The sequence below is a fragment of the Triplophysa rosa genome, linkage group LG4 (assembly GCF_024868665.1).
Source record: "Triplophysa rosa linkage group LG4, Trosa_1v2, whole genome shotgun sequence".
Lineage (NCBI taxonomy): Eukaryota > Metazoa > Chordata > Actinopteri > Cypriniformes > Nemacheilidae > Triplophysa > Triplophysa rosa.
Genome location: NC_079893.1, coordinates 28,840,988 through 29,129,345, shown reverse-complemented (window position 1 = coordinate 29,129,345; position 288,358 = coordinate 28,840,988). Strand labels below are relative to the sequence as shown.

Genomic DNA, 288,358 nt, shown 5'->3' with positions numbered 1-288,358 from the left:
ATTAAGAACTATTTTTCGAGCCGCCGTAGCCCTGTTACAAATAAACACTATACTGTAACTGAATCCTAGTACTCACAAGTTTTCCAATCACTGGCAATTTCTCACATCAATTTAAGTGATCTCAAATCGAACCTTTCAAATTGTACTCGTATAGACGTTCGCATGCCGGTGTTGTATCAAAATCCGACTCCCCGTGAAATTACGACTCCCCTGTTTTCCCCTACGAAGGTTAGGGTTAGGATTAGGTGTGGGGGCGGGGCGGGATTTAGAGATAGGGACCAATCACAAAGCAGCATCCTAAGTGAATGAACCAATCAGAAGTAGGGGAGACAGGGAGTCGAATTCCGGTACAACACCGGCCAATGACATCACCTGCCTGCCCCACTGTGTTTTTTAAACTACACCTCTGTTTCCTTTAATCTCCACAGAAATAATTATTTTCATCACGCCGGACCCTCGACACACTGTGCACAATCATCAAATCTTTGTTAAGGGGCCTCAATCTCTAATCAAACCCATACTGAATTAATTACATGTCACGTATGACACGTAATTAACTTGAAACAACCTTAATTCCCATTATACGCCTCCCCCCAACCCCCCACCCCCCCCAGGCCCTTAAATCTAATTTTTATAAAAAGCCCGTCTTTGATTGAAACGCGGGGCTATTTCCGTCCAGCAGAGATAATTCCTATTATTCTCCCCCCGTGCATCTCCCTCCCTCGTCTTTTTTCCCGTGGCCTAGAAATCGAGGATAAGCGGGAACGAAATCAGCCATAGGTGTGAGTGACGTCTAGACATCTCTCAACGGTGCCGAGAGCCCACGGTGCATCTGCCCGCCTGTGTTAATCAACATCGTGGAGGTAAACAGTACCGTAAAAACGTCTCTGAACTCTCCTCGCATTTACTTCCATCGCTCTAAGCAAATATGGATGATACACTAATGCACATTGCACGCCGAGCACCGTAGCCCACATACAAGCCGAATCATAGGGTGTTGATCGCAAAGCCTTTTTGATGGAGCTTACAGTCTGTCAAAGCGAGGCGGTAACGGTTTAAGAGTCTGGTCGTGTGCGGGATGAAACGGAAATGACGATTTTATTGGTCGGCGCATCAGAACAACACTCGTGGATGCTAAGTGTTGCAAACAACTTAATAAGTTAACGCACATGTGTCAGCCAGAGGCGATGGCCTAAGTTTCTATGTCAGAAACACAATGACCTCATTTTATTTCCATTTTCTCCCTCTTTTTCAAGTTTTCCTGCCTGCGGGCCCCTCGGAGGGAAAGGAGAGCAAAGGCTTTCGCTCCCTCCTCTCTTCTCTGATCCTTCATTCGCGCTGTTTTTCTCCTGGAGAAAATGAGACTTGCTACCAGGCTCATTAATTGTTGAAACTTTCTCCTCCATTATCCGTCTCGGCCCTATCATGTCTTATTCTCCTTGTCACCGGCAGTGTCGGTCCGTCTCCCTGTTGTCTTTTAACTCGGACTTTATCTGCTCTTTTCTCTACTTTATGTCTCTTTCCGTGGCGAAGCCAATAACACATTTACTCCAAAAACCCCTCATCATTTCCCCGACTCCTCCGACAAAAGCAATTGTTCTGTAGGAGCCACTAAGCGATTTCTTTCGTCTCCCTGTGCAGTAAATGCCAGGGAGGAACATTTTAAATCAGTTCCACAAGAGTGACACGAACACGGTTTGTTGTATAGACGGGCTACGACATGTACTACAACTCCAAAAACATGTTATTATGTGCAGTTCTGGATTCAATTTCACACTCTCACAGTGTGTCATACATGACCCGATGTCTAACAGGTGATTACGTGTAAGAGGTTGGGTGGCGTCCGGCTTTGTTCACGTGTAATGGAGATTCGCGCAGGTACCTTCAGTATAACACAGACACATGTGGAAATATTATGAAAATATAGACAAATATACTGTATAACAAAAGCCACCTCCATTCAACTACCTGTCTGCTTTATAAAAAACAACTGAAAAAGTACAAGTACTTAAGATTTTTTTAATATTATTTTTCTAAACAGCATTTGTAAATTGATGTTTCCCGTACAGCTTCTAAATTTTCTAAAAATTCCAAATTTATTGAAACAATATCAGTCAAATAAAATTAAATCGAGGGCTCGTGAATTGACATCCATCCCTAGTCTCCACATTCACATTGGAACAATGATGTTTATGGTTTCAGACGCCGGTTGTTGTCTGTAAGTTAAGGAATGAGGTCTCAACCCAGTTTGCTCAGAGCATTAGAAGCAGACCAAGAGGAGTCACCGCTGAATTTAATGAGACCTCCTTCATCTCAAAGATGTTGTAGATAAGTTCCTCTTGGCTCGCTAAGTAGGCTTGGCATGTCGTGAAAAGAGAATACATTGCTTTCCCTTTCGCTACAAAAAAACCCATCTCTCTAATTCTCTGTCCCCATGGCCAAATTTCAACTACTTAATCTTTTACTCTGAATGTGTAATGTTCCAAAAATTACCACCCATTTATTTCTGTATATAAACCAGAGACTTTGTTGTCCAATATAATTATGGGCCGCACCAATAACTCAAGCGCAATAATGAACATTCAATATTTGCGCAACTAACAATTCTAATACGCCAAGGACTTTTCTGGCCCAGAGATTCACTATTAATGCGGTCGGCAGGAAATGAAGTATGAATAATTGAAACCTAAATCTCTTCATTCATGTCACTAACACTAATATACCGTAAGGACAAATCCCACACCGTCCACTGTATACGAACGACAAAAACGTACACTGATTTCTATTATTTGACATCTCTATTTGACAGTTTGAACTAATAATTCGTTACATTTATATAGCGATTTTCTGCGCACTCAAAGTGCTTTACATGGAAGGGGGGAATCTCCTCAAGCACCACCAATGTGCAGCATCCACCTGGATGATGCGACAGCAGCCATATTGCGCCAGAACGCACAAAAGCTTATTGGTGGAGAGGAGACAGAATTACAAAGCCCATAGGCCCTTTTCACATGACGTCGCGGTTCTGCCGCGAAGCAGTGTAGCATTACTTCCGCTAGCGCCTCAGAATGGAGTTCACCAAGTCCCTTGCAAAGCTGCCACAAATACGGTTAGATGATGTATAACATCTTGCAAACAAATTTTCGCTTACGACAAGATCAAAGCTAGATTAACGATACAAATTCTTCGTTGAACAGTACCTGTTTGATTATGAAGGTAAGTGTTTTGTTTTAGCGAAGGTGCTAGGATAAGTACTTGAATACGTGTTCTGTCCGTTTTTTTTCACTGTTGTTAAATTCCAGCGCGACGGCAAAACGGAAGTTCTTCTTCTTCTTCTTCTTGTTTGTTGCAAGACGGATGTTATGATACACTGCTTTGTGAAAAGGCGGAAGTTAAGTTACGTCATTGTGAAAAGGGCCTATTAGTACATATAGGGATGATTAGGAGGCGATGATCTAGAGGCGAATTTTGGCCAGGATGCCGGGGTTACACCCCTAATCTTATTCGAAGGACATCCTTTTTTTAATGACCACAGAGAGTCAGGACCTCGGTTTAATGTCTCATCCAAACTAAAACCCTTCAATTCACGTTCTATTTATTTCTTGCTTTGCTGTGCTATTGATTCATCTGAATAAACAGAAAAGCAACAAAATATGCGCAATGGCCACAAGCGTCTAAGATCACCGGCTTACACATAGTCTAAAACTCAAATTCCTAGTGGAACTGTCAGCCACGCTAAAACAACCCTTAGGGCTAGCGTTCCTGACCTCGGATTTAAACACATGCGAACGCCGTTATGCAAATCGCTCTTGCCAGCTTCTCCACAAGCAAAGCGTGTGGCGGCTGCATTCCGCACCACGACTTCACGCGAGACGCTTGACACATTTACGTAAACTAGCCAAAACATAACACGCTCTTATATAAACATTTAAAAGGCTCGTTTTTTGATACCTAAAAAAAAACAGGGCCAGAAGGGTTTCCTAGACCGAGAGATAAATGCAGAGCGTCATATTAGACACGCTAACAGAAAGACATTCGTAACCGGAAGGAAGTCGCGCACAATAAAAACCCAACAGACATGACTCACCTCATCAGAGAAACACTGGGGCCCGTACACATACAAACGCACACAAACACAGTTGTGCTCCCTCGTCGTGACATAGATGTACGAGGCTCTGTCAGACTGAAATAGACTGTAATAACAGGGGGGCAGAAAACACTTCATCTTACATAGACACACACAAACACACACTCCAGCTCGGAACACTTCATCATCCTAAGACGCGCGTGGAGCGCACGCGCTAAATGCTTCATATTAAAAAGACCCGCGGAAATGCGCGAACTCGCGGAAGAGCGAACCACTGCTCCAAAGCGAAAGCTTAACATCCTAATAATGAACGCCAAAACATGAACGCCAAAGCACCGACTCTTGTGACGCCATCAGTCGTGAAACAAGGTTTGAAGGAATGGAAGTATTAAAGATATTTTTCTTCGAACCGAGAATGTTTTATTTCTTTTCTGTTCTTTCAACGAATCTGAAACCGAAACGGATCTCGCGCTCTAAAATTCCGTTTACACGTATTCTAATCACAAAAGGCTTCGATCAAATGTTTCCATTCGGATGCTGTGAAGGAAAGTTTGGGTCTCATTGAATCTCACGTTGTTGATCTGCATCAATAGGCTACGTAAACTTCGAATGGATAGGAGCGATAGATTAAAAACAAGATGATAAACGAAAAAGAAGAGCGAAAGCAGAGAGAAAAGAGGGCCGTTACGAAGGCGCAGTTGGTATTTTTCATATCCTTCGACCCCGTATGGTAATTAAATTCTCGGCTCTTTTCAGTTAATAGAACTCATTAGTAAAACAGAGGATAAAGGCAATTAGTCACTTATTGACACATGTAAGCCTCGCGGAGGAGCCGAAATACACGCGCACACAGAATTCTCTGCTGAAATCTCAGCGCTTGATCTTTATCAGAGGCGCCGGGACGTGGGTGCGCGCGCGAGAGGTGCATTAGTATGTATCGAGGGTCTTTAGTCTGCCTAAATAATCTGAAGGTGGTGAAGGGAAGAAACGGAGAGGAACGGCGAGAAAATTGGAAAGAGCGGAAAGAGTCAAGACTGAAGGCAAGACGAGAGAAAGAGGGATGTACGGAGAGGTGCGAGTGTGCGTTGTGACTAGTAGGGTGGGTGTGCCTTCTGAGGTGTGTAAGATAACGTCTTAAAGCTACACACACACGTGCGATTTCGACTGTTTATTGATATGCAATGACGATATGTAGTGTTGCATATCAACAAAACAATAAACAAGCCTTGAATTATTATTAGGCGAACTGATTTAGAGATGTTCATTCCGGCACACAGGAAATACACAAAAACAAGTAACGCGTTAAAGGGATAGTTCAGCCAAAAATCTTTCATCATTTATTCCCGCTCTCGTTATTTCAAACCTGTATGACATTCTTTCTTTTGCAGAACACAAAAGAACATATTTTGAAGCACATTGATAACCAAACAACAATGCCCTCCATTGACGTGCATTGTATGAACACAACTCCCTGAGACATTTCTCAAAATATCTTCTTTTGTGTTCTGCAGAAGAAAGAAAGTCATACAGGCTTGAACAAAACAGGAGGGAATAAATTATGACAGATTTTTCATTTTTGAACGAACCATCCTTTTAACATTCATGCACTTGCAATGGAAATCTATGGCTCAACCATCACAACTGGATTTCATCAATAGAAGTGATTTTAAGATGTTTTCTCATGCTAATCACCAAATGTAGCTTTTCAGCACAATGCATCCCGGCAAACCACAGCATTCTGTTTACCGAGGTGTTTTACGCGTGCGCGTACACGAACGGCGGCTTTGGAGAACAGGCTGTTCTGTTGTGATCTTTGGTGTTTGCTACTGAAGGGGACGCTTTCATTAAGCTTCATTAGAGGAATGAATATGAGCTTTATAGAACGCCGAGCCCGAATATTGAAAAATGCCTCCAATTTATGAAGCGAGTGCATGAGTCAGAACGTTTCTTTCTGTTATGAGCGTGTCACATGAGGGAGACCGTGTACCCGTGTGTGCATGTGTTCAGTGAGAGTCAAGTGCCGTGCAAAACGAGCACCATTCGGTTAACCCTGACACTGTATTTGTGGACTGTTCTACTTTCCCCCATCTCGCTCGCTCTCTCTTGTTTCCTCATCTCAAGCATCTTCATCTCTTCCTCTTCTTCCCATTTAATCATCGGCCAAGCCCATTTCTTCTACTTTTCCCTCTTTCATGACAACTCGCTTTTGGCGTATTCTCCATCTTTGGCAGCGCTTTCACACAAATCTTCCTCCACCTCTCAAGTTCTCCTCCTTGATTCATCTCGCTTCCGTCATCCCTTTCCATGTCACTTGCTTGCTATTCCTCCCCCTCATTCTCCACCTTCTCACTCCACCCTCTTCCGCCCAAGTTTCCTCTCGCTCTATCATTTTCTCTTTCTCGCTGCAGTACACATTAGATAAAACATGACACCTGTTTGAATTCATTTGCATTGGCTGCTGTTAAATGAGGATTTAAAGTGTCCTTTATTGGCTCCTTTATAAGGCATTGAATTTCTAACTGAGTTTTGAATCATATGTTTTTTGAATATTGTTATGCAAGCCGTCAAGGGATCAAAAGAAACTGCTTTTAGCCTTTATGCTCCAAAGATGTGAAAAATGTCTACCAGCTGGAATAAGACGAGCTAAAAAGCACAATTAAAACGTTTGGTAAAATTAAAGTATGCGTAATGTACATATTTGATTTTTATGATATATTTTCATTGATATATATCCTATTATTATACAGTCATTATTATATACTTTTACTAAGGTTCTATATGTTAAGAGGTTAATGCAATAGCTGCACTGTAACATTTTTTATTTTGTTGCCTTCGATTTTTAAGTTCAATTAAATTGGTTTTGCAAGTCATTTCAACTTACTGTTTTAACAAATTATTTTACCATTTTTATGTTTTTACATTACTTTAACTCGTCAAATTAAGCAATTTCAACCTAACCCAATTTTCTAACCAATTAAAAAATGAAAGCCAATTTAATTGTACTTATTATATATATGAAATATATAATGCAACAAACAAAAATGTACATTTAAACAATAATATCAATTTAAAAAAATGTAATTGTACAGAATTTTACGTTCTTTTACAGATTTCACGTTTAAAAAAAAATACGGTTAAAACTGTCAGATTACAGAAAAATGCCAGAAAATGTTCATTTTTTACAGGATTTTTTACAATGTTACACCGTGTCTGCACCGGATGCGACCAGCGCGACACGGCTTGTTCAAATGGGAGTGTCCCGTCACGCCACTTCCAGTGTGGACAAAATTTAAAATTATAATGGGTTCTAATGCATTCTATTGTCTTTTCGTCACATCGCACCGTAACGCCTCCAGTCTAGACTCTATGTTACGGCATTTACTAACCTTGAGAAATGTAATAATGGTAACACTTTACAATAAGGTGCTATTTGTTAGCAATTAGTTTATGCATTAGCTAACATAAACTAACAAGGAACAATACTTCTAAAGCATTTATTAATATTAATTCATGTTCATTTCAGCATTTACTAATACATTATTAAAATCAAACGTTGTCACTGTTAACATTAGTTAACGCACCTTGAACTCTGAATAACTGCGTTGACACGAACTGACATTGACAAGGATTAATAAATGATAACAAATTAAATTGTTCATTGTTAGCTAATGTTGGCTAATGCATTAACTAATGTTAACTAATAGCACCTGATTGTAAAGTGTTACCGTAATAATTATATTTGGTATAGGTATAAGTTTATCTAGAAATTAAAATTGAGCTATATTAACAAATGCCTCAATGGTTTTGCTCAAAAGATTGTGGGTTGATACCCAGGGAACACACATACTAATTTGTTGTTGGTTCACAACACCAAAAGAATGAATTAAACTTTATCCTTTAGTGTTTCCACAAATAAAATGCATTCCTTTATTAGTAGTACTAAACAAAAGCGTTAATTCAGATTTTAGTAAAACTGGTTATAGGATGTTACTTAAAGCCCAAAGCATTTAACACATAAGCACTCTCTCTCTCTCTCTCTCTCTCTCTCTCTCTCTCTCTCTCTCTCTCTCTCTCTCTCTCTCTCTCTCTCTCTCTCTCTCTACTAACCCTCGTCTTACAGCTGTTATCCTCCGCTACTCTCCTTATCTCTGCACTTCAGTTTCTCTCCCCTTTTTTTTGGAGGGAGGTAATTATTTCTTTAACTTTCCCTTCAAGAAAGTCCATCTCGCTTCCTTTCTCCCTCGCTCTCTCTCTCTTTCAGCACTATATATTTTTGTTTGAATTTGAATATCTTTCTGCTCTGACTCTTCCTGACTAGGGACAGCTGCACTGTCAGTAACAGTAACACACAGAGAGAGAGAGAGAGGGTGTGTATATGGAGAGATTTCTAATTCAAAGAGACATGCAGTGTTTCCGTGGCAACGTGGTTTCCATCGTTACGTTCTAGCTAAAGATGCCATTAGAGTGAAAAAATACTCCCCACACACTCGCAGATACAAACACAATCTGTAACACATATACACACACACACACACACACACACACAAAGCCGAACCGACAAACACACAGAAAAATAAAAACATGTTGAATCAACTGGATGAAAAAGAAACCGAAGACCTGAATCGTTCGCACCGTGGTATCAAAAAAATATGTACGTTCACTCGCAAAAGCGCTTGCTTTAGGAACAATAGATTACAATACAGTACATTACTGCTGAAGTGACAAGCATTTCCATACAGTACACGCGTGTTGCTGAGTAGACAGCAGTATGGGTATTACATATTTATGGGCTGTGTATTAGTGCTGCACTGGCATGACCACATGTTATCAGCATTGGGATGACAAAAGCAATACATCTGCATGCATTCATTTTTAATAACTTCACATCTGAACATAATCACATACAGTACGTACGCGCAAATATGGAAATGCTTCAGAATGAACAGCGCCGCTATCAAAACAACAGCTGAGATGTGGTTATGTTATGTGTCATGCCCACTATTTCACAGGCAACAAGATGCCCAGGTCTCACGTCTAACGTCCCCGTACAAGTGTGTGTTTGTGTGAGAGTGTGCGGTGGAACTGTGGGGAGTACATCTTTACAACATCGCTGTCAATCACAGCTCTGAGACTTCAACACGCATGCAGGTGGTGGATTAATAAATGAAATGCGGGTTAATACACATGATTTGAAGATCATATTTATGACGCTGACACCTAATTGCATAAGCCACGCTCAAACCGGTTTTAAATAGCTGATATACAGTACACACCACACGTCAGGTACTACATTATTCTACATTCGTTCACCAAGTCTACAAATAATTAAAATCTCTCATTCAGGCATACGGTATTCTGTACATAAAAATGCGTAACTATATCTGGTGCTATTTAAGTAACTATTTCATTAAAGCTGCAATCCATAATAAATCTTACATAATTCAACGTTGTAGATTTTTTTTTACATTTTAAATCTGTTATAAATATTCTGTTGATGGTATTTTGTTCAATCATTCATGTAATGAAACAGGAAGTTCTTTTGGACCAGAGTTAAACCAGCTTTGATTATGTCACCCGAAAAAGTTTTTCTGTCCGTTTTTAATCAATCTAACATCATATTGCTCTAATAATTTTTATAATAATTATAACAGCAGTAACACACATGCTTCATATTGTGCCTTATAAAATTGTTGTCATGCATGGCTTCTCATAGCTTTCTATATAACCTATTTGTGAGTGTGTGTGTGTGTGTGTGCCCACTTAACTATATTTTGTCCCCAAAAGTAAGCAAAACCTGACAAATCTGAGTAAAACCTCTCTTTGAGGACACCCTCATTTGTAAAAACACAAAACCAAAAATAGTAAATACCTTGTCTTTGAGAGTTAGAGTGTGGGTTAGGATTATGTTATAGACAATTTGATCAGACGCACACGGCTGGGCCAAAGTTAACTTTTGGTCTGTGTTTGGTAATAATATTACAGTATTTATTTAATTTATATTAATGTTACTTTATATTTTTATTTTACTGTATATTTCCTTTCCTGTGGCTCAGTGGTTAGAGCATGGCGGTTTGATCCCAGGGGATTGCACATAGTCAGAAACAAATGTATAATACAATGCAATGCAAGTCGTCTGCCAAATGCATAAATGTAAATGTATATTAATTGTATTAATCTAAAACTGCTCAACAGTTATCAATTCTTTGCGGAGGTCTATCTGAAGTTTGGGCCACATGTTTGTTATGTGTATATTGTTTAGCTGTGTATAAAAACATCAGAAGTCTGTGGAATGTCCTTATTTAGATAAGAAAATGTGTGCGTGTGTGCGTTGATAGGGGAAGTGTGTATCCCTTGGGCTCATTGCTATTAAGTGTGCTGTTTGTCTGGACTAAATGGTATGTTGTAAACGCTGTGTGGTCATTGTATGAACGGTCTCTGGTGGTGAAAGTGAAGTGTTATTCTGTCAGTGGCAGACTGCTTGAGCATGTGTGTGTGCGATGAGAGAACTGTCTGTCCAATTAAGCAGCTGCCTCTCTCACCCTGACCAAAAGAGCATGGAGCTAAACACTCACACACACACACACACACACACACACACGCACACATAAACGTACACACACACGCAGACGGTTTGACAGAAGCTCTTTGATCTTCTAGTGCCCTAACAAACACAAACAAACAGAGTCAGAGACTGACAGGACCCTACCAAAACCAGGTCACTCAAACACACATAGCTACATCCAGGTTTGTGAATCGAGGATGATTGTCACATTGACATCCTCAAGTGATCTATATATTGCTGAAAAGACACACACGCACACCTTGTGATCTCTGGCATGCCTGGTGTCTTCATATTTCTCCCCCTTTGATCTCTCAGACACTCTCGCTTGGACTCCTGTGATCTCTAAGAACAGCCTCGCACACACACGCACAAAAGGACGACACCGAAGCACTTCCAAGTGACATCAAGGAGAGGGAGGAGAAGAGAAGAGAAGAGAAGAGAAGAGAAGAGAAGAGAAGAGAAGAGAAGAGAAGAGAAGAGAAGAGAAGAGAAGAGAAGAAACGAGAAGAGAAGAAACGAGAAGAGAAGAAACGAGAAGAGAAAAAACGAGAAGAGAAGAGAAGAAACGAGACGAGAAGAGAAGAGAAGAGAAGAGAAACGAGAAGAAACGAGAAGAGAAGAGAAGAGAAGAGAAACGAGAAGAAACGAGAAGAAACGAGAAGAGAAGAGAAGAGAAGAGAAGAGAAGAGAAGAGAAGAGAAACGAGAAGAAACGAGAAGAAACGAGAAGAGAAGAGAAGAGAAGAGAAACGAGAAGAAACGAGAAGAGAAGAGACTACTAGAGACATGAAAAGAAAGGAAAGAAACACATTAAGAAACAGAAGAAGAGAAGAAACAAGAAAAGAAACGAGAACAAAAAATAAAAAGGAACTTCATGTGAAAATGTCTGAAGCATTCCTAATCAGATCCATTCCTGGGTCTCTTTTATCTCCTCTGACTTTGACTGATTTTTCTTTCATGTGGGCTGTGAGGTGCCGTGAGACTCTAAAAAACACAGTGACAAAAGCCACAGAAGGAGAAAAAGGATCAATTAAGAAATGCAAAAGTGTGTAGGAAACCGAGAGACTGGCAGGACATTAAGCTCTGTTGAGTCTCATTGTAAGCGCGGCGCAGGTTTTATTTCATAAGAGTTCAGGTCTTTGATCTCCATAAAACTGATCGGCGGAACACTATAGCCGAGCAAACACGAGAGACTGTGCGCTTGTTTGTTTGTGTGTATCTGTGTACTCATGCACTCTTACTTACAGCTCCAACAAGTCTAACACCAGCAGCCTGTCTGAGGATTAGACTCGGCTCCATAGCAACCATCCCAACATCTACGTCAACACTCGGCCCCAACACTGACTTCATGGGGTGAGAATGAGGGGATGAAGAAGTAACTCATTCATTTTGGCCTTTGGCCACCGCTCACTAGTGACAAACGCCTCATTGCTCCCTACTAGAACAGCTGGGAAACAATGATGATGCTTTAACACCGAGGGCTTATGGAGAGGATCTAATCGACAGACTAATCACAGTCAACAATAGAGACGTTTCTATCTCCAAAACGAAGAATGTGCATGTGTGGGAAAGACTATTCAATTCTCTGGCTGAACAGTACAGAACTGAGAGTTTATTAGCCGGTGCGGGAGAGACGACAGAAGCATTTGTGCACAAATTTAAATTACAGCTGTGAGAGAAAGAAATGCACTTGACCATGAAGATGTGAAGATGTGAAGACGTACCTTTGTTTTTTCCCAAAAAATCACATACAGTTAGGCACTAAAAGGGAAGTACACAGGACGATTTAAATCAATAATGACGGCAACGTTCACACAAAACAAGAAAGACGAACTTTAAAGCTCAAATCACGTAAAGCTAGCGTAGGCGATGTTTTGTAAACATTTTTTAATACTGGTCTCATCACACCCTTATAGCAATTTTTTTTTTAAATAGTCTAAATATTAATAAAAAAAATTTAATATTGTGCCAGGACCATAAAATGTTCATTCATTTTATATTATATACAGCCGTGGAAAATTAAAAGACCAGTTCAAAGGCCATTTTCAGTTTTTCAGAATTGACTATTTATAGGTATGTTTTGGTAAAATTATCATTTTTGCTACTAACAATATTTTTGTTAGTAAATAAAAATTGTATTGTAAATAAAAATATTGTTTCTATTTGCATTTATTTCCAGAAAATGAAAACTGGAGAAACGGGTGAAAATAACAGAAAAGATTCTCTGTATTGTTTCAAACCTCAAATAATGCAAAGAAAACAAGTTCATGTTCACTTTTAAGCAATACAACAGTCATATTTGTCCAGTATATTATGTGATAACCTGGATTTTTCTCACAGTTTTCATGTGTCTTATGCTGCCAGTCTTTCACATTGCTGTTGACTTTGTCACTCCTGAGGTTTGATTTTCTTGAAATTCAACAGACACTGGACTGGAATGGCCACAATACCTAGAAATGCTGATTAAATAAAAATTTGGAATGGTCTCTTGATTTTTTCCATGGCTGTATATTATTATTTATTATATTTATTAAATATTCACATTTTTTATTATTCCTGTCTTTTTAACACTTTCACTTTCAGAATTATTGTTGGTTATAATTAACATAAATTAATCATTAAAAAGAATTAGGTAGATTTGGCTATGCGACAAATACTCTTGATAGGCCCTAACCTAAAACATTCTGCTAAAGGTGTCATGGTCACCATGTGACACGGCTTTAAAATAATATCCAGTTTTTATAAAATACCATTCACTCTACTTCATCCATTTCTGTCCTACCACCAGAGGTTAGCACTGACGCGTGTGTCTAATGGCCTTTTAGACTGACCCCAACATCCAACGCATCCTGAACCCCTTTAACAACTCATTCTGTCTCTTGTGCTCTATCTCTCTCTCTCTGCTGCCCTTTCCTAACTCACGTGTTGTCTTTCTCGCTAGCTTTCCTTCCACATATATATAGAAATGTATGTAGAAGTGGTTGCCATGCCAACCAATGCAGCCCACAGAGCGTGTTTGGGGTTGGGTAGAGAAAGACAAAGAGAGAGTGGAAGAGGGAGAGAGTGTAAAAGTAATTATTAAGAAAAAGACAGGGTTGAAAACACTCTTCAATCCCCTCTATTTAACCACCACCTCCTGTGGCATGTCACACATCTCTCTCTCTCTCTCTCTCTCTCTCTCACATGGATTCACTCCCCCATCTGTGTTCGGAAACCACAGTACCTCTTGCATGTTCTTTTTCTCACCTCATTTCTCATCCCTTCATACTACATTTCATCCAAAATCACATTTCTTCTTTTTAAATCTGTTTGTCTTTGTGATTTTGAATGTCTCCATTTAGATGTTGTAGCTGCATGTTGAGTGCCTTCCTCTTCCTCTGTTACCCACCCACGTGTTTCATTTTAAAACAGCCCCCTCTTCCTTTCCTCTCTTTCTCGCTCTGTAGTCCTTTTCTACCTCCCTCTCCAGCTGTCATATTCATCCGTCCTTCTCTCCATCCATTCTTGCCTTTTTCGGCAGCACTCATTCGTTCGCCGCAGTTAAATTGGTGTGTTTCTTGCGATGGCAATCAGAGATGATCTAAAAGAACTGCTCAAGCTGTTGAACCTGCATTTAAAGGTGAAGTGTGTAATTTCTGTGCCACTGGCGTCACCAAATCCAATTGCAAAAATAATGACGGCTTTTAAATAGGTTTTCTGATTGCTCCAACAAACAAATGGTCCTGACCGGAACTTACGCCATTGGATGCGATACAATTTATTCTGCTAACACGTTTAGGGCCAGATTTACTAAACAGGGCAAAATGGCGCAAGAGCACAATTGAAAAAAAAGGCAAAAGGGAGTCGAAATTTCTGTTGGTGACAAGACGCACATTAACAAAAACACAGGCGGAAGGTTCCCATAATGACCAATGCAATCTACCAAGAGCAAAATTAAGCGCAGGGTTTAAGACTTGCTTTTTTGGGCGTTAAATAAAGCCGCAAATACTAGTACAATGATGAGCGCAATCTCATCCATATGCCATAAGGTCAGTCGCAAAACAGCTCTGTCCACGCCTTTTCAGCGCTAATTTTCACTGCGTCCGAAAGTTGTTTTTTAATGCCAATAGAGGCGTTTGCGCTGTGGCAAGCTGTTAGTAAATCTGGCCCTTAAACTCTATTTTAATGAACGTAATACCCTATAGATGGTTTCAAAGTTACAACATAAATAAACGTTACTGCGCACGCGCATTCGTGGACTACCCTTAACTTCCGGTAAACATTCACAAACAATAGAGTGCCTCTAGATTATTTCGGATAACAAGCAAAAGAAACTTGTTGTTTCAAAAAAAAATGTTAGTTGGCTAAACTTGTGTCTTCAATATTTTGAATTTAGACTGCGATACAAAGCTCAACCGCTAGATGTCAATGTACCATACGGTTTCCTTAAATGCGTCAAAACTACAGGCCCATTCAACAAATTTTTTATTTAATAAAATGAACATGCAACAAAATTCAACAAATTGTTTATTTAATACAAGTGTTATACAATAAAATAATAATATAAACTAGAAAGTAAAGTTCGAGTACAAACTTTATGTTGGCTTGACAAAGCCTGTCCTGAAGAGTTTGAAATAGTTTGAAAGGTTTTATCAATTAAACTTATCGTAAAACTTTGTTCTCATTGTTCTGATGCAGAGATATACCGTAGGTCTGGCTAAACGGTTGCTAAGGTCATGGGTTTGGTTGCTATGGGCGTGGCTTTGCCAGCTGGCAACTGATAATACTTTGAGCCACAAGTGAAGCGAGCCAACCCCCATGTCTCTACAATGTTCTAAAGCAGAGATATTGGTCCTGCTAAACGTTTGCTAAGGTCATGTGTTTGGTTGCTATGGGCGTGGCCTGGTAGCTGGTAATTGATAATACTCCAAGCCATAAGTGAAACGAACCAAACATCCTTTTTTTCTCTAAGATGTTCTGATGCAGAGATATAGGTATTGCAAAACGGTTGCTAGGCTAACCTGTTTGGTTGCTATGGGCGTGGCTTAGCATCTGCCATTTGATGATACTCTAAGCTATGAGTGAAACGAACCAATCCCCATGTCTCTACGATGTTCTGATGCAGAGATATAGGTATTGCTAAACGGTTGCTAGGCTAACCTGTTTGGTTGCTATGGGCGTGGCTTAACAGAAGCCAATTGATACTGCTTCAAGTACCAAGTGAAACAAACCAACCCCCATGTCTATACGATGTTCTGATGCAGAGTTATAGGTCTTGTTAAATGGTTGCTAAGTTAACATGTTTTGTTGCTATGGGCGTGGCTTCGTAGCTTAATGAAGTTTCAGGAATACTGATTGGTTGCCTGAGTCAAGTGAGCCCACCCCCTTGTCTTTACGACACTGAGTTGCAAAGATATCCATCTGGACTTTTTATAATGGGAGTCTATGGGAGTGGTTGCTCGGTTGCTGTAAATGGTTGCTATGGGCGTCGCTTAATAGCTTCATGATGATCCTGTTACACTGATTGGTTGCCTGAGTCAAATGAGCCCATCCCCTTGGCTCTACGACACTGTGTTGCAAAGATATCCATATGGACTTTTTATAATGGGAGTCTATGGGAGTGGTTGCTAGGTTGCTGTAAATGGTTGCTATGGGCGTGGCTTCGTAGCTTAAGGAAGTTTCTGGGATACCGATTGGTTGCCTGAGTAAAATGAGCCCACCCCCTTGTCTCTAAGTGGTTGTACTGTGAAGTTATTCAACATGGGACAGTTAAGACGCCTTATATGGGCATGTTTCCTGTCCCATTATAAGTCAATGGGGAATTTTGGGGGGCTCCTACGCCCCAGGGGTGCAACTTACACCCCATTGTGAGGTAAGTTCTTACAGAGCCTACCAGCTTCTTCAAACGTGGTAACCCGCAAGTTTCTACGACATCCTCACTTTGAGTTATGAGCCGTCAAAGTTTGTCGCAATGTTAAGTCAATGGGAAATTAGGTGGTTTTGAGAGTCCGGTTTTCGAAAACCAGAACCCGGATCAGTTAGAAAAGATATAGCAACTCAAGTCAGACCAGTTTGAAGGTTTGTGGAAAGTTTGGTGGATGTAGCTTGAAAGCTCTAGGAGGAGTAGCAGTCAGAAATTTGGGGGGTCAGAAGAAGAAGAATAACAAGCTTACATATAAGATCAGTATGTTGGCTCTGTCAAGCCAACATAATTAATATTGACATAAATAAAATAAAATATAAATAGTTATATTATTAGACACTAGCCAAACACAGACGGGAAGTTAACTGCAGTCCCGGCGCGCACGTCCGATGAAACTGTCTATATCACACAGGAGTTAGCCATTGTTGGCTTGGACGTACTTCCCAATTTCCTACTGCAAAATTTGCACTACAGAAAAAAGTTTGGAAAGATTGAGACAAACTACGACACATGTACGGTATACTAGTCAAGTACCCATATACTGAATCAATGTTGCAGAATAACATTGACTGAACCGATTACATAAATAAATCTGAAAAAAGGAACAGATGTGATCCTTATTATACGTTAAATGACATGAAAATGCTAAAGAGGAATCACTGAGCTCTCTCAGCATGTGTGTGTGCAAGTACACGTGAGAGACTGCGTGGTGTTCGCACACTAGGCAGGTGCGTCAGATGAGCGCTTTGACAACACGTTCAGCGTCTGAAATCTCCCTTCTATATGCAGCAGGCACGTCGAATGCTGTGAGAGGCAGATTTTCTGTGCGTTTTTCCATTAAGCATGAAATTACCAGTACGACTGCACTCATTAAGAATCCCAGCACTCCTTTGACTCCCCATTAACACTTGGCAAAGCGCACGGAACGGATAAACCAGCACAACACTTGCCTAGAGTCAGAAGTCTGACTGTTCGATGATGTCAAGGGCTATGACATCACCCTAGGTGATTATTTCTCTTTCTGCGCAGAAATCCACGGCTATCATTCCACTCCGCTGCTCTCGGGAACTACGAGAAACATAAAACGAAGATAACGTTGAGTGTGTGAGCGTGGTTGGTTGGAGATGGCGTCAAGCATGGTGAAATGTCTTCGCTAATTCAATTAGACTCGTATATGGCTCCTCGGTAGCATACGACAGGATGCGGCATATTTTAACAACACTACAACAGCACTAAAAAGAGGTCTTCTCCTTGTTACAGCCTGCAGATATGGCTAAAATAGATCTAGAACAAAGAGAACACTGACAGATGAGTAGAACATTCCCACTGCACTAAAGCCAGAGCTGTTGAAATACAGAGTTACGACACTCGATCTCGCCACCGTGTGGTCACGTGGTTCATGGAGCGCTCAGTAGTTCCAAACAAATCCGTGCTGTCAACCTATTTGAAGGGATTTTAGTGGGACAGACAACAGCAACTATATTTGCATCAATTTTGCTAAATATATTAGCAGGGGCGGACTTACCATTATGCAAAGGTAGGCAGTCGCCTGGGGCCCCGAGCTACCAGGGGCCTCCAAAAGCAAGGGGTGGACTTAACCAATAAGCCGTGTCAGCAGCCACGTAGAGTCTCAAGTAATCATCCAAATAGTCGGGATATCCCATAACGTTTTACGTTATTACATCTGTACGAAGGCAACAAAACACACGGAGAGATGGCAAACTTTGTATATAGTAATCCCAGTTTAGGGTTTTTCCTGCATAAAGAAAGTGGAGGCGGCCGCCTCAGACTCTCGTCAAAAATATGTGGAGCGTCTTCACAAAAAAACAGATTGTCATTTGTAACTGCAGTTGCAGCATTACGCCACAATAGAGGCGCTGTTTCGTTACCAGCGCAGTGAGACGCTGAAGAGTTCAGTAAAATAGCTATAGCTAGTAGGAGCTGTATTAGCTGTGTTTCACATTCAATTTTTTGAAAAGGTGTTCTAAATTAACTTGCTCTACATCATTCTACTGTTTTTAGCTGTGAAGTTGGCTCGTTGAATCAGCGTTATTCTGTACACAGCGAGTTCGCCAGTATGAACGCACATTGCGATCAGAAAGACTCGCAAACAAATGACTCCTTTGAACCAATTCGTTTACACATAATGTAAGAGATCAGTGAATCATTCAAAGCTCAGTGAACTACAAGGGAACATAGGGTGTGAATGAGCTTTGCTCCTTTAGTTAGACTGGTTACTTATGGGCTAAAAAGTCTTATAAAAAAGGCTCATATTATAATTTTCAACTTTTCTGTTTGATTGAATAAATGTAATGCTTTATATAATTTTATATAAGCGGGTTGCACAACCTCCGCCTCATTTTTAGCCAGGAAAAACCCTGCAGATGTATTCTATGGGTTTTCCTATGTTTTCAATTGGGAATTTATCTGTGTTTCTTAAGCTTAGTTTTCCCCTGTCACTTTGACTTGGGGTGAAAAGTTTTGTGCTTTGAGGAGTTAGAAAAATAAGGGTTAAAGTAAAGTAAAATGGCGCATAGTTGGGGCCCCCATACATGGATTTGCCTAGGGCCCCCAAATCACTAAATCCGCCCCTGTATATTAGCACATTGTCTACACTGATTACTATGTTGACTACATTTATAGCAACATTTTGTCTGAGGAGTAATATGAATATAACATCTATGAATATAAAATATGTCCGCCAACTCGTTAAAATGTATAAACATGCCGTTATTTCACCAACTGTACAGCAAATGCGTTTGGGAGACATTGCAATGAATGGGCTTCAGTGCTGTGTTTGGAACTCGCTCCATGCCGCGAGTTGCTTCCGCATGTCTATGTGAGTGCCGTAACTCTGTATTTCAACTGCTCTAACTAAAACTAGATAGTTCCCTTTCTGTCGGTCTCTCAACGTTGTGTCGAGCCGACAGATGGGGTTCGTCCCTGGGAACCAATCGCTTCCGACTTCTTAGAAAAGGCCAATGAAATTGGCGAATGAAATTTGCATGCCGGACTCTGCCCCCGGATATCCGGGTATAAAAGGGAGACGGCGTGCCTCATTCATTCACCTTTTGTTCTTCGGAGCCTTCGCTCATGATCAACAGACTTCGCTACAAGATAGCAACTACAAGACTGCCGATTCTATGACGTGGTGCAGCGGACTGTCCCTTCCTGCGGCGACTTCCCCTGGGCGTCTCGGCGGTTCCAGTGTTCAAGTTTTTTCTCTAAAAGAGCAAATTTCTCCAGCGTGGCATGTCCCGCTGTTCTCGTGGGTGCAATACACTCATCGAGGTGGGGGACGGACACGAGGTCTGCTTCCAGTACGCTGGGGCAGCCCTTGTGGATACGTCCTGCCTGCACTGCGGGTGGTTGATGATTCAGACGTTGCGACACGGGTGGCTGTGTTCCCACGGGACTCAGCCACCACCTCGTCTGCTTCCCGTTCCGTGACGGCAGGACTATGGCCCTGCCGTCCGCTACAGCGAGCAGCGAGGGTGATATGAGGATTACTGTGAGCGCTAATCCGTCAGCCACCGGCTCGCGGACCGTTCACACCTCGTCTCGCTCGTCTGACCGTTCCCCATGAGACGGTCCCACCGTCTTGTTCCTCAACCACGTATTCGGAAATGGTGCGTGATGATGAGATGTCCGTTGCAGCATCGGAGAGCGACTTACTGGCATCGGACTCCGACGATTCCTCGGAGCTCCCTCCCTCGGGGGGGTCGAGCCCAGGAAGAAGCGGATGTCGAAATGTCAGCCATGCTTCCCCGGACCGCCGGCATTGGGTTGTCCCAACGCTCGCGGCTGGATACATGGTACCTCGAGTTTGAGAGCAACTCCAAGCCGTACTCGCCCCCAGTGCCACGTTTCCCCGGAAGTGCATGAGGAACTTAGTACGACCTGGAACGCCCCCTTCTGCTCGTGCATGTCAACTAGTTCCATCGCCCTTTCTTCCCTCGATGGTGGGGCAGCTAGAGTATACGTCGATGTCACCCAGGTGCTCGACCTAGACTCCCGTCCAAAGCATGTAGGTTTTTCGGCATCCAAGATGTCGAGAGCTTACTCTGCTGCGGGCCAAGCTGTCCCCTCTCTCCACGCTATGGCCATCCTGCAGGTCAGGCCAAGGCATTGAGAGAGCTCCACGAGGGTAAGACCAACCCAGCGCTTATGCAGGAACTCCGCGCCGTCACCGACCTTGCTCTACGGGCGACCAAGGTGACCGCGCGGGCCCTAGGTCGGGCGATGTCCACACTTGTGGTCCAGGAGAGACACCTCAGGCTGAACCTTGCACAGATGAGTAACGCTGAGAAAGTCCGCTTTCTCGACGCACCCATCTTGCAAGGGGGGCTGTTTGGTGATACTGTCGAGCTGCAGTTCTCGACAGTAAAGAAGCAGACAGAGGATATCAAGATATCCTCCCCCGCCGTGACTTGGCCGCTCTCTGGCCGTCAAGATCCCGTGCACAGTCTGCTTCCCAGCAGCCCTGGTCCTCTTCGACGCCTTCCAGTTTCGGCGCCCCCCACTCAGGCGGCCCCCCGGAAGAAGACATCGAAGAGGAGACCACCACCCCATCAGCAGCCACGGCGGAAGCCGAAGCGGCCCTCATGGGAAGACCCCAGGGATATTGAGAATACCTTCGGGCCCGACCCCAGCCATTCCTTCACTGATTGGTCGATCCGGGACGGTTCCTGCACCGTCCCAACAGCCCACTTCTAAGAGTTTTCTCTCTCTCTCTGGGTGTTTATCACAGCCGCTCTCACCCTCTACAGGACGGTGTTCGGCAACTCAACGTTGAGGCAAGACCCAATGTTGAGGATAATCATCAGCCTATGCACTCTCAATCGATGGTGCGTTGTGCTACATCATCGCCAGGCAGGTAAAACAGCAGAGCTGATCTCTTCACCGGGGGCCCCCCCACGGCGAGGGATCCGCACTGCCAGCCATCGAACCATCCCCGGGAGGTCGATGAAGCAGAACGTACCCCTAGCCTCCCTGTCTTGGTCCCTGGGAGCCTGACAAGAGCTTCCCAAACCGTCACGGTGACTACGGGATACGATTCGTCTCGGCTATGCAGTCACCCGCAGTCACCCGCCTCAACTCCCCAGACACCCGCCCAAGTTTCGGGCATCCTCCAAACCTCAGGCAGAGGCAAGGATGCTCCCGTGCTTCGGGCCGAGGTCGCCACCCCTCTGGTGAGGAAGCGATCGTGCTCGTCCCTCTAGCCGAGATGTTCAACGGGTTTTACAGCCCGTACTTCATCGTCCCCAAAAAAGGGGGTTGCTAGATCTGCGTACCCTGAACAGGCACCTACTCAAGCTGCCGTTCAGGATGCTCACGCAGAAGATGTCAAGGTTGGTTCTTGGCAATCGACCTGAAGGACGCTTACTTTCATGTCTCGATTCTCCCTCGTCATCGCCCGTTCCTACGGTTCGCTTTCGAGGGTCAGGCATATTAGTACAGAGTCCTCCCTTTCGGTCTGTCCCTGTCCCCACAAGTCTTCACGAAGATCGTGGAAGCCGCCCTCACTCCCCTCAGGGAGAGAGGTGTGCGGGTACTAAACTATCTCACGACTGGCTCATTTGACACACTCGCGAGATCTGTTATGTACATACAGGGACCTAGTGCTTCGGCACCTAGATCGATTGGGACCACAGGTCAACCGAGAAAAGAGCAAGCTCTCTCCTGTGCGGAGCATCCTCTTTCTTGGTATGGAACTCAACTCTGTCTCCATTACAGCGTGACTGACTACAGAGCGCGCTCAGTCAGTGTTGAACTGCCTGGAATATTTCAAGCAGTCAGCGGTCCCCCTGAAACAATTTCAGAGGCTCCTGGGCACATGGCATCCTCGGCGGTGGTGATACCCCTCAGGTTGATGCACATGAGACCGCTCCAACACTGGCTACAGAGTCGAGTTTCGAGATTACGCCTCTCTGCCGACGCACCCTAACCCCTTGATCTTCTATGACCTTTCTACGCAGGGGTCCCTCTCGGGCAACAACAGCCGCCTCCCTGCATGGTTGGGGTGCCGTGTGCAACAGGAACGCACTGTTGGGGCGATGGACGGGCCCCTGCCTGCGCAAGCATATCAACTGCCTAGAGTTGTTGGATGTGCTACCCGCATTGAAGGGGCTACAACCTCTCATGCAGGACAAGCACGTGCTGGTCCGGTCGGACAGCACAACTTCCGTAGCGTATTCAACCGCCAGGGTGGCGTTCGCTCGCGGCAGCTAACATGACTCGCCCGACACCTCCTCCTGTACACCACCCATTGACCGCTAGGGTACTCCTATCCGAGGCCCCCCTCGGCACGGATGCTCTAGCGCACAGCTGCCCGTAGGACAAGCGGAAGTACGCCTTCCCCCCAGTGAGCCTCATTGCACAGACCCTGTGCAAGGTCAGGGAAGAGGAGCATCAAGTGTACTAGTTGCGCCATACTGGCCCAACCGGACTTGGTTCTCGGAGCTAATGCTCTTGACGACAGCTCCCCTCCGGCCGATTCCCCTGACGAAGGACCTGCTTTCCAAGGGGAAGGGCACGTTATGGCATTCCAGGCCAGACCTCTGGAACCTCCATGTCTGGCCCCTGGACGAGATGAGGAGATCCTGAGTGGCCTACCCCCTGCGGCGGTTAAGACCATCACTCAGGCTAGGGCCCTGGCCACTAGGCGGCTATACGCCTCTAAGTGGTGCCTCTTCTCATCCTGGTGCTCTTCTCGATGAGAAGACCCGCAGAGTTGCTCGATTGGGAACGTGCTGTCCTTCCAGAGACTCGAGAGTATTCTCTCCCCTTCCACACTGAACGTGTATGTAGCCGCTATTGCCACTCATCACGACCCAGTTGCTGGTAAGTCTCTAGGACAGCAGAACCCGATCATTGGTTCCTAAGGGGCGCGGGAAGGCTACCGCCTCACCCGCGCTCCGTACCCTCTTGCGACCTTGATGCGGTCCTGGAGCCCCTCGGAGATGCCGCTCTTTCTCACCTCACGATGAAGACGGCTCTCTGGATGGCGCTCAAGAGCGTAGTGGACCTACAAGCATTCTCCGTGTCCACAGATTGCCTAGAACTCGGGCCCGGTGATTCTCACGCTATCCTGAGACCCCGGCCCGGCTACGTGCCCAAAGTTCCCACCACTCCCCCTACACCAGGTGGTGAACTTACAGGCGCTCCCCACCGGGGAGGAAGACCCAACCCCATCTGTGTTGTGTCCAGTACGCGCGTTACGCCTCTGCTTGGACCGCACGCAGAGCCACAGGAGCTCTGAGCAGCTCTTTGTCTGTTTTGGAGATCAGCAGGGAGGGCTGTGTCAAACAGAGATTGGCGCACTGGATCATGGACGCCGTCACTATGGCGTGCCTGTCCTAAGATTGCCCACGCCCACTGGGTGAAAGCTCTCTCCACACGGAGTACAGCCTCCTTGTGGGCACTGTCTCGAGGCGCCTCTCTGGCAGACATCTGCAGAGCTGCGGGTTGGGCTACACCCATCACCTTCGCGAGGTCCTACAGCCTCCGCGTAAAACCGGTATCAGCTCGAGTCTTGCAGGCATCAGGCAAGACTGGCGGCCGGTAGGGTGTACGCCTATGACAGTACCTTCCCCCCTTTCTCCTAAGGGGGTCAGCGTACTAAACTAGCCTCCCTTCTTCCCCCACTGGGTGAAGAACAGGCACTCCATCCATCACTAAGCAAGCACCTCCTGTGGGCGGGCTGGGCAGAGCAGCCCTGCCCCTTAGGCTGGGTACCAACTGAGTTATCCACAACATAGCTCTAACCGGACCTAGTGCTACTGGACGTTGTAACCCCCCAGCAGGGCGGTTCCGTCTGATGTATCCTCATGATTGGTTCCCACCTTGGTAACCCATGACCTTCCCTAGGTGGACCTCCACCTCGCGGTTAACTCCTTCAGTCCGCACATTCTTCCCATGAGTTCTCCCCCATCGGTGAGACCATGTTGGTATCTCCACTAAACTCCTCCCTCCGGTAGGAAGTGGTCTCTGTAGCGCATCCCCCGCTTGAGGAAGTAGCGCTCACCCAGTTGCCTTACGGTACCCGGCGGCTTCTCGCTGTTAGAGAAACATGGTCGCCGCCTGTGAGGCCGAAGGCAGGGGCCTTCCCACCTTTCAAGTAAAGCTCTGGGACCCCCTACCTACCCACTGGTAGGTTACAATTTTGCAGTAGTGCTCACGGCTGACACGCCCAGGCCAGTCACCGTCGCTTCGCTAGAGATTGTGACAGGGCACAGTGTTGTGGCGTTTTCCATAGGAACCCCATCTGTCGGCTCGACACAACGTCGAGAGACAGACAGAAAGGGAACGTCTTGATTACGGATGTAACCTCAGTTCCCTGATGGAGGGAACGAGACGTTGTGTCCTTCTTGCCACAACACGTGCTGCCCACTGCAGCAGTCGTGAGAGGTCTCAGGCTCCTTAGTACAAAGGTGAATGAATGAGGCATGCCGTCTCCCTTTTATACCCGGATATCCGGGGGCGGAGTCCGGCATGCAAATTTCATTCGCCAATTTCATTGGCCTTTTCTAAGAAGTCGGAAGCGATTGGTTCTCAGGGACGAACCCCATCTGTCGGCTCGACACAACGTCTCGTTCCCTCCATCAGGGAACTGAGGTTACATCCGTAACCAAGACGATTTACATCCATTCAACTTTAATAGGGGAAATTACACCTAAAGAAACAGTTCACCCGAAATATAAAATTGTCATAAGTTGAATCCTCATGTTGTTCAAATTCTGTATATGATTTTTTTATCTGTGGAACACAAAAGAAGATATTTTGAGAAATGTAGGCAAATGTAGACATGAAATCCGTTTTATTTTTCAAATAAAAATTCCATTTTTTCCGTTTTTATTTTTATGGATTCCGTGTTTTCCGTTTTTTACTGTACAATATTTGCCCACATGAAAAAAGACTTCAGTAAACTATAGTATTCACTTATAAACTACTGTATATCAAAAAACCTACAGTGGACTACTTAACTATGTTAATAAACCAGTACATTTTCTTTTTTCTTTTGTTTTCAGCTCTACTGAAGTTTAAGTACTATTTTTAATAAAGTAATATTTTTTTAAATAAGGACTATTTTTATAATTTTACGAGCACACATCTTCCATTTACTAAAGTAAATACTAATACTTTTTAAGGGGGATGGTGTGGTAAAATGTGGGTGTTATAACTTATTCAAGTTAACCGCACTTTTAGTTTGACAGGTCGCTGCAAAGGTTGCTTGACAGTAGCTTCAATGCAGTTGAAAGATCCATACGAGCATTACACGTGCAGTACACGCAATCTAACCACTTTTAATACAGACATGCAAAACAAGCAGATTATTTAAACCGCATCTGAATAATCCTAACGTTATTCATAGCACAATTTGCATTTTGTTAGCTATTTAGCGCTACTTTCGGTTAAAGAAGTGATACATTTGCCAGATTCCGTGCCATTCCTGTTATACTGCAAATTCCATTTTTAAGCCTGGATTCTGCATCGCGGAAATCATAGGGCCCTAGGAATGGTTTTGTGACTGTGTGTGCAGTGGAAGTCAATGGGCTCCAATATTGTTTGGTTACCAACACTCTTCAAAATAACTTCTTTTGTGTTCTGTATAAGAAACAAATTCATGCAAGTTTGGAATGATATAAGGGTGAGAAAATGTCACCTTGTTTAACACTTAACACAGTGTGCAATTACAGTAATTGTTGTGGGATGCCCACTTCCACAAATGGCAGCAGAGAATTTCCACAATTTAAAGCATCTGGCAGACTTTAGACTGATAAACCCAAGTCTTCAGAAATCCTTTCGTAATCCTTTCTAGTTTTATGAGCTCCTCTTAAGTCTCTTTCGACTGGCTGATATTACATTTCAACATAATTCAGTTGGAAGGAACAGGTAACCAAAACATGGCCATTCTTTTATATAGCCGTATTGATTGGAACATCTCGCCTCAAAATGTTTCTCAAAATGTAGCTAATTTAGTTCTGAACCAATAACATAACCTTAACATTACATTATGCAATTACTATCGGCTTGCTGCTGGCCACACAACCACATGACATGGTTGAATGGTGCGCACTTGAAAAAATATAAAAAGACCTTACAATTTCGTCTGTCTAAAGCAATGGATACAAAAACAAGATGGGCTGTTAATATTGTAACTTGTCTTTTTGAGTCAACTGTTTGTCGTTTAGGAAATGTGCTTGGAAAGTAGCAAATGAGTTGTTTTTGAGACTGACGTGATTGTTGTTTTTCTACATACATTTGTAGCTGTCCCAACACATCTCCTCACTGCTTCAAAAGAGCGGCTAGAAGCGCACTTAGTGAAGAAACGAGTTCAATCATTATCTCAAGTAACTGCAGTATGTTGCATCTCATGTATTAAAATATTCATTTCTTAATAGTGTGCCTTGACAATTCAAAGGCAGTGAAAAGAGACAATTTATAGCTCATATGAAGCATGACTGACAATTAGAAGAATGTTTTTTTAATCCAGATCTTAACACGCAAGCCTGATCTCATGGAAATTCGTAACTATTTTACAAGGTTGCTAATTGTTATGAATTTGTTTGATGATGTTAATCACACAACCAAAAATACGATTATTAGAAAAAACACTTGAATTCATACGAATTAGCCTCCTTATAAAATAGTTACAAATTCCCCCAAGACTAAATTGAACACAATCAAAACATCAAGCAGATTTGCGAAGCATATTTACTGGACGTGTTGGAGATAAAGAGCAATCTGTAATAGGATCAGTGGTGTCTTTATACATGACGCCAAGCCATACCTGCACAATACAGGCAGTTAAGAAAGAGGTCGCGGATTTACCACCGAAATTACACCCAGAGAATACGGAGTGTACCGAGCTTTTGCAAACTGTTTAAACATGGGTCTCATTGGGACGGCAATGATTATGCGTGCAGCTGTGAAAAGACGGAGAATGTTGTGTAAAAGTCTAGGTAATATTTGTTTGCACAGTGTATTTAACACTGCGAGTGTCTGCAGTTATCGTCCCGTTCTGTTTTTCCTTTTCGACAAGATGACAAAATTAATGTACTTGACTCTTGTTTTTTTACTGTGTGGCATTTACGAAAAGTCGCTCTGACATTTCCTTCTCTTCCCTTACTCTGTCTCCCTCACACTTGTCTTTTTCTTCACCAGAAAAGAAAAAAACATTGTTTAAAAAACTAAAAGATCTGCATAGCCTTTATTTCTTTTTGTCTTTCCCTCCAGTTTTTCCTCTCATAAACACACACGTGTTAATGAAGCCATTGCAGGTAGCTAATGACGGCACGGACAGTGACAGTAAAGGGATCTGTGAGTTCAGCCCACATCTGTTTCAAGTGGTTCAGACTTCCGCTGACTTGCACAAGCCTGCTACACAACTCTGACCTTGGGGGAAATGTGTATTTGTTTTTGCATGTGTGTTCACATGCATTCGTGTAAGTGTCTATAGCAAAAAGCTGCAGGAGAAACAGAAGGAACGTTAAAGCAAGAGAGATAGAAAGAGATGATGGCCCTGTTCCAAACCCTGGTGAGATGCCTTATTGTCTGCTGTCTACTGTACATAGACAGGCACCCTTTAAGGTAGAATGGCAACTACATTTGGGGGAAAATTTAGGAAACTGTGCAAATTATAATTAAAGCTGCAATCTGTACGTTTTGAGGTAAAAAAATAAACGGTTATTAAAAAACGGTCTCCTTATTCTGACTCACAATGAATCTAATTTGAGCTGTTGGATAATGATTTCACTAAAAATTCAACCCAAGTAAGGAAAAGTATGTAACCTGCAACACAAAACAGAGATGGCAATAAAGAGGCAAAAGTTACATATTCCAGCTTTAAAAATAAAAAAAGAAAGTGTTGCACTTATGTTTGTGAAAATAAGCCAAAGTTTTTTTGAATAATTGAACACCTAAGGTGCAGAGAACACAAAGCACTATTGAATTTCAAGCATTCCAATTTTGGGAGTTTTTTCCAAAGATTGCACATTCAACATACTTACAAGAGACTGCTTATCATTTGAAGTACTCTACATAGGCACTTCATTTCTCCATGTTCAGTTTATTTTTGGACAAGCTATTTGCAATGCATTCTGGGATTTTGAATCAGCCAAGAAATGTATGACTACCTTAAATTTGGCCGAAACAAATGATCATATACGGCATCATAAATTTGCTTGACAGCCGTGCAGGTGCTGTCTGGTTAGGTTGCTGTTTTTTTGGAACAGAGCCCGTGTGTTGTGCGATTCGTACCTTGGCGGCCATAATCATGGAAGAGCCTCCCCGGATACCCAGGATGGGGACGTGCGTCTGAGCCGAGATGAAGTCCAATATCTGAGCGATGGCCTCCTGATCGGTATCGTCCCCAAACACCACACCCTGGAGCCAGTTCCGTGACATCAAAGCACAGATGCGGTTGATGATGCTCTTAGGGTCCGTTTCGTTCATAGTGACCAGCTCCACTTTAGGAGGGAGAGGGACATGTAGAAAGTCCTCTTTCTCCAGACCTTCAGAGAGCGACACCTCGCTGGAGTTTCCCACAAGGATCACTGCGATGCTAAGGCCTTGAGCAAACTTTGGTGGCAACGGAGGAGCCACTGGATTGGCTCCCGGCGGAGGATAATGCGGAGGGCTGATTATCGATTGGCTGCGGTCCCCGCCGCTCATACCTCCGACTGGGGTTGCACCCCCGCCTCCACGGCGAGACTCGCAGGTGGGTAAGAAGAAGAGAGCGAGGAGGAGGAGCGCAAGGGAGAGGGGTGGTTTGGAGGAAGAAGCGAGGGAGACGAAAGACAGGACGCGGCGATCGGAGAAAGGGGAAGAAGAGAGGTAGAGGCTGACAAGCATGGCGGAGGAGTGAAGGTACAGTCCCTACAGACAGACAAAAGAGAGAAGGAAAAAGAACAGAGTTTAGTCTGAAATATGAATTCACTTTATGAAAATACACTGACTTTTTTGCAACACGCAAGACTGACCCAAGACCTACATGGTTGTCCTTATTTTGAGGGTCTGGCTTCTTAATGATTAACATATGTTGGACAGAAATCATAGAACAATAGGCAGACGTGGAAAATGGGGTCACTTACAGCAGTTAACATATCCCCTCACACACACATTTACCCTTAATGAGGACACACCAAAGCTTACTCTATTTCATTTATTTTTACCTGTGATGATCCCAAAAGGAAGTTTTGTCAGATTAAGCTAGCTTTTGGGAACAATTTTGTAAACCCACATACTTCTACATGCACTTTTAAATGAGTTCAAAAGACCTTGAGTGTGAAGCACAGTGAGTGAGAGTGAGTGTGTGCGTGTGTGTGTGTGCGTGTGCGTGCGTGTGTGTGTGTGTGTGTACACTGAATACCAAATGCAATTAGACAGCGTAAGATACGGGTTGATTTATTGGCAAACACCATCTCAAACACACACACACATACACACACATAGGGTATAAACTAAAAATGAACTGTACTCACTGATAGCGTCGTATATTTGCGCACACCATCTACGTAATTTTAGCGCCCAATTCATTTAAGGAAATATGCAAAAGATGCAACAGAATCTCTGCTAAATGCAATTTGAACGACGCAATTCCAGATGTTATCAAGTGCTAGTTTGAGGTCTAATATACAATATAAACTACAAAACTGTAAAGTTTTTCTTCTATATTGCTATTCACAATATGGAACACACAAAGAGATAAGGAAACAGCTAGAGATGCACCGATATGTCTGATATGTTTTATCGGTATCGGTCGATAAAAGCAATTTTTCACACTATCGGCTTAAAAACACCCGATGATCAGGGCCGATATATCCTGTCAATCAAAAGAGGGCAGGAAAATGCAATGAATTTGTGCTCCGTTTATAAAAAATGTTAAGAAACATCATCAGTTTAATGTTCATAACATGAATTAATTACATTCAGAAAGTTAAGAAATATTAATTTGATCTTCAGAATCGGTATCTATATCGGCAGATATCACTCTTAAATAATCGGTTATCGATATCGGTAGAGATCGCTGATACAATTACTCATTTTTATAAAATACATAGCAATAGTAATCGTAACTGTTGGCAGGATTATATGTGGACCAATACATTGTGCACACATACTGTATGTAAAAGTTATGTGAATTTGTGCTCCACTGTAACTGGCAGTCAGCAGATGGTCTTAACATTTCCTCACAAAACCTCAGTTGCCTTTTTTCATTCTTTTTTTTTCACAGATGATTTTTCGTAACCCTTGTCGTAATTTGATAAATTTTCAATAGCAAAAGTGTAAAACAAGTTAGTCATTAGCGAATGTGACACTAGTTAGTATTCGCGTGCGTATGTGCCTGTTCCTAAACAACGGCATTTCTCAAACACGCTAAAGAACGACCAAAGAACAACCGAGAGAAAAAACATGGTGGGTGAAGAGGAGGACAAAAAGATGAAAGAAGCCAACACGCTTGAAAGAGGAAGACTGCCTTTACGAGGCTAATTATTGGAGGTTTGTCAGTGCTAATTGCAGGTACACACGCTAATTGTGAATTAGCTCTCTTCTGCCACAGACGAGAGAAGAGTCGGAGGAGGACACAGAGTGGGTGGAAGAGAGGGAACGGTTAAGCGTGCAATGGAAAAGTATGGAGATGCGAAACAGATGAGAGCGACGAAAAAAATACAGCGTTCTAATAATCGCTGCATTAAAAGGAGGTAAGCGAAGAGAAGCTCGCAATTTAGAAGTTAAGCACTAGATAGAAGATTAGAACAAGAGCTAGATGAACAAGGGAGGGAGGAGAAAGTAAGATGCTCTATTTGGCTCTGCCTCTCATTTTAACAGCACTTGGTTTCCATAGCAACTATTCAAATGAACCTTCCTCCACACACACACACACACAAAATAGAGATTGCCATATACAGATACATTTACATACATTTTGTGCTCCAAAAGTCCATAACACATATTTACCAGCAAGTTCTACTGAAAAATATATTTTATACAGATTGGGAAGATGAAATCGACATCTTATGTAAAACACACACACCTCCCACACATTTTCTCCTAAGGAGCTAACGGCACAATGTCAGTGCCATAAATGTTCTTTCAACACAGTTTCATATAGATTGCTTTAAAACGCTTTACGGCTGTGATTTCACATGTGCATCTGTGTTGTGAATTCTACCATCGTTTCACTGACATGACAAATACGTTACGCACATGCATATTTCCCCGCGGTGTTGTATTATATCCATGCATGTGCTCTAAAAGATTGCTCTCTTTTGATTTTCGTAAAGACAGTTGTGCGGTGTCTAAGGTCTGATTGACAATTGGCTTAAGATGAGAGAATGGTCCCCAGGGGCGCCTGATTGGTCAGAAACCTTTCGATAAGCTTGGGACAATGTGCTAGCGTCAGCTAAAATGCCATTTGGAAACAACTATTGATCTTAAAAGCAGCCAGTGATCACAATGAAAACCAAATCACTGCAATCCAAACCAAACCAAACAAGACCTATTGGTAATACTGACACAAAACAACTCAGATATCACAGGCGAGGGCACACAATGTGTCTGAAAGTGTTCTGACAACAAGGGCAATGAAAAGGACGCGAACGTGAAGCCAGCACGTTAATGCAAATGATTTGTTTCTCTCTCTTTTTTTTAAACACAGATAAGATGTTTTCTATGCTCTCCCCCATCTCAGTTCTTCCCAGCAAAGCAATAAATTATGTATTCAACAAAATGTTTGTACAAAAGCCCATCACAGACTCCCTCCCATTTCAAACGAGCTCCGTTTCAGAGCGGGGGCAAAAGCTTTGATAACAACCAGCAACTAAATTAACATTCATTGATGCGGTTACACAGAATGAATTCCGATAAACCCAAGAGAGTTGATTCAATTCCGAAACAAACACAAGTTATTTATTTCAGCGTAAAGAGGCAAGAGAGGTTCGTAACATTTTGTGTAACAGAAACGTCTTGGTTACGGATGTAACCTCAGTTCCCTGATGGAGGGAACGAGACGTTGTGTCGAGCCGACAGATGGGGTTCGCTCTTGAGAACCTATCAACTTCTGACTACTTTAGAAAAGCCCAATGAAATTGGCGAATGAAATTTGCATACCGGACTCCGCCCCCGGATATCCAGGTATAAAAGGGAGATGGCGTGCTGCATTCATTCACCTTTTTGGTCTGAGGAGCCTGAGCATCCCTCGACCGCTGCGGCGGGCGGGCGGCCAGCGTTGTGGCAAGAAGGACACAACGTCTCGTTCCCTCCATCAGGGAACTGAGGTTACATCCGTAACCAAGACGTTCCCTTTCTGTCGGTCTCTCGACGTTGTGTCGAGCCAACAGATGGGGTTCCTATGGAAAATGCCACAGCTCTGTCAAAATCTCTAGCGGAGCGACGCTGACTGGCCTGGGCGAGTCAGACGTGAGCGCTAGCGCGAAATTGTAAACGTCCAGTGGAGAGGTAGGGGGTCCCAGAGCTTTTGAAGAAAAGGTGGGAGGCCCCTGCCACCGGCCGTCACGGGTGGAGGCCTTGATTCTCTAACAGCGAGAAGCCACCAGGCACCGTAAAGGCCACTGGGTAAGCATTATTCCCCCTGGGGGAAAAACACTACAGAGACCACTACCTACCGTAGGGAGGAATTAGTGGAGACACCACATGGTCTCACCATCAGGGGAGAACTCATGGGAAAACGTGCGGACTGAAGCAGTTAACCGCAAGGTGTAGGTCCACCTAGGGAGGTCATGGGTTGCTGAGGTGGGAACCATTCATGAGGATACATCAGACGGACCCGCCCACGGGGGGGGGTTACCACGTCTGGAGCACTAGGTCCGGTTAGAGCTATGTGGTAGATAACTCAACTGTTACCCGGCCTAAGGGGGCAGGGCTGCTCTGCCCAGCCTTCCCCCAGGAGGTGCTTAGTGATGGAAGGAATGCCTGTTCTTTACCCAGTGGGGAAAGAAGGGAGGTGTAATTAGCCGCTGATCCCCCTAGAGGAAGGGCTTTCGCAGGCGTACGCCCTACCGGCTGCCGGTCCTACATGTTGCCCTGCAGGACGCGGGCTGATACCGGTTCACCCACCCAAGAGGGTACGGAGCGCGGATGAGGCGGTAGCCTTCTCACGCCCCTTAGGAACCTAATGACCAGGTCGTGCTGTTCCAGAGGCTTCCCAGCAACTGGGTCGTGATGAGCGGCCGTAGCGGCTACATACACTCCCAGTGTGGAGGGGGGAGAGGTTACTCTCCAGTCTCTCTTGAGGAGTCCAGACATGGAAGCTCCAGGGGCCTGCCTGGGATGCCGTAACGTGCCCCTTCCCCTGGGAAAGCAGGTCCTTCACCAGGGGGATCGGCCAGGGGGGAGTTGGGGAGAAGCACCAGCTCTGAGAACCAAGTCCGGTTGGGCCAGTAGGCGCAACTAGTACCACTTGATGCTCCTCTTCCCTGACCTTGCACAGGGTCTGTGCAATGAAGCTCACTGGGGGGAAGGTGTACTTCCGCTTGTCCCGCGGCCAGCTGTGCGCAAGGGTATCCGTGCCGAGGGGTGCCTCGGTCAGGGAGTACCAAAGCGGACAATGGGTGGAGTCTGGGGAGGCAAACAGGTCCACCTGTGCCTGGCCGAACTGCTCCCAAATGAGCCAGACTGCGCGGGGATGGAGTCGCCACTCTCCGCGAGGCGTCGACTGATGAGAGAGCGCCTCAGCTGTCTGGTTCAGGACGCCTGGGATGTGTGTGGCTCGCAGGTAGCTGATCACCTGCTGACTCCAGAGGAGGAGGCGCCGGGCGAGTCGTGTTAGCTGCAGTGAGCGAATGCCACCCTGACGATTGATATACGCCATGGCAGCTGTGCTGTCCGACCGGACCAGCACGTGCTTGTCCTGCACGAGAGGTTGTAGCCTCCTCAGTGCAAGTAGCACAGCCAACAACTTTAGACAGTTGATATGCCAACGCAGGCGGGGGCCCATCCACTGCCCCGACACTGCGTGACCGTTGCACATGGCACCCCAACCCTGCAGGGAGGCATCCATCATCACCACGACGTGCCTTGACCCCTGCACTAGGGGGACCCCTGTCCGCAAGAAGGTCATGGGAGACCAGGGGGTTAGGGTGCGTCGGCAGAAAGGCGTGATGACCATACGCCTGCTGCCGGTGTGCCACGCTCTCCAAGGAACCCGACTCTGTAGCCAGTGTTGGAGCTGTCGCATGTGCATCGACCCCAGGGGGACCACCCCCGCCGAGGATGCCATGTATCCCAGGAACCTCTGAAATTGTTTCAGGGGGACCGCTGACTGCCTGAAAAGCTTCAGGCAGTTCAACACTGACTGGGCGCACTCTGTAGTCAGTCGCGCTGTCATGGAGACAGAGTGGAGTTCCATACCGAAAAAGAGGATGCTCTGCACAGGGGAGAGCTTGCTCTTTTCCCAGTTGACCTGTAGCCCCAACTGATCTAGGTGCCGGTGCACCAGGTCCCTGTGTGTACACAACAGATCTCGTGAGTGTGCCAAGATTAGCCAGTCGTCAAGGTAGTTCAGTACCCGCACACCTCTTTCCCTGAGGGGAAGGAGGGCGGCTTCCACGATCTGCGTGAAGACACGTGGAGATAGGGACAGACCGAAGGGGAGGACCCTGTACTGATATGCCCGCCCCTCGAAAGCGAACAGCAGGAACGGCCGATGACGAGGGAGGATCGAGACATGAAAGTACGCGTCCTTCAGGTCGATTGCCATCAACCAATCCTGACATCTGACAGACGTCAGGATGCGCCTCTGCGTGATCATCCTGAATGGCAGCTTGTGTAGGTGCTTGTTCAGGACACGCAGATCTAGGATGGGGCGCAGCCCCCCGCCTTTCTTTGGGACAATGAAGTACGGGCTGTAGAACCCGTTGAACATCTCGGCTGGTGGGACGGGCTTGATCGCTCCCTTTGCCAGAAGGGTGGCGACCTCGGCCCGAAGCACGGGCGCATCCTTGCCTCTGCTGAGGTAGAGAGGATGCCCCGAAACTTGGGCGGCCATCTGGCGAACTGGATCGTGTAGCCGAGACGGATCGTCCTCCCTAGCCAACCTGAAGGCCTGGGAAGCCAAAGCCAGCCTCCCAGGAACCGAGACAGGGGGACTAGGGGTTTGATCTGCTTCATCGTCCCCACGGGGGGTGGCTAGGAGCCGCGCTCAAGTCCAAGGCACCAGGTAGCCAGCCGCGAGTGCTGGGAGAGGCAGTGCGGGCACTGCAACCCAACGGTCACGGCGGCCCGGGAAAGCATGGCTGACATTTCGACGTCCGCTTCTTCCTGGGCTCGACCCCCCGAGGGAGTGAGCCCGAGGAATCGTCGGAGTCGGATGGCAGTACGTCACCCCCCGATGCTGCAAGAGACATCTCATCATCACGCATCGTGTCCGAATACGTGGTTGAGGAACAAGACGGTGGGACCGTCTCCTGGGGAACGGTCAGATGAGCGAGACGAGGTGCGAACGGTCTGTGAGCCAGTGGCTGGCAGATTAATGCTCACAGTAACCCTCATATCACCCTCGCTGCTTGCCGTAGCGGATGGCAGGGCCGTAGTCTGCCCCAGCATACTGGAAGCAGACATCATGTCCGTCCCCCTGCTCGATGAGTGTGTTGCACCCATGAGAACAGCGGGACATGCCATGCTGGAGAAATTTGCTCTTTTAGAGAAAAACACTCGAACACTTCTGGCACTGCCGAGACGCCTAGGGGAAGTCGCTGCAGGAAGGGACTGTCCGCTGCACCACATCGTAAGATTCCAGCAGTAAATTGGCGTAGAGTTTGAAGTCTCGAAGTCGATCAGTGTGACGACTCCGAAGAACAAAAGGTGAATGAATGCAGCACGCCGTCTCCCTTTTATACCCGGATATCCGGGGGCGGAGTCCGGCATGCAAATTTCATTCGCCAATTTCATTGGCCTTTTCTAAACTAGTCAGAAGTTGATAGGTTCTCAAGAGCGAACCCCATCTGTCGGCTCGACACAACGTCGAGAGACCGACAGAAAGGGAACCCTGTACGCACGCGTGCAGACCACACTTGAAGCTTTTTACACCCCTATTTTAAATGCGATTCATAAAAAAGAGAAAAAAACACACGCACAAAAAAATATATATACTGTATATATATATAGATAGATAATTCGATAGCATTATATTATTGCAATATTAATAAATAAATCGTTATTTATCATGATTTTTAGGCCAATATATTCATGCACTGATATTGTGACAGCTCTAGAAATATACAGTAGGCAGTGTTTCTTCTCTTAGCTTCTCAAAATAAACAGGTCAAAATAACAGAAAAGATGCTCTGTGTTTTTCAAACCTCACAAACTACACAGAAAACAAGTTTATATTCACTTTTAAACAATTGAAAAGTAATATTTGTGCATGTATTTAGGAAAGGTAAAATTGAAAGTGATGACCTGGATTTTTCTCACAGTTTTCATGCGTCTTGTCATGCTGTCAGTCTTTGACATTGCTGTTGGATGACTTTGTCACTCCTGAGGTTTGATTTTGTGAAAATTCAACAGACACTGGACCAGTGTTGGGTAAGTTACTCTCAAAAAGAAATTAATTACTAGTTACTAATTACATATTCAAAAGTGTAATTAGATTACTGTACAAATTACTCTCTCCAAAAAGTATTTAGTTACTTATTACTAATTACTTTCTATATCCTACATCAACCTTGATTAGTTAAGTGATTCAAGAATAGGCATGAAAGGGCTCTTTTAATTCATTCAAATAAATAATATTAAACTACATAAAGTACTCTAATTAACTGACCACAGTATTACAATTGTGAGAATTATACATTAAAGCACAGATTTTAAAGTTAGACTCTGAATTTTTATATCAATTCCACTATTACACACACATATATTACACAAAGTATTTCGTTTAATTACATCAAAAGTAACTTTAATTAAATTACAGAAAAAATAAGAGTAATCCCTTACTTTACTTTTTCAATGGAAAAGTAATTAAATTACAGTAACTAATTACCCAACACTGCTCTGGACTTACCACAACACATCTAGAAATGCTGATTTAAATGAAATTGAAATGGTCTATTAATTTTTTCCGGGGTTGTATATTCTTTAATACACAACCCCAAGACATATGCACAAAAAACACGCACTCAAGTCTTTAAGGTGTATCTATGACAGCGTTCTGAGTGCTGTTCCATTAAGCAGTGTTTATGAACTACTGGCTCTCAGCTGTAACCTTTCCTCAAGTCCTCTTTCCTTATAATGACGCTTAAACAACAGCCGAGAGCGCATTGCTTCCCGAACACATTTTCACAATACATCAGCCATACACAATTCTTCTGACACATGCACAAAAAGAAGAAGATTACACAAAAGCACCCTAAAGCATTTGTAGGCACACAGCTCTCTGTGTATTTTTCCATCAGATTGAGACAAATGCAGAAGACAACATCTACCTATATGACAAATAACAAATGTTGTCAGGGATGAACCTACATCTGTATAAAAACACACCTGACAGACCCAAACAGTGAGTGATGAGCAGGTTTTTGGGTGAGGGATCACTGCCTCCCCTGAGGGCTCAGTGATGGCCTGCTTCAGTTTTGACCAATCATACGTGAGCGTCGGTACACCCCCCCCCCCTGCCCATTGGTCATGGGTAATTAATTACCAAGCTGTTCCTTGTTTAGGCCAAATGAATATCAGCACATGTTTACCATGAAACAATGAACCCATCCCAAATCACTCAATGGTCCGCACCTCAGCGCTTTGTAACACATCATATAGCATTCACTAATGGACACCAAAGGGTCTGCTTGGTCACGGTCATGCAACTGTACAGTTATGTAATCTCTCACCTCTAGTATTCCAAACACGTCACTTATTCCTAAAAACATCAGGATATTAAGGCTACATAGATGGTCCATCAACCGTTTCCTGTCATGAGAGATTCCTGAATCAAATTAAATCCACCTATCCACTAGACAGCCATCCAAGAGTAAAAAATATGAGAGATTAGGTAGTACATCTCAGAAGCCAGAATTAGAAATATTCGGATATTCAACTTCTAGTATTACATAAAACACAATATTTGTTTTACTATGAATATGAAATGCTAGCTGTTCACCTAATAGATCAAATTTTAACAGCACAGATGATAAGACACTTTTAAGACCCTTTAATAAGAAACAATCCTCACACATCATTCCAGACAAGTCCTCTTTAAAGGTGCTATGTGTAATTTTTTGGAGGATCTATTGACAGAAATGCAATACATGTCTTCAGAGGTGTATAAAGACCTTGCATGCCGAAGCGTTGTTTTTTACCTTAGAATGGGCTGTTTCTATCTTCATACACCATGCATGGAATTCGCCTTGTTGTTTCTACAGTAGCCCTAAACGGTCAAACTGCTCTACAGACCGTGTTTCGTGAATACATTATCTCTTTCGGCAAAGAAGCAAAAACGCGACAACATCTTTGTCCTGTGAGAGCCGCCGTAGTGCTTCGAATGGGAGGGTGGAGTGAGTCGTTGGTTGGAATAAAGTTGGCTGCTAAAGTCTCCACATTGCTCGTTTATGAAATACATTTTCAACAATGCATACGTCGCAAATATTTCATTATTATTTTAGCAAATGTTTTACTAGTAGCTGTGTTTCCATCCAAATTTGTGAATTTAGCTTATGCACAAAATTGCATAAAACGTTTGCGAATAAAGCACAGTTTTCAATCAAAGACGATAAAATCTTAATTTCTTGGCACCAATAGGTGAAGGTCTTATTTTAATATATAATAAATTACTCACACCCCAGATAAAAACGGTTTTGCTTTCAGAGGTATACCTACACTTTGGGAATGGAGTTCTGTGGGGTAATAACGAATCGCATTCATCACAGACTTTCAGTAACTCCTCACTGCAGAACGCAACATCCAGGGGGCAAGGTTGGATCTAGATCCAGTCTCCCTCCAATTGCATTGTGATTGGTCGACACTGGATCCAGTCTCTTTCCACTGCATTTTGATTGGTCGACAGATTTCTGCAGAAGTTTTGCCACAATTCGCATTGAGTCATAACTAAAGGTTTTTTTTGACGGAAAACAAACTTGCTGAAGACAAACTTTATTTATTAACATATTTTTAATAACGTATTTTATTAGGTTTAGGGTAAGGGGTTGGATTAGGGTTAACAAATATTGACATTGATAAGAGCAAACGTTGGCGACCACGAGTTGCAATTTAGGCCCAATCCCAATTCTACCCCTTACCCATACACTTTCCCCTACCCCTCCATTTGGCACGTTCACGTGAAGGGGTAGGGGTGTCTCAATTCTCTTTTGGTTGGAGGGGTAGGGGTAAGGGGAAGGGCCAGATAGCCCTTCAAATGAAGATTTATCAGGACCTCACTTCAAACGAAGGGCTAAGAGAAATTTCCAACATCGCTGCTCACTCGAGCAAGCAGACCAATAAATGTAAGTAATTTTTGCCATTAATAAGAATTTTTATGACAATTTTTCATTTTATGTACGTTACATTCAATCTTGTGTTTGTATTTACGGTGATGTTCTTTTAACGTTTGCAAAAAAAATCGCTAAAGTTTGCTAGCGGACAGCACTGATTGCACGATATTAGAAATGATATTTTTATGTCATATACCCGGCTCATCGGTGCATGTCCTCTGACGTAACGTTAGGAGCTAGCAACGACGTATGATCACGTATACCAGTGCAGTACTGGTGTCCCATTTCTTAGTGGAAAATTTATAACCCTTCCCCTTGCCACTTTGTTTCAAGGGGCAAGGGGAAGGGGCGAGGGGTAGGCGAAGGGGTAGAAAATAGAATTGGGATTGGGCCTTCTTACTCTCCAAATTGCGGCCAAGTATGTAAAGTGGTAGGAGTCTGATCTGGATCCAACCTCGCCCCCTGGATCTTGTGTTCTGCAGTGAGGACCATCTCCAGACTTTGGCTAAAGCATTTCAGAATGGCAAAAACAACACTCTAGATTCTGTGCAATAGGATCGAACATGACAATTTTCCTATGGCTTCAAAGTAATTAATCATCTTGGATTAAGTGCAAAGATTACAGCGGGTTATGTACTTAAGGGCTGGTGCCGTTCCAGCCGAGCAACCACTATTGAATGAGGGGAACGCAAACAAATCGCCCCCTCCAGGTATTATAGACCTTCCTATTTTCAAGAGAGCGTGAAGACCTTGATTAGCCAGATCGGGTGTGTTTGATCACAGTTCGAGGTAAACTCTAGAGGAAAGCAGATCTCCAGTAATAGCACCGAGCACCCCTGCAGTAAAGGCAGAAAATGCAGACAAAACGTTTTTTTAAGTGACAGCTAATCTGATATATCCAGTATTTCACACATCACACAAAATAACAGCAAAGCAAAAAACGGTATTGAACCGCAGCGTTTGGTATAATGACATTTTGCTCGTTGTCTGCAATACGGATCTGACTTCCTCGTCCACATCCGCAGTTCCGAAAAGAGCAGAATGTTATTAAGTGACATAATGAAAGACAAAATGAAATTACAACGTTACCCATGCGCATCACTCATCTTGGAGACTTATGAGACTGTGCATGACTGGACAAGAGCTCATTAAGTCACTGTAACTCCAGCCGTAATGAAGTCACGTGCCATCTTAGTGAACGAGGGACGAGAGCCAGCATCGTTCCTATGGTGAAGAAAGTGTGAACTGCAACAGGTGCGCATTGTAAACTGGTCAACTGTCGCTGTGGGGGGAATTAAAACACACACAGAAATGGCGAGGCCGCTTGTTAACTAACCTGTGCCATAAGGTACATCTTTTGACCCTATTACAGAGGTGAACTCTGTAATATGTGCCCGTCACACATTGGAACCAAATGCCCTTTAATTTGTTAGTCAATACTGTTAAAGCCGCTGATAAAAGACCAGTGCTGGATAATGACCTGCGTGTCAGGTCAATCCATCTCTCTCACCAACGCCGAACACTGTCACGAGTACCCACACGCCAACACGTTTGTACACTTCACAAGACAAACGGTTACACTTTGCATCTGCCGTCCACAGCCAGTCAAGCTTCATCACTATTAACAAATTGAGTTTAAATTAAAGAAACAGTTCACACAAGTATAAAAAAAATCTTTACTCACTAGTTGTCACGTGTCATCTCGCCAGTGAGATTCGGCGTTATCAATGTGCCACCATATCTGAACTTGCCACATATCTGTAAATAAACTCAAAATCTAAATCTTTTCTCACAAATTTGTTGTTTGCTTCAGTGGACATTTAATAACCCACTGAAGTTGTTTTGATAACTTTAAAGATGGATGGTATGTGCCTTTTGGTGCTTCACCTCATTAAGTACCATAAAAGAAGATTAAATGCCGGATTTTTAATAGAAAATTATTTCTTTGGGTCAACTGTGGAAAGAATGCCATGTACAGTACACTTGTTTGGGTGAAGTAATCCTTTCAATTAAAAATATCTCTTGATCTCTTTATCTAATTATTGTTAGGCATAATAATAAAACTTACATTTTCAGCATAACTTATAGAATTCATTTTAAGTTTATTTAATTAGACGCTGCATTCTAGCTATTCTATATTCACCACCACAGTTATCAAGAGAAAAATTCACAAACCAACACCGCACATCCCACTAATGCGCTTCATCGTCCATCGGCGAGATGCATTTGACTATCATCGGTGTCGTCTGAAAACTAAGGCTTTTCAGGATGATAGATTAGGGCTTGTTTTTCGCTCAGTGGGTACACGCGCGAGCGTGAAGTAGAGTGGTACGTTGTCAGACTTCGACAAAAAAAACGATTCATCTACACAAGCAAGGTGTCTGCAGTGTAAGCATCATTATTTACGAAACAATGGCTGACATAAAATCTGATGTGCACCATCTCCATGTAGCAGTTATATCATTGAAAGTCTAGAATGCCCTTGTGTCCCTATGTTCCGTTGCCATGCCAACAGAGGCTCCGTTACCACACCAACGGAATCTCATAGTGATGCTTCGCTATGAAAGACACTCCACACTGTCCTCATCCCTCTGGTCCCCGTCAATCAACGTCAAGCTTGATTGACAGGTGTTTCGACCTCACTGACGTGGGGGGAAAAAATGCTGTCACCTCACGTTAATCAACAGTGCTGAATCTTAAGAGGCCGAGACGTCATCAGACTTTTTCACGACGACTAACAACTTTTCCGCTTTCCAAGGACTGAATCTGCTAACAAGAGCTTCTCCAGGGCAACTCTGGAAAAGAGATTTTTGACAGATTCTCAACCCTTCTGTCTTCACCCTGTTTTCTTAAACGCTCTCTCTCTTTTCAGTATTTATCACTTTTACTCTCTCTTTCATTAACCCACTTAGCTTCAACGTCTGACCCAGACCACAGGCACATTACTCAAACTGAAGAGAGTGCGGCACGACCGAGAGCAATTTGGGCGGACGCAGGGATGATAAGACAGTGGTGCGCTGAGTATCAGGAACACAGGCTGTGTTCTGAATTGAATGCTTGCTTACTATGTGAAGCTGTACACAGCAAAATCGCTGGTGTTAAAAAGGGTCAAATTAACTCTCACAGTGTTTATATAATCCACACTTTGAGAGTGTGGATTATATATACAACGTGAGTGTTAATTTGACCTTTTTTAACACTGCCGATTTTACTGTGTAGGTATTTTTCTACAATACATTTTAAAAGAGTTTGTGCTTAATTTGTCGCCGTAGAAAAGACATAAAACGCCATCCATTTATCATAGTATTAAGGACCTAGTTCACCCAAAAATAAAAATTCTGTCATTATTTACTCATCCTCATGTTGTTCCACAAACCTGCTAAACACAATTTTTTTTGTAACCAAATAGTTCTGGGGCACTATTAGTCTCAGCCTCAGACGTCACGCCCACGGACCTTTGGCTGAACGTCTGATGCATAAGGCACACTTTTCTGGAAACACTTCAGCACAGTCGAAGTCGTCATCTGATTGGTTGAATTTCACATGATTTCCGAGAGACATGCGTGTCGCGTTCTTTAACGGTCCGCCTGGAAACAACTGGATATCCAGGAGACGTGCGTGTCGCGTTCTTCATCGCGATCGACTAAACGCTTAATTCTTAAAAGTATGCAAGTTCACGGCTTAAACTTCTAATCATTTTGATGCTTTTAACTTTTGACACGTTCGTGAATGTACACCGATCTGTTATTGCGGGGACATTTCCACGCCTCTAAACATGACGTGGCACAAAACAAAACGTGATTGGTTGCTTTACCTGTCAGTCATATGGCGTCTTGGGCGGGCCTTGGCCAAAGAAAGCGGCGATAAGTTCCAGACCTTCAGTATGAAGACTAGGGCACTATTGACTACCATAGTAGGGAAAAACAGCTATAGTAGAACTGTTCGGTTTCTTACATTCTTCAAAATATTCAACAGAACTAAGAAATGTATACAGGTTTGGAACAATTTGAGGGTGAGTGAATAACCGGGGAATTTCCATTTTAGGGTGAACTATCCCCTTAAAATAAAAGCAGTTCCCATTATCATTTTTGTTAACAATTTTCAACATCCGAGACTCAGATCAAGTTTTGATTCTACAGCTTTTAATCCATTCATCACACTAAAAATGGACCTGAGCGCATCACATCGGGATACAGTATTCATGAGCTCTGTTGTGTTGCTCATGCATACAGAAAATTTCCATACTGTGCACAGTATACATACTAAAGCAACAGTAACAGTATGCAGATTCCAAACATAGCCACACGTACACAAACACTCATTAAGTCAACAAAAATATACAACCCTGGAAGAAAACAGACATGTTGTTAGGGCATTTGAGCGTGTGACAGACGACATTAAGAAGATGGGAAATAGTGTGCGTAAAAAACGAAAGGAAAAAAACTAATGAAGTTCTTACCTTGAACATTGCCAGCCCAACTCCCATTCTCTCTCCTCAACTCCAGCATGATGATGTGAGCTTGGTCTTATCTCTTCCTCTCATAGCCCTGGATGGAGATGTGACTGACCGTTGAAGTAGACTGAGGATTCGGGTAGGCTGGTGTGACAGACGACTGTCAGATAAAGACGGTGGTTGATCCCACTGTAAATCCAGACTGGATGATCGAGCGCAGGCAGTTTTACGCTGAATCACAACTATTAAGTCAAAATGATGCCTGGCTCACAATTGGAGAAATAAATTCGGCAAAATAAAGAAAAGATTTAAAATGCTTGACCTATGTGATGTTCAGTCAACCAAGGAACAGTTCATCTGTTCAAAATCAAACCTGAAGCAAAATCAGGAACTATTCAAATGGACCGGGGCAACGTTAGGCCTACATCAGCTACAAAACAAAGATAAATCAAAAGGTGGCAAAAAGATGATCAAGCGTAATTCTGGTTAAGCCAAAAAGTTCATTTTCATTGGCAAACACGTCCACAAACTCTGGAGTCCAGCGGTGGGAGGACAGAAGAGGAAAAATCAAGGATAGGAGGAGCGCCGGATATCATCTGCTTTCAAAACATCATTGGTTCAGAAATCCATGCACGTCTTCTCTGGATCCTTCCCGTGACACTACAGGAAGAGAAAAGCAAAGAACAATGTCTCAAATACATGTGTGCTGACAAATAATGCTTAACAAAGCTAAACAGAAATCAAATGTGATGTTTTTTGGAAAACTGTGAGATCTTTTTTCCCCTTGTGATTTATTTCTATTGATCTAATGCACAATGCTCAATACCGTATCAACAATGGTCCGGGGTTGGGGGGTTGCTTGATTGATATGTTTTAAATAATAAATGTGATAGCCTACTTCGAACCATGGAAGAGACAGCCATGTTTCACAAATGCACACATAGTAACACTTACAAATGTACACAAATTTGAATGTGTTACTTACCGGTCTAACTGTCCTGTGGAATTTCATCACTATTATTTGGATAATGTTTTAAAAAATGTGACACACAAGACAGTGGCGGCGAGCGCAAACGTTCAAAAACAAAAGACAAGATGGTCGCCTTCCTTCAATATGTCCTTTTTGATAAACAATAGGCATGGGGATGTTTGTTTGCTTTTCGTAATGTCCATATTTAAGAAAAAAAGGAAGAAAGAAGTTGAATTTGGGATGTCCAAAATCACATACAGCATATAAAAATGTAGCTGAATAACGAAATTTTTAATTGGGATTTCAATAAGAGAACATGATGCACGGAACGGAAAATCGCAGTATAAATGAAATAATGTGATGTTCAAATTTCCTTCCAACTTAAGTTGTGTCTTGACAGTAAATCAGTCTAAATATATTAGAAGGAAGGAAAACCCAAATAAATATTTTCATTCAACATTATATATCTACAATACAATATAACATGACTCAACAACTAAATAAAGAAATGCCTTTTTTAAATAAAAGGTCATAACTAATGTAATTCATTTTAAGGGACATAAATAACTGAAAGTGGGGAGAAAAAAGTTTGCATTCTGTAACAAGCTTGTAGCCATGGACGTCAACACAGAGACCCCAAAACCAAGAAAGACCGAAGACCAAGAGAAAGATTAAGGTGGTGATTCAAGGAGCAGAGGGCTTGACTGAAAGGTGTTAGATGAACAGATAAATTGAGGCAGAACGTGAGAAACAGTGTAGAGAGACAGAAGAAAATTAAACACTCAATAAAATCAAGGAGTGATCCATAACAGCGCAAATGGACTCGAGCTGGTGAGCAGGTGGGATGGGGAAAAATAATCCCTGCATTGAAACAAAATCACTGTGCTTTCTAATGGATATTTGCAGCAAATACTGAAGTATTGTCCATTATTTAGTTTCCGTGTTTCGACACAGGGAGCAAACTGGCTGACACCACAAATGGCACGTTTTAAATCTCTCCAAGAACCGCAAATTAACAAGTCACATCAACCTCAGCCATCTAAGCAAAAATACAGAATTACAATAATATCAGAAATGTGCTTTTTTTCTAAATAAAACACAAAGCACTAAAGCTTGCAATTGACACTGAATTTTTTTTCAGACGGGCATCCCAAAACCAAATGGTTCAGGTTTAGAGTGTAGTTGCGTCTTACAAAAACAAGAATGGCAAGAAACAACCATATTTTTCTTCACATTTAAATACATAAGACAGGCTTTGACAAAGGAAAAAATGGAAAAGCGGTATGAAACTGAAATTCTTGTAGCCTGGTGCCCATTAGTTCAATGCATGTGTGTGTGTGTGTGTGTATGTGTGCGTGTGTATGCGTGTGTCAATGTGTGTTTTATGTACATGTAAAAAAGGAACACACAAGTACACACACACACACAGACAAACAAATCGGACGGACACTAAACGAGCCGTTAAACCTACCTAGAGGAATATTAAAGCATCCAGGGAAAAAAGAGTGATGCATAAGGAGAGATGGTGGAGGACAAAAAGAACTGCTTTAAAAAAAAGAGAGAAAGAAAAAAAGAATAATTAAAAACTCATAAGGAGGTGTGGAGATGGTTTTTGCATCTCTTTCACAATTCCAATAAACTTTAATTCGGGGAGCATCACACTTCGGCGACGGAGGGAGTGGGAGGAAGGGACGGATGGGAGGAAGGAGGAGGGGAGGATCAGAGGAGTGATGGAAAGGAGGGACAGGTATGGGGGTATGGGGGACAATGAAGGGGTAATTCACAGGCTAATGTGAAAAAGAGTAAAAAGACAAAAAAACTTGCCCCTTCTTTCTCTTCTCTCCTGTCTCGTCATAAATAGACAAAATTATACACCATATAGATGGAGAAATAGATCAGGAGGCAAATGATGGAGAGAGCGAACAAATGAAAGGATGATGTGCCTCCCAGCACCACGATAAGGAAAAAGAAAAAAACAAAACGAAAGAAAAAAACAAATACTCCAGTGCCTTCCGTTTTCTTTCCTTTCTTTTAAAGCAGAAAAGGCTGTCAGTTTGTTTCTTCTGTCCAGCTGTTGCTTTAGTTCTTTCTTTCTTTCTCTCTCTCTCTCTCTCACACACTTTCTTTCTTTCGCTCCCTTTCTTCTGGCTTGTGAAGAAGGAATCCTCCGTTTGCAATAAGTAATAGCCCTTTTCCACCGACAGTGATTGAGGCAGAACAGTAGGAAGAGGTGTAACGGTTGCAATGTCTGCCCAAGAATTCCACACATCGAGACTGATCTCTCTCTCTCTCGCTCATTTTCTCACCCCTCCCATATGGACAGCGAGCTGTGGAGGAGTAGGAGTGAGGCGGAGAAAACAGAATGAGAGGGGTCCCTCTATAGGATTAATGAACAACTGAAAGGGATAGAGAGAAAAGGGAAAGTAAACAATAATACTCTTAACACTGTGTCTGTGTTGGTGTGCTTTCACTCGATCTGTCATCAGCCTCAGTTTTCGGCCTCTTTTCTCAGATGTCTGCGCTCTCTGCCTTTCTCATGGGTCCCTTACTCTGGATTCTTGGCTTGAGCTACTTGTTCTTTTTATCACTTTTTTGGACTTGTCTGCCTCTTGCTCTCTTTTCATACTGATCATTAAAAAAAAAAAAGAGAATATGACGAAAAATACAACATGCCCCCACAGCAGCATCTCAACAGGCAGCGCCTGTGATGAGCATTTATCACTTTAATGAGAAAGGAATTACTCCTCCTGGGAAAAAATAATAATAAATGATATTAATTAAAATAAATAGTCATTGTATTAAACTTTTTTAATGTTTCCATTTTTATTTTAACATCTTATGCTATGTGTTTCTATAATCATTTATGCCCCAAACATGGAGGATGCCTACCCGACGAACCCAGTGAAAACTCACCTTTCCTTTATTCATATTCTTGACTGCTACCCCTGTCATTTATAAGGCGTGGGAAATGTCCTATTGGGCGATTAAACTGTGCTGAAATAGTGGGAATATAACACCTCGTCCTATTAAGCGAATCTTGAGAGTGGGGATACAAGTTACAGTATGTGCACCTGTCACATGGATGGAAATATCAAACACCGGCTCACAACTGAAGGTCATTTGGAGAAAACTCAAATTGAAGTGATGGAAGACCAGTAAACTCAACAGTGTCACCTGCAGAACTTCCCTGCACAATGTGTTCGTATCACATCCCAACAAGCACCATGGCATAAGTACGTTTTTCTTTCAAATGTCATACAAAATTACGCAATAATTGAGGGGTATACACATTAATAATATACCTTAATAAAAACTAGGGCTGCAACTAACGATTATTTTGATAATCGATTAGTTGGGCGATTTTTTTTTTTTTTCCGATTAATCGGATATCATTGTAATTACATCTTTTGCTTATAATAAGTAAATCAGATGGGAAAAGTATACACAACTGAACTCATTAGCCTTCTCCCAAAATGTTGTGAATGTCTCCATAATTAATACACCTGGTGAGTTGATTCAGGTGTGTCATATTAGAAGCAACTGACAATAGTCTCTCCCAAATGTGGGAGCGAGGGGAGGGTCGGCCAAGGAAATCATTTTTTGTGCCGTGAAAAGTGAGATATTTGGCATTCGAATGTAGTGAAGTACAGTAAAAAGTAAACAGAAAAAGTAATACTTAAGTACAAATACTTCAAAAATGTTTTTAAGTACAGTTCTCAAGTACCCACCTCTGAACTTAATAAACCACCAAATCAGGGTATTTATCCTAAAATGTACTTTGCAAAGTTCAAACGCCACAAATTGGGTTTTATTAATATAATCTTTAATTTTGTCATTTAAACACCTCTCCCCTTTAAACTTTAAAACTGCGCAGCTTGAAGAGATGCATGCAAAACACGTCTGACTTTAAAACTGCGCACCTCGAGCTGCATGGAGAGACGCATGCACCAAGAGACACGTGTGACTTTAAAACTGCGCAACTTGTGCAGCACGGAGAGACGCAACCACGGAGAGACACGTGTGACTTTAAAACTGCGCACCTCGCGCAGCACGAAGAGACACGTGTGACTTTAAAACTGCGCACCTCGCGCAGCACGAAGAGACACGTGTGACTTTAAAACTGCGCACCTCGCGCAGCACGAAGAGACACGTGTGACTTTAAAACTGCGCACCTCGCGCTGCACGGAGAGACACGTGTGACTTTAAAACTGCGCACCTCGCGCTGCACGGAGAGACACGTGTGACTTTAAAACTGCGCACCTCGCGCTGCACTGAGAGACACGTGTGACTTTAAAACTGCGCATCTCGCGCAGCACGAAGAGACGCATCCACGGAGAGACACGTCTGACTTTAAAACTGCGCAGCTCATGCTGCATGGAGAGACACATCTAAAATGGTAGTTTTAAAAGGGAAGAAGACGCGCTTGATTTATAACTGCGTGACGTCAAGTGACGTCACAGACCAACTAATCGATAATGAAATTCGTTGACAACGAATTTCATTATCGATTATTATCGATTTTATCGATTAGTTGTTGCAGCCCTTATAAAAACATATTTCTTACATTCAGAAATAAAGAAATGGAGAATAAAGTACATCTAAATAATGCATTTGTCCTGTCATCCATTCCCACATGCTTACACGCCGGTGTAACAGTCCGTTTTTTACGTGAAAAGGCACAAATATCTACAAACTTACTATGGTCTCACTACAGTAACCCTAGTGTAACCAAGGCATTTATAGTACAACTATGGTAATACAAATAGTTACTTTTGTGCTCAAAAGCGTGGTATTTTAACCTTTACATGACTAAAACCACTGTTTGGTTAGCTAATCCTTTCGAGGCTAGAAATGTGCTACCATATCATATTTGGACAAAGTCTATGTCGGTTTACAAAGAAAAAATAATGTTACACTGCCCCCATGCGACCAAAATAGGGAATACATGTAGGTACACACAAAGATTCCTTTTAAACATTGGCTGTGTCTCATTTCGTAAGGCTGCGTCCTCCAGAGGTCTCATTCGAAGGCTGTTACGTCATCGAGGGTGTCTCGTTTCATAAAATCATGTAGGACTCTCCAGAGGCACCCTTCAAATGCGACCTTCTTAGACAGAAATTTGACAGTTGCTAGAGATAACCCACAATTCTTTGCGTCGGCCAACGTCTGTTATTTGAATAGCTGTTGCCGTTATTATACGGCAACAGCTGCACATTCAATCAAATATGTGGTGTTTAAATGTTAACTGTTTACAATTTGTGTCACGTTTTTTTAATCTTAGCAGGCATGTGTAGTAAATAGGTTTACAAGTGTTTAATGATTTTTAAACGTTTTTACACAGTAAGGCAAAAATTGTATATTTGTTTAACTCTTTTGGCATTGTTTAGGGTAGAAAGTAACCAACTTTTTACCTCTTAAATCATGTAGAAATCATTTTAATTAATTTGACAGGTGTGCGAGTGCAACGTGTTGTCATAGCAACGTGGTATTTCCCGTTTCCTTTTCTGCCAGTATGTCCTAAGAAGGACGTCTCGTTTAATTCTAAGTTGAGAATCCTCCGTATACCGCATCCTTTAGAGGATGATACCTCTGGAGGACCCAAGGACGCAGCCTTACGAAACGAGACACGGCTTTTGTTAGCGTGTCCATGTACCTCAGGCACGTGCACAGATAGGGCTCAACCTGTGCAGAGCACATGCCGGTTTTGCCCTTATATTCCGAAGTGCCCTTTTATGGTAGTGTTTTTTCTTCTTCCATTAAATCAGTGCTATTGGTCACCCTTTACGTCTGTCCGCTTGTTGTACAAATATTTAGCCAATGATAGGTTAAAAAGAGCTTGTGACTAAATCTTGTTGGATACTCGTACGCTCAAACTGTCAGTAAAACCTCATGGCTCCACCCCCCTCTGTCTTGACTGAACTGCAGTCTTTCAAGGGTAATGTTGTCATTAAATAAAGATCTTATTGTTTGAACAAGTACAGCGTTTTCTTTACGCAAGAAACATTATGTCTAAAATGTTGATTTTGATGTATTTGAGGTCTGAGACATTTGGGACTGGAGAGGTATAGCATTTGCCTGCACAATAGCCTGTGCACACAGTAGCATTTCATCTTTTATAAATGAGATTTTGGTCAAATGTATTTTACAACAGGAAAACTGAGCACCCATATACAACAACGTTGTAACCCGTTGATTAAAACGGTGATGTCGGTGCTTTTTTGATGACGGACAAAAAGCACATTTGCGCACATTCGCTGGTCAAAAACCCCGTAACGTTAACTGCATTTGAGTTTGACGCAAAGCCACTGGATGATTCTCGTCACCTTGGTATCTAAGACATTTGTTTTTTAATTTATGACTTCATTTATTAATAAATCGTATTGTATGGTCGCATGGTTAATTCATGTTCACGCTGTAAAAACTTAACTTAAAAACTTAACAAATTTCTAAAAGTTTGTATTTTTTATTACAGCTACATATATTGGTGATTCCAACCTAGTTTTATGATCTAAAAATATTGTGTAGACATTTGTATGTCATCACCTGCGAATTTTGTGACACCAGTGGTAAACTAATTGCAAACGAGCAGCATTTCATTCTGTTCAATTACAAAATTGTAAACCACTGAAATACTTTACTAACCAGACATGACAAGCTAAAGTGACAGGTGATAAAAGCATATCTCCTCGATGTAAATCAACTTTCGACCCACCAACAGCCACAAGTTGCGAGCAACAGGCCATTTTGATTGTTACGACTAAAGCCCATGCAGCCCGCAGCGAAATCCTATTCGGTTGTTAAAGGGATACTTCGCCCAAAAATGAAAATTCTGTCATCATTAACTCACCTTCGAGTTGTTCCAAATGTGTATACATTTCTTTGTTCGGAATAATGCAACCAAACAGATCTCAACCCAGATTGATTCCCATAGTAGGAAAAAAACAATGGTAGTCAAAAGTGTCCCAGAACTGTTTGCTGTCCTACATTATTCAAAATGTCATATTTTGTGTTCAACAGAACAAAAAAAATGATAAAGTAATTTTTCCTACTATGGGAGTCAATGGGGGTTAAATAATTGCGTGTTTTAGTCTCGGTTTCTTTGTTTCTCCTATTCTCCTCAGCCATTTTGCTGGGTGCTTTGCCACCCAGGGGAGCCTGTCCCGACATGTTCACATGGGAAAGTGACGTCAATGCATACTCTATTAATTTCTATTCAGCTTAAACAGCTATTAATGAGCAACTCACATCGCATATTTAAGCGGAACCCGTTTTCATATTTTCAAAGCAAATTATTTAAATTACATTTTAGAGAGTACATCATATTGTAATTTATAATAACTTGTGCTTTGAGTTATACTGTTGTAGCCATTTATTAATGCTCAATTTATAACAATTTCATGAAAATGATTAACAATACATAAGCAATTATGAATACATACCGAACTATTTAATTTTTAACTTACTGTTATGATGCCAAATATGTAGATCCAACGCCAAGGGAATACATAACTGTAAACCAAGTTTAAAAACTGAAAAAAGTATCGTGTATGCCAAATTATGGCGTTTCTTTACAAAGGGTAAGATACAGGTCGGAGACTGTAGGTGAGTACATGTTAAAAGTGACCAATCAAAGGATCGGAGAAGTCTGCCAGAAGTCAACTCGACGAGCGAGCAAATGTTGAGCAGTTGCGAGAGCATAGAGAGAATTGCGCGCGCGCTCGTCAAAGCATCTGCTCGCGGACTGCGTTTTTCCACGCTCACGCAAGGATTCTTTTCCGTGCGCGGATACTGTTAAGCGCGGCTCGCGGAGCATAAAAGCGCTCTCGCGAGGGTGTGTTTACACTCGAGGAACTGTTCTGCACGAGCGCGAGTTTTGGGTCTGAATAAGAGCCCTCGGCAGTTTCCGGTTGGGTAGACTTAAAGCAAAGAGAAATGGGAAACTTTACAAAAATTTACATTTGGCAGATGCTACATTGCGGCACACCGCAGTGGTATAGAAGTGGCGTTCTACTGTATTTTAATGTTATAACGACATGTAAATTTATCAAAGTATCGTTTCAAATACAGTAGAACAGCACTTCTATATACCACTGCATCCGCTAAATTTAACTATTTTCTCAGGTTCCCATTTCTCTCTGCTCTAAGTCTACCCAACCGGAAACTGCCGAGGGATCTTCCCGTGAAACGCAGAAGTAACGCTTGCAGCCCATTTGGACTGATGAAAGGTGCGGTAAATGAGAAAGAAACGCCATTTTATCTCGCCACACAATACAAATCTGCAACAGTGATCATTTTTAATATTCATATTTTTATCATATTAATAATATAATATCCCCCCACATGTTAGAATAACAGTATAATAACAATATTTTGGCACGTTCAAAATATGTAATCTTTTAGAATTTGCAGAAATGTTGAGGTCTCTGCTCCTACAACCCAGTTTCAAGGCAGTTTGTGGCATAGACACGAATATCCCCATTTTTTCGTGTCAGTGAGCACAACCTTTTTTTAATGTCACTCAGCACGACTTTCTTTTCGTGTCACTCAGCACGACTTTCAATACACAGTGTGTATTTACATTTATATATTTATAACCTGATATCAACAGAAGTCGTACATATTTTAGGATGTGGCTAACCAACACCTTACTTCACCTCAAACCCTAAAATCACAGCCGCAAAGACTAATCTAGTTAAAAACACGAGTTTCATGAGGTGGCAAAACAATGATATGGCTTCCCTAGCCCCGCCCCTAAACCTATCGTCACAGGGGAAAAGTCAAATCATAACAAAACATACCAATGAGATCGTAGGAAATAGGAATTCACACGAATGAGCCACCTTGTAAAATAGGTATGAATTCCAACCAGATTACGTTGGGATATATATATATATATAACATTTGAAAGACATCGCATATCAAAATACATTAGATTGAAAGTCGTGCTGGGTGACACGAAAAAACTCGTGCTGACAGACACAAAAAAAAGGGTAAATTGGTGTCAGTAAACACAAACGAATAGATTACAGTTCGTGACGAATTCACGTGAGACTGTGTTGGATCCTAAAATGCTCTGACTCATCTTGCCATCACTGCTGAGGCCTTGTCCCATTTGTCTTCCAGCACATACATTTTACAAACGTTGTTAATTTTTCTGCCAATTAAATCCCACTTCGTGACAGGTGTCATGTATAGTTACTGAGTTTTGAATTTCACAAGCAATCGTATCAGTGCTCTGAATCTCTAGGGGACAGTGCAACTAAAAACATCCAAAAATGTGCTGTTGTGTCTTTGGTTCAAGAGCTAACATTTGCATGTTACAGTTGGGACATTGAATAAAAATGTGCATCAACAGATGTGATCACACATCAGAAGCTGTTACCTTAAATTGTAGCTACGTAACAACGTTTGTCATGTTATCGTCTTAAAAATGTTGTTGATGGTAGGAATACTTTCTTGCGCATCTTATTTCAAGCGTCAGTTAAAGGAGTAGTTCACTTTCAAAATAAAATTTCATGATAATTTACTCACCCCCATGTCATCCAAGATGTTTATGTATTTGTTTCTTTAGTCGAAAGGAAATTAAGGTTTTTGATGAAAACATTTCAGGATTTTCTCCATATAGTGGACTTCAATGGACTCCAAACGGTTGAAGGTCAAAATTACAGTTTCAGTGCAGCTTCAAAGGGCTTTAAACGATTCCAGACAATGAATAAGGGTCTTATCTAGCAAAACGATCGGTCATTTTCTAAAACAAAAATGCATATGCTTTATACGCCCACATCTGCGTGTTTACAGCAATGTGACAGAAAAGCCAGTGAAAATAAAATTATTTATTCCTCGTATTGTTTGTATCACAGCAGTAAAAAAAATCACGCAAACTTTTGATAGAGTATGTCTATCAAAATATATTTCTTATCAGTTAAGCAGCATGAAGAGGAAAACGAACCAGTAAGGCCAGTGTTTAATAATTTATTTAGTTTTTCTATTTAGTTATTTATTTCTTCGATTTCAGTATATGTATTTCTACATTGTTTTTTGAAATGCTTTGTTTATTGAAACGAAACTGTGCAAGCGTTTCCATTAACAGTAAAGTTTGATTTTATAAACGTCAGCTCAAGAGCAGAGTGCTGTGTGAGGTGATGGCCTGTAGGCTACACTATAACCTTTCTGTTATTTAAACTTTGCGAAGTGATATGGACCTGTAGTGCGGTCGGCGGACCTGGAACTCCTTCATAGGTGTGCATTTACCGAAAGTTAACGCATACCCATAAAACGTTTGTCAACCAATCAGATTAAAGCATTCAACAGCCCCGTGGTATAAATTGCGATACAAACACGATTACAATATGCATTGTAAAGCTATGTTGATGTCTATCAATAGAGATGCATGTGATCGGCATCATTTTGAAGAAGCTTCTTTCTTAGGCATCTTATTTGTAATTTTAGGTTAAAATGTAGTTTTGTTTTATTAAATGTACATACTGAAGATTCAATAAAATCAATCAAGGTTAATTATATAAGTTGTACATGCAACAAAAACGTTGTTGGACATTTTTAATGTTCCTTGAAGTTCATAATTTTTCTTAAAATTGTTCAATATCAGGATACTCGATCAATATCGTGCAAGCTGCAGTGCAGGTGTCTACACCAGGGCTGCGTTCAGCCCCGACAAAACGTTTTTAAACGGAAACGGTGGTGCGTTGAACACCTTGTTCTGATGATACAAGAGTTGAACTATGGCAGCTGAGAAGGCCGTTCTTTGTGTTCTTTTTGAATAATTTTCGGAGCCTGATGAAATCGGTATAAATACGTGTTTAATACTGCAAAATCCACGTTTTCTAATATCTTAAATTGTTGCGTATATCGAGCTGCAGCGGACACATTTGACTTTCTTGGACCCATTGTGCGAGCCGTCTCTTTAATACCTCGTGGGTTTATATACATGTTGCAGCTGATTGGGCTGACATTTTTGACACACCCACCAAACGCCAGAAAACATATCTCAAACGAAGTGCGCATGCCCAGTGGAGGTGGCTGTATCCCTTCTAGCCAAAACCCAGCACACCGTTTCCAGGAAACATGTCGTTCAACCCGGACACCGTAGCAAAACGTTGCGCACCGGTTTGAGCTTGAACGTGTCCCGGGTGTTGTATCAACGATGTGAAAGTCGGCCACAAGGTGGTGCTATTAAACGTGAATTAGTGCTTCTCAACTCTGTCCACCTTCTCAAACTGCTTGGCCCAGATGGCCTCTTAGGGTTGTCAGTGCTCTGTAACCTCAAAGGACTAAACTAACCCAAAATCTGCAGTTACATTAATAGCTGAAGATTTCTCATTTATTGCATTTATTAATTCACACTGTAGTCATTTTTAAATATATCAATACTTTTATTGAGTGTCATTTTTGGAGTGTCTGGGTACCAGACAAAAACATTACAAAACCTTGAACACCTTTACTTTCTCACCCTGTAACTAACGGCCGGGTCGTGCCATGGAACATCTGTGCAATGTATTGAAAATTGTTTTATTAAAAAAAATCACCTTAAAAAAAAAGAGAAATATTTAACTCTGTACAGTTTGCACAAGAAAAATACAATTTCAAGCACAATAGAAGTCCGCAAATTCCCTCCTCATTGCAAAATAAAGACGAAACAAATAGTGTGTGCACATCTGTGTGCGTTAATAAGTATCTGTAGTTCCATTTACATTAGACAACCAATTGAATTCCCTACCATTTCTAACAACACGAAGGGCCAGACTAAACCAGTGGTCTGCGAAGTTAATTCTGTAACAATTACAAATCCGTCATCGAGTGTCCTTCGGACTACACCACATCTGCCTCGGAATAAGTTTAGGATGAAGCTGGATTAATGACATCAGTGCACTGCGGTTCGCAGAACGGCCCGAAGCGGCTGTACACATCTTTCGCCCTGACGGCAAAATAATATGTTGACCCCGACACAAACTGGGTCAAGGTGCACGCCATGGGTAAAGGCAGTGCTTTCACTTCTCCAATCTTCTTCCACAGCGACTGAGCCGAGGGGCCAGTGCTCGCTGCCGCCCCTTGGTTGTCCTGGTGATAGGCGTACAGGTGATAGGTATCCACAGCAGCGCAGTTGCGGTCCGTTTCAGCGACGCACCAGGAGAGCACGATGCCGTTTTGGCTCTGGACACGGGCAAGTTTGAGCTGAGGCTGCTGTGGAGGGGACGTGAGCGCGGCTTCTGGTGGGAGACGTGCGGGTGGAGATGGTGCTAAGGGTAATGGAGGAAGAGAGGTGGAAGAGCTTGGACGGGATAGCGAGGGAGAGTCCTGGAAAAAGGAACCAAAGGTATGAAAGAGAGGCACCGTTTAAAAAACCTATTACATACATGAGAACTACATACAGAACACTACAAAGGTAAATAGAAACAGTGAAAATGATCATGCCCACTCACCACAGAGGTGCGCTGTGCTGTTCGAACACCAGCGTTAGGGGTTGAGCTGGCTAAAGATGATGCACGCTGGGTAGTGATAGGAGAAATTGTGGCTTTCTGCACTCCAGTCACTGTAGAACATCCATAAAGAGAAAACGTATGAGAAAACAAACAAAATTTGCAAAAACAAAGGGGAAATTGTTGAGGTAATCCAATTTAAGAAGCTAATATGTAAATAACAATTTGGTTTGTGCAGGGAAATTCTAACAAGACTTAACATTCATTTGAAGGGAGAAAGTGATGGGGGCATGGTGATTTTTTTACCTTGAACATCATCATCGTCTTCAGTCAGGTCTATCACAGAACCTTTGGGACGGGCAGGCTGTAAATAGATAATGAGTTATGTTTAACTCATTTTATCAACCTATACAAATGATCTTTAATAATTAAATGTTGGAGGTACAATTTGTATCGTCTTGTTGTTTACAATAACACATGTATACCTGAGATGTTGTTTTGGTCGAGGCTTGGTTATCTGTTAAAAACAAGAGGAGACAATTGAGGTTACTAAGAAATGACAGTATTTATTCATTTAACAGGATAACCCCAGCTAACAAGGAATGTTCTCAGAACTTTGAGCTCAGGTTCTCTAAAAGCTCTCTTAGATTTATTTTAAAACGTTAACGTTATGCAAGTGTAACATTACTGTAATGTTAAAAGAGCGTTTTATCAATATTGTTATTGCTAAAGGTTTCAAAAACTGTATAACAATGGTATAAAAACAAACAAAAAATGTTTTTAACACTTCAATAAAAAAAAATCACGTTTTTATAAACTAATGGCAATGTTAGATAAAATTGGAACGAGAGCCCTGTGCCATATTTACTCACATACTTTTGAATGTTAATGTAGTATGTTTTATAACAGAGGAATTTATTTTGAAGCCTACATCCCTTCTAGGATTGTCACAATATCAGATTTTTACGATACAATTGCCAAAACAATGAACAATAACAATGTTAAATCAATATTTATTGAAACGCCTTTGAAAAGTAATTAATGCTATCAGTCAAATTCTTTCATTTGTTTTGGGTCATTTTTGCTAATAAATTAAAAAATAATTTGCCCGGTTTCACAGACAAGGCTTAAGACTAGTCCCAGACTAAAATTAATGTTTGACCTATCTTATTTTAAGATATGTCATGGCAAGTTATCTTCAGTTATGTGAGTGCCATTGTTTTGTCTCAAGATGCAAACCAGTAATGCTTTTATCTAAGGCATTTTTTATAAAAGTGCCTCAAATATCCTAATTTAACTAAGGTCTAGTCCCGGCTTAAGCTAAGCCTTGTCTGTGAAACCGGGCCATTGTGTTAAAATTAATGGCTTAACGAAGTGCTCAGCAATGTAAAGAAGATATGTCATATCACTGACAAATTACTTTCTACTTTTCTTATTTAAAAAACACCCATATTTGCCAGCCAGAAATCCTCCTTTTCCCATACAGTGTTATAAGACCGGAAATTACTCCGCCGACTCTGGCTCACTGGCACCATCTTGTGCAACTAGCGAATATCAATATTACTAGTTACTATCAATACATAAAAACCTAAAGCAGAATGTTATATACCAGTCTTTGAGGCCAGAGCAGAGGCTGGCGGAGGACCCGCCGCAGCCGCCGCTGCCGCTGAACCTGTCGCTGCTGGTCCGGTCGTCCCTGGAGAAGACACGGCCGTAGACACTCCCACGACAGCAGCACACTGTATAGGCGTTCGGGCCGATGTCACAGATATCCCAGTGTTGGGTGAACTAACAGTCCCTGTGCCACCCGGATACACGGCTCTCGCCAATGACATCACCGGAGTCGACAGCGTCGACAGTACGGAGCAAGACGAAGCGATGGTGCCCGATGCCTTCTGAAGAATGAAAGTGGTAGCAGGTGTAGTCGTCTTTGCCTTATTCAAACTGTTAACCGTAGACAGCGATGACACCGGTATTAAACCAACGCTGCCGGCAGCATTGACTAATGCCCCGCTCTGCCCGTTTGCCATAGCTAAAGGCAGCTGAATTAAAAGTGGCTGAATAGACATGGGCTGGCCACTTGATGTTGCCGAGGTGGTAGTCATGACCCCTGTGTTGGGACCCGTCTTTAATAAAAGAGTTCCTGGCTGAGACTGGCCAGTCAGAGAGGTGGAGGAGGGAGTAGAGCTTGTCGTCGTGGAGATGATCTGTAAAATGGGCGCAGACGAGGCCAGTGCAGAGGAGGTTGGGGTAGTCGGAGTGGACAGAGGTTTGGGTTGTGCTGGGATAGCTGGGGGAAAACACAGGTGTTACCTTCAACTGATAAACATATGACCAGTAGTAGTTAGTAGTTTAAAAAAGCTCACCTGTGGCTGCACCGGATAGTTTAGGATCCACCGTGGTTTTAACAGTACTGTGAAAAATAAAATAAATGGTGAATTACAAATAGTAATAAAAAATAATCAAACCACTGATTAAAGCTTTGTGTAAAATCCGTAAGAAAAGTTATTGACCAATTCTATATAAAGTTTCGCAACAGTTGTTGATTTGGCATTCATTGACAAAGTCACATACAGAAAAGTAAAGTAACATGTACATTTGGTTTTAAACAGAGATGGTGATATAGAGGCAACAGGTTACAGATTGGGCAACTTTACAAACTTTTCGTCAACAGGTAAGAGTTAGGGGCCATCCACAAGGAATGCATCTTTGCGTCTAAAAATGCAAGACGCAGCGCTGGAATGGTTTTTAAAAAAGCGTAGTGTAGAACACTAGGGTCTGGAGACATCTCCGCCAAGTTGCCTTGTCATGCCAACATGCTACTGTAAACAGATGCTCGCAACGGTTGCCCCACGACCAAATTCTTCGGATTGGTTCACTGCTTTGGAACAGACATTGATGAGCAACGCTGCATTGTAAAACTTGAAATTCTTTTAATTTGACATGGCGTCTTAAAAACACGGCGCTCATGTGCGAGGCGCTGCAGAAGACACGAGACGCGAGCGTAACTGGAATGGAGAAAAGCGCATTGGAATGGAAAAACGCATTTTTCCATTCCAAAGCGTTCTGTGTGAAAGGCCCCCTAGAGGTGATGGGAAGCAGTGTGAAACATGAATACTACATATTCACATTCGCTAGTGTAATGTCCATGCTTCCAAACGCAACCACATTACTACAGTTTAAACTCATGGTGTTTATAAAATACCGCAATGCTTACCGTTGCAGTGTAGTCTGGTTCGTGTTGGCTGCATTGGCGGCCTGAGCAATGGCAGAATAAGCCTGATAAACAAAAATAAAAATCTCATTACCATTGAAATGAACTGTAGTTTTACAGTCACACAACTTAAACCAAATCACACATTAGAAGTGGTGCGCGGTTCTTACCTCTTGAGTTCTCTTCGAGTTCTCCGAGGCCTGGTTAGCAGCACCAAACTTTTTAGCTAGCCGGGAAATCTTGGCCTAAAGCGAAAAAAGAACATTAACTCTAGACCAATATGATTTTCAAACTGTTGACCAGAGGGGCTTTCATATGTGTACAGCATAGCAATGGCAAAAACAAGTGATTCTCTTGCATTCAGAACTCACCTGTAGTGTGTTAATATGTTGCAAAGCATTCTGCTGTTTGTTTGCAGAGTCAATCTTCTCCACTTTCTCCTTCAGCTCTTTTATGCTTCGGTCAAACACTGTCAACTGCAGCACCCGTAGTCGTTCCTCTACCAACTGCTGTACCATCTGATGGGAGGAGGATAAACAGGTACTCAGCTCATTTATACACAACGACAAACGTGTCGTCTGTGGTAATCGACACTTGAAATTGGATAAATAACGCACCTTCTCCAGTTTATGTCGGCTCCCGCCATTGGCCGTAATTTTCAGCTCTAGTTGAGCCTCCAGCTCCTCGCCATCCAGCCTCGCTCGCTTGCCATCTCGTTCGCTCTTGATTTCTTTGTCATTTTCCTCTTTCCCTTCTGATAGGGATCTCTTGGTACCAACAGAAGTGCTGTTGTCAGCTGTCGAGCAAAAGCGACGCAAAAGTTTAGATTTTAAGGCGATGTCTGTGACAATCTCAACTGAGATAACATGTCCTAAAGACACGGCTAAATCTAAATACAGGAGCACATTGAGGTCCTTAAGTAAAAATAACTCCTATTGTAATTTAGTGCTATTGAAGAAAAATGTGATGTGCGATAACTTGCAATCCGATGATAAAATTCGTCAAATAAATTCAAACTATATTAAGATATATTTAAAAACGGAAGTTATACAATCCTTCTCGTTGCTGATTATCCTTCTCATGTTGGAGCACACGAAAGCACATTTGTTTATTACTAGATGTTTGTGGAAACGTACTCCTATTAGATTCTGTTCCAAAATTGTGGTGCTGAAACCTTGCAAGACAGTTGACAAGTTGGGTATCTAGGTTCTCACCTCCGGTCTTCTCAGAAATGCCCTTCTCATCTTTCTGTTCCTTATTCACCACATCAACATTCATCTTCTCCTCACTTTTGTGGCTCCTGTCATCCTTCTCTGCCTGGATGTCATCCTCTTCGCTCAGACACAGAAATCCCTCTTTGACCTCTGGATCGCAGTCTAACCCGGAAGAAGGAGAAGCAGAGAGAGAAGAGGAGATACTTTTATTGCTCGTGTCCTTTTTCTCTTCTGAACCGTCACCAAAAGAGGCTGTGGTCACAAGAGCGTCATCCATATCCATAGCAGTCATCTCCTCACCACGCGTCTTCTCCGTACCTCCATGGTTGAGGACTTCCTTTTTTACTGGCGTTGCTGAAGAACTGGAATGCTTTGATTTACAAGCCTGTGCAAAGAAAAAAAAAAGTATAAGTAAGTTTACGAAAATAAGACGTTTATCGTAACATTTCTTCACGTTCATCTCAGACTCACTTCTTTATTGTCCACTTTAACATCCTCTTTGCTCTCGTTCTCCCCTTTCACGTCCTTAGTTTTTTCATACCTCTTCTTCTCTGGAACGTTCTTGACCGAAGGAGAAGGTGAGTTAGACTGTACGTCGGGTGGAGCGGGAGATGGAGAAATAGAGACAGAAAGAAATGGAGATGGGGAAGAGTCAGATGAATGAGGGGCAGGTGACAGCAAGTCCGTCTCTTTATGATTCAAGTCGTTCTCCTTTACTTTCTCTTTCTCCTTCTCGTGCGTGCCGTTCACCAGGGGTGTCGAGGTGGAAGATGTATAAGAGGCGGAGCTGGGCGGAGCCAAGGTGCTGTGCAATGATTCCAGCTGTTGTCGATCGCTCATCTTCATCGTTTTGCGCGCACGGAAGATTTTCTTCTGAGGCTCCTCTGGTACGGCTACTTCCATTTTTACCTGAGGAAGACACAAAAAACAAGTGTTACGTTTTTAAACAGATTCAGATGATTTTAACTAACAATACTCAACACATGCGATTATTCTGACTTGACTCCAAGTACAAAAAGGGGTTTTCTCAAGACCAACCACTAGGTGTCACTGTGTCATCTCAAAACCCATTTCCTGTTCTAGAATTTTCTTTTGGCCTCGATCACAAAACCTTCCTCTAACTGTAACGAAACCATAACGCTGGTCACATTTTAACCGTTTGTCAAGATTTTCTTTTTTGTAAAGCAGTTCAGCCAAACAGTCTTATAACTCCCAGACCCCGTTGATCAAGACCAATCTGAGCTAATACCTCTGTGACTAACAAGTCCACAAGCCACCAGGAACCAAAAGTAGCTAAACCTGACAAAAACCAAAAACCTTCCCCAGTTCAGCTGACATAACTAGCGAGTAGGAAAGAGTCAGCAGTGCATCTGATTTCAGAACTCCGGGAGGGAGACCTCACATCGTGTCCTCCCCCTTCACTGTGATTGGCTGCAATTCTCAGCCAATAAAAGCAGCAGACTACAGGCTCTGCTAGCGACAAGAAGAGTGCATTATATAATGCAGGCTTTCAAAGCTACTATCGTACTTAAAGAGCTCAAATTCCCGTTAGAGTGTTAAGATGAAAAAAAGAATCATAGTGAAAAGATATTAGTAAGTCTTACCAGGTTTCTGTGATGTCTCGTGTCGTTCTGTTCATGGATTTGGCAGCAAGTTGTTTGAGGGTCCTAAAAAACAAAGAAAAATATATTAAAGCACAAATGTTGATTACGCACATGAATTGAGCTAAATGTGACATTTGATTATTTATTAGTTGTTCATTCTACTACAGATTCATTCTTTTTTTTATTACAGCGGTCTTCATAACTGTGTCTGTTATTCGCACATTCCCCATTTTATAGATTATTTAACTAGTAATGTTGACACATCTTTCTTGTTCTGTATGGACAACAATCCACATTGCAGTTAAGGCCACAGACCACATACAGTACAAGTTTACTGTAATCTGTTAAAAACTGAAAGCAAACCTGTACAGGTATGACATCATTAAAAATGTTTACCCATTAATTTAGTTTAGTTTAATCACATTTTACCAAATATCAATAAAAATATATCAAAAGTATCAAACACAACAGGATTACACAATACAAGACAACACAATACTTTAGAACAATCTATAATCTATCAATTCAATTCTAGTCGAACACAATATTCAGTACAGATGTACACGGTTATTTGATCACGTTTGCTCAAGTTACCCTACTTTTCCTCATCTCTACTTTTCTTTTGTCTACTACACAAAACCACCTTCGATGACCGGCATGCATAACACAACAGTCCGTTGCATTTCTGATGCGCTGCACGATTAGAAATCTTCAGTTTAGCAGGTGTCAATGAAGTGACTCCACTCCTATTTATAACAAATTCAGGTTCTTATGGACAACGCGCAACACCTAAACCTGCCGTCAACAGCAGCTCATGCCACAAGGCCTTGCATCCATGACAACCACTGCAAGCCTTTTTACCCAAACGGGTTGCAAGTTTTACAGTTTGAACTATTCCCCCAGACATCAAAACTATTTTCCAAGGTGTTTCACCAGGTGTAACTTGACTGCACTCAGGAGAGACGAGGAGAGGTAGAGCATGCAACGATGCATTTTCTGCATGCATAAGGAAACCTCACATCTTTGATTCACTCTACTGACGCGAAGACCGACGGCAAACTAAACTAACTTTGTAATCTATTAGGAATTTTCAAAATTCATATTTTAACACACTGTTTAAATTTTGTCAACACACAACAACTGTGTGTGAAATCCTAAAGAGGGAAAGAATTTGCCTTTGCATGCCTCAATGTCCTCTGACAAGCGTGTACACAAAGGGCGTTCATTCTACAAAATGGCTGCTAGTCTGGAGTAAGCTTCTCTTGTTGATCATTGCAGGAGCAGCAGCGCACCCCTCCCCCACCCTGACTGCATGCACAGACGCTGAGGTTGCCGCTAGCTGCACAATGTCAAAATGGTTGCCAGAGCTGTAGTGCACAGTACAAATACTGTGATCTCATGCTATCTCCCAAAATTCCAAACACGCTCTGAGTTTCATCATGAAGATAACCAAGCTAAGACACCACATCTCCCTCTTCGAAGAGAACTGTTCGATTAATATACAAACACACAATTCGGTCATATCCGCGCGATAGCTACCGTTCGATTAATTCTTTGGTAACTGCTAAACCAGAACAACTAAGATAATCAAACGATATCACTAATATTCCAAGACAATATCGACAGTTGTTTTAATCTACACTTTCTGATACAAAATCATCCCGTAAAAAAAAAAACGTCGAAAACCCGGTCACTAGTTGTCGACAACCAGATTGACGATTCCAGTCCTACAGCTCTCACAATCAGCCACTAGACAAAACGTAAAAGTAAAAATGAGAAAAAAGTAAAAAAGGCCATTTACTATACTACACAGTTAGTTCCGCGAATGTGTGAAAACACGAAAATTCCTTAAAAAAGGTATGTTAACAAAAAGAGTAATTCGAATTTTGACGCACCCTCTTCAAAAAAACCAACACAAGTCCATTTACCTTAAGGTAAACAGCAAAAATATCAAAAGTCTTCAAAAAACAAAAACAGCTCAATAACAATGTTGATGTGTACTCTTCAGAAGTAGGCCTTCATTAGAAGCGAGCGCAAAAATGCGAGCATGCCTACTTTGCCTAGCTCACACTCCTCATAGAGAGAGAGAGAGAAACGGAGAGAGACAGAGAGGAAAGGGAGGGGTGCTCACGTGGAGAGGTGGAGCACATTCTTTGTTAAACGATAGCTGTAACTAGACAAAACCGTGTAGCTACTAAACAACTGTAGTGTTACAACCAATTAAACGGTGTTATTTAAAAATAAAATGGCATTTTAACCCACAATCAAACTGTGGGGCTTAATAACAGAACAGCAACTGCTAAAAATTGTAATTGCACAAAAGTGTTCCAAAACATGAAATAATTCATAAATGATCTCTAGAAAAGGACAGAAAATAAAATAGAACACAGAAAAATCACAATTATGTGGTAAAAGAGGAAAACTAGCATGTGCTGAAAAGCAAAACAGGCCCCTCCCCCGCTGCTGCATAACAGGCACTGAGAAAACAGGGTGGAAAATTACTGCGATGCAGACCATACCATTTGAACAAAATCAGGGTGTGACTCACGTGCACTACCACATCTCAACACAAGATGGAGCAAAAGAAAATCATCTGCTCTACTTCATTCTTCCAACTGTTATTAAAAAATGACAACAATTTGTTTTTGTCGTTTCAAACATTCATGACTTTAAAGAAGAACTCGTATAGCACAACAACACCGCTGTGGTAGTACCTGTGCTATTGCACACACAGCACTTTGTAACAAAGTTAAAGGTCATCTCCAGCCACGTTTATCTCCAATATGTGTTAACTACTCTCCAATATGTGTTAACTACTGGATGGACAAGAAAGGGGTCATTTCCAATGTGTGATGTCAGACATTTGTGGCATAATCCAAGAATTTGATTGTGTTTTACCAAGATTCTTAGTCGCTGTCATAAACATTGTTTACAATTAACATTGTTTGTGACTATGCGAAGTAAACTAATAACTCACCATAAAGTTATGATTTAAATGCATCACTAAATGCATGAAGTCATAAGGAACAGGTGACAAATAACAAAACCTCGAAAAGACTAAGAATAAATGACCTTCAACATTCTTTCTGGTTGTATGTGCATTAACCGCTAGACAAATTTCCCTGTAGCGCTCATGCAGGTAACTGGGACACTTGGGACACTTCCCAGTTCCATTCATCCTTCTCCCTTCCTTTTCTGTCACTTCCTGCTGTGCACGTAAATAAAAGTGGGAAAAGGGGAGGACAACACCAAAACAACACGCCGCTACTTCTGGCTCAAGACAATAAAGCAAGTCCCATCCGAATTCACATCCTAATGCTAGTTCAAATGTGAAAAGATGACAGATGACAAATCTACATTTTATTAATATTTCATGTCATGGAAATGCCTGAAGCAGCTTCGTGGAGAATTCCAGTTCAACGTCGGAATAATTCTCTCCATTTTGAAACTGTTGTGTTTTAAAGACCTGAAACGAAAAGTTTGAGGTTTAGCGAGTCATATGGTTAAGTTTAAGAACCACACATCACTAAAACACAAATTCAGTGAAAGATCTGTCAGACTGATACAGTCTTGCGAATTAAAGAAAGTTTGTCAGTGATTCATCTTATAAGAACCATTGTGTTGCTGCATTTGTTTGCTTTTTAGTGCAGCCAATAAGAAAAACGCAGCAGCAAAAAGAAGATGTGCATGCTCTCATTATTATTTTATGGTCTTCTCTGGTAAAACTGCGTTGGCAGTCATTTGCATGTTGCAGCCAACCAAAATTCCCACCAAATTCCTCAATGCCCAAGGACTCAAGGTCTGTTTATGCCAACAGGCTGTCTGTGTGTATTTGGTTACCACTATCATATTGAAGTGTACAAGCACAAAAACAGACAAAGGCAAAACGAGTCATCAGTGACCAGAACATCCTACACCTTAAGTCTGGAACACACCAAGCCAACAGTTGACCATCAGCAGGCATCTAACTGCTTTTGGCATTGGTCAGCCTGCTTTATGCAGTGTGTTCTGCACCATTTTCAGTCAATTCAGTGTGTGGAACCAGAGAGATATCGCTCTGATTGGCTGTTTAGCTTGGTTTTTTATCTATGATAACTAAGAAGTTAAAACACAAATGTAAGAGTTTAAGCAAATAATACATTTGAATTGTTCTACTGTGATCTGTATTTAAAACTACGTTGATATTACAACCCTCATTTAGCTGAGCACACAATAGCCAAAAGATAACGGATAAAATACGAGGGGATAGGTACACATCCAGTATAGGTTCATATATGAAAGCGAACCGTTCCCATTCCAGTATTCTGTACAGTTATACGGGTGTATATTCTGCGCGTGTCTGCTCCATCAATCACAAGCAGAACACTACATCCGTGCACATGTTCTGTAAGACATTCACTCCTATGTTCTAAGGTCCACTGCAATCTTTGCCACACAGGATCTCTTTTTTGTTGTGTACTTTAACGACACAGCTTTGCATACACTACATATTTGACATTTCAACTTAAATTTTAAGTAAAAAACACTCCTTCCGCACCTGGCCTGGGTGGTTGTAGGTAGTTGTGAAGAGTAGGGCTGTGCAATTAATCGAAAATTAATTGTAATCGTCAATTTTGGCTTCAACAATTACAAAAACAAAATAATCGAGGTAAAACGATTATTGTGCCACAATCCATTTTGCAAGGAAACTCTATTTTCTCGTGGTATAAATCCACAGCGCACCCCCTTCTTTTACAGTGGTTCAGCTGTGCTATTTCTTTAAATTGCTTTTAAACTGTGAATTCAATTGAAAAATAAAAGTTATTTATATTATGTTGTTTTAAAAGTTAATGAGTAATCGTGTTAAATAATCGGGATCTCAATATTGGCCAAAATAATCGTGATATGTTTTTTGTCATAATCGAGCAGCCCTAGTGAAGAGTGCCTGAATGATATTGCATGGCTAAACCATCGCTGATTGAACAAATATGAGAAAAACTGCGGCAAAGCAAACTTGGGAATTAATTGAACTAAAGTCTTTTATATTGTTAGGAATCCATTGTTTTTTCATGGTTGTGTTTAATCATTCTAATGCCTGGTGAAGGTCCTATTTGGGCAGCCAAAACAGTTTTAATTTAAATAAACTATTTCCCTTATATGAAGTGAGGATTGTGTCTTGTTAAAATCATGTGGGAATAAAATAGAACAGGCATAATATAGCAGCTACGGCGAGGGCAATAAAAAGCTGTATCCTATGAATGTAAAATGAGGTGGAAGTGTTAAAATTTGATCTATTGCTAAACACGCATGTTTTCTCGATTCCGTAATTTTACATTAAGAACTATAGTATTCCACCCATTGCTCTCCGTTGCTTTGCACTAAATTAAAGTTACGCGTTATACTCTTCACTAGCTTTATACTATCCTGATCTGTTAATGCTGCTTATATTGCATGTAAATGTATTTCCATAAACAGCTTCCATAAGCTGCAGACGCTCAGATCCTTTCCTGTTCTTCTAACCGAAAACAAAAACTAAAATGTCTATGTCAAGTAAAGGACTATGTCCGTCTTTCAAATAAGCACATCAAGCATAACCCAAATCCATCTTAGTTTCCAACACAACAACGGTTTATTAAAACAGCTTTGCTGTTGCACTGCTATAGTATGCACAGCCAGCTACTCGCATACAAGACAAGCTCAAACCGGCTGGAACCAGTTAAGCTGTGGATTACGCGTCATAACTCTCCCTCACGTGTCTAAAAATATATTTTTTAAAAAAGCGTGTTACGCTTTCTGAAAGTAACTACTGGATCAAGCTATCAAGTTAACTTTAAAAGGAATCTATGTTGGATTTTCTATTTATACCTTGTCAGTTGTTTGTGTAATGAAATTACATACAAACCCCCAAAACAACTCCTATGGAAATGCATGAAATGGAAAATTTCAGTCAATGGAGCTGAAAAATCCATTTACTAGGTTAGAATCACTGCACAACAGAAGTGACAGAAGTGTGCCGTTTCACAGTGAGGTCTCTTTAAGAGCTCCTCCCCCCTTCTGCCATTTCATACTCTCAGATCTGCACTGCAACACCACAAAATGGCCACCAGCTCGACTGCTGACAAGCCAAACAACTGCAGCTGCACCATTTATGTAAATTCAACATAAATTAACAATAAAGTATCTTGATATTGTGTCATCCTTAGTCTCCCACTACTGCACATTACTGCCAGTGTCCAACTCTCCCTGGTTCCTTGTATCAAAATCCAATCCAGCTGTAAAACCACACGTGGTCTTTATTGCCGTGGATTATTTACTTTCAACATTCGTAGTTTTGACTCCCGATCCATCGTCGATTTTCATATCAAGTGTGTGCTTCTCCTGTGGTTCCTCTGAACTAACCGATCATCCGTCTTCCAGCTTTTCTTCATCATGGTGTGCTCTGGAGTATTTATCAAGTGCTTTTCTAAGGCTACCTCTGGAAGACGCACACGTCTTCAACCCGTGCAGGCACCAGGCGCTTCTCAGCAAGCGACAAAATAGACGTTCTCTGTCCATTTATTTTTGAAGAAAATGACAAATGAAAATGACAAATTGTCATTTATCAACAGCTTTAGGTTCAGAATCACTACGTGAAAAAAGGCGGTAAAGGAAGGCCAAAGCATGTCAGTGCTAACACAAGACAATAGCTTAATCCTACTAGCTTCAGGTTAAATCAAGCACACCTGAACCAGCCAATCACAGTCCTCAGGATCACTCGTAGATTACTGGCAGGTGAGTTAGAGGCGGGTCGGGCCTCTGTCCACCTTGTTCAAGTCTAAAGTAATCACTTACATGCATTTTAGCACATATGTTACGCATGTTACAATATCACGTTACGTAGCTAAAAACGCACTATTGTCCCACACTTTCCCGCTAAATTGTCTTCGGTTTTACATTTAGTTACATTTACTACAGAAAAATAAACCACATTTTCAAAAAGTGGATGCAATACAAAAGAACAAATAAAGAAAGGAGAGAGACAGAGAGCTGTGACCTTACACGGCTATCCTCAAACGCAGGCCACCTTCTATTTGGAGGAGAGATTTTCAAGCGTGCCAGCTCTGGTGCGATCAACTGCCTAGCACTAAAACTGGAACGTGGTGGGGGAGGGGCTGGGCTAGGACTATACCATTGATTTCAGAGGGGTGCCCTTAACTCTAATCAATTATAAATTAACAACACATGAATTTGATACTGCATAATGAGCCCTATACACATAACCATAGGGGAAAACATGTTCTTAACCTGAATCTATTAATTTTAAGACTTATTAATTAAATTTCTTTCCAAACTACCTTTAATTGTGTGTAAATGCTCAGAGGCAGACTGAAAGCAGAGAACATATTAAACATGGCTCCACCCTCTTTCTACCAAGTATCACAGCAGAGCAGACAATGGAAAATTACCGGACAGCATAGACCGTACCATTAGAAGAACTGAGCGGGGGATAGACTAACTAGTTAAAACCGTTTCTAACAGAGGTTAACTACTCGGGTTTCATACCTAACCAGAGGTTTCAGAGTAACACAAAAGTGCTAAATGCCTGTAAGACCACATTTACATAAACAAAGTTTAACCCTAGCACTACAAATCCCTTTTCTTGTATATAGTCTGAATTCATTATCAAAACAAGTATGAAATTTAAAAAAAAATCCTTAACAAATAATTATTTAGGAAAGAAAGAATTCCTCTAGAAACTAGAGTTCTAGTTAAGAAAAAACTCACAGGAGTCAGAACGCTCATCCCTCCCCCACTGCTGCATATTGTGCAGTCAAAATGACAGAATAAATATAGCCAGGGATTGTACTATTACTACAAACAAGGGTGTAGAGATGCAACTTCCATTAAATTTCCTTTAAATAAAATAATAACATGGCTCCTGACAAAACTAACAAATTTCAAATGTATTTAATTATAGCGTGATGATAGGTACTGATGTGTGCAGCGATTTTTTTTCTCTGAACCGAGGCCTGGGCTAACCTTCAGCACAACAGCTGGAAATTGTTAACCAATTCACACACCTTACTGGCATTTAATAGGAAACATGTTCAAACTGCTAGTCAGATTGGTCAACGCAGTGCATTGGTCATCGGAATGTAAGTAATGAGAGAGTTCCGAGTACAACAGCTCAAAATCAGTCCATCATCAATAAAAGCACTCAATATGAATATGAAATCTCAGCCAAGCTCAACAAAAATTCCAATTCATTTGAGCTAACCACTCTCAATCTCTCAAATATCCAATGCCTTGATGTTTTTTCAGTTGTCTCTCTCCAGGCCCATGTGTGTGCTCTACTCTGAATAAACAAGTAGCCGGCATTCCTGCGCAGCTAATCAAATGCAGCGATGTACCGTTGCTCAATATACAGCATAACAGCAAGTAAAACTGTATTTTAGCTGATTTGGTGATTTGTTGTCTGAATTAGTGTTATACCGATTATATTACGATACCAAACTTCGGTACCTGTCGGTACTAAATGTGACGATTAGGGATGCTCATTTCGGTTAATTTCCCTAACCGAGAACTGACACTCGTTATCCGAACATTAACCGTTAACCGATAAGATTCTAATAATAAATTGGAATTAAAAAAATACATGCTGCGTCGTCCGGAGGTCACGTTTGTCCACCGCATGCGACATCCGGAGGACTATAATAATAAATTGGAATTAAAAAAATACATGCTGTGTCCTCCGGAGGTCACGTTTGTCCACCGCATACGCCTTCGCATGCGACATCCGGAGGACGCAGACTTCGAAATGAGACACAGCTACAGTTGACGAGGGTCTGTGACTCGTTAAATATACAAACATTTTTTTCACAGTTTTATTTGAACATGCAAACAGCAGAATAACGAATACATCAACAACAGCACCTGCATTCACATATTAACACATTTTCACGAACCTGCGGCGTTTTGGACAATGGAGAAAAACTAAAATAATATAAATCCAAAGCATAAAATAAACAGGCAAGAAAAAAAACGGAATTAACTAAATATGCCAAAACGAAAACACAGAAGAACCGGCAAAGTTTATATCCGTCAGAAAGTTTTTTCATCAAATAAAAATAGCAGGCCTACCTCAATCCAAAACTTGGAGATTTTATTTAGCAAAGTAACATGTAGGGCTGTGCGATTTGTGGAAAATATCTAATTGCGATATTTTTGACAGACATTGCGATTGCGATTTGATTTGCGATTTTAACTTTTCTAATTCAAGCTTCAGCTCAATATTGTTGTGTGGAGCACAGTATGGGTATAGTTACCCTGCTGAAAGAAAACAACAAAAAAAACATTACAGAAATTCTAATTTTTCCATTAAAACCATTACAAAATTCATTTTTGTAGTGTGTTTTGGGCATTATTCAAATAGGGCTTACTGTTGTTCAATTGGTTCCCAACTTCCAGAATACATCACACCAATAGAATCCAAATACCAGTGTACACTATTATAGTTTCCATTAAAACAAATACAACTCCCATTGTAATACTTAAATCCATAACATTTTCTATTGTGTTAGTGAATTATTAAAATAGTTCATAGGTTACATAGGCTGATTTATATTTTTTTAAGTATGTGGGATTTTTTAAAACAAGTAGAAAATGTGCTGAATGTTTAATTTCATCCAAGTGAAATTAGCAAAACAGTTCGATAGAATTTACATTTGTTTGAAACGCGGAGATAGGCGTGAGTTAACACAGGGTGCGCGCGTGCGTCAAGCCTTGTCCATATTGCCAGATGCCCGTGTGGAGCCGGACTCAAATACTATAAATGTCATTACGAAACAGGCTGTGTGTGCGCGTCAAGTTTAAACGGCTCGCCCGCGAGACGCGCAACGCGGGGAAGAGTCGCGCGAGTATGACACAGGCTGTGTGTGCAGTCTTCTGCATTGGACGGTTCTTTAGTATTTATTTGCCTAATATGATCGATCTGACTCTGCAGATGCCATAATAACACACACACACTCTCTCTCCTGCCTTCTGTTTGTTTGTTTGTTTGTTTTTTTAATGACGGACGTTTAAGAAGTTGGCTGGGGCAGTGCTGATTAGGCGTAACGGAGGTGCGCTCACTCAGTTGGTTAGCAAGAATGCCACTCGAAGCGGGCTTGGAACAGACGCGTTTCCTATTTTTCACATCGCTTCCACATCGCAGCCTCTTGCGATTAGCAAATCACAACGTCTCACATTGCGATTCGATTTCGATTAATCATTCAGCCCTAGTAACATGTTTACGTGTTGTGGTGACAGTCTGGAGCTTGTTGACAATTAGACCCGCGGCAGAAAACACCCATTCAGATGGCAAGGATGTCCCGGGAATGTAGAGATAACGCCTCGGGAAGCGCGTCACATTTGCTTTCCAACAGCCAGTCTTAGCTAAACATATATAGCTATATCCGATCTGTTATACCACCCAAAATACAAACATTATTTTTTACTTATTCATATTTCACATTCGTATTTTTACGTCACGTCTAAAAGAAGGCAGGGAAACATTCGTTTGGCGAGTCATCCATCTAATCCCCTCCTTTCCGCCAGCCTACTCTGATCTGATTGGTTAAATGGTCTAGTCTGCTGTGATTGGTCTACTGCGAATGAGGCACACGAGCTACAGTGTTTGGGGAAGAAGAGTGAAGTTTTCGAGGGCAGTCCTAGCAAAAGTAGGCGGGGACTATATGTAGTGATGTATATCCGCGAATCAGACTAGGGCACGACTCATTTGCATGATTCAGAGTCGACTCCCTTTTTTCCAAGCCAATAACTTTGTTATTCATTCACCTTCGGCTTTACAACTTGGCAGACTGCTTACATTCACACACGGCAACATTACACACTGCATGAAATGTAATTTACATGATCTCGTAATATGTACTCAGTAAAAACAGTAACTGTGTGAGGATCTCTATGCAGGTTTTGTACAACATTTGTCATGTCAGATAAAGGCCCTTTAGATGACTAGATCTGATATTTCATATAGGGAGTATTGTGTGCCTCCTTAACAGTCTAGTATGTCAAGATGAGATTAAATAAAATGTGTCCGTGATGAGAATGATAAAAGTCATACAAAATAAAATCAGGGTGTAAAATGAGATGGCCAAGTTTTACAAGATGAGAGCAGTTACTAGAGAAGTACTTTGAGAATTTATACATTCTGATTATCCGGTTGACCGTTCTATATCAATCTGCACTAGCTTTAGCTAGATACTATATCGAGAGTGAATTCAGGTAAATTGGGACACTTGACATTGAAATAACATGTATATGTATTCTTTTTTACACCACAACAGCTTTCTATTTTTCTGGTCTATTGTCAAAATTCAGTATTACAGCGCAACTTATGTTGGATAAATCCATCTTGAAAACAAACATTGTGATTGTATGCTAGGTGTGTAAAAAATTGAACCGCAAGGTTCTCCAGCAATGGTTCGGCACATCTTAAATCTAACGACACATTTATAATATGGTTCGTTAGAAATTATAATGCATAAAACAGACTGACAAAGTAAAGCTAATGTATGTTTGTCGATGGATACACATTTAATACCTACAACAAATCAAATAATGTAGACAAATGTCAGTAGGATTGACGTATGCTGTACAGTCATTTATGCTGTCATCACCACCCGGGTGTTGTGAGCGATCGAGTGCAGGTGAAACCTGAACAGCACATGTTGCCGTTTAAACTACACTCATTCAAGCCTTGCCAATTTAAGTGCAAAATGATGCACAAGAAAACTCGCTTGTGCGCTGTGAGAAGATCCGAAGCGCGCATAAGGAAAGTCTCGAGACATGGCGCAAATATTGAGTTGTCTTTGAAGCGCTTAAACGGACAAATTCACACACGAAGTAGGTCAACATGCCCCTCTTGTCGAGTATCTTGTCGAGTGTCGAGTAAAACAACGCATGTGTACAGTATCAGTGTACTGGGTCTGTTGCATTTCTCTTAAAGCGACAGCAGCGTATTCCTGCTGTCTGTTAAAAGTCAAGGAAATCACTCACTGCTTGTGACTCAATAGCTTCTGTACTTTAATTATGATTCATCTTTATTTAATTTGTACATATGCAATGTTATGTTTTATTTGATTTCTTTAAAACCGTGACACAAACCGAACCGTGAGTAATTAGAACATTTACACCCCTATTGTATGCACAGACAACTAATCTCAAACACCACCGGTAAAAACTGGCTGAAACCAGCTGTGACGGGTTTAGCTGTGAGTTACATGTTATAGGCTTTTCTCACATGTCAGTCAGAACTTATTGTATCCAAAAACTGTATAACGCATCGAAAACCTAACCATTACTTCAAACCACTAAGGAAATTTTATGATGAACTGATTAAGGGTTTTTGAGCAATAAAATATTACTTTTAAAATACAACTGCTGCACAAGTAAATGAAATGCAACACATTTCAGGCAATAAAGGCAAAAATACTTGAATCTAAGAATACTAGGATGATTCAAATCAAACACGACACAAAAGTTATCAACACATGCTGCAGGTTCAACTGAAAGCCTGTTTTTCAGCGAGGTCTCTTTAAGAGCCCCTCCCCCCACTCTGCCATTTCATACCTTCAGCTCTGTGTTGCAATAACACAAAATGGCCACCAGCTCGACTGCTGCCAAACAACTGCAGGGACACCAATAATGTGTATTAAACGAGAAAAGACAATAAAAGTACAAGAAAAATTGTTCAGTTTCACAGGTTGACTGTTTATGTCTCCTGCTTGAACTTATTCCAATACAGCATGTTTCTTCCTGTTCAACTCTCTGGTTCCTTACACCAAGGCTCTGTGTAGCGTTAATACCCCTTGTAGAATTACATCTGTTGATTTTCTGTTTTATACGGTTCTATCACTAGGGTTGTGTGACTTCAACAAAATCAACTGAATGTGGATTGAGAAGACCCTTGCTGTGAACAACACAAACTGACATAAAGATAGTCAACAGTCCGTAAGGTTAACGAAAAATTCTGTTTGGCGCATCAGGTGTGAGCTGATCATCAAACTATTGACTTTCAAGGTTATTTGCGTTTCCTATAATGGCACTCCTCACCTTCAACACTGGAACCCCAGTTTGACATCTGTTTCATGAGTAAAGTCAATCTCCAGGAGTATGCGCTACTGGCTGGACTCCCAGCTTGCACAACCAAACCTCTACAGATGATCCAGAATGCAGCGGCAAGAGTGGTCTTCAATGAACCAAAGAGAGCACCCGTCACATATCTCTTCAGTGTTTCCCCTACCATTACCTTAGGGGGGCGCCCCGCACATTCAACAGCACCCCCAGCCCCCCTTTAAAGTCAAGTTAATTTTATTTTCTATATAGCGCAGATCACAAGAGAAGAGAAGCATTTAAGGTTACCTTTCCTACAGAACATTGTTGATTTAATTAAATATTAAAATAGGCCACTAGGACTTCGCATAAACACCAGAGCCTACAACACAGTGACCAGGCATTTCTATGTTTCATACATACTGTGGGTCTCAGAATATAAAATAAATGGCCTGATAAATCCTTAGATGTTAACTTTTTATATACATATTCGACTGGACTCAATTGATTAAATATTATTTATTTAAAAAAGTATTGTCCAGACCTCCGCCACAAAGAAAATATAGAAACCGCCTATTAAAAAAAGTACTATAAAAAAGCATGTTAGTTCTAACACCACAGGTAAGCAAGGCTGCTTCTGAAAACTAAATTGATTATGATTAACAAAGATTGAATACAATGTGATTATAAAATTACTAAAAAATTACTAATTATAATTAATCGAAGTTAAGTTAATTATTAATAAGTGTCTGATGCCTTCAACAAAAAAAAATTCTACTCACAATTCGCACAGGCACTCCTGTTAATTTTCCATTTCTGTCTGTATTATATTATACTTTTCATGTGCATCTTATAATACCTTGGCTGGTCTCTAAACAAGCATATTCAACACAGGTGTGCTCAATCCTACCAAATCTTTGGCTGTGTCTCAATCAGCTATTCAGCTCTCTTGTTCAGTAGTCAGGGCACTGACCAGGGAGTCAGACATTTTAATTGCCGCCTCATTCGCAAAATCCTTCCAGTGCACTGAAACGTTCGTTCCCTAAAAATTCCCAAAATGCACCGCAACAAAACAAGGAAGAATCGATGCTCCCCATGTACCCTTACCGGAAAATCACATGACAAGTTTTGAAGACGTTTAGCCAAAATCGCAGGAGCCAACTCAATGAACTTCATGAAACGCGACAAGACAAACGCTTATTTTATTTTATGTTATGTATAAACAAACGTTGCTAGACAGGCAGGCAAAACAATCTACTTAACGGTTCAATTTAATAATCGTCCAAATTTTATTCTATGTAACAGAATAATGAAAGTGTTTCTCATATGTACTTCAACCAGTAGTTAAAAAACAAAGTCAGATAGATGTCGGTTTTGCCGGTTGTTGATTAATACCAGCTGTGAAGTATCACAACGCGCAGTCATGTCACAGGAAAAGAAGTGAACACTGTGTCCCAATGTAAAGTGAACCCATGTCCACGATAAACTGATTCACGACCTCGGGAACAAGGGAGCTGATTGAGACACAAGGTTTATCTCTAAACAAGCACGCGGGCATTCTAATCAAGGACCTCAGGATCACTTGTAAATTACAGGCAGGTGAGTTAGAAGAGGGCAGGACCTAAAATCTGCTGGAAGACAAATCTACTCAAAAAGGAAAGAATACCCCTGCAACAGCATTTATTAAGCATCATAATCTCACCCAAATCATTTTTTGCGTATCTTAACAAAAAGCCAGATAACTAAACGAGTATCTTTAAAAAATGCTAATACTTTCATGCTAATGAAAACATTTCGCAAACACCCCACCCACTGCGATATTATTACTTTTCGTTCATTTAGTAAGTCATAGTTACATAAATCACAGTTTCAAATAAAATTCTAATGAAGTGACAGAAAAAGAACAAAGACTATGTCCTTACAGTGCTATCTTCAAATGGAGGCCACCTTCTGCTCGGAGGAGGAATTAGCGAGGCTGACTAGCCCTTGTGTAATCAACTGCCTAGCACTTAACCTGAGTCGATGGGGGAGGGGCAGGACTGGGAATGTACCATGGGTTTTTGCAGGGTTTGTACAATAGTTTTTTCAGTTTTGACAAACGCATTTAAATACTTGACACTAAAAGATTACCAGTAGACAGACAAGATATAAACAACTGTCGCGTTTTAATTTTAAACAAATTGTTTTTCATATATTACTATGAAAGTGAAAATGCTTTAAAACTGAACTGAAACAGATTTACGTTAGATCTCAGTTTATTAAACTACGTCTTACAAATATCAAATTTACTTTGGAGCAATGACATACTGCAGTGTTGTAGCTCCACGCACAGCAGAGCAGACAGTGGAAAATTACTGGGAGCATGGAGCATACCATTATAAGAATGAAGAGGGGAGCATGCTAACATTTATAGTTTATATCCATATATTTTTTATACTACTAATCCTGTGTACGGTCGCGAGGAGTGCTACAGCCTATCCCAGAAAATACAGTGTTCATGTTCTAGTATCTAAGTTTTCATCTGAGGTCCACCTAGCGGAGCCTGTCAATGACTTGTCCACCTTCAATAAATGTGCAAAATTGTTTTTCTGAAAATACAACCGATTGGTCAGATGCACCTGTATAGCGGTTCTTACCATGTTATTAGTCATGAGAGAACACAAGCACTACTTTCACAAGGGCACATAAAGAGTACCTTGAGGGGGGGGGGTTTAGTATGGACTGTGAAGCCCTGCTTATGAAACACGCTAACCATTCTCACTAGCGCATCTTACAAAAACTGAGAAAACGCAATAAAGTAGTCTGGCTTTCAGTAACCGGAACAACCCATAAGATCACCAAAAAACAAACCGAGCCAAACCCCAGTGGACCACTGCACAGGCATTTTAATACATTTTGCAGTTCTACACACTAACGCACGCACAAAATCAAGAACTAAAATGAGAAAAAGGAAAGAAGTCTTTAGAAAATTGTGGGGAAAACCACTGAAGTGAGAACACACTCCTACCCCACAAAATTCAGGTCACAATAAGCATGGACCAATTTATAACCGAATTGATTGTGGAGATGCATAACCTCCTTCAAACACAGAGAAAAACACAACAAAACAAAACAAGTTTTTAGAAATTCAAATATAGTCTGCTGTTGTGTTCACAGATTTAATACAGCTCTGAACAGAAATCTATGCCAATCTTAAATTCAGCAGCGTGAACAGGATCGCTAATTCCTGAATAGCACTAGCTTTCAATGCAGAGGACAGACTCAAGCCTAGTCAGACTGTTGGTCACAGCAGTAAAATTTTAATCATCTGAACGCCAGCGGCAGGAGCGAATTCCGAGTAGCACAAATCAACACTGATTCAAAATTAATATGTACATTTCAGTAGTAAGTAGTAATCAGTTCCAACAAACACATTTGAGCAAAGTATCTATGTGAAATGCTGAATAGAGTTTTGAACATTCTGTATGTTGCGGTTCCACAGTGATCTTTACACAAAGGTGTATTCACACACACCCATCCTGTAATTTAAAGTTAATATTAACACGCACACAGAATTCAGAAGGTCAGCCTATTCAAAGCTGGAAACAGAAATGAATGCAAAATTACATTTCAATCGCTATAAATGTTTAAGGCACGATCATTTTCAATGTCTAAGCACGGTTCGCATCTGCAGAATCTACAGTGCTACTGGAATAAAACAGTAATTAATCTTGTTTTCTTAGTTTTTACTATTTTATTCTACTTTCTAAGTTTAAACTGAATGTAAAATACAACAAACACGTAGATAGATTTTTTTCTGTATTTATTTGCACGCAATTTGACTATTGTGGTTCGGTTTATTTTAATGAATTAGTCAAAATGACTCATTCCCTGTATTTAAAGGGATAGTTCACCCAAAAATGTATGCATTTTTTGGTTCTGCTGAACACAAATGAATATATTTGGAAGAATGTCAGTAACCAAACAGATCTTATCCCCCATTGACTCCCATGGGATTTATTTTCCCTACTATGGCAGTGAATGGGAGATGAGATCTGTTTGGTTCCTGACATTCTTTCAAATATCTTCATTTGTGTTTCAGTCTAATGATTCACTCGGTCATGGTCACTAAATTTAGTTATTTTTAAAACAGATGTCATATAATTCCCTCACTGGTATTATGATGTAACAATTATGATTTAGGTACCTCAGGAAAAAACATAGGCCTAGTTCTGACCAATGAAAACTCAGCAGTTGGGATTAGATTACTTTTTAATAGGCATCTATTATTGATGTCATATTCCTTTAGTAGGTTTACTTTATGCCCTGGGCAACTACTGTGTTTGTTTTTAATGCACGAATAAGAAAAATTACAAACTGTCTATTATTCATTTTAACACTGTGAAACAGCATGTATTGTGAAGTATGCACTGTATACACGACAGAAACAAAGTTGACAGACTAAATCGTTCTGCAGAACTTGTGCTGTACTGTACTTCTTCTATTTTTCATGCCAAACACTTGAAATTAAATAAAACATGGACTTTTATACTGCAAGGTTGATGAGCTACAATACAATGCAAGTACATTAAGGATGAAACCAATCAAATAAAGACAATTCCGAATGCATGTTTGAGGTTATGGAGAGCAATAGTATATTATTTGTAACTTTGTTATTTCTTATCAGACAAGTTTTAGCCAACATTTTAGACTGCTTTAGCTTTATGCTGTTGTGGTCTGTAAAACAGTATTATGGCATGCTTATGATTATTGGTATAGTGCATCTACATATGAATATACAGATGCACTACTAAAACATATCTGTAAAACTAAGAACGAAGAGAACCTAGTAGAAATGTAGCCGGCCGGCCAAGGAATATACTATTCAATAAACTCCAGAGGAGCACAAACATTAGGAGGAGGTAAATAAATAACAATTAAATAAATAAAAACCTGAGCAGAATTAACACTGAGAAGGTTGTTGGTCATTAAACATGACCAGGGAATCAATCTTAAACAACCTTTAATACAACAACCGCTTGAAAACAAGTTTGTGCTACAATGCTACTATGTGCACAATAGGCTTCTCATAGACATGACTGGCAGAAACTGGCTCAATCTAGCTGAGACCAGATTTAGCTGTGCGACGTAGATCTCTCTCGTAGATCTGTGTCTGAAAACTAACCAGCACATCGCCTATCAAATTAATGTAATATTTAACAGAGGATTGAGCTTTAGTTATGTTGTTTTTCAAACATTCTTGCTTACTTATAGTATTTTTAAAACTCGCCAATCTGCTCTACAGGCAAAAGATATAGAACACATCTAAGGCACTAAAACTAACAAAAACGAACTTGAATCCAACACAGAACAGCAGAATTAAACTGTGCACACTGCAGCTTCGACTGAGTCAGTTTTACAGCGAGGTCTCTTTAAGAGCCCCTCACCCACTCAGCCATTTCATACTCCTGAAGCTTCAGTGCAGTAACACAAAATGGCCACCAGCTTGACAGCTGGCAAACCAAACCACTGCGGTTGCACTGTTCAAAAGAGTCAAGTAAAACAAATGAAACAAAGCCTTGATGTCTTACTATTAAGATTGTCTACTTTACTCTCCAGATTGTACTAATCTAATGTTTTGTCTATATTCTAAGGTCAAGGTTCAGCAGTAACGTCTTATGTGGGCTTATTTCATTTTTTCAAAATTGCTCTCTCGACAAGGTTACACAACCTCAACAGCAGACAGTGTGTTGTTGACGCTTATTTTTTCACACAAACTAATCTGCTGTGATATGACACAGATATGAGGTGTCTTTCATTCTTCTATGTCCTCTGGATAACGTCAAGAATTCAATTGAGAAGTCATGTGTAGGTAGACTCCTCCTACGCTTCAGTTCCACCTTCATTCTTCTGGCTTGCACTTGTGTTCCATGAACGTGTTAAGCAAGCGGCTCACTAACCAACTAGAAACAACTCCACAGTAACATCACACCTAATGACTATAGTCGAAAATGGAAGAGGGTCACCAATTTTAACAAGTGCGTTTTCGGCGTGACAAGCAGCTCATTGGTCAGAGTCAAGATCCAGATTCAAGACCACAGGAACCTGTCCTGCTGTCTACAGTGACAATATGAAACATGCTTCGTCTTTCTGGGGAATCAGCAGGGCTATACGAATCTCTGGGGTTGTTAATACCCATCAGATGAGAGAGATGCAGACATGTACCCACATTCCCTTTGGATCAACTATGTAACTGAAGCTTTCTTCTTAATATCATTGGGGAAAACCAACGAGTTTAAGTCCCCAAACATACTATGCATGTCTGTGAGCAGTAGGGATGTAACGATTCACTGTGAGCCGGTTGAAAATCGGTTGTAATGAGCAATGATTCAAATCGGTTGAGGCTTGAACTGAATCGCGATACATTTTTTGAACAGCAGGGGCCGCTATTTTCACTGCAAATCTAAACGTGGATGCTGATATTTCTTAAATGCAAAAAAATCCAAGAAAAGCACATACAGTATTAGTTTGTTTATATTAAAGAGACTTTTTCTATTATTAATTTGTTATAAAATTGCAGTTTAGTTTTGTTATTTGAAATAAAACATTATTTTATCATACAAAGAAACGTGAAGCATTTAAGAAATAATGCAAGGGAAGTTGTTCATTTCTAATTTGTTTCAACTCATTTTTTCCAAATAAATCGTAAGTAAATCGTGACTAAATCGCATCGTGAGATCAGAATCGTGACTCGCATCGCATCGTGAGCTGAGTGAATCGTTACATCCCTAGTGAGCAGTAACGTTTTAGGTTACATAAGTTCGGGCTCATGCGTCATTACTTTCCAAAACATTTCGAACAACAATTCACAACGTAAAGCGTTGCAACTAGTCAATTTAGTCGAGCACATTAGTAAGAGTTGTCACATTTATAGCGAACTAAAAAAATTATGTTGGCTGAGCACTCATGTCTGCGAATGCGTCGGCATGTTTATGGCCTGACGGTCCTTTCTTTAACTCACGCAGGCAGTCCTTACATTTGACATCTTGCGTCTGATAAGTGAGACTTACAGCAGCTCCCACCACATACGTATTTATCAATTTCATTGATAGGCTAAAGTAATTTCCGATAGTGTCAGCTGACAAATGTTTGCCAAAGCATGTTAGCTCAAACAAAATGTTGCTCAATCCAACAGGAGATCCAACTTTGCTCAAGGTTTATTTCAAAGTTTAGTCGAACACACAAAACATCTAATCAAGGTCCTCAGAATCACTGTAAATCACCACCAGGTATGTTGAACCCAAACTCTCCTGAGGGGAAAATTTCCAAGAACCATATTATATCTGCCAAGAGACAACTGGTTAAAATTCAGTCCAAAGTTTTGAGCACATATACAACACACCAGTCAATACAACACATTACATAGCTAAATATGTAATCTTTAAAAAAATGCTAGCATGTGCCCGCTAATGCTAACAAATCGCAAACACCTCATGCAATGCGAAAAAATTACGCAAGATTTTACGTAAATGAATACATACATTTACGCAAATGAATACAAAATATTCTGATGAAAACATAGCAATAAATGTAAAAAGGACAGAGAACTGTGAGTGACCTTACACTGCTTTCCTCAAATGCAGGCCACCTTCTGCTTGGAGGAGATACTAACAAGCCTGTTCTAGCCTTTGTACAATCAAGAGCAAAGCAGTAAAATGGAGTCAGATGGGGGAGGGGAAGGACTAAGATCGTACCATGGATTTTGTAGGGGTGCTACTGTTAGTTACTTAAGCTATATACGCTTGACACAAAAAATAGCAGTGTTGCGTATCTAATTACACATAACTGCAATAACAGACTGTGTTTCATAGTAATTTTTAATGATTATAATTAATTTGAGTAATTTTAATTAATGACAATAATTCAAATGTTATTAACTGTAAAACAGGCATGCTCTGAAATCGTTTTGAATAGTTTGATATTTTCAGGTCATCTCTGCTATCTGAAATACATTCATAAGCAAAGTCACAGTGCAGTATTACTCCACCATCTTGCTATCAAGTAACAGAGCCGAGCAGACAATGGAAAATCACCCGAGAGTATGGAACACACCATTACAGGAACGGAGGGGAGGAGACAACAACTTGTATCGCCATACTCATTCTGTCTACTTGTTTTTAAACTACAGTTCACGGGATTCATTGAACATGTCACAAATAATGCCAAGTGCACTAAAGCTCATTGCATTGAGGTTCATTGTCTAGGTATGTCAAATGAAAAAAGTATCCTTTCCAAATGTAGTTACAATCCAGATTACTTGTGCAAGACTTCTGTAAAACAAAACTCTCAAATACAACAGGAGACTTTATTCTTAACATGCTTGCTGAAGAAAGGGAAAGAGCCATAAAGAATGAGACCATGCTTGAGATTTGGGGAGCAGTTTTTGGCTTACGCTACTCCACGCGTCACTTGCCTCTTGCACTTTTTCAATCTCTCACAATTGTATTGTCTGTTTGTCACTGTTGCTCTCCTGACTAGTACGCACACTTGACAACTGGTCAGACAGATTACAAACCAGTTAGTCTGCAACTAATCGCAATGTGTGTGGGTACACACTAGAGAGAATCGGTGATGGCTACATGCTGCTAGATGGCTAGCATTTGGAACTATTTGTCGTGCATGTCGAGCACGCTGGACGATCTGCTCAATTGTGAATCTAAGTATACACTTTGGTTAAAGCCTTATTTGATTTAAGGAAAGGTGTGTGACATTTTAAAAGGAGAGTAGGTTTGGTGTGAATAAAACAAAATGTCAAATATTTTAACTGTTAATATGCAAGCGAAAAACTACATTCTTTTATTTAAAAGTGTGGTTAAACAATGTTTGAACTACACAAAGTGACAAGGTGATAGAGCTCAGGTCAACATCAATAAACAGTTCAACAATAAAACACACAGAGAAGAACGCAAAGTAGTAAACCTGTTAACACACAAAACAACCATGCTAGCCTTGCAGGACAGTAAGAGACTTACTAGTTCTGTTATCACATGAGCCAATCATGAGCCGCCACATGACATTGAGAGCAGGTGTGGGGGAGGGGTGGAAGCAATAAGACCGTACCATATACATAGCAGGAGATTTTAGGTGTTGTCTAACCGCTGTGGTATGGCGTCAAAAACATTCAGAATATCACAATATCATACTCATCAAGTGTGAATCTAAATATTCATTTTTTTATTACCTGGTTTTCAGTAGTATGACAAAGTAGATTATTTATATCAATCCTCAAATGATCGTTTTATAAATTTGGCCTTCTATTTTAAGTGAAAGACAGCAAAGGTTCTCACCAATGCTAACATCACATTAAATATCCTGAATGAGCTAGCCTCTGCTGTTGCATCTCAGAAAAAAAACAAAGAACATGTCATAAGGTCACGTAAAAAGAAAATCAACACCACCCATCTTGAGGGAAAATCCTCTTTCAATAGTTATCCGTCATCTGGCAAATAAAAACCAACACAAATGTATTATTCTGACCCAGCCCAGAAATCACTCTCAAAAATGCGAGAGGCTATGGAGCACCATTAGCATGATGAGACGGTTCTAGCTCAGAATCAGATATCGTTGATCTCAAAACGATATTGGCTCTCACAAAGTCACACGACAAGTTGTATGGACATTTTCATGGTATCATTACTAGTTTGCTGCTTAGAATTTACAGACGTTCTTTTTGTGTGAGTAAAGAGATAAAATGTTTGTTTTTGGGTGAACCGCCTGTGATTAATGAGCTAAATCTACACTGCCCTATAGTGTGCAACAACAAATATACCACTACCACCATTTAAATGAATAAATTTTGCCTTGTTGATATGAGAGCTCTTAAAAAGATTGCCGACAGCTTATTTTAAGCTCATTATTCTAATAAAATAGTTTGGAAAATATTCTCTCATAAAACTGTACACTAAAACCTCTCAAACGAATCGTCATTAATCAGCACAGAATTTATCATCGTGAAACCTGCAAAATCGGTATAATTCACTTAACACTAAAATAGTATTTTATGAAAATGTGTACAGATAATGCGCTACTTAAGCAACTCTAAACAGCTAGCGACCTGAAATCTTGGCTGTTGTTCAGTTCCACTGTTCAATCAGGAAGTAAAGCTGTGCCGCCTCAACTGGTTTCAGCCAGTTCTGCCCCTTTATTCACTCAAACTATAAGAAGCTCTTTTTCTACACATTCCTTGTTCCATTTATATGTTTTTTTTATATGAAAACTGTACTGTAACATTACAGGCACATTTCCCTTGGGGGTTAAAGTCTGTGTTTTCCCCATTTCTGAATAAATAAAGTAAATATATAGACATGAAATTTGAACAAGGGTCACTTCGATGCATTTCGCCATTTTATTTGATGAAAAATACATAACACTGAAGATCTACGACATACCAGCGCATATTAACATAGCTTTAAAAAGGAAACTCAACCACATACAGGATGTGCAAATTGTACTTAATGTAGCATTTTACAGTAGGCCTTTGGACTAATAATTTCCCAACTAATGTTACAACATAAATGTGAAAACATCCACAGGAACGCATGGTGGCACAGCTAACCTGTTATTCACAGACAGCACAGTCATCCCCTCCCCCCTCATGAGCACAGTGAACGTCAATGACCAAGTGGAAAATTACAGACAGAATGGGGCTAAACCATTTCAAGAGATCTTTAGGGGTGGAGCATGGACGCATAGGTGATCTTTATGTATCCTAAGAATAGACTATGAATACAGCTACACCCAAAAGAAAAACAATATAAATCTATGATATTTTTTTTAAAAAGTGATTATTAAAGATGGTGAACCAAGTAGTCAGACTAAAGAAGTAAGAACAAATCGTAAATAATGAGAAGTTTAACAGTTTGAAAGATATAAAAAACGTTAACTATTGTATTGGTGTCAAAATGGGCCATATTCTTTAATCCCTGTGTGAAAAAACTGGAAAACGTGTTGTGCATATGCAGAACAGTAAAATCTCACTGACAACCTTGTTTCATTCGAGAAAAAAAAAACGTAAAACTGTGTACCTGCGTCTATTAATCTAAACACAGGATTGGGCAAAAAAACATTTTGTCTAAAAAAAGTGCTTAAAGAAGCACTCTTGTCATAATGCACCTAGAACGGTGCAAGCATTCTCAGGCAGTGTGGAGCAGCTCAACCTAACTGCTAAAAATGGTCGGTAGGCATGTTTGTTTGTTTTTTAATTATGTCAGACATGGGCTAATGTCAGTGTTCTGAGCTGTAAATACATTTTAGTTCTGGGTCGGAGTTATTGAGCATGAGACCTTTATCCTTTTGAAATGGACCACTCGGCTTGATGGACGGCTTGTGGATAGATATTGCAAGAATTCTCAGGTGAACACATCCCCAAAAAAGTTCCTTCGGTGGCCTTTAATGTTCCAATTAGACAAGACAGATCCAATCAGATGCATATACTTACAGCATAAACAGGACTCATTAGATCACATTACAACTGTCTTCAAACTTCTGGTGTCCAGCTTGTCCACACAATTCTCTCAACCCAGTGATGTTACCAATCAGACATAACTGTGGCATTCGCGTACAAACCCACAAATCCAGATAAATGTACTACAGATAAATGGTCAACCTCAACCTCATGGAGAATTCCGAACATCACACACAGATGTCACAATTCCCCATACCACACTGAAGCCTATTTTTTACCCCCTGTGCATATTAATGGTACGAATGAGGCCCAAAATATCCCATTTCAAATTTTCTATGCGTTTGAATATTTAGTATTAATTACAAAATGCATTGCATCTAATGTGGTACAGTGCAGTGTTTTTACCCATTTGTAATAATCCTGAAAATTTACCATTGTATGGCAACACAGATTTATTCCTAACTCATGCCATTAGTTGAGGCAGTGTTATGTCCAACCCATTTGGGCAACATAAACAAACCAAACCAAAAAGAGAACCAGCATACAATTTTTACACGTATATCAGTGCTTCCACACCTACTGGATTAGTATCACAGAAGAACACATGTGCCAACAACTCCTAAATCTGATTTCCCTTTAGGCATACTAATCCACATAAACAGCTTGGAAATAAGTCAATTTCTGTGGATACTAGCTTACCCTTTAAGTGATGCTTTTTGGAAAGTTGAAGTTAACATACTACACTGTGGTTATCTAGTTTAAATGCTAAACTGGACTTTATAACGATACTGACTCAACCAATTGACTCAACACGTTGGTGTGACTGATCTATTTCACTGACCGACAGCAGACTTACATTGTAACTATTACAATGTCCTTAAAATGACATTTCATGCAGTGTGTCATTTTTCTGTGTGTGAATGTAAGATGTCTGCCGAGTTGTAAAGCCGAAAGTGAGCGTATTACAAAGTTATTGACTCGGGGAAAAAAGAATCGACTCTGAATCACGCGAATGTCTGTCGTTCTAATTTCAGTTCCGGGTCAGATTTACATCACTCAGTGTAATGCCCGCCTCAGTTCCTTTTGTGACACTGCACGCGGTAGACCAATCACAGCAGACTAGACCATCTGACCAATCTGATCAGAGTAGGCTGACAGAAAGGAGGGGATTAGACAGATGAATCGCCTAACGAATCATTTGAGAGTCAGTCAAGAAGTAAGGTAATAATAACTGCCTATTATTAAAACATGTAAGTGTTTTTACACCGTGTATGTACGTAAACTTGTTGTTGGACACTCCATAAACCAAAGTGGGACCTTAAAAACCACAAAATATTTACTCTTTAAGGAATGTTATAAAAATCTAATTGTTGAAAACAGTCATTAACACTTCTTCGCCATTGACCGAATTGTCCAGCAGTCCACGTTTTCAATGTTATACCGTAGGAGACGTTATTACTAATCTTCTGAAAGGGTACAGCATATACAGATCCAAATACAGCACATACTCAGGTTTAATCATCATTTTAAATCCAAAAACCCAACGTGCCCAGCTTTTTGTTCAAAAGATTGTATTTTTTAAAGAAACTAACCAACATTCAGGAGATGATGAAAAGAACAAATGAATAGACAATAAAATTGATTATTCTGTTAAAGAATTAAAGAAATTGGCTCAATACTTTCATCTGATATACTGTATGTCCATATACACATAGAAGAAAATATTCTGATGGCCATCAGAATTTTGGTTATTTTAAGTTATGGTGCTGGCTATGGATAAAGAGTTAATGTTTTTTAAATTCAGTGTCAGGTGTAATGGAATAAATATTTACTTAGTACAGTACTTAAATTCCTTTCCCCTGAAAAAGTAAAGTGAGGGATTATTCTTCATTTTAAAGTAAATTCATTACTGTTACTTGGATCTAAACCTAAATTAAGGTGAGTTTAACATTCATTTCATTTATTTATATAGCACAAATAAACACAACTAAGGTTGACCACTGTGCTGTACAAGGGTGAAATAAAAAATTATGAAGTAAAAATAACATAATACAACCATAATACAAAATGAATAAATTACAACAGTTGTTAAGAATAAAATAAAGCTAAAGTTATCATGAATTAAAAGCACGGATAAACAGATGAGATTTGAAATCATGCTTCCTCAAATTAATCTATTTTGTTAAAATTCATATCAAAACATATGCATTGCGTGTTGTTACAGGTGCAGTTAAGTTTAAGATCATCTTTACATATCTAAAAATGTAAGTATTTAAAGAGTTTTCATTTCTATCGTCCATGTGGTCAAGGTTGGTGCAGCTTAAGTAACGAGTAACGTAATTACTTTCTAGACAGTGTAATTAAATACAAAGTTAACGTTGTAATAAGGAATCAGTTACTTTTTTTAAACAACGCACAACACTGCATAAACATTACTCATAAATATAAATTCACTCCCTGTTAATGTAAAAGCACACTGATTTAGTATCTTTAGAAAAACAAACAAATAATTCTCATTCATCACACTAAAATCCGCCACATCTCACATTGAGTTTTAAAATTAAACAACATTAAACTGTTAAAAGTAAAAAACGATATAGCCCAAACTGGGACATTCGTTTCGTTTTTAAGAGAAAAAGCCTATCAACTCACCCAGTGTTTTGGTCGGTCAGAGAGCCTAACAACCGGTATCTCCAAAAATTCGTCTGCACGGGGATGTGTTTGTTATTGTGCACCTTTAAATTCTGCGAGTCCGCGGTTTCTGTTGGCAACGACTTTATCGTCAGCACGCGACGGAATCAGATACAGTCATACAAACTACGGCACAAGGAGACTGACTGTAGGCTACAGTGAAACGCCGCTGACAGCACTTCTACTGTGTACTTAGCAATTCGCGCTCTCTTCGCTTCTCTCCGGTTGTAGAACAAAAGGGGGAGGGGCCACGTGTTTCGCGGTACATATCGGATAAGTACCTCCCACCACACCAGCTCTTCAACGTTTTCAGAAACGATTCTACGCCGTGTCCTGTTTAAAAATGCAGTCTGAGTCTAGAAATGCTTATGTGTTTTTCATGTATTTCTTATAAACGCAGTCTAGAATTACTAGACGTGTGGTCTTATATTTACATAAATCACTTGGTTGTAGCGTCATCAGTGTAATAACGTTGTTTACACTGGCCACCGTTTCGATCGTTTATGTTTGTTAACATCTCTCAGTTTATTTATATTTTTTGGCTTCGGTATACGATCACACTCAGGGTAAAAGAATATAGTACTTAGTAACAATATCCTGGCTTGGTGATTTCTCCCACATACTTGTGGATAAAAAAAGTAAATATTTAAAATATAAATTATGTATTGATTTGGTCTCTGCTTATATTACCGCACTACAAATATCAAGCGAGTTACTAAACGCTATAATCTCACCATAGAGTCTCTTTAAACCTCTTAAACATAAAATGAAGTTTCCTGCCACTCTTATAACGTAACCGTACCGCCATCCTTGCAAATACATAAAAAAAATGTGTAAATATGTCAATGTCAGATTGTGTAATTGTACAGTCCGTTAAAATGTTTAATTTAACCGCTTTAGTACGAACACACAGGTCTAGGGTGACGGAGAAGGAAGGAGATTCAATGTGAGGGGGGATGGGAGCTGTGACCCGTGGGAGGAGTTTGCGCTTCCTCAGGCTTGTAAAAATATCCTCCAAATCGCACATGGAACATACACGAAAAAACAGAAAAGAGGTTATTAAAATAACAAAAGGCATACGTTTTTTTTAAGCGCATTATTTACACAACACGTTGTTCCTTATGCTGTCATACACAATCAGCTTAGAATCACTTCTGTAAATCACAATTTTCACAATAACTTACTTGGTTTATTAATTGTCATAAAGTAAATCAAGCGGAAATACTAACGATTGTGTGTAGTGTATGCATTTTTCCTAGAGCACTGAGATCAGCCATTTTGTTGTCATGACATGTCGCTTGTAAGGCAAACTGCTTCTCTCTTTGAAATGTCTGTCTGCAGTACCACCAGCAAACGGTTGGGGAGCTCTCAAATATTAGAGACACACGGTTTATCAAAATTTCACTTACTCTAATATAAAATCTATTTCTGAGAATGAGTATAATTCGGGTTTACAGATGTCTTACAGTTAAGCAATAAAAACGAACGATTAAATTGCTTTTCAGTCCTATTTGGAAAACCCAGTTCTCTCTCCAGTTAGTCAAAATTGTTCTACTGGACTGAGAGTCACACTTGCATTCGTTAAGAGTGACAAAAAACGGTGAAACGTAGACTAATCTAAACCAACTAAGTGTATGATAAGGAATCACTTGTCTTGAGCACAGAGCAGAAGCCCCTCCTCTTTTTCCAAGTCAGCCACAAGCACCTGAAACGACAGTCAGAAACAAAGACTACGATATTTTCAGTATAATCTAAAAAAAAAAACGCTAAAAATGACGATTCAGTAACAGACACGTCAGGTAACAACGCCAAATGCAGCACATGACACGCTTTAACAACAACAACACAGTCCAGGGAGTAAAACGTACTGTACTACGTCATAACAAATGAGCGCAACACCACACACTGCATCAACATAACCGTAACGTGTATAACCGAGGTTTTAAAGGTGTTTTTTTGTTTGTTTTTTTCCACTGTGAAACCCAGTTGCAGCGTGTTTTGAGATCACATCGGGGAATTCGAAGCTAGTAAACCGCTGTGTGAACAGAGAGGACTGGTCTGGTGTTCAGAGTCACATCGCGCCACGCTGTGGAGCTTTTTTGTATTAAAGTAATGCATGCTATTGTCATATAGCGCCCTCCTCGGGCAAAATGTGTGAAAATAACTTTTATTTTTCTTTCTTCCTTTCTTCACCCAAAACAAAAAATTCTGTCATCCTTTACTCACCCCCAGGTTGTTCCAAACCTGTATAAATAATAAATAAAAATCAAATATAATATGTAATAATAGGCTAATTTTGCACAAATCAGATACAGCAGTAAGGGCAATTATGGGAAACAGGTTTATTAAATTAAAACAAGTATTACAATAAATAAAACATAAATACAATATAAATAATGTTTCATAATTCTTTTGTTCAAAGATGGTTTGTTATTTCACACCATCATTAATAAAACGTGATATGGCAAAGACGAGTGGTGAACTGATTTAAGATCACTGTTAACATGTATGTGTGCAGATTTAAGTTTCTACATTGATAAATGTATCAATATGTGCAGAGATCACGTAGGAGATGCTATGGAACGTAGAAGTAAATACACACAAGTGGAAATATTGGCACACATGAAAAATACACCGGTGGTGGTAAGTGAAGAGGGTTAGAAAAAAACAACAGTCAGACTGAAAAACGTATGCAACTTTTCTGCTCATTCACGCATACACACACATATACATGGGGTGTCCGTACAGAATGTGCCGAAAACCTCAAAGCCACAAATTTTCGAAAGGCACAGATCATTTTAATCAGTGTGCTTTCGGTTTCGTCCTGAATTTTATTTGGCCACTTTAGTGAAGCTATGAAAACATGCACAGTTGTACCTGTTTGGAATGATCTGTAGGAATACGGTGTCCTTTAACGGTCAATTCAGAGTCCTCTGAGACTTGCTTTGGCAGATTTACGCAGCAAGAGTAAAGAAAATAGAGAATCTAGAATATGTAGAGAAACGCTGCTGTACCCTTACAGGGCCAAAGATATGAATGTGTGTGGTTTCTTGCAACGTGCTAAATGTTTTAATAAATAAGGCCCATAGAGTAAGCTGCGGACTGCTGTGCGATCCTCCACGTGCTGACCTATAAAACTACTTTTAAACTGTCCAAAACGTGTAACAGAGGTCATGACCAACGAATTTGAGAAAAAGGTTGAGAAAATAGGCTGGACTGTTCATCTTCATGTGAGACCTGCGCAAAGATTATCACGAGCAATCTCGCTCACTAACTGAGCTGAACAACTGGGGAAGGCCTTTTCTAAATTTCCAGGGTTGTGCAACAACAGATGCGGACAGATACCACGGGGACTTAAAAGGAGTATGAGGACAAAACCTCCACAGCAACGAAATCCTCATAGCATGCACAGCTGAATTATCACAAGGTGAAACTTCTAGTTCTAGCTTTCTCCTCACAGGTTGCTCTCTTGAGTGTTGTTGCCGGAAGAGGAGATGGGATGCAGACCTCCGTTATCGTTGAGCCTCTTGGCTCGGTACGTCTCGTAGTGGATGTTATGAGTGACTTCCTTCAGGTCCTGGAGGTGAGACCTGAGCACACAATGATGTTATTTTAGAAACGTCATAAATGAAAAAGGGTTTACGGTAATGAAAAAGGTTTTTACATCACCTGATCAGGAAATCACGAAGTAAGGAGAATTCGCAGTGGTTTGGATTTTCAACTGTAGGGACAAAAAAATAGCACATTTTTTGCATGGTGTGCCTTTAAACGTGTCAAAATGTCATTTGGATCATGTAACGCTACATCAGAAAGATAGTTTTATCGTTGGAGTTTCGAATTTTTTCAGCTAATGTGTATGAAATAAATGATAATCAAATATGGCATGACAGAGTGGAAGAAAACACCAAAATATCTTTTTAAAAATCAAGACTCACTCACCCTCCACCATTCCCCACGCCGTCTTCCTCCCCAAAACCCGTTTGCTGTTGAACTGGTACTCTTTGTCACTTCCCACCACGGCAAAGGGCATGGCCTCCTGTAACACAGATTTAATGGGACATAAATAATGTGAAAGATGAGATGAGAGAGACGGAAACATAAAGAATAACATGTGAGATATAACAAGTGAGAGAGTATAAGATTGCGAGAAGATAAACAGATCTCTTACCCTGATCTTATCATTATCACTCTTATCTTCCATGTCTTCATCAAACTCTTTCTGTGGATAACACTCGATCCCACAGACCTCCAGTTCTTTCCTCACCTGTAAAAAATCATGGAGATGTAGTGAATCTGTATGAGAAAATCAGAATTGAATTGCAAAGGTCAAACATGCTCTGGCATCTTTGACAGTCACTTGAATGATATATTATGATCAATGGCGTTTATTGTTCATTTGCTTTTATTCTCACCCTCTGTTTGAATTCAGTTTTCTCTTCGGGAGTAAGCGTGTCTGATTTCGCAATGACAGGAATGAGGTTGACCACACGACTCAGATTTTTCATGAACTCAATATCCAGCTGGCGGAGCCTGTGAAAAGTAATGGAGGGAGTGATTAATAGAGGGATAGGGGAAGATTTTATTACGTGGAAATAGGATGTGCTCGAGGTCTCGTGACACTTACAATTTAGTCAAACGTTTAGAATAAAATACAGGCTTAAAGGGAGAGCTCACCCAATAACAAACAGTTCTGGGTCACCTTTGACTACCATTTTGATTTCTTTCTATGGTGCCTCGGAAATGTCAGTTGCTGACATTTTTCGAAATATCTTTCTTTGTGTTCAACAGAACAAAGATATTGATACAGGATTGGAACAACTTGAGGTTGAGTAATTCATGACAAAATTTTAATTTTTGGGTGAACTATCCCTTTAAATAATATTTGAAATACGTAAACTAAACGAAATTTAGTAATGTTGGCTTAACAATAAACTGAATGTGGTGAAGCACTAAAATTATTACTGGAAATTAAACTAAAAATAGAGAGAGAGAGAGAGAGAGAGACAGACAGATCAGAGAAAGCAAGCAGACAGAAAGAGACCAGCGAGAGAGACACGATGAGGGGGACAGAAGGGCACCAGACCAGAGACAGAGAGAGATAGGGATGAGAAGACCGAGAAGACGACGACACGCAGTCCGCCCGCGAGCAGACAGGCGAGAGAGACGAGAGAGAGACCAGCAGAGACAGATGAGAGAGGACCACAGAGAGAGAGAGAGAGAGAGAGAGAGAGAGAGAGCGAGAGAGAGAGAGAGAGAGAGACAGACAGACAGACAGACAGACAGACAGACAGACAGACAGGCAGATAGATATTATAATAAAATGACACAAAACTAAACCAAAATAACTCACGAGTGTCCAGTTGGAGATATGAAGTACAGGCAGCAGTGAACTCTGGTGTCTGGGATGCGTTTTTTGCGAGCGATGTTGACTTCTTCCTTCAAAAACTTCTCATATTGTTCATTGATGTATTTGGATATGGGCTCCCAGCTAGAGATACAAAAAAATATTGTAGCATGTTGACAGATAATTTAATTATGTTGTCATATGATAAAGTTACAAAATATCTTTCAAACAGAGACAAAATAAAACCCGTAAGGAGTGGTGTCGAAAGAAATTGAATGAATCAAAAAACATATTTGGTTCTAATAACTGACGGGGGCAGTAAATTGCAAGTGGGCTGTAAGCAAACTAGTAAACTGTGATGCAGTAGCATTTTAGAACATTTTCAGATGGCAAATTGGGTAAAAATAATAGCCGATGGTTCCCTTCCTTCTTCATCTTTTACAGATAAATCACATAATACTCACCAGTTATCATTGTTGATCTGGTCCCCAAAACCTGGCGTGTCAACAACAGTTAACTTCATCTTCACTCCACCTTCCTCAATCACTACAAAAATCAACATAAATCACAATAACAAATCGCAAAGATAGCAGTTATTTTGATTTGGTATAAAAGTAACAAAAGGAGAATAAAGACACATCCTGTACAATATTATATATGTACACCAGTTAGGTTTAACATCACTGGTTTTGTTCTTACACAAAGCACTATAGTTTCATCTTTTTTCAACTACTCGACAGACTATTTTTAAGGTACTTTTTGTTCCTTTTTGGAGCCTGCTAGTATAAATCCTCCACTTCATGTTGTATAAAAGAAGATACCTAGATAATCTTATTCTTTAGAAGAAACAAAGTCATACAAATTTACTGTGACAGAAGGGTGGGGATGACAGAATTTTCAATTTTGTGCGACCTGTCCCTTCAAGTCAGATTATTCCACAATGTGATTGTGATTTAAAATAATCTTTCACATGACTTGCAACATTTCTTTCAGTGCCTTGATTCTAAACACCATTTAGATACATCACATACTATTTAGCTTGCCAGCTGTTCTGATACATAAAGTCATCATCTGAGATTTTCCACGCAGCCTCTTCACACGCCCTGGGCACAACACACGCCAGTCACTGGACTGTATCTTGTCTTACACCCTAACACCTAAAGTTCTGTTATAAATTCATGAACCACATTAAGGCCTTATTGCACTAAAGGTTAATTGACTGTAAAAGGCATGGCATTTTGATTCTCTGTATACGGAATCACAATCAACATTATGTTTCGGAACAAATGTTGGAGCACAGTGTCAGGCTCTGGTGTATTGATTATAACAGCAAACGTTAGCATATTCCCTCTTAATAAGCCCATGAAGTCTATTTTTGTTCTTCCCTATGGCACTGACTCACTTTCGTAACAAACCAGAGGATGCAATTACTCTACAGAAATCAGCATCAACATTCCCTGCGCTCTGCTGTGCATCCAGTGCTCACGAAAACGCCGCTTAATGTTTAGAAGTCACATGATCAGTATGCCTTACCGTGAGATACACACTTTATCTCAACAGTCTTTGGAATCTTCTCATCACGACTCCAGCTCGAGCTCCTCCTGCTAACTTGTGACTTAAACAGAGTGTTCACTAGAGTGGATTTACCTAGACCGCTCTGACCTGATAGAGAGAGAAAGAGAGCAAGAAAAAGTCAAACAAATGGCATAAAGTCAGCAGAAACTTGATGGCTCCTTCACCCACCAACCACCATGATGTTGAAGTCGAAGCCTGTCTTCATGGTCTTCTTGCGCATCTGCTCAATGATGGTATCTATACCGATGTATCCGAGCAACGCGGAACCTCGACCCGACCCTTGACCCTCACCCCCCATCCCATGGGGTGAAGGCAGAAAGGGAACGCCGGAAGGTGGGGACACGTGAGGTGGCTTCGCTGGGACGGCAGGTTTGGGTCTCACTTCAGGGGGGACAATTTCTGACATGTCTGCATGAAAGAGCGCATGATAACCATTTAATATATTATATATTGATATACTAAATAAATGCATGAATTCTCCATTTTTTTATGTTTTGTTTTTGTTCAAAAACAACAGAATAAACTGTAGAAATAAATACAAAGATTGTTACGCACAATGTGATCATATGTGTAAAAATATATGCACGCATACTGCATGTGTGCGCTTATGTTCCATTTTATGTGTACCAAAAATAGCCCTCAGTTTTGCCAATGTAGCTCAACTTATCGGCCCATATTAACACCATATGCAAGATAAAAAAAACAAATAATTAATTATTAGCAGAAGCCACTCAACAAATCTCTTTATCCGATTTATCACCCGGGGCTCGACCTTTCCCACGCGCCAAGAAGCTCTTTTGAAACGCACCCCATGGAGACATCGCACCATACAAACACTATTTCTGCGAATGATACATGTGCATACACACATGCTCCTTTGTCCTATTTATTTACATCCCAGGCTTCCGTATGACAAGGAGCAATGAAAGAAAATCTTCCCACCTACCTATTTCGGTTGTTGTAGGCCTACAGATCGCTGGATGTTTTATTTCCTTTTTCTTTCACGACGTTTCGCAACGTATCAAAGAATAAGTAGGCTATGCTAGCGTTGGGGAATGATCATGTGTCCGCTTTCTTTCACTCCGTCTCTAGCCTTTCTGTTCGCAGCTCGATGCCCCTCATTCTTTCCTCCACCCTTTCTGCCGTTACCACGGAAACTAACGAGGAGACTGGCTGATGCAGCGCGCATGCTCAGTGCGAGGGACGAGCTAAAATTGGGGATTCAGGTCGCAGAGTGGTTTTTGACAGTCGAGCCAGATTGTCACGTCAAAAATGTAGAGGCATTTTGGGTAACCAAATTTCTGGAGCTATTTAAATTATGATTTTTGTATTATATTTATATTTTAATGTAACTATATTTTTGTTATTTTAAATGATCGCAAAATGTGTGTAGGCCTAGGCTACATACTGCCATCGTACAACAGCGTGCGTCTTAATGTGACGTGACTATTTTGTAATTTTACTCGTAACTCCAGCCACCTGTTGTAGAGACTCTCCAGACAATAAATATGTTTGCTGCATATCGAGTTTCACTCAAAACAAGATATTACCTAACGTTAGTGGTTGAGAACGCGACATAGTAGTGCAAAATTAACCACTATTGTAGTTAACCAAAGGTTGTTTTTGCACTACACATTTTATCATCACAACCTACTCACATTTGACGGCTTTGGAGACCCTCGCCTGTCTGTGTAATGTGGAGTGTTTGCGGCATTTGAAGCGCCGTCGAGTGACGTACGGCTGTTTATCTCGTCGTTTAGACGGGGCTGCGCTGGATGATAAGACAGACTGCTGGTTTCCCCCTCTCTTTCTGCTCAGTTTTTCATTTGTCGTGTGTTTATTGTGGTGTATGTTAAACAAATCCTTGCATAATTACGAATTTCTGGATTTCTGGGGTGCATGTCTAGCTTGTTATGTTATATATGGAGTAGCAGTGAAACGCAACACGCTCTTTCAGAAGCAGCTTGTCTTGACAGCGCGTTTGCTCTTTTGCGCGCTGACGTCATAGCCTAATCATCATGTCACACAGAGGTCTTTTTTGTGAACAATTTTTACTTTCAGTAAGAAAATTAGAGGTTATTATACATTTTAAAAAATGGTGCTATATAGCACTTAAAGTGGTTATTTGCTCATAATCATAGGGGAACCACGGGGTGACTGGGGTTCTATATAGCACCGTTTCCATATAAAGAACCTGTTAAGCGGTTGTTCTATATAGCACCTCAGTCATCCCAAAGAACCACTGAAGCACCAAAATATGGTTCTATAAAAGTGGTTCCCCTAAGGTTCCACCAAGAACCACTTTTAGTGCTAAATAGGACCATTTTTTAGAGTGTATAATAACCTCTAATTTTCTTATTGAAAGTAAAAATAATACTTTTCATAATCATACTTTTTATACTATTGAGCTGCAGAAGGGACATGGTGGTGCAAACACTATAAAAATACGGACTTTTGTGTCCATCCAAGAAACGCTGCATTCCGTTGCAAAACATAAAAAACAATATTTTGATGAAAACGTTTTCATAGGGAATAAAAAATCTTTGAAATATGTTTCTATTTCTAATAGAAATAGAATATTTTTTATTATATTCTTTTCTTTTATATTTTCTTTACATGTTTTTTATTCTATTGTTTTAAATATAATTATTTATGTTACATTATTATTATTATATACACAATTACATTTAATTGTATATATATTTTTGAATTATATACAACTTTAAATTATTATAATGTTAAGATGTTCCAAGCTGGACACTGCATTGTGTCAGGGAACGCTGGGGGAAACATGGACAGAGGACCCAAGTGCAGACAGTGGGTAAGGGGTTAACAAACAGACTTTAATAATAAAATACAAAACATGAAACAAAAACCCACGAGGAGGTAACACAACAAAACAGCAAGAGAATTAACAAGGGGTAACAGGAACATAGACTACCTACACTAAACTAGACTAGACTAGACTAGACGAGACTAAATACAAACACTATAGCCATAAACTACAACTAACTAAACTAGACAACACAGCAATACAGACCGGGAGGGTGCCGATGGGCAAACAAGGCTAAATGAACAGACACAAGACAGAAAACACAACGGCATTAAATAAGGGAACAAATCAAGAGGGAACAGCTGACGAGCATGAAACAATAACGAGCAATAATATGGAGACGAGAGGGCGAGAACAGAGACGAGACTGGAGGGAGTATGACGAGCCACAAGAGCCAAAATTACCTCCCTCCACATGTAACACGAGGTTCTGTCATGGCTCTGCCTCTTCTCGACATGTCTTTCTTGGTCTTGTGGCAGAACCATGACAGCATTGACCATTAAATCATTTCAATGCTTGACAATAAAAAATCCTAACAAAGCAAAAAGTAACTAGAGACAGAATGTTTTTGTACTCCACTCAGATCATAAATCATTGAAATCGGATGAGAATTGTGCATGTTTTTGTGCTTTTTATTCCGAATAAAACACTTGCATGTGTTTTTATAGATCAGTTTTGCCCTCCCAATATAGCTCAACCATTGCATCAAAGCGTTTGACTGTGTTCTTCACCCTCATTGTAAGTCTGTGATTTTTCTTTGTTTAATAATGAAAATAGCAATTGCCTTTTAAAATTGCATACTCCAAATTACACATGATATTTGAAATGTCAGATCTTGTCGTGTAATGAAAGTCATTTGTTTTTGCTCTCACCTGCAGACACACACTCTCCAGGACAGGTTTCCACCTCAGATCCTCTCCTCATTTCTACGACTACAGATGGCGGTAATGACGGGTGGTCTTCTTGCTCCCTTAACGGCACAGAGTGTATTCCTGGAAATCTCTCACAATCTGCAGCGTTGTGCTGTTGAAGCGTCTGTTCAGATACTTTACTCTTGATGCTGTCTGTGTTACATAAGAATTTTGGATTCTGGGAAATCCATTCCTTCATTTCAGAGTCGGTGTGTGTGTTTGGGACCTCTGTAGATGTACCCAGCAGTTCAGGGGGGTCCGGCTGAACAGCTGCCTGCCGTTTTTCTTCCCCAACATATTTAATCCGACAACCAACGACACGCTTTTTGTGTAAGCGTGAACCTCTGTGTATTCGTGAGCATCTATAATCGTCTTTCAAGGTTGCCTCGCTTGAAGAAGATTTAGAAGAATCTGAATCTGTAAGGTTGCATCTATTTTGGGATGAGTTGCTCAACTCCCTTTCATTACCCCCTGTGGTTTGGTTGGCGGCAGATGAAACTTTTCTCCATGCTTGAGGAGATTTAAGGTATGTTGGTCTACTGTAAGACGCCTCAGATGTTCTTTTGATCACAGGTCTACAGATTCGGCTCATTTGACTGCATTCGGTGGATGATCTGTGGATCTTCAAAGGGAACTGGAAGCAGCTTATCCGGCCGCACTGACCTGATGTAAAACAGGATGAGGTGATGGAAGTGTCTGACTGTAATCCTGTGATCTTAGATTTGGACGTAAGGTTGTCATTACTGCTTGATTGACAAGAGTTTTTTCTTGTAGATGAGGTTGAAGCAATCACTAGAGAATCTTGGTTTGTGGTTGAATTTGTAGGTTTCAATTGTTTTGAGGGTTGACTCTTTGCTTCCGTCGAAGCCCGCGGTAGTTTTTTCTTCTGGATTTGATGTTTTACGCCGTTCTGACACATCAAGTTGGATCTCATCTTTGAATAGACAGGAAGTGGGAGCCTTTCCACAGTAGATGGACGTTGAATTTTTGGCTTCTCTTCAAGATGAGAGATCTGGGCGCTAGCGTTTACAATCCTCCCTGTTTTAATCAAGCCGAGCCGGATCCGAACGAGAGTGGGGTCCGGACGCTTCTTTTGGAAACTCGCTGAAGTCTGTGGTCTTCTTTTTTCAACATGTTTTAACACGTGAGGGATTGAGCTATCAAACTTTGTAGGCTTGGTAACTCCAGTGACGTTTGATGTCAGGTTATTTAGTGCGTCCTGGTGTTGAGGTCTGAACAGTTGATCCGGTTTTTGGCCAGTTTGCTTGTTGTGATTTCTCGTGTTGGTTATGGGGATTGATCTGGCACGTCTCTCAGGGGACGAAATGGGTTTGAATTGAGGTATTTTACTTTCGGACCATTGTTTATCATGCATATCAAGTGAATGCAACGGCTCGTTTTCGTAAACAGATGCTGTTGAACTTTTGTTTATGGTTGGCTCCATGTGAGAAATGGTTTCGTCTGAATTCGGATGTGGAACATTCAGACACGTGTCCACAGTTTTGATGATGCTATGCACCCAGAGGAGTAAGCGGAAAAAATTTCAAAACACTGAATTTCAACAATATTACTGTTAATAAAATAAAACATATATAAAATAAATAAATATAAACATTTAAAATATAAAATAAATATATTAAAAATATAATAATTGCATTAGCCACATAAAGGTCATGGGTTTTAACCCCAGGGAACACACACCCAATAAAATAAATGCTAATAAAAAAATAAAAAAAAAAAAAATCATAAAAGCAATAATGTTAATATATAAATAAATATATCAGATAATATTACATATTATTATAATTATAATATTACTTTAATATAACAGACATTGCAAGTACACTGAAAACATACCACGGTGGAGAAGTGTGAATCTGCTTCTGGTGTTCCAGGGTTTTCCCAGTTTGACTGAATGAAGGAATGTGGATGGGCTTTTTAAAGACGACGGATGAAGAAAGAGGCTGATGACAGCGGGACAGACGATTGGGCGATGGAGATAGGTCAGGTGTGGGACAAGGAGACAAGCGAACAGGAGAATAAGATGAAACGAAATGAGACGTTGGACTGAGGCGAGACGGCGAGGTGGATATAGGAACCGGTAAGAGACGAGATGGAGAAGAAGGGCTAAGACTTGGCGAGAGTCCTGTTGAGGAAAGAGAATGTGTGTCGAGGGAAAGTCTTCTTGGAGATTCGGATCCTGTAGGTGAAACGTGTTCAGAAGGGTCTGACTCCTTTGGGTTCATTGCAGCTTAAGACACAGACTGTGAGATGTAGAAAAAAAGTGTAAGCAAGCAACACAAAACACATGTTCATTGACACGGTAGAGATCGAGAAAAAAGTAGAAAGTAGAATTTTAATTGATCTATAAATATTAACTCAGTAAGGTAAATGTACAAATTTATTAGCATTTACAATTCCACAGATAATTTGTAATGATATTTGTGTATATTTACTGACCCGTGAGCCTGTTTACAGAAGAAGTGAGCTGGGGCGGGAATGAAGAGGGAAAAGTGCGTCAGGAAGTGGTGGGAAATGGACTTACATTCTCTCCATTCTTCTCATCTGAAGCTCCACTGTCTCATTCACCCACTCTCTTCACTTCTCTCTGCTAAATGACAGAGTTTCTGAAACTCCAACATCGAGTGACAACATAAAGAAAGAAATAACTCCACTTAAGCACTTCAAATTTATTACATTTGTTTACAGCCTTGATCCATTTGCCTGTGAAACAATAGACATGCTATTATTGATGATACAGTTGTGCATTTTTACAATAATTTATCATTTGAAAAATGAAAGTGATGACTATGATTGTCCAAAGTAGAAGTATATTCAGCCAATCAGGTTAAACAGCATTTAACAACAAACACAATTTGTAACTATTTTATAATTGATTATCATCTACTTTTGTGCCAATGATGATTAGGTTTAGGGGTGGGGCTTCATTATTAGCATCCATTCTTTCATACAAAATAGCAGCCATAATTCCTCTAAAATGAGGATGCAATCAGTTCTAATATCTACATTGTAAAGCTCCAGTTTATGAAATTTAGCGACATCTAGGGGTGAGGTTGCGAATTGCATCCAATGGCTCACTCCACCCCTCCCTTTCGAAAAACTTTGGTGGCTGACACAGAACTGAGATGTCGTCACGCTACTGTAGAAACAACATGGCAAATTCCATGTAAGGGGACCCGCTGTATACGTAGATAGAGAAAGCTCATTCTGAGGTAATAAAAACATAACGCTTCATTATGTAAGGTCTTTATACACCTCTGAACACATTATATAGCACTTTTGTAAATAGATCCTCCAAAAAAATGACACACTGGACCTTTAAAGAGACATTGCATTTAGTGGATGAAAGTAATTTCAGTCTAAATATAGTATGCAACAGTCTAAAAATAATGTAATTTACACACAAAACTATTGGCATAACACACTTTTCAGGGTCTTAAACGACAATGCTAGCCCGCTGATAAAACTATTGAAACAGTATACAAAGATGAACATGAAATTGGTATTCACTTGAACAGGTTGTCAATGTATTTAAGAAATATGGCAGTTTTTTAGATCAGTAACTGCAAAATTACACATTAATATACATTTGACATTAACAGTATTTTAAAGGGATAGTTCACCCAAAAATAACATGTCCATCATTTATTTACACTTATGTCATTCAGAACCTGTATATGACTTTTCATTTGTGGAACACAAAAGAAGATATTTCGAGAAATGTCTGTTGTTTTGTGTCCAATGAAAGTCAGTGGGGACCAATGTTGTTTGGTTACCAACATTCTTCAAAATTTCTTCTTTTGAATTTTGCAGACGAAAAAAAGTCATACAGGTTTGGAATGACATGAGGGTGAGTAAATCATTTTTGGGTAAGTTCGTGACTCGTGTAAGCTGGAGTCCGTGGCTTTTCCAAATGTTTCAGGCATGTTCTAAAATGTGATCTTAAACATGACCATCATGACCTGGAAATTCATATGATTTTGTCCCAAACAACTGCGTTTCACATATGAACATGCATATACATTGCAAATCTAAAACCCAGTGAACACAAATGTCTCATTGATCATCCACACGTGTCCTGTCACAGTAAAGCATTGATGTCGTCCTCTCCACCATGCGTTTGCCTCGTGGGTGCCAGCGGTTGGCGTCTCAGTGACTTGTTGCTCCATTTGTGAGCGTCCTGAAGACACGGCTCCAGAAAATACAGACAGGCTCCGAAACCGGCCAGCAAGAGGACAGACACCAGCAGATAGACGGGGACAAACCAATCCAGAAACATCCAAGGCATTGCGTTGTCTATGAAATATTAAACAAAGGAAGTATAGAAAGAGACAGATGGATGGGACAGTATAATTTCTTTCTTAATGAAACAGTTCACACAAAAATAATAATTCTGTCATCATTTACTCACCCTCAAGTTGCTCAAGAAGATATTTTGAAGAATGTAGGAAAGCAAAGAGTTCTGGGGCACTTTTGACTACCATTGTCATTTTTCCTGCTATGGAAGTCAATGGGGTCCAAGAACTGTTTGGTTACAAACATTCATGCAAATATCTTTCTCTGTGTTCAACCAATCAAATAAATGTATTCAGATTTGGAACAACGAGAGAGTGAGTAATTCATGACAGAATTTTCATTTTTGGGTGAACTGTTCCTTTAAAAGACACCTGATATAGAATAAAGGATTGAATGATCCATATCTGATGTAAATGCAACATTACAGTTATGCTCAAACACTATGTTTGTTCCTCCAAAAAAAGATATGAGGAAATTTTTCAACACCCCTCCTGTGAACGTCTCCTCCTGACGATCATTTCTGACTTCTATATCTTTTCTACTTTATATGTATATATAAATATATATTAAAAAAACTTAGCTCTGTACACTGTAGCAGGCTTTGTGAGACATGTTTTATTGCACTTATGCTTTTTGTTTTCCTAATGTTGACCCAATTGCTTCCATTGTTTGCCCAACTTGTAAGTCGCTTTGGATAAAAGCGTCTGCTAAATGACTAAATGTAAATGTAATCGTCTGTGAATTGGCAACTGTAGTTTTGGGTTTATTAAAGTGACCGTGAACAGAAGTGGTCTGTTTAATAATCTCAATAAATAAAGCTTTAAGTGGACTGACAAATGTGCATTTTATTAGATGTAATGGAATGAGGATTTTTCGTGCACCCTTGCTTTCCTTCTCTCCCGGTCAAGGCTGTGGCGTCCCATTCCGGATGGGAGGGGGTAACCATGGAGACATCTCTGACAACAGAAAGGGTGAGAGCAGAAGTTACATCATTTTAGTTCTGTAACCCTTTCGCTTCAATCCCTGGTCAAATAAATCTGGTCATATCAAACGGGAATGTGAGAGAGATTATTGGAGATTAGAGGGAGGGAGGAAATTTTAATGTAATGTTGTGCAATGTGTTGTCTGACATCATTCCTATACGACCTTCTCCTTGCATGTTGCAATATGTAAGTCAAACAGGTTTGGGACGAGGAAGAATTTTTGTGTTCAGGTAAAGGATTCCTCGAGGTTCATAATCCTGAAGTGCTCTAGTTCAAACTGTGTCACCCACAAATAATTTAACATGATTGACACTTCCCAAAATAATCTTACACACTCCCTCTTCCCCTCACAGATGAGAGAAGCCACATCAGTATCTGCTTTCAAGTCTTTGTTTGCCTAGTGGTAAGAAATGCTGGACTTAACACCCAAAAATGACAATTCTTTCATCATTTATTCACCCTCCTGTCATTCCAAACCTGTATGACTTTATTTCTTCTGCAAAACACAAAAGAAGATATTTTGAAGAACGTTTGCAACCAAACAAGATTGGAACCCATTGACCAATGTATGGACACAAAAGCACCGAGACATTTCTCAAAATGTCTTCTTTTGTGTTTTACACAAGAAAGAGTCACATACATGTTTTGAATAACAAGAGAATGAATAGATGACAGAATTTGATTCTTGGGTGAACTATTGCTTATGGTATTTAGCAACATCACTATGAGCATTTTAAATACATCAACAAACGAAAGTTTTGGCTAGTCATGTTTTTTAATATTTTACATATTTTAACAAAAAACATAACCCTTCACATTCACTGAAAAACATAAAAAGTTAAAGGCACTTTTTCGTAATCTTGTTCATCACACTCTTGAACTTTGGAAAACATAACTGTCTTTTCACAATGTCCCAACAAACACCAACAGGGTTAACACACCAAAGCAACAAAACATAACCAACACAAATCTGTTGGTGCTAAATGAAGCAAACTCGCTTGGAGAAAGATCTCCGCAAAAAAATTGTATCCATTCATAACACTAGTCCGTATGGAAGACAACAGTTTTTTGTTAACACCAAAAATAAAACAAAGATTTTAACCAAAACAGAGTAAACTTAGAGTTCTGCGAGGCGTGCAGGTGCACACCATCTACACTTCTATCACCAGTGACTGAACATCTTGTTAAAATGGAAGCTTAAGAGAAAACCGTCACGTGGATCTAGAATATGAATATCTGTTATTTTGTTACATCATATTTTACAAAAACAATATGACAATATAAAATTCATGTAGTGAATAGAAATGAGAAGAATTAGATAATAGTTTGAATGTTCCTGATGTGCGTGCCTGAATTTGTGTTATAGTTTGGCTTGTTGTTTAGGACTGTGGGACTGGAGGAAATCAGTGATTACGGGGGCCACTTTCTCCGGCTTGTTGAGATGAACGTGATGGTCCCCTTCGACTTCTACAATGGTGCTCTGAAGGGAATGTAGTAAAGAGAGCAGGAATATTAACAAAAATACACAGTATATACATACAATGATTCTTTCTGTCTTCGTTCTGAACCTGTATGACTTTCTTTTGCAGAACACAAAATAAATATTTTAAAGAACGTTGGCAACCAAACAACACTGACCCCCACTGACTTCCACTGTATGAACACAAGACCACTGGGACATTTCTCAAAATATCTTCTTTTGTATTCCACAGAAGAAAGAGTCACATACAGGTTTTGAACAACACAAGGACGAAAAATGATGACAGAATTTTAGATTTTGGTTGAACTACTCCTTTTAATTAAATGTGTGTGTTCATCCTCACTTTCCGCTCCATCCAACCCTTCTGAAGGGCATCTCCGTCAGGTGGAGAGAAATGTTTATTCATCCCCTCACTTGCCCTGAGAAAATAAATCACATCAATCTTTAGATTTAAATGTAAGAGGCAATGGGCCACGAAAACAATGTTTTTCTTTAATGACTATTGCAATAATACTGTGTGGACAAACAACAAAAACACAAATATAACTCACAATAACAGCATCACTCTGGCTTGAATTAAAGACTGCATATACAGACACTGTTCCGGTGTAACCATCGCAATGTTTCTCTGGCACAAACACAAACATCATGGTTTATTTCCAAGCTTTGCCCTTAGTTCCATTTTAAACAGAACATTGGCCTTGTGGAAAAGAAATGACTAAAGAATGATTGGCAGATTCGTTCTTCATTTTTCAATTAATGGCGTATTTAAGCACAAACAAATGATAAATGTGATATAAGCTAAACCCAAATGTATTGCAGTAAATGAACAACTGATATCTGACAAAAAATATATTCCAAGTGCTCACCAAGTTTATTCTGAAGTCTCTGTTGAATAGCACACCTTAAAGACAAAGGAAGCATTTTTGCTTCAATAATTAAAGCCAGAAAACATTTCATGAGATCAGTTGATGTCATTTTTATAAATCTGAATGCACGGCTGCTATAAGTCTTACCTCCCTTAACCTCCCGAATGGCTCGCTCTAAAAGAATCTCTGTAGACTCTTCAGAAAGAGAAGGGTTCGCAACCATCAACCTGAAACAGACATTATAGTAGGTTTTGAGTAAATTATACAGTATCTCACAGAAGTGAGTACACCCCTCACATTTTAGTAAATATTTTATTATATCTTTTCATGTGACAACACTGAAGAAATGACACTTTGCTACAATGTAAAGTAGTGAGTGTACAGCTTGTATAACAGTGTAAATTTGCTGTCCTAAAAAAAGGTCTTAGTCAAATCATACCACGAACTGACGTAGATTTGTGGGGGTGTGGTTACTCGAGGCGTTTCAGGCAGGTCTGGGTGAGCATTCGCTTTTAGATAGAACGCATCTTTTCTTCCGACACTTTAATTTGAGCAATTTTACGTGTCTAATACATGCATGGGCAACTTATAACACACCAAAGACACAGAAAAACACGTGTTTGTGCCATATGACCCCTTTAATGTCTAAACCGCTGGCAACAAAAGTGAGTACACCCCTAAATGAAAATGTCCAAATTGGGCCCAATTAGCCATTTTCTCTCCCCGGTGTCATGTGATTCGTTAGTGTTACAAGGTCTCAGGTGTGAATGGGGAGCAGGTGTGTTAAGTTTGGTGTTATCACTCTCTCATACTGGTCACTGGAAGTTCAACATGGCACCACATGGCAAAGAACTCTCTGAGGATCTGAAAAAAAGAATTGTTGCTCTACATAAAGATGGCCTAGGCTATAAGAAGATCCTGAAACTGAGTTGCAGCACAGTGGCCAAGACCATACAGCGGTTTAACAGGACAGATTCCACTCAGAACAGGCCTCGCCATGGTCGACCAAAGAAGTTGAGTGCATGTGCTCAGCGTCATATCCAGAGGTTGTCTTTGGGAAACAGACGTATGAGTGCTGCCAGCATTGCTGCAGAGGTTGAAGGGGTGGGGGTGTCAGCCTGTCAGTGCTCAGACCATACGCGGCACACTGCATTAAATTGGTCTGCATGGCTGTCGTCCCAGAAGGAAGCCTCTTCTAAAGATGATGCACAAGAATGCCCGCAAACAGTTTGGAACCATTACTGGAACCATGTCCTGTGATCTGATGAGACCAAGATAAACTTATTTGGTTCAGATGGTGTCAAGCATGTGTGGCGGCAACCAGATGAGGAGTACAAAGACAAGTGTGTCTTGTCTACAGTCAAGCATGGTAGTGGGAGTGTCATGGTCTGGGGCTGCATGAGTGTTGCCGGCACTGGGGAGCTACAGTTCATTCAGGGAACCATGAATGCCAACACGTACTGTGACATACTGAAGCAGAGCCTGATCCCCTCCCTTCGGAGACTGGGCCGCAGGGTAGTATTCCAACATGATAACAACCCCAAACACACCTCCAAGATGACCACTGCCTTGCTAAAGAAGCTGAGGGTAAAGGTGAAGACCTAAACCCTATTGAGCATCTGTGGGGCATCCTCAAATGGAAGGTGGAGGAGCGCAAGCTTTGTAACATCCACCAGCTCCGTGATGTCGTCATGGAGGAGTGGAAGAGGACTCAAGTGGCAACCTGTGAAGCTCTGGTGAACACCATGCCAAAGAGTTTTAAGGCAGTGCTGGAAAATAATGGTGGCCACACTAAATATTGACACTTTGGGCCCAATTTGGACATTTTCACTTAGGGGTGTACTCACGTTTGTTGCCAGCGGTTTAGACATTAATGGCTGTGTGTTGAGTTATTTTGAGGGGACATCCAATTTACACTGTTATACAAGCTGTACACTCACTACTTTACATTGTAGCAAAGTGTCATTTCTTCAGTGTTGTCACATGAAAAGAAAAATTTTAAGATATAAAATAGTTACTAAAATGAGAGGGGTGTACTCACTTCTGTGATACACTGTATTTCTTGTCAGTACCTTTTATTTGGCATTTACAGTATATTGTAATATGCAGAATTATACAGTCTCTATTAGATATTGGCAACAGTCATTGAAAATCCTATTTCAACCACGAGATGGTACCAAATTTAGAAAAATGAATATAGCATTGTGCATCTGCATTTTTGTTTCTTTTATTATGCCATTATTATTTACAGATAATTTTTATTAGATATTAATAAAAAACATATATATTAAATAATAGAAAGAAACACTTCCAACCAGTATAAAACAACTGCACAAATAAATCTTTTTACCTTTCTTTGGCTTTCTCATATGTGTACACCTTCTCTGTCCGTTCATTCAACTCTGTATCATATTCAACTTGATGAATTATTCCTTGTTTTATGTAATCCATCACGGAATTCTAAGGAAAGCAGATACATATGAATCAGTGCCAGAGATGATCTCCCTTGTGTTTAATAAGATTTCTCATCATGCTGTTACCAGTTTTGTTGGGAAGAATCCGTAAGAATCCAAAAGAACTAAAGCTTCGACCATCTCTGGATACAACGCACTGAACTGGAAAACCCAAAAGAAATGATATTACACCACAAAATGACTGCATTATTAAATTATAACTGCATAATCTACACAACAACAACAAAAAACATATTATGACCACTACTCACCATTCCTGCCACATTACCACCTGTTTAAAAAACATCAAACAACAGTGAGTGGCAAAAAACTAAAACAAACCTGTTCAACAAAAGTGTTGAAAAAGACTGATTTTTGTATTATTTTGTAATTGTATTAACTGTATTATGTATTAAAAATAGTTTTAATTATTTACATTATTATTAATTATATAATTATTTATTTATTGTTATTATATAACCATTTAGTATTTAAAAAATAATTAATCATGATAAATATTGTTTTATTATGCATTTTTATTCCTAATTTAAACTCATACACAAAGTGCACTTTATATTTTATAGGACTGGTTTGCCCTTTCTGACCCAACGCTGGGTTAAAAAAAAACATTTTAAGAGTGTAGGTAATACATACAAAATACCAAACTTTGAAAGAACGAGGGAGGGAGGCAGCATTATTGTTTGGTCACCATAACTGTTCGTTCGTTTGGAACAAAATCGGACTGAAAAAGGAAACCCACTGACCCAGGAAACAGGACATACTGTCCTACAGCTACACCATAAAATCATGAATTATTTATTCAGAAAAAAAGAGACCTTCGATCTCTCAACTAATACAACATTTACAGACTTGACTCACCCATACTATGTCCAATTATTGAGAATCGCTTCCATTGAAGAGCTGCAAATTCACGGACAGAAAAACATAATGCATTTGCGTCCATTAATGTTCACAATGAAATGAATGTATTTACCATAGTTCATCTGTAAGAATGCTTCTTCAAACCTTCAACAACTCGCCGAACGTCTGCCACATACAAAGTGAAGGAATAAAAACAACCAGCAGACCTATGAGAGGACAGACCATGACCCGGGAAATCAATGGCTACAAATCTCCAGTCTGTGAATGATAAAGAGAAATATAGAAAAAAACAGAAAAATAAAGACATGGAATTTTTTAACACAGGCATTCCTTAGCTACAAGCATCAATAGGAATATTGATCATGTTTAAGAATTATATAGGAATACTACACCATTTGGAAGAAGTGGAATGAGCCTATTAAAAGTCCCGCTGTTGTCAGCCCAACCATGTAAGCAGAGCACCGGACGGCCATGCGCGGGACCCCAAACCTGACCTCTTATCTCTCCCCACGGGACAGTCACCTGGAACTCTGACACTGTTTCAGGATGAGTCAGTGATTTGTCACATTTTACTCCTTGAGCATAAACATATATATCTCAACCCTTAGGAAAATTAAATGTGGTTTTACTATAGTAAAAGTGTAGTAACCATGTTTGATGACCATTTGTATTACCATAGTCGTACTAAAAATACTCAACTACTATTACTGTAGTAAAACTTCTAGCCCCCTAAATCAAATCGTTCAACTTCTGTTATTAAAAGTCAATATAAATATTTATTTAAAAAAAAGAGCTTTACCTGCTTGCCTCATCGTTGTTGTGGCAAAGTATCTGAGACCTTTCAGCGCAGGAATAATTCTCACACTCTGCATTGGAGATATTAGAGTGTCTAGAAAAAAAACAGTAAATGACGTAAAATGTAATACGTAATAGCGATTCGTGGAGATCCGCCTAGTATAATTTGATTTAGTGACAATATGAATTTAGAAACTGTAATGCACATAGCCAATGTCCTTGAGCATTAAAACGAGAGAGAGAGATTTTAATTATATAGTTCTGTTTTCGTTGTGTATCACAAACGTGCTCCATACATACCTAACGTATATTCTGTGTTTCAAATTCCCAGTTATAAAACTTCCAAGTTATAAAACTTCCAACGAAAAAGCAAACTTGCAACTAAATTGCAGGTTGCCTTTTCAGAATAAAAGTACTTGACGCTAAATGACAATTTGTGAACTATTCGCGCGTCGTCTCGCCAAATTTAGTAAAACAAGTAATGAAATATAGAGTTTCAAAATGCGAAAGCACTGCATTTTAATTAAGCCCATTAATAAGTCCCCACTTACTCTTATTTTGAAAAATCCGGTCACAATGCACTTGCTTGTATGAGTTTGCGCTAATCGTGGCTTCACGTATCCGGAACTGAAATACAAAACGTCAGGTAAACGCTAACGGATAATTACATGCTATAACGTGTAATATGTGCGTCTGTCGTTAAAAATATCAGTTAGTTTTGTATAGCTATAACATTTTAGCGTAGAACTTATACTTAAATGATCGCGATGTCCCATAATATAACCACTAAATACATTTAGCGGAAACAAAATGACATTTTGACTGTCGGTTTATAACAGACATATCTATATCTTTCAGGGTTCACGCGCATTAATTTAAATCGAGATTCCCGTGTAATTCGGATTCAGTGCGCACAGAATGGAGGTTCGCTTTACGCGAGGCAAATCTGCAATCCTGGAGCGCTCGCTCACGCGTCCCAAGACGGAGGTGAGCGTGAGCGCGTTCGCGCTGCTCTTCTCTGAAATAGTGCAGTACTGTCAGAGCCGAGTGTACTCGGTGTCCGAGCTCCAGGCCCGACTCGCTGACATGGGCCAGGGCGTTGGAGCCAGTCTCCTGGATGTCCTTGTGATGAGAGAGAAAAATGGAAAAAGAGAGACCAAAGTGTTAAACATACTTCTCTTCATTAAGGTATTTTCCCCTAATATTTCTCATTTATGCATGTTAATGCTCATATATTCTGTAGTGTTCTGTTTACTCTATATATTTCTCTATAGGTGAATGTATGGAAATCATTGTTTGGCAAAGAAGCCGACAAATTGGAACAAGCCAACGACGATGACAAAACTTACTACATCATTGAAAAGGAACCACTCATAAACGCCTACATATCTGTACCTAAAGAGAACAGCACTTTGAACTGTGCGGCGTTTACCGGTGGCATCGTGGAAGCTATTTTGACCCACAGTGGCTTCCCGGCCAAAGTTACTGTCCACTGGCATAAGGGCACCACACTTATGATTAAGTTTGATGAGGCGGTCATTGCTCGTGACAAAGCTCCTGATGGCAGATAGTAGATTATGGTCTTAAGTTATGATGATAAAAACTGAGTCTACATATTACAACATTTAAGTGTAATTGTTTGTGTTTTTCATATACGTTTATAGCGTTCATAACTAATTTCTTGGTTCCGCCTCCCCTGCTCTAATAACAATGTAAATGCACAGACGTGATTGATGAGCCGTATAAGTACAGACTCTATTCTACTGATATTACAAAGCAAGAGTTGTTATGAAAGACTTGCATGAAGGTCACACTTTTTGGATATCTGATTGTTTTTGTAAACAAATGTACCATCTGCACATTAATAAAGTTAAACCGTATTGAATAGTCTGTTACGTTCAATATTCATGAAGATGCAGTCATTGAAACAGCATGCCGTGTGGAAACGTTTATCTATGTTGCAAAGATATCCACCTGAACCTTTTATAATGGGAGCCTATGGGATCGGTTGGCTTAATAGCTTCAAGATGATCCTGTGACACTGATTGGTTGTGTGAGTCAAATGAGCCCACCCCCTTGTCTCTACGACACTGTGTTGCAAAGATATCCACATGGACTTTTTATAATGGGAGTCTATGGGATCGGTTGCTAGGTTGCTGTAAATGGTTGCTATGGGCGTGGCTTAATAACTTCATAATGATCATGTCACACTGATTGGTAGCCTGAGTAAAATGAGCCCACCTCCTTGTCTCTAAGTGGTTGTACTGCTAAGATATTCAACACGGAACGTTTTACGCCTTATATGGGCATGCTTCCTGTGATTGGGAAATTTTGGGAGGCTCTTACACCCCAATTGTGAGTGATGTTCTTACAGAGCCTGATAGCCTCTTCAAATCGTGTATTATTATCATGTTTCTACGATATCCTCACTCAGAGCTACGACCCGTCAAAGTTGGGCGCAATGTTAAGTCAATGGGATTTTTCTGGTTTTTATTCGCCCCCCTATCGCACCCCCTTCACCCGATCGCTTCCAAAAGTCATCACACACCATTCCTCAATGGGCCGCTCGATTTGATATAGTCATTCATGGATCCAAAGCGAAAAAATAACGCGTGAATATATAGGTATAGGTTTTGAATGGGAGTCTATGGGCGCCATTATAAGTACACAGAAATTTTGGGAGGCTCTCACACCCCAGGGGTGCAACTTACACCCCATTGTGAGTGGTTCTTATAGAGCCTGATAACCCCTTCAAATCGTGTATTATTTTCATGTTTCTACGATATCCTCGCTCGGAGCTACGATCCCTCAAAGTTGGGCACAATGTTAAGTCAATGGGATTTTTCGGGTGGGTTTTCGACCCCCTATCGCACCCCCCCACCCATGGTGATGAACAAGATTACGAAAAAGTGCCTTTAACTTTTTATGTTTTTCAGTGAATATGAAGGGTTATGTTTTTTGTTAAAATATGTAAAATATTAAAAAAGATGACTAGCCAAAACGTCCGTTTGTTGATGTATTTAAAATGCTCATAGTGATGTTGCTAAATACCATAAGCAATAGTTCACCCAAGAATCAAATTCTGTCATCTATTCATTCTCTTGTTATTCAAAACATGTATGTGACTCTTTCTTGTGTAAAACACAAAAGAAGACATTTTGAGAAATGTCTCGGTGCTTTTGTGTCCATACATTGGTCAATGGGTTCCAATCTTGTTTGGTTGCAAACGTTCTTCAAAATATCTTCTTTTGTGTTTTGCAGAAGAAATAAAGTCATACAGGTTTGGAATGACAGGAGGGTGAATAAATGATGAAAGAATTGTCATTTTTGGGTGTTAAGTCCAGCATTTCTTACCACTAGGCAAACAAAGACTTGAAAGCAGATACTGATGTGGCTTCTCTCATCTGTGAGGGGAAGAGGGAGTGTGTAAGATTATTTTGGGAAGTGTCAATCATGTTAAATTATTTGTGGGTGACACAGTTTGAACTAGAGCACTTCAGGATTATGAACCTCGAGGAATCCTTTACCCGAACACAAAAATTCTTCCTTGTCCCAAACCTGTTTGACTTACATATTGCAACATGCAAGGAGAAGGTCGTAGAGGAATGATGTCAGACAACACATTGCACAACATTACATTAAAATTTCCTCCCTCCCTCTAATCTCCAATAATCTCTCTCACATTCCCGTTTGACATGACCAGATTTATTTGACCAGGGATTGAAGCGAAAGGGTTACAGAACTAAAATGATGTAACTTCTGCTCTCACCCTTTCTGTTGTCAGAGATGTCTCCATGGTTACCCCCTCCCATCCGGAATGGGACGCCACAGCCTTGACCGGGAGAGAAGGAAAGCAAGGGTGCACGAAAAACCCTCATTCCATTACATCTAATAAAATGCACATTTGTCAGTCCACTTAAAGCCTTATTTATTGAGATTATTAAACAGACCACTTCTGTTCACGGTCACTTTAATAAACCCAAAACTACAGTTGCCAATTCACAGACGATTACATTTACATTTAGTCATTTAGCAGACGCTTTTATCCAAAGCGACTTACAAGTTGGGCAAACAATGGAAGCAATTGGGTCAACATTAGGAAAACAAAAAGCATAAGTGCAATAAAACATGTCTCACAAAGCCTGCTGGTGTACAGAGCTAAGTTTATATATATATATATACATATACATATAAAGTAGAAAAGATATAGAAGTCAGAAATGATCGTCAGGAGGAGACGATCACAGGAGGAGACATGTGATGATCTTTTTTTGGAGGAACAAAGTGGATAGTGTTTGAGCATAACTGTAATGTTGCATTTACATCAGATATGGATCATTCAATCCTTTATTCTATATCAGGTGTCTTTTAAAGGAACAGTTCACCCAAAAATGAAAATTATGTCATGAATTACTCTCTCGTTGTTCCAAATCTGAATACATTTATTTGATTGGTTGAACACAGAGAAAGATATTTGCTATATTTGTAACCAAACAGTTCTTGGACCCCATTGACTACTGTCCCATCCATCTGTCTCTTTCTATACTTCCTTTGTTTGATGTTTCTGGATTGGTTCGTCCCCGTCTATCTAGGTGTCTGTCCTCTTGCTGGCTGGTTTTGTAGCCTGTCTGTATTTTCTGGAGCCGGGTCTTCAGGACGCTCACAAATGGAGCAACAAGTCACCAACCGCTGGCACCCACGAGGCAAATTATGTAAACTACAATGTGGAAATACTTTCATTTACAAAACAAGTATCTGTTGTTCCTTACAGAATGTTTTAAACTACACTGTAATAACACTTAAATGCAATTTTAGTCTCAGTCATACCCCATTGTGTAAGTATAATCATGACATTTGGTTGTGACTGTAACATGACACATTAGGTTTCTTGAAAATGTGTTTCATTACTCATAAAAGTTCTTCCTACCCTGCTAAACAATGGTTTCCATTACAAATACATTTGTGAACCATCAAGTGCTTACCATTAAAACCAAAATTCCTTTATGTAGTGTGTTTTGAGTTTTATTCCGGTAGAACTGAATGATGTTTTGTTGGTTGCAAACTGCCAGATAACATCCCACCAATAGAACTCAACACGTTACCAGTAGAGACCCTCAGAGACCATTATAGTTTTTAAAAATCCATTATAACCACTAAATCCATTACACAGGTATTTTTAAATCGTCTATACATGTGTTACTTAAATGACCATTTTCAAGTATCGAGCTACTGCGCATGCGCAAACACTATGTAAGACGCTCAGTACAACGCGTTGCATTTCCCCCGTTCATACTACGGCATCTTGCGAATATCTATTTTCTTTTATATTTCATCAAAGATTTTTTTTAACGCTTTAACGTTTGCCCAATTTGAATAATATCACAATAATACACAAAAAGCTCTACCCTGACTCTTGTCATGAGTGGTGGGTGGTGAGAGACACGGAGACAGAGGACCCAGGTGCAGACAGCGGGTAAGGGGTTAACACAAACTTTAATAAATAAAAAGCAACAAAACAAAGACCCACATGGGGGTAAAGCAACAAACATGGAAACAGGAACAAGACTAACTAAACTAACAGGACTAGACTAAAACACATCACAACTACAAAATAAACTAAACTAACTCAAAGACAGGAACTCACCACATTACACAAACACGACACAGTACAATGAACCAGCACGAGACAGAAGACACAAGGGCATTCTAAAGGGGATAAATCAAGAGGGGACAGGTGCAGGACATGAACTAATTAACAAACAATAACGAGGAGACGAAAGGGCGGGAACAGAGACGCCACACCGGAGAGTGGAAGACCAACAGGGACAAAACGTCACTCTCCACATAAAACAAGAGGTTCTATCATGGTTCTGCCACTAGGTCAAGAGAAGCAAGACAAGGTGGGGCAGAACCATGACAACTCTGGCTTTGTCCCAAATAGCGCACTTCATGTGGACTTGCGGTCTCGTGGACTTAAATTACGCATGCGCGCTAAGTCTACGAGTCCGTAGAGTGTCGATTAGTCAAGTTATTTCAAAACGTTCGAAAATAATGTGTAGTACAGTCATAAACACATTATTCTTTAACACAGCCCTTATCGGTTCAGTTTAATCTGGGATAGGGAGACCTCACCTGTCAATAAATCTACAGTTGAGATCATGTGATGGCTCGTGAGTGAGGGGTTTTGGCGCGATAAAGGGCCAGATTTTGTATATTTGAAAGATCGCAATGCCAAAGTGGCCCAAATATATGTTGCACGGTAGGGCAAAATTTTGCGTTTTATGTTCTGCAATATATACTTCACGAAAGACGTACTGTAGTTCTGTCAGGTGTTAAGGCAACTCTCAAAGGTAAGCGCATTATTGTTACTGATCTTTTTTTGTTCTGTTGTATGTATCAACGAATTGCACATTTTTGGCTGCCGTGGTGTGTGAATGAAGTTGACGAACGAGTGGAAAATGCCTACTCCGCTTTCCGAATCCGATTAATTAAAGTGTGCACTTTTGCACAAAATGTGTTTTTTGAGGGTTAAAGTCATTGGTTTAATGTCTTGATTGTGAAGTGGTTTCTGGACATATTAGTCATATTTTCTAACTCTCTTTAATGCTATGTTTGATCCGTTTGACCTGTCCTGGTTTAATTATATTATTCATCTTTTCGTAGTTCGTTTTAAGGATATAAAATGGACATTATCATCGTTGAATGACATTGCAATACATTTCTATCACATTATTTTGGCAGTTCAAATTTGGGCTGGTTTTTGTTGGAGTGGGCGGGTTTTATTGAGCCTTTGGCCTGAAAATTGTCCACCCATTCCGGCAACACTGGCAGGGCCTCTACCGGCTGGTTCAGAGTCACGTGATTATGTCACATGACGGCACGGAAATCAAGCTCACGTCACGAGTTGATTCTGTAAACATGCAGTAACCCGAGTCACGCTCGTGTATCACAGTCAAACGCCACCATCAAACTCGGATATTTCTTGTGCTGTGAATTAATCTACGCTTTTTAATGCCGACCGCTTCTTCTAGTGATTTTGATACGCTGACATGGCCGCAGTGGACCAGAATAAAGTGACGAATCGCGATTCCTCAGGTGAGTGATCGATCGACTGCTATCAAAACAAAGCGCTTCCATTGATGATCGTAATGTGTTGCGTTGCTCGCTTGCATTGCTAATTAAGTTTTTATTCGCATTCGTAATGTTGTGCAAATGACCTAAAAGTAAAAATAGTAGTAAAGTGCATATTTCTTACCTTGGGGAAAAGAACCATGGTTTCATTTAGTAACCATATTTGTCGCTTTTGTTATTCATTTTTCATTGTATGGTTTCACAACTTATCACTATAGCTTAACTGTGCTATGTGTAGTTAGGCTGGTTATACAAATGGCAATATCATGGTTAATACACTTTTACCGCAATACCATGCCTTCCTGTTCGGTTATCGTCAGTCATCATGTCTTCATATCCCAGAAGTCAACATTATTACAGTCTTTCACTTACTGCTTACATTACATTACTTAGTTTCCTTCCTCTTTAAATCCAGTTGACCTTATTCATCTAATTACACAATAACACATACACAGGCTTGCTTTTGTTTGAACGTACTCCTAAAGCTCATGCATTCTTTAACAACCTATAAACTTCGTTTAATCCTCTTCATGTACTGGATCTTTAATGCAGTACACGAATTCTTTATTCTGACAGACGTCTAATGTGTTGACATGTAATCACTTACTCATCAACACATATACTGGTCGGGATGGCAATGAAGTAGAGAGACTGTTAAATTATTGAGAATGAACATGTCTGAGATGTACATGGCTTCTACTGTATGTCCATTACTGTGGCTTAATGCACCCCAAATTCTGAGGAGGGTGCGTTTGTGTAGATTTGTGCAATGCATACATAGAAGGCAGATGTACATGATGATATTCATACCTTTGACTTTTTATGACAGCAAAAGCAGTGCCAGTGCGGGACAGTGCCAAAATATGATTACCCGATAAACCAGACAACCAGAAATGTTTTAATTTTGTCTGCATTTGATTGGCTCTACGGTCGGTACGAACCTCGTGAGCAGCTTGAGACGCCCCTATCATCTCTGTCACGATTCCTATCACTGCATCAAAATCCTTTTCGTTTGATAACAAACATATGTTGTGTTTGGCTCGTTGTGTGTTTGAGGGACAAATCTAGAAACGGAAGACAGGCAGACGTGCAGATATGATCAAAACAATGATCATTTTGTTTAAGCGGGATAAAAGGACAAAACAGCACACATTGGCTATTCTCAGTTTCACATTATGGAGTTCACTGTAGGTCAAACGGAAAAACGAGAGACATATAATGAGTGTAGGGTTTATTTATGATGTATAAATAAATCGCAGACTCTGTCATCATTAATCTCATTTAAGTGCCTCACTTTTGTATTTCACTTTCTATGGCCATCCAGATCAGATGCTTTCACTCCGGATTGAGATTTATGGCATTAATGAGGCATGAAGAGCAGCGTTCCACTAGATAAATCACAGCTGATTTTGGATAGTTTTAGCTCACCTAGAAATGTTTACATGTTATATTTTCGGCCACTCTTTATCCATCGATGTTGTGGTAGAGGTTCTCTAACGTAATAATACAGAACTGACTCGCTCTTTGTGGTCAGTCAGGCTCACAATTTCATATCTGTGAGCTGCATGAAAAAAAACACAACTTTTATTTTATGAAGTTATGATTGCGTTTGTTGGAAGAGGTCAGCATCTAGTTTTATCTCTTCACTTTTTAAAAGAGAGCTGGAATAAGGAAGAAGCAAAGCATTGCTTGGTGGACAGTTTTTAGAACCGCAGGAAACACATATGCGGGATTTGCGTCGTTGGCAATGATAGTTTTGTTATGTGAGAAATAAAGACAGAGGGATAATGTTGCATTGTTTGAAGCCGAACAGCTTTGTGTCATGCAGGATGGTCAGAAGTATAAGCTTTCCCCATCCTAGCTTTCATATCGTGTCGATTTTTTTTGACTGAAAGTGAAACATCGATGTGTTCTCGAATCTGCATGTCATGTGTAAATGGTGGTTACTGAAAAGGGCCCTCTTTATTGCATTGAACTTTATGTCAGCTACAGAAATGTCACGCATTGAACGTGATCAAAGTTCGGAGAAATTCAGCTTTGACCTTTTTAAAGGAACAGTTCACCCAAAAATAAAAATTCTGTCATCATTTACTCACTCTGTAGTTGTTCCAAATCTGCGTAAATTTCTTTGTTTGGTTGAACACAGAGAAAGATATTTGGATGAATGTTTGTAACCAAACAGTTCTTGGCCACCATTGACTACCATAGTAGGAAGAATGACACTGGTAGTCAGAAGAAGTGCCCTAGAATTGTTTGCTTTGCTACATTCTTCAAAATGTCTTCTTTTGTGTTCAACAGAACAGAAATATATAAAGCAATTCTTCCTACTTTGGTAGTCAATGATGGCCAAGACCCTTTATGTGAATGTATTTGAAAGTGGGAATCAGTTTGGCTTAGAAACCCATTTACAATTTGATTCATTGCACGTTCTCCATTTTCTTTTTGCAGAAGAGGATAGACTTCTGTTTCCCGTGAATCACTACAGCTCAAATGACTGCGAGAGTGAATATAGCGACTCCAAGTCGAGTCCGGCCGCAGACGGCTGGATGGGCGCTGACCCGGAAGAGGATGCGTTACGCAGGAAGTTAAAATATTTCTTCATGAGTCCCTGCCAAAAGTACCAAGCCAAAGGCAGAAAACCTTTCAAACTAGTCCTTCAGATACTGAAGATTATCATAGTAACCGCACAGGTACTTTCAGAAACTAGTCAAAATCAGATCTGTGTTGTTCTACAAGTATTCAAGTTTTCAGAAAATATTGTTTCATGTTCTCATAAACATCCTTTGTTAGTGATAGTTAGATGATCATTCTTCCATTTTAAATCATGTTGCAGTCCCTAAAATGTTATTAAATAACTAACCAGTAACTCTGTGTTCTATATTTTTTAATAATTTTACCAATCGCAGCAAAAAATGTTACTCTTATTTGTTAATATTGGACGCGTCATGTGAAGTAACAAAATTACGCAAGCCTCTTGTTTTCTTTCTCGCTGTCTGTAGCTGGTGCTTTTTGGTTTAAGCAATGAGATGGTGGTGACGTTTAAGGAAGAAAACACGGCCTCATTTAAACACCTGTTTCTCAAAGACTATGATGACTCAGACAACACGCTCGCGGTTTACAGGCAGAGTGATGTTTACGACCATGTATTCTACACAATAGAACAGGTAATGTGTCATTTTGGGAAACACAAACACTATTATTTATATGATGTTTTGTTCATAATGATCCCGTTCTTTTAAGACAACAAGCACATTTTGAGCTGGACTCATTCCATTTTTTTTCTCAGTATCTGACTTTAACTGACACAACGGTGGGTCGATATGCGTACGTGTACGATGTCGGCGTGAATGGGAGCGCGCTGTCTCTCTGTCAGCAGTATTATAAGAAGGGCCGGATCGACCCAGCAAACGACACTTTCAGCATTGATCCACATGTGGTCACAGGTGAAGCACCTGTTCCTGTTTCAAGGGTTGGTTTTAGTCAGATGTTTAGCCAGAGAAATAGAAAAAAGTGAGGCTCATTTCTCTGATGTGTGCACACAATAAAATGTTTTCAGTTTGAAAATACATTTTACAATTTAGTTTGTTTACTGTTTGTTAGTAATGATCAATTGTTTTTTGTAATGTTATTATTACTTCTTTTAGAGCTCTTAACTTCTTTTTGATATATTATTTGCTTCAGTTTTTTGTGTCTTGGTTCCTCATCAGATGATTTTACATTCACTTTCTAATGCAGTTTTTTTTTATTGTTGTCTTTTTATAACCTTGTAAGCCACAGAGATTCAGCTGGGTAGAACATTTTCTCTTTTTGTCTTTCTGTAGACTGTATTGGAGTGAACCCTTTGTCCACCCCCACAGCACTGGGTCAGGATTACAGGAATATAACCCTCAAGTTTCACAAGTATGTTAAATGGGACCTTTATTTTGAAATGTCAATAGATCCTATAATAATTTAATGGTAACCTATTCTTCCCCAGGCTCATTAACGTCACCATAACGTTCCAGCTGAAGGCTATAAACCTTCAGACCATCATTCACAATGAAATTCCAGACTGTTACACTTTCTTCATCACCGTGAGTTTGCACACGAAATGCCCAAGAAATTGTCACTTTAAGCCTGCAATCTGTAACTTTTTTTGTTAAAAAAGGCTCAAATCAGTTTTTAAAAAATATATAAATATATAAAAAATATAAGATATATAAGATGTTGTTGTCTGACTGAAAGCTCGTGTTGGATTATTGAAATAAATGCTAAATTGACAAGCTCTTTTTAATACTTTTCTATGCAATAAAAGCAAAAAAATATGCATTTAAGAAATATATATTTATTTTTCTATTTTCTGTTCAGATTCTGCTGGATAACAAAGCCCACAGTGGTAAAGTAAAGATCAGTCTTGATAATAAAGCCTCCATTAAGGAATGTAGAGACCCAAGTGTGTCTGGACATGGTAAGGCCTCCAAAGAAGATCAATTGTAGTAGTTAATAAATTAATCAAATATGTCGGGCAGTTTTACATTGCTTGTGCGACCTCGAGCTTGTTATCACTTCTCTCTCTTTTATTTCGTGCAGCTGAAAGTTACGCTCGTGTGTGGTTTGACGTGATCATCGCTGTGGTGTGTATTCTCTCTCTCGTCCTCTGCAGTCGCTCCATCATCAGAGGGATCGTGCTTCAAAACGTAAAATATCAAACACATTCACGTTCATTAAATGATTTGATGTTGAAGCACGAGAATAATATTTCCATGTTCCCGTTCTCTTCAGGAGTTTGTGAAGTATTTTAAGAGCTCTCTGAAACGTGACGTCTGTTGGGGCGATCGGCTGGAGTTTATTAACGGCTGGTATATTCTGCTCATCATCAGTGACGTGCTCACCATCACAGGCTCAATGATCAAGATCGGCATCGAACTGAAGGTAAGTCAGGCGCTGATGACATCATCCTCATGTAAGTGAACGTAAACAAAAACCACAATGGTATTAGGTGTGTTATCTGATACATCGTGTGTTTTAACTCAGAACCTCTCGTCCTACGACGAGTGCGGGATCCTCCTGGGAACCTCGACGTTATTGGTTTGGGTCGGAGTTATTCGCTACCTCACCTTCTTTCAGAAGTACAATGTGAGAGACACGCACACACACACAAACCATTGAACACACAAACACATTAAAGTAAATAACATTTGTTGTATTTGTATTTGAACTTCCAAGCCTAGAAATGAGGGGAAAAACTGTGAATACACTTCTTCTTACAAGGGAAATTCTCTCATAGTTTACTCACCCTCGTGCCATCCTAAATGTATATATAACTTACTTTCTGTTTTTTTAGGCCTGTCAAACGATTAATCGCATCCAGAATAAAAGTTTGTGTTTTCTATAATATGTGTCTGTGTACTGTGCATATTCATTTTGTATATATAAACACATACGTGTATACATATTTAGGAAATATTTATAAATATTTACCAATAATGTAAATTATATAAATGTTTACTAATTTTTATATTTTTCTTAAATATATACATGTACGCGTATGTGTTTATAAATACAAAATGAACATGCACAGTACACAGACACATATTATAGAAAACACAAACTTTTATTCTGGATGCGATTAATCGTGATGAATCGTTTGACAGGCCTAAAAAAACGTAGTTCGTGTTCGACTGAAGAAAGTAAGTTATATACATTAAATATATATGCCGACACTTCAAATCGAATGCGTTTTTTGTCTTGGATGTAATAATGTATGAGATCTAGTCACTGATTTTTGGAGCGGTATTTAAAGTGACAGATTAACTAAAGGTGGAAAGTCATATTCATTTGGATGGGTAAACTGAATTTGACAAAAATTAAAATGAAATTTTTGGGTGAACTATTTAAACCCCAATCAAATCTGAATTCAATCCTTTTTCTCTTTGTTTGACAAACTATTTTAATTGTAGCTTAATTCACTGCAATATAATATATTTGTGAGTGTTGTTGTTTAGTTGGATGTTTGAGCTTTACCCTAAATCCTGGTTTCTTAGATTCTCATCATCACTTTACGAGCTGCGTTCCCGAACGTGATCCGTTTCTGCTGCTGTGTGGCAGTCATCTACCTCGGATATTGCTTCTGCGGATGGATCGTTCTTGGACCCTACCATGTTAAAGTATGTACATATAATTAAACGCACTATATTTCTAAAATAATATTAATATGGGAAACATATACAGTATACTGATAAAAATGTAATTTAGGTTTGGTCACCACACTTCTTTTTTCTCATGTTGGCAGGTGGGATTTATAAATGTCTCTTTATTTCTCTGTTCCATCAGTTTCGCTCTCTCTCGCTGGTGTCTGAATGTCTGTTTTCTCTGATCAATGGAGATGACATGTTTGTGACGTTTAGTGACATGCAGGAGAGCAGCACTCTGGTGTGGGTCTTCAGTCAGGTGCGTTTATTTCACACGCTCACACAAAGGTGAAGCTACAGGATTCAGTGCATTAAACACGCTGTTCTCCTCTTGTGCAGGTTTACCTTTACACGTTCATCTCACTGTTCATTTACATGGTGCTGTCGCTCTTTATCGCACTTATCACTGGAGCGTATGAGACCATCAAGGTAAGAGTGAGATGAGATGCTTGCAAACACAACGTTAAGATTATAATAATGATTTATTAAGTTGAATTGTCGTGTGAGATTTAACAAAAAAATGTCAGTGTAAACGTTGCTCTCTGATGAAATGCTCTCTCGTTTATAAGTTGCTTTCAATCGAAGGATCTGCTAAATGAACAAATGTAAAGTTATGTATGTAAAGTAGTCTGCAATTTTACGTTTCAAACATAGATGGCGATAGAGAGTCAAAAATTATGGATTAAAAGTTTTTGTTGAAGATGACTACCGATGATTGCATATTACAGTAATACAGAAAAACAAGTTTACACTGAAGCATTACATATATCATCTTTTTTTTATTTGTATGAGCTATGAATATTCATTGATAAAACAACCAAAATGTGACATTTCTATGTGATAAACAATATCCTTTCATGTCCATCCAGCATCAAACACAGGAGCCCATCCATATCACGGACATGCACGCGTTCATCGCTGAATGCACGGACACGCCCTGTTCTGGAAAGTTCCGCGGCATTGAGACCTCACCGTGCTCCTTCTTCTGCTGCTGTGATAGGTCTGACACAATTATAAAACCTATAAATAGATATATAAAAATGTATCACCGTATTAAATTGTTCGAATTTTTGAGTCAGTAGTTAAAGGTCCAGTGTTTGAAATTTAGCGGCATCTAGCGGTGAGGTCGTGAATTGCAACCAACGGCTCACTCCACCGCTCACCCCTCCGTTTTGAAGCGCTACGGTGGCTGACACAGGACTACGATGTCGTTTTGCTTCTTTGCCGATGGAGATAACGTATTTACGAAACGCGCTCTGTAGAGCAGTTTGTCCGTTTAGGGCTACTGTAGAAACAACATGGTGAACTCCATGTAAGGGGACCCGCTGTATATGTAGATAGAAATAGCTCAATCTGAGGTAATAAAAACATAACGCTACATAATGTAAGGTCTTTATACACCTCTGAAGACAGTTATGTAGATTTGATTGCATTTCTGTCAATAGATCCTCCAAAAAAATGTTAAATGCAACAAAAATAAATGTGTATATGTGTGTGTAAAATGGCATGAATTAGAATAATAAATAATACAAAGTGTATTTAAGTATATTGGGGATATAAAGAAAGTCTGTAATCATACCTGTTTCTCCAACCATACAGAACTACAACATACGAGGACGGCCTCTTAGTCAACTAGTGATGTCACGAATCCCGAATCTCAACCACACCACCAGCTGCTGGTCATCACTGCATTCGGGTGATCGACAGCGTTGAAAGCCCAATGCTCTGGACCATTAATGGACGAGCACATTGAAGATTTTAGTCAAATGCCTGAAGTCTAGGACATTTATAGTTTTACCTCAACTTTTAAACATTTTATTTTAACTTGATTCCAGAGGTTGCATATACGTGATGGTAATTCTGTGTGTAAATGGCGAATGTCTCGCGGGTTCTTGTTTACATACTGAGAAACACAGCGCTGTGTGACACTTTCTTTCTCTTGAGTAATAAGTGTTTGCTGAATGTCAGGTGACTTAACCTCTGCTTGTGTAACGTCTAAATCAGATGTCTGCAAAAGACACGGAAGAGCTTTCGGCTTGTCAAGCTTTGTGGGTAGTTTGAATCCGCTTATAAATCTTGACTTGCGTCTTATTCAGCACTTAGAGCAAAAACAACACTTCTATGAATTTAAAGGTTTGTTGTGTGGTATTAATCTGCCTTTACCCATAACAAACAATGCCCTGCCGGTATGAATTAGCCTTTACAACACGATTAAAAAAGGACATTTTAAATATTTGCCTTAATGTTCTGTAGATGTCTGGTTGTTATTTGGCGTGTGTGTGTTTTATTTATACGCAAGTATACCTAACATCATTTTCTGTGACACACAGTAATTCTTGACTTAACATGTATGTGAAATGTTTCATAAATCATTAGAGAGGCCTTTGGGGACCTTATTATGCATAAACAACGACAAAGAAGCCTAACTTTAATTATACTTTACTAGTACAAAATGAGTATTTATGTCATTTTGACGCTCCTGTAAGCCATTTACACAAGCACAGATCAAACGGGACCGGTCATTTGATTTTATCAAAAACCGGTCTGGTCATATTTACGTTTTCCTTTTTCCGCTGTTTTATTTTATTGTATATTTCCATCATAATATTCTTATTTATGTTTTGTTGGTTCTGTGTATCCTGTTTGTAATGAATCTAAAGCACACAATCGACAAACAATGCACATTTTTGTCAATGCACAAGTTGCCACGTTATCATCACACTCCCAAGATGATGAACATTTATTTCACACATTAACATGTACGTAAATTGACTGTTTACTCAATGGTTCTTCAAACTTTATTTTATTTTAAACGTCATTGCATATAAGTACAGAGTTGTTCTTAAATCTGTATTAATATAAAGACTATTTTTTTGTATGTTTTTCCTTGGTTTATTATTGTCCAGATGTTCTTGCCCATGTTATCATTTTTTAATATCTCATTTGACCACCAGGTGGTATATTGAGAGCAGTCTTCCAAAGTCTAAACCCATTCAAACTAAAACTGGTGTCTGTGGCACCTGTTATTTTAATCGTTCTAGAAATACATGACAGCCGGATTAAAGAAAATGTTACATTTTCTCGAGGGATTTAGCCTGAGGTGTGTTTGTGGGCAGGTATGCATGAATGTCATGTTTAAGCAGGTGCATGAGATCTGAAACCAAACGGCTGTATCCATCGGATTCTGTTCGCAGACCTGTGGCCCTTCACAACGACAACATCTCTGTTTTACACAAACTGATCTGACGTCAGCTGTATATTGCACGGTGGCTGTGTGAATGCGAGCCACACCCTGCTATTCAAACAAATGAGTTAACAGGAAGAGATTTCATTCGAGTACCTCAATGAGCCCATTGTGATGATATAGAGACGGAAAGTTTCAATGAAAATACTAAAACAATCTTCTGATGTTCACATTGCAGACCTTATTGTGGTCTCGTGGGGGATGCAAAGTGCATGCTGAATTTCATTGGGCACTATTTTATAATATTATAAACATCAAAACGTTTTCTTTGCATTGAAAACTGATGCTTCCTGTGCAAATATTTTGTGATTCTTCAAGATTTTCAGCAGTATTCTACTTTTTAAAATCTAACATTTTACACTGTTAACATTGTGGGTTATTTGGGTGCATCTTCGAGTTAGATTCATTATTCTAATCCTTAATAAGACCCACATCCGTAGAGTTTAGACAAGCAAAGCAATGTAGTACAAAACAGTCCACACAGCTGCAGGCCTGTGAAAATCACTTAGTCATATGATGCTGCACACACTTCTACTGAGAGCAAAGAGAGTGCACTTTGTGTCTACTTTCATGAAGCTTTCTTTCAGATGGACACTTTTTATATCTCTCTCCCTCACTCCTTTATGTCAAAAAGTCTGGGTTGTTTCCCCACCTCGTGACTCTTGGTCTATCAAAACGAAGCTTTTCTTGGAGAAAGTCTTATTTTCTCTAAGAAATCGGCTTTTTATAGAACAAAAAGCGGATTAATCCCCCCTCCTCTGACGTGTTTGCTCCTATGTTTTTCTCATAGAATGCATATGAGTCAGGAAAAAATATATTTACATAAAATAAGTAGAATATACAATTAAATGCATATTCTTTTTTATGTTTTATAAGGTAAAAAGATAAAGAATTGTATGAAGTCGGTACACCAAAGCTCCAAAAATATAAAACATTTATTAATTAAAAGCAGACAGGCTCTTCATAAATATTTGATATTTTTGGAGCTTTGGTGTGCCGACTTTATATACAATTCTTTATTCGTTTTTTTGGCCGAGCACCCACTTGAGGTTGATGCGTGCGTGCCTTCTGTAAGATAAAATATACAAATCAATTACTTCTTCAGGCCAAAGATATTAAAAACATCTAAGATAGTCTGCTTTAAAATTGTCTACATGTTGACATTTTACATTCAGATTTATTCATTTAGCAGACTCTTTTATCCAAAAAAAGCGTGTTTTTTGTCAACAACTGTTGACTACAAAGCTGATGCGTTTCCAACTCTCTTGTAAACAAGTGACTTTATAGTTTACCGAAATAAAAATAGACGTACACGACTTCCCTCAAATACACCCCTTGACCATGCACATTTTGTCCTCTTCTTTATGATTATAACGATGTCAGATGCTGGACGGTAAGCGGTGGATGGGCGGGGCGATGGTTTGTTTCGTGACATCACTGCCCTTTGAAGTGAATTTCGGCCGTTGACCTCATTGGACGAAACCCGCGAGTCTGACGGGCTCTTTGGTAGCTTGATTTTTTTCGGTTCTGAATATTTAGTTCAACACCGGTTTTGCATTCGCGACTGTGTTGACGGTAGAGCAGTGGGTTGTAGATAGGGGGTTGCGCGTGCCCTGTAGTTTAAACCTCAGTGAAAGCGGCTTGCGCGTGCCCTGTAGTTTATACCTCAGTGAAAGCGGCTTGCTCAAGGAATCCCACGTCTCCAGTATCACCTTGCAGCCGGTGTGAAATCGTGGACAGACCGATTTTCACGTCAGGGCGGATTGTTACACCGGTGCAGAGACCCAACGCTTTTTTAAAACCATCTAAAGGTAAGCGAACGACTCGTTGTAACTTGTACACGTATAACATTTTGTAGCGTTTTGTTGAACGCGTTTGCACTGCTGGTCTTTCAACCTGTTTGTCCGCTTCAAACTATCAGTTTAGCCTTTTCTCGCATTTTATTTGGGACCAACATTCGTTTAGATTTGGCATGTTTGGGGCTGGGCACCGTTTTTAAAATGATGCATCGATTTGTCTTCACATGGCATGAACTCAACAGCGGCCTAAAGCTCAAATAGACATTGCGCGTAAACGCGTTTTGTTTGTGAAATTGCTTGCGTGTTAAATGTAATGTTTAAGTATCGTGATGGATACGCCTTAAAAACCGTTATCGGTGATGGCACGGTGTTGTCCAATTTAAACCGTTAACGCGGTGATTTATTTTATGATCTTAAAACCGTATTTTGCGTTTGATTTTTTTTGTCTTTTATACGGGGTCATCTTAAATGTTGCTGGGACTCGGAATGATTTTCGTTTTGTAAAGAAATTACGTCGGCCAGCACAAGCCGAACGAATCGAGTGCACGTCGATCCTTACAAAGTAGTTATTTTCTAAATCTGACGTTAAAAGAAAATCGATAGTGTAAGTGGACTACGGTGGATTGCCTTCTTTGTTTAATGTGGATGTGGGATGCATGTGGTAACGTTACTTCTCTAAGCTCGCACGTCTCCTTTCCATGTTTTTACACCCACTTGTGTTGTTTTGATTTAAAATGATCGTTTTAATCTCGTTGGTGACACGTTGTGTGTTGTTATCATGCTCGTGGCGCCTGCGGTCTGCAGATAACACCGCGCGCCCTGTCTATGTTTATATCCAGTTCTAGAACGCGACGCACACGCGCACCTGACGCGGAAACTTCATTACCGCTGCATTCATATGCCTTTCCTGCTAATGGCCCGGATATTTGCGCGTCCTCAGTGAACTCGCTCATCTACTAGGGCAGGGGTTACCGTTTTTTCTGACGATTCTTAGTGACCTAAATTATCCTCATGGAGTACGCGGTTGACATAATGCTAAATTATATTTTTGTACTATACATAACTTACGTTTCTAACATGTTACGCATAAACTAGTAGGCGTCAAAACATCGACAAATTTGACTTTAAAATGATATAAGCATTCAAACAATTTTGATGAGATCATTCTGCACTTCTCATCAAATTCCAGACTGTGAGGTAATCTAAATGCTATTGGCTGTTTAAAAAAGGGAGGAGCCACTCAATACGTCCCCCCTAATTTTCTTATTCAGTGAAAATTACACTGTAAAAAATCTTGCTACCTTAAATTGAAGTATATTTAAATTGTTCGTACAAGTCATTTTATTTCAACTTAAAGTGAAAGTTTACCCAAAATGAAAATTCGTTTTTTCTCACCCTCTTCTCATTTCAAACCTGTTTGACTTTTTTCTGCAGAACACAAAAGAATGTTACTAACTGACACCCGTTCACTTGCATTGGTTTGTGCCGGCGCTGTTCGGTTACCAACTTTCTTCAAAATATATTTTTTTGTGTTCTGCTAGAGAAAGAAAGTCATACATGTTTGAAATGACAAGAGGATGTGTAAATGATGACAGAATCTTTATTTTTGGGTGAACTATCACAGTTATGAGTTGCTTTAACGTAGTTTAGGTTACAGCAATTTCTTGACGTTTTATCTTAAGTTAATGTAACGAGAAACTTCAGTGGGTCTTTAATTTAGCTTTAGCTTCACTGTCACTTTCAGAAAGCCCCTGCAGATCCAATACAAGGCCACATGGTTTCACCAACCTAATAGTGTGTCGGGGATGTAATTAGTTAAAAGTCCTAATATAGGGAAAAGTTATACACATGGGGACTGGTGCTGGTGCTTGTCTAGTCTAATGTAAAGTTTGTTCAAGTAATTTACAAGAAATATTATTCTTTTGCGGTAATTTGAAACGAGCTTGCCAGAACCGCGTACTGCTTCATGTGAATGACATTTCCATTAAGCCCATAATGGGCCATTATGTCTTATAGTGGCTTGTAGTGTCCCAGGAGTTCGTCATATTGTAATCCCAGATGTTGTTCTGATTCCTCCTCCCCCCCAAAACTGAGTGACCTTAATGAAGAATCCAGAACAAAATCTAGTTTGACGATCAAATGTTAGAACCGAGGCACTGTTTTAATAGCGGCTGTTTTTTCTGTCCAATGATTTCTTATTACTTGTTTCTTATTGTTGAAATGTGTGGCCTCGGGTCAGTCAGAATGGAGTTTTTAGTCGATGCCATTTTGTCGATTGATTGCGCTTTCTATTGCGTCCTGTGAGTTAAAGATTTCATCATTTGTTGAGTCATTGTAGGCTTTCTGTGCTGGAAGCCATTGCAGGTTTTCGTCATTGCGGTGATGTGTTTTGGCCAACCGATTCCTCGAGTCTTGTTCATACAATGGAAGTCAATAAGATCCAGTGTTGTTTGGCTATCAACATTCTTCAAAACATCTTTTGTGTTCTCCAGAAGAAAGAAAGTCATACAGGTTTGAACATTAAACATGAGGATTTTCAGTTTTGGGTGAAGTATCCCTTTCAGACATGACCTCATATGGGGTGGTCAGGCTGGACAAGTATACGCACGATTGGTTTGCAGTGGATTAACGCTGTTATTTAGTGTAAACTATATTGCACACGGAAACATGAATGTAAAAGCTATCACCAAGCCCTGGTGTTCTTTTGCGGAGTTATTTATCAGAATAAACTTTTTTTGAAAAAGTGTTAAGAAACACCCCTTTATGGTATTACAAGCTTTCTGGTGGTTTTCCTGACATTCTAATCTGTTTAAACATTGGCACTGACATAAGAGTTCTCGACTGTCAGCAAACCAGCACTGGACATCTTGGCAGATAGTGTGCTTGTGTGTTTAAATAGAGCCGACAACTCTTGTCTTGTTTTAATCCTCTCGGGCAGCGTCCCTATCCATCACGGCGTCCTGCTGTGCGTCCAGTATGCAAACTACACCCAAACCATAACGCCCTCAATCACCATCTGTTCTCTTTCTCCTTCTCCAAGCTATCTCCCTCTTCATAACATCTTGTGTGACATTAATCTGTTTATGTCTGTCTTAAATGTGTAAGACGGGTGAAGCCATCGGTTCTCTTTGTTCTGTTCTGCTTTCTTTGAATTTGAGAATTTCTTAAAGATGCCCTTACTCTTACTTTTGCCCTCTGTTTTTTCGACCTCGTTTACACCTTCTATAAAGAGGTGTTTTAGGGTGTGTGTGATCACATGCTAAATACAGATGCAAGTAGGTCCAAAATGTTTTTTGATCGGGTCACTCAAAACACATTCAGAGGTAGTAAAAGCACCTGTTCATGCCATCAATGCAAATCTAATGTGATGTCATCCAAGGACTCCCGTCAACCAACCATTACGCTAACGATTTTGTGTGTCTAAAAGTGGATTGTAAAATTGTAGAAAATTGTGTATTGGGGCTGATATCACATACTATGACAGATCTTGTAAAGTTCACATCTTAAGTTTACATAGTACATGTCCCAAACACTGGCACCAGATTTTATGAGGTGTAAACGCAGAACAGTCTCACCTGACCACTTGTATTTCGCTCACCTCAAGACACATCTCAACAGCAGGTGTAAATGGGCCCTAATATGTGTCTCATGTTGTTTTGGCAGGTCTTTTCTAGCTCTGTCCTGCCCCCATCAGCATGGTTCGCCAAACACAATAGGACAGTCCTCTCCTAACCCTTACATATTACGCATGCCAAAATCAAACCCCGCTGGATCATTAAGCCTCATTCACACCCTATACTTGCTCAGCACACACATTCGCTCGTCTCGAGCTAATCCTGTTGAACGAGCAAGACAAGGGTCGTCTGCTCCGGCTTCCTGTTTGTAATGCATCGTTACTGGCATTTCACACTCCTGCCCCGTTTAATATTTTACTGACCCATCGACACTAGACTACACCCGTAAACCATCATTCACCAATACTCACCACACCGCTAATAGTCACTGATGACTCTAGATAAGTACCGAAACCTGCTTTAACCTTATACAGATAGTGCTGATGTGTGGGTCAATGACGTATAAGGATTTTTGACATGCCAATTTTAAAATACAACTAAATAATATCTAGTGCAGTTATTCAAACATTAAGAATGTGGAGTAGACATAAAGGCATTAAAAATTAAGCGATATTGTTAGAATGTAACTTTTATCTAATTGAAATGGTTTGAAGTCAGTCAGAGAGTTCTGGATCCAGGGACCAAGAATGACACAAACCCAGAAGTGTTGCTTTATTCAAAGTCAAATCTTTATTGAGAGATGGTCCCTTATATATACGGAAATGAGGTAATAATCGAATGCAGCCTTGCGCGCGTACGTAACCCACTTGAAGTCCCAGAAGTCACTGCGGCGCGTCCATCCAAGTTCGTTCTTCCGAGGCTCTCCACAAGGACACAAGTCTGTTCTTTGCGTTCTTGGAATTGAGAAACGGCCTATGTGTGGTGTTGTACTTCTTCTGTGGTGCTTATTTTTTCTACACGAGAGCGCCCTCTGGCTTTAAGATGCAGCAGCATTTAACTGTACTTCACTGAAGAACTGTGCAAAAAAATAGTAGTAAATCGCGTGCGGTTTATGAACAATTCGACTGGACCAGCGTTGAGCTGGCATTGTTTCTAAATTCACAGCTTGTCTGTTATTTTCTGTTTATATGACGAATACAGACTACTGCCATCTGCTGGCACAGCTGAGTATTTCTGCTCACAAAGGTGCAGAACATACACACTAGTTGGCCATGTACGAGCTCAACTTAGACTCCCAGACAGCAAAGGAATGTGTGCGTATGAGAGAGTTATAGAAAAGAGAAATCACACCAGATTTGTGTGATGGTTCAGCAAGTTTATTAAAGTATTTTTTCGCTTCCTGTGAGGAACATATTCCACACATCGGTTTCCACTTTCACAGTTGTGGGTGTTGTGATTTCCTGTCTCATGTCCATTTTAAAGGTGCCATAGAATGGAAAACTGTTTTTACCTAGGCATAGATTAATAATAACAGGTCTGTACGTGGAAATGACATCGTGAGTCTCAAACACTATTGTTTCCTCCTCCTCATGTAAATTTTGTGGATGCAAAAGACCACTGAAAAAGAGGCCAATCCCAACATAACACCGACTGTGACGTTACAGTCGGGATGTACGCCCCCAACGTGTGTCATCTGTACAGTGCGAGCTTCTCAGTTATAAACTCATGCACATCTTCTTTATACAACGCAAGCTGCTCAGACACGCGTCTTCTTTATACAGTTATAAAGTCAGGCGGGTTTGCGCAAGCTGAGCGTCGTTTTTAAACTGCGCGAGCTGGACAGTATAAAGTCTGACACGTCTGATCTGTATCGTGTGAGTTTATATGCCCCTTTAGCCTTGTTTATATTTGTTTACAATGCACTTTGAAGCACAGAGCAGCGAGAGTCACGTGACGAAAGTGAATGGGACCGTTTTTCGATCCTGGGACCATATCAAGCAGGCTTCGCTCGGCGTTTTGATACCGATTTAAGAAGGGGGCAATTCCGACTATATTGCCATTAGAACCCCTGCCGCAAGCAGTGAGCAGTGATCTTATCCACTTCTTCCATTTCACGTCTAACAGTAGCGATCTATTTGCTGTGTGAGCTAGTGGCATGAGTCGCGCAGCGAAACAGCCAATCAGAGCAGAGCACAACATTAATATTCATGACCCTTCCAAATAAGGTAATAACAGACCTTTTCATTCTAGGGACAAATCCTAGGGTTGTAAAATGGACATGTAAAACCGTTACTGGATCATTTTGGCACTTAATAAACCCACATACCTTCAATGTAGATATCAGAGAACGAAATAAAATATTGTTTTAATTCATTCTTTGGCACCTTTAAGGAATATGGTGTGCTCATAAACATGTTGAGAAATTACTCAGGGAATAGCTAACTATGGGAATATGTTTTTTTTCTGCACCCCAGACTGGACGTAACTGAAATGCTTGCTTGTACAATCAGATAAATAATTTTAGTTTGGGCCGAGTATAATAAGCCAAATAAAATGTAGGGAAGTATTCTGTAGGTTTACAAGTACAATGCACATAGCATAATGAACGTCTCTGTGAAAATTTGCATTGACAACATTTTAGTAACGATTTGTGAACGTCCCATACAGAGTCGATGTGGGAATGAAATGAATAATCGACTAATGTGGAAGCAGTTAAATAAATAGAGGAGGGCTGTGTTGAAAGACAGCAGTACTGTTTGTATAAGTTGGTTTTCTGCTAGGAGTGTGCGTGCCAAGGGCTGTTGTGAGAGCACTGCCTTGTATGGGCACATTATGTGTTGGTATCCTCAGTCTCTGTGTCTCTCTCATCCCTCTGATGGTGGGACTTCACTTTTTCTCATCCAACCTTTGCAGTTATTGTCTTACTGCCAGCTCAACGTTACAGATAATGACTTAAATGGAACATACAGTTATATCCAAACAATAAGAGCAGGGGTACAGATATTTGTTAGACAAAGGCCAGAGTCCTGTTGCGGTCTCCTGTTACAAGAATTCAGGATGTGGCCAGCTGCAGCTGCATGTTTCTCCATGACGGCTCGGCACTGAGGAACTGGAGGCCCTGTGCGGGAATCTGGGTTTGCCAAGATTCTTTATCTTTTCCTGTTTTATATCACATAGTTTTTCCATAAGCGCATTTTTCTTATGCATTCGGAATTTCTAATCAAAGCAGGTTTACAACCAGACTAAACATTTGTTTTGAGTCTGTATATGTAACGCTAGGTGTCACCAAGAATTGTTTTTTGGAATTGCTTACTGTGAAACCATCACATTACTATTTAAGGTATTGGGAAAGTAATGGCACATACACTGCGCCGGCCAAGCAACTAGCAACTGTCATGGAAATGGAAGGAAATAGTTTTAGGTTTTAAGGTTGCGAATTGCAACCAACCGGTCACTCCACCCATCCCCCCTCCCCTTCGAAACACTACGGTGGCTGACACAGAACTAAGATGTTGTCACGTTTTCGCATCTTTCCCGAAGGAGATAACATATTTACGAAACGCGCTCTATAGAGCGCAAGGGGACCAGCGGTGTATGTAGATAGAAATAGCTCATTCTAGGGCAGTGGTTCTCAAACTTTTTTGTTATAAGGCCCCCTTTGTGTAGAGTGCATTGCTTTGCGGCCCCCCAAATAAAAACTTATAATCTTAAACTTAAAATTTTAATTAAACCAAGAAAATATTCAGTTAAACAATGCTAAAACATCAATTATTTTGGTTGGTGGAGTTGTTTTTCTGATGTTTGATTTGATTTAATGATAAATATCTATATTTCTAAAATACCACAAAATCTGTGCCCCCCTGGAACCATTTTGGGGCCCCCCAGGAGGCCACGGCCCCCAGTATGAGAACCACTGTTCTAGGGTAATAAAAACGTAACGCTTCATTATGTAAGGCCTTTATACACCACTTAAGACATGGTTATGTAGATTACATTGCGATTCTGTCGATAGATCCTCCTTAATCTCTCACATTGCACCAACCTAAATTCTGCCACATAAATAAGGATATTGATATTGGACAAGATGGACATGGGGTTCACAGATACCTGGTTTTGTTTTCATATCTCCATAACACAGCCCTGTTTTTTCATTTGAAAGTAGTTTGTAAAATTGAGATGCGCATTTCTGTATCTTGTGTGCTTTTTTATTAAGCTCCCCGCATTGGGAGGCTTTACCGCTTCTGTTTTTATTCCACACACTCACTAGTGCTTCCTGAAGTCATACCAGGTCATGGGGCGCACACAAAAGTTTTTCATAACAAAGTTCAATCTAATCTACAAAGGAGCTTCACATTATATTATATCCAAGTTGCGTCATTACTTGGTAACTGGAAACCTACCATTACAAAGGCTACAATTACATGTTTACAAAGCTGTCTATAGTTTGTCAGATTTCACAATTATCTGTAATATATCTGCTGTTATGTATATATGCATGCAGCATATGTCGTCCTGTTTTTGTTTCTTCCTAGCTCAGTTTTCTCAAAATAGGCCTATATTCTTTGCCAACCACATTCTCTGCTCGCTGGAAAATAAGAAATGACTAATGTAGTGATATTTATGGGAAACCGTGAATGTAACACAGCTGGACTTGTTTGTTAAAAATATAGCTTCCAATTTGCCGAAAGGCTACAATCTTGTGAAAAGACTCCTCCGTTAAATTTAGTAGGACGAATAACACTTTTATTGAAGAACTTTTAATTGAAAGTGTGCTTTTTCTTACTAGATTGCATGTCTTGAACGTCCTCGTGTTGATCTTCACATCACCATGGAGATGCAGCAGCAGGGCTGCGGAGTAATTTTTGTTCCGAGCCGGGCAGAACGATGACCTCACAATTCATCATCCCGGCCTGTCGGGTGACGTGTCCTAGCAGCTTCTTTGTTGTGCGTCTCTCAAATGAAGTCTTTTGTGTTTCTTGACTTGCTTTGACTTTTAAATTCACAATTTTACTGTTTGTTTTCCTCTTCCGGGCCCTGTTACAGGTACTTGAGCTCACTTATCTCCTCGATGGTGACAAATTAAAGTTTGATTTCTCTGCTTGCCTTGTCATTGTTACTTCAAGCTTGGATTTTTAGTTTTGTCTCATTATTTGCTCTGGTGGAGAGGCCGAACAATAGCTCAGCTGCTGTGGCTGCAGAGAGGGAAGAGATCTGATGGAGAGGAGGAGGGGAAGGAGGACAGGAGAAAAAGAGGGGGTGTAGTTAAGATGGACTATTTAAGGGGGAAGAAAGACAAGAAGGGGCACTGTGAATAAGAAAGTTGGAGAAAGGAGTGGGGTGGATGGGTGCATAGACCCCCCTCCCCTTTCTTCATCTTTATCCTTCTTCTTAGAGCCTCTTACAACAATACTTTTGCTGACAAGCCTTTGCTTCATCCCCATAGGAAAAAGAAAAGATAGGTCGGTGTAGTGCAATGCTCCAATGAAACGTTTATATTAGGTTTCTTTAAGACCTCGTAAAATCAAACTAGTTTTGTGGCATTCTGTCCAGATCTGTTAGACTGAAGAGCATCTACATGCTAATGTTAGCATTGTAGGCGTTACAGATTGCTATATGTACAAGACCTGCAGTCATCACCATGCAGTTATTGATGACTCATCCTGCACGTCCGCGATGTTTGTCCAATCAACGGCTTTTTAGAATTAGAATGTCCCTCCCCCAGTTCCACGGCAGCTGACTAGCAAGTAGCCAATTACAGTTCATGGCTCATTTGTTTTGAGTTAGAGCAGGCATGAAACAATACTGTTTTCCACAGGATTTGGAGGAAATGTGGTCTTGGATGACATCACACTCTATTATTTGTTGAAAAATGAGATATGACTGCACACTCGCATGCTAATTAACATATTCGTGACGTCATCACATTGCAACTGATTTTGTCCAGTTTTATTTGTTACAGATCTACGAAAATCTAGTCATTAGCCGAGTTTCCATCACCCTGGTTTTATGTACATTTTGAAGTTCTGCATCAGTAACGAGTGATGGAAGCGCCAAAGATTTCGTAAACAAAAACCCTTAAATGTTTCCGCTTACTTGAGGTGTTTGTTCTTTTTTTTGCTTAAAGTGAGGAAACGCATTTGCCGAATAAGTCCCTCAAAAAAGTAATAACTTATGTCAGTATCGGACGGTGTAACCTGACTGACCGGAGTACTGATCTTGTTGCACAGCATCTGAAATGTTGTTATGGACATCATTAAATGCCCCAGCAAAGTCGTCAAAGTATTTCTGAACTGTCACGACTGCATTCCCAAACAGCAGGCATTCACGAAAGCACCGCATTTTTTGTGTTTCATCAAATATGAAAATTATATTCAGTGGCTTCTCTTACCTTTCTTACTGATATTTAGTGCCAGTTTATTACGGAGTGACGATTTAGTTCTCTTTGACTCGTTGGATGTAAACAGTGCTGATTCGCAAATCTTTTATGCGATATTCCCATTTTGCGCATAAGATAGATTCGCAACTTTGGATGGAAACCCGGACATTGTAATGCTGAATTAAATGTATTTTTAAATTAAGTTGGAGTGAAAGGTGTATTCCAACTCAGAAAACTCATTTTAAGGCATTTAAAGTTTTCTTTGATGAAGTAGAGCTTTGTTCTAATTTGATTCTTTCAGAATGCATCATTTCCTCTTTTTTGAGTTGTCTTTATGGGGATGGTTCCCTGTTGAGAAAGCTGTTTACCTTAACAATCATTCCTCTGTGGGATGTTAGATTTATCTGTATCTGTAACCCAATAAAGTTGTAGTTCTCTAAAACTTTAGATATTTTGGTGTCGACGTTTTGTTTAAAATAAGCTAAGTTTATTTGTCTTTCCCCATGCAGGTCAGCGATTCAGTTGGTGACCACATCCATTATCCCTGGGTTCAGTGTACAAGCAGCACTGAATCCAGTAAGCGTATCCAGTAGCAAGGTGTTTAAAGGCTAATATTGGCGATGAAACCTGATGGGGTGGCCACAGAACCAATGGAAGCAGAGGGAATGCAACCAGTAGCAGAGCCAACCGTCAATGAGGGGGTTTCGCAAAACGGCACTACGTCATCACCTCCCCAACCCAATGAACCCCAAAATGGGAAAGAGGCTCCCTCAACCGGGAAGGAAGCTGCGGGGAAGGCAGTAGATCCAAAAAGTAAATCTAAAGCCCCAGTCAAAAGTAAAACAACAGCGGCAGGTCCTGCACCAGGCACGAGACCCAAAACAACCCAAAGCCGCTTAGCTAACAGAGTAACAAAACCCACAGCAAGTACTGCAACCAACAAACCCACTGTAGCTACCAATGCGACAGCAGAGAAGAAACCCAGTACTGCAGTTGGGGCTGCCAGTAAGAAACCTAAGGTGTCGGCTTTTGGAACTAGCAGGACTGCGACGACAACAGCGACCAGTGGTACAAAGACAGGAACAACTGTCAGCACAGCTAACAGTTTGAGTAAAAGACCCGCCACAGCCTCCACCAGTGCAGCAACCAAACCCAAAAGCACAGGTAAGTGTTTTCAAATGTCATGTTTGTTTACTAGACCACTTGCTGAGCGGGTATTCACTAAGTTTATATGTTCTATAATTAGTTCGCTTCACTGAACGTAAGGAAGCCTTATATTTTCCAAAATGCATTGCAGCGAGTACAGAATGTAGAAATATGCTAGCATGCTAATTTGCTTGTAAAATAATTTACTTGAAGCTGCAAGTATTATTTATAACTGGTGCCGCCAGGTACAGTTTTGTGGGAAATGTCCGCTTGACATTATTTGACTTTAACACACAATCTAAAAAAACTGGTTCCTTAAAATATTAAGTTCAATCAAATTGGCCTTAAGTCATTTCTGCGACTTTTAAATTTTGGATTGTTCTACATTACTTTAACTCACCAAAATTAGTTAAGCAAAAAAATTGCAGTGCTTGTAAAGCAATTTAAACAAAGATTGGGGACAAAGAGGCAAATTACATATTGTCACTTTAAGTAAATGATTTAATTCTAGTCATCAAGCTTTTGTTTTTATTTCACAGCTGTTTTTAGTATTAATTCTCGTGACTTTTCTCTTCGAATCACTCCTGATTTTTGTTTAATTTGGTTCATTTTTTCACTTCCTCAGCTCCAAGGCCAACCACTGCCAAACCCAGCACTTCAGCCATAGCAAAAACCACTTCAGCTACCAAAACTAACAGGTAAGACAGCCAAGGGAAATTGTGTAGATTGTAGTTTGAGCCATTTTAATAGATTTGAATAATTTATGTGGCTTAAAATAACGTATAGGTTTTTTTCTCGTGGGTACAATGCACTATTTAGGGAGTGTTTATCAATGACTGCATGTTTTGCAGTGGAATGGTACCTGTTGTGTGTGTGCTGATTGTTGGTTCGTATTTCTGTTCCTCTCTGAGTCAGACTCGCTGAAAGAAGCTCAGATCGGACTTTGATAAACCACAGTATTGGCTCAACAGTACTCTTTTTGTTGTCCATCCTCTCTGGGAATGATAACTGGTTTCTTCCCCTGGATTAAAGGGCTTTCATGACTAATGCTTTGTTTTGTTGAGTTTTGGTCATTAATATGATTTGGCTCATAGGCAAATATGAATGAACGTTCTCTTAAAATGATTGCATATGGTGTAAAAAATGGAAATGAATGAAAACTGTAAAAAATCGTTTCTAAGATCTAATCCTATTTGTTGCATCATTTCCCAGCAACTCTGTTTCAACCAAATTCTCTGCAGCCTCTTCCATTTTGCATATTGTAGACGCCAGTAGATTTGAATATCACAATCTCATCCGCTGATTTTAATTCATGCCCTTAATTCCAGGCTTAATGTCAGTTTACAGGGCTGTTCATGCCTCTTGTTGGAAATGTGTCTGCGTGTGATCAAACAAATAGAAGTGTAGGGTGTGGTTTGTGTTTCTGTATTGACTCTGAATTCAATCTGGGAAAAAAATGCCAGTAACTGAGACCAAAGAGAGATGGGTTGTGAGTTGTTTGTGTAAGACTGATCTTTCTGTTGGGTATATTTGTTTTTCTTTGATGTACGTCACATAATATAGAACCTTACTAAAGCTTCAAATGACATGTTTACACTACAGGAGCATAATCACAATCCCACTGTGAGAAATAAAACTCCATAAAAGCCTTCTCATAATTCAACCACAGCATCTCATCTTCACTTTCATTCTTTTTTGGCATGTATGAATGTTTCTGGTTGTTGTCATCTCGCAAGACGAACCATCCAACTCACTCTGTATTATGTTTTCACAAAATCAAAATTTCTTGGCATTCCTTCACGCTTGTAGGTTAGGACCCTTTATTATTTTAAAGACCCCCCTAAACACATCCACAAGGCAAGCAATAAGATCACATGTGCCTGTGTTGGGTAAAGGCTGTAACGGCACAGGCAGATGGAGTTGAGTTCTGCAGAACAGGAAATTTCTCTTTGAAATTGGATTTTAGCATCGGCCTAAATTGATTTAATTGACCATTTCAATATCCCTGCTGGTTAATCTTTCTCAGTTTGTTTTCCTTTTTATTTCCTGGCTGCAGAAAAACCACATGGCTTCCATCACGTTGTACCACGAGAAAAATAATTAAAAATGAATGAGCTAATAAATTTTCAAACACTGGAATGCTAATGAGGTTGAAAATAAAAGCAACCACAATGAATTGAGTAATTAAGACTTTGAGTGATGTTTTAAAGCAATGAGGGCAACCAGGCTGTAAAATAAACCCAGTGCCTGAGGCTTTAAAGGGATACGAAATGAAAAAAAAAATTATAATCTCCCCCATCCCCCCCCAAGTTGTTCCAAACTTGTATACATTTCTTTGTTCTGTTGAACACAAAGAAAGACATTTAGAAAAATGTTAGCAACTGACATTTCTGAGACACCCCTGACTACCATAGTAGGAAAATTTAAACGGCAGTCAAAGGTGCCCTAGAACAGTTTGCTTTCCTAAATTCTTCAAAACGCGTTGTGTTCAACAGAACAAAAGAATTACACAATATTCTTTCCTATTATGGTAGTCAATGGTGCCTCAGAAATGTCAGTTGCTAACAATCTTCCAAATATCTTTCTTTGTGTTGATCAGAACAAAGATATTTATACAGGTTTGGATCAACTTTAGGGTGAGTAAATGAAGACAGGATTTTCATTTTTGGGTGGAGTATACCTTTAATGTTTGTTGCTAAATTAAAGGGATGATTCACCCAAACCTGTATGACTTTTTGATAGCCTTGTTGAGAATTATATCCTTCACAATTTATTTTATAAGGCCAGTAATATAATGAGCCCTAAACAAGCAAGACAACTTTTGCATGCCCTTTGTAAACCTCATCCCTTGAATATTTGACTTGACACTGACAAATGCAAAGCGGATTACTTCAAGGTCAGCATCTCTGTGGAAACTGCTCAGACTGTCCTATGCATCACTTAATTGAGTTGTGTTGTTTCTGATAGACTTTCTTGCTAGAGAAAAGAGGACAAGGATGCAAAGCTGTTTACATTGTTACCGTAGTTGCTGTGCTTGTCATATCTTTTCAACCTCCTGCTCTCCTGTTTTCTTTTTAATCCTTTAATTTATCCATAGATGGTTTAATCATTGTCCTAGTTTGTACAAATAACCTTTATGTAGGTCATAGAACTCTGACGGGAATTTCTGGTTCTTTTGTTCTCGTTGTATTACAATTGCCAGTTGTTTTTGAATAATTTGTGGGGGAGATGTTATAGTCTAGGCATGTGGGGCAAAGCCTGTTGTCCATGTTCTCTATTGTGCTCTGCTATAAGGAGCATGCTTGAGTATTTGCTTTGCCATGCAGTTCTCTGCTTTTGAAGGACTTTTCTGTCAGATTTTTTTTATTGGAGAAGGCCAAAACATGCGTCACAAAATGCAGTTGTGTTATAAGGTCTGATGACTCTTGTGGATAAGCTTTTTTAACCCTAACATCCAGTGTTACTCTTAACCCACAGTTTCAAATACATTAGGCGAGTGTAGGCTAGACAGAAGGACATTATCTTCCATTTCTCCACTTTACTCATCCCCACTCCTACACCCTCCTCTTATCACACAATTTCTTTTCCCCTCTTACTGACTCCCTCTCCTCTTGCCGAAGTGAATTTCTCTCCGGTTAGAAGAAATGGGAGATGCATTAGTTGATGAATGGCCCTGGTGGATTGGTTTTCTGGTTCTGAGTAAATTGCTTTTATGCACGTGTGCTGACTGCAGATTTACTATTCAAGGCAGTGGTTTTGATGAGAACCAATTTTGTGCATGTGCTGGTAAATAATATCCTGGATTGTGATTTTAATGCAGCTGATGGTCTATCTGAATTTGTGCAACACTGTATCCTTGAGCTTTCCATAGATAATAAAATGACAAACAACAAGCGAGCATTATTGCTTTTAAGAACTGCTCATGACTTTCGACACCTTCGCTTATAGGACAATTGGCAGTTCTGCTCCACGACCAGCTACCACTTCAGCTACAGGCAGAGTAACCACCAGTACGACAACTACAACAGCGAGTAAAACAAACCGAACTGCTACTCAACAACCTGTTAAACCATTGGTCACAGCATCAACCACCCGCAAAGGTGAAGTACCATTTTAAGCAGAACATTTTCGTTAATATTAAAGATGATAAATTCTCAAAATGGATAAATTACCATTTTCTCAATGTGTATTTCTTGTTAACAGATGCTACCAAAACAGGCACTACCGGCCCAGCAAAGAAACCAGTTGCCGCACTAGCATCCCGTCCTGCTGCCAGCAAGCCTTCAAACTCTCAAAAGCCAGCTGCAGCTGTGAAACGACCACTGCCTAGCATCAAACCACCTCAACCGAAACCAGATGACAAAAAAAGCGTGCCGACACGTAAGGTGCCACCTAGTCCACGAAACGCTCCTTCACGGCCAACATCAGGCAAGACAGCTGCAGCCTCCCCTAGTCGGAGTACAAAAGTCACTGGAAAGCTTCCACTAAGCAAACCGACACAGTCTGTGTTGCCTCTCGTTGTCAAGGGAAAGTCTACTGATAAAGAACCCGCAGCAGAGTCTGTGCAGCTTTCAGCAGCTGTAGTATCTACAGTTTCTGTTGCAACAGCTGCAGCAATAGCCACAGAAGAATCTCTTCAGGGCCCTGAAGCTACTCCAACTCCAGAGAGCTCTCTAGACGTTACAGCCTCCTCTTCCTTAGATGTTCAGGAAACTATTGATGTGCCGGTCATTAACACCAATGAAGACACAGAGCTGCTGCCTCAAGATGGGCTAGTAGACGTTACAGCCTCTTCCTTAGATGTTCAGGAAACTATTGATGTGCCGGTCCTTAACACCAATGACGACACAGAGCCACTGCCTCAAGATGGGCTAGTAGAAGCTGTTCCAGTTGAAGGGTCTGATTCTCATCCTACTACTTTTGAAGTTACTCAGGAATTTGAAGAACAAGGTTCAGAAAAAGCTGGTGAAAAGCTCACTGAAAAAGCTGATGAAAAGCTCACTGCTGCTGTGGCTCCGGCTGCACAGGATGCAGTTAAGCAAGAAACTGTAACTGCTTCACCATTTGATAACCCTGCTGCTACAACAGTGCCCTCTGTTGGCTCACAAGTGGCTGAAAAAGCTGAGGGAGTTAACAGTGAGTGTTGTGAAGATGTGGAAGAAGAAGAGAGGGAGGGTAGTCAGCAAGTGTCTTTGTCAGAAATGAGTGGCACCCAGCCTACTGAAGAGTCTCGACCTGGTTCAGCTGGTCTTGCGGGGTCCATTTGGCGAGCAGGGGCCTTGCTCTCGGAACTTGACTCTGAAGATGTAAGCTGCAGCCAGCAAGGGGCATCGGAGCTCAGTGCTCCAGGTGTCCTGGAGGGCACTGAAAGCATGGATGATCTGGGTGATGCTAGCCTTAAAGGAGCTGAAGGTGTGTCTGTTGGTTCTCCTGACTTTGAGAAGGTTCCTGATAATCTTACTAATGAAGAGGATGAAGATGATGATGAAGATGATGACGACCGAGTGTGTGATATGGATGTTGGGTCGGAAAGAGCAGAGGACTCAAACAAACAGCATTTTGATCATGATGATGATGAAGATGAGGATGTAGAAATGGCAAGTGAAGGCATCACTGAGAGTGGGCTTGAAAGTTATGGGAATGCAGATGAGGATGATTTAACAGAGGACTACCGGTTGGACAACCTGAATCGTATTCGGCCTCCTCCCGTGGATATGTCCGGCTTTCCAGGAGCCCAGTGGAATCAGTCCAGTTGTATTGCTGATCCTTGGGCCCAGCTACCACAACCCGCCTCTACTCTACTCTCTAGTCCTTCCTCTGAACATTGTCAAGCAGATCCAGAAACCCCAACCCAAGCACCTGCTCAGGCAACATTGGATGCTAGCAATTCTGAAAGAGGCCCTTCTTACCCCCCAAACCTTCTTGAACCCCCGTCTTGCTCAACTCAATCCCCGCCAGCTACTTCAGAGGTAGATGTCAGCCCCAAACATGTCCTGACACCCCCTCAAGCCTGCGAATCCCAGTTTGGTATCCTCACTGGCCCTGGGCTGGAATCTGACATTATCAGAGACACTAGCGAACCAGAGAACATAAAAGATGACAACAGCTGGTTAGGTAATGAGATTTCTAAAGTAGATCAGCAACCAGAACCACTTAACCCTGTCTTGCCTGACATCATGCAAGATCTAGGTGTTCACTTTGAACGTCCTAATGAGGAGGAAGAACCAGAGACTCTTCCAGCTGATGATGTGCTGGGTGGCCCAGCATCTGCACCATCATCTCCTTCATCAGCTACTGAGGATGAGGCTAGTGACACAGAAGGTGAAATGCAGATCAGAGATCCTCAAGCTGAGCTACCTGTAACTGAAACTGCACCTGTGACACACAATTTGTCCACTTTAGAGGAGCGTGAAGAAATCGGTGGAGAGATTGAAGGCGGTGGTGGTAGTGACACCCCTCAGTCTGCCACATCTGCTGCTTCCTATGGGTTTGACTACATGACTTCTAACTCCAATGCCCAGTCATCTGCTGAAAGTTGCAGCAAGAGCCCTGGCATCTTCTCCCTAGAAAATGAAGAGCAGCTTCCTGATGAGGCCAAGGATCCATCTCTTCTTAAAGAGCTGACCCTTATATCTACTCCTGCAGATGGTGAAAAGATTGAAAGTCTTAAAGGCCAACATGTGGAGTTCCAGTCCCACTCAGAACAGCACTACATGCTTTGTGGAGAGTCCAGTGAGCAGGCCGAGCCTGATTTACTACAGCCAGTTGCGCATTTAGAGTGGGGCTTGAGTGATTCTTCTTCCCCACAGCACGCGGAAGAACAAGATCTTGACACTCAGCATCCCTACTACTCAACTATATGCGAAAATACTGATAGTCCCTTGGCAGGTAATGTATAGAGTGCACTTTTAAAATCCATCTTCCGGTATACACTGTTGATGTTATCTCTATTTAGAGGTTTTGTCTAGCTTGGGGTTGCTTTGTTGATACTGATGTCTTTTTATTAAATTGAGTGAACAAGACAAATGGAAGAAAGCACTTCAAATAAGCGGTGACACTTTACATTATGATACAATTAGTGCATTCATGGGTATATGGCTTAGAACTCCTGTATGTGCAATAGCTACTACCATTTACATATAAGGTTACATTTTGGTTTTACTAACTGTGGGTGTTGGTTTCAACTGGCATGAAATGGTTATGAACTTCTCAAAACAACAAAAAAGAAGGCTTGGGGGGGAAATTATGTATTAGACTTTCAACATATTTTGTGGGTATTTATCCAATTCTTTTTTACTGATGCATAATAATTGCTTTTTGTATTCTGACATTGTTTAACTCTAAGTACCAATCTGTCCCTTTTCTCCATCGTCATCATCTTCTGTCTTCACTATTTTCCTTATTCTGCACTTTAGGGTTTGCCAACCCCTTACTTTTTATGTCTTGTTTATCTGGAATATTTAATGTTGTAGCGATAAATAAAGGTTAGATATTTAACATGACGATTCTTTTTTCTCTGTATGTTTCTTGATGTTTGAATTTCAGAGTATTTGCCAAAATTTATTTTATTGCATACGGTTCTAACTATCGATTGTCACATTTTAAGTACAATGAAATGGCCTCACTGCAAAGATATACCATAACTTTCAAAATCACTTAATATTTAATTTAAACAAATATGTCTTTGGAATCTTTATGATTATTGGCAAGCAATGTATAATATTTTATACTTTAACAATATAAAATTAAATACATTTACTCTGTAAGACTGTATCACTTTATCTTTTAAAGGGATACTCCACCCAAAAATGAAAATTCTGTCATCAATTACCCTCAAGTTGTACCAAACCTGTATAAATTTCTTTGTTCTGTTGAACACAAAGCAACTGACATTTCTGGGACATCACTGACTCCAATTTTTTTGTTGTGTTAAACACAAAATGAGATATTTTTAAGAGTTTAGGAGAGCAAACAATTCTGAGCACCTTTGACTACATTTTCATTTTTTTATGGTAGTTAATGATGTCCCAGACATGTCAGTTTCTAACATTTTGCCAAATATCTTTTTGTTTTCAACAGAACAAAGAAATTTATACAGGTTTGGAATAACCTGAGGGTGAGTAATTCATGACAGAATTTTCATTTTTGGGTGAACTATCCATTTAAACTAGCTGGTGCCAAGTTTGTTGTTTCATTATAATTGCTAATGGTAATTAACCAATTGTTAACTATTTGTGATCTTGCACATACACACTCATAGACAAATACATAAAGATTTTGTAAGTGAAGTATGTAAAGAAAGCAGGATGTCTCTCCCCATTCCCTTTGACCTCACCCCCTCAACTCTCCACCAACCAGAGGAGGAAAACAAGATCTGACCCTATCAACCTTCTGGATCTCAACCTCTATCAAGGTGCTTTATGTCCTTTTTTTGTTCTTCATCTTTGTGTTTTGATACTGTTGCTTCTGGAGCAGACTTTGTACACCTTCCACTTGGGGACTAACTGGGGTGCACCTGCTTTAATCACTCTGACGCTAATTGAAAGGACCTGGCTTGACACATTCACCTGGACTAATTGGACACGTTGAGTTGTTCCGCACTCCCAAAACTGGACTAGCTTTGCACAATGCTGAGTTTAAGTTGCATGCTCACCTCACATCACCAAATAGTTCAACTGGGGTGACTTATTGTGTGAGGCATGTATTGTTTTATATGCATGGGTCATGATTTGTCAATGTGAAAAAGAGGTACCGTTTGCTTTCTTCCACATTGCAATATGCATGGTGAGCGCTCACTTTTGCATGCACGTTCAGCTAAATGTCAGGGACACTGTTCACTTCCATCAGCTTTTTTTGTTTTGTTTGCTTTTCACAATAGTTAGTAGTTACTGCATATACAGGGTGTGGCCGCTTTTATTGCACAGATCTATTGTCACCAAGGTGTGGAATTAGTTTTAATGCTTGATTCTAGATTTTTTTCTTCTTCACTGTAATGGTTTCAGCTTATACTGCAATCTCACAATATTGATGTTTGCCACAATGCTTTTCTATGCCACTGCAGTCTTTGACATTGCTTTATTCTACCCAATTCCTCTTTTTTAACACATGCTTTGGACCCTTTGCCTCATTCACAGGAAGGAACTCCCACTTTCCGCTGCAACCGCCAGACTTGCTCCACATCCAAATGACGATGTCATCCAAACTCCGGCAACGGCCCCGCTCCGCCCATGGCACCCAACCACCACGGCTTCCCACTGACCTCCCGCCCAGAATATCAAATGTGGGGTCAAACGCACAGCTCCGATGTCTAGAGCAGCACCAACAGCACCTTCACAAAATTCAGCAACGGCAGGAGAAGCGGAATCAAGAACAAGAGAGCGGAGAGGATGCAAGAGAGAAACAAGTGAGCATTGAGCGGGAGGAGGAGGAGTTAGAGAAACAGAGAAGGAATTTACTCGAGTTGAAACTCAGACAACAAGAGCAAGAACTGAAACAACAAGAGCAAGAACTGAAACAGCGACAACAAATTATGCAGTGGCAACAAGAACTTGAACAACAGCAGCAGAAAAAGCACAAAGTGAATACAGTCCTCCTGTCTCCTTCATCAGGACTCTGTACCATCTATGAAACTGTAGAAACAAGTGACTCGGAAGAGGAGGGACAAGGAGAGGTCAAGAAAAAGGAGAAAGCAGAGGATGAAAGAACATGTCCTAATGAGGAAATGCAAAGACATTCTGAAGACAAAGACTATCTTTATTCACATAGCGGAACTCCTCCGCTCAAGTCTCCGCAGAAAGACCACAAGGAGACCGACGTTGCACCAGACCTGCCAAGTCCTCCACAGTCTCCTTATGAATCTCCCGAGCGACCCGTACCTCTAGAGTTTGACTGGGGCAAGAAGGCAGATATTGTCCATCATCTGATCAACCAGACTTTATTGCTTAAAGGTGACAGTTGCTCGCCCCTTCTTCTACTACCGGGAGGAGCAGGGGGAACGCTCAGTCCCTTGGAAAGCAGCCTGTGGCCCCGCCTGTTGCCTCCGCTTACACCCACTTCAGCCACCGTGACTTCTGTGAGCAGCTTTTCACCCGAAGCTCCAGGCAGTTCTGCTCAGGGCGAGTGGACCGTCGTAGAGCTGGAGACTCATCACTGAGAAAGCTGGATAAGCACCAGATGAAGGATACATGCCAAATATGAACTCGTGGACTTGAGATGCACCAGTCGGGACATGAATGTTGGGGTATTACAGAATAGAGCCTTTCCAAGACAAAGTGATGGGATTAACTGGTTCTCCAATTCTGTTCCAACTTCCTAGTCGGGATATTACAGAATAGAGCCTTTCCAAGATACTATGATGGAATTAAATGGTTCTTCCAATTCTGTTCTTAGGCTTTTAAATTAGTGTTTGAAGCTCGCTCAAACAATACTGTTCTTGCAACCACCTTCTTTGATTTATCCTCATCCCGGCAGTTAGTGCAGTGAGCTTTCATTTCCACACCCTCTACCAATCTAAAAGCAGCAGGACACTGCAGTATAATGCAGTGATACAGGCTCCCTGCCAAACCCATCATCTATATCTGACCTGCCCTGTGCCAAAAATCCATTCTTAAAGGTTTAATGGGGATCTCTTACTGGCTTGAACTGCATACTTGCATTTGATCTCCTAAGCATTGGGTTGGCATCTTGCCTACATTGTGGGTAGAGAGCTTAATGACTGAAGGAAAACAGATGATCTCTTGTATAGGTTTCTACAATTTATCTAAGCATCATGATCAGTAACACGATTTAAAAGTACATGCTTCCTATTTGGGTCAAATGGGAATTTTCCTGCACTGTGAATGACACAATGCCAGAATGGTAATTTAGTTTTTGTTGAATAGGCTATGCTGTTATTATACAACACTGGACAATTTTTAATCTGCTGTGTAAAACGTGATTTACATAATTTATATAATAAACTACTGATTGAAGGTTTTTTTGAAGTACATTTGGATTGACACGTGATATGAACAGTACTTCTGAATTTAAATGTTCAGGGGTTCGGTAAACTTGCACAGAAAAGTATTACCAAAATGTCTAAAATATTGCGTTTAAGGAGAAATATTGATCTCATTTTATTATTGAAGAATCATGATACTTTAGGTGAAACTAACCTAAAAAGCTGGTATATGGTTGTTTTAATTTAGTGAGATATATGAACTGCTGTATAAATAGCTGTGAGTTAAACAGCTACAATAATGTGCTACAGGGATTTTAAGATGTATTATGAGGTGCTGCAAGAAAACTGCAGATTCATCACACAATTCTGTACTGTGAACCCTCTGAACGCTGTGCCTGTCTGAACTATGAATGTAAAAGGGACTGTTCTTTTATTGCCGTTAGTTTTTTTTTTAGGATCCAGAACATTGGAGTATGTTTAAATGGATGCTATACAGTGGTGCAGTGGCCCTACACATTTTATATGCATTACATGAAAAATGAAAATATTGATATTTACAGTTTAGGGCGGACCAAGCATGGCATGTAGTTCCTTAATCTGAAGTCCTCTTATGGATGTCTATCCGCTGCAATACGGCCGATCTAACAACCATATCTCTTACATTTCTATAATTTTTGTATGTCAGGAAGGAACGGATTCAGAACAGTTCATGCAATTTACAGATTTGCTGTGCCTGAGACATGTGCTTTCAGAGTGCTGAATAGGTGAAGTATTCTCATACACTGTGACTTTTCAGGATAAATGAAATTCTCTCTTTTTGTGTAATGTTTCAGTGTTACTGATCCATGTCTAATGTCTCTGCCGGGTGTAAATGATTTTAAATTATGGCTCTATAGAAAACTAAATCAATAGGGAGAAAGTATGTGCGCAATATTTGAACATATACATGTATTGTAACTGGACTAGTCTGACATTGTGCGAGAAAATCAGTGTCCGGTTTCTGTGTCTGTGTGAGTTTTATGTGGCACCCATGTCATTGATTGTACTGTGTTATTTGTCATTGTCTTTTGGAATGCTCGATTCATTTATGCGAGTATGACTCGACCCTATTAATTTTAAGAACGTGTTTTATCACATGAAGGTACGACGTATATTTTAAAAGGAAGATGTGTCGAGTAGAAGTCTGTTTACTGTATTTTGATGAGAGATTATTGTAACTGCCCATTTTGTCTAGTGCTGTGAAGTAGTGATTAGTTTAGTACTTCGACTGGTGTTTAAACATGCTTTATATTGAGCTTTTTAGTAAATATATCAAAGGAACCACTCACATCAGGGAAAACAGGAGTTTCAGGCAGATTCTGACTATTTTACTGTATTGACTGAACTACAGTTGCAAAACTTGACATATCCACGTGAAAGTACAATAATGCACAGGGAGCGCAACTGTATCAACAAAAACCAGCAGTTAAAACAATGCACTGAGAAATTGAACTGGGCTGACTTTCAGAAACACACACAAATGCTTAAAGGAATACAAGAATACTCTGCTCTTCCACCAGTTTGTTGTGTTGCTTTACAAATGTGCAAAGACACACAGACCTGCTTCTATGTTGTATATTTTTGGTTCTATGTATATTTTGTAATTTATTTTGTAATGAAGGATTATGTTATTTACTGTTTTATAGAGATGCGGGCATTGAGCCAGGACTGCAAGCAGTTTTTTTTCCAGGCTTTGTAATGGAGTACTTGGACGGCCCATGTATTTTAACGTTTCAATGATGAACAATAAAGTTGGTTTGAACATTTACAATGTTTTCTGAATTTGTCTTTCATTTTCAAACAAACATGGGGACGTAACAAACTAATATCTAAAAAATAACATTCTAAAATGTGAAAACCACAAGCTAAGAAAACAACAATTTCTATCCCAATTAGGTGTGGCATCATACATGTACCACCTCATGTCTCGGAGACAAGTGTACCATGTGTTTCCTCGGACAGCAGCGCCCCCAACAGCCAGTCTGTGGCAGTGCAATATGACGGCTCTTCATTTCCCAGACACAACAGCTGCTTGTACTGGGCACAAGGGACTGAACACAAAACCCTTTAACACAAACAGAATAAATTTAGCAGCAAGTATAAATGCATTACATGGTAAATAACGCATGCTAAAAAACAGATAATCGATTATAGGATATTTGGACAAGAGGACCGTTTCAATCCTTCACTTTTTCCTGTTTGACATTCCATTACCAGTCGGTGATGTCATCTGTGTCTGGGTCAGGGTACGTCTGGTTCCACTGACCAATAGACCAGAGTCTTGTCACTCGGCTTTCGCTCTCTGTTGATGTATCGTCTCCGTCGGCTTCTGCTTCCTCAAATACATCCTCACAACACAGATAATAACTGTGGAGGTATGGGTGAACAGGAAAAGTGTTACCTATCCTTTTACACTGTCTATGACATCATTAATCATAAACGTCACTCACAAATCTGCATTGATATTGCTCTCAACTTCCCCTTCATCCTCTCGCTCCACGTTCCAGCGCATACGCTTGTATAGCCCAGTATTGGCTGAGGCCAGAAAGGGGGTGGGACAACAGTACCGGAAGATGGACAGCTTCATGTTGTCTATTTTAAACTGGCCAGTAAAAAAGTGTGAGATACTGTAAAAAATAAGAAATGTATATATATAACATATTGTTTCACAAAGTTGGTTACACAGTGACAAAAAGGATACTGCATCCACACCATCATCTATAGTTTATTATAGGTTTATACCTTGCTGGATCATTTTCCTCTATGGAGATGATGCTGAAGGAAGCGTACATCAACACCAGCTGCTCCAGACGAGAGCACAGCTGCTGCGAGAACTGCAAAAGCTGTAAACAAAGTAAACATTTGGGTTCCTACAGAGTTCCTAGCTTCTCGTGTTCAGTTCATTTGAAGCCGTGCTTCTCTGTGTGTATGGTTACATGCGGCTTCTTCAGTTTCATGTTTACCTACAGTGCAATGTGACTTACAGAATAAAAGCGTCTCACCTGTGTGCATATGTAAATGGGGAGGGGCGGGTGGAGGGCGTGGTTGTTTCTGGCTGTGGTCTCCAGGTAAGTGAAGTACGGCTCACAAGTTTGCAAGAACATTGGAATAAGACCAGCCAACCGGTCATTCTGGAAGCCTGAACTACAACAACCGTAATATACAAAAGCGGACATAGCTTTTGTCAAATGCCAAAAGACGCTTGACTATAAAGCAATAAGTAAACATACACTAATAAAACAAATATTGGATTGAATGCACTTACTCGCTTTGGAAGTGTCTATCAAATGCATGAAGGCAATGTAATTGTGACATAAATACTTGTAATTTGGTATCCTTGGAAATAACGCAGGACAAAAAAGAAAATCCTGTTATCACACCTCCACACCAGCTCGAATTGAATCTCATCTGCCTTATTTAACAGATACTGAAGTTGTCCTTCGATGGGAGAGATTTTGTCATCCATCATTTCCTTTTCCTGACACGATGAAGCGTCCGCTGCGCTTTCAACTAAACATCCACCATCACCAAAAGAGGGCGCCACTGCAACGTCCTTTGCTAACAAAATAACCATCAACGATATTTGATTTTCCCATCATCTTAACTTCTGTTTTTCCTCTTTATTACCTTCAAAAGGTTGTGTAACCTCTCCTGTCATCTCTCCCGTCTCATCTGTTTCCTTGCATGATGGAGACAACTCGTTCCAAAAGTTAGCCATCAAGTCAGCAGGCCCACAACCACGTAATACTCTGTGACGAATATGTAAATTAAAATCCATTCAAAAATAATGTGATCCTTACCCATGCGATAATTACCCATCTACAAACACGTCAACACATTCTATTATATTATAAGCATACTCGACGACAAAATCATCATAATGTTATGTTATATAATACTAAACCCATGTAAGTGCACACACCTGCAGTTACAGAAAAGTTGACTAACTGGCTAACTAATTGTTGTCATTTTTATAAGACCGTTGTCCGTGTGTGACTGACCTAATAAATGCAAACACTAAAAGTAATGGAGCCGGAGTGACGCACTTTTAATTTACGTCGCGGGTTACGTACGACCATATTTGTACTCGTAATGTTACATCCTTTCCCATTCCGCAACCCGTCCAGTCGTTTCTGGGATCTTATTAATGTATTAATTATATTAATTAAAGAAAAAATATATATTTCTTAAGGTATAATCTTATCTATACCTCAAGAAAGAAAGATGTATGGCGTTGGGCTGAGTAAATAATGAGACCATTTTTAGTTTTGGGTAAACAACAATAAACGAACTGTTCACCTTAAAAAATAAAAGTCCTCGGATTATTTATTTCCAAATTATTTGTTCCAAAACCTGTATGGTTTGTTCTTCAATGAAACCAAAATGATTTGTACTGTAGTGGTACTAGTTTATCCCATAGGGGCATGCTAAAAAAATGATAATAAATGCACGATTGCATGATCATTAAAGTAATCAGGGCTCTAATTATACACGCTATATCCCGCTATGTATTATTGCTGAACTCTTCCTTTAAACATTTCATTACAAACACCTTTTATTTGTATGCAAAGCTTGACTAACCGCTGCAGTCTTTGCACGTGTATGTGTCGCAACATGAATCAACAGTTTGAAATGCTGCCTCTGCCAACGAGAGCGCGACGAAACCAAGTTAATTTGCCTGTGGACACAATGCGAGGTCACGTGACCCGCGGCACGCAACCGGTGCACTGGCAGAGTCCACAGTGCGCGTGCCCGGGGATACTAAACCGACGACCCTCCCGCGCGAGCTATCATCATACACACAGGGGAGACTATCCCTTTACGTAGAGAGGAGCGGTTTTTACGTTTTTTCGCCCGCTGTAAATGTGTACACCTCGGGCCTGCTTTGATGACGGTTGCGATAAATATTTGCGTTGGTGTTTTCGGGTGATGCAATGACAGAAACGGCACATTTTTGTCCGTTTGCCCTTCCCGGTGCAAGCAAGCAACGAGTGCGGTGCATGTATACAGACGTAACGAAGTACTTCAGAATGCCGTGGACAGATATGTGCTTTTTACGGTGAGATTTCAGAATCGAGGTGCTTTCAGAGGACAAGCTTTTATTTCGCGTGTTTTAATTAATTGCACTTCTTTTATTTTCGCCTTTCGCGTTGAATTGGAGGAAAGTCTGGAAGAGCCATTGACCTGATATAATACGGACCTGTATCGGGTCTGACAGTAATGCAAAAGCATTTATTTCAAGCGGTGAGTTTTAATCGACTTCTGAAACGGATTATACAGTGTTGCTTTGCCAGCTGACAGACGTGTAGGACCTCTTTGTTGGCAATCATTGGCAATAAACCAAGAGGAAAAAACGACATTCAGAGACAACCATGGCTAATGACTCCATCCAAGTAAGTTGACCACTTTGTTCTTTGACCAGTGTTTTATTGCTTTAAACTAATCCTGTTGAATAAAAGAAGAAGAAGAAAAGAGTTGGGTTTTAAGATCCGGGACATGCCTTCAAACCCATCTGAAGTGATGGTGTCCCCTCTTCCACCCCTGATGTAAAGGGTCATTTCTCTTCCATTAGGGTGGAAAAGGACGTTTTGGTGACTAAACACAGACAAAATGTTTGGGCTGGTCACGACATTTATGGCATTTCTTCTGAAAAGCCCTGCTCATCTGTTTAAGATCCGGTCTGTGTTTAATATAAATATTTATGTTTTCTCCCACACTCCTCATGGTGGTTTGTCGGAGGGTGACCGTTATATCTGTTATAAAAAAACTTTCCCTTTTATCTAGCATTTTATATATCTTTCTGTGTATCGTCAAGGAAACGTAAGCCAGACTTGTTATGTAATGTGACCACAAATGCTGTCCAGATTCTTATGCAAAAAAAGATCAAAACCAAACAACAAATCGACTAGTTCGCAAGTATTTACATTATTAGCTAATAATCATGTTTCAAAATATACAGCGACCATTGTAAATAAATAATGATATTTGACTATTCGTTTAATTTCACATTCAACATGTTGATTTATTTTGCACCATCTCACATTTAATGCCTGTACACACTAAGAACGATAACCAAAAATATCGAAAACTTTAGTGTTCACACCAACGGACAATAATGTTCTGTTTATTCTAAGCTTATTCTTAGCTTGCACAATGCAGCTTCACCTTTAACACCTTTTAAATAGGAAGTTTATCATTTAACAACTGGGAAAAAATGCTTTGAAAGTGATCCTAATGACAATGTTGCCCTGCATTGTTATAAGTGTGGGGTGGACTCTGCTATTCTTAGAAATCGAGAGCCACTTTTAAACTTTATAGGTTGCGGTTTTGTTGTGAACGGGCCTTTGGACTTAACAGTGGCAACTTTTCTGTATGCATGTTGATTGTTGTCAGAAGCAGGGTCATTTAAATTTATGAGGCCCGGGACAAAATTACAAGGTTGGCCGCCAGAACCCCCCACCCCCCCATACCCGGTCACCTGGCGTAAAGATATATTTAGTGGCCTCCCCCCATTATCACCTTCCAGGTTGTCCCCCATCCTAGGACAGGCCTGGTCAAAAGAGATTAGTAAGAGAATACCTTAAGACAGTGGTTCTCAAACTGGGGGCCGTAGCCTCCTGGGGGGCCCCAAGATGGATCCAGGGAGACCACAGATTTTGTGGCATTTTATTTAAATATAGAAATGTATCATACATTTTATGGAATCAAACATTAGAAAAATTAGACCACCAAACAAAATAATTAAGTTTCCAGCACTGTATACCTTACCGGCATATGTTTTTGGTTTAATTAAAATTCTAAATTTAAGATTATAAATCTATTTTGAGATTATATGTTTATTTGGTGGCCACAAAACGATGCACCCTACACAAAGGGGGCCTTACAACGAAAAAGTTTGAGAACCACTGCCTTAAGAGACATGTGTTGTCAATGACAGATGAAGCCAGTAATATGGTAGTGATTCTCACTGTTACGTAAAGTGTCTGTCCTACACCATCAGCATTAACAATGTCTTTGGTCAAAGGCTCTCACAAACACACGTAGGATGACTAAACCGGAATGTGATTATGTCAGCAAGTCAATGACAACAACTGAGTCACATAATGAGCATTTTGGGGTTGTTGAATGCTTTTAAATGTTTTACTTCATAGGTGCGACAGACAATATTACTTGATCATCTCACACAGCTGGAGATTCTGTATGCGAACGCATCTCAGACTCGTCCACGATATAATCTAACAGTTTTTTTGCTCATCAGCTTACTGGTTCACAGATGGAGGTGACAGAACTTAATGTGATGTGCTAGAGCTTTCTGCAAAGCCTCGTCCGTATGAACTCAAATAACCTGCCGTGTTTTGCATCAGCGTGTTTTATTGAGTAAGTTCCTGCTATGCATTAGCCATGCTCGCAACCCGCTTAATAGAAAGAGAATGCCCTGTTTCCTGTGGTGTCTTCACCAGCTTTTAACAGAATTGTGCTTTCATCAATAAATACCATCATCACACCGATGACCTTGTACGTACGTTAGTTAGACAATTGCCATGCATGATGCACCTGTTTCTGCTTCATTTGGGTTTTTAAACTGCGGACGGATGTTTTGGTCGTTGTGTTGTTTGTGTTGAATTGACACAAGCCATTATAATAGAAAAAGAATAGTTCAGTCTAGGGCTGTTCAACGATTAATCGCGATTAATCGCATCCAGAATACAAGTTTGTGTTTACATAATATATGTCTGCACACTGTGCATATTCATTTTGCAAGTATTTAAATTATATTTAAACATTTATATGTTTTTCGTAATATATATATGTGTATATAATGTGTTTATAAGTACAAACCCTAAGTACACAGACATACAGTATGTGAATGTTATGTGAACACAGACTTTTATTCTGGATGCGATTAATCGCGATTAATTGTTGGGCAGCCCTACTGAAACATACAAGTTTTATTTTTGTTTCATCGTGTCATTTCAAAAACACATGACTTTTCTTTACAGCCTGTTACACAAAATATGAATTATTACTCTGTAATGAAAATGAGAGAAAACTGGGGTGAGCTCAGAAGATCCAAAATATATGAATCATTCATCGGTTCTTTGAAACTTAACAGCCCCATTCCTCATTTAATTTCATTATATGAAACTATTTGGAATTCTCCAAAGAAAATGATCTCAGTGAAAGAATACAAGCATGCTTGAATTTCTATCAGCTAAAAATGTTATGGCTCACATAGTGTTGTCACGGTACCAAAATTTCAGTAGTCGGTACCAATACCAGTAAAATTCCACGGTTCTCGGTACCAATTTCGGTACCAAAGCAAAACACCAGTACATGCTAATTGAAACACAATTTTATTAATAAAGCTCATTGTTAATATAAATGTATAGAAAGCAATGCCATTTTGTATACATGAAGTATACAAGTTAATTGTTCCCGAAACGGTTGTGTGCTCACTGGGGTCTTTCATGCTCATGAACATCCTCCTCAGTCTGCTGCTGTAGAAGACAAATAGAATAAACTTCAGTAAGTCAACTGACTGAACAAACATGCATATGCAATATTAAAACAAACCTCAGTTTTTATACTGCATTTACACAAGATTACTTACATTAAGGTAACTGTATATTAAAATAATAAATGCAACAGATATATTTTTCTTTAGTTTAAATGTGGCTTTTTAAACCTAATAGAGTTATCTATCCAAGACATACACATTGCTAGTCATACAGTTAGTATGATAGTTTTCTAGCACATAGATTGCAGATAGGCCTATATAAAATAGGTACTGTAAACCCCATCCTGTCCTCCCACTTATTTTACCCCATTACAGTTATAAAAGCATTAAATGGTTAATAAGGACACTTGACTGGATTAGCATTGGCGCTAACAAATTAACACGCAAACAGGGACGTTTGTTTTAACGTAACCTTTAACTTAACATATGCTACAACATTCATAATGCAAACGCGAACAGAATTTGAAACTTACCGCTTGAACTTGTTAACTTAAATCCGGATGCTTCCTCGTTTCACCACAAAACTCTGTTCGTTTTCTTCGTGATATGACTTTAATCTGAAGTATTTCTGTGCGCATCTCTTGTGGATCGGAGCCGCGCTTATCCGCTCATCACGTCTTATTGCGTCTATAAAAAGTTTCCGACTGACAACCTGTCAGACAGAGCATCAGTACCCGGTTGACCCGGTACGTCGGTGGTACCGGGTCTTATGAAAATTAGGTACCGACAACTTTTTTATTTTTAGGTACCGACTTGGACCCGAAGTACCGGTACTTTTGACAACACTAGGCTCACATGTGATTGGCTGTGGTGTTCTTGGCTGACGGTGCAGTTTTGGAGGGGATCAGGAGGACATGTGTCTGCTGCTCGGACATAATGGACTCCATTGTGTTTCCAGAGCTCCATATCGTATTCTTCAGTAACTTCATGTCCTGCTTCTTCGCCACACCCTCAACCTGTTTACCGACCCTCATGCGCTTGTTCATGTTTGTGTTAACCTCCTGGGCCAGGTTTATGTCATTGTGTGAGCGCTGGATCGGACTAACTTGTGTTTGTCTTTGGTGGTTTCCATAAATATCCCTTGATACGGTTGCTGAGTTGAAGCATGTGCCTGTTTGTGTTGTCTGTCTGGGCAATCGTATTATCTTTGGCTCTTAAAGGGATAGTTCAGCCAAAAATAAAAATTCACTGTTGTATTGTTCAGAACATGTATATGACTCTTTTTTTTCTTCTGTGAAACACAATAGACGATATTTTGAGAAATGTCACAAATGTATGTGTCCATACAATGTAAGTCAATGGGGATCAACGTTCTTCAAAATATCTTTTGTGTTCAGCAAAAGAAAGTCATGAAAAAAAAGGATGAAAAGTGAACTATCCCTTTAACTTCTCTGTAACAAGTCGATCTTTAAAGAGAATGCTGATGTCATTCTGTCTAAACCAATCGACAGCTGTTTTAATGCTCCGTCGACTAGTTCAGAAACTTGATCGCCTCCCCTTCCTGTTGTTTCCCCAAGTGTAAAACAGCTGCATTTTCTCATGACCTCATGAAGGCAAACTCTGCCCATGTGTTGCCGAAGCCTTGTTCCCTTCCTGCTCCTCCCTGTTGTCACAACATCGGTCGTGACATCAGTTGCCACGATGACTCCCGCTCATGATCCAGCGTTCTCGGCATTAGAAGAGCTTTGCTTGCATAACTATCCCATTACTAAAACCACACTGCCATTATTGCAATGCCTTGGGCTTGTCCTCCATACATTGATCTGGGTGTAAAGTGCTCATTTACTTTGTAAACACAAGCCGTTCCTCTCTTGTTCTCTCGTTTAAACGAAGCATCTGTTGTGATGCGTTTACTCGTTCGGCCATTTGAGATGACGGTAACATTACAATGCACCCAAAAATAACAATTCTGTCATCATTTATGTAGTTCAAAACCTGTATTGGATTTAGGGCTGGGTTATATATCGTGCAATTCTTATTGTCAGTTTCCTCAATGAATTATGGTTAAATGCAGCAACATCCGAAAGCAAGAGGGCACTCTCACGCAGAAACTCTGAATATGGAACACAGAAGAAGAACGATTTACACACACAGTTCCAGGAAACGCCAATGGTCATATTCTATCGCTGTTCTTCAAACCTTTTCAGGTATTTTCTTGATAATAAAGTATATTTATAATTAGGGATGCACGATAAATTATCGTCCATGTAGATAATAAAATTTAGGCTAGATATATTGTAGCCGATAAATTATTTACATTTACATTTATTCATTTGGCAGACGCTTTTTTCCAAAGCGACTTACAAGTAGGGTGCAGTGGGCTGTTATCACTGCAGAGCAAACAGGGGTAAGGTGCCTTGCTCAAGGGCACTTCAGTCATTTCCTGGTGGCACTGAGAATTGAACCAGTGACCTTCTGGCTACGAGTCCAACTCTCTAACCACTAGGCCACAACTGACACAAATTATATATCATTTCCTCTGGTTGAACCACTTCAGCTGCACGCAGCAGTAAAATACAGTACAGTACTGTATTTCTGTCGTGATCATTCACTTACTGCTATTAGCAAAACATTGTTGATGTTGGATGTAGATATATATGAATGTGTAAGGAACAAAAGCATAATGTTTGAAGCAGACTGCTGTCTGAATGCTTTCTGTCTTGAGACCTGTTAGACTTGAGGCTAATGACAACACCTTTCTGGGTTGCTCTGGATGAACATCTTTAGTTTATGAAATAAACATTATAACAGAAAGTTTTAAAGTGTAAAGTGGGCTTGGTACATGATTTTCAGGGGGGGAAATAATTTTCAGTCTCGGAAAATGTTGTTAATATTTAGATACTGCATATCGGCCAATATATCGGTTATCGGCTTACAATGTTCAAGAATGATCGGTTATCGGCCAAAATTTGCATATCGGTGCATCCCTATTTATAATAATGATGTTTGACGAGTGTTGCTTTTTCAAATGCATGTTATAAACGACTCAGTTGCGAAGTGATTTTAGATCGTACTTCCTACTGATCAAAGAGTTCACGGAAGAGCTGTGCATAAAACACAGAATCGATTTCAGAATCTATTTAGACGTATAATTAGTGTGAATCGCGATAAATATCGTCCAGCCCTAATTGGACTCTTCCTATTGTGAAACACAAAAGAAGATATTTTGAGAAATGTCTCGGGGGTTTTGTGTTCATACAATGGAAGTCATTGAGGGTCAAGGTTGTTCTTCAAAATATCGCCTTTTGTGTTCTGCAGAATGAAAGTCATACATGTTGACATGAGTGCGAGTAAAAAATATCTTTCTTTTTTGGATGAACCATCACTTTAAAAATATTTGGAGAGATTACAACATTAACAAAAAAAAACATGAAAACTAAACAAACAAACTAAACAAAAAACATTTTTAGCACTCCAAAAAATGAGTTATTTCAATACACCTTGTCCTGTGAAATCATTTATCTGGAACCACCCTGTTAATACAGCCTAAAGTCATTCATGTTTAATGATTCGAAAGCCAGCACACACTACTGAAGATATATCCACACTGTCCTGTTGCTCTTTGTCTGAGAGCTGCAACAGTTTGGGTGTTGTAAACTGATCCGCAGGGTGTAGTAGCGGCTGTAATGTCTCTCTCTCTCGCTCTCTCTCTCTCTCCCATCCTCTTTGTTCAAAGCAGAAAAGCCAGCTGCTCTGCTGCTCCCTCTACACCCCCCACTCTAAAAAATGACCCCCCCGTCTCACTCTGCTTTTATCAGACTTTTGGTGATCAGATTGCATTTAAAGAACGTTTAGGATTTGGGGGATTTTTCCTCCTCTTTTGTTTTCCTGACAGAAGCTCATTATTGAAACTACAGAAATAATTTTGTTCATTTAGTGAAATTGTGTCATTCATTTTCTTTTTGTGGGGGTAAAATGGGATGGGTAAAAAGGGATAGCTCATCCAAAAATTAAAAAATAACAATTACACGAGTGAAATACTCTTTTTGTTAATCGTCCAAGTCAGCTTAGTTATCGGCAGATACAGATGGTGGCCAAACATTGGCTGATCAAATAGCCTTGCAGATATCATTGTAAGGATTACTCATCATGTTAATGTCAGTTTTAGTCAGATTATACTTCGTTTAGTCAGATTATTACATAAAGTACATTATGTAACTGCTATTTAGTTGCTTCTGTCATTTGTCTTGAATGCAGCCACTTATAGTAGCTATATGCTTAAAGGAACAGTTCACCCAAATATGAAAATTCTGTCTTCCCATAGTAGGAAAAATTTCTTTATAAGTTTCATTGTTCTGTTGAACACAAAAAAATGTATTTTGAAGAATGTAGAAAAGCAAACAGTTCTGGGATACTTTTGACTACAATTGTCATTTTTCCTACTTTGGTAGTGAATGGTATGTGACGAGACACGAGACTGGGTTCACGAGAACGAGACGAGATTTTTAGACTTTTTAAAATAAATCTTCAATGATAAAATATATAGGGAAAAATAGTATTTAATTCACCTTAACACAAAATACAAAAAATGTAGGCACTACAAAATCAACTTGTACTTTATGAAACTTGTACTATACTTGTGGTACAGTCAGCTCAGCTGCTGTACAGCCTTGCGTTCCCAAAGCGCTGCTGTCAGCGATAACCGCCGTAAACACTAGTGCTTATGCACGAGGCGCTGCAGATGCGCGCGAACGTTGAAACCCGTCCGTCTAACACGTGTTTACATAAAAAACCGGTGGGAGAGTAGCACTGCGGGATAGGAAATGGCCGGACCCGTCACTGTAGCTCAAAGCACGCACATACTTTGTGCAGTTATTGGCGTGTTATGTACAGTAATGAAAACAAGTCACACCACAACAAAATGTGCACTCACACAAATGCTCCCAAATATATTTTGAGTTCGCTCAGGATAAAATTAGGGAGCATATGTGACTAAAATGGTCACAATTTCGAGCCCAGCACTCCGTCATGCCAATTGCATAAGGCAATTGTGTTCTCGTGAGACCAGTAGGATCTCACAAGACACATCGGATCGATCGGATTTAATAAAACGTACATTTAGATGGATGCCATAACCGGGGACCCTGTATAATGAATGCTTTGCATAGTATTCCAACAATGTTTCCATTTAACAAATAAATAAATAAAATAAAGCAATTAGGGCCACAGGTTTCCCACTGGGCTCAATGTAAAAGTAGATATAGAAAAGAAACGTTTAACATTTGAGTGTTGAATGAAAGATCAGCAAAACACTTGTCTGTCACTTTAGAAAGGAGGATGTGCACGCCTTCCTGTGCTTGTGTATTTGACCACGTGTGTATATCTGCATGGACGTGTGTAGAAATGTGTTTGAGGAAGAGCACCTCTATAAGTCAATGAGTCTCGGCCCAATCCCCTGACTCTGGGTGTGTCCGAATGTTATACGATTTGATAAAACAGCGACACATTAGCAGTTAACTTACAACTCAACAATCTTCAATCATTCATCAAATCTGAGATAACCTTTCAAATTAAATGACAAATTTAAGCACCGCTCTGTAAATGATCCACTCCAGGAAGAGATGGACGGATTTCCTTATCCACACACACATACATACGCTGAACAAAGATACGTGGAAGTTGAATAACAGTGAAACACAAGCCTCTCCATCCATCAACAGGATCAGATGGTTTGCACAAGGAAGCTTTTTTCAACTTATGCAAACATATCACACATACACGATGCATGTTTCCACGTTTATCAGATGTACTAGATATGATCAGCTCTGTTGGGATAATTGTACTTTGTTGTATATGATACATGCAATGACGGAAACCTGTATTGGGAGTGGTCACAGACAGGTGTGTACACACAGGTATCCAGAACAACTGATGTCGTAGCAACCGCGTTTAGTGATGTCAGAGGATACCGTCTCGGGAGGGTAGTAGAACGAGACCAAAGCTGTTAAAGATCAGGTACCATTCTATTTCATGCATTCTGACTTCTTTACACTGTTAAACGTGCTGGCCTCTCATGCTTAACATGGTCAACTTGTTAAAAAACGAGTTGGATGAATAACATAGTATTTCTATGCTTGATACACTCCCCCAGCACTCCAACTTGTTTCGGAAAGTTTTTTATAAGTCTGGATCTCTGTTTCGTAACAGGGATACTATTCATTTTATTGGACAAGGCGAAAGAAATTGCCCGCCCACGTGCCAACCAATGAGCGAACCAGACCCGCTTATCAAGGTTACGTACGTCATACCTTCGAAGAGTATTTAGTTTGATCAACTTTTTTAAAAGAGAGATACAGCTGTACAATTATTTACGGAAAAAGACGGGCTGCTGGAGGCAGGCAGGAGGGACGGAATTATAGCACGAGCACACAATACAACATCGATCACATTAATCCCTTCATGTTTTTTACATTATGCACATACGTGCCGATTGCCAACAAAACACAGACATATGACTTAGTTTGACTTACTGCGTGCAGTTCATGTCCGGCATCTTTTAGCACTGGGAATGCGCCATCTATCAGTTTCAAACGATCTCCAAATCCAGCATTATATCCACCGTTTATATAACATCCATCACTGAAATGCCGTGAACAAACAAACACACCTCAACTTCTCTCACAATTGCAAGAGTAACGAGCTGCAGCTGCAGGCCCACAGTGCAGCCAATCTTGAAGGTGAGCGGGGGTTCCTATAGCTCGTCGGTTGACGGGTGGACGGGCTATTTCTTTCGCCTTGCAGTGGGCGTGCTTTTCCCGGGAGAATTGCCCAATAAAAGGAATAGGATCTCCGTTACGAAACAGGGATCCAAACTTTCCGAAACAAGTTGGAGTGCTGGGGGAGTGTGTCAAGCACAGAAATACTTTGTCATACGTCCAATTCTTTTTTAACAAGTTGACCATGTCAAGCATGAGAACCCAGCATGTTTAACATTGTAAAGAAGTCAGAATGCATTAAATAGCATGTTACCCGATCTTTAAAGTCCCCGTGAACTGGAAGTTGCAATCGTTTTTACTTCCGTATTCTGACGCATTTACAAGTGAAACGAAATTTAGAATGGTAAAAAATAGTGGGCGTGGCTTGTTTTTACATTGCGATTTGATTGGATGCATAAAAACAGCCGTTGCATTGGAAAATGGAACTGGGAGCAGGCTGACAGTTGAAGGGGAGGAGTTAACGGATGCTCCGCCCAAGCCGTCTAACTTACGTCATTTGAGATGGATTGTCATTAGAGGGCAGAAGTGCATTTTCAGATTTTAACTGAAGATTATTAGGGCACATAAATATAAATAAAGGGAAAGTATTACCAGAATTAAAAAAATGAAATAAATGACATGGGAAAACACCTCTGAAGATCCTCCAAAAATTACACATTGAACCTTTAAAATGATTCAAGTGCAGTTAAAAGAGCATTTATCTAGAAAGTAATCCACAGCAGTACAATGATAGCTTCCATCAGTCAGATTTTGAGCACAATCAAGATTTTAAGAAGGTTTTCTCCTGATGATGCTACAATGAAACTATTCATCTGAACTATGTGCGTGCTCACACACACACACACACACACACACACCATTCATCCCAACCCATAATGAACACACTGGAAACCCATGGTGAAATACACAATGATCTCCTAAAGGACTCACACACTCAAGCTCTGTTCAAAATCTAGACAGCTGCCTACATGGCCAAGCAGCCTTATAAGACAGCATCTTAAAGGGCTAGTACACCCAAAAATGAAAATTCTGTCATTTCATACCAGTATAAATTACTTTGTTCTGATGAACACAAAGAAAGATATTTGGAAGAATGTTAGTAATTTTCAGGTCCAAGACATCATTGACTACCATAGTAGGAAGAATTAAATGGTAGTCAAAGGTGCCCCAGAACTCTTTATTTTCCTATATTCTTCAAAATATCTCATTATGTGTTCAACAAAACAAAAAAATACACAATTTCTTTTCCTACTATGGTAGTGGATGATGACCCAGAACTGAAAATTGCTTAATACATTCTTCCGAATACCTTTCTATGTGTTTATTGGAACAGAGCAATTTATACAGGTTTGAAACCACCTGAGGGTGAGTAAATTATGACAGATTTTTCATTTTTGGATGAACTATCCCTTTAACCATTATATCCAACAAATGTTTAAACTACACAAAATAAAAAAGTGTAATCAAGCATAGTAGTCATTTCTTTCCATCGTCCACTATCTAGCCTGAAATAACTCAGGAACGACTCAGACTGTGTCAATGCCATCTATATTATTTTGCTCCAAAATCTCCATATATGTGTGTGTAGATATAGTTGTGTGTTGGTGGGCGTTCATGTCCATTCATCAATCTGACATTAAACACTGACGTTCACCACGAGGGAATGTCAGGAATGCTGCAGATGTGTCCGTGTGTGTTTGTGTGTGTATGTAGAAAGAGGGCGACCACAAGCTTCTGTTCACTTTTTTCTACTTCCTTCCTTTTTCCAGTGTTCTTGTGATCTCATGGCCATGTTTAGTCTGAAATTTGTGGGGGTTTTCTGATGGTTCCTTTAGGGACGGGCAATTCTACATATTTTCAGTTGATTAGTCGATGAGTTGCCTGAATGACTAGTAAATGAATAATAAGAGTGGACTGTTGCAATATGGCGGCAACTTACATGTAGCATCCCATAGCACTCCCTAAGTCCCTTCCTAAAAGCATTTCCCATGCAGACAGCGAACAAACTGACGTCTAAAACACAGTTTGAGAATTACTGTCCTTGTGACCCAATTCCTTTTTCCTCACTGTTGCCCAACTGCTCCCCCTTTGCTCTCTTCCCTCACAGTCATACTTTATCTCTTTGTCACAGTCTTAACCTTTCCCTCTGTTTCTCTGTCTCGAACACTGTTTCTTTATTTCTCTCTGTCTGAAGTATCCAGCCGCCCTGAGATAAAATGAGGGTAAGGGCGAGCTCATGACTGGCCCGAGAGTGGAAGACAGAATGGAGGACAGTGATTCGGCCTGAGGGGCTTGACGGATCTCCGATTCGCTGGCATTCTCAGTTGAATAGAGCTCTCTCTCTCTCTCTCTCTGTGTGTGTATGTGTGTGTAAGCGTGACCTGAGACTGAGCAATGTTGGGGTGTAGTTCGGCTTGAATAGAGCGAGAGCTAACATCAGGGCTGTCTGGGAGACCTTCTTCATGTTCACGAGAGCACTTCTTCGTCTTCTTCTTGGACGAGAGCACTTCAAAAGTAGACAGGTTTGTGCGCCGAACGCCACATGGGGCTTGCCCCTATTGGATGATGGCGCACTGACTCACAACGCGGAAGCGCAACTCTGTGTTTACATGCAGAAGAAGAAGAAGTGCTCTCGTGAACGCGCCCCATACACTGACAATAGGAGAATATATCGATTAAAGTCGGTATTTTGGTTTGTTTTTCGCACAAAGCATTCTCGTCGCTTCAAAAAAATTAAACTGAGCCACTATGCGCAGATGGACCAATTTAACGATGTCTTTAGTACTTTTCTGGACCTTGGCAAAAACTGACACTGTGGTTTCAATGAGGAGGCCTGGAAAACTCTCGGATGTCACCTAAATATCTTTATTTGTGCCCCGAAGACGCCGGAAGTTCTCTAAACATGTTTAATGTCATGTGGGTGAGTAAAAAATCACACAAAGTTGATTTTTGGGTGAACTTCCACTTTAAGTAGTAGTTAAATATTGTGTTATATTAATATGTTTACGTTCAATCACATTACATACGCTTTTTAGCCATAGACAGAAACCATACAAGCTTATATCTTTGTTGTCATTTGATTTCAACTCACTGAACCTGCAATTTTATCTTTCAAACAGAGATGGCGATAGAAAGGTAAAAGTTATGTTTGACAGCTGTAAGATTGTTTTTTGGACATGTACATTTATTATTTATTTTTAGTATATTTATATTGACTAGAGATTACGTATATATCGGCCAATAATTGGTATCGGACGATAAAAGCAATTTTTTTTACATTATCGGCTATCGGCTGATAGTTTAAAAACAGCCAATGATGATGGCCGATATATCCTGTCAATCAAAAGAGGACAGGAAAATGCAATGAATTTGTGCTCTGTATATAGAAATTGTTAAGAAACATCACCAGTTTAATGTTCAATAATAATAGTCATTATTTCAATTACATCAATTAATAACATTCAGAAAAATAAGAAATATTAATTTAATCTTCAGAATCGGTATCGACAGATATCACTTTGAATAATCGGCTGCCGGTATCGGTGGAGAAATTTAGTATCGGTGCATCTCTAATATTAACCTGTTTGTAGGAGTTTTTATAGGGATTTTAAACCAGTGTTACTTAAAGATGGTGTCCCTAAATGACTGGCTTACCTTGCACACACAGACTTTAAGGTTATTTTTAGATGGCTACAACATTATGGCATTAATTCTTCATTACACTGTGACTTTTAGGCACAGTCTAAAAATGCACTTAAGATGGCCTTCCAGACAAGCGTCTGGGACCAGATCTGAACCAGATTGGCTACAGTAAACGCTGCTCACGCTAATCTTTACATCCCCATTATTTAGCGACCCTTTTACGCATCATCTGTTTGCATCTGCAGTCTGTCTTCGTAAATCTGCTATTATAGCAGCTACACTCTTCCAAAATCACATCAACGAAGGTTCCTCCTGTACATTGACATTAAACAGAGACCGTTGAACGGTTGAGTTCACGCAGCAATGCCCCTGGTGGTCAAGCATGAGAATGCATCCAGGATAATGTTTCTACAAAAATATTTTTTTAATTATATTTTTATGAAATATGTATAGAGTTTGGCAAAAATTAATTCTCAAATAAATAGAATTAGATCTACAATATGGAATTGCACAAAACTGAATGAAATTCATAAAAAAATGGAATTTGCAAAACTTTCTTTCTTTCTTTCTTTCTTTCTTTCTTTCTTTCTTTCTTTCTTTCTTTCTTTCTTTCTTTCTTTCTTTCTTTCTTTCTTTCTTTCTTTCTTTCTTTCTTTCTTTCTTTCTTTCTTTCTTTCTTTCTTTCTTTCTTTCTTTCTTTCTTTCGTCTTGAGTTACTGTCAAAGGTAAGGAAGTCAAGGGGTGGGGCTTAGTCGCACTTTCTCTTGCTGTCTTCTGTGTTTCTTCGCCCTCTGCCCGCACATCGTTTCCATTTCTTCACCTTTCGTTGGTGGAAGGGGAAGCCGTCTCGGACATCTGCGGTGGGATTGATAAAGAGGGTCCCGGAGGGGGGTTGGACTTACTGCCGCTCCAGAGGGAGATTTTATTAGCAGAGTATTTATCACACCCGGGTGGGCAGAGGCGGTGTGATAGAGGGTGTGACATGGCCAACGAAGAGGGAAGAAATACGTCCCTCGACGAGCAGCACGACGACATCACTTACCCCGAGCCTGCGGCTGCACAACACGGGGTAGGCTTGATGTTGACACTTGAAGCAGAGACAAGAAACGTTTTGTTGACCATTAAAGTTTTAAAGTGGAATCTGAAATGAAAACACTTTTAATGGAATAAATAATATTTGGATTCGTGAAGCAGTTAGAGAGAGAGGCGGTGTGTTGTGCAAGTTTCTTTATGCAGTGTTGTAATACTTGACACACTTCAATGTGCTACTTTGTGCATTCATTTGCACTTCCTTCCGTTTTTTTTGTCTCTGTCTTTGCTTTTATGATGATGATTGATACACAAAAAGACACAGAAAACATTGACATTGTGTTTTTTCATTGTCATCGCAGTGTATTTCTCTGTTTCCGTGTTTTTTCAGGAGTTAAACTGTGTTCCTGGGTGGATTGACTTTTGGTTTTCTTTGTGGACCAAACCCCCGTCTGATATCTTTGCGAAGCGCATCACGTCATTTCCTCTCGTCTGCCTCTGTGTTGTGTTTTTCTTTCATTGTTTATGCTTTTCCTTTGTGTCAGATATTTAGCATCTGACTCGCTCTAAGGTTTCTGTTGCTGTGGTTTACTGTCCCTCAGAGGACCATTTACTTTTGGTAAAATGTTTAAAATTGTAAACACATTATTGCTGAAACAGTGTCTCGCAGAAGCTTTTTTATGGTATTCTTGTAATACTACTGACTTGGTAAATGTAATCCTGTCTTGTTTTCAAAGTTCAAGCCAATGTTACTATATTTTAGCTAAATTGATAATGCTGTGGGTTATATTTTACACTGATCATACTTTATTCTGGCTAAGGAATTATGGGAAGTCTAATTTAAAAACATTGCAATGGTTGAACAGATACACCCTGCAATAACTTTTAATAACTGGTTGCAAAATTACAAAAATAATATTGGGTTATTTCAACCCAATGTTGGGTCAAAAATTGACAACACAATCCCAACCCAGAAAATGTTAATATTTGAGCCAAGACTAAAACAACCTAGCATAAGCTAATTTATAACCCAACTGTTGGGTTTTTCTTTTTGACCAAATTCTGGGTTGAAATAACCCAATATTTTTGAGAGTGTAATGTTGCTTCAGCCATCACATGTGTTTGCGTAATTGAGTTTCAGAAATGCAGATTCAGATGAGTGTACAGACAGCACATGACTGTTGGGTTTGTAAAATAATGCCTTGAACCAAAAGTGTAGGTTGGTCATGAAACGCTACTTAAAAGCCCGTTTTTTTAAAGACGCTCCTCCCATCTCCGGATTGTATATGACTCATGCGTTTTTATGCAGGCTAAACGTTACTGTAATAATCTAGTCACTGTGCGCATGTTTATCTGCGGTTGAATCTCTTCTGGTGTTAAACCTGTTTTGCATTTCTTGCATTTATAAGCCTCGGGCTCTTCTGTGTGTGTTTGTTTTTAGATCAGATGGCTGTTAGGTTTCGTTGTGAGAGTGAAAGACAGAGCATCTCTTCCAATTTGACGTATTGTATGCATGTATTTAATGCATGTACGTGATAGTTATTATTATTTTACTCTTATTTCTTTTCTTTACTTATTATTTCTTTCTACTTTTATTTTTTTACCTCTATTTCTGTTTGGAAAAGTTAGATTTTTTTAACATTATTGGAAATTTGATATATGGGTTGTTGACAAATGAATGTGTAAAAGTGTCCTGTGGTGCATAAGCATAAGAGAGATTTCTCGTCTTTGTAATTTTATAGTATAAATATAATCATCCAAAATTACAAAGCTAATTAACAGTTTGTTTTCAAATGTTGTATGTCACACTCAGTGTTGGGCATAACCAGTTACTAAGTAATTAGTAACTGTAATTTAATTACTTTCCCCTTGAAAAAGTAAAGTAATGGATTACTCAAATGTTTTCTGTAATTTAATTACAGTTACTTCTGATGTAATTAAACAAAATACTTGTGTAATACATGTGTGTGCAATAGTCTAAGTCTAACTTTAAAATCCATGCTTTAATGTATAATTCTCACATTTGTAATACTGTGGTCAGTAAATAATACTACTTCATGTAGTTTTATATTATTTATTTGAATGAATTAAAAGGGTCGTTTCATGTCTATCCTTGAATCTTAACTAATCATTGTTGATGTAGGATATAGAAAGTAATTAGTAAGTAATTAAATACTTTTTGAAAAGAGTAATTTGTACTGTAATCTAATTACACTATTGAATTTGTAATTAGTAACTAGTAATAATTACTTTTTCAGAGTAACTTGCCCAACACTGGTCACACTATAGGACACATGTAAGATATGTTTGTCAACAACCCATATCTTGAGTTTTTATCCTAAACTGTCATAATAAATTAATGTCTGGATGTCTTGTCATGACTTGATGACATCATACTTGGTAACCACGCAAGGACACTTCAATGGTCCAAAATCCCATCTGTATAACATTAAACATCACATGTGCAGTAGCCTATTTGTTCTTTCATAACTTGTCGCTGGTCATCACAACAATGTGTTTTCAACAGGGGGTCCGTGACCCCTAGGGCAGTGATTCTCAAACTGGGGGCCCCAAGATAAATCCAAGAGGGCCACAGATTTTGTGGTATTATATGAAATATAATAATAATTAAACATTAGAAAAACAAGACCACCACCCAGAAGTATTGATGTTCCGGCATTGTATAACAGTATTTGTTTATGGTTTCATTAAAATTCTAAGTTTATGGTTCCAAGTTTTTAGTTGGGGGGGCCACAAAGCGATGCAATCTACACAAAGGGGAACCACTGCCCTAGGCGGTTTGTGTTGGGACTGCAGGGTGACCTTTAAAAATGTTTGAGATCAAAATGAAACCATCTATACAAATTAGTTACCAGAGGGTCCCTGCTTCTTTTCTGTATCAGTCAAGGTATCCTTACAACGGTTGAAGCCCTCATTGCTCAAGATATTAAGTCTTTTAGTTTCAGTCTAAAGTCTTTGGTTTCACAGGTTACTTTATCTGTGAAACTGTAATTATATTATGAAGAAGACAGTTTGACTGCTGTGAAGTGCAGATGTACTGCAGTTATACTACAGCAAAATAAAGTTATACTTACTTGTAGCTATAAATGCCCTTAAGATTCTTAAGTGCACTTTTATTGTGCATCACCGTAAAACACAAAACTGCATAGATTGCAGTAATAACGGAGATTAAAGTGTCTTTAAAGCAGGGAAGGATGCTTGAATGAATTTAAAATAAACCTAAACAACTGCAGTTCAGAACCAGATAACTGCTGTGTATATCCTCGCTCTGCCATATTCTCTCTCTCTCTCTCTCTCTCTCTCTCTCTCTCTCTCTCATCTGAATCACTTCTGAAAGTTTCCCTCCCACTGTTCTCTGCTGTCTTCTATGACGTGTAAATCAGTGGTTTGAAACGGTTTTGAAACTACATCTACACTTTTCTCAAACATTAGGGAAATTAGCCAAGTATACACTTTAAATACTCTGTAATTGAATCATGGACATTATTACTAAAACATGAAGGCACAAAGTATGTGCACCCCCCTAGCCGGTGTCATCTAGTAAATGGCCGAGCCTCACAGAAAACAGGAAGAGACTGTGCTGAAGTTTAGACGGATATCCTGCACAGGGAGGGCGACCCTCAACCATAGCTTTCCCTTCCTCCGTATCTCTCTCTCTGTCTCTTTTCTTTCGCTCCCGCTCTCTCTATGCGGCTGGATATTGGTGTCATCGTGCTGGAGAGAGGAGAATGTGTTGGTCTGGCGAATGGGATCATTGGGAATATCTGGACACGCAGGTGACATTCCAGGATTTTCCAGATAGTTGGTCGCCGGAGTACTGTCGACTGATTATTGTGTCTACCCGAGCCATGTCGCTTTCCTGTAGTAAACATGAGAGGAACTGTTGTTTGGCATACATTCAGATTCATATTTTTGTTTATTTGTGGCTTTGTTGGGTTATAGCTTGTAAATTGTTTAGTGGGTCTGTTCAGTGGGCAAACACATGTAACCTGTAAAAATGCCCTTTTGAAGTTTTATTGAAGTCGTTCGGCTCTAAAGTCTTTTTGAGGTTGCAGTTTTTGCTGAAAGCATTTTTGTGAGTATTTTTAAACAGTGTCAGTTCCTAGTAAGATTTCCGTCCGGTTCACGTCTTATCTGATATTTTTGTATGACACTGTTACTTTGTATTCGCCTTGTTGCATGCATTGAAAATCTCTTGGATCCCAACATTCAGAATTCTTCATGTATGTTTTAGTTGAAGGTGGTCACCTTCAAAAAGCTTAATTTTGTTTTGGCACGTAAGTCAAGACACATTTAAGTTAAAAACGTAAAATACTGAACTGCATTGTTGTCATTGTTGTTTATTTGTGTTCCAAAACGAATCAGAACCGATCAGGGTTTTTCCTGCATAGAGAAATTGGAGGAGGCCGCCTCCGTCAAATGTAGTGCCGCCTCAGACTCTCCAAAACTATGTCGGGTGTCTTCACAAGAAATGCTACGTGCATTTAACAGACTGTCATTTGTAACTGCAGTTGCAGCATTACGCCACAGTAGAGGTGCTGTTTCCTTATCAGCACACTGAGGTGCTAAAAAGAGTTGCAGAACAAGAGCTAGCTGTGTTTCGCGGCAGTTGGCATGTTTTATATAACTTAATAATTGTGATTTTCATCTAATTTTATTAGAACTTTTAATATGTCAAAGCCACTTAAAGGTACGGTAGGCCTACGTGTGTGTGTACAAGATCAGGATGGCACCACCTCTGCCTCATTTTGAGCCAGGAAAAACCCTGCTGATGCATTGAAATGAAATGCAAATGTTTCGTGGTCATTTGTTTTCGGCAGGCCGGGTGATTGTTACTGATCTTTGACACAGCAAATAGTATCCTGATGTGGAAGTCATGACTAGCAGGATGGAAAACAATAGGGAAAGTGACCCCAAATGTCTGGAATCTGATGTTAATGTGTAGTCTGTTGCTTTTGTGAGCGTTGAAGTTACAAATGTTTCATTTGTAATTCTAGTCTTTGCTTGAAATGTGGAGTTATTTAAATAGTTGATGTATTTTTCAGAATGTTTATGTGGGATGAATCAAGTTATCAAGCTATGAGAATGTTAACCAGTTTTAGGGAAAGCAAATGGATGTTTTTTTTCTTTATGTAAACTTTATGTATTGTCTGACAGATAAAAACAAAGATATGACTCTGCTTAAGGTGCACTCAGGTCCTTTTGCGAAGTTTGTATTTACGAGTCAAAAACTCTTAATTACGACATCAGGTTCAAGATAATATAGACAAAGTGCAAATATAGTCACAAATTAAACAATTGCTCTTCTATATACATAGTTAAATATCTACCTTTTTTAAAATAACTTGCTGAATAAACACAAAATCAAAGAAATAAATTAACAATTATTGCTTTACCCATATTTCTCACAGAAATGCCCCCAACTTGAAAACTCTTGGACAAACCCATAATTACTACTTTGTAGTATCCAACTCATAATTACTACTTTGTGGTGATGTTCATGTGCGCTTAACTCAAAAATACTATGGGGGGGGTTATGTTCATGATTATGATTATGTTCATAAGGTGCCTTTGGTTATTGTGTTCTTAAAGTAACTATTTTATTGATAGTATAAATGCGACTTAATGACGTGAGAGCTACGGTTTTGATGTGATTTATGCACTGTTGTTCCTTCATGTCTAGGCTTCAGAAATATGAGATGTTAAATTTATTAAACAGCAGTTCAAACCTCGCTATTTGCCAAAATGATTACAGTATGAATTTTGTTTATTTGACCAAATTGAAACAGAAATAAAGTCCTAACAGGAGACTTTCTTCATCATAGTTTCATCTTTCTTTTTGCAGAGTGATCCCGGCGGGTTGTCCATTCTAGAGCAGCTGGGCTTGGACCACAACTCGGATTTCTCCGACTCCAGCGTTCAGCAGCGCTTGGACGAACAGAGGGAGCGAATTCGTCGCGAAATCCGAAAGGAGCTGAAGATTAAAGAGGGAGCGGATAACCTCCGCCGAGCCACTACAGATAAGCGTAATGCTCAGCAGGTGGAGAGTCAGTTACGGAGCTCCAATCGACGGCTGGACTCGCTCCACGCTCAGCTCCAGGAACTGGATGCTCACATCGTCGTCAAAGGAACCGACGATTCACGCGGTGAGTGGGCGGAGACTGTGCAGTCGTGATGTCATAGTAAAAACATTTTTTATTTCATTTAAGAAGCGAACCTTTGAGTAGTTGATTCCACTTTGTGATCACATAAACTGGGTGTCTTAAAGTCCCAGTGAAATTAAAAATGACAATTCCTATTTTTTCATGAAATATTGCAGCGTTTGTTGTAAATAGCTTACCAGTGTGGCTCATTCTCTTTTTGAAAATCATGTGCCCTCATAATCCTCTAATCCATAATCCTAATTCATCTGAAAATGCACTGCCGCCCTCTCGTGACTATCCATCTCAAAGGAGTAGTTCACCTTCAAAATGAAAATTTTGTCATCATTTACTCACACTCTTATCATTTCTAACCTGTATGACTTTCTTTCTTCTGCAGAACACAAAAAAAATATATTTTGAAGAATGTTGTTAACAGCCCCCCATTCACTTGCATTGGTTACAATAGAAGTGAATGGGGGGCTGTGCTGTTCTGTTACCAACATTTTCCAAAATATCTTCTTTTGTGTTCTGCAGAATAAAGAAAGTCAAACAAGTTTGAAATGACAAGAGGGTGAGTAAATGATGAAAGAATTTTCATTTTTAAGGTGAACTACTCCTTTAAAGGACGTTAGTAAGACGGTTTGGGCGGGGCTTCCGTTAACCCTCCCCTTCAACTGTCAGTCTGTTTTTATACATCCAATCAAATCGCAGTGAAAAAACTAGCCACCACCACTATTTGTTCTCATTCGAAACTCTGTTTCGCTCGGAAATGCGTCAGAATACGGAAGTAAAAACTTTCGGTTCACGGGTACTTTAAAACCTGAGAAGTGTGCAAAATGTGCACAAAACTATTTTGAATCATATAATTAAATGCAACTTTCTTGCAATTCATGTAAAGATGCATTTACAAACAATTTACATCGAACTTTGTGTTCGTTTCATGAGTATTTCCATTGGTTTGAAGTGTATTAATGGGATCTTAATAGCTTTTAAACAAGCTTGCACAAAACTATTGATCGAGCTGAGGATTTTAGAGCACTTCTGATTTGCGGATCCATAGAGCGGATACAAATCTATTATTCCAATACACATAAATATTTCAACCCAACATGAACATTTACGTTTAAAGGCTCAGATATAAATTATTGATGACTGAAATATTAATTATGCATGTCTTGGTTTTTACATTTTGTAAGTCTCATTCTTAAATCCCTAAATGACTCCGGTCATCGAGAAAATTGTTAACGCTCATTTAGACAGTAATAGTTCTGATCTGATCTCACGTCTGATCTCCCGTCAGCACTAAAAGGGGCATTTCTGCCCATAGGGAGATGTGTTATTATAACCTTTAACCTCTTCCAGACGATGCCCCGCAGTCTCCGGGCACAGAGAGCAGGTCGTCGGCGCATAAGGAGAGAATCGCGGCGTTGGAAAGGCAGCTAAACATCGAGCTCAAAGTCAAACAGGGGGCTGAAAACATGATCCCCATTTACGCCAATGGCTCCACCAAGGTGTGCCCACACACAGGCTCTGTTCTCAAAAGATGTCTATTTACTGTACAATAACTGTGGTGGTGTATTAAACAGGATAAGAAGATGATGCAGACAGCTCAGCAGATGCTACAAGACAGCAAGACCAAGATCGACATCATCCGCATGCAGATCCGGAAAGCCATGCAGGCCAACGAATACAATGATGATGTACAGGGTAAGGATGAGCGTGCTCGCATGTGCACTGCGTTATTGCTTTTAGAGTCCAGTTTCATAGACAAGCGGAGAGATAAACAGATCAATAACCAACCGGGTCCCAGAGGACAAATGGTGTGTGTTTGCAGGGTGTGTAGAGGGGGACACGCCCAAGCCAAAAAAACACCAACCAAGGAAACCTCACACATCATATTAGTTAACAAACAACACAAAATTCTGTAATACCCAGAAAGCAGTACATCAAATAAGTCTGATGCCCATGTTATTTATAACACAAACAATATCTGGATGACATACTGTGGACACTTTCCCATAAGTCAGTTCTTCCACACAATAGATTTTTTTTTACATGAAGGGGATTTGTTAAAAAGCAGTTTGTCAAAATATTCAAGAATACAGTCTGTGTATTCAATCTGTGCGTGCTTTTAAAACTGACATCATCTTTCAGACGTAGACCAGAGACGGTTTCATATGACACAGAAACATTACAGGCTCATTATTCAACACACATTCTTTCATACAACCCAATATAGACACACACACACACACATACACACATACACCTTTGATGTGTACACACACACACTAGAGTCTGTCTCTAAATTATGTTACGGGGGTTACTGGCATTCACTTCTATACCTTATTAGGACACAAAAGTCTCCACAAGCAACCTGCAGTGCATTAAAACTATATATTTTAAGAGTATGTGCATTAAATTCAAAACCATGACGTTGGCGTTGATCCAAACAAATAAAAAATAAAACCTGGAACAGCATGTCAATTTTTTTGATGGTTTGACAGAATCCCATAACACCAAAAGCATCTTAATCTTTCATTTTATAATCCATAATAATCCTTTTATTTCTAACACTGTTGCTGGGGGCACGGAGGACCTCGGTTGTTGTTTTTTACCCCTCGGTTTGCATAAGTATTTGTAATTATAATATGAAAGCTCGCCTGCGTGATCCAGCATCAGCTCTCTTCTTCTTTAATGTCCGATAGAGGCACATGACCTGATTTGGCCTTTTAAAGGAACGGTCCGCCCCAAAAATGACAATTCGGTAAATTTAGGTGTCGTGTTGATTCAGATCCCTATTCTGCTGTGAAATATTAATGCGTTTTTTTTGTTTAGAATTCAGTCAGGTGGACCACATTGGTCTATATACTGTCAAATCCAAATTTTTTGTTAGATAACAAAAAATAGTTATTGGGCAAGTACATACAAAATGAGTGTTCAAAACTGTCTTAGTATTTTACATGTATCTGCACTTTATTAGAGTTTTTTACTTTGGAAACATTTTACTTGACTACATTCTAAAGCATAATATCATACTTTACTCCACTACATTAAATTTTTTATATACTTTTAATAATTATGTACTTTACTTAAAGTTTTCGAGTTAAAGTAAGATCATGAAGCAAATTATGAAATGTAGTGGAATCAAAAGTATGATAATATGCTTTATATAATGTAGTGAGGTAAAAATTGTCCAAAGTAAACACTAGTTAGAGATACTTGGAAAATGTACTCGAGTAAAAATACTCTTATTACCTCTGACTTAATAATAATGATTTATAATTTGAGCTGTCGGGTACGATTTTACTGGAAATGTTTGACGTCATTTCACTTCAGCCCTTGTAAATTAATATAAGTATTTAAGGACCAGGAATTGTATGTTTCGAGAGGCAAAAGTTATGTGTGGCAACTTTAAAGTCCCAGTGAAATTAAAAATAACAATTCCTATTTTTCTTGAAATATTGCCGTGTTTATAGTAAATAGCGTATCAATGTGGGTCATTCTGTTTTTAAAATTCATGTGCCCTCATAATCTTCAGTTAAAATCTGAAAATGCACTTCTGTCCTGTAGTGACTATCCATCTTAAATGACGTATGTTTGACGGCTTGGGCGGGGCATCTGTTAACTCCTCCCCTTCAGCTGTCAGACTGCTCCCAGTTCCATTTCAAAATGCAACGGCTGTTTTTATACATCCAATCAAATCGCAGGGAAAAACAAGCCACGCCCACATTTTTTTCTAATTCCAAATTCCATTTACTCAGAAATGCATTAGAATATGACAGTAAAGACGATCGCAACTTCCAGTTCACGGGGACTTTAATCTTGCATAATTATTCTATATGCAGTGTTTTGTGATTCTGTAAAATACTTCATAGATTATTTTCATGTGGTCGCTATTTAAACAAACAGTGATACTGATGAATATTGGCGTTGAAAGAAACGCGTGGGGAAAGGTTCGGAAGAAGCGCTGCGATTCACTCAACAACAGGTTTCATTCTATTTAATTGCAGCCCTGACCTCAATCCTTGCTGCCGTCACAGTTTGTGTAACCCACAGTCTGATACCGAAAGCTTATTGTCTGTGTTTGCACTTGTCTCTTCAGGAAAGCCCGACCCATGTGGCATGGAGCTACGGATCGAGGAGCTCCGCCACCATTACCGTGTGGAGCACGCTGTTGCCGAGGGTGCCAAAAATGTCCTCAGACTGCTGGGGGCCAGCAAAGTACAAGACAAGAAGGCCATGTCAGAGGTCAGAGGTCAAACAATATCCTATATACTTAAACTCGCACACAGACTGGGGTTAATGTTGTTTTCTTTAAACGTCTCAGGCTCAGTGTCGTTTGAGCGAGTCCTCCCAGCGGTTGGATCTGTTGAGAGATTCACTGGACCGGCGGTTAGCCGAACTTCCCGAGGATCATCCCAAAGCCTCCGTGATTAAAGAGGAACTGGTTTTAGCCTCCTCGCCGGCATTCAGCTCGCGGCACAGCGCCCCCTATGTGCACAACCAGTACAGCACACTCTCCAAACCCTCTCCTCTAACTGGTGTGCAACCGTATCATTTACAGATTCACTTCAAAAACGAGAGTTGTCAGATATGATCATGTAACATCTGGTTTTGTGTGTGCAGGCACGCTTCAGGTGACCCTGCTGGGCTGCGTGGGTGTGCTGGAGGTGGTTCCCGGCCGCGTCCGCGGCAGTCAGGTCGTGTTGCCGTGTTACAGTCCGGGAGAGGGCCGGTCCTTCATGAGGAGCGGGAAAGGCCTGTACAGTCGCAGCGGCAGCGTTAGTGGAAAAACACCGCCTAAACAAGATGAACTCTCCTGTAAGTGTGTGTGCGTAACAGACCGCGTGTTTTGTCAGCGATGTGCGAAATAAAGAGGATGATTCATGAACAGATGAATTGAGAGCATTTGAACAGTTGTGTGTGTGTGTTTTCAGCGGAGGTGAGCGCAGTACTGAAGCTGGATAACTCAGTCGTGGGTCAGACGGCTTGGAAGACTGTCGGAGAGCAGAGCTGGGATCAAGCCTTCACCATCGAGCTGGAGAGAGTGAGTTTAGGAATGTGACATAAAATTTTACTGAAACTTGTTAAAAACTGTAATCTATTATAAATATAATATATATATATAATAAAAATATATTATAAAAACTTGTTGTTTGTTTATCCGTTGTGTAGTCCAGAGAGACGGAGATTGCGGTATACTGGAGAGACTACCGCTCTCTGTGCGCGCTGAAGTTTCTAAAGCTAGAGGATTTCCTGGACAACCAGAAACACAGAGTTCAGCTAGAACTAGAACCACAGGGACTGCTGTTGGCCGAGGTACATGCGTGTACACACATACAGCCACGGAAAAAGTTAAGAGACCGTTTCAACATTATTTTCCGTCTATTTGTAGGCATGCGTTTAGATAAATTGCTCATTTTTGTTTAATTCTGTGAATTAATAACGATATTTCTCCCAAATTTCAAATAAAAATGTGCAAAAAATGAAAACCGGAGGAACGTGTGAAAATAGCACAGAAGATGCTGTGTATTTTTTCAGACCTCAAATACTGCGAAGAAAACAAGTTCATGTTCAAGTTTAAGCAACATTTCTACACGTATTTAGGAAAAGTTCCAAAATACTTTTTTTATGTGATAACCTCGATTTTTCTCACATGTTTCATGCGTCTTATGCTGTCAGTCTTTGGCATTGCTGTTGGATGACTCCTGAGGTTTGATTTTGTTGAAATTCAACAGACGCTGGACTCGAATAGCCACAATACATCTAGAAATGAACATTTGGAATGGTCTCTTAATCGTTTGCGCGGCTGCACATCCACACACGCATAAGGGTATCTGCTAGCATAGTTTGCTTTGTAAACACACACCCAGATATGGTCTCCGTCAGCACTGGCCATCATGGAAATGTTTGTGTGACACGCTGTCCGTCTGGTCACATCAGGTCACCTTCTTTAACCCTGTGATCGAGAGAGTCCCACGACTGAAACGACAGAAGAAAGTCTTCTCCAAGCAACAGGGTAAGAGACAGAAGCTGAGGTGTTGATATACTTCAGTGTTAAATCAAACCTGAGCCCATTGCATTACTAATACACTTTTTCCAAAGAAAAGATCATTGTCTGTCAATTTGTATTATGAATGAAGCGCCCTCTAGTGGATAGTTTGGATAATACCGTGTTTTGCAGGTAAAGCGTTCTTGCGAGCTCGACAGATGAATGTTGATATCGGCACCTGGGTGAGATTATTGAGGAATGCCATACCGACCGGCAACAACACGGGGACCTACAGCCCTCACGCACACGCCATACAGACGGGGTAAAACGCACGTACATAGATGAAAATCACTCACTGTTGTGAAGCATTGAAGTCATTGTTTTCTGTGTGTGTGTGTGTGTGTGTGTGTGTGTGTGTGTGTGTTGTAGAGAGATATCCGTGGAGAAGTTGAGTTTAGACAACGACTCGCCAGCGAAGGTGGACATCCGACGAGACGTGACAGATATACAAACTCCGGTAAGAGACTCTCTCTTACCTTCATGTACCTCCTCCTTTCTAGTGTAACCCCGCCCCCATTCGCTAGCCCCTCCCTTTTCGACTGCATCTCCACAACCATGGTTCTCTAGCTCCTATCACAGCTAGCTCTTCTTTCTTTTTTTGTTTGACACAGGAACGGCAGCCGGTCACAGAGCCCATCTCTCCTCCTGACTTCACCACACCTGAACGACCAAACCGAACACAATCGCTCAGCAGGTACACACACGTTTACATTTACACGTCTGGCATACGCTTTGATCCGTACGTGACTAAGAGAGCATCTAAGCTACACGTTTTTCATTAGTTTGTGTGTTGGGAATCAAACCCACAAACGCACGTATTCAAAATCCAGTATTGCCACTGGACCTTAATTGTATTTTGATGTATTTGTGTTTGTATTTGTGCAGTAAACAGAAGAAGACGCCTCTGAGTCTACATGACTTCCGGTTAATCGCTGTTCTGGGCAGAGGTCATTTTGGAAAGGTGAGCTTCAGGCTCCCTCGTCTTTAAACCCTCCTGTTTTTTCGTCATCCTATGACATCACGTGTGTTTTTCAGGTGCTGTTGGCTGAAAATAAGAAGTCAGGGAACATGTACGCCATCAAAGCCCTGAAGAAGGGAGATATTGTGGCCAGAGATGAAGTGGAAAGGTAGAGAAAAACAAATAAGTGATTTATTAACAGAGATCAAAGTTAGATTAGAATAACGAGTCTTGTTTAGGTCATTTTACGGAGACTGTTTCTCTCCGTGTCTGTCAGCTTGATGTGCGAGAAGCGCATTTTCGAGGCGGTGAACAGCGTGCGCCATCCCTTCCTCGTCAACCTGTTTGCGTGCTTCCAAACTCCCGAGCACGTGTGTTTCGTGATGGAGTACACGGCCGGCGGCGATCTGATGATGCACATACACGCAGAAGTCTTCAATGAGCCACGCGCTGTGTATGCAAACTGTTTATTATTGAGTTTTACATACATACACAGTGAATGACCAATCAGAATGAATATCTTTTTTGTTAAAGGGGTCATATGACACGTCTAAAATGAATAATATCGTTTGTTTTAGATGTAATGCAATGTGTATACACGATTTAAGGTTCAAAAACGCTGTATTTTCCACATACCGTGCATGTTTGTATCTCCTCTTTGCTCCGCCTCTCTGAAACGCGCAGATTTTTTACAAAGCTCATGGCTCTGAAAAGCGAGGTGTGCTATGATTGGCCAGTTAACCCGTGCGTAGTGATTGGTCGAATACTGCAAGCGTGTGACGGAAATGTAACGCTTCTTACTATATTCGTAACATCAGGTTCCTCTTCAATTGTACTGACAGGTACGCCCACCTTACTTGCGTATACATTTGGGCGGTCTTAGTCAAATCATACCATGAACTGACATAGATTTGTGGGGGTGTGGTTACACGAGGCGTTTCAGGCAGGTCTGGGTGAGCATTCGCTTTTAGATAGAATGCATCTTTTCTTCCGACACTTTAATTTTTGCAATTTTACGTGTCTAATACATGCATGGGCAACACACCAAAGTCACAGAAAAACACGTATTCGTGCCATATGACCCCTTTAACTTATTTTTGTGTGTGTATATTTCAGGTTTTATGCTGCTTGTGTGGTTTTAGGACTTCAGTTTTTACACGACCACAAGATTGTGTACCGGTGAGTTGTGTCCACGCGTTCTAAATGTGATACAACGTTGAATTTTTCCAGTTCAGAAATGACTTAAATAACTCGTTTCCCCTTCAGAGATCTGAAATTGGACAATTTGCTGCTTGACACAGACGGTTATGTGAAGATCGCTGACTTTGGATTGTGCAAAGAAGGTAATGACTATGTGAACCACCTCTCTCTCTCTCTCTCTCTCTCTCTCTCTCTCTCTCTCTCTCATGTCAAACATGATGTTTTATGGTCATCAGGCATGGGATTTGGAGATCGGACCAGTACGTTCTGTGGGACCCCTGAGTTTTTGGCTCCCGAGGTTCTGACAGATACGTCGTACACGCGGGCGGTGGATTGGTGGGGGCTCGGAGTGCTCATATACGAGATGCTGGTTGGAGAGGTGAGAGACGTCGAGAGCTCATTGAGATGAACGGGATTCAATTAAAACATTTCTTTTAACGATCGTCTTTTTACAGTCGCCGTTTCCAGGTGATGATGAAGAGGAGGTTTTTGACAGCATAGTGAACGATGAAGTTCGATATCCACGATTCCTTTCGTCAGAGGCCATTGGCATCTTGAGAAGGGTAAATAACGTCTTAAAAATTGTGTAGAATAAAGCGTGCATGATTGGCGTGGAGCTATTTACACGTTGGTTATATTTTAACAGTTACTAAGAAGAAATCCAGAAAGACGATTGGGCTCCGGCGAGAAAGACGCAGAGGATGTAAAGAAACAACCTTTCTTTAGGGTGAGAGAGACTGTCCTTCTGTTTGTTCTAGTTTCACATTTTCTATATTTAGCTCCGCCCCCAATTACAATGTGATTGTGTATCTTCCTTTAGAACATGGACTGGGAGGCTCTTCTCCTCCGTAAACTCCCTCCTCCCTTCCTTCCCTCCGTCGGAGGAAAAGAGGACGTCAGCAACTTCGACGAAGAATTCACGACAGAAGCGCCGTCCCTCACCCCGCCACGGGAACCCCGCGTGCTTACGCGAAAGGATCAGGACAGCTTCCGCGACTTCGACTACGTGTCTGACCTCTGCTGAGAACTTTTTCACTGTGATAGCGCCGTTGAGAGACGCTCATGTGACCTTGAAGAGCAGCCAATTTCGGCTTTCGGGTGTGTGGGTTCAGCGCTGGACCTGTGAACACTGTGGTGGATGAGTGGAAAAGAGAACGAGACCGGGATTGAAAGCTTTGGTTTGAAGTTGTTTGTTGTTTAAAGATATTTCAAACACCTCTGTGTAAGTTGGCGGTTCGTCTTGAGGAGTCGTACAGATCCACAGTCTCGAGTTCATCCGCTTTTGCAAGAAGCACATCACGTCGTCTCATGAAAGATGACGTGAAGATTTATTCGAAAACGTGAAGCAAGCCAGTGAAGGTCACTAAAAGAGTACCTCAGTGAATTTTGAAAAGGGCCGAGAGCATATTGGGAAATGCATTTACATGCTTGGTTATGGGTTGAAAAAGGTCTTAAGTGCTTAAAGCCAGTCGGACTACTGCCTGTGCCAGGAAATATTCTGTTCTTATCAACTTTCCATACAGTTTTGCTGTCTGAATAAAAATGTAGGGACTTGGGCAAAAGAACTCAACAATTATAAAGCACCGTAAAATGATAGACTGTGCAGATAGTTTGGTGCACGTGTAGTTTAAAGGAACAGTTTACCCAAAAATGATTTATACCCCCTCATGCCATTTCTTTGGTTTTTTTTGCAACTATTAACTGAAGAATGTCTGGACATAAGTGTACACAAACAATGCCGTTCATTCCTCTCGTGTTGTGGATATCGCTGTTGTTTCGGTCTTTGCACATTTTTGAAAAGTAAACGTACAGACCACTTCAGAAGACGTAATCAACGCTGGTCTAGAAACATTTCCGATTTCAGCTTTTTCACATTATACAAACGTTTGAACAAAATACAACCGACAGAACATTTAACTGCAAAAAAAAAAACTGAAACCGGAAGTGCTTCTGGACCAGTGTTTACATCTTGCGAGGTGGTCTATAACACCGTGTGTACACCGGACGCGGCGTGGCCCGATGCGACACGACAAAAGACAATGGCGTGTCGCATCGCACCGGTCGCGTCCAGCGTAGACACGGTGTAAGTTCAGGGATGGAGAATGCGTATAGAAAGAGACACATGTCAAGAGTTTTTCAAATAATGGGTTATATTTTAGTTTTGAATGCCATCAGGACATTTGAAATATACAACATGACTCACACTGACACTTTTGTGTCCTTTTGAAGCTTGAGAAGAGGCGGTCACAATCCAGAAAACCCAAAACAACACTTTAGATCATCTGTTTTGGTTCTCAAGAACAATCCATCAGGCTTTGAATTACAAATAATGACCTTTAGATTTGAAGGGGCCGTCTGATATGTGAAGTGGGACAGCAAACTGAAGTAAATATGTCATTTGCTTCCATCTGTATGGAAAAAACTTTCTTTTTCTTTCAAACACCGGTCTCTGTTATCTTTGACCACTAAGAAACCAACTGGCAAAAACTATAGAAACATCCATCCAGCCTGTCCTTTCTTCGGCAATGTCAACTCATACAGAACATTACTGCCTGAATAATCTCTATTGGCCTGACCTGGACCAATAACCCAAAGGAACATGTGGAAGAGACTCTTTGGTTTATGCTTGACCAGTAATGAATGTGTACTTGAAGTGCTCGATGGTTGAGGACTTCCTCTTTTTGTCTTGCGTTTGTCACACCAAAACACATCCTAAAACACTTTGACACGTAACATATAAATCTAGCAGTTGGAAATTCAGGAGAGCAGTCTAGTAACCAGTTTTGGTCTCCACCCCATTAAGTGCACTTCGAGGTTACATTTATACAATTGAAGAAAACCGATCGAACCTTATCTTAGGTTGGTTTAAACTGCCTTATAATAATGCTGGTCCTGTCTACCCTGTTCTGTGTCGATGTGAGTCAGGCAAACCACAGAACTAAGCATGAAATTTAATAACGCATCAATACAGTCAGTCAGCATCACTGTTGCATCTCACGTGAAAAAAAGAACCATTCGAATTAATGCAGGCTGACCTCATGTATAAAAATTCTGAAGTTTGGTTTTATGAATGTGAGGAGCAGCAAAAGAAGAGGAATGTGTTTGGTGTGTGTACGCAAGTGTTTTTACCAAGTCCAATCATTGTTTTATTTTGTTTTTATTAGGGCTGTCAAGCGATTAATCGCGACTAATCGCATCTAAAATTAAAGTATGTGTTTACATAATATATGTCTGTGTACTGTGCATATTAACTTTATATTTATAAACACAAAAACATACACGCGTATATATTTAGGAAATAATTCAAATATTTGTTTATATTTAGCAAGAATTGAAATTATATAAATCATTTTTATATTTTTCTTAAATATATACATAGAATTATTAATATGCACAGTACACGGGCACATATTATGTAAACACAAACTTTTATTTTGGATGAGATTAGTCGCAATTAATCGTTTGACAGCCCTAGTTTTATCAAAGTTTTTGACATTTGTTACAAGGGTATAAAACCACTTCCTGTTAAAAACTCAAAAGCCTCAAACTGCAGATGGTTTGTGGGTTGTTTGTATTTTATACGTTTTAAATTCATTTTAATTTTAGTCATCGGATTTGCTTTCTGTTGTGTATTGTAGTTACAGCGTGAATGACCGACTTGTGACTGTTACGGTAAAGAAGGACTCTGCTTGTGTTTTCACACCCTTTATTACCTCAAAGCTCTTTTTATGCCTTTAAAACATTAGTTTGTGAAGTTCATTGGACTGTTTTTGTGCAGAACAGCCTCTCATTTTGAGGACGCACACGGACAGAAACGGACCGTCGTACCTTATCTGTTTCAGGAAGCTCATACATTGTTTTCTAACACAAACAAATTGATAAAACAAAAAAGCTAAATACACACACTACACACTTACACTGTGAATAATTGTGTAGCAAAATTGCAGCCCCCCGATTTACACACAACACGACATTTTCAATGGAATAAATTCAAGCTTTAACAAACCAAATGTTATCCTTCCTTTCCTGAAAAGAGCAGACTAATGTCCTGTGAGATTATACAGCAAAACTATACATGATTTGTATTTATGAAAATGTTGTTGAAATGACTATGTTTGTGTTTTGTATGTCCATCTGAATTGTTTATTTGACTACACCCTTTAGAAATGAAAAAATAAACCATGACATGATGGGGATCTCGTGTCATTTTGTAAAGTAGGTTGGTAAAAACGTATTCAGGTTTTTTTGAAAGTTCTCTTAACTTGATGAACACCGAAATATTCACACAAATGACTGTGAGCAGTGAGTGGCGCTGTTTTCCCCTCAATATCCGCTAGAGGGCAGCGAGTCACAATTACATGCAGCATTTTGCCTCAGGAATGAATAAAAAACAAAATATGCAAAACTATCTTTATAAGTAGGTATGGTGTTGGTGTTGAACCCAGGGGAGAAGTGTACGTCATAAAAAGTAGAAAAGTGTTATCCTCGTGCAACGCTCTTGTCTAACAGAAACGTGTTAAAGATATCTTACTGCATTATATCTTGTATAGTAGACAATTTGTCTCACCCTTCCTAGTCTAGCAGTGATCACAAATTCTTCCTTTAAAAGTAACCAGTGTCCTTGTTTTATAAATGTATTAATTCCTATGTTCTTTAGGTGTTTGGGACAGTGAGAGTCGCTGTTTTCCCCTCAATAGCCGCTAGCGGGCAGTGCCCTTAACTGAAATAGTATAGTACATTTATTTGGGGTTTCATTAGTAATGAAGCCACAGTCACCACAAATTTAAATACAGTTAAGCATGGTATTTGTAATAAAACTACAGCTAGTCACCGACTGGCAAGAAACCGGTCTGTGTTGCTAGTGAGCGTCGCTGTTTTCCCTCAGTGGCCGCTAGAGGGCAGTGAGTGGCGGCGCTCGATGGTGCTGCTGAAGTTTTCAAGATGTCGCTGGAGCAGAGACTCTCCCGAATCGAGGAGAAACTCAAGCAGGAAAATAAAGAAGCCCGCAAACGAATCGACCTGAACATCGACATGAGCCCGCAGCGCTCGCGTCCGAGGCCAAGTGAGTGTGCGCGCGACTGAAGCGATGATTGGTGATGAATCACAGGCTTACATGATATAAACAAACAAACCGATCGAATCCTGACACTTCACTCACCTTTAACGTTACTCGTATGGGCCTCTGTTAAACGTATAACGTTAGCGGTGTCTGTTCGTCAGGTTTGGTCTCCAGTGATGTTTAAATGGAATATCTTGTCGTGGTATAAATAAATAACAGGAACATCTGCCAGTCGGCTTTCTAGCGTTAGCATGGCGGCTAGCAGTGTTTAGCAGGCCCCGATACTCGCCGATCTGTCTTGTCTGTTTTTTGTTTATTTATTTGTTTTTATCTCTCTTTTTTGGTATATGTGTACATATCTACGTCTTGGTCTTTCAGTGTCTTGTCTTTTCTCACACGTTATTTGTCTTTATGTGGAAACATCATTTATATGTTGTTGCTGTATTGTGTTGTCAGATCATAACAGTCATGGCAGTTTTTTTTAGAATTGTAGTAATGCTGGTTCAGGTTTCTCTTTGGATCTCGAATGGGTCTGATGGAGTTTTTGTTTGTAGTGGGATTGTCTTGACTTGGCAGCTGATTTATATTGATGTAAGGGGGATCCTATTAAAGGTGCCCCATCCCCTAATTTAACTAAAGTGTTAAATGGCCAGAGTTCATTTGAGTGATTTTTGAATGTGTTTAAAGTGAACAGTACACACTGAGAGAAACCTGACATGATGGGTTTTCAATGACTGATTCTGTAATGAATGTTTTACTTATCGACTGCTGTCTGTATTTTTCTCAAATCACAAATGTTTTTTTCGTTGTGTTACTTGAAGCTCCAGTGTGTGAAATTTAGCGGCATCTAGTGGTGAGGTTGCGAATTGCAACCAACAGATCACTCCACCTCTCCTTTTTGAAGCACTATGGTGGCTGACACAGAAATAAGATTCTTTGCTGAAGCAGATAACGTATTTACGAAACGCGCTCTGTAGAGCAGTTTGTCCGTTTAGGGCTACTGTAGAAACAACATGGCGAATTCCCTGTAAGGGGACCCGCTGTGTATGTAGATGTAGCTCATTCTAAGGTAATAACAACATAGCACTTCATTATGTAAGGTCTTTATACACCTCTGAACACATAGTTATGCATATTACATTTACAGGGCATTTAAAAATCTGTCTGTGCTAAGAATGAATTGACCACAGGGCTCTAGACTGCGACCAAAATGCTCGCAAATGCGATCGTTTTTTTTATAACGTGCGAGGTAACATTTCACAGGGAGTGCGTAAAACAAATTTTTGCCCCGCCAAAGATTTATTTTAACATTTAATGTGATTTATGAGTGGTGAATGCTTGTGATAATTGCAGGAAAGAGCGAGCAGAGAGCTCGTGCAATCCCTCTGACTCCAAACTAAAGTGTGTGTTTGACTTCATTCGGTGTTGCGCAGACCGAGCGGCATAAAAGCTCTAGAGCGCTCCATATGCTTTTAAAACGCTCTCACTGAACATTGATGTCATTTTCCGATCGTTCAGCACAGGGCGTAATGAAGTCGAACACGTCGGTTTCTGAGCTGTCTCCTCCTTTTCCTTATCTTGCCTTTTCTTCCCTGACAAGTGTTCCGCACATGCAGCTAACATAAAGGATCATAGAAATCCTATCCAATGAAGTGTTTTAAGTGTTAACATCTATCTTTTGCAATGTCCTAACAGCTGTGAAAAACAAACAGCGCGTCAATGTCAGCTAATGTAAGATTCGCGATGTAATGACTCCTTTGAACCGATTAATTTTGTTGAAACAACTCCTATGTCAAACACTGAACTCACGTGACTCACTGTCTGAACCCATCATACCAGTCACTCAAAACACCTCAGAACACAAGCGTTCTTAGACCATTTAACAAGAGTGGTTAGTAAGATTTAGTATTTCAAGTTTATTTATGACAATGTATAGTAAAGTACATATATAATCATTTAGTTCTGAGTTACTTTTGAGTTTTGAGCTAGCTAATTTAATTTAATTGTATGTGGTAAACATAAAGAAGGCCAGTGGCAAAATTACAGCTCTTTGCAAAGAGGGCAATAAAGATTGATTGTGTGACAGGTTATATTTGTGTCAGATCATTTCATAGCCAATATATAACTCGAATATAAAAGTAAATGATAACAACTGTATAATATAACAATTCTTTGCATTTATTTTGGATTTATTGGGCTCCTAAGTGTTAAACCACAAATATGAAGCGGTCTATAGCCAACTATTTTAAATGACAGAGTGACAAATTAGCAGAAAGATTCATCAACTGAGGTCATTATGATTACTATAAAAAAGGGTGCGACCAAATTGTAAATTAGTGCGACCAACTGAGAAAGTGGGTCGCACCAGTGCGACCAGTGGGAAAAATGAGTCTATAGCCCTGGACCATTGTAGCACACGTGCGATTCAGTTTTGCACGTGTTTTAGACAGAGCCGCCCGCTTGTTTCTGTGAGGTGTGTTTGCTTGTGTGTGTGTTAAATCAATGCGCTTAAAACTTGTTTTCCTGCTGCACTGAGTCCATATTTAGAGCCCTGTGATTTCCACGATGTGAAAACAGGGAAGGAATAGCGGAGGCGCTATCCAGCTTTTTAAATATGTCATCTGCTTGTTTTGCGTGAATATGAATGAGCTGCACAGTTTAACGCATTACTACACACGTGTGACGCTCGTGCATTTATCTGCGTCTCTGTATGATGACATGAACTCCATCTCGAGAGCTGCTCTGAGAGTTTATTTCATTAGCATTTCACTGTTAGAGAGATGTTGTCAACCACACACTCTTTGCGACGACCCGTCAAAAAAGTCTGGTAAACTTGAACATCCAGATTAAAAACACTGTATTGTATTATAATATTTACTGAAATAAATGGTAGTATTCTAGCAGTAAATTGATAAGCTATAAACACTAGAGTATATTTATATTTACTAAACAAATATTTTATATATATATGTGTGAGGAATTTTACTGCAGTTTACCATTGTAAATATGTTAATAGCAAATATTGTTTTTTATATATAATTATTGTATAGTAAAAGAATGGAAAATACAGATCCCAGAAAAATTAAAACGGAAAAAAGGAACTTGGGAAAAACTAAATTATATGCCCCTAATTTACCCAAATTTAACATTAATGTCCTTCGTCCGTTACCTGCCTATTTATGTGATAAACTAAATATTTTATATTGTGTATATTTTTTCTAACATAACAGACGTTTTACACTTGTGCTCCAACTGTTTGGCCTGTACTTCAAAACTTTAAACCTCTGTAGCACCAGTGCTACGTGCAAACAAAGTTAACGTACAGCCCTGATTGATGTCAATAGATCCCCAAAAAATGACACACGGGACCTTTAAGTCAATTTTTCTTTATTTGGTCCTATTGAACAAATCATTATAGTAAAAGTGTAAAGAATAGTGTATGGTCAAAGGGTTTTATTGGCGGATGGAGTACCATTTGCATTTTACTACGAACATCATCGGTTACATTTTGGTTATTGTAGCGAGACAGCTGTGAATTTGTGGTTGCACAAACTAAGGGTACCTTTCATAAGGGGTTTAATGCTTTTTATTCCTTTGTAACACAAAAGAAGATATTTTGAGAAATGTCTCAGTGGTTCTGTGTCCATACAATGGAAGTAAATTGGTGGCCAATGTTGTTTGGATACTGACGTACTTATATATCTTCTTTTGTGTTGTGCAGAAGAAAGAAAGTCATATAGGTTTGAAATGACATGAAGGTCACCATCGCTGAAAGTTGAACTAGCCCTTTAAATGTGCAAACTGAATAAGTAAAAGTAATTTGGTTGTGTGTATCAGTTTTCATGCTGGATAGTCCAGAGTTGTGGTGGGAAGTATTCTAGATAATGTAGATGTTAAATGGTGTGTGTGTTTGCGCTGGAGTGGTAAAGGGAAGGAAGCAGTGAATCCTGTAGGTGTGTGTGGGCTGTTTTAGTAATGTGAGTGTGTGTGTATTTTCTCTCCTCTGTATCTAGTCATCGTGATCCAGCTAAGTCCAGCTCCAGCCCCCTCCCAGCGCGCAGGTACCATCATCACTACATCACGCTGCACCATCTCTCTCTCTCTCTCTCTCTCTCTCTCTCTCTCTCTCTCTCAATCTTGCAGGTGACATTAGCCACAACTGCATCTGTTTTTTTGCTGTCATCTGTCTTTGCTGTTCTCCTCTACTTCTACTATTCTACCACCCCATATCAGAGTTAATAGTTTTGATTTTAGTTTTATAAATATTTTAAATTAGCTTTTATTTTTATATTTTTATAGTGTTAATTGTAGTTAAAGTTTTGGCAATTTTGGATATGCTTTTGTCATTATTATGATTTATTGGTTTATTTTTAATGTTGCCATATTTTAGTTTTTGTTTACTATTATTATAATTCTGCTTTAAACTTACTTCAGTTTATTTTTGTGGCAACATTTACATTTTTCCTTGAGTTCATTTTTCCAATAATTTTAATTGATTTCAATGAACAGGAATGTTTTCAAAGTTTTAATTTTAGTCAACTACAATAGCCTTGCCCCATATCATCCCTCGTCCTTTCGTGACCTCACTCATCATTTCGACTCGTTTAAAAGTATATTCCATTCAAAAAATGAAAAGTCTCTCATCGTGTTGTTCGAAACCTATATATGACCTTTTTCTCCTGTTGAACACAAAAGAAGATATTTTGAGAAATGTTTCAGTGGATTTGTGTCCATATGATGGAAGTCAATGGGGGTCTGTGTTGTTTGCTTACCAACGCAACGTTCTTCAAAAGATCTTTGTTTGTGTTCTGCAGAAGAAAGAACGTCACACAGGTGCAGACTCTTATTGTTCCACAGAGACCAAATCTACGTTACCTTCTAATTTGACCTCCAGTTAGAAGACGATATAGTTTTTCTTCTACACAAATCATCTTCATTCATTCTTTCTTTCTTTCTCTCATTCCACCATTGCCAGTCCCTTCTCCGGAGCAGCGAGTGTGTGTTTGTGTGATGTTCTGTATGAACTCATTTTGCTGGAAGATCAGACATTGTGCATGATGTGGCTTTAACCGCACGGCCCGACTGTGAACAAACGCTCCGACACGCAAAGCTATGGCGACACTCAACGGGATGTTCTGCGCTCGGTACCTGTGGGTTTGTTTTGAACTTGCCTGCCACCTCTTCTCTTCTGCCTCCCTCCGGTCTGTTTGATGGAGAAAGCTTAGTTTCTGTACAGATGTGGATTACAGCGCAGCAGGTTTTCGTACGCTGTATATGTGTGTGTGTGTGTGTGTGTGTGAACACAAGGCCTGATCTCACTGACTAACCCAAACTAACCGATTCTCTCCCATGAACAGGTTTACCAGAGGAAGAATCCGAAGTTGAATGGTTTTCATTTTCCATCATCCTCCTCTTTATTGGATGAAGTATTTACAGGGCTCTATAGTTCAAACGGAAGCGCTGTGCTATAAAAACGCTCTTGCCTGGTTCTGTGCTCCAGCGACACGAGTTGCTCGCGCCGATATAAAAAATTTGCACGGTTTGGGTGAGTGAATGTCAAACGTCACCCTACGGTGACCCTCTGCTTGTTATTAGACTCTGCCCCGGTGCATGCTGGGAATGCTAACACTAACTCTGATGGCTGGTTTTGTGATTTCCGTGTGTCTGATCTTGGCATGTGATGGTCAGGACACAACATTCATGTGTTTACATAACTAGTATGGGTACTGTTGTATCAAGCACCGACTGTTCCCCCTTTTCCCCAAAATGAGGCCGGTGCTGTACGCCAAAACGGCACCCCATCAGAAAGCATCATAGGGAAGATCTCTTAAAAACACGGTTTCCAGTTACGAGCCGACAGTAACTTTCGTCATCCTTCTTCCCGTGACGTTTGCTCTTTCTCTACAGCTCTGCAGTTACCGCTGGTGAACGACAGAGGAAGTCGCTCGTCGTCCACGGAAAGCTCTCCCCAACACCCCTCGTACCCCAACAAACCCCGGCAAATGCTCACGCTTCCCACACCGCCCTACTGCCTGCAGAAGAGCCTCGAAAAGTACGACACGCGTACACACGGCAGGAGTGATGCAATGAGGAAGAAGTGTGTTTTCATGTGTTTTTTTTCTCCTCAGTGCTGAGATCGACCAGAAGCTGCAGGAAATAATGAAGCAGACCGGTTACCTGAAGATTGACGGACAGGTAAGGTCCCGCCCTCTTTTTGTCCATTCTGGAGATGCGAGGAACGCGTCAAGCCCTGTGTGTGTGTGTCCGTGTGTTATCCAGCGTTACCCGGCTGAAGTGGCGGATCTGATCAGTGAGGGCGAGATCGGCAGTGGAACATGTGGACAGGTGTTTAAAGTTCGCTTTAAGAAGACGGGTCATGTCATCGCTGTCAAGGTGAGCTCCGCTCGAACCGCGGCGCGTTTCGTACAAAAGTGCTAAAAGATCAATGATGGGTTTGTGCATCCACATGTTCCTCCACTTGAACTTTCCTTGTAATTACAGAGTCGTTAAAAGAGCAGTTTAGTCATGTTGTAGTTATTGTTTACTATCTACATCACCGCTGTTCGTGTGGTATGTGAAAGTCTCTTTGTAGTGATTCGAGTTGAAGTTCTTACACTGTAATGTTTCTCTACAGCAAATGAGAAGGACGGGTAATAAAGACGAGAATAAGAGGATCCTCATGGATCTGGACGTTGTGTTGAAGAGTCATGACTGTCCATACATCATCCAGTGCTACGGAGCTATAGTCACCAATGTGAGCGTCACAAACACACCCTGTAATGGTTTGTCCAACTTTCCTGGTATGATGCATCACACATTTGATTAGTTTAGTTGCATCATCCGTAATTAAGCTTAAAAAAAGTTAATAAATATGTTACATTTGATCCTGGAGACTGTTTTTGACTATTAAAGGGACAGTTCACCCCCCCCCCAAAAAAATCGGTGATCATTTACTCACCCTCAGGTTGTTTCAAACCTATGTAAATGTCTTTGTTCTGTTAAACGCAAAGAAAGATATTTGTAAGAATGTTAGCAATTTTCAGTCAAAAATATTGTATATTTTGTTGTTCTGTTGAACACATAATGAGATATTTGGAAGAATTTAGGAACACAAAGAGTTCTGGGGCACCTTTGACTACCATTACATTTTTCCAGCTATGGAAAAATTAAATAAAAAAAGAATTAAAATTAATTTTTTTTAAATTAAAAAATAAAATAATCTGTGTCAATGATGTCACGGAATTGAAAATTGCTAACATTCTTCCAAATATCTTTCTCTGTGTTCATCAGAACAAAGTAATTTATACAGGTATGAAATGACATGAGGGCGAGCAAATGATGACAGAATTTTCATTTTTGGGTGAACTGTCCCTTTAAGTAGGGCTGTTCAACGATTAAGAGTTTGTACAAGTTTGTGTTTACATGATGTGTCCCAGGACCACAAAACGAAATGTTGGAAATTCGTTCATCTACTGAAAGGTGAATAAATAAGCTTTTCATTGATACGGTATATAGTTTGTTAGGATAGGACGGTATTTGACCGAGAAGCAACTATTTGAAAATCTGGATTCTGAGGGTGCAACAAAATTTATATATTGAGAAAATCGCATTTAAAGTTGTCCATCAGAGGCGCGGAAAAAATGAACATGCAGCAGCTAGCGATGTTCGTAGGCGTGTTTTCGGCCATTTTGTTCGCGATTTTGCTGCATCCGCTCACAAAAATAATATTTTGATGCATTTACGGGAGGTTATTTACGAAATATCGTCATGGAACTTGATCTTAACTTCATATCCTACTGAGTTTAGGCATAAAAGAAAAATCGATAATTTGGACCCATGCAATATATCGTTGGCTATCGTCCCCTGATATATGGTGAAGGATGTCTTTTGTTCTGTAGACGGATGTGTTCATCGCCATGGAACTAATGGGGACGTGTGCAGAGAAGCTGAAGAAGAGGATCCAGGGGCCCATACCAGAGGCCATTCTGGGAAACATGACCGTAGCTGTAAGACGAGACCCTTTAAACTGGATTGTGTCAACCCGTTTCATTGTGGAATCTGCTTTCTTATAATTGCTGGTGGCCAGATTTATTCTCACATTAATAATATTGGTCTCGTTTCCTCTTGTGTTTAGATCGTGAAAGCTCTGCTGTACCTGAAGGAGAAACACGGTGTGATTCACCGAGACGTTAAGCCATCTAATATCTTGTTGGATGCCAAAGGGCAAATCAAGCTGTGTGATTTCGGCATTAGCGGAAGATTGGTGGATTCTAAAGCTAAGACTCGCAGTGCTGGATGTGCCGCGTACATGGCGGTGAGCACACACGCACATCGATCATTTAGGATTTAACGTCTTATTACATTCTGGAAATGAAGTTACGCATAAATCATCATGGATAATCAGTTTTTGCCCAGCGTGCGCCTGTTTGATGACATGGCTAATTTTGGGGAATCTGCATCATTGTTTCTGGTTTCTTCCTCAGCCTGAGAGAATAGACCCTCCAGACCCTAGTAAACCAGACTATGACATCAGAGCTGACGTCTGGAGTCTCGGCATTTCACTGGTGAGTTCTCCTTCCTTATGTTGACACCTCTCTTCCCAGGGTCAGTTTAGTTTTTTCCATGTGCATGTGACTAATTTTGATATAATTAAAGAGGTAGATTTCAAGACAACATCCTTTGGGATACCTGCCTCATATTTCCTCCTCCCCGCCTGTAGGTGGAGCTAGCCACAGGACAGTTTCCTTATAAGAACTGCAAGACAGACTTCGAAGTCCTGACCAAAGTCCTTCAAGAGGACCCACCAGTCCTTCCTCTCAGCATGGGCTTTTCTCCAGACTTCCAGTCCTTTGTTAAAGACTGGTACACATACACTTGCAAAGTTTTATAGAGTATACAAACTAAAATGGTGTACTTGCATATCTAATCTTTCTGTGTTTCTGCAGCCTCACAAAGGATCACAGAAAAAGGCCAAAATACCACAAGCTGCTTGTAAGTGTCGACATCTCACGTACTTCCACTTTACCCTAATTTATAATTGTCGTGTACTTTGGAGGTCAAGTAATGCCCGATGCCGATATTGAGAAAGCCAATTTACTCTGCCAGTGCCTATAATTAAAATGTATATATTGGCGAATATTTTAAATGCATTTACATATGGATAATGGCCAATAACAGCTCATTAATCTGCTAGGCCGATATATCGGTATAATCTGTACTTTAAAAGTAATAGTAGATATGCACCGATATATCGGCCGATACTGATTATTGGCCGATATATCGGTGAATCTTTAGTATTAAATAAAAAGCAATTGAATTATAAAAGCAATTTTTCACACTTTTGGCCGATACTTTAAAAACAGACATGATCAGGGCCGATATATCCTGTCAATCAAAAGAGGACAGAAAAATGCAATGAATTTGTGCTCTTTATATAGAAAATGTTAAGAAACATCACCAGTTTGATGTTCAATATTAATAGTCATTATATGAATTAATAACATTAAGATATTTAAGAAATATGAATTTAATCTTCAGAATCAGTATCGGCAGATATCACTCTGAATAATCGGCTGTCGGTTTTAGTATCGTGCATCTCCACATAATAGACTTGTTTTTTTCCGTAGGAACACAGTTTCATTCGACGTTACGAGGTGTCGGAGGTGGACGTGGCGGGCTGGTTCCAGACGGTGATGGACCGCACAGAGTCTCCGCGCAGCAGTCAGTGCTTCAGTCACCACCAGCTTCACTCTCTCTTCAGCAGGTAGCCAGACGGAGAGCGAGAACCACGTGATATGGAGAGTTTGGTTTGGAGACGGACAGACAGGTTTTAAATGTAAATTATGGAATGGAAGGAGCAGTGGAAACACAGATTGTAAAAGACGAAATGGCTGTAAAGTAAGAGAGAATGTTCGTTTGGGAGTTTGACCGATCGACAGACACTCCTGAGCAGGTTCAATGTCAATTTGAAATACTTTTGTCGTCCTCCACCCGTCGAACAGGATGGAACGTTACATGGTCACAGTTACACACTCTCATTGTGACACGCACACACACACATGCACGTTTACGGTACTACACTGTTTAATTGCTGATAAGTATTCCTCACCGCACACAGTACGATTTATATACTTCTGCGCCGAGGATCTGCTTAAGCTAAATCCGTTCTCCTCACGTTCAATATCAACACGTTCTCCGTAGCCCCTTACTCAGGGACTGAACAGAGTAGTCATACAACACTGTGCAATGGTGTGTGTGTGTGTGTGTGTGTGTGTGTGTGTGTTAGGTTTATCGGTTCTACCGTTCTGCAAAATGACGCAAATAGGGAAAGAATTTATGATATATGGCTCAGTTATATGTTTTGTAGAAGTGTTATTTTCTGTGCTAGGGAGCGTCATCCAATATTTCAGTAATAGTGACTAGGATTTTAATAAATGGAGATTTTAGAGGTCAAACTTTTAATACTTGATGTTTAGATTGTTATAATAGATTTGGTATAGAATAATGATGAAGAAAACTGCATATGAAAATAAAACTAGTGGTTGACCGATATGTATTTTCTACTTAATGCAAAACCGATACAATGCTTAGTCATATTACAGCAAAAAAATATGAACTTAAACATTTAACACAGTTTTTCCTCAAAGTTCACTAAATTAAATTGAAATTGAAAAGTAGGGATGTAACGATTCACTTAGCCCGCGATGCGATTCACAATACTGATCTCACGATACGATTTATTTTTACAAAATGAGTTAGACAAATTAGAAATGAACAACTGCCCTTTTATTATTTCTCAAATGCTGCACGTTTCTTTGTGAATTTTTTTTTTGTCAAATAACAAACCTGAAAGACTCTTTAATATAAACAAACTAAGACTTTGTCTGTGCTTTTCTTGGATTTTTTTACATTTAAGAAATATCGGCATAACCACTTTTTCCAAGTTTGCCGTAAACACAGAGGCCCCTGCTGTTCAAAACATGTATTGCGATTCAAATAACATCTCAACCGGCTTGAATCGTCACATATTAAAATCGATTTTCAACCGGCTCACGGTGAAGCGTTGCATCCCTATCGAAGATTTTGTCCATCGACAAGATTTTGAAATTGACTAAGTAGCGGTAAATATCGGCATGCTATTTGGCCAGATATTGGTCTATCACTAGAAAAAAAAATTGTCCAGATGCACACCTTAGGTGGGTGTTAGAAGTATGAGTTAAGAGTTTTATCTGTGACTATTGGAAGACTAGCTGAACGATGTCGTAGTCGCTTTTATTTATCCATTGAAAGAGACAAGCGTAGCAGTTTTCCGTGAAGAGGAGGAGAGAGAGACGTTTTTGAGTGTTTCCTCATTGATAAACTTTCTGATCTGATTCACTCGACTCATCAATGTTTGTTGTGTCATTTCATTCTGTTTCCATAAGCATTAGAGTTCCCGTAAACCAAAGTTTTTTGTTTTTTTAACACTTTATTTTTGGACACTGCACTGCTCTGTTCTCAGTGTATCTCAGCACATGCTCGTGGGTCACGCTGAAGGTTTTCAGCAACTTTCACAACCAAAGCTCTAGAGTTTGAGATTCACCGCTTTAAGAAGCCAAATCACTGCTAGTGTGAGAAGACCGAATCGAGAGAGAATCTGAGGGTAAGGGTATGTTGTTCAGGAAGGAAGTTTTGTGTTGTGGAAAATGGTCGTGGGTAAGGATGTTTGTGGAAAATCTAGGTGGATTATTGAAAGTATGAGAGAAAGACGTCAGTTAAGTCCTATAAATGAAAAGTATCCACTTGTTTTTGGTGCGGGAGATGTAAGGTGTTGGTTTTCATAGGTTGCTGTTTCGCGAGCTAGCTGGATGTTGCGTAAAAGCTTTCAATGGTATCGAACCAATGTGTCGTGTTTTTATTTAGGGGGTTTTTGTTATCTTCTGCGTATTATCTGCTATTATTCTTATGATTATTTATTTATGATCTTATTGCTGCTACTATTTACTTTAGATGCTGCTGTCAGTTTTATATGCCCCAAAGGACTTGTTTTTCCTAAACCAAATGCATAAACACGGCAACGTGTACACGTTACCAAATACATGAACCGTTACCTGTCAAGCGCTCGATACGATGGGGAAATGAAAGCGAGGAAGTTATCTGAAGATCTGTAGTTCACAATGTCAAGTCACAGACTGCAGCGCTCGCACAACTAATATGAATAACCGCAGGTCATTTTTATTAAACACACACCGACTGGATTTATATGTATATATATATTTGAGCTAGAGTTCAGTCTTTATTGCACCATTAACCGTAGCTCATGCAAGCTCACATATGGTTGTAATTGTCCTCCTGTGTCCGTCCTGCGGTGGATGAATTTGGGTTTTTGAAATCGGGTCAAAAAGGATGAACATGCGGATTTGTTCAAAAAGAATGTGCTGTATTGCTACACCGCTCCTGTTAAAGAGACAGTTCACCTAAAAACACAACTTCTTTAATCATTTACTCACCCTCATGTCAACCTGTGTGACTTTTTCTCTTCTGCAGAACACAAACGATGACATTTTGAAGAACGTTGGTAACCAAACAACAAAAATATTCCTGTTTTACGACACAAGGCTGATCTTGTTTTTCCAGATGCTCCAACATAGACACGCAATACGGGTCGATGTAATAGTTTATATTAACTAAACATTTTCTAACATGGCTTGCCATCAATGTGACTTCGATCTCTTGTTGAAATTCATCACAGATATCGTGATACCTGCCTGTCTGTCTGTCCGTCCGTAATTCTCTCGGTAGACCTCACTGCAGCATTACGCATCATAGGTGTCATCAATAAAACATTGTAACCAGTGACGTTGTTTGTAAATGCTGGATTGTTGCTCTGAGGATGCAGGGAATGTTATGTATGTACAGGCCTGTGATGGGTGAAACCTCACACCCTTCTGATCAAAACTCAACATGACATCTAATGCTTTATTTTCACTCTTCTCATTCTGTTAACACACACACACACACACCTCCCTTTGGTTTTAATGGACGTTTTCTGGCACTTTTTTGCTTTCAACCCTTATTTTAACTTGAAGCATCACTCTTCTGTTTTTTTAACTAGAGGTTTTTATCACATGTATCCTAAACTCTGTCTGACAACACCAAACGAACATGTACAGAGATGTAAAGCAAACCTGTAGTTTCCATAGCATTATTATGTGTGTGTGTGTTGCGCATCACTGCTTTTATTCTAGCGTGCTCTTCCATCATGTCATATGATGGTAAATCCAGTCTTTAAATATTAGAATTGTAGTTGTTTTTGAGTTCTCGTAAGGACGCCCCACCTGTAAGCAAACCAAATACTCACTATGCAGTCACTCAGAACAAAACCGGTCGCTTTTCCCTTGAACTTCCTGTAAATGCACGCAACTACTGGAGAGACGGAGAGAATCCCGAGCGTCTCTTTGGTCTCCGTGATGTGTGAGGGAATTTCTGATCGATAGTGTTTTCTTTGTTGTTTTCTAAAATGAGCTGACATATTTAAGGATTGTACTGGGGTTGGTAGTTTGTCCAGTGCTGTAAGTATATCAATTGCATGTTATGATCTTCGAAGTAACTGCCGTTGATCTTTACACTTCGTTTGGGGGGAGGGAGACGTGTAAACGTTTATCTTTATTTATGATTTTTACATATATAAAAAATATATTTTCTGTACGTTTTTTTCACCAAAATATCGTGTTTTTAGAAAAAGACACACTTTTGCCTTTTTATGTCTCCTTGTTTTGATCTGCTTATGCATTATAGAAATTCTACTTGTTTGATTTTTGTTTGTGTTGTATGTTTAGTCGTTTGTGTTCATCTGTATTTGTGTTTGATCTTACAAGAGAGTGCTAAGAGAGGTTTTAGCGAGCAAGATATTGCGTCTTCACCTGTTAGGAAACCAAACGTGTTGGTTTTGTTTTTAAAATACCGTTTTGTCTTCACAATGTTATTACTCTTCAGGGTTAAGATTACACCAAATTAAAAAGAGTCGAGTGGGACAAATCGCGAGACGTTTGACGTTTGCTACAAAGGTGTGTCTTTTTCTGTAGAAGCCAAGCAATCGCTTTATTGCTTTGATGTTCATTTTTTCAGATTTGTACATTTATTTTTGTTTGTGTAGTAAGTTTTTCGCCCAGAGCTGTTTTGCTGTATGGTTAGAATGTGTCTTTGTGGAAATCTCACTATTTGTAGCTGCTGCTGTACTGGAGGTTTTATTTTAATATATATATTTTTTTGACGTGATGATGAATTTAGAACCATGTAGTTCACAAAATCTGTTTGATTGGTTTAGAAATGTTTAGACCTGCTAATTCTGTACTCTGTTGTTGTTGGCATCTTTACACCGCTCGAAAATATATTGTAATGTTTGATTAGAAATGCTTTCGTGCCAACAACAGACAATACGAATATACGGACGTTATAGAATACAGATATTATGATGCAACGTTTTCACTCTTTTCTGGAAGAAATTCGATATTTGATGTGGTATGTAAAAAAATAAGACTGAACCTCAACATCCAAGCACGAATAATGTGTCTTTGATGAATATTGATCTTTTTTATTTATTTATTTTTATTGCTTTCTTTCTGTTTTGGGTTCTTAGCCTGGAACAAAAGTATCCCAAACTGTTGTATTGAGAGACAGCCATCACCGTTTTATCATCACAGTTTTACCCACTTGTTTTGTTTCTCTATTTCAAGTGAAAGAAATGCCATTATATTGTGAATACCTCAGGATTTTTTTGGGAAAAATTCAAAACACAAAAACCTAAAACAAATAAAATGCAAAAAACTGTGTTTGTGTTGTTTATTAACAGTCTTCTGCTCTGTCACTTTCAAACATCACCATTCATGATATCAGAGATAATACAATTCAGGACGGTACCAAAGAACGAAGACCTATTCTAGTTCTCCTCAGTAACAAGTAGTGTTTTAATAAAGTAAATATTTAAACTAGATAAACTATCGCTGTAATAAAACATGTACGTTTACATTTAAATAAATGGGGGAGGTCTACTTGTCTTTTTAATCTAAACGTATAGTAATAATAAGAATAATAAACAATTATGTTAATAATTACATTGTTTTAATGTTTCTTTAAACATGCACACTTTCACGTCTTGATTACAAAAATGTTATGAAATATTATTTACTCTGTATTTGCATTGAAGATACAATTTATTGAAATAATGTTAACCAACAGTGCTGCATGAGGTTGAAGGGGAACAAATTCATTTAACACAAAAAATATTAAAACACTACTATAAATTAAAACCGTCACAAAATTAGATTTTAATAAAGTCCGTTATTATTATTATATATTTTCACAACCTATTATTATTGCCAAAGGAAGTATTGCGAAAACTAAAGGAATGTAAATAATTAAATAATGGCATCACTCAATTTGATATTTGAATAGGTTTAATTTGTGTTTCTTTATTTTTGGCCAATGAATTACACTCAAAAGATGAGTGTTGGGAAGCTGAGAGACCATGTGTGGCTCTTCATGCTAAATGTTAGACGGGTGCTAAACCAACACAAGTTAGTGTACTTTAGTTAAACTTTGATCTTTTTAGACAGTTTTATCGCAAGCACGCACGCGCCTGGCCCGGAGTCAACTTACCGTCTGTGTTTGTTTATCGGTCTGCTGGTGGCTAATAATATTATACATAAACGATTTATATTTTATTTCATTTATATAAATATTATTGTGTTATATACTTGAACATACCATGTTATGTATAGATCTTTTGTAACCATAACCTTTGTCAGTATTAATGCCATTGTAACGCTGCACGGCAGGAAGCAAATACATTTTTATGTGCTCTCATGCGTTTGTGTCCCGATTTAAAGTTTGTATAGCTAAAGAGCGCTGATGTCAACCCTCTGTGATCAGTTTTGAAGAACAAAGCTGCAGAGCTCACGGTTGCCTTACAAAATGATAAACATGAAGAGTACAACATTTTTCCCATAAAAAAAATCAAACCGTGACATTAAATAAGATTTTATTCATTAGGGTTTTTTAATTCAACAATTATTTCCAAGGCTTCCAACAGTCACACATGACCCCTTCTTATTCTCATATTAGACATTCAAAATTAATATTTTTATCAGTGCAAAAATGCTAATCAAGCAAAATAAGAAACTCTCTTCTGTGTAATAAACCATTTGCAGCTCTACGTTTTCGGTAAAATCGTTTTTAAAAAAAGCCAGTAATAAAACAAATAAATTAAACGAAATAGTTGGCAAATCCGTTCAGTTCTCCTGAACATCGGTAAAGACACTGAGACGAAGCATACGCGTCAATGTCTCTGTACATCTCAGTGGGGTTTAAACATTGATTATAGACGGTGTTCAGGTTGAGGATGAATGACATTTGGATGAATAGTAGGAGCTGTTGCAAGAAATCTTGAAAATGAGAGGCGACGGCTTAACACAACACAAATCCAACTGACCGATGAAAACCTGCTGTGGTCTTTGAAACCGTATATCTTCATGTTCAATATCATTACAGGTGTTTTTTTTTCAATATAAGACATTCACCTTGACTACCTGAAGCACAAGTAGCTCTTCATTTCAAGGCTGAACACACAATAAGCCATACAACACATTTTTGGCATTAACAGAATTTTTAAAGTTACTCAGTTCTCATTCCCTACCTCACTTTACAATGTCTACCTCACTCTCTCACCATCTACCTCATTTCCTCATTCACTTTCACACTGTCTACCTTAGCCTACTCTTTGCGCTCTCTCTCTCTCTCTCTTATTATTACCTCACTCACAGTTTTTACAGTGGACCTCACTCGTCTGAACACCGTCTACCTCGTTTTTTTTTTACCTCACCCCTTATTTCACTTCACACCTCTCTTTCTTCTCACATTTCATTAATTCTATCAAAATGTTCCTTGATATTCCTTCCTTTCAATCCATAAATACTTGAAATACTTCTCTCCAATAACGTTAACTTAATACCATTCTACGTTCTCTAAGATTTTCATATCCGACTTTGCAAGCATGACCACCGTTCATCGGAAAAATTCCCAAACTATCAAATCACAGTCACTTTCCCGATCGCACACGTTCACACTCACGTCACATTCGATTCAAAAGCAGACGTACTGAACGAGTGTTGTACGCAAACGGAAGGTTAAGCAGGTTAAGGAAGTATAGTGGTCTGCTGGGTTTGATACCAAACATACTGAAAACTGAATTTCAGTGGTACAGTTTCTCCGTGTGCGGGTCCAGAGTCTCCGAAGCGTGCCACTGTGTTGTCTTCAAGACCTCAATAAAAAAACACACCAAAAAACGAAGGCAAAACAACACCAGTGGGACCGTGTTCGGGTACCGAGAAATGGATAATGTAGCAGGTCTGTATCACGGCATCTCTGGCGACTTCCCAACGATCCTTTTTCACGCTTCTGACGTCGCTTTACGACTTGTTTTAATGACCTTTGACCTCTACATCCACCACTGTTTCCTTTCAGCAATCTGAGACCTCAGAGACATTGGACCCCCTGGAGATGGTCTTCCTCTGACGGACCGTCTTCTCCTCATCCTACACCCACACGAAAAAGAAACGTATATGTTTAGGACGTCTCTCGAGTGTATAGAGTAAATGTGATTAATGTACCGTCGCGAAGACGCCGTTTGGTCCCCATTCTCCTGGAGAGTGGTCCTCGGGGTCTTCGCCCTCTTCCTCCTCCTCTTCCTCACCCTCCTCTTCTCGTACCGGGTCCATACCGTCCTCCTCATACTCGGTGGCATAATCGGACTCCTCTGCTAGACGCACGTATATATGAGATGCGTACAGATAACGAGTACATCGTATTCCTAACTCGCAAAAATCTGAAAACAGAGAATCTGAATCTCTAGAAACTGACCATCGGCTCCTAGGAAGCTCTGCACGGGTTCAATCCTCGACACTATCTCGGCTAGATCTGTGAAATCTGCACTGGGACACGTGCAGGACTGAAACAGTGAAATAACATCATAATAAATACAGACGTTTACATAAAATGTTTAAATTGAATGAAAACTCGATATGAGTTTTTTTTAGTAGCTGATGATGAAAGTGATACAGTGTGCATATGATGCAATTTATATGCACACAAAATTGCTAAATTTAAAATAAAAAATATATATTTATATTTATTCTATGCAATATTTGTTTAAAATATACACAACAAAAAAATCTGAAACAAGACAAAATATTGCTTAAATATGTCTGTGATTTATAGTGGAAAACTCACATCGGTCTTCTTGCTGTCATTATAATCCGCTGATCTATGGTCCTTCAGCATGTTTTCAATGATGTCACCACGGGCACACTCGGTAAACACCAGTATACCGTGCTGGTACCCCACATCCTGAGACAGAAAAACCAAATCATCTATTATTAGCAATTTAACTATATGGATTGTAATGTTATTCAATACACAACCTGGAAACAAACATCAGGCATTGTGTAACCGTATAATATACCAGATAAGAGAAAGACTTTATAATATTATTATTTCTGTTTCTTAAATGATAAATCAAGCAGAACAGATACTGGACTGAGTTCTTACATAGATTTCATCAAATTTTCCAAAGTCCATGGTCTTGAAGCGGTCGATGGGTGGGCGGATGTATTCACAGTAGGCGCTCTTTTTGACCACTTCCAGCTGCCGTACGCAGGACACGTAGGCCAAACGTGACTGAATTTCAGCCATATCAGGCACCTGCGATACAAAGAGGACACACCACGTTTATACACGGTACGCTTCAAAACGCTTTCCTGGTATTTTAAATGCATTCGGAATGTGTTTCCTAAAGGAAGCTGATGAACTTTTAGGAGTCCATCACGGAATTTCAGAGGGTTTGTAAAACTGCCAAGAAATTATATTATTTAAAACAAATGCCAAGTTAAAGTAAAAGCTGGTGAGAATATAAAATGATGAAATTCCACTATAAAAATATTTCAAATAACTTCATAACAATGTTAAATTTGAAAAAAATTGTATATTTATACAGGCGTGAAAAAATTAGAAGACATTTCAGAGACCGANGTATATGTTTAGGACGTCTCTCGAGTGTATAGAGTAACTGTGATTAATGTACCGTCGCGAAGACGCCGTTTGGTCCCCATTCTCCTGGAGAGTGGTCCTCGGGGTCTTCGCCCTCTTCCTCCTCCTCTTCCTCACCCTCCTCTTCTCGTACCGGGTCCATACCGTCCTCCTCATACTCGGTGGCATAATCGGACTCCTCTGCTAGACGCACGTATATATGAGATGCGTACAGATAACGAGTACATCGTATTCCTAACTCGCAAAAATCTGAAAACAGAGAATCTGAATCTCTAGAAACTGACCATCGGCTCCTAGGAAGCTCTGCACGGGTTCAATCCTCGACACTATCTCGGCTAGATCTGTGAAATCTGCACTGGGACACGTGCAGGACTGAAACAGTGAAATAACATCATAATAAATACAGACGTTTACATAAAATGTTTAAATTGAATGAAAACTCGATATGAGTTTTTTTTAGTAGCTGATGATGAAAGTGATACAGTGTGCATATGATGCAATTTATATGCACACAAAATTGCTAAATTTAAAATAAAAAATATATATTTATATTTATTCTATGCAATATTTGTTTAAAATATACACAACAAAAAAATCTGAAACAAGACAAAATATTGCTTAAATATGTCTGTGATTTATAGTGGAAAACTCACATCGGTCTTCTTGCTGTCATTATAATCCGCTGATCTATGGTCCTTCAGCATGTTTTCAATGATGTCACCACGGGCACACTCGGTAAACACCAGTATACCGTGCTGGTACCCCACATCCTGAGACAGAAAAACCAAATCATCTATTATTAACAATTTAACTATATGGATTGTAATGTTATTCAATACACAACCTGGAAACAAACATCAGGCATTGTGTAACCGTATAATATACCAGATAAGAGAAAGACTTTATAATATTATTATTTCTGTTTCTTAAATGATAAATCAAGCAGAACAGATACTGGACTGAGTTCTTACATAGATTTCATCAAATTTTCCAAAGTCCATGGTCTTGAAGCGGTCGATGGGTGGGCGGATGTATTCACAGTAGGCGCTCTTTTTGACCACTTCCAGCTGCCGTACGCAGGACACGTAGGCCAAACGTGACTGAATTTCAGCCATATCAGGCACCTGCGATACAAAGAGGACACACCACGTTTATACACGGTACGCTTCAAAACGCTTTCCTGGTATTTTAAATGCATTCGGAATGTGTTTCCTAAAGGAAGCTGATGAACTTTTAGGAGTCCATCACGGAATTTCAGAGGGTTTGTAAAACTGCCAAGAAATTATATTATTTAAAACAAATGCCAAGTTAAAGTAAAAGCTGGTGAGAATATAAAATGATGAAATTCCACTATAAAAATATTTCAAATAACTTCATAACAATGTTAAATTTGAAAAAAATTGTATATTTATACAGGCGTGAAAAAATTAGAAGACATTTCAGAGACCGATTTTTTTATTTACTATTTATAGGTGTGTGTTTAGGTCAAATGATAATTTTTGTTTCATTCTGTGAACTACTAACAATATTTTTACCCAATTTTAAGTAGAAATATTGTTTCTATTTGCATTTATTTGCAGAAAATGAAAATAACAGAAAAGATGCTCTGTATTATTTCAGACCTCAAATACTGCAAAGAAAACAAGTTTATATTCACTTTTAAGCCATACAACAGTCATATTTCTACATGTGTTTAAGAAAAGTTCAAATCATTTTTTATGTGATAACCTAGATTTTGATCATAGCTTTGAAGTGTCTTGTCATGCTGCCAGTCTTTCACATTGCTGTTGGATGACTTTATGTCACTCCTGATGTTTGAATTTGTTGAAATTCAAAAGACACTGGACTGGAATAGCCACAATACATCTAGAAATGCTGATTTGAAAATATTTTTTTCCGCGGCTGTATATTATATTTTTTAAGAGATTACAGCACCAGTCATATATCACAAACCAAGAGTTGAAAATACAAACGTCAAGAAGTGTACTAATATCACGAAACACCGTCTCACCTTCACTTTCTCTGCCCACGGGTTAATTCGTTTCCACAGCAGCCACCAGCCAGAAAGACTGTCGCCATAGTTACACAGATCAGTCTCATCCTGGCTGCCCACGTCAATGGCGATGACTGCTTTTGCACCCATGTTACGCGCTATGTCCGCTACGAGGCGTTAAGAGTGCCAATGACAACACACACACACACGGACACACAAACAGAGACGGACATCCACAGGGTAGCAGGAATAACCAAAATACTGTTAATATTACAGAAAAATACAAACATACATAATCACCAATAAACACTGTTTCATCAAACCATTATTTGAATTCTGTATGTGCCACAGTGTTGGGTAAGTTACTCTGAAAAAGTAATTAATTACTAGTTACTTATTACATATTCAATTGTGTAATTAGATTAGTGTACAAATTACTCTCTCCAAAAAGTATTTAGTTACTTATTACTCATTACTTTCTATATCCTATATCAACCTTGATAGGTTAAGTGATTCAAGGATAGACATGAAACGGCTCTTTTAATTCATTCAAATAAATAATATTAAACTACATAAAGTACTCTTATTTACTGACCACAGTATTACAAATGTGAGAATTATACATTAAAACACAGATTTTAAAGTTAGACTCTGAATTTTGATGTCAATTCCACTATTGCACAAATATTACACAAAGTATTTCGTTTAATTACATCAAAAGTAACTGTAATTACAGAAAAAACAAGAGTAATCCCTTACTTTACTTTTTCAAGGGAAAGGTAATTAAATTACAGTAACTAGTTACACCCAACACTGATGTGCCATTGTCAGTTATCTTACAATTGAAGAGATTTTGGAACTTTTTTAAATGTAAGATGTAGGATGACGTTTGTGAAACAGACTTGCTGGTGTTTCAGAACAGCGCAGGTATGGAAAAAGACAATTGCAATTAATGAACAACTATGAATAAAAACCTCAATGCATCAACCAGCAAGGCTGGAAACAATGCATTAAAACTGATTTTAAGTTTCAAACATATCCAATTATTTTTAGACAGTAAAAAACAGATGAACTTCATGCATTTTTGGCGATGTGTGTGATTGTTGAGTACACATGCAAAATCTTGTCTTTTTCCCCATAAAGTCCCAGGTTGAAATGCAACATCTAAACTTTTGTCTATTATGTTGCATTGCAGACTGAAGAACATTAGGTCATTGCTGTCTGGTGATTTTTTGGGTCAGTTTTGTCCAACGTTGTGTTATTTTCCCTTCTTTGTAATTTTGGAAGATAAAATAATTTGCATACATTAAATCAAACCAATTTAATCAGACCGATTGCACACCAGACAACATCATTTATAATCAAATCAAATCAATTTATGATTTATATATTTAACAGGCTGATGAGGAATTAGAGGTCAAGCAATAGACCGTCTAAGTTCACACCGCCTGATCCCTGCAAAACTTTGTCCATTTGTGTCCATGGCGTTCCATTAAATGCTCAATTGACCCACATTTCCAAATAAACCCAAATTGTGACTACAAATGGACAAAGTAAAACCACTCACTCTACCCTCGAAATGATAAAGAAACACACAACATACTTACTCAGAGCAACACTGCTCTTTAAAACCAAAATAAAGCAACCCAACCCAGATTTTGTTTCGGGCCTTTGAGGCTTTGTGGAGTTCGGGATGTTCTAGGACACACTTGCCTGGCAGATTGTTGATGTATCCTCCATCCATGAGCAGGTTTCCATCTTTGGGGTCGCAGAGGGGTGGCAGGTACCCGGAAAGGGTCATGCTCGCCCTGACATAACGCCACAGAGAGCCTGCCACACCGGGAGGGGATAATAACCTCTTAATAACGTCTAGAAAACGTGCAAACAACGTCCCAGCAACGTTCGGAGGCGATGCTAATGTCACATATTTGGTTAGTAGCGCACAGACCAGCAGGGAGAGACAGTGATGGTCACCCCAAGGACGACGTGCGTGATCTACCTCATCCGGTGAACGCCACCTCAATGGGCGGAGTAAACAGGAATGAGGTAATAAGGCGGACGTATCTTTCACACCAGTCTCACATCTTCTGTCTTTGTTTTTTTTTTGTTTTTTTTGCCTCAACTTATTTTCACATGAAATCTGTCAGTTCTCATAAAGGTTTATTTCAGAAAAGGTTTGATTTCATCACAATGAGGAGACAGTGTGAAAGACAGTCGCAGTGAACGTATTGGGCACTGCCAGCCATTTCCAGCCTGCAGTATGACACCCGACCAGCAGGTGTCAGGAGAGGCACAACAGATGACATGGGTTGGAAGGAGAGAGAAAATCAAGAGAGGCAGGTGCATTCAACATGTGGCGCTCTTAAAGCAAAAGAGCTGAAATATAAAGCCAAACGTTTATGTTTGTTTACAGTTGCGTGGTTTTCATTTCTGTGTGCTGTAGGATCCAGAACGCTAACTTCCCTCTGTTTTTACCATTAGTCTCATGAGTACTGTGGTATTTGGAGAATAACAGGCGTGATAGGCATGCAGTCACATCAACACAGAACGTAACTGTGTGGCGTGCTCGTGACAGGCAAGCTCAATGTAGATGGGAAGTGTAGCAGCGCATGGGAAATACACCAACCTTAATGGCCAAACACAAACTATGCACGATATAAACATAAGGCGAAATAATGAGACGATGATCAAGACGGAATTAAATATGAATTAAACCTGAAAAATAACAAAGCAACCATCAGCACACAAACTGGAAGCAACAAAAAACCTCAACATTATGCTTCCTGGTTGCCACTCTACGCAAATAAATATGCTGAATTCGCACCAACCTGATTTCACAAGAATTCGTAACTATTTTATGAAGTCTCTAATTCGTCAAATTTGTACGATGTGAATTGTTCAGAAATGTATGAGTATAAAAAAAGCCATACTGAAGCCCCACCCCTTCAACTAACATCTCTGCTGTAAAAGCAAATCGTACTACAATGTACGAATAAGATCGCACGACTTTAAACAAATTAGCCACCTCGTAAAATAGTTACGAATTTCTGTAAGATCGTGTTGGCCAGAGCCGCTGACTGCAAAGAAAAGAAATAAAAATCACTAATCCTTAAGCACTACGCTTTTCCAATCCATAGTTGTTCCATTACTCTTAAAAATAGCAACTAAAGATGTGAGATTATAAAAAGGATAGTCGCTCAACAAAGCCGTTGTAAAATAGACAATATACGCACACTGTGACTGCACTTTAGCAAAATGATACAGTTATGCAGCAAGCTGCAACACTTACATATCATAATAACCTACAAATACTTTTTATTCTATTTCTACGATTAATAATATTACTAGAACCCTTGGGCCCGGTTTCACAGACAAGGCTTAAGGCTAGTCCCAGACTAAAATGAATGTTTGACCTGTCTTAACTGAATATAACTTGCCCAGAAATACCTTAAAATATATCAGTGCCATTGTTTTGTCTCGAGATGCACACCAGTAATGTATTCTTCTAAGGCATTTTTATAAAAGCGACATAAATATCTTAATTCAACTAAGGCATAGTCCTGGCTTAAACTAAGCCGTGTCTGTGAAACCGGGCCTGCGTATCTTCTGCTTTTTTAAGATGCAATCCGTAACTTTTGTCTCTCTATCGCCTCCACTGTTTGGAGCATGAAATTGCAGGTTATTTTACACTCTTATCTTTAAGTAGGTTGACGTCAAATGACGTCGAACTGACATTTCTCACAAAACTGTACAGAATAGCTCAATTTATAAATCAATATTCTGCTCAATTACCGTTTTTTTATTTCAGGCAAAAAACGTACGATTGCAAACATAATAAGTAATCGGATTGTGTAGGGAAACTGAATGCTGAATATGTGAATACTTGCTGTGTGTTCACACTAAGATCGAATTAAACTATTTGCACGGTAAATTACATACAAACAAAGTCAATGCAAGGACGTGAATTTGCCGCGTTGCCTCAGTCGCGTCTTCCACGCAAGTTAAAAAGAATTAACTTGACAGGGAAATTCGCGCAAAGAGCTGATTGAAACGTCTGGTTTGACACGTCAAGACACGTGAAGACACTCGCCATCGCGTGATGTTTTTCGTGTTTTTCTCACACAAATAAAGGTACAAAAAATGTAAAAAGATGTAAATACATTTTTTTTAATTTGCTTTAAATATATATATGAATAGATGAACCCTAATTTAAAAGTACATTTTTATGAAATTTGGGCAGTTCTTATTGTCATTCATTCTCAGTACTGTTCATCTTTTATTTTTATGACAGTGACAAAGTCGTCACTTTCATTACACAAAATATATTTTCTATTTTTTGGTTTCAGTGTGACCCAATCACGTTCCAGTGAGATTTAGCTCAATGTAATATCTTATCTTTGTTCTGAAGGCACAGTCTCTCTATTCTTTCTCCAGCATTCCTTCCAAGCCATGAGCTCCCAACATAAGCATGTGAGTTCATTGTTTTCATACAGAACAAGAGACATTCAAACGCACAGGGTACTGAGTGGTCGCAGGGATGTTGGTGTTAACTGCTTTCTAAACCTCCCGTTGGTTTCTAAAGGGTGGGTGGAGGGGGAAAATAGGGGCAGAATCCTGACCTGGGACATTGTTAACATAGCAACCGTCCACGAGGAGGTGACCGTCCTTAGGGTCGCAGAGAGGAGGCAGATAAGGGGTATAGGAGGCACTGGCTCTAACATAGCGCCAAACACAGCCTGGCAAAATGAAGATGGACAGTAAATCAAAACTGGACAGGACACAGAGAGAGAGAAGGAAAGAGGAGACAGTAAACAACAGAAAACAAATGCGTGAGAATGAGGGGGTGGGACATCTCAGAAACGTCCGGCTGCCGCTTCTGTAAGCATAAAAATCCTGCCATGTGCCAATCAAATGACCTATGAGACAACAAAATCCTAAACCACCAAACAATGCATGTGCAAAAGTATCTATGTCATGCTTTAATAAAAAGATCAGAACAGAACGCAGAACATTGAAAAGCAGAAAGACAATGAGAGATCTGCAGGCTGTTAAATACACAGGACATTACACAAAAAAGAAAAGTCTTATTTTCTGTGTAAACACTATGAAACAGCTTGTTTAAAGGGATAGTTCACCCAAAAATAATAATAATAATTGTTTACTCACCCTTATGTCATTTCAAACCTGTATGACTTTCTTTCTTCTGCAGAACACAAAAGAAGCTATTTTGAAGATTGTTGGTAACCAAACAACACTAACCCCATTGTATGGACAAAACCACTGAGACATTTCTCAAAATATCTTCTTTTGTGTGCCACAGAAGAGTCATATACAGATTTTGAATTACATTTTTATTTTTGGGTGAACTGTCCCTTTAAGAAGATTCGCCATTTTGAATGACAAGAATCTTTATTTGAAGAAAAATGAAGTACATTGAGATGTTTTTATGCGTCTGTTCTTTCTTTGTGCAGTGTGATCTCTAAACAATACTACAAGAGCAGCAGGAACAGGAAATAGTATTAAGAGGGTGGGGTTAAGCACACGGGTCGTACGTTCTGTATCCTACCGGCGACGCTAACAGGGGTTTTACCCACTATGACAGCAAATGGTGTTTACTTGGATATGACATATCCAAGTACATATCCAGACATTTGAAATTGAACAAAAGAGGAATAAAAACGATGTGTGAAAAAAACCAGGTCTAGGACACGAATGCATATTGAGATGAAAGGATGGACAGAGAAAAACTGACAATAAGGTTTTATAGAAGAGGGAAGAGAAATATAGCAGGAGGAAAGAAAGCAGAAACAAAGCAGTCCTTGAGGTTGGACAGACATGCAAAATGCAATCCCATAATGCATTCCGGCTAACTGGGGTGACCATATGACCACCTTAAGGCCTCTAAATCCAGTGGGTCAGGAAATACATTACAGAAGCAAATCTATATGTTACTCAGTCAGTAGCGTTTTGATTTTGGACAGAAACATACTTTTTGTTTATAACACATCATTAAATTTCCTTAAATTTAGGGACCTGACCCAGAATTTAGAGATGCAATGTATGTCATTGGTCAGATTATTAGTATAATGACTGATGATGCATTAACATTTGAGTTAACATTAAAGTGTAAAGAAATAGAATAGTTTTCCAGATTCCTCCCACAAAACCATCGCTTATTTTAGACTTTGCAAGCCACATGCATCTGTAGCTTCACTTGCTTTCATTCGACTGTTACTTTAGAACTCCAAATGACAAACTTAAAAACTACTCAAAATGTTATAGAAAATGTGACATACTTCCCAAAGCTATTTTTAAAACAGCACAATATGTAAAAAGATAATAGGACAATACAATAGTAAAATATCGTTGCTGTCCCTCTGAAACCTCTGATCTCCAAAATGATTAAATACTGTCAAAGTTGACAAGCACTTTTTTAATACTTTTATTGGTTCGATATTGTTGAAAACCCAGTGACAAACATAAAGGGTGACTAATAATAATGATTTCACGAATAAAATCACGAAATATGGAGATACGAGATTTCAGAAGGACAGCAGCGATAATACAATACAAATATAATATAATATTATATTATATTATAGTAACAAGTCAAAAGATTATACTGAATTGTTTACCAAAATTATCTTAAAAATTATTCACATATTACTAAATATATTGCAATTGCAATACTTTTATATAACTAATGGTTTATTACAAAAACTATCAAGAAGTGACATGTCCCTAACACAGACACTTGAGGAACCCCTAAAGAGGTCTGAAACAGGAAGTTCTGTCATCACTCACCATCTTTATGAACCCGCATAGCAGACGCTGTGATGTCTGTGGTCACGTTGAAGTAGGGAAGCCACAAGTCCTACAGATAAAAGAGGAATGGATGTGATGTTTACATTTCCTTGCATGTCAGCATCACATCAGTCTTATATGTCATTACTTAATATGATATTTCATCATTTTTTCTTGTAAACATTGTATATTAGAAAAATAGAAAATGACAAAGCATGCCAGCTCTAAAAGCTAAGGTAATATCTCACCTCGATTTGTTTGTCCTCAAAGACTTTGGAGATGCTGGTGTTAAAGGCAGAGCCGGAGAACATTGATGTGATTGGATAAGTCAGATCAAGAACCGTTTTGAATACAGAGTTCATCGCCTGAAGGTAAAGGAAATGGGTTCAATAATTTCCTAACATGTAGATCATCTGTTTGATCTTCGTTCCTATATCCAGATCAATGTTCACACTGTTTTTTAACTTAACCTTAGACCACTCTCTCGCCCTCTGCTTGACCCGAACAGCACTTCTCTCCTCCGCATACAGAGCACCGATGAACGAGCCGATGGACGTTCCTCCCACTATGTCGATGGGAATCCCTGAATCTTCCATGGCTTTGATAACACCAACGTGAGAACAGCCTCTGCAAGATTCAATGTAATGTGTCAACCAAACTGAAGTGAACTACATTTTTCATTTCTTGAGCAAATGTCTCATTTACTAATAAACCACACAGATACAGGTCTGAACAGTTCAGACATTTCACAAACATTTCAAGAATACAGTGTAAATACTGTTGCTATCAAAACACTGCTGTGTGAGTTTAGGGTGGGACTATCGTTGTATTATGTAATATGTTGGGAGTGGTCACCTCGCTCCGCCTCCCCCCAGCACGAGGGCGATGCTGTTTCCCGTAAGAACTCTGGCCAGCCGCGAGAAATCGCTGTGTCTGTCTGCGGTCTTCTCGAAAACCTTTTCATACACCTCTCTCTGGAATAAAACGACCATGCGCAAACAACACAAAAGTGTTACGTAGTATCACGCTCATCTAAGAAATCAGGAAAATGCTGGTCTTTTTACCAGTTTGGAAGGGCTTCTTCGCGAGAAAACTCTACGAGGGCACTTCAGGTGAAGGTGTCCGGAGCACCAGCTTCTCATGTTCAGCCATTCCACAGTTCGAGAGGGGCCCGGACCGTCCTCACGATGCAATAGGATCAACTGCTTCAGGGCTCGAACTGCCGTGTTCTCCAACATCTGCTCCAACTGAGAAGGTCGGAACATGTGATGACAGAAATCATAACACGATAACTATACTAGCATTTACACCAATGGACAACAACGTTACATTAAATAAAACATCCCACAATGCTTTGTGTTTTTGTTTTTGTCTTTTTATTTTATTTACTTATTCTTATATTTATTAAATCTATTTAATTGTTCTGCATATTGGATTGCTCCAACAGAATTTCATTGTATTGTAATATGCAATGACAAAAAAGAACTAACTAACAAATAAAAGTTTCACATTTTAAATGAACACTGGTTCATGTTTTTGTTACTCAGACGATGTTTGCAAAACTAATATATAGGAAATGGAAATAACACTGTATTTTCTCAAATGTAAACTTTTTTTTTCATTTGTAAATAATATGTTGCCAAAGTTGAATTATTTGTAATACTTTTTATTAGTTACATACAGTATTTATACCCCCCCAAAAAACCAATAATGACCGACAGTTTCCAACAGTCACAATTAACTGTATGGTTTATATGTCTTATTAAATATACCAAAAAACAATTCTATGATATGTTAATAAAATATTTTATAGTAATAAAAATGTGTAAATAAAATATACATTTTCAATAAATATAAATAAAAAACGGTAAAAAAACATAAAAAACGTCCCACAGACGTGAACACTACACAAGGGTTCAATTTGAATGGAGTTTGTGTAACTTTCAATGTTTTATCGTTCATCATTTGGAACAAAATAAAAAAATATATAAAAAATATAAAAATAAAATAATAAAAAATAAAATAGCTGTGGTGTGGACTCCCAAAAATGAAAATTCTGTCTTCATTAATTCACCCTTGAGTTGTTCCGAATCTGTTCCGAATTCCTACCATAGTAAGAAAAATTTCTTTATAAATTTCTGTTGAACACAAAAGAAGATATTTTGAAGAATGTAGGAAAACACTCAGGCCCTTTTGACTACTATTGTCATTTGTCCTACTATGCCAGTCAAGAACAAGCATTCTTCCAAATATCTTTCTCCGTACTCATCACAACAAAGAAGTGTAAACAGATTTGTAACAACTCGAGGGCGAGTAAATGATGACAATTTTTCTTTTTGGGCAAACTGTCCATTTAAGACAAGTTTGTAAACATTTATCTTTAACATCTTTATCTTTTATAGGTATCATTGATGTGAACAGATTTTGTTTGGTTTCTAAATTCAGAAGAGCCAATGTTAATAAATGTACTACTTTACTGAACATGACTGTCGTGAACTTTGTTGTGAACTTTGAGCCTTCGGACTTTCGAGTGGTTCAGATTTTTAATCATTACACAAAGTGTGAAAACAAACACTAGACTCCACTTAAAAGAGGTCACGCACCTCTCCGAGTGCAGGTTCTTGGTCTCCGAGCCCCACAATGAGGATGCAGTCAGCCTGTCTAATGCATCGCTGAGTCCACGGGGTCATACCACTGTCTGTCTGATACAGGACTATACGATTGATGTCCTCCTGCTGAGCCAACCAACCCGATAACCTGTACTCATGAATACTACACGGACACAAAAAGATCACCAAGAGTTCAACGATAAATACTAGAGACGAATAAGTATAGCTGTTGTGATGTCACACTTACCTGTCTAAAGCAGAAGCCCCTAGTCTCTCTCTGATGATGTCACTGGTTAGCAGCAGGGTCGGTCCTGATTGGAGAATTGAAGTTGGTTTAGTAATACGGTCTTGGTTATTAAGTCGAGCATACTTTGAATCGCTGTACATCCACCACTGGTGTACCTAGGGCGTAGAGGGCGTGGCTAAGCTCCAAATTGAAGGCATTGATTGGCACCTCATCACAAACAGGAAGTACAGCGACAGTGGACAGGTTGCTGGCTGGGTTAGTGACGTCTGGACTGGACGCCATGCTGGGAAGACCCAGGGCAGAGCCTATAAAAGAGAAAGATAATGTGTTATTGTTCCCTTTTCATAGCATTTAAAGGAAGTGACCACATGTTTTAAGTTAAACGTACTTGAGAAAGGCCCCCGGGCCTGTTGAAGGTTCCCCAGGATCTTTTGCCCCAGCAGGTGGATTAAACGTGTCACCACCTGCGGGTATCTTCTCTTGATATTGTTGAGCGTTCCTTCTGGAAGCTTCACCAGCTCTGTGTCTCTGACGGCGTGAACCGTGGTGGCACGGGGCTGACGCGTCAAAGCCTCCACCTGAGAGAAAGAAATGAATGTCAGTACGAAACGAAAAATCTTTCACATAAGACAAAGATGTTGATGTTTATTGTACACAGCCTTAAAATCAGCTTCAGACAACTTATTCCAGATCTTTAGACTCACCACTCCAATGAGATCTCCTCGTCCGTACTCCCCAACCAGTTCCTTCTTGCCATTTGCTTTTTGAATGACGGAACGCAGTCGTCCGTTCAGAACGATATACGTGCAGTCGGACTGATCGTCCTGCCTACAGACCACAGTAGATTCTTTTTTAGATATGCGCCAATTTTCAATAATACAATACACTCCTGAACAAAGTCTTAAGACCGGGGGAAACATTACAAGTATTCGCATTTCTCGCTGGTGGATCGTAACCAGGTTATAAGTACTGCTTCAAAATGCCAAAACAAGAGACAGTAGCAAGAGACAAAAAAACAGAGAGTAGGCAATTTAGGCAATTTATTGAAAACTTCATGATCAAAAGGCTTATTTCGCGATAACATGCGGCTGCTTGTACATTATCCTGCTTATTACACGGCTACTTGCCACATGAGAAAAAAATAGACATGAAATGTGAATTTGAAATATTTTATTAGCTCATTTTTACCGAATGCAGACCTTCCACGAGGAAAAGCCGTTTACTTTCGGTTTTAAGGGAAGAAACGACGTTCAAATGTCACGAACAGGCAATTTGGTTTAATCGTTTGTAAAAATAATGTCATATATGTTATTAAAACACATTTAGTTTGTCAAAAAAACCTGTCAAAATTATTTGCTGCGTCCGAGTTACTGTGTGTTATTAGTTTTGAGAGGTTGTTATCTGGGAATAACGAACCTGCCAATGTCCCGACTGGCCAATCAGAATCAAGCATTCCAACGAGCCGTGTAATAAACCAGGAGAAAAGCTCCAGCAATGACCGTGATATAAAAAATGTATACCGTCACATGCACAGTTCTATTATAATAATATTTCACATGCCGAAACAATTAAAAATGAAGCAAAAAGCAAAATTAAAAGAGAAATTACAAAATGTACCAAATAAACTAACGAATGGCTATTTTGAATTGATTATGACCATTTTTTTTCATATTCCATTGTAAAACAGTTCAATTATTAAATGAACAATAATTATTGGGATACAAAGTATGTTTGATTTTGTTTAAGCCGGCAAATGTTGTCAGTTAAATAAACCGTTACACTGAAATATTCAAGAAAATACACCTGCGGAAAACCATTTCGAAATATTTTTTTCCGATCTTAAAATGTACTATTTATAGGTATGTGTTTAGGTAAAATGATCGTTTTTGTTTCATTCTGTGAACTAACAATACTTCTTCCAAATTTCAAATAAAACATTGTTTCGATTTGCAGAAAATGAAAACTGGAGAAACAGGTCAAATTATTAGAAAAGATGCTCTGTATTTTTTTAGACCTCAAATACAGCAAAGAAAACAAGTTCATATTCACTTTTAAGCAATACAACAGTCATATTTCTACACGAATTTAGCAAAAGATAAAAATATGTTTTATATGATAACCTGGATTTGTATCACAGTTGTCATGCTGCCAGTCTTTCACATTGCTGTTGACTTTATGTCACTCCTGAGATTTGATCTTGTTAAAATTCAACACTCTCTGGACTGGAATGGCCACAATACATCAATTTGGAATGGTCTCTCAATATTTTATATTTCAGGAAAATGAATTGCGAGTACCTGTATAGGGCACGCCCTGCTTCAACAGCCATCCAATCGATGGCGAAATCCATCTGCCGTACGAACGGTGACAAGCGGGTAGCCACGGTGTGAGCCACGCTGAGAACTACGCTCGGCTGCTCACGCATGATCCTGCGGCAAAAAAACATAAACAATATGAACAATACTGGGTGATGTTAACCGCTCTAATAATGATAAGATTAAAAAACGATGGTCTTTATTTATTTATTTATTACAACTGGTAGGACGAAACTACACTGCTCAATACCCGAAAGCACTGATGGTTTGTGGGATTGTTTGAGAGCACTTACTCGTAAAAGTCCGATTTGGAGATCTTAAGGAAGGCGCAGTCTCGCTCAGCTCTTATGGTGAAGATGAGCGGCTCTCCCGTCAGGACGGCCAGCTGACCCACCATCTCGCCCGGCTGGGTCACAAACAGACACACTGCCTCCTGCTTGTCAATCATCTTCTGAAAGACGTGAAGGCAGCCAGAGAGGACAAAGTGCAGACTCACGTCCTGTTGAACAGGAAACAGGATCACATATTTCAGTGACTGTGATTTTTTGCACCGGAGGTGGAAGGACAAAGAAAACTAGAGAGCACGAGCACCTGGTCACCCTGTCGGGCTAAAACAGATCCAGCTTTAGCGTGATGAAGCGTCACCCGTCCATTTAACAGCTGCGGGTCCTGATAAACAAAACAAAAAACAGAGATGATAAAAGAGTGGATGAAACGTCATTTTACTTTTTGTTCTGCGTATTCTCGCCACTTGGTGTTCATTGTAAAATTTGGGTTCTGGAGCAAACGTTGTTTCACTCAAAACATTCACTTTTTTGATTAAAAATAAAATAAGTCTCAAGATTGAGATAAAAAAAATATGCAAAGTAACCTGCAATTTTACGTCTCAGACAGAGATGGCGATATAGAGGCAAAAGTTACATATTGCACTGAAACGATTAACAATACCACACACACACACCTCAATCTTCATAAGCTTCAGCATCTCCTTCTGGGCCTCCTCGAATACTGCAGAGCTTGGTCGTCCTGAAAACGACCCATAAACATTTTCCACACCCGACTCCTCCTCCGGATACAAATACACGCCTGAAGGAACTTCATCTACAGTCACCTTCCTCTCCCGTTGCTCCTGCAACACACAAAACATGCACGTTTGCCTAAATTGATATAGTTTTCATCAAATTAAATGACCTCACCTAAATAATATTCATAAGCCAAGATAAACTGAAGACTGCGGTACCAATAGACTTGCATAGGTTTTGTGTCTATGCAATAGAAGTGAATGGGTACCGCTGCTGTTCGGTTAACATTCTTCAAAATATCTTCTTTTGTGTTTTGCAGAAGAAAGAAAGTCATACAGGTTTAAAATGACATTTTTGGGTGAACTGGCCCTTTAAAAAACATGCAGCGGTTTCACATTTTAATTCAAATTTGAATGGGCTTTGATTGGCTGTCAATGTTTAATCGGCTGAAAAAAACCAATGACATCATTCCTTTGGTTGTGGTGCGAACTCCACTATTCTCTTGAATTTCAAACAATTTCAAACTAAATCTTTATACTTCTCTCACCCTTGGTGTAAAAATAGCTTGCGTAAACAGTCGCAAGCGACTCGGCCGTGTGAAAAACGTGCTTATCTCTGCGATCATCAGCGTGTAATAAACTCACTCGTGTGAACACGGATAGAGTAGGTGCTCCGTCTTCAGCAGATACGGAAATTCGACCTCTCTCGTACGCCATGTCAAAATCAGACCGCAGACTCTTTTGCATACCTACAACACACACGTACACACGTATATGAGATGGTGCCGGAAGGACTCCATCACACACTTTCAGGGCAACGACATCTGGTTGCGTCCTAATCGCACAGTTTTGCATGATTTTATCAGATGCACATGGATAAAAGCAAAGATTTAGCGTTTCGAGACGTTTTGAACAGCCACCTGCGATGTCCACTGGCATCGATATGGTCCTGCTGAGGGTCGGGATTGTGCCGCCGTCCCTCCCATGATCCCCAGCTGCAGAGAAATGACATTATGGAGATCAGTATCATGACGTTTGTTTTGTATTGTCCGTTAAGTAAGCAGGTATCGTGGTGCTTCACCGGTAGCGCTTTGGACTGCAGCATCGCGGTGTTTGTCGGGAACGGTGAGGCTGCCGAAGCGTTTGCTGTGCCGTACGGGGCTGGAGCGTGTCGGATGAGGAGAGACAGGAGAGGGACGAGGCTGCATGTCCTGAAAGAAGAACACCTGCATGTAATCGTATAATATAACAGTGTGTAAAAAAGTGCGTGTGTGTACTCACGTGACTAAAAAGTTCATTGGTGAGCCCCAGATAGTTGTGCAGAGCCAGAACGGTGACTCTCTGAAGACGCACCATGATGATCTACAGACAGTACAAACAGAACACATGACATCACACACAAGCTGCTACAAAACTATACGAGATTCCCTACATAGGCAGCTGCCTACTAAGTCATCATTCAGCCATGATTTCAATTGAGTTTAATGTTAGTTAAGCTTATCTTGCAATACTTTAGTTAGTAAAAATATGTTTTTCCTTTCTTCGTCCTCCATCTTGAATTCATGTTTTCACTGCAAAGCATTGTGGGATCGTCCCCTCTATGGATGATACAGGCAATGCTACCTTTAAAATGAGATCATATTAGAATCTATTGTATTTTCTGGTATATCCAGACCTGCACCACTCGCACGAGGCTCTCCGGGTATTTCTCAAAGATCGACAGAAAGGCTTCGACAGGCAGTCTGAGGACGGTGGACACCTCCGCCGCTCTGGCCGAGACGGTTTTGTACGCTCTCTGGTGACCCTAATAACAGAGGTTATACAACATGTTAAATAAAAAGTTAGCGGCTGTTTTGAGATGTTAAATGTGTTCTGGGCTTGGGCACACAGAGACACAGAGAATGGAATTGTGGGTATTACTCACTGTGATGACATCGAGGATGCTCAGAAGACTGTGAACACTGTCTCCGGGGTAAACCTCTTTAACCACGCCATCCTTCCCATCCTGCCGAGAGAGGAAGAGAGAGAGGTAAGTCACACAAAAAAGCACACACACGCATCACAATCCGGGTGTTTTTTCACACACACCAGTGCAGAGAGACAGAGCTCCAGCTTGCCGTCCTGCACGACGTAAATGCTGCTGTCAGGCTGTCCGGGTCGGAAGACGTATTCGCCCTGCTGGAACTGCAGAAACACCATGTGCTTACATAGCTCCAGAAACAAGGGCTTCTCGAAGTGACCCAACACCCTGCACCAAAGCGAGAGAGAGAGATAGAGAGAGAGAGAGAGAGAGAGAGCGAGAGAGAGAGAGAGAGAGAGAGAGAGAGACCAAACCCACATGTATCACTCTGCATAAGACACTCGCCACATTTCGATCATCCTGTCAATGTTCTCTAGTGATCATAACCACACAAGCAGCAAGAGCTTACCGGACGTTTTTCAGCATGTATAGCACCTCCGATGGCAGGTGAGAATTGGCCACATCAAACTCCGTGAGATCCGCCTCCAGAACAGATGGAGGAGGTTCCTTCATCTGTAGAGTGGGCACCTCCTTCTTAAAGCGCAAAATCCTGACAGACAGACAGATCAAGATAGACGGACATGCAGCTGTGCACAAAGAATCCTTTGAGCCAAAACGACCAAATAACGGAGCCACCCAAACTTACTTTTTGGCAATGTTCAGCATCTTTTGTTTCTTTTTGAGGCGTGGCCTGGACGAGGAGGCGGAGCCCACCAGTGAAGAAGTGGACTGAGAAACTTTCCTCATAATCTTTCTCCCGTAAAACAAGACCTTGTCCCGTTTGCGGAAGCGATACTTGGGGGCTTCCTGAGCCTCCAGTTCTGAGCGCACAAATGAAACAAGATTACAAGTGCTCATTTAAAAATTCTATAATAATAACATTATTTAAACCTAAAGAAAATGAAAAAATATGATCAATATTATATTATAAACGTTATATTGCAAATATTATAAAGCAGGGTTTTTCCTGCATAGAGAAATTGGAGGCGGCCGCCTCCGTCAAATGTCGTGCCGCCTCAGGCTCTCGCCAAAATTATGTTGAGTCTTCACAAGAAATGCTGCGTGCATTTAACAGACTGTCATTTGTAACTGCAGTTGCGACATTTACGCCACAGTGGAGGCGCTGTTTCCTTATCAGCACACTGAGGCGCTAAAAAGAGTTGCAGAACAAGAGCCAGCCTGTGTTTCACGGCTGTTTGTTTTGCATCCAAGTACGTTTAATTTCTTGAAATTTATTAAATTAACATGACGTACATCATTGTAATGTCTTTAGCTGTGCAGTTGGATCGTTGAATCAGCGTATACTGTACACAGAGGGTTCGCCAGTATGAACGCACATTGCGTTCAGAACGACTCGCACACGAATGACTCATTTGAACAGATTCATTTAAACTATTGAACTTTTCAGTCACTAGCGAATATAAGAGATCCTTGAATCATTTAAAGTGAACCACAGAGAATGCAAGATGTGAATGAGCTTTGCTCATTTAGAAAGAATGGTTAATTCAGTTGGCTATTGTGGGCTGAAAAGTTAGCTGAAATGATAAAAAAGCTTTATTTGATTAAAAAAACATTTCTGTTTCGTTGTATAAAAGTAATGTTTTATATAACTTAATAATTGTCATTTTTATCTAATTTTATTAGAACTTTTAATGTCAAACTCAAAGTCACTTTGGTTAAGCCACTTAAAGGTACGGTAGGCCTACGTGTGTGTGTAAAAGATCAGGATGGCATCACCTCGGCCTCATTTTGAGCCAGGAAAGACTCTGTAAAGTATTAAAAATACTAGACAAAATGAAATATGCTTTTAAGAAACTGCAAAATTGACTTTTAGGTACTAACTGCGTTGCTGTATCCTACGCAGGACAAAAAAGATGAGGGCCGCGATGAGGACGATGGCGACCCCAGCACTGATCACTATTCCCACCACCTGCAGACATAAAACACAAACGCATGAGCGATTAGGAAAAAATGTAATACAGCATAACTCAAGTTTATTTGTAAATAAATCCAGTTTTCATTTACCATGCTTGTCTGCAGCTGATCCTCCACTAAACTCTTGAAGCCTTCCTGTTGTGAAACACAGGGGACGTTAATACAAACTAACTTTTACTGATATTCATGAGAAAATAAGCAAAAACGTTCCAAGTAAAATAATATGGCTCATGATAAGAGTGATAAATACAGAAGAAAGACATTTTGTAACTTTCTGCTTTTCCTGTCACACTATTATGTAAACCAAACTTCATTCCGTTTTCTCTCCTCCGCATGCTCCTACTCGATCATTCCTTCATTCTCTCCGTCTTAGTTCAGTTTTTTTTGCAATACTGCATTGTTAACAAGATCTGTGGTGTATGCGGTCCCGTAGCAAACAGGAAGAGAACAGCAGTAATGCCAAGGTTGTGAGTTTGAGCCCCATGAAATCCATGAACCGCTTAAATATATATTTATTTTATTTGATATATATTTTAAATGCAAACGTATATTAACTTTGGGTTAATGTGTCCGCCAAATGCAAAACGAGAGCTTTTTCAGACTTTAAATCGTACTTTAAAAGCCATTGAAAATTCTGTAAATGATAAGAGCTTCCTGAATTTTTACATGAGTTCAAGACTTGCAGAAGTGGTCAAATTTATCTTTACATTCTCCAGTCACCACAAGTGTGAAGTGGGTAAGTGTGAAACCGTCATAGAACGAAAGACATATTTACTGGTGTTAGGTGGTGGTGCAGCATTTAAATTCTCTTAGATGTCAAACATGTCATCACATAACTTATCATACCTTTATTATGCATTTCAGGATTGGCAGCAATGCAGGACGGTCAGAAAAAAACATCTTTGAACTGAGATATAGGTGTGTTCGACTACATGCAATTTTCCAAAACATCATGCCAGAGCAATAACTGATCTATGATCAATGGTCAATGTTGGCATTCACGCTACTGCTGAAGCTTCTTTTCGATAAGCAAGTCACATGGCCAGTTTAGCCAATCAGCTGCAGCCAATCCACACAGACAAGGGTTTTGAAGACAAAAGTGACATGTATCCATTGTTTATACAAGAAAAGACTGGGATGAATGACAAAGAAGTCAACAGATGCTGTTATTGACGAGTGAACAGATTTTGCCATAGGGGACAAAGCAAGTTGCATCATGGGAGTGCAGAACAGCTACTTATCTGTGAATGAAGCGTTATAAATGTGAAAGATAGAAAGAAAGCAAGGTGGAGTGTGTTTGTGTGTGTTTGCACACATTTACCATAAAGAGGGAGTGTGCTTTTTACACTACGCTTGGATTGCACATGCAAATAAGGTGTGTCACTGACTCACTGTCAATGCATGGTTTAAAAATGTGCAATTTTAAAGCCTGAAAATCCAGTGTAACTTACTAGATAAAGTATGAAACTAACATGACACAGCATTACATTAACCCAGAGTTAAATACGACCCTGAGGGAACAATAAAGTGTGAAAAGTCCAATAGTTATCCTTTTGGGAGGGAGGAGTGAAGAACAAAAGCAAATGTAATGGATGGTAGACAGATGAACTTAAAGGGATAGTTCACCCAAAAATAAAACTTCTGTCATCATTTAATTACGCTCATGTCAGTGAAAACCTGTATATGATTATTTCTATTGTAGGACTCAAAAAAAGAGATTTTGAGAAATGTCGCAAATGCTTTGTGTGCATACAATGAAAGTCAATGGGGGTTTGCAATGTTCTTTAAAATATCTTCTTTTGTCTTCTGTAGAAGTCTTACATGTTTAGAATGACATGATGTAGAGTAAATAATCAAATAATTTTCATTTTTGAGTGTACAATCTCTTTAAGAAACACCATCTCTCCATCTCTCAATAACGTCAGTATGGCTTCTCTGGTCAGTACAAAATTGCAATTTATTGCCATTCCTTAAAGGTCCAGTGTGTACTTATTTGGACAATCTATTGACAAAAATGCAATATAATATAAATAACTATGTCTTCAGAGGTGTATAAAGGCCTTACATAATGTAGCGTTATGTTTTTATTACCTTAGAATGAGCTATTTCTATCTACATACACCGCGGGTCCCTTTACATGGAATTCACCATGTTGTTTCTACAGTAGCCCTAAATGGACAAACTGCTCTACAGAGCGTGTTTCGTAAATACGTTATCTCGTGACGACATCTTAGTTCTGTGTCAGCCACCGTAGTGCTTCGAAAGGGAGAGCGGAGCGGTGGAGTGAGCCGTTGGTTGCACTTCGCAACCTCACCACTTGATGCCGCTAAATTTTATACACTGGACCTTTAAAGACATGCAGAAAGGGTTAAAAGCAAACTGGGCCAAATTTTAGTTAGAACCCAAAATGGTGGTCATCTTAAGATTTCGAGGGTGAGGTTTTGCGGGTGTGTACTGTGTAAGGTCAAAAGCATGAGGGTGGTGGTTCTGCTCACCTCTGGAGGTTCTGGGGGCTCTGGGCCCGATGTACTCTGTCCCATTCTAGCTCAATACACAGATGGGCCATCAAAGCCAGACGCTGCGAAGAAATGCAAAACAACAGGCTTCATGCAACATGCAAAAACCCAAAGCACACACACTATTACAATGTGAAAAAGCTCTTTGCTTAATCCCCTGTAATACTAAAACATTTTTATGAAATTATATACAATTGTGTCTGATTGCTAGCAATTTGTCTAGCGTCATTGGTAATTGAAAACTGGCTTTTGTGTGATGCTACATTCACTCATGACACTACCCTGTTGAAAAAAACAGCATATGCTGGGTTAGATATGTTTTGATGCTGGTTTGTGCTGGTCACATGCTGGTTTAAGCTGGTCATGTGCTGGTTTAAGATGGTCATGTGCTGGTTTAAGATGATCATGTGCTGGTTTAAGATGATCATGTGCTGGTTTAAGATGATCATGTGCTGGTTTAAACTGATCATGTGCTGGTTTAAGATGATCATGTGCTGGTTTAAGATGATCATGTGCTGGTCCTTAGCTGGTCATGTGCTGGTTTAAGCTGGTGAGGAACCAGCACATGACCAGCTAAGACCAGCACATGACCAGCATGTGACCATCTTAAACCAGCATGTGACCAGCTTAAACCAGCACAAATAAGAAAACCAGCATCAAAACATACCTAACCCAGCATCAAAACATACCTAACCCAGCATATGCTGTTTTTTTCAACAGGGTAGACATCAGCAAAATCCAAGAAGGCTGAAATATCTGTTAACAAGCAAACTGTCAACCAAAATATTACAAATGAGAGATCAATAATCCATTAGATTTAATAAAGAGTCAAGAATGAAAGAAAATATCTCTGCTGTTCTTCTAAAACCTCTTATCTCCATATTTCGTGATTTTAATTTTTTCCATTAATCATTATTATTAGTCACCCTTTATGTTTGTCACTGGGTTCTGCAAATATCTAGCCAACAAAACGTATTAAAAAGTTTATTCCATTTCCTGAAAAACAGCGAATTTGGACATACAAGGTTTCTGAAGGATAGTGAAGATATGTAAATATTGTTTCATAGTTGTAACGTTAATATAACAGTACTCACTAACAAGTCAAACAAAGAAGACAGTCAGTAGATAAACTCTCCAATCATAATCCTTCCCCCAATGATGTCATCACACTTAACAAACACCCCATAACACGCACACATCCATAAGGTGAGTTTCTTTGATCTTCTTACTGTCCTCATTTACGCCACCAAAACATTCACATCCATTCAACCACACACAGATCGTGCTAACCTATGCCCCACACAACACAATTCACATTCATTACACAATAAGCATGTTTATACCATGAGGGCCAAACGTCCAACCAAAAAATTACACTTTGTCCCACATCACCATCAAACATTAAATATCATGTACATTTAAAGCTTTCTGAGGATGACATCACAGCATCTGGGCGAGGGAGATGGATGAGGATTAGATTATCGAGAACATGGTAGACATTAAACCATATACACACACATCTGAATGTGAGTGTGTACAAAATCCACTCATAATGGCTGGGGACGTAAGCCAACGTGCTGGAGAGAAACCTTCCATTAGACCGAGCGAGTGATTGTATCACAGATTGATTGCAGGCAAACATTGAAGAACTCTTCCTTCGGCTCTGACATTCAAGAACAACTATAGGATGACAAAAAAGGGAACGGAAAACACATGGGAATACTGACAGAGGGCTGGGAGAAAAGAGAGAGGCTAAAATGTCAGTATTCCTTACTAATCAATATTAATGGGCGCCCCCTAATAGCCATTGTTGTCAGTTAACAATGCCCTTAGTATGCAACGTTAAGCATTAAATAATAAACACACATACAGACACTGTCAACAATTCAATAAGATCCAACAAACCTGCAATGCAGAGAACGTAAACATCAGATATACTGTACATGCTCAGTTATATTTTGTATGCATACTAAATTGCAGATACATTTCAAGCATGACTTTGCCTACTACAGATACAACTCTACAGGGACTAACATACAGCATATGCTGGCCTGTAGGCCACATACTGTTTTAGCACACTGTACTTGATAAGCCAGTATTCATGAAGCAACATTTCAGCACCATGCGATTTGTTACACTCTTGACCTGTGATCCCTTATCATATGAAAAGCAAGCATGTAAATTAATCTGATAATGAAGTGATGAAACAGCATCGCGTCAGATCATCTGACCACAGACAACACGTGAGCTTCTGAAAGCCACTACTCTAAAGCAAAACAAAATTCAGTAGAGCAGCTGATCCCCAAAAATCAGAGATGATTTTTGTCTCAATAATTTGTTTTATTTGATGCGTCGGTGATGCTGTGCCGTGACCTCGAGAGATCAAACACCAACTGCGACCTCAACCGGGAAACTCTCACACAAACGCGCGTATAATAAACAGATTCTGAATGTAAAGTATATTGATATGTAAGCTAGAAGGCATGTAAACATACTGTAAGCGGTTTTTAGTTGTTAAACCTACCTGAACGCGAGAATCCGTCCCGATCTGTCAAACAACGGTCATACCGGAAACCGGTCGAGAGCACTGCGTAGACTCCGCCTACCTGGTGCAGCAACCAATCAGGTAGGAAAGATCGCCCAATCAGCTTTCAGAAAAGTGCCTTTCTCTGATTCCCTCCCCCGTTGTTATTTACAAAACCGTTTTTTAGGTCGCATGACAAATTTATAAGGGCAACTTTGACGTATGACAGATTTTTTTATGTTTGACATTAACACAACTTTTTATATGTGAAATTATTTTATATTAACATAAACATCTGCAAATAAAAGAACATTTGTTATTTTAAAATAATATCATAGTATAGATAATAGCTATTTAATATTTTTGCAAAATAATACAAAGCACCAATGGTCTCTGAGTAGCAGAAAATAAGACTTTATTAAAAGTAAACTTTAATCAATCATTTCAACATTTTAAAATTAAATTTAGAAATTGTACTGTTTAGGCGATGATTGTATATAGCTACAAAGTAGAATATGTGTAAATAAAATACTTTAATCATAGCGATGAATTGATCTTAGATAAGGGAAGTCAAGACAGAGCAACTTTTCAGGGTACGTCAGATATTAACTCAAAAGAGGAGAGTAAATCGTACACAATTTATCCAAATGCGTTTAATACTGATTGAGTTTCGCAAATTTCCAATGTCGTTATTAATCTTAATCATTAACCACACACACTGGGAGATAATAAAATCTCATGGACGTAGATTGTAGTCACTTAACAGCATGCACTACCACCTAGTGGTGATTTCTACACACGCAGGATTTTAGTGAAAAATGAAAATCGGTTCTTGTATTAAGATACATAAATGTTACTTTCAGATGTAAATCATTTTAAATAGTCATTTATTTGACTAAATTAAAAAAAAAAAATTAAACGAAGGAATTATTTTGGATCTTGTCACAGCGGTAACAATAAAAACACATAATTCAAACAACTTAAAATAAACAACCATCAATAGTTCATTTTTGCTACGCATGTATTTATTTTAGTTAAGGGAGCGATTTTTTATTTATTTTTATTACATTGTTAATTATTGGACTTTTAATATGAAAGTCAAAAGGAAATGGTATCCTGTTGACCCGGATGTCGATGACGTTAATAGACTGAAAGCATACAAGTTTTAGTGCTGTGATTGTGCCTTACAGAGTTTAGCAATGATTTTAAGAGTGTCAGACAGGGCGTGTGTCATTTCAAGATCGGTTCGCCTCAAAAGCACCTTGACATCGTTTTTCGATGAGATGGGAAAGGGTATCATTATAAAGTCGGCGTCAACCGGTATATTTGAGAACTTGGCTTTAGAAGACTGGATACACGACCACGTCGATCTGCAAAACAGAAACATACTCTTATTATGGAGAAATTCGCCTGCAGTGGTCATAGGCAGACATCAAAATCCCTGGCAGGAATGTAACCTTCCTCTGATGAGACGTCTGGGGATCCCACTGGCTAGACGCCGCAGTGGAGGTGGAACCGTTTTCCACGACATTGGAAACATCAACATGACCTTCTTCACCTCCAAAAAGAAATACAACCGTCACAGGAATCTCACTGTTGTCACCAATGCATTAAAAGAACTCAGACCCAATCTAGATGTCAATTCAACAGATAGATTTGATATCCTGTTGAACGGGCATTACAAAATTTCAGGCACTGCCGCAAAGTTAGGCAGAACCGCCGCTTATCATCACTGTACGTTGCTTTGTTCAGTGGATCGTTCACTATTGTCGTCTGTTCTGAAAAGTAATAACTCTCAAGTTATTAAAAGCAACGCGACCCCAAGTGTTCCTTCTCCTGTCAAGAACCTCCTGGATTTGGACCCCAGTCTCGATACCGATACTGTAATGGAGGCTATTGCTTCCCAGTACAAAAAAGAATTTGGCTTTGCCACTCCAGTTATCACAGTTGACCCCACTCACGAGTCTCTCATGCCTGGCGTTCATAAGATGACACAAGATGTTCTGACGTGGGAATGGGTTTATGGCAAAACTCCCAAATTCAGCGTTTGTACGTCTTTAGTGGTAGACGGTGTAAACATTACACTTGACATGGACATCAAGAATGGTAAAGTAGACAGATGTGACATTGGCATCCCTGACGGCTGGCTTCCTTTGGAGATAGTGAACGAGTTTACGTCAAAGTTGAATGGCAGCAGATGCTGTCCACGTGAAACTGCAGTGTTGGTGGCAGCTTTTATACGAACTAATTCACTGGCTGCTGATATTGCTGAAAAAATTCACAGATTGTGTGAAGGTGTGACATCTGTAATGTGAATAAAACTTAAAAACAAACGAAGTTTTGAACGCAGTGTAATGTTTCCAAATCTTTGCAAAAGCCCCCGATACTCTAGGCGTAACCCTTTAAAAACAAATCTCACATGCAACACTTTAAAATACAATTGTTATTACATTTATAATATTTTCATTTACTTTTATTAGGTTTCAATAATAAAAGTCATACAGGTTTACGCATGCGCCGTGATCCTTGCGTTTCCTGATTTCAGAACGCGCAGTTTAGCACGCGCTTGTAAATCATATGGATGGCCTATGATTTTATACTTTTTTGTGAGGCTCTATCTTTTTATGCGTTTAATTAAAAAGCCTTGAAACTACATATTGTGCCAAAATGAATTAATTTGTTCGACTTTAGTTTTTTGTTTATTTGAAAATGTACACGTGTAGACTTTACATATGATTTACCAGTCTGCGCGTAGGCCGCAGTACGCGACCGTTTACCTCACAGGGCGCATGCGCAATGCAAGCAAGACTTGACGCGCTAACACACCGACTACACCGCAACGAGGAGGTTACAGTTACACATACATCATGGGGAAGAAACAGAAAAATAAGGGAGATGACGGGTAAGTTACTGCGTCAATGAATGCGACATACTAACCCTGTTATTAGCATGACATCCGTGTTGTGTTTTATTTTATAGGCGGGTTTTAGGAGACCCGCTGTTAGCACCTGGCTAGCCAGTGATGAACATGAGTTCATGTGCTGCTGTGACTACTAGGCCTGTCCTGATCATCTACCTGTTTATCACGATACCGATCTCTGTTATAGAGGACGATCATAAGGCGTTTATTAATACGAGCTGGACATCAGACCGATTTAGTTATTTAAACAAAACGCTGCGTCCGGTGTTAAGTTTTTAAGCAAGACAGGTCCTGCAAGCCCCCGTGACTGACACCAGCTGTGAGTGTCAGATTAGCTGCAGTTCACAATCACATCTGTTGGCATATCAGGCACTGTCCAAGCACACGAGACTAGTATTAAAGGGTTGAGATCCCAGTATGGGTTAGCATGGTCAGTATCTCTCATCGACTGGCAATGCAACCTCATCGTTTCTATTGTGCTGTTGCCCATTGTCTTCAGTAACATGTTCCTCTGTGCGATGATGCCAGTGACTTTTGTTCCTGTTGAGACAGTGACAAGAAATGTCACATGCTGGAAATGGTAAAGTTCACCCTAAACTGAGAAACTGTCTTTCTCCATTTTAAAGACACAGGTGAACTCTACCATCCCTAGATCAAAAGATGTTAACAGGTTTAAATGGACCTGTCACACTTGAAGGGCATGATGCTAAAATGTTTAATGATTTATAATGGATTTGATCCACATTTTATATAATTTGATCTCATCTTTTAAATGCTATTAGGGTTGTTGTGAGATCTGTGATCATTTTGTGTCCGCTTGTCTTCAAGGAAATACAAAACAAAAAACAACAATACACAATTGTAAAAGGTCAATGTACAATATAAAAGACCAAGAATGCTTATAACCAGACAGATTTTGCCCCCCATTGACTCCCATAGTAGGAAAAATTACTTTGTCATTTTTTTGTTCTGTTGAACACAGACATTTTGAAGAATGTGGTACAGCAAACAGTTCTGGAGCACTTTTGACTACCATTGTATTTTTTCCTACTATGGGAGTCAATGGGGGGCAAAATGTATACAGATACAGATACTCGAAGAAGTATTTAATTGTTGTTATTTAATTGATATAATATGTAATCATATAAAGACCTAATATATAACATTTATGGTTTATAGACCCTTTCACAATTTCAATTCTATAAACAGTATTTTAGCTCAACTTTCGAGTCATGCTGAGGTCACTGCAGAAATATGGGACAGGTTCTCCTGGTTTGACCCGTGTTGTGCTTTTCACTCTGAACTCAATTATAGTCACTTATAGCTGCTCGAATGGCATAATTTAGCTGGTTGTGATGCTGGGCAGATCAGACAGTGTTCTGACTGCTGGTCTTCTGGCTTTGCAGGAGGTGGTTTAGTGCCGTAATAAGTGTTTTAACCTGTTATCAGTTCAGGTTCTTCAGCACTGCCGGTTACTGTGCCGTTCCAGTGATTTTCAAGGTGTCATGAGAGGTCCCGTCATGAATTAGTGGCTTTGTAGTACAGTGTTAAAATGGCATCACACACAGTGCTTCTTGAAGTTACACACGATCTTAGTAAAGACCTCTATCTTTGATAAGGCTTATGCCCCCCTGGGGGGACTCCGAGATGGATCCAGGGGGGCCACAGATTTTGTGGCATTTTATGAAATATAGAAATTGATCATAGATTTTATGCAATCAAACATCAGAAAAATAAGACCACCAGACAAAAGAATTGATGTTTCAGCATTGTATAACCGAATATGTTTTTGTTGAAATAAAAATGTTAAATTTAAGATTATAAGTCTTTATTTGGGGGGCCGCAAAGCGATGCACTCTACACAAAGGGGGCCTTACAACGAAAAAGTTTGAGAACCACTGATGTAAGGAACCATGACATTTTCCTCATCATCTTTCCATTAGCTGTTCTTTCATCATCTGATCTTTGTTTGCTGCTGAGGGCAGCAGGTCTGTATGTGTGAGGGCCCTGCCCTGTGACCGGCCCCGTCAATGGGTGGTTTTCCCTTTCTGATGCAACACGCATGCAAGGAGGATTTTAGGCTCCGCTATATAAACCGCACAAGTGTGTTTCTTCCTTATTGCAGTTTTTGCCTCGACAGGTAAGATGTTTCATATGTTCTTTTGTTTGTCACCCAATACAGTAATAGTGCGGGGTTGGATTAGGCGTCTGTGTTGATTGCTTGGATTGTCGTAGTATTAGTTCCAACACCACGTGGGTGTTAGTGAGTTTTGCATTTGCATTAGCAGCAACGAACAACGTTTGATTCCAGGGAAACGCATACAAAATGTATACATTGAATGCAGTGTTATGCACTCTGGATAAAATCATCAGATAAATGTGTAAGCCTTTAATTTAGTGGTTTAGTTGCGTGATGTAAAGTGGATAATCTACAGTATATAATCCATCATGGATAATGGATCCAGGTGTTGTTTTCTTGTTTATTGCTTCGTGATTCATTTCAGATTGTCGTGTATCTACTCCAAAGGTTTTTGTAGATATGTTACAACCAGATTCACGCAACTGGTGCAAAACTTCCTGTTTCTTTTTCCCTTTTTGGTCCCTGAAACTATTTAGAATTTTCATTGCTTGTTTTTAAATCATATTTAAATGCACAGTATTTAATCTTACGTGTGCACATAAACATTATACCATACATTTCAAATTAGTTGCTTTAATGGCTTTAGTATGCAGTTTGCCTCAGGAGTATATTAAAAATCCTTTGACCCAGTTTATGGTTTTTGACCTTCGTTTTTACTCGAAATCTAGCCACACGGGGTAATAATGGAACAAGATTTTTTACAATAGGATCTGGATTTCAAGGGGTTTAAATTAACGATTTTTGACAATAACATACCATAAAACAGGTAAAAGAATTTGCAACAGCTAGAAGTATAACATTTTTGACAAGCCAAATATGTCATTCTCTGATTGACATGCAATTTAAGCCATTTTATTTCTGTAAAATAACACGTTTTTTTCCTAATCGGTGGAAATTAAAGAAACACTATGTAGTTTCGTCTCTTAAATTATTTCAGTGGTAGGACAACTCTTAACGGGATGAATTCTACTACCGCCGATACCTGTGCAGCCTCCTAAGTGCTCAAACCACACTGTAACGAGGAAGGAGGGACGAGAGCCGTGAGGGAACGGTCGGTGCGAGGCCGGTGAAGCGAGTGATAATGAGTGTCAGCTGCACGTTGCACCGGTCTCGCATCTCTCACAGAGGAGCGGAAGCATAAAAGGAAGAGCGACAGGAGTGAAGGACGAGAGAGGACCAGGCCTGGACATTGTGTTAAGTTTTATTTATGTTTGTGTGGCCGGCAGTTGACCGTGAGGTAGCTGTCGGCCCTTTACTTTCGTTTTGTGGTTGGTTTATTTTATTAAAAGGTTATTTAATGTTCGCCGGTTCCCGCCTCCTTCCTTCCTTCCTTTGAACAGTATTACACACACTCTGTAAGGTTGTTATTCGGGTCGGTACACACATCCCCACACATCCTCTGCCTGCGGATGAGTGCGACCTGCTTTACGGCATACGTCACATATTTTACTCGTAGCCTGTGTAGAGTCAGCCAACAGCTAACTATAAGACAAAACGATCTAATATGCATGTCTCAAAACTAGAGGTGCACCGATTGACCGGCCAGAGACCGGAATATGCCGGTTTTTCACATAATCGGCCAGACAGGTGACCCACCGGTCAGTCTCACGCCTTCTGTTGCCTGCGACGCAGGCAATAACATCACCGCCGTCAGTACACTCAAAGCCGCAAGTAAACATGTAAACGTGTGTGCGCACAGCTTGTCTTTCACGGCTCGTTTATACTCTCATGTGGGTCCACCGTACCACGAGTCTCTGCTGACTGACGCGCATCTCTCATATCCGCTGACTGCACGCGCGCGCATCATATACTGTACAAACAAAAAGTAGTGCACTGTAGTTCGTCTCTCGTTGCTCCGTCTACTTGGGGTATGTATGCTAACAGTGATGCTAAACTCTGATTTAACAGTGTTTTGGGTGACTGCAAATGAGCTGCTATGTAGCTAGCGCGCTAACGGCAGACAACCAGCTGCTACCTCAGAATCTAGTTTGAGCTATTAGTATAGCTACGTAGTATACCCGCGGGAGCCAAAAGAACACTTTAATATATGCACAGTTTATGAAGTGACATGATGTAACAGCGGTTTCTGCTTAGTTAGCAAATTCACATGTATTGCGCTGCCCACAGGGAAGGTTACACAGCAACAGTATTTATGACACTGATAACAGACAATTGCGCTTATCAACCACATGGGGGAACCGTAAGCAAAAGTTGTCTACTGTTGCTTTAAGGCAAAGATTTAATTTGTTAGAATATTCGTTTTCCAATAAAATCTAAATTTTTATATGATTTGTTACATTTAATTACCCTTAAGCAGATTGTTATTTTTAATTTACTGTAGCATTTTTTATATTTTATTTATATTTTGGTAAACAACTTGTAAGATCATACATATTTTTAAGTATATAGAACAGTTTTGGTAATGCTCTACATCATTTTGTAATAAAGAGCTAATATTTTTTTATTTTTTATTTTTGTTTGTCTGTTTCTAGTGCCAAAGACGAGATTGACGCACTTGCTGCAGAGATCGAAGGAGCAGGAGCGGCCAAGGAGCAGAGCAAAGCCAAGAGCAAAAAGAAGAAAGGAAAAAGAGACGACTTTGAGTAAGTCTTCATCCCTCCCCTCAGATAATCACACAAGCCTGAGATCTTCCCTCGCTGTACACTTTAAAGCGTCTGTGAAGTCCTGACAAGATGTTTGCCTTGCAGCGAGGATGACATCCTGAAAGAACTGGAGGAGCTGTCGTTACAAAATCCGGGAGGAAAGTCTGAAGAAGCTCCAAAAGAACCTGTAAAGGTAACACAAGCGGCTAGGTTTTCTTCTGACAATGTAACTATTGAGTTTCAGCTTTAATATGAGCGGCTAATGACACAGATGTGAAGGTTTGCATCCCTTTTTTTCTCGTAGAAATCCGATTCGGTGGAGAATGCTGAGCCTGAGCCTTCCCTGACCAAAGCAGACAAGAAAAAGGCCAAGAAGGGGAAGAAGGCTAGCCCGGAGGATGAGGAAGTTGATGAAGATCAGGGTCAGAACAACATGGAGAACGACCACAGGACGAAAGATGAAAAGACGATGGCGACTCCCGATCCTCCTGTTGCTGCTTCGGACTCTGAGGACGAGGGCTCGCGGTCGCGGCAGAAGCCCAAAGCCAAGAAGAAAGGCGGTCGAAAAGGTACGTCCGACTCCGAGGACAACGACGAAGATGGTGGTTCGAAAACGGGTGGGCAAGGAGTGGGCGATAATGACGAATCGGATGACGACTCTCAAGCCACCCGCAAAAAGAAGAAAGGAAAAGCCAGAGCCAAACCAGAAAGCGAGGAGGAGGAGGAGGAGGAGGCCTTCAAGATGAAGACGGCGGCGCAGAAGAAGGCGGAGAAAAAAGAGAGGGACAAAAAGAAGAAAGAGGAGGAGAGGGCCAAGCTGAAGGCTAAGAAAGAGAAAGAGGAAGAAGCTTTAAAAAAGGAGGCAGAGAAACAAGCCCCAACAGAGAAAGTAGAGGCCGCAGCGTCTGTGGAACAGGATGCAGCTGATGTTCAGGGAGAAGGTGAGATTTACCATGGGACATTTTCTTCTTCGGGATGGGACATATCAGTCGACCAATGTTTTTTTTAATGGCCTTTGCCCATAATACAACATAGGCCTATCGGAAATATTTATTGGACGAACGCAAAAATACAAAAATTCCAAATATCGGCCACTGTTATATCGAAAAACTAGAACATTTCAATTTAAAAACCGTCAAGCCTTTTGATAGTATTCAAAATGCATCTAAATGTTTCATACATTTTTAAATAAAATGTCAAATTTTACACAGTTTTAAATAAAATAAGTAATTTTACACATTTTTAAATAAAAAGTACAATAAGTGGAACTTTCATTTGGACTAAAAAACTTTGGACTAAGTTAAAGACATAAAAAAATCTATGGTTATTATTATTATATTATTAAAATATCATTATTAATATCATTAATAATAATACTTACTGCTATTCATATAAATAACTGTGGCAATTATTATAATATACATAATTCTGTGTCAGTATCTGGTTGACATTTCAACTGTGTTATTGGTGGTTTTACAAACATTTTTCATTAAGAATTACAATAGTACAAACTTAAAATAAAATTTCATTTAAGAAAAAGGTTTAACAGAAATATTGTTATTGTGAATTCTTTAGTCCACGATAATTGTTTAGTGAAAATCTGATATCGTGACGGCACTAAAACAAATGGAAAATTTGAAAGAAACCTTAAAATTACAATCGTCCAGTAATTGTTGTCATATTCTATAGAATCATATAATATATCACTAAACAGACTTGGGGAAATAAAAAACAAAATTGCAACATTTCAGTGTATTGCTCGGCTATCTACAAAAAATATCTGAATTTACAAAATTTATATTAAAGTTGACCATTGCATCGAGAACCACAACCAACCTGGTGACCTGTTTCACAATCCAGATCCTCTTTCCACAGAGGAAGCCGATGGTGACAAAAAGAAGAAGGACAAGAAGAAGAAGAAGGGTGAGAAAGAGGAGAAAGAGAAGAAAAAGGGGCCGAGCAAAGCAGCTGTGAAAGCCATGCAGGAGGCTCTTGCCAAAATGAAGGAGGAGGAAGAGCGAGCCAAACAGGAGGAAGAGGAGAGACTGCGGCGAGAGGAGGAGCTGGAGGCTCAGAGGCAGGAGCAGGTCAGATAAATGTCTCGGTCTATTTTTTAGGTTATCACAGATTATCAGGGCGCCTCCGTATGATCAAATGTTCCACAGGAACGCCTGGAGGCCGAGAGGAAGGAGAAGAAGAAGCAGAAGGATAAGGAACGAAAAGAGAGGCTGAAGAAAGAGGGAAAACTCTTAACCAAGGCTCAGAAAGAAGCTCGTGCTAGAGCAGAGGCCACGCTCCGAGCGCTACAGGCTCAGGGTGAGAACAACACGCATGGGGCGGTTTGTGGCTTCATTTTTAGGCTTTTGACTTTTTAGGTGTGATATCTTGGTTTTCTCCCAGGTGTTGAAGTGCCATCCAAAGATGCAATGCCAAGGAAGAAGCCCGTTTACTCTGATAAGAGGAAAAAGAAGCCAACAGCGCAAACTCCTGAAGGTCAGAATTGTCTTCTCTTGGCTAATGCGCATCTTATATCAATCCTTGTTCGATATATTAACAACAAACATTTAATATCGACATAATTACATGCTTTACTGCTGCGTTTTAAGACATCCCAACAGAAACTTCAGAGGTGACATCACCCACGTCAGAGACACCTCAGCCAATCACAGCAGAGATGGAAGTGGACCAGCCTAAAGTGGAGCCAGGTAATGACCAATCATCGCGTACGGCATTTCAAACATGTCCCATGCGAGACAATTGGGTTTATCATTCACCTGATGTGTTTGTCCAAGTTCCTGTTTGTCCCTTATAAAGCATGGGTGGGTAGAAAGCGCTTTCCAAGTTTTGTAAGGTGCTTTCAAGAATTCCAACACGTTAAGTCGCTGAAAAAGACACGTCGCCAATATTTCATGAATAGCACAAAATGTTAACATTTCATGTTTTTTGTTTTAAAAGTGAAGGAACCGAAAGTGGAGGCAGCTGATCTGGACGACTGGGAGGCGATGGTCAGCGACGAGGAGAAAGGTGGAGCTAAAGCAACATGGCAATCAAACACAACTGTGTTAAAGGAACAGTTCACCTTTAAAATGAAAATTCTGTCATCATTTACTCATCCTGTGATTTTCTTTCTTCTGCGAAACACAAAAGAAGATGGTCCCCATTGACTTCTATTTGTATGGACGCAAAACCAATCCAAGTCCATTGGTTACCAACATTCTTCAGAATATCTTCTTTTGTGTTCTGCAGAAGAAAGAAAGCCATACAGGTTTGAAATGACAAGACGGCGTGTAAATAATGACAGAATTTTCATTTCGAAGGTGAAGTATCCCAGACAGTGTGAATAGAAATGTCTCCGTGTCACTTCCCATTGCAGAGATGAAAAAGGTTCACATCGAGGTTAAAGGATCCACAACCGCCGCTCAGAAACCTGCCGAAGATCAAGAGAACGGCAGCGAGGGGGACGACGAGGAGGAGGACGAAGATGAGGAGGACGAAGATGAGGAGGAAAGCGAGGAAGAGGAGAAAGAGAAAGAGAGCAGCCATAAGACGGCAGCGAACAAGGCGAGAAAAGAGCCGAGCTCGGAGTCGAGCAGCGAAAGCGATTCGGATGACGATCGAAGTAAAGAAGAGAGATTGTACGACAAGGCCAAACAACGCATAGAGGTAGAGTTACTGGAACGTCGCAGACATTTATTCGTACTTTTTCTCCAACAGTATACTAAACCACGTTGGGTTTGGTTTTGTGTCCAGAAACGAAGGCAGGAGAACCTGAAGAACATTAACCTGGACAAGCTCAGAGCTCCTGTAGTTTGTGTGCTGGGCCACGTGGACACAGGAAAAACTAAGATCTTGGATAAGGTGCGTTTGGGTGGAAAAATGTCCGATGGGAACTTGAGGACTCAAATCCAGATGAATGTTTTTCTTTTGCTCTGCCCGTCAGCTGAGACACACACATGTCCAAGACGGTGAGGCCGGTGGTATCACACAGCAGATCGGAGCCACGAACGTTCCTCTGGAAACCATATTAGAACAAGCCAAGATGGTAAAAAATGTAAGTTTAATCTTCTGTAACGCACACTTTGCATTTTCTGATTTGACATTTGGTTGTTATTTATGAACGCTTGTGCTTCTGTTAGTTTGACATCGAGAGCGTCAAGGTTCCTGGAATGCTCATTATCGACACGCCTGGACACGAGTCCTTCAGGTACAAACCAGAGGTCGCATTAACCGAAAATTCTCCGTCATTGACAGATTTTTTTTATACCAGTGACGGATAAATCTGAAGGCCGTCCGTCATTTTGACGGATTACAATGAGGGCAGTTTGTAATTCCCTTTTTTGTCGAGTTGGTAGCATCCAATCATTTCCTTTCATCGGAACATGATCGTAGGGACGCTTATCATATGTTTCCCATTCATTACTCGTAAACGCCTCGTCCGTTCAGGAAACCCACGCGGGATCAGCGGAGACTAAAGGCCATTGCACATTGAGTCCGAAATTTGCGTCCGAAAGTTCCGCACGTTAAAAAATAAATACGACCACACGTTGCGTCAATCACATTTACACACTGCCTCCGATATTTTCGTCCGTCATAAAAGAATTCGGACTGGGTTCGATTTTCTGCTTTTCGCATCCGTAGCAAGCATTTTGAGAGGCGTTTTGACAATTCAGGGACACCATACAAACCAGCGCCAAATACGGAAAAGCGCATACGAAAATTACGGACTGTATGTGCAAAGACCTTAACAGTGCAAAGCCAGGGGCGTGTATAAACAAGACGAATATGACGCCCACCACCGTCTATTTTGATTCGCCATAGTTTCAAAACGAACTGAAAAACTGTTTGCACTTTCTTTAACAACACCACGATCTCGAACGTTGTTTGTGGCGTTGTTTCTGGATCTGATTCTGCAAAGAGTGCGTCTTTCATTCAATCAGACCCTCTCGTCGCGTGCTCTCATACACAAACAGGCGCGCACAAACCAGTGGTGCGGTGTTTACAGACTTTTTTCCTTCAGAGAGCGATGGCGACTAGCGTCATTTTGGATAAACCTCAACTTTCAGTGAGTGGAAAAAAGTCTCTCTGCGTCTTCTCCTTTCATGACCTAACAGCAGCTTAAAGTTACTTGCAAGTGAATAAATGAATGATTACAAAACAGCGTGTACAAGCACCTGTCATTGTTACTGACTGGACATGAACATTTGTCTGTAATTAGTATTTTATGTCTGACAACAGAAACATTAAATATGTAAACGACTTCGGCTTTATTGGGTATTAAAATACAGTAAGTTCAAAGAACGCGTGTACATCGCGATGACATCACAAACATGCTAATCGGCACGTAATATCACCTTGCACCATAGTGACGGGTAAAAATAGATTTAAAATAGAAAATGGCGGACAGTGAAAAAGTCTAGCGCGACCTCTGGTACAAACTAAACTTGTGCATGAATACAACCTGAGCTTTCAGCATATCAAACTGTGTGTGTTAAACACGCTTGATGGTGTTCCCATCAGCAAACTGAGGAACAGAGGAAGTTCTCTGTGTGACATCGCCATCCTGGTGGTGGACATCATGCATGGTCTAGAGCCACAGACGCTGGAGTCCATCAACCTGCTGAAGGAGAAGAAATGCCCTTTTATTGTAGCGCTAAACAAGGTACATTTCTATTTATCATTGGATGCTTTTTGTCTTTTTTTGTCAAAAATAAACATTATTTATTCACCTTCACGTCGTTTACACACCTGTATGACCTTTCTTCTGTGGAACACATGCGTCCATACAATGGAAGTCAGTGGGGACCAGTGTTGTGGGTTACCAGCGTTCTTCAAAATATCTTCTATTGTGTTCTGTAGAAGAAAGAACGTCCTGCAGGTTTGTGATGACATGAGGGTGAATATACTTGGTGGAACGATTTAACATTGTCCGCTCAAGTATTTGAGTCGTGATGGCCTCGTGTTTCTTTCTCAGATCGATCGTCTGTATGACTGGAAGAAGAGTCCGGAAACGGACGTGGTGGTCACGCTGAAGAAACAGAAAAAGAACACCAAGGATGAGTTTGATGAGAGAACCAAAGCCGTCATCGTCGAGTTCGCTCAGCAGGTTTGTGGCTGTCACTTTCTCTGTCTTGGGAGCAGACAGACCTTTTAAAAGTCAACATGAAACCAGTATTGGCCGGTTAATGTATTTTGGGCCTCAGCATAAAGTCACGTTTTGGCATCTAATGTCAACGTTTCATGATTCATCTCCCCCGTTATAAATGCAAACTCTTGCCCTACAATTTTGTAATGAAACAACAGTGTGTGTGTAACTTTACAAGCGTCGTTTTGTGTGTCTTTAAACCCCCAGGGACTCAACGCCGCTCTGTTTTATGAGAATAAAGACCCTCGCACGTTTGTCTCTCTGGTTCCCACCTCGGCCCACTCGGGCGATGGGATGGGCAACCTCATTGGCCTGCTGGTTGAGCTCACTCAGACCATGCTGGTCCGCAGACTGGCCCACTGTGATGAACTCCGGGCCCAGGTCATGGAGGTAAGGGGTCAAAGGTCAAGCTTTCATATGCGAGGTCTTGTAAACTCACCATTTTCATATTCAATAACAATACATTGTTTCTCTATGTGAGGAAGGTTTATAAATTGAAGGGATTATAGTTCACCCAAAATAAAAAGTCTGTCATTTATTGGCCGTCATGTCGTTGACTTTTTCTTCTGTGGAACACCAAAGAAGATATTTTGAGAAATGTCTCAGCGGTTTTGTGTCCATACAATGAAAGTCGATGGGGTCCAATATTGTTTGGTTCTTCTTTTGTGTTCTGCAGAAGAAAGAAAGTCATACAAGTATGCCATAAAACGAGGGTGAATATTAATGATGGACGGATTTTCATTTTTGGGTGAACTGTCCCTTTAAGTTCGTATTTATCCTTTAAACATATTGATCAAACTTGTGCTGTATCTCAGGTAAAAGCTCTGCCCGGCATGGGCACGACGATAGACGTCATCCTGATCAACGGGTGTCTGCGGGAGGGCGATACTATTATCGTCCCTGGTGTAGATGGACCAATCGTCACGCAGATCAGAGGCTTGCTCCTCCCACCACCGCTCAAAGAGCTCCGAGTGAAGGTCTCGTGCACTTTTTATGCAATACTTTTTTAATATAAGTGTGATAGCATTTTTACAATTTCATGTAGTGATGCTTGTGGTTCAGAAATGACACGTTACACCGCGTTTTGTCTCCGTGTACAGAGTCAGTATGAGAAGCATAAGGAGGTGTCTACGGCTCAGGGAGTGAAGATTCTGGGCAAAGATCTGGAGAAGACGCTGGCCGGTCTGCCGCTCCTCGTGGCCCATAAAGAAGACGAAGTACCAGTGCTGAGGGTAGCCACGCGTCTTTCCATCATCGGTTTAGCTTTGACAACCCTACTTGTAATAAATTGTTGACTTAAATGCTTATTTATTTTTTGTGAAGGACGAGTTGATCCGCGAGTTGAAACAGACTTTGAACTCCATAAAGCTGGAGGAGAAGGGTGTGTATGTCCAGGCTTCCACCCTCGGTTCACTGGAGGCACTGTTGGAGTTCTTGCGTACATCTAAAGTGCCTGTAAGCTTTTGGAAGTCTATAAATCTTTAAATAAATCAACTTTTCCCTGAAAAGGACTGAAATATTGAAGGAGTGTGCCATGATGAGTTTATTCTCTCTCTGTAATGTGTTTCTTTGGCCCTCAGTACGCTGGCATCAACATTGGTCCTGTCCACAAGAAAGACGTCATGAAAGCGTCCACTATGTTGGAACACGATCCACAGTATGTGGGACCACTGATATACCTCATGACGTCTTATAAGACTTGGTCATCATTCTTAGCTTATTCGATCTCTGCGTGTAGGTACGCTGTGATCCTGGCGTTCGATGTGAAAATAGAGAGAGACTCTCAGGAGTTGGCCGACAGTCTTGGCGTTCGAATTTTCAGCGCCGAGATCATCTATCATCTGTTCGACGCCTTCACCAAGTACAGAGACGACTACAAGAAACAGAAGCAAGATGAATTCAAGTGGGTGTTTTTTGCATGGATATACAAATAATAATGTATAAGTCTGGTGTAATTTCGAAAGAGATTTTTTTTTCTTTTTTTTCTTTCCTTGTCGCTCTCTCTCTCTCTCTCGCTCTCGCTCTCTCTCTCTCGCTCTCGCTCTCGCTCTCTCTCTCTCTCTCTCTCTCTCTCTCTCGCTCTCGCTCTCGCTCTCGCTCTCTCTCTCTCTCTCGCTCTCTCTCTCTCTCTCACTCTCACTCTCGCTCTCGTGCTCTCGGTCTCTCTCTCTCACGCTCTCTCTCTCTCGCTCTCTCTCTCTGTCAGGCACATAGCCGTGTTTCCCTGTAAGCTGCGTATATTGCCGCAGTTCATCTTTAACTCCAGAGACCCCATCGTCATGGGCGTCATTGTGGAGGCTGGGGTCATAAGAACAGGCACTCCTGTGTGTGTGCCCACCAAAGGGGTAAGAACGTTAAACATATCAGCCAATAAGAAGACTGTTTTGGAAGTATGTTATTAATATTACAAGGTTTTCTGGAATTCTCTGTTCTGATTGGTCAGTCACGGTATCCACAATACAACTATTTCTCAGTCGCCTTGGGTATTAAGCGATGTTGACAATACTTGAAGAAATATTGCACCCCTGAATTAAAATTCTGTCATTTACTGGCATCATTTGGGGCACCATTGACTACCGTAGTAGGGACTGATAAGCCCAGAACTGTTTTGGTGTGAACTATCCCTTTAAATCATTCATATTTTTTTTTATTCACAATATTTATGTGGCAAGTCATTAATATGCAGGATTTTGTCCTGATTTTGATGGGAGGCTGAAGATTTTACGCCATGCCTTCTTTTTTCTTAGTTTATTCTCGTGTGTGTTTGTGTGGTTTTAATTAATGTTTACCCTGTTTCAGATGCGCTTTGCTTCGTTTTCCTCGTTTGAAAAGGTTGCTTGCTCTCTCAGTTTGTAGATATTGGAATTGTGACCGGTATTGAAATAAATCACAAGTCCGTGGATACGGCTAAGAAAGGACAGGAGATCTGCGTGAAAATCGAGCCAATACCTGGAGAATCGCCCAAGATGTACGGCCGGCACTTTGAAGCTGTAGATTTCATCGTGAGCAAGGTATAATGAGTTCACGTTCACGCATTTGCCAGATGTGCTGTTCGGTGGGTGTATCAATTGTGTTCCCCTTTCATTTTTGCAGATCACCCGTCAGTCAATCGATGCTCTGAAGAACTGGTTCAGAGACGAGATGCAGAAATCGGACTGGCAGTTAATCATGGAGCTGAAGAAAACCTTTGAGATCATCTGATCGTGGCGGCGACAGCTAATGACATCAGATCTCCAGTGACCCCCCCCCACGCACACCTACAAACGCTATACGTCGCACTGTCCTATAGATCACCTGCGATCGCCGAGTCATCAGTGTTGCTCATACATCAAGACATTTTTACAGACATAACCTCGTGCAGTCCGAGGACTGGGTTCCATGTGTGTGTGCAGGGGTGAAAACTTAACTCCGCCTCCAACTCTTAGTGAGTGACGGGGAGTGAAAAAAGAGAAGTGGGGGCAAAAAGAAAACGTTGTGTTTTTCTGTGAGAAACTGATACTATTACCACTGTTTTAAACAGTGACAAATGTTAGAAAATCCTAGACGACCTTTACAACTATTCCGAACGTGCCTGTTCTCTCTGATCAATCCAGTTCATTTCTCATTCATTTCATGGATTCAAAGCCCCCCCCTCACAGTTAAGACTGGATAAACTCAAGCTGCTGCCTGAAGTCTGGTCTTTGATTTAGGTTGCGGTTTAAATCTATGGGTAGGAAGTTAGTGCTCGGATGCTCAGATTTTAGATATTAACAAGATATGACCTTGTCAGTATTTTCATATGCCCTTTCTATTTTTTTTTTGAGTGCCGTTCTTAAATGGTCTTTTTTTAAGTAGACCCTACTTTATCTTCTCAGCCAGATTATTTTTTGTTTTCAGGAGGTTTCTTTGTGCTCTCCTCACCCTTTTACCCATGGTGTGTGAAATTTGGATGAAAGGCATTCCTTACTCCTTTTGAATCGGAAATGTGAAAGAAATGGATAAATGAAAATCATCAAAAATAAAGAGATGGCCTATTTATAAACGCTGTTCTGGAAGGCTTTTATTTTGGTGGCAATGTAAAGATCACTGCTGGGGGGAATTGTCATACATTTAATAAATCATAAGAGAAAAATGTCATCGTTATTTTGCAAGTATAAAGTGCATCTTAATTTGCAAAATAAAAAAGTTAAGGGTAGTGCTTAACTGCGAAAACGAATGGTCCTTAAATGAGACTTTAATGAAAGAAATTAAGTGCGTTTTTCTTTTGAATTATAGGATGAAATATCACTCTGTCTTACATTAAATTATGCATATAAATCATGTTATACACACAATTAACATGTTTAAATATATTAAACTTGTAAATTTCTGTATTCCTTTCCCATATAATGAAAGCGAATGAGGGACTGGGGCTCTAAATGACAAAAACACAGTCCATAATGATGTCTGTTTGTCTGCTGGTGTCATTTGATAGCTTTGTGTGAAAAATACGCCAACAGATCATTATATAAAACAATAGTACATTTTCATAATGGGTTTTCATATCATTTTCATACATGGGTTTGGGATAAAAGTAATTGGTGCCACAGTAGCTTCAGAAGCTGAAGCTTCAGTTCAAGAGTTATATCGTAATTGAATGTAATGCAATATGTTTAAAATCCGGTAGGGGGCGCCAGATTCATTTGCTTTTCAACAGAAGCGCGCTTTACATCAGCTCCCTATTTTAAATTTGTGAAAGCTTAAAGCGGTTTCTGTCGCTGAGTGAAGACTGCGAAGCATGCTGTTTAAAACTATTGAACTGTATGTTTGTTCACCTGTGGACATTGTTATATATTATTGTTTTTTAATGAATTATTAATTGTATATATATTTCCGTTTCATTTAGGCACTGTATTTAAGTAGTATATTTCTACGCAAATACTGAATGGGTGAAAATCATTATAGGCTGTTTGCTTTGGTTTGACAGGGCACGGACATCCTGCCCCGTGAAAAGAAGTGGAGAAAGAAACCGGACCTGCTAGATACTCAGGCAAATCGTCATCCCGGGAAAGGAGGGATCATATCCCCAGTTTCACATATCCTGTGCTGTGGGTTACACTGGATATCTGTCATCTCATGTGGACAGGCGCCTTATAACTTTCTTTGCTTATGGATCTGTTTTGAGTGTTATGAATCATGAATTCGGCTGAGCAAACCATCACATGGCTAATAACGCTGGGTGTCCTGGAATCCCCTAAAAAGACACTATCGGATCCTGAGGGGTTTTTACAATCTTCTCTCAGAGATGGAGTGGTGTTGTGTAAACTGTTGGAGCGACTGCGACCCGGTTCGGCTCATATGGTAAGACTTGTCTTTTAGTCGGTGTAACGTTAGTTGAATATGTGCGCAACACACTCGTCAAGCACGCACGAGCGCAGTGTGTTTGTGGGTCAGATCGTCTGGCTGCTGGTTCGCTCAATTGTGTGAATCAATGATGGTACAAAAGTGGTTACTTCGCATATTCTACTATTAAATGCACGACGTAAAAATATGTGTGCATGCAAGTATATAACAAACAACTGATTTTTGGAGCGTTTTAAGTGGTTTCATGTCGACCGCCATTGCCTGATAACGGATAAGAGTAATCTTTTAAAGGAACAGTGTGCTTTACGAAATGGGGGTCGCTGTTAGGAAAATTAACCATGAATTAATTTACATTTATGCATTTGGTAGACGCTTTTATCCAAAGCGACTCACATTGCATTCTATTATACATGTGTATCTTAGTATTTAATTGAGTAAATGTGTATGTTTATGGTGGATGATTGGTTAACATTTGTATTACGATTAAATTTAATGGACATTTAATATTATTGTTATTATAAACACAATTACCTCGATTTTTTTCTCATCTTGATTAAATATTAAATCTTCTTTGATGGTTTTATAATGTCTAATTCTGAGGTACACTAGTGTGGTTTTATTAGAAATAGCATTTGCAGATAGAAATTAGGCTAATAAAAGAATTAAATCGAATATATTAATTTAATCCTCCATATTTTGTGGGATTATGTGGTATGTATTTTTATGGATGTTCTCATTAATGACTCACGCAGTGAGTCCGAAAGTATCCCAGAAAATATAGGTAACGTAACGTTCTGGGAATGTTACCGAACGTTAGTTAATTTATAAATCATTATTATAAGCGAATCTTAGAATACCAATTATTTTGTCTGTTTGCTTAATAGCTTTAATATACACTATAGTCTAATAGAGTAAAATATTCACTTAATTAATAATGAATAAACGATGACACTAGATGTCAATTTGTTTTGTGAGTGAACTATGATGTACGTGCCATAAAATCGTTTGTAATGATGCCCCATTGTTGTGGTCGCAGTCGCATAACTTAATTAAATGACTTAAACTCAATTGACTGGGAAATTGCAATCCAATGTCAAGTTCCGTTGTTACGCGGTCGTATAAGAAAACGTACATTTGGTTTGGTTATACTGCATATTTAAATCATTAGATTTTGCTCTGACAGGCCAGGTAATGTTTGCCTGCGCCAGCATGCCTCAAACCGCAAGCCAAGAGTGTTCTCGACTTCATGCGGCGCAGCGCAGATTGATCATTTTATGACATCCAGTATCGCGAGCAAAAGTCCAAAGTACAGCTTTCGAATACCTCTCGCGATACTTGGATATCATTCAGCGCGGCATGAAGTCGAACGCACCTATTAACCACGTCACTTCCGCTATTCCTCCGCCAACTTCCCCATGAAGAATAAGTGGCTTTTTCAGGAACGGGGCGATGATCTCTGACATAAACAACCGTGATTTATTCGCGTTCCTTTTCGTTTAATCCCTAAAGAATCAATACAGGTCGGCGGAGGATTTATTTGTTCGTTTTATTTGCAGATCCATCAGGAGCCGAGGAAGGATAGCGAGTGTTTGAGTAATATCAGAGAATTTGTGAAAGGCTGTGCATTATATCACGTAGAGGTGAGTGGTGCATGCTTTTTGTGCTTATGTTTTCGGTCGCGCAGTACACGTGCATGCTATTTTATATTTATGTAGCGATTTAGTAACATGTTTGTGTGATTTAGATGATTTTGGGTTGCCAGGTTGAGTCTCAGTTGGAGATGGGAGATGGGAATAAACTCCCGTGTGTTTCGGTTTAGAGAATCAGAATCAGAATTCGCTTTATTGGCCAAGTTGTGCGCAAACACACAAAGTTGTTGTGGGTTTTTGTTTTTGGGACATACGTATACGTGACATGAAAAACTAAGAAGAACAATAGTAAGAATAAATAAGTAAAACTAGATGTAATACTACTACTACTAATAATAATGTTGTATAACATTAGATGTTTGCATTTACAGTATATACATAATATACAATAAAATATGCATATTATTTAAATAATACTTAATAGAGAGAGAGGTGGTAATTAGGAGTGGAGCAATAAATTACAGGAAAAATAAACAGGTAGTAATTTCTGTGTTAGCTGTTTAGCTTAGTTCACCAGTATACCAGCAGCAAAGATTTGGCTTTATTTTCTTTAGTTTATTTGTTTTGTTTATATTTATATGTAGCCTAATATCTGCATCACACATTTATCTGTATTTAGATCGTATCTGTATTTATTGTATTTTCTTATAGACTTATTTTCTGTACGGTGGCTCCTGACAATATAGTGATTTTGACATTGATTTGGTCAGTTTTATCCTTTCATGCACCGCTATGTTTATTGCTAATCTCTGTCTCTCTGTGACATTTCACAACAAACACTTTCCCTGTTTGCCCGTTTGTTAATAGGAGCAGTTTATTCAGAGGCATCCAAACGTGTTTATCAAGTTACGCTCTTTGCTGCAAATTGCGGTGTGGTGTGACAAACACTGTTACATGACTCATTTTTTACATGTTTGTAAACATGACCGTCTGTGAACTCAATTTGTGGGGGTTCTGTTGTGAGATTGAATCAGAATCAGAAGAGCTTTATTGCCAAGTGTGCTTGCACACACAAGGAATTTTCTTTGGTGTTGGAAGCTTCTAGTACAGACATTCAACACAATGACAATACAATATAATACGATTTACAGTCTAAAAGATTCTAAATTGTGCATATATAAAATAAAGACTATTTTACAGAAAATGGGGGATAATAACATATAAGAGACATTGTACAGGGTAGTATATAGTAGAATAAACATATTGACAGATTGTATGTACACTTGTGCAAATGGATAATTTAGTAAGTAGAGGTAGTGTTATATACATGTATACATAAGATGTAGATATAATAAGGCACTATAGTGCACACTATAGGAGTAGTGGAAGTGGAATATTGCTCTTAAGGAGCAGTTATCTGTTTAGGAGGGAGATTGCCTGGGGGAAGAAGCTGCTTCTGTGTCTGGAAGTCCTGGTGTTTGGTGCTCTAAAGCGCCGGCCAGAGGGCAGCAGATCAAAGAGTTTGTGTGCTGGGTGTGTGGAGTCAATGATGATTTTTCTTGCCCTGTTTTTCACTCTGGAATCGTACAGGTCCTGAAGTGTGGGCAGAGGAGCACCAATAATTTTCTCAGCACTACGAACTGTCCGTTGTAGTCTTCGTAGGTCTGATTTGGTGGCCGAGCCATACCAAACAGTAATTGAAGTGCACAGAACAGATTCGATGACCACTGAGTAGAACTGGGTCAGTAGCTCCTGTGGTAGGTTGAACTTCCTCAATTGACGGAGGAAGTATAACCTCTGCTGGGCCTTCTTTACAATGGAGTCTATGTGGGACTCCCACTTCAGGTCCTGAGAGATGGTGGAGCCCAGGAACCTGAATGACTCCACAGTATCCACAGTGCTGTCCAGGATGGTGAGGGGAGGAAGTGATGGAGGGTTCCTTCTGAAATCCACTATCATCTCCACTGTCTTGAATGCATTCAGCTCTAGGTTGTTTTGACTACACCAGGCAGCCAGCTGAGCAACCTCCTTTCTGTAGGCAGATTCATCACCGTCTTGAATAAGGCCAATGACTGTGGTGTCATCTGCAAACTTCAGGAGTTTGACAGAAGGGTCTGTAGAGGTGCATTCGTTTGTGTAGAGTGAATATAGCAGTGGAGAAAGAACACATCCTTGAGGAGCTCCGGTGCTGATGGTACATGTGCTGGATTTAAATTTTCCCAACCTCACTAGCTGCTGCCTGTTCGACAGGAAGTTAATAATCCACTGACAGGTAGAGGTTGGCACAGAGAGCTGGGTAAGCTTGGGCAGGAGGAGGTCTGGGATTATGGTGTTGAAGGCCGAGCTGAAGTCTACAAACAGGATCCTGACGTAAGTCCCTGGTCTGTCTAGGTGTTGTAGGATGTAATGCAGTCCCATGTTTACTGCATCGTCCACAGACCTGTTTGCTCGGTAAGCAAACTGGAGGGGATCAAGAAGTGGTCTGGTGATGTCCTTCAGGTGGGCCAGTACAAGTCTCTCAAATGACTTCATGACCACAGATGTTAAAGCAACAGGCCTGTAGTCATTAAGTCCAGATATTTTGGGTTTCTTCTGTACAGGGATGATGGTGGAGCGTTTGAAGCATGAAGGGACTTCACACTGCTCCAAAGATCTGTTAAAAATATTAGTGAAGATGGGCGACAGCTGCTCCGCACAGACTTTCAGGCAGGAGGGTGAGACATTGTCTGGGCCTGGTGCTTTTCTGATCTTTTGTTTGCGGAAAAGCTGGCAAACATCCTCTTCGCAGATCTTAAGTGCAGGTTGAATGTCAAGAGGAGGTGTTAATGGTATAGCAGAGATAGGGTCAGGGCGGGTGTGAAGGGTGAGACTCTGCATTTCAAAACGACAATAGAAGTCGTTCAGGTCGTCAGCCAGTCGTTGATTACCCATAGACTGAGGGGATGATGGCTTGTAGTTGGTAATGTCTTTCAGGCCTTTCCACACTGATGCAGGGTCGTTGGCTGAAAACTGGTTCTTCAGCTTTTCAGAGTAGCTTCTCTTAGCTGCTCTTATCTCCTTTGTCAGTGTGTTTTTGGCCTGATTATACAAGACTTTGTCCCCACTTCTGTAAGCATCTTCTTTGGCCTGACGAAGCTGTCTCATGAATCAGATCCATCCTCACCCACACAGATTTTTCAGTATTTGGGTGAAAATGAAAACAGTTGGATTCAGACCAGCTCTGGCCGTTTCGTTTCTCTGGAAATCGTTGTTGTTTATGCCACTTTGTAAAATAACTATTGACCCGTGTAGTAAAGCCATAGTCACCTCAAATTTACAACCGTCTTGGTACAAAAACCATAGTTTAACCATGACTACCAAAACTTTGGTAGTCCAATGGATACGAATCGTAGTCCAGCAAAGAACTATAGTAACTATACTTATAATAAAGCAATAAAAGGCTATAATAATATACATTTTATATAGTATACATTATGCTACGATAAAGACATGGTTATTTTGGTTATTGCAATTTTCATGCATACTGCTTACTATCTGCTGTTTCTTGAAAAAGCATGCAATAGTACTACAGGTCACGGTACGCAGTCATAAATTATACACAATGTTCTGTGCTGCTGAATTGTCACATGATTCATAATTTACGGCTCGGGTTGTGTTATGAATAAAGTTCGGCAGATCGTTTTCCTTTTGTATTTCCATAATTTTACTAAAAATACCTTGGTTAAACTATGGTTATTGTGGTGAGACCGTAGTAAATCTGTGGTTCATTTTAGTAAGTGTAGTTCAAACCTGTATTTAAACATTTGGGTGTCATCGCTTGTCAGTGTTAATAACACTTTTGAGCATGTTATTAATGTTTGGCGGGCGAATCGAGGCGGGTGTTTGGGTAGGTTGCATTCTATGTGTGTCATCGTATAAAACAGTTATGTCTGTGTGCGTGTGTAGTTGTGTGTTTCAGGAGTGGCTGTGTCTTGGGTTCTTCCAGCCAGCTGTGAGAGGTTAAGACAAGCCCTCTATTGTGGTGAATGGAGTTGTGTGTTTGAATGGGCAGAAGCAGGCAGCTCATTTATGGCGCTTTTGGGTTTGGCACAGGGCAGAATGGAGAGAGGCACTTCACACTAAATACTTCTGCAGGAGAGAGAGAGAGAGCAGGAGGAAATGTAGTCTCACTGCAGCGATGGAAGATGATGTAATGTAGACTTGTTTGTGGAGAGGCGATAAGAATGTGTGTTCATTTTCATGTGCTGGTAGAAAATGTTTCTCTTTGTAATCTTGAATTAAAATTGTAGAACAATTTTGCATTTTGATGTTGCCAGTCGCTCATAAACCCCTCCCCAGCTACTTTTTGAGGTATTGCACAGAATGTTTGTGATCCAGTTAACTTCTGATTGTTAAAAGCTTACTAAAAAACACGGTTTCTACGTTTTCTTTTATTCTTTTAACATTATTAAAGAATCGCTTTGTTTGTTTGATCGCTCTGATTATCTTGACACACCTACATTTGCTTAACCCAGTGGTTCTCAAACCGTTTCATTGTACGGACCCCTTTGTGTGGAGTGCATCGCTTTGCGACCCCCTATAAATATACTTATAAACAAATTCTGTTAAACAAAGCTGGAACATCAATACTTTTTTCTGGAGTTTGATTGCTTATAATTTACAAAAACATTCTATATTTCATATAACACTGGGTTCACACCAAGCGCGAATTAAGCGTTTTGCGCGAGTAAATTACATACAAAGTCAATGCAAAGATGCGTACAGACGCGAACTCGTGGCAGGCGGTACGGAATGACAGAAATCGGGGGCGCGATTGCCGCGAAAGCGTGTCAATATAGTCTTCCGCGAAGGTTGAAAATATTTGTCATTTCGCGTCACTCACGCGAAAATAACAAACTTTTCACACGTGTAATAAAGAGCGTGGAACGCGAATGTTCGCGTTTGGTGTGAACCCAGCATAATGCCACAAAATCTGTGGCCCCCCTGGATCCATCTTGGGGCCCCCAGTTTACGAACCACTGACTTAACCATTTAGGAAATTTATAGTTTTACATTTCTTTTTTATGTAATCCGCTAGTAGCGCCAAAATGACATGCTTCAGTTTTAGATGTAGCCAGCAAAAATAGCGGGTACTTTTTCACTCTTTTCATTAAATGCCCAAATTATTAGTATGAATCGGGACTGTAATTGTAAGAATGCTATGTAAATTTGTCGTCTTAAATTGTAGTAAATACTGAAATGCAAATATGCTGATCCTATGCTGTGCACATTAACATAGAAGCGAAGTCAATTTGATTTCATATTAAGCTGATTTTTGGCCAGCTAGTTTTGTTTGGAAGACACCACAGGGCTGGCTTAAGCGTCCAGATGGTCCACAGTACAGCAGCTAGCCTGAGAGCCAGAAACACACACATACACGTATTCTTATAGCTTAGCAGAATTACATTTCCATATTCACGCAGTCACATTTATGGAGGATAACATAAAAACTAGGGCTGTAAAATGAATAATCGCATCCAGAATTAAAGTTTGTGTTTACATAATCTGTGTACTGTGCATATTAATTTTGTATTTATAAACACACACATGCATATATTTGAGAAAAATATCAACATTAATAAATGTTTATACATAATTTCAATTATTGGCCAGAATAAATAAATACATCCAAATATTTCCTAAATGTGCATACATGCATGTGTATGTTTTTGTGTTCATAAATACAAAATTAATATGCACAGTACATGGACATATATTATGTAAACGTAAACTTTTATTCTGGATGCGATTAATTATTTGACAGCCCTAGTTTTTATGTTGTTCTCCATAAATCGTTTGACAGTGGTGAATAAAAACACCACCAAGGAGTGTTTGTGTGTATACTGTTTACTTTATAAAAAAAATCACCACTCTGTAATACGTAAGGTAAAATGTGTGCATGATATTTCATTAAAAAATCTTTACCTACCATACTTTGTGTAGCATGGTTACTTTTATATTTACATTGAGGCATTTAGCAGACGCATTTATCCAAAGCGACTTTTATCTGTATGCCAGATTTCACATCATCAACATATTTTTATGGGACAAACTGCATCCAAGTTACTCATAAAATATTGGCAAATGAATAAGATCCATTATTGCACGACCTGTGAATCCAGCGATGAGCAGACTATTGATTAAATGTCTTATCTTCTGCATCTCTATTTAACCTTCTCATTGATTCTTTCAAAAACCGGGACATTGTTTGTGTTGACATTATTATGCACCTGTGAGACGACCGACGACCAATGCAGGGATTTCAATAACTACAGAAGTAATATTTCATAAATCAAGTCATTTATCATTATGATCTTGCCGAACGTTATACAGCATTTATCTGGCCAAGAGACGGCTAATGTTAAATCTGTGCTTTCATTCTGACTTCAGGTTACTTCATATATTTGTCTGTACTGTTGTGATATCATCTCTCTGTTTTCTTTCGCTTGTGTAATTGTGGCATATTTCTCTCGGCAGGTATTTGAAGCCAGCGACCTGCTGCCGGGACACAACTTCACCAATGTCTTGAACTGTTTAGTGGCACTAAACAAAGCAACATCCGGTGAGATCTGTCTACGCTAGATCTGTATGTGTTCTCCAGCGTTTCCCATACAATGCATTTACTTGGGCGGTCCGCCCAGGTATATTTTTGTCCGCCCAAGTATATTTGGCGTCACATTTTTTATTTATCCATCCGTGCTAATGATTATATCTGTGATCGATTAACTAGTGGATAAACAGCGCGTACGCGTCTTCTCTCCTTCCGGACTTGTTTGGTGTGAGTGGTGCGTGGCCGCGTGCGCGTGCCCTCCTCTTCCGTGTTCGCATGCACTCTCTTCCGATGAGCTCCATGTGTGTGCGTGAGCCCTCGGCCTCTCGTCACTTGCATTTAAAATCAAAGCTTTCGTAATACAGCAACACATTGTGGAGAAAGGGCAAGCTGCATATAGCCGTCCTTAATGCAGTGTACTGTATTGTGATTTTGTCCAATGATGTTGTGTTTATAAATCAGGATTTTAGCAGCGGTTAAAGTGACTGCTGGTGGCATCCCGTTGTAAAATACAGTATAACGTGACCAATCAGAGAGTAGAAGAAAAACAGATAAGTGCTAAAACTAACACGACGTGATGACGTCACTAATATGCTAATTAGTTTGTGACGTCACCAGCGCCACAAGTCTGTGAAAATCCTATGGGAAACACTGGTTCTCTGACAATAGTTATGGGTTGTGTGTATATTTTGCTGAACAGTGTTGTGTTGTTGTAGATTGCAGCGGTCTCATCAATCCTGTGTGCTCACGTCACTCGTCTTCTCTACGGATCAAGTCCTTCGACTCGCTGAACGCTCCGTCCAACCACAGCAGACCCTCCAGACTCCAGTACAACCAGTACCACAGTCTGGTGAGCGTCACGCAACAGCAAGAATCTTACGGTTGATTTAATTTATCAAAGTGTAAATGAAGGTCATGTGTTTGAAAAAAAAAAAATTCTCTCTCTCCAATTTGGATGTTGTGTATGGTAATGAAGGGTTGTATTGTCTATGGTAGATGTTTATTTGTAATAAAGGTTTTGTTAATCTCTCTCTCTCTCTCTCTCTCTAGGACATGTCTGACAACAGCGGCCCTCAGGTGCTTGTGAAAGCTCGGTTCAACTTCCAGCCGACCAATGAGGATGAGTTGTCCTTCAGTAAGGGTGATGTCATCCAGGTGATACGGCAGGAGGATGGCGGGTGGTGGGAGGGATCTCTCAATGGCAAAACTGGCTGGTTTCCTAGCAACTATGTCAAAGAGATCAAAGGCTCCGGTTAGTGCTTTCAAATGTCATTGTGGCAAAATGCTTCGATCCTAACAAGAGAAATAAAAGGGAGAAACGTCATTTAGACTCCTGCAAGACCGGACAAGCAGAACGAGCAAGATGTGTTCGTTGTTACTCAAATGTCTTTAAAACGCTGACGAAGAACTTTGGACTTTACAAGCTAACTTTCCAACATAAAAGACCTGTTAAGTGTGTATAAAGAATGATTAGAGAAACGCATCTGTGCTTGCATTTTAGGCTAAACATCTTTATTTGGGTGATTTTGGGGGGGCTTTTTTATGTGCACAGATTGAGGCGATGTGAGTTAAGCATGTAAAATCTGCACTGGCTGGACTCTCGGGCCCATTAAAAGCGTGATTAAACAAGGATTTACAGGCTTATAGAAACTGTGCCAGAAGAGAAGTGAATTGCTGCTTTTGGAAAGAACTCAAAACATCAAGATTATATGACCATCACAGATTTCCATCAAAACAGTATGTTATAAAAAAATAGCAGACAAAAAGGAAACGAATGTTTAACCCAGTTCATACAACGCCTCATCCCAATATCTCAATGAATGCACATTAGACAAACCAAACAAAACCTCCTGACCCTTCTTGTTCGCCGTTCCAAACATAAATAGCATATGTGTAGGGCCTTAATGTGCCTTCATCCCAGCTTGAATGGAAACGCTAGAATGACATCACTGCCTGCACATCCAGGCAAAGGAAGGAAACGGCATCTTCACACAAAGACAGGAAGTGCAGCGGCCAGAAGACACCACTTCCTGTTTCCTCTGAATATGGCTTAGTGAGCACTTTGTGAAGCTCAGGTGGTCATAATAACAGTGTATTATGTGTAAGATATGTATATTATCTCGGGTAGTCTTGGTAACGGTATATTGATGTTATGCCCTCATGTCGAGATATTTTGAGAAATGTCTTTTGTGTCCGTACAATGGAGGTCAATGGGGTCCAATGTTGTTTGGTTACAACGTTCTTCAAAATATCTTATTTTGTGTTCTGCAGAAGAAAGAAAGTCATACATGTTTGGAATGACACGAGGGTGATTCACTGATGAAATAATTTTTATTTTTGGTTGAACTATCCCTTTAACAACTCCATAAATGTCCAAGCTCTTCCTTTTTAAAATGTATTCCTCAACTGAAGCATACAATGATGTGTCATGTTTTCCTATAAACCCAGATCCCCCCTCCAGGTATCTAAATCAGAAATACCTCCCCCGACTGCTCACTGCAGGAGAGATGTACTTTAATATTCCATCGAACAGAAACAAAATGATTCCAGATGTTGCTGTAGAGTGACCTCCTTTTCTTTTGTCCTGATTTCTGTTTGAAATAGACAAACCTGTGTCTCCAAAACCTGGATCCCTGAAGAGTTCTCCCAAGGGGTTTGAGACCACCAACTTCTGCAAAACATACTATAATGTGGTAAGAGACGATCTGTAGTGACGCTTTAGCAGTTTAATAAATATTTTAAATTGGCTTTTATTTCTAAAATACAGTATATATTTTTTATTTTAGTTTTAAGTTTTAGCAATTTTGCTCTATGCTTTTGTCATTTTATAATTATTATTTTTATTTTTTATGTTGCTATATAAGATATTTTTTGTTTTATTTTAGTTTTTGTTTATTATTACAATTTTAGTGCTTTAAACCTATTTCAACATTCCAAGGCAACATTTGAATTTTTAATTTAGTTTGTTTTTCCAGTCATTTTTAGGTCAATCTTTATTTCAATGAACAGAAACGTTTTTAACATGTTTATTTTAGTAAATAACCTTGGCGAGTTGTTTATTTATGATGTCTGTGGGGTGGAAGAGGTGCTTCTGGGACATTTGTTTCGCATAGTCCTCAGAAACAAATATATAGTATCATGCAATGTAAGTCGATTTGGATAAAAGCGTCTGCCAAATGTGTAAATGTAAATGCATAGATATTGCACTTATGTAAGAAGACACACACAAGCTATGAATCTATATTTAATGATAATATGCTATAAATCTGAATTTGTTCTCAGGACTCAATGGTGTGTTTTAGTTTGTCTCGTGATCACACTGTAATGTAGGTCGTCCTTTCCATCTGATTGACTTTTGGGACAGCTGTGCCCGAGGCCTCACGCTATCTGCGTGTTCATGTCAGTTACACGCCAGACTGTTGTTTTATAAGAATGTATAGACCGCTGATCTTACGTCTCTTAAGTGTAGAGTCGATTGTCCGAAGAGGCTGAGTTTGTGTGTTTCAGGGTAGACGATACGGCAGGGTCAGACAGAGTTCAGTCTACACAGCAACATTCAGGGAGAAAATCTGTTGGAAATGTTAAAAATGTCTGCAGCTGTCAGCCCGTCGTTGGCAGATGACCACGGTGTCACCATTTGTGTCATCGTGACTCCGCCCATCAGTTTACAGACTAACTTTGTTTACGATTAGTTGCAACATTTTTTATTTATATTAAAGGGTGGTTGTCATTCATTCTGACTTCTTTACAATGTTAAACATGCTGTCTTCTCATGCTTAACATGGTCAACTTGTCAAAAAACGAGTTGGGCGTATTACGTAGTATTTCTGTGCTCGATACACTCCCCCAGCGATCGTACAGGTTTCGGAAAGTTTTTTTCGAACATATAAAACTGTATCGTAATAATTTTTCTTAGTCCCTTATTGGACAATTCTCCCGGATTAAATACTCTTTGAAGATACGAAGTATGCAGTACTACTCTATAGGTACTCAAGATTAGTATAAGATTGGCAGAAACCACGTGTGTTAGGGCCGCTTTAAATTTAACCATAGTTTTTGGGTTTAAGTTGTAGTGAAACTAGACGGTTTCATCTTAACAACATAAACAAGCGTTACTGCACATGCGCACTTTTGTGACCCCGACTGAACTTTTGGTACACATTCACAAATAATAGAGTGCCTGTAGATTATTTCTGATAACAATCAAAAGAAACCTTACTTGGCAAAACTGTCTCTCCAATATTTTTAATTTAGACTGCGATACCAAGCTCAACCACTAGATGTCAATGTACCATATGGTTTTCTCAAATGCGTCAAAACTACAGGACCCATTCAACAAATTGTTTATTTAATAAAATGAACGTACAACCAAATTTAACAAATCGTTTATTTAACACAATTATTATACAGTAAAATAATAATACAAATTAACATTAACATAAATTAAATTAAATATAAATAGTTATATTATAAGACACTAGCCAAACACAAACCGGAAGTTAACTGGGGGTCAGGCGTGTGTGCGTCCTATTTTCTTGCAAAGATGATGGGTTATAGCAGATGTTTTGCATAGCTGCACATTAAAAAAACATATTTTAGTATATTTTATATATAGAATTATGCTAAACTCAGGCTGAAATGCTTATTTGCTTTTGTTTCAGGTCATGGATGATGCTTTTACATTTTTTGCGGATTTTGGTCTAGAATCATGTATTCTAGTGTAATTTGGCGTTCTTGGTTTTTATAAAGCAAATTTATCAAGCAAAACACATACCTAATTCCATTTGTGCACTTTTAAATTCAGTTCCATTCTGTCCTCTAAAATAATCCAGAAGCGAATTCAATTGTGACTGATATGACATCACGGGTCATATATACTGACTAGATGTGACGAGTGAGGTCAAGCAGCTCTGCTCAACCAGGAGAATTCAAATCAACTCAGATTAAACTGAAATCAGATGACATGACATGAAATGGCTGGCCTTATTCTGTCATTCTCCTCTAACTGCAAAAATAATGACTATGTTGAAAGGTCTGTGTGTGTTTGATCTGTTAGTCATAAAACACAATGTTATGCACATCTCTTATCTGTGGTTTTATATGATTATTAAATGTTGAGCATTGTTTTCTGGAAGCAAACATTTGCGTCCCCGCCCCAATGTTTGTAAAGAATATTGTCATGATGACACCCATGAGTTACCTCCTACACCTTTTTTATTTTGACTAGTTGTTCTGACTGTACTGTAGATCATCAAATGTAGCATGTACTTATTGGTTTAGAGCACACTTTCTTTTTTAGTAGTTTCCAAAGTCTTGACGTTTTTGTTATTGCTTGTCAAATGCACAGGTGGTTCAGAATATCGTCCAGTCGGAGACGGAATACTGCAAGGAGCTCCAGACTCTCCTGTCGACGTATCTGAGAGTGTTACAGCCCACAGACAGGTACAAAAACGCACAGAATTCATGATTAAAGGTTGGGTAACAAGCTATTTCATGCATTCTGTTTTCTTTACACTGTTAAACGTGCTGGCTTCTCAAGCTTAACAAGGTCAACTTGTCAAAAAACGAGTGGAACGTATGACGTAGTATTTCTGTGCTCGATTCACTCCGCCAGGGTTCGTACAGGTTTTGAAAGTTTTTTTCAAAAATGGTTTCGTAACGAGGGTTATTAGTCCCTCTTTGGACAATTCTCACAGAAAAGCATGCCCACGCATCATCCACCGAGCGAAAGAGCACGCGCGAACTTGAAAGAAAGGGCATGCCCATGCATCAACCAGCCAGCGTGAGAAAGAGCACGCCCATCAATGCCGCTTCACTCGGCTGACGGTTTGTTTGTTCACTGCATTTGGGTGATGAATGTTATATAAACGGTAGATGTAACGCTGGATTTGGAGATCGTTTGAAACTGATATATGGAGCCGTCCCAACGCTAAAAGATGCTGGACATGAAGTCGGACTAAGTCATATGGCTGTGTTTTGTTGGCAATCAGCGCGTACGTGTGTAATGTAAACAACACGAAGGGATTAATGCGATTATGTGTTGTGTGCTCGTGCTGTAGTCCCGTACCCCATGCATGCCTCCAGCAGCTCGTCTTTTTCCGGAAATAATCATACAGCTGTATCTCCCTTTTATACATTTGATCAAACTAAATACTCTTCGAAGATACGAAGTATGCAATACTACTCTATAGGTACTCAAGATTAATATGAGATTGGCAGAAACTGCGTGTGTTACCTCATCTTTAACTACAACAGTGATTCTGAACGATCAACGCCTTCTGTTGGTACGTTACATGACAGGAAATTAAAAAACACAAAAAAGGTGTATATTTTAAATTGGTTTACATTTTTAAATACATTTTTATATACTTTTATAATGATGCATGTGATTTTCTATGCCGGTGAGTTAGTGGTATTTTATCAATTTTATCAAAGGTGGAACTTGACCCTAAATGTTTGAGAATCACTAAACTAAAGATATTAATAGATTCTCTCTCTCTCTCTCTCTCTAGGTTCAGTGTGTCAGATATAAGTCACATCATGGGCAATCTAGAAGAAATCAGCACTTTCCAGCAAACACTGGTGCATTCATTGGAGGAGAGCATCAAGTAAGGCCCCGGTCACACTTGCCTGTTTGCTCCATTGACTTTTATTCATATGCATGCAAATGCGACAGAGCGGAAATGCAAGCCCCTCCAAAGATAGTTCGCATTTCGCAGTGTAGCAAAGCTCAAGTTTGGTGAACTCTGACCTGCGAATTTGCCTCACGTGAATGTTTGAGACCAATAGAAGATCAAAACATCTCGACGTGACCTCTCGGCACAGAACTTTACAAGATGGAGGAATCGCTCCAGCCCATTTTTGCAGCACCATCTTAACGAATTTCACATGCTCAAAGTCCAGTGTGGACTTTGAGCATGCGTAAGACGGTGGAACACATTTTCTTATTCACTCTCATTCATACAACGGCGACATCTAGTGGCAGCTAGCAGTAATTATGCTCATATTTCCAAATCTAGTTCTGGCTTTTATATTTTATTTACTGTATGCTGGGTGAAGAATGTTGGTTTTCTCATCGTCTGTTAACTTTTTGCCTTCTTTAGTCACTTCTTCGTGGATTTATGAACTGTGTTGTTGGGTTTGTGCAGAGTTCCAGAGAGCCAGCAGAGGATGGGAGGTTTCTACCTGTCTCTCGTTCCTCAGCTCAGGAGCCTGTATGTCACCTACTGCTCCAACCATCCATCAGCTGTTCATGTCCTCACGCAACACAGGTGTGTAACATCACAACGCAATCCTGCTTCTGATGTACAAACAACAGACACGTTAGCGCTCTTGCAGATGAACTACACATAGATGACCGTGTGTGTGTGTTTGTGTGTGTGTTTGTGCAGTGAGGAATTGGGAGAGTTTATGGAAAGTAAAGGTGCCAGCAGTCCTGGAATTCTCACACTTACAACAGGCCTGAGCAAACCCTTCCTACGGCTGGAGAAATACCCCACGCTGCTCAAGGAGATGGAGCGACACATGGAGGTACTGTTGTGTGTTTGTGAATGAATGTCCACTGTGGTTTTGCACACTTCGGTTGTCCCCTCAAACAGTGCACTATGTAGGGTATAGAAGACAATTTTTAATTCTCCACAGGAGCTCCACCCAGATTATCCAGACATTCAGAAGAGCATGACCATATTTAAAAACCTCTCGGTGAGTCTTCATCACATGTTTAAAGCCTAAAATTCGATTGGTTTGTCACTGAGGTGTGAAACGATGATGTGTTTGTTCTCATGGCTTTAGTCACAGTGTCAGGAAGTGAGGAAGAGGAAGGAACTCGAGCTGCAGATTCTGACAGAAAGCATCCGTGGATGGGAGGGGGAGAACATCAGGACCCTGGGCTCTGTTCTCTACATGTCTCAGGTGTTCATCCAGAACCACGGTGCTGAGGTGAGTGAATTACTCTTGTAGGTTTCTTGTTCATGAAATGTTCATACATGTGTTTTTGTCTCCTCAGGAGAAGAACGAGCGATACCTCCTGCTTTTCCCTCATATTCTCCTCATGTTGTCCGCCAGCCCTCGAATGAGTGGTTTTATCTACCAGGTACATCACTCGTCGTAGGATAACTACATAATTTAACAAAATGCTTGAAGCTCATTGGCTGTTGACTACACAGGGGAAGCTTCCACTAGCAGGAATGACTGTTAATATGATAGAGGACAGTGACGCCACAAAACATGCTTTTGAAGTATCCGGTAAGTTTCTCGCTCCACTTTGTCAAATGTGAATTTTGAATATTACTACGTAAGCTTCAACCGAAACGACGTTTCCATGCAGGACATTTGATTGAGCGCATCCAGGTGATCTGTAACAACCAGCAAGATCTGCAGGACTGGCTGGATCATCTGCACCGCCAGACCAAACACACCTCAGCCAGAAACAGCAGTATCAAACCCCAAAGCGTGCCGTGCCATACGGTGAGAAACCATGATGTACGATTACAGTGTATGTGTGTAATTCAAAGTCTGTTACTCATTTGACCTTCTCCATCTTTAGCTGCCGTCCCACCCTGTCACCCCCTCCAGACACTCCGAGAATCGAGGTGTAAGCGGATCTCCAGTCTACCACACTCTTCCTCACCTGTCTTCACACGGGACCCCTCACAGTGCTATGATGTGGGGGCCATTAGAACCCCCCAAAACCCAGAAGCCCTGGAGTCTGAGCTGTCTCAGACCCGCACCACCCCTGAAACCCTCAGCTGCTTTGTGCTACAAAGAGGTATCACGTTCTTTAGATAAAACAATGTGCTCTTTCTTAACAAACTTACAATGAGATTTCTTAAAACGGTGTGTGTGTTAATTTGCATATGTTTTTCAGGATCTCAGTAAAAGTCCTAAAAGCATGAAGAAGCTTCTGCCCAAACGGAAACCTGAGAGAAAGCCATCTGACGAAGAATTTGCTGTGAGAAAAAGTATGTCAGGCTGTCACATTATGGTGAAATAAAATGTAAAAAATCGAACGGTTCAATTGCTTAACACTGTCGTTATTTCTCCCATCAGGCACTGCAGCTCTGGAGGAAGACGCTCTGATCCTTAAAGTGATTGAAGCGTACTGCACGAGTGCTAAAACACGACAGACGCTAAACTCAAGTAAGCACAATGTAGTCATAACCTGCTGCTGTGTAGTTGTAACATGTCTCTGTGTTGCGTGCATTTTTTGTAAGCTTTTCGTTCTTTATCCACACTAGCGTTTTCAAGCATTTTCCAAAAGTAGCTTATCCACACTGAAACGTTGATGAAAATACGCAGAGTTTGATTGAACTGAAAGACACATATAAGTCTTCGTAAAAATTTAAAGGGCCCAACACAGACGCTTGGCGGGACCCCACTCCTAAATCCAACGAGCAAAGCTATGCAATTAAAAATCTTACATAGAAAAATGAATTCAGCCTAGAAAGTCTCGCCAATACAGCTTTCGTTGTCAAAGTCATCTGTCTTTGGCAAACATTCTGCTATTAAAATATTTATTTTGTCTGTAAGTTGTACTTTTCTGAACTGTCATGTCTAAATGTGTGTTAACTAACTCTCTGAATATCTTCAGCTTTTTTAACATGCGTCTTTTTTCTCTCTTTCCCTACCTTCTTTCTTTTCATCCGTATTCTCTCTGCCTTATGTTGACCCCATTATTTTTTATTCCCTCTGTTGCCGCATTTTATTGGGTTCATTGGCCTCCTCCTCATTTTACTCTTGGTTCGGTCCGGTACCCCAATCCCTCCCCTTCCATTTGATTGGTTTGCTCCCCCATCCCTTGTTAGCGTGGCAGGGCACTGATTTGATGCATAATCATGTACTGGCTGATGTTAACCAATCGTGTGTGGATGCTGTGGGTTGCCGTGGCAGCGGATTTCCCTCTGACCAATCGGAAGACTCGGACTATGACAGTGTTTGGATAACTCACACTAACAGAATGGGTTCTATATCTCGTAAGAGCCGCTGCTCAAATAAACGTCACAGTACATCATTTTATTTTCTCTACATTGAATGTGAAGAGCTGTTTGCTAGAGCTTTTTATCATTCCTTTTTCTCGTTTGGTTAGCCATGGATGTTTCTGGATATTTGTTTCTTTTTTCAGCACAAGCTTAAGTTAAATGATAAATGTAACAAGAGCGTAATGTCATATTACTTATTTGTGTGTCTTCGTAAATTTGTCCATGCAATACAGAATACGTTTTATGTCATGGATGAGCGAGAGAGAAGATGGCGCCTGTGAAGACCAATGAGCTATTTCTCTCACAACTATAGTTCCATCATAGAAACATAGAAACCTTTTGATATACATGATCTGTCTGTTAATCTTTCATTGTTAAACCCCTTGCAGGATCAAGGAAGGAGTCAGGGCCGCACATGCTTTTTCCTGAGGAGGAAAAAATCATTGTGGAAGAGACAAAGAGCAACGGTCAAACCGTAATTGAAGAAAGGTGAACAACGTGCATCTAAAAAGCATTTTACGCTACTTGTTTCTTGATTCGTGCTAATTTAACTTTCACGTTCTTTGAAGGAGCCTGGTGGATACAGTTTATGCTTTAAGGGATGAGGTACAAGAACTCAAGCAGGCGAGTACACATGCAACAAGGTATTTTGTCTGTGCACATGGTCGAATGTCAGAATCTGGTGCCGTGACCCGGATGCTCTTTTTCATCTCCAGGACAACAAAAGAATGAAGCGGAATCTCGAAGAAGAGCAAAAGGCGCGGAAAGAGCTGGAGAAGGTTGTCAGGAAAGTGTTGAAGAGTATGAACGACGCGTCGTGGGATGAGACTAATTTGTGAGGCGGTCATGTGATGTTTTATATGGAAACCGCATCTGATAATTGGGTCTTAAGTGTAGAATCAGTCTTAAATCCTGACCAAAAAAAAACGTAACTTCCCCTCATTCACAGTATTAAGCCTTGTTTTAATCCCAAACCGGTTGTTTGTCAGTGCCAAGCATCTTGTCGGACCTGTTTGCAAATGTGCTGATGATAAAGAAACTTGAATCTGGGCATCATCCTCCCCAGAATAGCAACTTCTCATCTCCAAATGACTTCTTGCAGTTTGATCATTTAGTTCACAATCACAAAGACCAACCGCATTGGTTCCCAGTCTGAAACTGGGAGTCTCAGGGATGATCCACATATACTGTACCTTCCAATGTTACCAGGCCTGCATTACTGCTGACTTTAGGAATCTTTAGCCAATAGATTAAATACGTGATGACATTCATTATGATTTTCCAATGGAAAAACCTCGCAATACAATACTGGAGACAATTCTGAGAAAACTAGTCTTATTTTATAGATTAATTTTTTTTGTCACATTTCAAGGTTGCTTTTAGAATAACCTGTTTCGGTTGCTTTATTGCACCTTGCAACTTTGATCTTTTTTACTTTTATGATGATCCTTTACACTAATGTAGATTGTCAATCCACAGATTTGTGTTTTGTACAGAAATAATCTTTTTATTGTATTATTTAATGCTCAGAAATGTGCCTTTGGAAAAAGAGATTTCCAGAATTTTGTCAGCATTTCTAGCTCTGTCAGCATTTCTCAGAACCTTTGTATGCGGGACTGATTTTAAATTAACACTGAATCTGTGGCCAGAAACCGACAGATTATATGAATTTTATGTGTCCTCTAATTTATGTATTTAAATGAAATGTCTACTGCAGAATTACTGTATATTGTATAATTCTCTTCTTGATAACCTCAATTACTCTCTCCAAAGCACTCGTTCTATCTTACTCTCTATTACCTGCTGATTGAAATCAATAAATACAAGTTCTTACTGACTCTTCAAATGGGATTAGTGTCCGACTCGTTCTTGTGTGCCTCATTTTTAATGTCATTTGTCAGAACTGACCTTGGATAAGATTCATGTGACACCAGGTAGTCGGGTAATGTGAAATCTATACTTCTTAACCAATCCCCTACCTGCACTTTTTATAATAAAACTAGTTCTCAATAACTTTTGTTTTGATATTGATAAACATAATTTTTTATGTGGCAACAGTACTTCAGATTAAAGTTTTTTTTTAGTATATTAAAGCTCCAAAAAGTTGTCAGGATCTTTGTTTAAAACATAAAGTTGCACGTCACATTACATTTTACATATTTTTAATTATTTTTTAATTGCCAGTAATCAACAACAGGACAGTATTCATTTCTAAGAAATTACATACTTATATTTGAACGTTTTAGGGTCTAAAAACAAACAAACAAACTGACGTCAAACAGACATTTCTCCTATGAAATCAGAGCCAACACCTCAAATTAAAAATCATTGTTATAAACTTACCGTTGTAAATCGGGGTAGAAGGAACACCGATTTGCTTATAGAAAATGGTGAATTGTTTCATGAATTGTGTGTTATCGAGAAAAGCTATAACAAAATAAAAGTCTACATAATAAAAGTGCAAACAAACACATTAAAACCACTAGTATTAAGACTGGGGTCTCTGCAGGACATAAAGTGGAGTGTCTCAATTATATTTTGCAGATTTATATTATGTTATATTATACAGTATTATATCACATTATATTATATGTCCTTTAATGCATGGCTAGTCGTGGATTATCCCGCTTATACCCAGGTCATTTGCCAAGTTAAAGCTGTTATTGATGTTTACAGTGTAATTTTTGATCAGTTATATTCATCAGTTAATTTCAAATGTTGATCAAACTGACTGTAACTACCTGCGCATTAAACGGTTTTCATGCACACCTTCCAGCCAATCAGAAACAGAAGTATTCAATCTCACCATGGTACTGTATGTTATGTTATGAAGACTTTAATTATGCTGTTACTTTTATTATTATATTAGATTATGTAGACTTTATTATATTATGTTTATAAACTTAATATAATAAAATTCTTTATTTTGTAGTTTTGCTTCATTTATGTTTCCTGTGGACCAGATTGTTTTCACCTGTGTTTGTTAGCCTCATTTTCCTCATTGTAGCCATGTTTTCTTTTGGCGTTCATTTTTGTACAATACTCCTGGGTGAGGTTTTTTTTGTTTATTTGTTTCTATTAAAATGCACTTGGCTCTCGAGTAGAAATCCAAATGAAATATTTTCAGGCAAAACATGGACTTCAAGACCATGGCAATGAGTCTCTTTGTGCACCCCTAGCCTTTCTCAGTAAACCCATGTAATGAATCTACACCATTTGTTTATTTCACTATTTTTTCTTACTGTCAGGGTTCAGATGGATGCTGCTGAACTGCACAGATACGGAGAAAATGTGCATCACTAGACATGTAGATGGATCATGGATTCGATTTTTGGTTTAATGTGTATTGATGACAGAATGTTGATCTCCTCTAATCTCTAGTCTTTTAATGAAAAAAAGATGTTGTTTCTACAAACAAACATGATATTCTTCAGCAGTTTAAGGCATCCTGGTTTGAGTATCTTTTTCTAGACAAACTGACAATTTGTCACTTGTATTTGTTGTATTGTGTGAGATCTTGGCACTGTTATATTTCAATGCTGCCTTGCAGGTGTTGCAAAACCTTGGATGTATTTGTGTGTCTAACATCTGCTTTTCCAACACTTCCACCTCCACCACCCTATTATGACAAACAATGACTCGCACCCTTTCCAAAGACTCCCGATCCTCAGGGACAGCAGTGCATTGTGGGAGATTTAATCACTGGCTCAGGCTCCTGCAGGAGTTGGCAGCTTGTTCTTTTGTGGGGACTTTGACATTTCCAGAAAGACTGATGTTTAGGACACATTAACATAAGGACAAAGCCCAAGGTACTGGAGAGTTCGATAAAGAGAGGCAGAAAATGTTAGCTGTCACTTAATTGAACGGCTCGGTGCTGTCGCAAAAGTTTTCATTGTGTTAACCGCATCCAGTTCCCAGCTACAAGGACTGTGTTGCACAGGTATGAATGGTCTTATTGTGTCTCGCTTCAGAAATGATCAATCGTTGCACCGATGAAAAAATGAAAATTCTTCATCATTTACTCACCCTCATGTCATTCCTGTTTGACTTTCTCCTGCAGAACACAAAAGAAGATATTTTGAAGAACGTTACAAATTGTTGCCCCCTTTGACTTCCGCACAATTAAAGAATTTCTACACGAAAGACAACAGCTCTGTCACACGAGAGTTGAAGCCTTTACGAAAGTGACGGGCCGAATTTCTTTCCTTATATGGCTGCTGACTGCCTCTCGTTGACTCACAATGGAAAGGATATAATTTTGCAAATGTTGGAGAAAAAGCTCAAATGTCAGGCTCTTTTCAGACTGCCAGACCAGCCTTAGCCCAGGGATGAATAATGGATCAGTCACCTTTGTCTAGCGCTGAATATTCTTACATAAATACAAAGACTCATAAAACGCATAATAGAGCATCTAATTCATCTGTTAGCGGCCAGATCAAACGCTGAGATAACCGTTGGGTTTTCTTAGCGACGGGCAGGTAAATGAATATCACCTTTGTGAGGCTGTCTGTCTGTGGCGTCTGGTACAAACGTCTGATTTACTTCCTACTGCTGTGGGTCGTGTCCATCAACACCTACACAGAGGTTAAAGGTGACGGTGAGTCCGGTCCAGCAAGTTTGAGATGATGTGATTGGATGTTTTTGATGGTGCTGGCCTGTGTAAGTCACTGGCACAATGTCAGGGTGATGCAAGGAAGTCACTGAAGGTGTAAAGTTAAAGTTGTTCTGGAAGGTTTTAGCTAGTTGCTTTAGTCAATAGAGCTGATGATCTGATGTCCTCAATCGCCTTTGAGAAGTTTCCTCAAGCCACACAACTTCACATTCAGCATCATTAAACCAATGTTGAGCAAGAATTTCATTTCAATTGAATTTTACAACATTTACATTTACACAATACAATTTCTTTCTTTCTTTCTTTCTTTCTTTCTTTCTTTCTTTCTTTCTTTCTTTCTTTCTTTCTTTCTTTCTTTCTTTCTTTCTTTCGCTCTTTCTTTCTTTCTTTCTTTCGCTCTTTCTTTCTCTCGCTCTTTTTATTTCTTTGAAAGCGATTGCAAGTGTAATGCTGTAGTCATGCCATTTCATCCTTTCTTTCTTTCTTTCTTTCTTTCTTTCTTTCTTTCTTTCTCTCTCTTTTTTTCTCTTGCTCTATCTTTCTCTCGCTCTTTCTTTCTTTGAAAGCGAGTGTAATTGTAATACCATGGTCATACCCTTTCTTTTCTTTTCTGTATTTTCTATCTATCTATCTATCTATCTATCTATCTATCTATCTATCTATCTATCTATCTATCTATCTATCTATCTATCTATCTATCTATCTATCTTCTTTTCTTTTTTATTTTATATGTCTTTTTTATTTTCCTTATTTATTTCTTTCACTTGCAGTGTAATCTTGTCCCTTTATTTCTTTCTTTCTTTCTTTTTTTTTTCTTTCTTTCTTTCTTTCTCTCTCTTTTTTTCTCTTTGTCTATCTTTCTCTCGCTCTTTCTTTCTTTGAAAGCGAGTGTAATTTGTATACCATGGTCATACCCTTTCTTTTCTTTTCTGTATTTTCTATCTTATCTATTATCTATCTATCTATCTATCTATCTATCTATTCTTCATACTATCTATCTATCTATCTATCTATCTATCTATCTATCTATCTATTCTCTTTCTTTAGAGCGGTGCAATTGTAATACAGTGGCATGCCTTTCTTTTCTTTCTTTCTTTCTTCTTTCTTTCTTTCTTTTTTTTTTTTCTTTCTTTCTTTCTTTCTTTCTTTCTTTCTTTCTTTCTTCTCTTTATTTCTTTCTTTCTTTCTTTCTTTTTTCTTTCTTTGCTTCTCTCTTTTTTTCTCTTGCTCTATCTTTCTCTGCTCTTTCTTTCTTGAAAGGATGTAATGTAATACCATGGTCATACCCTTCTTTTCTTTTCTGTATTTTCTATCTATCTATCTATCTATATTATTACTATCTATCTATCTATCTATCTATCATTATATCTATCTATCATCTATCTATCTATCTTACTATTCTTTCTTTATTTGGAGGAGTGCATTGTATACAGTGGTCATGCCTTTTTTTCTGTTATTTTCTTTCTTTCTTTCTTTCTTTCTTTCTTTCTTTCTTTCTTTCTTTCTTTCTTTCTTTCTTTCTTTCTTTCTTTCTTTCTTTCTTTCTTTCTTTCTTTCTTTCTTTCTTTCTTTCAAGGACTGTGTTGTTGTAAGTTCTAAAGAGACTGTGCAGGTTTTTAACACCTGAAACCATTAGACCTATATCTGTCAAAATGAATGAAAAATGGACCTGGTACAAAAACCAGACAGCTTCACTTACAAGCCATATAGTCCATAAACCTGTTGCTGTCGTCTCATCCAAACTCAAAACCCCCTGTTTTCTATACCTCAGTTTCTTTAATAAGTAGTGATCATTTATATTTGACATGTGCTGTGGGCTGTAATACATCAACAAACTGCATTCATGCCATGCTCTCGCAAAACTGTCTCGTCTTTGAAAATAACAATATACATAAATAAAACGTTGCAGCAAAGCCGCATAGGATGGAGCGGATGCTTTCTTTTATTTGGTTATTGTGCAAAATAGCTGTGCAATATTTTTTTGTCAATGGTTTACTCTAAAAGCTTTTCCCCCTGTCAGTATGAAAGGAAAGCAATAAAGGTCTTTCAATGGGCATGAATAAAACCAGGGAGAACAGAGAGAAGCCGCTGGGGGTTTGGCCGAAGGGCTTCTATTCTTTAGCTGGTAATCAAATTGAAGCTGAAATGAAATGGAGGTTTCTTATGAAAATAGCCTTTGTTGACTGGAAGGCTGGTAATTCATAAACAATACATACGGCTTTTGTGAGGATAATAACATATTCATGCTCGCAGAGAACGGGAAGGAAAAGGAATGGGAGAGAGAGAGAGCGAACGAACGAGAGAGAGAGAGAGAGAAAGAGAGAAGCGGTGAATAGGGCTACAAGGGTTTGGCTTACCAGTCTCAACTACTGCCATTGCAATAACTGATGTTACGCCATGTCACCGCTGTGGGTTTGTCATTCCTGTCTCTCTTTCTCTGGCAGATAAACCTGTGCTTCATAACTACTCCAGAAGCACGAAAGGCTGGAAGTGCATCAGATGAACTTCATGTAATTCACCTGAGGGATTGAACGCTGGAAATGACAGGCACCCTGAGGATGAGTTTAAAACAAGAAAACAAAAAGGATGACTTTTGGGTTTACAGTCAGTTGCACATAGACGGATGGGATGATGTTTCCAAAGAGGACTTTCAAATCACATCAAAATCTGTCGTGTAGGATAGACGGAGGAGCCAACCGTGGTTGTAGTTTCAAGAACTGACGAAAAGATCACATGGTAAGTAATGAACTGAATCAAGGTGAACTGATTTTGACAAACAGACAACAGCACGATAGTCTTGTCAGTTCAGTAGTAAAGATAAAATCGTTCCAGCCTCGCGCGGCGGGGTGATTTTATTCCAAATGTGTTGGTTTCTCTTTGATGTTCTGGGGACGCTAAGAAGTTTAAAGTTACGCTATAAAGTCAAGGCTACCTCGTGAACCTGTCTGACTCTGTTACCTGTGTGTGTTATCTAAATGATGATTGACAGCTTTCACATCTCTGATTTACAGTTTAATGCATTCACATTCACATCTATGTACAAGTATAAGTATCTTTTTAAAAATGTACATAAATTAAAGAATAATTCTGACTATTGGAATGCAGTGATTATAACCTAAATATTTAGTTTTGTCTAATATATAGTTTTATCCAAAGCCACTTACATTAAATTATACAATACATTTGTTTCGAAGTATGTGCAATCCCTGGCATTGAACCCATGGCGTTGCTATTTAATGCATTTGTCAAGAGAATAAAGAGATGCTGTGTTTACCATCTCCATCAATAAAATATTATATTCATTTTGGAGACAATCCTGAATTTACACTCTTTATGACAGATAGACCTGCATCATATGAGTGTCCTTACTATGTTTATATACGTCTTACGGTGTATTTTAAATGTTGGCATGTGTGAACTTGCTTTCATTGTTTGAGTAAGATTGCAGAAACGTGTGACGTTCCCCTCCCTCACACGGCAAGCGCATCTTCAGTAAGAATCAGTGCAACTACGCCCACCTTTACCGAGAAGCACGGCAGGTGAACAGAGACAGGCCTTTTTATGAGAACGCCGGAGAATAAAAGTGTTGAAGCTCTGCCTGATTGTTTGTTTAGTTTTTATAATGGGATCAGCGGAAAGTAAGTTGCCTGAGGAAAACAGAAACAGAGAGAGGCATGGAGAAGGCGGAGTGGAGAATGAAAGACGAAAAGGGAAAAAAGATGGGATGAGAGTGTAAAGCGGATTAGAGAGGTAATCCACTGGAAGAAGAAAAAACTGGAAGTGTGAGTGGGCGAGAGAGAGAGAGAGAGATGGTGGTCGTGAAAAGTGAATATTCCTCTGTGGTACGTGTTAAGTAAGCTTAATGATGTCACAAACTTTTAGGCATTTTACAAGACCCTCTGAAGAAAGTTGTTAGTTTGATCTCCGCCTTTAAATCTGTTATTGAATTCAGTAAACTGCATAAATGTCATGTTGGATCAAATAAGGCTTTGATGTTGCATTTAGCAAGGATAAGTAGAAACAAAGGAAACTGAGCAGTGTATTTTGTCCTGAGTTTATTATAGTTACAGTTCATTCTGTATCCTAAACATGTGAAGACATGGTACCATCAAAAATCAGGTCAAGATCATCTACGGGGCATCTTTGGGACATCTTATAAGACCGAAACAGCACAGAAATATCTGCAGATTTGATCATTTAAATGTGATTAATTTAGGTTTTAATATATTATATAATGTTTACTTGAGTCACTTTTGATACTCTGAATCAAAAGTGACGGAAAGCTTTCCTGTAGCTCAACTGGTAGGGCAACGAATCTAAATCTCTAAAATGTAAATCTTGAACGTACAACTTTGTATGCAAATGTCTGGCAAAAGCATAAAACAAGTGAATGCTGAGCACTTGCTGGGTTGTTTCAGCCTTTGGTTGGGAAACATATGGACAGACCCTACTGTTTGGGTTTAAATTAACCTACAATGGGTTGTTTAAGGCCGTGGTTTAGTTAAATATGAATGTTTTCAAAATTCATTTAATCCAAAAATTGGGATTAGTCGTATTAGCCAGCAAGGAGTTTCTGTCAAGAAATGTTACTGCATAAGAAATTCATGTAACATGTAATATTTAACAATAAAGTCTTCATATTTGTGTAAAAGAAAGCATTTTTTTAAATGATCTGATTTTAATACATAATACAGATTGCAACTCCTTTTAGGCTGTAAGTGTAAACTGTAAGATGCATTTAAGTCAAATACCAGTAGATGACAGTGTCCTCCAGGACATGGCAGGTATTACAATCCCAGTTTGGTGTGTTACCACTTCGGAGTAATGAAAATAATTAAATGGTAAAATCATTATAAAAATTGTGATGCTGTTATTTTTATAACAAAGACAAACTAAAGGAAAAACCAAACCTCAAAGTATCTCTGCATTCTCTCATCAGGAAAACCGCAAATCTCAAGGAACGCTAATTGAGAAAAACATTGCTTCTGGAGTGAAGTGTAACAAAAATAGTTTTTCACAAGCAAACTACATTTGAAGAATATTTAAAATCTACCAATATAAAAAAATGCACTAAGGCTCGGTTTAAATTTCAGGCTAAATTTCTTTCCTACTGTAATTCATTATAAAAACAGCAGAGGGCGCCTTCGTTCTGTCAAATATTTTTAGAACTAAAAGCCAAGAAATAGTTCTTGTTGGTTATTTATATGGTTTGGTCCATGTTATGAAGTTTGGTATGAAAAATACAATTATGTAGTTAAAGTCTTTGCTCAGTATTTAAATTAGACAAGCACATATAGCCTATCACATACCAAACCTGTAAAAATATTTGTTAACCATTATCAGCAATTTACATCAATTTAAAATAAGTTTATTTTATTTGGAAAAGTTAAGGTAATAAAAAAACGTGTAGTCATAAATTGTGTTTTTTACAGTGAAATATTTGTTCCAGCTCGTCTTTAAACTATTGCAACTAATGCTGTTGCACAAAAAATCATATGAATAACAAACAAACTTGGCAACTTAACTAAAACCGTGTCTATACCGGACGCGGCGTGACAAGAGGCAATAGAACGCATTATGGTGGATTCACACGGTACGCGGTGAGCGGTGGAATTGCCACGCGGCAGACGCCTTTAAGCCTATGTGGCTGCCCCTGCCATTCACAAAAAGATGAAATATTTTCATCTTCAGCTGCGGCTGCCGCAAAGAGCCATGCCCGTGGAAGTTGCAGGATTTTCGAGGCACGAGCACCGCTTGCGAACCGCGTTTTGCCGCTTACCGCCTGTTTCCCTTTGAAAATGAACTGGACAAACGCGACTGCCGCATACCGTGTGAATCCACCATTCGAACCATTATAATTATAAATTTTGACCACACTGGATGCGGCGCGGCAATCCCATTAGAACAAGCCGTGTGTCTTGTCGCGCCGGTCGCGTCCGGTGTAGACACCGTGTAAGAAACAAAGACAAGTAGCCTATTAATTAAATTAATTATAAGCAGTGTTGGGTAAGTTACTCTGATAAAGTAATTGATTACTAGTTACTAATTACATATTCAATAGTGTAATTAGATTACTGTAAAAATTACTCTCTCCAAAAAGTATTTAGTTACTTATTACTTTCTACATCCTACATCAACCTTGATTAGAACTGATTCAAGGATAGACATGAAACATCTTATACATTCATTCAAATAATAAATAACTACTTAAATAATTCTTATTAACTGACCGAAGTATTACAAATATGTTAAGGATACATTAAAGCATAAATTTTAAAGCTAGACTTATAGTGTAAAATTATTTTTAACACTATTGAATATATTACACAGTATTTAGTTCAATTACATCAGAAGTAACTGTAATTGAATTACAGAAAAAATAAGAGTAGGCCTAATCCCTTACTTTACTTTATCAAGGGGAAAGTAATTAAATTACAGTTACTAATCACTTAGTAGCTATACACCCAACACTGATTATAAGTTCAGTCAAACACGACTGCTTATTTTTATTTGAACATTAATTTAGCATCTTTGCTAATAAATGGATATGATGGTCTTCTCTATTCATCTTGTCATTCATTGTACAGAATTCCCCTTGAAGACCCATTTACATTAGTTTGGGTTGGCTTTGCACAATGTCGACAACAACTCGAGCACTTTACCCCCAAGCACGAGCCACAAAGTCAAGTCAGACAAATATAACCGGACCTCTAATAATAAATAACAATATAAACGTCGACGCACTACAGCACGCGCCACATGTATCTGTTGTGACAAAACGCGCGAAAGTACAGACGCGCGTGCAGTGTGCCATTGAATTGCGCGAAATTACCCGCCATCAGACGTCCTGCCGTTACACACTGAACGTAAACGCGATTGCAGCAAAAAGATTACTGTAAACAAGTCTCCAACAGGTCCGTTGCCCCCACAGTCTAGCAGAACCCGACGTTTTCTATTATTGTGGGTGCCACGCCATGCCGGGCACAACGTGACCCGAGTTAATTTGTTTTCGACAGTCGTTAGGGTTTGCCTCGCACGGGCAAAATGCGCTTTTACAGCGCACCACAGCGGGAGCAAACAGCATAGTACGTTTAGAACAATTTTCCCCGCGGACGGCTCCTGCCTTTCCATGACTGATCTGTAGATGCCTCGTACAATTAGCCTGTCCACCTTCTGCTTTCCACGAACAACACCCCCGCTGGAGGGGTTAAAAACAGGCGGGAAGGGACGGGCCTAGTAAAGTTTAAGTGCTTATCAGAGCTGCAGAGCTGCAATTCCTGCACCGTCTCGGCTCTTTCCCCCGTCCGGGTTTTGATTGCCTGACAACACGTGGCAGTTAGACGGGGACAATGGCGAGGAGAACTAAAGAAAACTTCTCCAACTGAGGTCGTGAGATGTGGCCAACCACTGCGCCTCTTAAACCGTGTCGGAGAAAAGGCCGTGACGCAGCAGCATGCCCCGAACTCCCCCGGTTGCCATGACAGCCGCATGCGCGCGCTCTGCCTTTTAACCCCACGCGCTGCCCGCTTAAAAGTGCACCCCCCACCTGCACTTCGTTTTTGAGGACCCGAAAAAGACAGGTATCCAAATGTCAAAAGCTTGGTCACCATTATTCATGTTCAACGTGCTTGTGTTTTGTGATTTGGATTTCTTAGATTCAGCAAAATTTCCCATCATTGGTGATAAAGATCAATGCATCTCGTCGTGCACTGTAAATACATTGTTTATGTTTACATTTATGCACTTGACTCCAGAAGCACTTCCTGTTTCAGCTTACACACGTTGAAACAAAATTCCACCAAGACAGTATTTAGAATTGAATACAAATTAAAATCAAGTCAAATCAAATTAAACCAATACTTAAAAAAACGATACAGGAAGTGCTTCTGGTCCAGCATTGTTTACGTCTTTGTAACAAATGCTCTGTATGTTTTTTGCCTGGGAATCGAACCCATGATGTTCTGCTAACACAATGCAATTCAGCTACAGAACCCGAGACTTGTTAAAACAAGTTTAATTTGTTTATATTTAATGAAGGGAAGTTTAAACAACCATGTTCCAATGAAAACAGTATAAACTTCATTTGAAATGTGATTAGTCAGATACATTTTATATGTTCATAACTATTAAATTGAAAATAGAGAGTCATGAAGGTGCACATTAACACAAATAGGCTTAAATAACTTAGTTGTTTCCTAAGATTAGTAAATGCATTTGCTAACATAAACTACCAAAGAGCAATATAGTTTTTTTTCAGCATTTATCAATGTTTGTTAATGTTAGTTAATGCCAATACATGTGTTGGTATTGGTAAATTATGTATTAGTGAACCTGATCTCACAGGAATTCGTAACTATTTTTCGAGGTGGCTTATTCATATGAATTTGTACGTTGTGAATCATACAAAACGTACGATTACTAGGAAAAAAGCAATACTGAAGCCTCACCCCTAACTTTTCCTCTACATTCTTAAAAATAAAGCGATGCCATAGAAGAACCATATTTGGTTCCACAAAGAACCATTCAGTCAAAGGTTCTTTAAAGAACCAAATCTTTCTAACCTTTTTATAATCTGAAGACCCCTTTTTCACCACAAATTACCTTTTGTGAAACAGAAATCGGATGTTAAAGGTTCTTCGTGGGCAGTGTTGGGTAAGTTACTCTGAAAAAGTAATTGATTACTAGTTACTAATTACATATTCAATAGTGTAATTAGATTACTGTACAAATGTCTCTCTCCAAAAAGTATTTAGTTACTTATTACTAATTACTTTCTATATCCTACATCAACCTTGATTAGTTAAGTGATTCAAGGATAGACATGAAAGGGCTCTTTAAATTCATTCAAATAAATAATATTAAACTACATAAAGTATTATTATTAACTGACCAAAGTATTACAAATGTGAGAATTATACATTAAATCACAGATTTTAAAGTTAGACTTTGAATTTTGATGTCAATTCCACTATTATATGTTGTAATATATTGCGCACACATATATTACACAAAGTATTTAGTTTAATTACATCAAAAGTAAGTGTAATTAAATTACAGAAAAATAAGAGTAATCCCTTACTTTATTTTTTCAAGGGAAAAGTAATTAAATTACAGTAACTAATTACTTAATAACTACTTACACCCAACACTGTTCGTGGGACCATTTAGACAAAAACGTTCTTCTATGGCATCGTGAAGCACCTTTATTTTTAAGAGTGTAACGCCACCGGTGCGAAAGAAAATCGTACTAAACTGTACGAATGAGATCGTACAAATTCATATGAATTAGCCAAAAATTAGCCACATTTTAAAATAGTTACGTTTTTGCCGTGAGATTGTTGGTATTATAATAAATGCTAGAAGTGTTGTTTGTTGTTAGTTCGTAGAAGCTAATACATTATCTAATGTTAACAAATACAACCTTATTGTAAGGTGTTACCAAAATATCTATAATGCAGCTAAAACCACAAGTTCACAACTTAAAGCATACTTTAAAGTGAAGAAAACTGCATACAGCTTCATGTCTTCCTTCTGGAGCTGTGGTACTGAAGCAGGTCCTGCTAGCATGGGTTATTTTCCTCTGGTGGGTGTTATTTAGCTGTCATAGACTGAGGGCAACGCGCCAGCAAACATGACAGAATAAGATCAGCTCGCGTTCTTCCAACGGGACAGACTGTTAGATCGCCTCAATTCTTACCCTCTGAGGAATGAGAAACAGATAGTGCTTGAAAAAGAGGGTTTGATAGAACTGTTGATTGTGGCCCTGAAGCTAATCTGTTGGAGGAACTGAAGGAAAAACTAAAAATGTGTTATTATTTTTGGCTTATCTGTAAATTACAGCACAATTGCTATTCGATATTTCTTTTGAGAATGGAGACTCAAAAGAGAATGTTAACAGGTTGCATTGCTGGTTTAATTAAGATAATAAAACTTGGGGTCTTATGCACATTACCTGTTATTTTAAACGTCTGTGTGCGGTTCAAAGGCACAGCATTAAACATCCTTCTTTGAGGAATGCGAGGGGGCTATAAATTCATTGTCTACCCTGAAAGGCCTGATAACCTATTCACAAACAAGCACTAAAGATTTTGATAGGCTAATGGAAAATAGGTGGGCCACGCACTTCTTTGTAATTGGCCGTCATAAATCTGAAGAGGCCCTGGCAGCGATA

General features: G+C 39.8%; 16 protein-coding genes across 38 annotated transcripts in view; 8 read left to right on the top strand and 8 right to left on the bottom strand.

Annotated features, from left to right (window-relative positions):
- Positions 1-46,963, bottom strand: part of grin2bb (glutamate receptor, ionotropic, N-methyl D-aspartate 2B, genome duplicate b) — a 95,296-nt gene extending 48,333 nt beyond the window's left edge. For 4 of the 5 annotated variants that reach the window (XM_057332494.1, XM_057332496.1, XM_057332497.1 and 1 more), the window contains exons 1-3: positions 46,889-46,963; positions 44,454-45,107; positions 28,812-29,429 (exon numbers count right to left, since the gene is read on the bottom strand). In XM_057332494.1, coding sequence (XP_057188477.1) covers positions 28,812-29,429; positions 44,454-44,480 — 645 coding nt within the window. In that variant the 5' untranslated portion in view covers positions 44,481-45,107; positions 46,889-46,963. Of the gene's footprint in view, positions 1-28,811; positions 29,430-44,453; positions 45,108-45,432; positions 45,591-46,888 lie in introns of those variants that run through there. The other variant, XM_057332495.1, reaches the window with a different exon arrangement.
- A 9,839-nt stretch (positions 46,964-56,802) lies between these two features.
- atf7ip (activating transcription factor 7 interacting protein) lies at positions 56,803-91,333 on the bottom strand. 8 transcript variants are annotated; one of them, XM_057332505.1, is made up of 15 exons: positions 91,050-91,333; positions 63,884-63,946; positions 62,751-63,188; positions 62,580-62,664; positions 62,280-62,441; positions 61,683-61,861; positions 61,437-61,583; positions 61,236-61,310; positions 61,069-61,130; positions 60,218-60,264; positions 59,461-60,141; positions 58,337-58,368; positions 58,158-58,215; positions 57,855-57,964; positions 56,803-57,729 (listed from the first exon to the last, which is right to left on the bottom strand). In XM_057332505.1, exons 3-15 carry the CDS (start codon positions 63,180-63,182, stop codon positions 57,271-57,273), a joined length of 2,529 nt encoding a protein of 842 aa, XP_057188488.1. In that variant the 5' UTR covers positions 63,183-63,188; positions 63,884-63,946; positions 91,050-91,333; the 3' UTR covers positions 56,803-57,270. The 8 variants fall into 8 exon arrangements, with proteins under 8 accessions (XP_057188488.1, XP_057188490.1, XP_057188487.1 ...); XM_057332507.1 differs by having other exon boundaries at positions 62,598-62,664; XM_057332504.1 differs by having other exon boundaries at positions 62,280-62,664; positions 62,751-62,867; positions 62,997-63,188.
- Positions 91,334-93,397: 2,064 nt separating this feature from the next.
- septin3 (septin 3) lies at positions 93,398-99,162 on the bottom strand. The gene is made up of 10 exons (XM_057331386.1): positions 98,954-99,162; positions 98,176-98,415; positions 97,966-98,094; positions 96,897-96,978; positions 96,439-96,576; positions 95,501-95,618; positions 95,257-95,352; positions 95,028-95,124; positions 94,758-94,809; positions 93,398-94,678 (listed from the first exon to the last, which is right to left on the bottom strand). Exons 2-10 carry the CDS (start codon positions 98,411-98,413, stop codon positions 94,543-94,545), a joined length of 1,086 nt encoding a protein of 361 aa, XP_057187369.1. The 5' UTR covers positions 98,414-98,415; positions 98,954-99,162; the 3' UTR covers positions 93,398-94,542.
- Positions 99,163-101,692: 2,530 nt separating this feature from the next.
- Positions 101,693-107,506, bottom strand: LOC130553045 (uncharacterized). The gene is made up of 2 exons (XM_057331784.1): positions 103,609-107,506; positions 101,693-103,262 (listed from the first exon to the last, which is right to left on the bottom strand). The coding sequence occupies exons 1-2, from the start codon at positions 103,995-103,997 to the stop codon at positions 101,693-101,695; spliced, it is 1,959 nt and encodes a 652-aa protein (XP_057187767.1). The 5' UTR covers positions 103,998-107,506.
- Positions 107,507-107,787: 281 nt separating this feature from the next.
- On the bottom strand, positions 107,788-114,188 carry serhl (serine hydrolase like). Of its 2 annotated transcripts, none has more exons than XM_057331388.1 (13): positions 114,082-114,188; positions 113,535-113,624; positions 113,128-113,271; positions 112,880-112,993; positions 112,733-112,774; positions 112,126-112,145; positions 111,941-112,015; positions 111,751-111,860; positions 109,548-109,627; positions 109,401-109,435; positions 109,083-109,159; positions 108,875-108,950; positions 107,788-108,531 (listed from the first exon to the last, which is right to left on the bottom strand). In XM_057331388.1, the coding sequence occupies exons 2-13, from the start codon at positions 113,605-113,607 to the stop codon at positions 108,412-108,414; spliced, it is 966 nt and encodes a 321-aa protein (XP_057187371.1). In that variant the 5' UTR covers positions 113,608-113,624; positions 114,082-114,188; the 3' UTR covers positions 107,788-108,411. The 2 variants fall into 2 exon arrangements, with proteins under 2 accessions (XP_057187371.1, XP_057187370.1); XM_057331387.1 differs by lacking the exon at positions 114,082-114,188 and adding an exon at positions 113,831-114,058.
- Positions 114,112-115,417, top strand: trappc5 (trafficking protein particle complex subunit 5). Of its 2 annotated transcripts, XM_057331390.1 has the most exons (3): positions 114,112-114,176; positions 114,389-114,718; positions 114,805-115,417. In XM_057331390.1, the coding sequence occupies exons 2-3, from the start codon at positions 114,449-114,451 to the stop codon at positions 115,099-115,101; spliced, it is 567 nt and encodes a 188-aa protein (XP_057187373.1). In that variant the 5' UTR covers positions 114,112-114,176; positions 114,389-114,448; the 3' UTR covers positions 115,102-115,417. The 2 variants fall into 2 exon arrangements, with proteins under 2 accessions (XP_057187373.1, XP_057187372.1); XM_057331389.1 differs by lacking the exon at positions 114,112-114,176 and having other exon boundaries at positions 114,183-114,718.
- Positions 115,418-120,399: 4,982 nt separating this feature from the next.
- On the top strand, positions 120,400-129,732 carry mcoln1a (mucolipin TRP cation channel 1a). Of its 2 annotated transcripts, XM_057332655.1 has the most exons (15): positions 120,401-120,624; positions 123,109-123,350; positions 123,660-123,824; positions 123,947-124,103; positions 124,482-124,560; positions 124,637-124,733; positions 125,008-125,107; positions 125,230-125,336; positions 125,422-125,571; positions 125,674-125,775; positions 126,684-126,806; positions 126,973-127,089; positions 127,170-127,259; positions 127,700-127,830; positions 128,430-129,731. In XM_057332655.1, the coding sequence occupies exons 1-15, from the start codon at positions 120,579-120,581 to the stop codon at positions 128,464-128,466; spliced, it is 1,743 nt and encodes a 580-aa protein (XP_057188638.1). In that variant the 5' UTR covers positions 120,401-120,578; the 3' UTR covers positions 128,467-129,731. The 2 variants fall into 2 exon arrangements, with proteins under 2 accessions (XP_057188637.1, XP_057188638.1); XM_057332654.1 differs by having other exon boundaries at positions 120,400-120,624; positions 127,700-129,732.
- Positions 129,733-131,512: 1,780 nt separating this feature from the next.
- Positions 131,513-155,666, top strand: prr36a (proline rich 36a). The gene is made up of 6 exons (XM_057331235.1): positions 131,513-131,885; positions 142,274-142,928; positions 143,536-143,608; positions 146,859-147,010; positions 147,114-149,798; positions 152,045-155,666. Exons 2-6 carry the CDS (start codon positions 142,385-142,387, stop codon positions 153,061-153,063), a joined length of 4,473 nt encoding a protein of 1,490 aa, XP_057187218.1. The 5' UTR covers positions 131,513-131,885; positions 142,274-142,384; the 3' UTR covers positions 153,064-155,666.
- A 140-nt stretch (positions 155,667-155,806) lies between these two features.
- Positions 155,807-157,895, bottom strand: lg4h19orf67 (linkage group 4 C19orf67 homolog). Of its 2 annotated transcripts, XM_057331236.1 has the most exons (8): positions 157,811-157,895; positions 157,516-157,637; positions 157,269-157,446; positions 156,891-157,032; positions 156,631-156,731; positions 156,339-156,515; positions 156,103-156,255; positions 155,807-155,953 (listed from the first exon to the last, which is right to left on the bottom strand). In XM_057331236.1, exons 2-8 carry the CDS (start codon positions 157,604-157,606, stop codon positions 155,809-155,811), a joined length of 987 nt encoding a protein of 328 aa, XP_057187219.1. In that variant the 5' UTR covers positions 157,607-157,637; positions 157,811-157,895; the 3' UTR covers positions 155,807-155,808. The 2 variants fall into 2 exon arrangements, with proteins under 2 accessions (XP_057187219.1, XP_057187220.1); XM_057331237.1 differs by lacking the exons at positions 157,516-157,637; positions 157,811-157,895 and having other exon boundaries at positions 157,154-157,382.
- A 741-nt stretch (positions 157,896-158,636) lies between these two features.
- On the top strand, positions 158,637-192,366 carry pkn1a (protein kinase N1a). 2 transcript variants are annotated; one of them, XM_057331508.1, is made up of 22 exons: positions 158,637-159,281; positions 179,660-179,960; positions 181,320-181,468; positions 181,544-181,664; positions 184,063-184,208; positions 184,288-184,501; positions 184,587-184,781; positions 184,898-185,007; positions 185,136-185,279; positions 185,904-185,979; positions 186,145-186,274; positions 186,382-186,469; positions 186,624-186,706; positions 186,898-186,973; positions 187,048-187,139; positions 187,248-187,424; positions 188,087-188,149; positions 188,237-188,313; positions 188,407-188,549; positions 188,626-188,733; positions 188,817-188,897; positions 188,991-192,366. In XM_057331508.1, the coding sequence occupies exons 1-22, from the start codon at positions 159,261-159,263 to the stop codon at positions 189,192-189,194; spliced, it is 2,799 nt and encodes a 932-aa protein (XP_057187491.1). In that variant the 5' UTR covers positions 158,637-159,260; the 3' UTR covers positions 189,195-192,366. The 2 variants fall into 2 exon arrangements, with proteins under 2 accessions (XP_057187491.1, XP_057187490.1); XM_057331507.1 differs by lacking the exon at positions 158,637-159,281 and adding an exon at positions 173,545-173,833.
- Positions 192,367-193,070: 704 nt separating this feature from the next.
- On the top strand, positions 193,071-208,037 carry map2k7 (mitogen-activated protein kinase kinase 7). 2 transcript variants are annotated; one of them, XM_057331694.1, is made up of 12 exons: positions 193,071-193,232; positions 197,243-197,290; positions 199,137-199,281; positions 199,358-199,424; positions 199,509-199,622; positions 199,864-199,983; positions 201,128-201,235; positions 201,364-201,543; positions 201,713-201,793; positions 201,949-202,091; positions 202,175-202,220; positions 202,856-208,037. In XM_057331694.1, the coding sequence occupies exons 1-12, from the start codon at positions 193,112-193,114 to the stop codon at positions 202,994-202,996; spliced, it is 1,314 nt and encodes a 437-aa protein (XP_057187677.1). In that variant the 5' UTR covers positions 193,071-193,111; the 3' UTR covers positions 202,997-208,037. The 2 variants fall into 2 exon arrangements, with proteins under 2 accessions (XP_057187677.1, XP_057187678.1); XM_057331695.1 differs by lacking the exon at positions 197,243-197,290.
- A 1,199-nt stretch (positions 208,038-209,236) lies between these two features.
- Positions 209,237-211,969, bottom strand: LOC130552845 (patatin-like phospholipase domain-containing protein 6). Its single transcript, XM_057331480.1, has 5 exons — positions 211,812-211,969; positions 211,494-211,610; positions 211,125-211,212; positions 210,875-211,023; positions 209,237-210,799 (listed from the first exon to the last, which is right to left on the bottom strand). Exons 1-5 carry the CDS (start codon positions 211,953-211,955, stop codon positions 210,725-210,727), a joined length of 573 nt encoding a protein of 190 aa, XP_057187463.1. The 5' UTR covers positions 211,956-211,969; the 3' UTR covers positions 209,237-210,724.
- A 347-nt stretch (positions 211,970-212,316) lies between these two features.
- Positions 212,317-236,371, bottom strand: pnpla6 (patatin-like phospholipase domain containing 6). Of its 5 annotated transcripts, none has more exons than XM_057331474.1 (34): positions 236,294-236,371; positions 233,749-233,831; positions 231,344-231,388; positions 231,161-231,248; positions 229,965-230,139; positions 229,728-229,868; positions 229,387-229,546; positions 229,223-229,303; positions 228,974-229,102; positions 228,580-228,660; positions 228,380-228,509; positions 228,219-228,293; positions 227,944-228,047; positions 227,239-227,406; positions 226,869-226,946; positions 226,571-226,776; positions 226,260-226,391; positions 224,667-224,790; positions 224,351-224,540; positions 224,118-224,267; positions 223,963-224,026; positions 223,710-223,878; positions 222,171-222,353; positions 221,962-222,080; positions 221,577-221,733; positions 221,355-221,471; positions 221,107-221,176; positions 218,922-219,038; positions 216,016-216,132; positions 214,321-214,469; positions 213,281-213,433; positions 212,963-213,079; positions 212,594-212,681; positions 212,317-212,492 (listed from the first exon to the last, which is right to left on the bottom strand). In XM_057331474.1, the coding sequence occupies exons 2-34, from the start codon at positions 233,791-233,793 to the stop codon at positions 212,335-212,337; spliced, it is 4,080 nt and encodes a 1,359-aa protein (XP_057187457.1). In that variant the 5' UTR covers positions 233,794-233,831; positions 236,294-236,371; the 3' UTR covers positions 212,317-212,334. The 5 variants fall into 5 exon arrangements, with proteins under 5 accessions (XP_057187457.1, XP_057187458.1, XP_057187460.1 ...); XM_057331475.1 differs by having other exon boundaries at positions 212,317-212,489; XM_057331477.1 differs by lacking the exon at positions 216,016-216,132.
- A 976-nt stretch (positions 236,372-237,347) lies between these two features.
- Positions 237,348-238,625, top strand: lipt1 (lipoyltransferase 1). The gene has a single exon (XM_057332343.1). The coding sequence runs from the start codon at positions 237,493-237,495 to the stop codon at positions 238,606-238,608; it is 1,116 nt and encodes a 371-aa protein (XP_057188326.1). The 5' UTR covers positions 237,348-237,492; the 3' UTR covers positions 238,609-238,625.
- Positions 238,626-239,065: 440 nt separating this feature from the next.
- On the top strand, positions 239,066-254,198 carry eif5b (eukaryotic translation initiation factor 5B). Its single transcript, XM_057332118.1, has 24 exons — positions 239,066-239,195; positions 243,846-243,956; positions 244,062-244,149; positions 244,261-244,897; positions 245,832-246,043; positions 246,122-246,272; positions 246,357-246,449; positions 246,563-246,661; positions 246,912-246,980; positions 247,330-247,619; positions 247,707-247,814; positions 247,897-248,007; positions 248,093-248,160; positions 249,474-249,615; positions 249,928-250,059; positions 250,306-250,488; positions 250,914-251,075; positions 251,199-251,330; positions 251,422-251,553; positions 251,679-251,755; positions 251,837-252,001; positions 252,305-252,443; positions 252,948-253,109; positions 253,192-254,198. The coding sequence occupies exons 1-24, from the start codon at positions 239,161-239,163 to the stop codon at positions 253,297-253,299; spliced, it is 3,606 nt and encodes a 1,201-aa protein (XP_057188101.1). The 5' UTR covers positions 239,066-239,160; the 3' UTR covers positions 253,300-254,198.
- An 866-nt stretch (positions 254,199-255,064) lies between these two features.
- Positions 255,065-275,420, top strand: arhgef7b (Rho guanine nucleotide exchange factor (GEF) 7b). Of its 2 annotated transcripts, XM_057332194.1 has the most exons (22): positions 255,065-255,417; positions 256,977-257,060; positions 263,526-263,610; positions 264,315-264,448; positions 264,649-264,850; positions 266,203-266,291; positions 268,946-269,040; positions 270,111-270,206; positions 270,747-270,869; positions 270,990-271,128; positions 271,240-271,299; positions 271,390-271,536; positions 271,604-271,690; positions 271,764-271,842; positions 271,925-272,064; positions 272,144-272,365; positions 272,465-272,558; positions 272,647-272,736; positions 273,402-273,569; positions 273,965-274,064; positions 274,145-274,199; positions 274,292-275,420. In XM_057332194.1, the coding sequence occupies exons 1-22, from the start codon at positions 255,253-255,255 to the stop codon at positions 274,412-274,414; spliced, it is 2,577 nt and encodes an 858-aa protein (XP_057188177.1). In that variant the 5' UTR covers positions 255,065-255,252; the 3' UTR covers positions 274,415-275,420. The 2 variants fall into 2 exon arrangements, with proteins under 2 accessions (XP_057188177.1, XP_057188178.1); XM_057332195.1 differs by lacking the exon at positions 273,402-273,569 and having other exon boundaries at positions 255,066-255,417.
- Positions 275,421-288,358: the final 12,938 nt, after the last annotated feature.

Bases quoted from the DNA above. Each gene is read 5' to 3' on its own strand.
- map2k7 (XM_057331694.1), top strand. From the start codon at position 193,112: ATGTCGCTGGAGCAGAGACTCTCCCGAATCGAGGAGAAACTCAAGCAG. The intron at 199,425-199,508 runs GTAAGGTCCCGC...TGTGTTATCCAG, and splicing joins ACCTGAAGATTGACGGACAG to CGTTACCCGGCTGAAGTGGC. The intron at 202,092-202,174 runs GTACACATACAC...GTGTTTCTGCAG, and splicing joins CAGTCCTTTGTTAAAGACTG to CCTCACAAAGGATCACAGAA.
- eif5b (XM_057332118.1), top strand. From the start codon at position 239,161: ATGGGGAAGAAACAGAAAAATAAGGGAGATGACGG. The intron at 239,196-243,845 runs GTAAGTTACTGC...GTCTGTTTCTAG, and splicing joins AAAAATAAGGGAGATGACGG to TGCCAAAGACGAGATTGACG. The intron at 243,957-244,061 runs GTAAGTCTTCAT...TTTGCCTTGCAG, and splicing joins GGAAAAAGAGACGACTTTGA to CGAGGATGACATCCTGAAAG.
- septin3 (XM_057331386.1), bottom strand. From the start codon at position 98,413: ATGTCAGAAATTGTCCCCCCTGAAGTGAGACCCAAACCTGCCGTCCCA. The intron at 95,619-96,438 runs GTGAGTTATTTT...TACTTTTCACAG, and splicing joins ATATCTCCAACTGGACACTC to GCTCCGCCAGCTGGATATTG. The intron at 95,125-95,256 runs GTAAGAGATCTG...TCTGTGTTACAG, and splicing joins GTGATAATGATAAGATCAGG to GAGGCCATGCCCTTTGCCGT.
- serhl (XM_057331388.1), bottom strand. From the start codon at position 113,607: ATGCAGAGTGTGAGAATTATTCCTGCGCTGAAAGGTCTCAGATACTTT. The intron at 112,146-112,732 runs GTGAGTCAAGTC...TTTTTTAAACAG, and splicing joins AATAATTGGACATAGTATGG to GTGGTAATGTGGCAGGAATG. The intron at 108,951-109,082 runs GTGAGTTATATT...TTATTTTCTCAG, and splicing joins GCCAGAGTGATGCTGTTATT to GGCAAGTGAGGGGATGAATA.
- LOC130553045 (XM_057331784.1), bottom strand. From the start codon at position 103,997: ATGAACCCAAAGGAGTCAGACCCTTCTGAACACGTTTCACCTACAGGA. The intron at 103,263-103,608 runs GTATGTTTTCAG...CTGGGTGCATAG, and splicing joins ATTCACACTTCTCCACCGTG to CATCATCAAAACTGTGGACA.
- mcoln1a (XM_057332654.1), top strand. From the start codon at position 120,579: ATGGCCGCAGTGGACCAGAATAAAGTGACGAATCGCGATTCCTCAG. The intron at 120,625-123,108 runs GTGAGTGATCGA...TTCTTTTTGCAG, and splicing joins GACGAATCGCGATTCCTCAG to AAGAGGATAGACTTCTGTTT. The intron at 127,090-127,169 runs GTGCGTTTATTT...CCTCTTGTGCAG, and splicing joins TGGTGTGGGTCTTCAGTCAG to GTTTACCTTTACACGTTCAT.
- lg4h19orf67 (XM_057331236.1), bottom strand. From the start codon at position 157,606: ATGGCTAACTTTTGGAACGAGTTGTCTCCATCATGCAAGGAAACAGAT. The intron at 156,732-156,890 runs GTGAGACGCTTT...CTTTGTTTACAG, and splicing joins CCATTTACATATGCACACAG to CTTTTGCAGTTCTCGCAGCA. The intron at 155,954-156,102 runs GTAATGGAATGT...TTTGTGTTAAAG, and splicing joins ACAGATGACATCACCGACTG to GGTTTTGTGTTCAGTCCCTT.
- pnpla6 (XM_057331474.1), bottom strand. From the start codon at position 233,793: ATGGGACAGAGTACATCGGGCCCAGAGCCCCCAGAACCTCCAGAG. The intron at 228,294-228,379 runs GTGAAGCACCAC...ATTTCTCTGCAG, and splicing joins TGCAGTCCAAAGCGCTACCG to CTGGGGATCATGGGAGGGAC. The intron at 226,947-227,238 runs GTGTGTGTGTGT...TTTGTTTATCAG, and splicing joins TGAAGCTTATGAAGATTGAG to GACCCGCAGCTGTTAAATGG.
- lipt1 (XM_057332343.1), top strand. From the start codon at position 237,493: ATGATTTTAAGAGTGTCAGACAGGGCGTGTGTCATTTCAAGATCGGTT.
- prr36a (XM_057331235.1), top strand. From the start codon at position 142,385: ATGAAACCTGATGGGGTGGCCACAGAACCAATGGAAGCAGAGGGAATG. The intron at 142,929-143,535 runs GTAAGTGTTTTC...TCACTTCCTCAG, and splicing joins AACCAAACCCAAAAGCACAG to CTCCAAGGCCAACCACTGCC. The intron at 147,011-147,113 runs GTGAAGTACCAT...TCTTGTTAACAG, and splicing joins AGCATCAACCACCCGCAAAG to ATGCTACCAAAACAGGCACT.
- pkn1a (XM_057331507.1), top strand. From the start codon at position 173,747: ATGGCCAACGAAGAGGGAAGAAATACGTCCCTCGACGAGCAGCACGAC. The intron at 186,470-186,623 runs GTAAGAGACTCT...TGTTTGACACAG, and splicing joins TGACAGATATACAAACTCCG to GAACGGCAGCCGGTCACAGA. The intron at 188,550-188,625 runs GTGAGAGACGTC...GTCTTTTTACAG, and splicing joins ACGAGATGCTGGTTGGAGAG to TCGCCGTTTCCAGGTGATGA.
- LOC130552845 (XM_057331480.1), bottom strand. From the start codon at position 211,955: ATGGCTGAAATTCAGTCACGTTTGGCCTACGTGTCCTGCGTACGGCAG. The intron at 211,611-211,811 runs GTAAGAACTCAG...TTTCTGTCTCAG, and splicing joins GAAAATTTGATGAAATCTAT to GATGTGGGGTACCAGCACGG. The intron at 211,024-211,124 runs GTCAGTTTCTAG...ACGTGCGTCTAG, and splicing joins GAGCTTCCTAGGAGCCGATG to CAGAGGAGTCCGATTATGCC.
- arhgef7b (XM_057332194.1), top strand. From the start codon at position 255,253: ATGAATTCGGCTGAGCAAACCATCACATGGCTAATAACGCTGGGTGTC. The intron at 270,207-270,746 runs GTAAGGCCCCGG...GGGTTTGTGCAG, and splicing joins TCATTGGAGGAGAGCATCAA to AGTTCCAGAGAGCCAGCAGA. The intron at 271,300-271,389 runs GTGAGTCTTCAT...TCATGGCTTTAG, and splicing joins CCATATTTAAAAACCTCTCG to TCACAGTGTCAGGAAGTGAG.
- atf7ip (XM_057332500.1), bottom strand. From the start codon at position 63,182: ATGGAAGTAGCCGTACCAGAGGAGCCTCAGAAGAAAATCTTCCGTGCG. The intron at 62,665-62,750 runs GTGAGTCTGAGA...TTCTTTGCACAG, and splicing joins TTAAAGTGGACAATAAAGAA to GCTTGTAAATCAAAGCATTC. The intron at 58,216-58,336 runs GTATACATGTGT...ATCTATTTACAG, and splicing joins CGACCAAAACAACATCTCAG to CCTGCCCGTCCCAAAGGTTC.
- trappc5 (XM_057331390.1), top strand. From the start codon at position 114,449: ATGGAGGTTCGCTTTACGCGAGGCAAATCTGCAATCCTGGAGCGCTCG. The intron at 114,719-114,804 runs GTATTTTCCCCT...ATTTCTCTATAG, and splicing joins ACATACTTCTCTTCATTAAG to GTGAATGTATGGAAATCATT.